Raw genomic sequence first — 239984 nt, forward strand, 5'->3', positions numbered from 1 at the left:
GTTAACATGTTGGCAAAATGAATTATATAACCAAAACAAACGTTACAGATGGAGTTTGAAATTGAAAAAATATCGTATACATATTAAGCAATATCGGCAAAATGGTTGGCAGTAGGCCGATAGCTAAATTTGTACACGGACGCAAGTGAAAGGTTATGTAGTGTAAGTGTGGCAATTCATGGACAATGCAACATTGATTAAAAAATACTTACCTTTTTTATGTAGAAATTTAGTAGGTGAGAACTGCGTTTTCCAGTGACCGCAAGAAACCAACGTTCACGTGACTTTCTCGGTACACGTTGGCAGTAAATATTAATTGCATGTAAATTACTATTCATTAATCATTAATTGATTTTAATTAATGATTAGTACATTTGTATAGCTGTATAGGCCGCCGAAATCAGGACGGTGCTTTTTAACACGGCAGCAATTTTGCTGTTTCAAACGCACCAATGTCGTTGGGCGCCGTAAAGAGGCGCGCTAACCAGATATGACGTGTTCTATGTAAAAACTATGAATAGGTTGTATAGACTATAATAGAGGCGTGTACTAACAGGAGATTCCCGTTAATGCGCCCTAGATACCTAGTAGCGGGTAATAGTCCGAAAATGAAGGTAATCTATAAGGCGGACACTCAATCACACACACACAACGATTGCCGTTTATATAGTAGATGTGAGAGGACTGCTTCACGTTTAGGTAGGCAAGTTTGCCATCACATATAGCCAATAAGGTGCATAATAATATGATAGTTTACTTTGCAGAGAAGGAAAAACACCAGGTATTGAATATCTTTTGTTTAGAAGTTACGTGAGCATATAGCATATAGCTGTCACCATATTTAAACGTTTTCTAAAGGCCTGACAGAGTTTGCTGTCAAGGCTGAATCTGACAGTAGAGGAAGCGATGTAAGGTAGATGTAAGGTAGATGTAGCTCGTGAGGGTGCTTTGATGCTCTGATGTTAGCCACAAGATTAACAGGTTACTAAAAATATGGTAGACAAGTCTTGACGATGCATAGGCTGTGTATGGGTAGACAACTCTTGACTATGCATAGGCTGTGCTCATTTAGTTTACATCTTACATTTGTAGTTGTGCATGGGGGAGTTCAAGTTTTGCAAGAATTTAGGCAATTAAATTTTGGAATAAAAAATTTTGTTGATAAAAGTTTGTAAAAACAAACAAACCATAGATGCTATGGAAATGCGAGTACAATTGTCACATGTTAGATTTGCCTTTGCCGATTGTGCTTCAAACGTGAAAGCTACTAACCGCAGCTCTCCGATGATTCCAGTCAGTAAGAGTTATACGGATCTGTCCAACAAGAACGTAAGATTTTCTAAAGAATGATGCGGTATGAGAGCAAGGTTTACCCTGTTAGCTAATGCCTTGAGGTGATAAGATGCTGCGTTTTCCGATAATATTAGAGAAGATGACGATAATAGAAAGGGTGAGCTGATCAAGGCTTCAAGTATTAAAATGTAGTGTATAAACTATGGTTAGCAGACTGTAGAACTGCCTTATTATGAAGCACTGATGATTATGAATTCTTTTCACGATAACCATATCAAAATGCAGTATAATATAATTAAGAAAGGAACACAGAGCAAAGGATTAGTGTTTAAAATATTCGATTACCCATTTTGAATTTCAAACTGTCGAATTTATACATCGAAGGTAAAATTTGCAACAGTTATTGAAAGTGATTAGAGTTGATTAGCAGATGTTTCATAATGTATGTTTAGCTAGCAGAGTCGCTGTCTGGCAGACAGTTTGTTCGAACACAGTTTGTGGTAAAAATATGACTTTTTGAAAGTAATTGGGAACAGAGTTGGCTATAGAGAGTGCTTAACGTACTGGGCTGGTTGAGGTAATTTATTGAACAATTGCCTTCAGTTTGCCTCAATTGACTCACCAAATCTTGACTAAGGTTTACCACCAAATTTTTAATGTTGGGCATCAAAAGATAAGAGAAAAGAATGTCAAAGAAAAGTCGAACAACTTTTTTGATGCCTGAGATCAATTATAGACTTTGTATACTAATTTGCAGACTGATTAAAAATAATGAGTGAGCAACTCCTCTAATGTCACCCATGATGTCTGCTTGACTTGATGCAAGTAGAGGCTGTACGTGTTTTTCGAAAGAACTTCTGTATGAACAAAGGCTCTGTGATCTGCATAAACATGTTTGAGTTCAGTAGCAAAGCGGCCTCGAGTTGCCCCAGTTGCGAAGAATAATTTATGCTTGGATGCCATTCTTGTCACTACTGGTGACCTCTTTGAAAATTGGACCCCAACCAGTTGTTTGCAGATGAGACATGATAGATCAGACCACCACTCACCAGTCTTACTAGTCTTTTATTGACTAACATGTTTACAACTATCGTTATCTAAACAGTCTTTTTGATAACGATACACAAGCAGCGCTGAGCTTTTGGATTACAACAACTCCCAAGAGTTATGGAGTCACCCATAAGTAGGTAAGTTATGATGCTTTTGGCTTTCATGAACGTACCGGAGAGAAATTAGTGATAAAATATCGAAAAATGTTTTTTTAATTAAGGGCATGTGAGAAGCATTTGTTTAGGCCTACTTGCATTTATAAACTGGGAGTTGTCCTCCATATGCCACTTTTAATGATGTGCAAATGACATGGTCATCAATGTAATTAACCACCGTCAAACTTATTGAACGCCCAACTCTATCTGACCGCCACTATAGGAGATGGGTTGAAAAATAGAGCGCCACACTTTAATGAACGCCACCCTCTATTTGAACGCCACCTCCATTTGACCGCCACTTTGACATTCTTTGATCTTTACAAACCCATAATATTAAGTGATCAGTAGAAACGTGTCCACAAAATCGTATTATTAATAATAACTCAGTTACATAAATAACAATTGATTGTTTTTGTTCGTATGGAAGTCTATTTTCCAACTCCAAAGCTTTTCGGTTTTTCGCTAAAAATTTGAAAGCAACGCCACAAAAATAACTAATAACTGTATCAGGCTAATGGTGGTTATTTGTTTAACGCGGTCTTGATACTTCGATGTATGTGACAAAGTGTGACATTTACGACAGTATATGAATGACTAGTTTTAAGCTAAAAGTTGTACATACCGCGTATGCGGCTGAATGTTTATCATTATTTGTGTGAAAACTAATGCGCAAAAGTTTTGCTCTGCCAGAAACATTGTTTGGACGCTAATATCAACTAGTTCAGTAGTGCAGAAGAAGAGTTGAGGTCAGAAAACATTGTGGAATGTTTTGAACAGCCAGAAGTTAAAATCGTTCCAAACCACAGCAACAGTCAGAACGCAACTGGTCGAGCATAGAATGCAAATAGTTTTGTTCCAAAAGTGTTAATTTTTGTTTCTGCATGTAATATAAGTATAGACGGATAGTTTCAGGTCGAATGGTAACCTTTTTTATACACACACACACTTCTATGCAAGAAGTGTTATTATTAATACGACATATTCAGGATTTTTATTCTGTTTTCTCAGTTCGTATTAATTGTATCATTACCGAATGACCTTATATTGTAATCGTAGCAAAACTGACTTAATTTAGCTATTACTCGCTAATTATTTCACATTTACATCTAAACATTTTTATATTGGTTTTATTTTTTTTAATTTATTTTACCTGCATTAAAAATTTTCTTCATATGAGGAAATATGAGTTTAAAAGTTGTTTTAAATTTATTTTTAAATCATTTGTCCTGCACAAAACCTTTTCCTCATGATATGCAGTTTGAAAGTTGAAATGACAAATGTTGTTATATGTTAAATACAAATCAATTTTTTGACCAAATACTTTTTTATTACCCGAGCAACGCGGGGTAGTGCAGCTAATATTTTGTATACATAATACCTAGATATAACATTATGTCATATTTTTCTCACAAGTGCGACGCGATATGTTACCATTCAAATTGAATTATAAAAAGTTGTCTCTACTTGACACTTTACATTATATGTAATTTTTTACGGAGTACAAAGCAAAAACTTCATATCAAGTTTTTATGTTATCTGGAACTATACGTTATAGAAGGTATAGGTTATAGGAGGTATACGTTATAGGATGTATAGGTTATAGAAGGTATACGTTATAGAAGGTATACGTTATAGAAGGTATACGTTATAGGAGGTATACGTTATAGGAGGTATACATTATAGGAGGTATACGTTATAGGAGGTATACTTTATAGGAGGTATACGTTTTAGGAGGTATACGTTATAGGAGGTATACGTTATAAAAGGTATACGTTATAGGAGGTATACGTTATAGAAGGTATACGTTATAGGAGCGTCTACGGTATTATGATTTAGTAATTACTGCGAGTGTTCTTTCTACCTACTGCACAGATTCACACTTACTTCATGCTAATAAATCTATTAGTAAACCTCTGATTGAACGCCATGGCACTCTATTTTTCAACCCTTCCTCTAAAGCGGTGGTCAAATAGAGATGGCGTTCAAATAGAGGCTGACATTGTATTTTTCAAAAAGCTCAGCAGAATTTTCAGAAAATAAATTTCTTCCTTTCACAGGCGAAGGAAATGTTGCCTATAATTTTCCCTCTTTTTCCGATGAAGCCATATTAAACTGTTTGGATGCAATAAATCTGCTTACTTGCCTTTAACTTGTCAAAGATCTCTTAATAAATATGCATTTAGAAACCGAGAAATATCTCTACCAGTTGATATCTATTGCTTGCAATTAACCTGCGATGATATTATAGCCCATGTCCTGCTTTGCGATTTGGTGGAGCTTTCAAATTTCTTTCATTCCAAATTTGAAGACATATTTTTATTTTATATTCATATTTAATGATGTTACATAAAAGCTCATTGCTTTCATTGATATTTTTGCTACAGTTTGCAGCCAAAACTAGCTTTTTATGTGCAATAGAAGAGGAGTAACGGGCGCCAATCCATTGTACGATCAGATTACTGCAATGATGCTAATAAATAATATGCTATGAATCTGCAAATTTATGTTATATAATGATAATCTATCAAATGCTACAAATATATATTCATGAACTAGTGACATAAATTAACCATACTTATACTACATGCAAAAACAAAAATTGACGCTTTTAGAACATTTGCTTGGATAGCTGCGTTCTGATTGTTGCTTTCGATGGAACGAACATCTTCCTGTTGTCCAATACCTTCCACAATATCTTCTGACTTCAACTTTTCTTCCGCACTGCTGAACTAGTCAATATTAGCCTGCAAACAATTTTTTGGCAGAGCAAAACTATTACGCGACGCATTTAGCACCAATGCAACGCGTAAAAGTTTTGCTTGCTAACCGTAACCTTTGTACCATCCCAAATGTAAACAGTTTTTATATACATTTACTTGCAGTATTAAAACTGTGGTAAACAAGGAACTATTATTAGCCTGAGCCAGTTATTAATCATTTCTATGGTGTTGCTTTCAAAGTTCATCTACCATCTATGTTTGAGCAATTTTAAGTATAAGAAAACAGGATTTATTTTAAACAACAATGTTATAACAAAGATATTATGAAAAGTACTTCTTATGAGTACTTCTAATGAGTAATTCTGCGACTTCTGATGTTGCATGCTCTTGCTGATAGCTTTGTAGTCCTGTTCATACATGATAAGGTTCAGCTTCATGCAGGCATTTAGGCTTCTATCTGATAAATGTGACCGCGGGTTCATCTTAATGTTCTTTGTGTGTGAGAATGACTGCTCGCATGCAAATGTAGAGCCAGACAGGGGTCGGGAACCTATAGCTTGAGAACCATAACTTCCCGACCCCTGAATTAGAAGATGGCGCTCTACTTTTCAACCCTTCTCTCACAGTGGCAGTCAAAAGGGAGGTGGCGTTCAATTACAGGTTTTACGGTAGGTTAAATTCAACATTATGTTATTTGTCTACCTCAAAAGTAAGAACTTCACATAAAAAACTGTAACATTACAAATTATTGCAGATCATAACGACTAAATACACTAAAGTTACTATACGTAACCATACTTACATATGGGATACCCATTATATGTAACCATACTTACATATGGGATACCCACTATATGTAATCATACTTACATATGGGATACCCACTATACATAACCATACTCACATATGGGATACCGACTATACATAACCATACTTACTAGTTACTAGTGTTAACATATTACTTAGGTAGTTACTAATGTTTAATATGTGCATTTGTATAAAATTTTGATAATTTTTACCAGGGGTTGTTTGCATTAGATATTTACTACAGGTTTATCTACCCCTCTATACGAAGTTTACGCCTTACGTTGCCAACACTGGAACGAATTAAAATCGTATGGCTAGGGTCGACTGTATAGCTGCAAACTGCCTTAAAAAGCACTAATCTTTACTCTGCCCAAAATATCTACTGCATTTCTTTTATCAATGCATTAGACATCCTCATCTCTGTGTATTTAAAGCCAGAGCGACTTGTAGGAGTCAAAAAGCAGGAATAACAATTCGGATTAATTTCACTGTAGTATCTATTCATTCTTAATATTAGATAAGTCCAGATTTAGGTTTAATCTACGGTATAACAGATTTATTTTTTTACCTAAGAGCAGATGATGGAAACTCCTATCGTAGGTCAGCAATTTCAATCATGTGACCATAACAAGAGGCGAACTACGATATATCCATACTAGCTGCATTACCCGTGTTAGGGGACAGATTTACGTAAAGCAATAGTTTTATTGAGAGTTGTCTTTCATACTGTAAAACAACTCCAAATATGCAATCTACTGAAATTTTTATGCTGATCTGACTGCATACACATATGCAGTCGTGCATGTCAATGATGTTGGAAAGACCAATGGAAATATGCAATGGGTTTTACAGCTAGTCTACAATGCATCAGTCTCGAACCAATCAAATCGGAATTGTCCTAATTTTGTACACAGAACTGATAATGAAATTGACATTGCTAGGCAAACTGAAGTTCTTCAAACTGGCAGTATTGAAAAGTGTTACATATTTTGAGAAATTCTAGAAAATATTTTGCTATTGCACTGCTAAGCTATCATCAGCATTTATTGAATTGAGACTTCTACATGCTTAAAACACTAATCATGACTCACCAGTTCTTCGTCTATAGTCTGTGTTTTGACATGGTATATACAAACTGTGCAGCAGTAATGTGGTCGTGTTGATAAAATTTATTATCAATAAAATCTACTATATAAACTACATATATGGCCTCTCGCCTTTCCAACGTAAGGCATTACATCTGGAGCATTTTTGGACATTCGTCCCATAGAAAAATTTGGCCCTATACTGTGTTGCAGGACTGTAGTCAAGTGCGAAGTTTTCTGTCACTACGCGGCGGCTGGTAGCAGCTGCTGTAGTTAGTGCATCTCGCTGTTATCGCCGTTGCATCTGCTCTGAAAATTCAGCTCGCCGAGCAGCTGTTGTAGCTGCTGCATCATGTTCTTGTCGTCGCTGCATCTGCTCGGAGGTTTCTGCACGTCTGGCCGATGCAGCGGCTGCTCTGAGCCATTTGAGTTGCTGATGGGTTGGTTCAGTAGCTTATGTACTTCTAGCGGCTGCAGCATTTATTCTGGCCTGCTATCGATGTACCTGTGTTTGTTCAGCGGTTTCTGCTCTTCTAGCAGCTGCAGTAGCAGTTCCGCTTCGTTATGGGCGTAGCTACTTTTGCTCTGCAGTTTCTGCTCGTCTAGCTGCTGCTTTGCGAATTCGGTCTCTTTCTCTACCGAGATCAATCTGTTCTTGCGTTTGGGCAGTAGGCTTTTCGGAAGGCATTGCACTGCTTCAAACATTTCTAAAATTGAATGAGATGGTGTGCTTTTTTGTAATATACACTGCTCGCTTTCTTATCACCGTCGCCTATCGCAACGCTCGGAGTGCCCGTGCAAGTTCTGTAGTAGCTGTAGTTCTGTAGTACTCGTAGCTGGCTAATAAGTAAAAGTAACTCAGCTGCGGAAGGAAATGAACATGTTTACTATCACAAACAGTGGCAAATCTAACGTTTTCAAGTAGTGGAGGTGTAGCAATTCACAGACAATAGAACATTGAATAAAAAGTACTGACCTTTTCGATGTAGAAATTTAGTAGGTAAAATGCTGCAGCAGTACCCATGTAAGTTCTGTAGTAGCTGTAGTTCTGTAGTTTTCGTAGCTGGAAAAAAAGTAAAAGTGACTCAGCTGCGGAAAGAAATGAACATGTTTACTATCACAAACAGTGGCAAATCCAATGTTTTTAACCCTTTCACCGAAGTAGACTAATTTATGATTTTCTACGGTTGACCGCCGTAGATGCATATTTGCGACTTTCCCAGCAATTGCTAGCAACTGAATTTTATTATTCGTTGATAACATAACCAACGATCTTTAAGACTTTTATAGTAGTGACAGTGTTGTCCAAAGATTTCTCTATAAAATTAGCCTAAAATTTAATTTTAAATCTTCGTTTGAGAGTGTGCTATATTCGTGTTATGTTACACTGCATTGTATAATACTAGGAGTTGTGTACCTCCGGGTTTTGTGTTAAAGGACGTCAAATAAATATAGACAGTTGCGCTCGTTACAACGGTAATGGCTACTTCTTTATTATCAGTGTTCACGTGCAGAATAAATAATCTCCTACCATCTAACTAGTAACAACTACACATGGTGGCAGCAGTGTTTGTATCATGTCTGACGAAGAGGGGGAAGCCGGTGATGCCGATGAACAAACGGTGGAGCCATTAAGAGTGCATTATTCTGCACCCAAGCTGTATCCACCTGACAAATTTGACTTTGCCGAACCTGCCGGTTGGACGAGATGGTATAGTAGATGGAGGAGGTATAGAGAAGCGAGTGGTTTGGATACTAGACCTCAGCGTGAACAGATTAACACTCTTATTTATACGTTAGGGGAGCAAGCAGAGGATGTAGTGCTTAGCCATGGAATAGAAGAAACTGACTACGATTCTGTGATCGATGCATTCAATCAATACTTCGGAGTTAGGAGAAATCTCATTGTTGAGAGAGCTAAATTCAACAAACTGACACAGGGTAGTGATTCTATAGATGTGTTTATTCACAATCTATATCGCCAAGCCGAGTTTTGTGACTATAGAGATCTACGGGAAGAGCTAATACGTGACAGATTAGTAGTGGGCGTTACTGAAGACAAGTTGAGTGAAAAACTACAAGCCGATGCAGATCTGACGCTAGATGACGCAGTGATGATAGCTAGACGCTTTGAATCAGCTAAACAAGCACAGTCAGTAGTCAGGGGATCAGCTGTAGATGTACATGCCAACAAATTCAGTTCACGACAGCCACAACATAGCCGAAAGAATGACACATCTAGCTCAAACCGAAACTCTTACTTAAAAGGACACAAATCATCGAATACTGGTAATATTAGACACAGGCCGACAACCCAAGGACACGCCAATAGCTTTGACAACACTTCTGCAAATAATAGGGTTGCCTCATCTATCCCTAAAGACCGATGTAAACGCTGTGGAAAAGCCCCACATTCCAGAGACTCCTGCCCAGCTTTGAGATCTACTTGTACTGCATGTGGCAAGAGAGGTCATTGGAAGCAAATGTGCTTCTCTGGAAAATCTGTGACTGAAGTCGAGCTGTTTACTGGAGAAATCAAGAACAGCGATAGAAATGGTAGTAAACCATGGATGGCCAAACTAGCCATTGACATACAGGGACATACCAATACAGCAACATTTAAACTAGATTCTGGTGCTGCAGCAACTGTGTGTGGACCAAATGCTATATCCGCTCCATTGCAGCCCAATACTAAGAGACTAAGAGGTCCTGGTAACTTAGAAATACCTTGTATTGGTCAAACTGATGCAATTCTTACACATGGTAACAAATCTATATCAGAAACAATTTACGTTGTGCGTAATCAAGATGTGAACCTATTGAGCAAATCTGCATGTCAAAGTCTTGGTTTGCTTGCCTGTAATGTTGATAATGTTGATGATTTTGCAAATGGTGTTGATAATTTTGTTGATAAAAGACTTTTTCAGGGTCTAGGAGCTGTAAAGACTGAATGTGAGATCAGACTGACTGACGATGCCAAGCCGTACAGTATATTCGTGCCACGAGCCGTACCCTTTCCATTACTTGACAAAACTAAGTTAGAGTTGGAGCGTATGAAATCTTTAGGCGTTATTGTAGAAGCGAAACAGCCTACGGAATGGTGTGCACCGATGGTCGTTGTACCTAAACAGGACAGTGTTCGTATCTGTACAGACTTTACACAGCTAAATAAGTACGTACGACGTGAAGTTTTTCCCATGGCAACCGTCGAGGACAGTCTGTCAAAACTTAATGGTGGTCACATATTTTCAAAACTAGATGCCAACTGTGGATTTTGGCAAATACCATTGTCTGCCAAATCCCAATATCTCACCACTTTCTTGACACCATTTGGACGTTTTTACTACCGTAAATTGCCATTTGGACTAAAATCAGCTCCAGAGATATTCTGCAGAGAAATGACAAAAATATTAGAGGGTATCGCAGGTGTCGTAGTACATATGGATGATGTATTAGTGATGGGTAAGGACGAGAGAGAGCATAACTCCCGTTTATCGCAAGTGCTACGCCGCATGCACGACGCTGGTCTGACGTTAAATCATGCCAAGTGTGCCCTAAAGAAAACGTCAGTAGAGTATTTAGGGTATCGCATTGACGCTAGTGGTATTCACGCAGGTGAAAGAATATCTGCATTGCTTGACTTTCCGACACCAACGTGTGTACGTGATGTTAGGAGCTTCCTAGGCATAGTCAACCAATATGGCAAGTTTAGTTCTGCTGTAGCGCATATCAGCCAACCGCTCCGAGAGCTCTTGTGCAAAAAGAGTTGTTGGATATGGAATGATTCCCAGCAAAAAGCGTTTGATCGTCTCAAAGAGGAGTTTAAATCTACACCGGTTCTTGCCCCGTATGACCCAAATAAAGAGACATATTTGTCAACGGATGCGTCCGACTACGGGTTAGGAGCTGTCTTGAGTCAGAAACAGTCAGATGGCACCCGTCGACTAGTAGCTGCCGCAAGCCGATCTCTGTCCGAAACTGAGCGTAAATATGCCGTAATAGAGAAGGAGGCATTGGGAGTTACTTGGGCCGCAGAAAGGTTTGCTCGATATATCATTGGTATACTTGACCTTACTATAGAGACCGACCACAAACCTTTAGTGTCACTGCTTGGAGATCAGGAAATCAGTAAACTGCCAGCTCGAATACAACGATTCAGGCTAAGACTAATACGTTTCAAATACCAGATAAAACATATTCCTGGTAAGGAGAATGTTTCTGCTGATGCTGTGTCGAGATACCCGTGCGCCATTCCCACAGAGAATGATACTCTATTTGTAGAAGAAGTAGACACGTATTCTCGTCAAGCTATGCTCATGCCAAGCACAGATATGCATGTCGAAAAGCTTAGGCTGTCTCAAGAAGCGGACGAAGTGATGTGCCAGGTCAAGAAGTACGTAAACTCTGGGTGGCCACACTATTTGTCCGGTATCGATTCCATAATCAAACCATACTTTGAAAGCAGAGGGTATATTACGCTGTGCAATGATTTGTTGACTTATCAAAACCGCATAATTATTCCACAAACAGAACGTCTGGAAACTTTAGCCAACCTGCATGAAGGGCATTTAGGATTAAATAAATGTACCGAGAGAGCACGTCGATGCGTTTGGTGGCCAAACATGGCACGAGAGATAGAGGAAATGATTAAAAACTGCAGGGTATGTAAAGAGACCGCTCCTGTCACTAAAGAACCTTTACTACCTACAGCCACTCCTAGCCGACCATGGCAGATAGTAGGCACCGACTTATTTTATCACAATAGAAAGCCTTATCTACTCGTGACTGACTACTACTCTCGATACCCAGAGGTAGCCCTACTACCCAATGAAAGCAGCAAAAGCGTAATCAACCAGATGAAAAGCATTTTTGCCAGGCACGGAGTACCCGAAATGGTTCTGTCTGATAATGGACCACAATATTCTTCACAAGATTTTAGAGACTTTGCAAAAAAATACAAGTTTCAAAGTGTGACTTCATCGCCTATGTATCCCAGAGCCAACGGTGCTGCAGAACGAATGGTTAAGACTATAAAGTCCATACTTCAGAAATCTGGAGATTTGTACCTAGGACTTCTAGCTTATCGTACATCGCCGATACATGGAGGAAGATCGCCCGCTGAGTTGCTTATGAACCGTAGTCTTCGTACACAGGTTGCTCAAATTCACTATCACACAACCAGCCAGGTAGATCACAAAGCGTTCCAGTCTGTCAATGAGGAATACAAGGTGAAAATGAAAGAGCGACATGACCGATCACAACAGGTTAAAGAGTTGCCTATCCTACGAAAAGGTAGCCCCGTATTTGTACGTGATTTACAACGATATGGACAAGTGAAAGAGGTGTTACCTAACCGCACGTACATAGTATCTGCAGGTAGCGAGATTCGCCGAAACCGAACAGCACTTGTTGACTCTCCGACCAATACTGACAATTCAATACCTGACAATCCGGATTCACACAGTTCTCTGTCAAGTTGTGCCCAAAGTATGGATAGCACGCCTACGACTTCGAGACCTCGTCGTACAATCAGACCGCCACGTCGACTGATTGAAGAATGCTAGGCATCGCCAGTCAGTCAGATTATGGCTTTTATATGTTATTCATTTTGTAGCTAGTTGCTTACAGTACTTAGTGCATTTCCCTTGCTAGTCATGTTAGTCATATCACTTTGTTACTCATGTTTGGTTTTACTCATTTTAAAGGCATCTGTTTTACTCATTGCTTCAAACATACTTAGGAAAGGAGATGTGCTATATTCGTGTTATGTTACACTGCATTGTATAATACTAGGAGTTGTGTACCTCCGGGTTTTGTGTTAAAGGACGTCAAATAAATATAGACAGTTGCGCTCGTTACAACGGTAATGGCTACTTCTTTATTATCAGTGTTCACGTGCAGAATAAATAATCTCCTACCATCTAACTAGTAACAACTACACAGAGAGTTTCCAACTTGAAAACGAAGATTTTTTGTGCGAGTTCATTAAATGCGTTCGAGTTAAAAAAACAAACAACTATTTGTGTTGATGAAATTATAGACGATTCAGATTTTTGTGATTACACAGATAATTAAAATGCACAAAGTATAAACACAACAAATTTTTTGTATAGCAGTACTTGTTAACATGTTGGCAAATAAAATATATAACCAAAACAAACGTTCTAGATCGAGTTGGAAATTAAAAAAATATCGTATACATATTAAGCAATATCGGCAAAATGGCTGGCAGTAGGCCGATAGCTAAATTTGTAAACGGACGCAAGTGAAAGGTTTATGTAGTGGAAGTGTGGCAATTCATAGACAATGCAACATTGATTAAGAAATACTTACCTTTTTGATGTAGTAATTTAGTAGGTGAGAACTGCGTTTTCCAGTGACCGCTGGTACACGTTGGCAGTAAAAATTAATCGCATGTAAATTACTATTCATTAATTGATTTTATTTAATGATTAGTACATTTGTATAGCTGTATAGGCCGCCGAACTCAAGACGGTGCTTTTTAACACGACAACAATTTGCTGTTTCAAACGCGCCAGTGTCGTTGGGCGCCGTAAAGAGGCGCGCGCTAACCGGAGATGACGTGTTTTTGTGTAAAACCGATGAATAGGTTATGTATAGAGGCGTGTATTAACCGTCGATTCCCATTAATGTGCCCTAGATACCTAGCAGCGGGTAATAGTCCGAAAAGTACGGTACTCTATAAAGCGGAAACACAATCACACAGACAACGATTGCCATTTATATAGTAGATAAGTACGTGCACAAATCGTATTAGGGTTACTTTACTGAGCACACATTTTTCCCTGGACCAAACGAGCGGAGCGAAGTGTGGGAGTTTTTGTGATAAATGCATGTGCACACAACTTAGGAAAATTATTCATCAACAATGAGACGAACCCTTGTCTAGAAATTTCATCAACAAATTTAAGCATCGTTTTGTAAAGTCGTTAAAGTATAATAACGATACAAAACACATTTAAACCTATTTAAATATGTTACCAAGTCTTTGTAAACCGTCGGCATTATCTTAAAACTTACCAATCTAATCGGATTATACACAAATAGACAGATCAATTTGGACGAAAATTGCCACAAAACGCATGAAAAGCTCGGTTTAATAAAAGTTAAGACCGAAAATTGGAACGCCAATAAAGCCGTGCGCCAGATAGTAGAACTACTTAGCAGTGCGCATTTCACGAGAAAACCGTGCTCATTTCATCAGTCTATGGCATTTTTTACTTGTAATCGAATTTATACGAAGGTTTCTGTAATACACGTAAACCGTTTGAGGCGTAGACCAATTTACAGGTACGAAATTGTGGTACACAGTTTATCAGCCTGTGTTTTTTGTCCAATCACCGAAGGTTTCATTATTTAAAACGTTAGCCGAAATTCTTTACAACTTATGTACAAGCTAGGGCCGAACTACCCCTTTATGACTAGAACATTTTTTATTTTGCTGCAGTTTCAGACGCGTGAATGCTCATACTCACTTTCTGTTAAAGATCGCTTATCAAAACCATTCTACATTCAATGCAACCGACTTTCAAACTGTGTATAGTACACAGTAGCTTGCCATTTTACTTCTAATTTTGCATTTCAGAGTTATAATAAACATATTTATTCATTGTTGTTGAATTACATACATTACAGTAGATTAGGCCTACAGCTCTATAACACTTTTATAACAGCTTTTATTTTGCTGCAGTTTGCTGAAATCTTCCAGACGCGTGAACGCTCATAGGTTTTCTATTATTGCTTTATTACTATATTAACAATATTGGTTATTCTAATAATATCAGTGCATTTTACTTCTAATATTGGCCAACATTGCATTTCTCCTATTGCAGGGGAGAGATATAAACATATAATATTTTCCTTTCATTATTAGGTGCTAGGCCAAAGCACTTTTTGGAAAAATGTTGTGGCAAGGTCATGGACTTAAGTGAAAATTGCCTACTAGGGGCATTTTTTTATGGAGAGTTCAAATATAGTGAGATACTGCGTGAAAAACCTTCACAAAGGGTAGTTTTTTTGTATTTGAAGATTTGGGGAAACAACTCCAACAAATAATGGAGTTATATTCCCCTACATACAAAATCGAGCAATCCTATTGGACAATGCTGATTCTACCGATTCAGCTGCACATTTATAATGTGAATTTCCTGCAATAACATCAGACAGCTAACTTGTAACTACATTATGTATTAAGCTTTATCTTGTTATTATTATTATTACTTGGTGCTTTTGATTCAAGAATTTTCTCAACATGTGCTAGCCATGGAGTGCTGCTGTCATCTCCTATCAAATGTAGTAAACAAACTTCAAATTCACCTAGCGCCTACGGAATAGCCTACGGAGATCATAATTGCATTAATGACAATATAATAACTTAGTGAAGCTTGTTTATATAATCTATGCCTGTAGATTGCACTGATGCTGCCTATGAATCAAATTGACCATTTTAATCCTATTTTGCGTATTTTTAGCTAAGCTAGAGAAATTCATAGCTCTTGCATTGCCATTTTGCAATAAATTGTATTTTTGTTTATGTTATAGCCAACAGTAAATAAACTCTGCTGATTTGTACTAAGCCATTTTTATACCAAGATACTCTGCTAGTTGGCAGCATGTAGTTTTTTAATATTTACACTTTATCAACAGTCATAGCTTGATATACAAGTGATCAAGTCTTTTTACTGCCTTACCTTGGTAGAAGGCCAAAGAGGTATGCGATTTATATTATTAGCAATCATTCATGTAATTATTGTAGCATTTGCATATTATAGAACATATATATTTTATTGATTTTATATAGGTTGGAAGTGTGCAAATTGCCTACTGATATAAGCTTCTACAAACACATGCCAAAATATTTTATGTCATTATGTTACGCTTTTATTTTGGTTTTCACGGTTTGAGTTTCAAATAAACAATATGAACCTGAATCAGTTGGACTCAGTTTTTTAACCCTGTGAGGACAGTACATCAAATAATCCAGGGAATATCAAAAAATTGACTGGCAAAACATTAGTTTTTAAAAGTGCCTAGAAATATGGCAATCTTCAGAAAACAGCCAGAATAAAGTTTGGCCTCTATGGTGCCCCCTATAATTGAGTGTGCTTACATTCAAAAGGCCTGTTACTCTAGATTTACTGATAAAAAAAAATTAGCCAATGCACAGAAAAGAGCAAAAGCTGCCGTACATGTGAGGGGTGTTTGTTCCCAACAAAGAATTGTTCATCAAATTCACTGGTTTATACACATGTTAATGGTGCTTGCATTGCTTGTTTTTTTTACCTTACTCCCTTAACCAGACAAAACTGTAATTAGAACCCCAACAAACAAAGGAACTTTGGTTAGCATGATCAGAAGGACAATGAAGATCACATTAGCATATTGATGAGACTATAACCCTGTTATGGTTTTAAAGACATTAGAAGGTCAGATATACTTAACATCTTCTTCTGACACTGATCCTCCAGTGAGAAAAAAACTACGCTCACATTCAGATGTCAAAACTAGTTGCTTGACCAGACATGTGCTGCCTGCAATATGTGTCATATGCAATAAGAAGGATAGCTTCTTCTATAAGAAGAGACACGGTACTCGAAGAGACGAACTAATAAAGGCAGAAACAAAAGAAGCAGGTATCAAAGATTAATTAGCTTGTACTATGTAGCTTTTTCTCTATGGGCCACTATTTATATTTACATGCAAAATAGAATTAATTTGAGATGAGGTCTCAGTTAGCCTAATTTATTTTATATACTCTGTTGAAACTACATTCTAGACAAGCTGAAGCAAGTTGCGGAGAGGTTACTGACGACAATATATCTGTACATTTTGGTGTTGGTGATGCAGTGACAATAGAAATTATGTAGCCTGGGCATGGCTCTCGTGGGGATTGAGAGAGAGCCTGGGACACATAGCAACACGCGGGCAAGACAACTCTAAAAGTCGACTTCTGAAGTCGCTAATATCACCATCGTTATTTCCGAAGGAGTATCGTGTGACGGTCTTAGTTATGATCTACGCGAGTATTATGTATTATTGTTAATCTGAATTGGCAGCAAACAAACGCAGGTTAGTAAGTATGAAATGTTGGTTGCATAATAAATCAATCACGAGAGTTATATTATTTCATATGTTCAATTCATTATATTTTAATAAGATTTAATAAAAAATTAAATCAATTGAATAAAAAAATTCACAATAACAATACAAACATAGCAAAGGAATAGCAATAGAACAACAAAAATGAATCGCACGCTGCTAGTAAAGAAAGGTTTGTCTAGTAAAAAGTAATCTCAGTTTTATTTTACTCGCGAGTATTATGATTACTCGCGACAGTTATTATGAGCAACTCGGACCTACCACTGCAAAACGGTGCCATCTGAAAGCAAATACTCTTTTCCAAAGCCAGTAGGAAGAACTATAAATTGGTCAAAACCTGCGATAACATGTTGTAAAGCTTGAAACTGTTCTGGTCTCAGTGTGACAATGCCTAGCTTTGATAGTAATTTTTGAATCGCTCCATTTGTATCAGTATAGGAAATGAAACTGCTAACGTGAAAACGCAAGAGAATAGTAACCTATGGTTCTTATTGTTTTATCATCAAACGGGGTGTTACGTAACCACCCAGTCTATCAAAAATATAGGGCTTTTTACTAGATCAAGTCACGTGACCGTGACACTAGGCTTTTAAACGCGCCACATCTAATACATCGTGAGATCCGAATCTAACGACACGCTTCCATTAGTATCAGTCTGAGCGTCATATGTAACATATGTCGCTAGTTTTGCAGAAGTTATCTTACCTTTTTTTCGCTATGTGTCCCAGGCTCTCTCTCCCAATCCCCCACGAGAGCCATGCCCAGGCTAGAAATTATGTATCTTGAGCGTTGTTGCAAGCTGTTTATAAAGAGAGGTCCACCCACAAACATAGCTGATGCTGACAGGTTGGTCATTTCGTTGTCAACTCACCTGTTACATACTGTATACAATATAAAAGTTACGTCTCAGTAGTTACTGCAACAGGCAACAGTGTTGTTTCAAATTGTCATCATTAATTCTTTGGAAGATACAGCTTTCACATAATTCCCTAAATTGGTTTATCTATTTTAGTTATCTATATAGTCTGCTAATTTATCATCTTTTCACAGATAGTCACTACAACCAGGTAACCTTGCAAAATTGTGGCAGCTTTAATCTCATGGTATATTGTTTTGTGTGTAAACATATAACAATAGCAATCAACACCTAACACTTGTGTGGCTACTCATGAAAATGGTTATGGCTTTCATACTATGTAACAGTGTAGGATAGTGAACTAGTACAAACAGTACACTGCATATTCTTTCTTAACCTACTTGTCCATTGATACTGTTTTTTGTATGCTGCACCCCTTATATTATGGAATATACTATCACTACTGTTGTTAGCTTCTGGTAATCATGTCAAATGATGTTACGATTTTTGTGTCTTGTTATTAGATCTCGATCTGACCTTACTGATGATACTACCAATAAGCTACATCCGCAGTTTTGTGCGAAACTTCTCCAAAAAGTTATCATCTCAAAGGAGTGCTTCGCCATGACAGAGCTGCTTGCACTCTACAAAAGCTTCACTGATGAAAAAGAGCATCAAAATCAACTAACGCATGTGTGGCTGGTTAATGTTCATGGACTACTGTGACTTCTAATGTAATTTGTGTGTTGATGTATGCCATTAAAAAAATTACACTTTTTTCATACAGAACGTCAAAACTGAAGACGCTACTCAAAAAGCAGTTCCCTGAGTTAATCTTCGAGCAACCTAAATCCTGCAAAGCCTCAGAGTTAGTCTACGCTCCAGGTGTGAAACTTGCAGACATGTCCAATTCAAAATTAGACGACGACAGCGATTGCAGTTTGGTAGAAATATATATCAACACTGATGGTTCTAAGCTAAGTCATGCAAGTGTGTCACTAAAGAACTCAATAGACAATCATAAGTACAAAACACCATTCCCTTCCAGTGCTTCAAACACAACTTTGGACCAGTTTTACGCTGCAGGTCCGGCAGAGCTTTTTAACTTCTTAGCTGTTATCTCAGGCCTTGTTAAAGATATAGACGATTTCTCTCAATATAGTTCTATCAGGTCTGACTATGCAACAAAGCTTTTCAGTATATGTCAGGACATCATGACATGCTGCAAATGAAGGGAAGGAATCCTTGTCCAAACTCTATGGTATTGGGAATAGCAGTTAGAAACATAACTGGTTCCGCAGATCATGTGTCCTTGCTGAATAACTACGGACACTGTGAGCAACAAGACTATTTACAGAGCTGAGACGAGCATTGCCCAGAGAGAAGTAGACAAAGACTCCATGATTCCTCAAGAACATGTTTTACATAGACCGACCACCTTAGTGTATGACAACATATACATCGATGAAGAAAAACAAACTGGAGAGGGAACAACTCATAAAGTAAATGGTATCATATTCCAAAACAGCTATGTATCCGTTCCCGTACAACGTACAACATCAACACCTGTATCAAAGACAGCTCACTTATTGAAAGCCCCAGAAAAGCCTTGTCTATCACCATACATATTAGAAAAACGCTCAGGTCTCCCTCTAATGAAGGACCATGTTCGATTACAGTCTCATTCTGAAAGCTTGGAGAGTCTTCAGGTATTCCTGCTGAGAGTTTACTTTTGTCGCAGCTAAATCGCACCATCAACTGCAAGATGCTGACAACACTGACTTACATCTCAGACCCAATGATGTAGTGATGCTGTTGTACGCTGTGTTAATTGTGTAAATATAGTTTTGTATGTACCATAATTAATAATATGTATCTGCAAAATCAACAAGCAACGGGCGTTGTGTGTAATGGAGTACATTACCAGAGTTATCCCCCTATGATTTATTGTCAAATTGTCACACTAAGCTTTTGAACAAATTATGATACTTTCAACTGGATATCTGAATGCCTAAATGATTTCCATGCTCACTGGTTGCTGTAATCTAATCAGATTTTTACCTCATATAGCTTAGTTTTCCTTCAGCGGCTGATAGCCGTTTTGGGCCAAAAAACGAAAGGTTTTTTATGCTGTATTTGCCAGTTTTGGCCAGAATTAGCTAAAAATTGTTTTATACTATCATCAGACAATTATCAATTATATGCACTAATTAGAACAAAGATAATAGTTTTTAAAATTGATTTATGAGACTCAAAAGGTAGAAATTCTGGCGAAAATGGATAAAAATGCACTTGAGGGTCATGTTCGGGAGCCATTTAGAGGTACATGTGAAGATTTTAGCCGCAGTATCTCTGCATTTTCCAACAGTTCAGGTCTTAAAGGTACTAGACACAAATTTTCATGTAAGTCCAAGACCTTGCCACAAAAAATGGATTTTTGAGCACTTTTAGCCTATTGGCCTAGCACCTATATTGCTGTTTGTCATGACCAAACACTTTTTAAATAAATTTTCTAAAAATCTATATAAATACCACAACTTCTCGATATTGTTAGCTATGACGTTTTGAAATGTAAACAAAATCGTGCATTGGTTTTCTATTATTACTATATTAATAATATTGATTATTCTAAGAATATCAGTGCATTTTACTTCTAATATTGGCCAATATTGCATTTCTCCTATTGCAGGGGGAAAATATAAACATTTTTTCCTTTCATTATTGCTGTTTGTTGTATATAATAACACCCAGTACATTACAGCTACCATTGCAGTTATCCTATTGCACTGCAGGGCCATTTGAATGCTAATATTGCATTTCCCAACCATCAGTACCCTTTCTTTTTTTTCCAATATCTCTGGCCATCTCTTTGGTCGTGGGCTGTATGACAGTGGAATTTCTAGTATTTATATATATATTTCTCAAAGTCCGTGTGTCGGAAATTGGCTGTAGATCTTAAAATCTTGAAACAAATATTCCGTACCGAAGAGAATTCGATCTCGGACCAAGCCGTTCATGAGTCTTACGCCTAGCCCACTGGACTATAAAAGTTGTACAACTAGCCTGCCAATATAAGGCATTATATCAGAGCAATACCCATAAATATATAAACCTGGATTGGCCAATAATGGCTATTCCCATCGGTTGCCTTTTCCGACTTAAATAGAACGACGTAACATCATTGTATTGTACATGTACCTCATGCTTGACTGCACTGTTATTAACAATGGAGCTCATCAGGAGAATGTGACAAAATCACATTTATTTTCACATAAAAACCTTCTTGGATACATAATCCAGTAAACTAAAGCAATTATGTGATAATATCTGATAACCACCATAGATTAAAACTTAAAAAGCTATGCATTGTTGCACATAAATCATGAGCCATCAGGGCTTTATTTGCCACCCTCTCCTATCCCCATTCTCTCTTTTCCCCTTCTCCAAAAAAGAAGTGAGAAGGGGAAAAGAGAGAAGAGGGAAAGGAGAGTGGGGCAAATAGCCCACCCACTCAAAGAGCCAGGCCCTGGCTAGGTAAATAGACTAATATCTTGCTGAACTAAACATGACTAAATATGATGAGTATGCAAGTATGTCTTAAGTCAAAAATGAGACAGAATGATTATTTTACAGCTGGCTATGTAGCTGGCTAGGTCACCAAAGCTAAGTGTAATGACTGTTTCACTCGCATCGTGGATGTTACTAACTTTGATGTAAACCAAGCATTGAATTCCTTAATCACAGTTAAGAATTGTGGTGGCTTGACTTTGTCTTCGCCTGTGGTGATGGAGGTTTGCAACCAGTGAGAAAGCAACGAGAGTGTTGCTTAGTAGTGCTGGATTGGTGAAAAACTTTCCCAAGCTAGCACTAATTGCTACCATGGAGAAGTTGCTGAGATTCAACATCATGCTATTGTTTAAGGGTAATCATCGAGCTAGTAGCCTAGCTTGTGAGATAGCAAAGAGATATATTTTGATTAGGGCGCATTATGAAGCTAAGAATAGAGCTGGCACGGACGGGTAGCTCGTCTGGTCTTGACCCACCGGGTCAGAGGTGCCCGGGTCAGGCCACCTGACCCTCGGGTCTTCCTATACAAAGACACAGGTAGGTTTATGGCTAAACAACAGCGGTTGTATATCGCTTTTAAGTGCGATTGAAATTGAGTCACATATAGTCCTAGAGCGGAAGGACCAGGCGAAATAAAACAAGGTGAGTCAAGACCATATTTTTTCGTCTGCGACAATAGTCTTTGGACTATAGGTTTCACAACGTTTTTCGGCAAGAAATAATCAACATATCGATGGTCTGGGAGTTCATGAAGAAGCCAGTCACAAAAGGAAAATACCAATTTATTTTTACAATATGAAAAAGCAAGTTAAAGGTTGACTTGCAACAAAATTCACATTACAGTTATTTGAAATGAAAAGACTTACTCGATTGTGTTGTAGGTGTGAAATATATGGGAATGTGATTACAAGCTCTTAAAAGCCAAAAAACGAACAGTTAATCACAGCCACACGAGACCGCCGTAGTTTGGATTCGCTTTCCAAAACGGCTCAAATGGGCTGTAGTTGTTACAGGATGGTTTCTGTTTACACTTTCAAGCAACCTCATTCGTCGAAATATTTTTACAAATATACTTCATGCATTCAATAAAACCATGTCTATTGTTCTTATGCGTCTGTTTTATCGTCATTGTAATGCTATCACTTTTAGCACTGATATCTTATAACTTACCGCAAAAAATCGTTAAACTTTTTAACCTTAGCTCGAAGGAGTACATATCATTGTCTAATAATTATGGTGAGCCTGTTGGTCACCTGTGATAATCGAAAAGTGCTGCAAAAATTATTTTCAAAGTATTGGGTCACGTGATCAGATTACGACTTCACGATTGAATAATGCCAAAACAAAACTGTCAAGTAGCGAGCATCTATATTTGACACGGGGTATTCGGTAAAACCCAGTGTTTGTCATAAACTAGTGCTACGATAAGTTTTACATTGAGCTTTTTATTGGCTTTTCAATTCACGTGAGAACATCACGTGACAAGACGATAACCAAATTGTAATGACTACATCAGATAAATAAACAGATTCCAATCTATGGCGGCTTTTCATTTTTGAGCTTTTAAGAGCTTGTAATCACATTTCCACGTATTTGGCACCTACAACACAACAGAGTAAGACATGGTGAATCTTTTAATACCAAATAACTGTAGTAGTATAGTGAGAGCAGATCTACACACCTATGCACTTAAAGTTGGATTTTGGGTACATTTTAGCCCGAGAACCTCGGAGAATGGTGTTGTCTGATGGAAAGTTTGGGGGGGTAGGTGTGTGAGTGTTGGGCGCTAAGGTTATGAAGTTTGAGAGGAATTGTGGGAAGGATGCGGTGCTGGTCGAGAGGAATTGTGGGAAGGATGAGGTGAAGAGGGCGATGGTTTCGGGTTTCGATGCGATGGGTTTGGGGTTCGGGTGTCGACGAGTTGAGCGATCGATCGTCGAATGGTTGGGGTCGGGTTGGCGACCGGTGGGGTGAACGGTGTTATGTCGTTTCGGTTGAATGAACGCTGATGTTGGACGAGTTCGGGCGTGTCTATTCGTGGAATCGATTAACTGTCCATTCACTATTTATAAGTTAAGAGTTTTATATATATTATGAACATTATATCATTGAGAAGTTCAACTAGAAGGAATATAAAATTATGGAAACTATTCATAAGGATAATTCTAAAGTTTACAATTCTTGTGAAGAAGAAAAAGATGAAACAGATGGATTAGTTGAAGAGGCTGTATTATTACATAATCATTTTGATAACATCACTAAATCTACATCAAAACCGCTTCGACAAAGTTTGCTTCAATTTTTTGGAGTGGTTTTAATATTACTTGCAATAACTGTAGCTTCATCTTTGATTGAATATTTTTTTATTCGGATTACAGGAGAAAAGATGAATGCTACTGTGAACTATGTAGAAGTATTTTTTCAAAATTTTGTGAATAATGAAAGTATGATTTTTGAAACATCTCCTCATCATTATAATTAGTTTAAATGAAAACTTCAAATGTTAGTAATTATCAAAACATGGAGAAAGACGGACTACAATCAATTGATGTGAGGTTACATTCTCCTTTCACATCTATGATAACAGGACCAACAGGATCAGGAAAAACTCAACTCGTTAAACGGTTGATTGAACAATCTCAATTAATATCTACTCCTCCTCCAATCGAAATTATATATTGCTATGGAATATGGCAGGAAGCTTTTGAGGATATGAAAGGAGTGGAATTTCATGAAGGATTGAAAGATCCGAGTACTTTTCCCAAAAATGGAGAAAATAGATGGATGATCATTGATGATCTAATGGAGGAATTATCATCAAATATCAAGATGGCTAACAATTTTAATACTCGAGAAAGTCACCATCTAAATATTAGTATTTTTACTATTACACAAAACTTATTCTTTGGTAAACTTAGAACAATTTCGCTGAATAGTCACTATTTTTTTATAGGAAAAAACCCCAGGGATTCTACATCAATCACATTTTTAGGAAAACAAGTTTTTCCTGGACAAGTTAAATATTTTCAGGAATCCTACCGAGATGCAACATCTTCACCATATTCCTTCATGAGACTGGACCTCCGACAAGAAACCGATGATACAATGAGAATTATGGGAAATTTCCCTCCTGTTGACTCTACGCCTATGATTATTTATAAGCCTAATTAAGCAAACGATTTTGATTTGTATTCCATAATTAAATAAAACAAGTATATATTCCAAGTTCTCTTTAAATATTCACCATACCACTTCTGTATCTTCCTCTGAGTGATTACTATAACATCACTAAAATTATCACATAGATATGGCTGAAACAAAAAGAATTCAACGAAATTTACTAACTTTATTATCTCTAGTTGGAGATTCTATTTCTTCTCAACAATCGATTATTAAAAATGCTAAAACGGATTTAATTTTAGCAATTATTGATTGTGTGAAATTACTCATTAAAAGAAAAGAACGACTAACTGATGCTCAGTATAAAGCTTTGAGTCGACAAAGTAAAAACATCGCTCGACTGATTAGTCCTAGAACATCGAATTTGGAAAAGAAACAACTTTTGCAAAAAGGAGGGTTTTTATCGGCTTTACTAGGTCCGATCGCGGGTGCTATACTCCCAGGATTAGTTGAACCATTGCTCGGAGGATTGTTTAAAACACGAAGAAGAAAATAATTAAGTTATCATGGATAATTCTCCACTTTCTAAGAGAATGAAAAAAAACAGAGTAATTCTGCAAATACTGAACAGTCTTACCGATGAACTTGCAAGTTCTGCTTTACCTCATATGAAAGAAGAAGTAATTAGAACATTACTTGAAATTGTTAAAAATATTATATATGGGAATGTACCTTTAACGAAAAATCAATACCATTCTCTGAGTCAACATAAAAAGGAGTTGATGAATATTATCGATGAAAACAAACCTCTTAAATATAAACGAAAGATTTTGCAAAACGGAAAAGGATTATTGAAACGGATTATAAAGCCATCCCTCAACTTGTATTAATCATTCAGCAGGAAGATGAGCTTTCCTAAGTATACAAAAAAATTTTTTTTGGTTTCTGAAGACGAGTACAAAAGGAACCAATTTAAAAGTCAACAGGATTCAAAAATTATCAATGATGGCTATAGTTCGTCACTTCGTTTCAATCCATTAGAAAATCCAAGAGTAAGTAAGGTTAAGAAGACCAGAGATAGGATGCGTCAAATTAATAACGATAACACTATTTCAGACTATAACAAAGTTAATTTGTATGCAGCTGAACTTCAAAAATTTTTAGATGAAATGAATTCAATTCGGAGTTATCCAATTCAACAGTCTCCGACTATTCGAAATCCGATTTCAATGATGTCACAAACACCTTCAGCTCCACAAAATTCAAAAGAAACTCTAAAGAAAGATACACCTGAATTACCCGAAGATAATTCGTCTCAAGACTCTACAGTTTTAAAAGAATCGCCAAAAAAAGAAGACACATTATTACCACCGAAGTTAAACGAAGAAGAACCATCGTCAAATTCTTCTAGATCTTATTCCATTTCTTCAATAGTTGAAGACTTCGGTTCGATTCAGGATCGAACTAAAGCGAAAAATCTTCTGGAAAAATTGAAAAAGTCTGGAAATTATGATTCTTTAACCGGGAAAATAACAGGATCTACAGGAGAGATTAAACCTGAGAACTTACGAAATCTTCTTGAAAGAAAGATTCGAGTTAAAGATAGTTCAATTGTATCTTCTCCCTTTTCTCCAAGTTCATTTGAGAAACAATATAACTTATTTGAAAAAATTATCAAGGAGTCGAACTCGAATTTATCAAATAAATCAAAATCCAATTCGAATAGATCGTCTTCACGAAAACCTTATGTAGGAACAAGAGGAAAATGGACGACTTACTAAATGAATTCTATTATACCCCGGATCTACCATCTTCATTAGGTGGAGCACGAAAACTGAATGAAGCACTTCGGAGAAAAGAAAGCGAACAAGAAGTTAGAGATTGGTTAAGTGGTGAAGATGCTTATACGTTACACAAACAAATAAAAACGAAATTTAGAAGAAGACCTACAATTGTTGCAGGAGTTGGTGAACAATTACAGGCTGATTTAATGGATGTTAGATCTCATCGAGCTGAAAATGATGGAATTACATTTTTACTTACAATGATTGATGTTTTTTCAAGAAAAGCATGGGTAGAGCCTCTTGTTAACAAATCAGGTATATTGGTAGCAAAAGCCTTAAAAAAAGTATTGGATGGAACTAATTATAGAGTTTTTCAAACAGACAAAGGAAAAGAGTTTAATAATCGAGATGTCAAAAAAGTTTTGAAAGAAAATAAAGTAAAATGGTTTACATCTGAGAATGAGACAATTAAAGCTTCCATCATAGAACGATTCAACAAAACATTACGGGTGAAGATGTATAGATTCATGACATATTCGGATGATCGTAGATATATTGATGTTTTACCACAAATGGTAAAAGCATATAACAATACTATTCACACAACATTAGGAATAAAACCGAATGATGTAAATTATGAAAATCAAGAAAGAATCTGGAATAGGATTTATGAAAATGGAGAATATAGTTCTGACAGTACTCCCAAATTCAATATTGATGATTACGTTCGTATTAGTAAAGCTAGAACAGTTTTCGAAAGAGGTTTCACAATAAATTGGACAGTTGAAGTTTTTCAAATTACAGAAGTGCTTGATTTTGAAAGACCGATTATCTATAAATTACGTGATTTAGCAAACGAACCGGTTGATGGAACTTTTTATGAAGATGAACTACAGAAAGTAAAAAAACCCGCATTTTTTCGAATTGAGAAAATTCTCAAATCTCGGAAACGAGGAAGAACAAAGGAAATACTCGTTAAATGGATGGGATATCCTGATTCATTCAATAGCTGGGTCAATGAAAGAGATTTTGTTAAATAAAAGAGGATGATAAGCAATTGAACTTCATTGAAAGAATTGAAAATGTCGGAGTTCGTAACTCTTCCTTCTGATGCTAGTTTTAGTGACTTTCCTAAAAATACTAATTCAAACTTTACAGTTAGACTAGCCAGATATGTAGATTTTACAGAAGGACAATGGGAAGTTGCTCTAAAAGATATATCGTTTTTAAATAATTGGCCAAATGTAGTAGAAGGAATAATAAGCATCACAAAAGCGGAACTTAATGGGAGATTTCGTCGTTTCGACATAAAAATTGGAAATGGAAGATACGAAGATATAGATGAAGTAATTTAACGAACTCATGATGTTCTAAAACCCTTCAATCTCCATCCAACTATAGAATTCGAATACGACAAAATATCCAACAAATCTATGTTGTATGTAAGAGATTCGAGTGTTCAGGTTTTGTTTTCACAAGATTTCGCAAATATCTTAGGATTAGATCCGAAGATAACTTATAATGTGGGAAAACACGGAAACATCACATCTCCGGATATCAACTATGGATTTACATCATTATACGTATATTCATCAATTGTAAGTAACAGACTCGTTGGAGATGCAAATGTACGATTGCTACGAGTTGTCCCAGTAAGTGGAAAGAAGTTCTCTCGAGTTTATACAGAATTCAGTCAAGCGCATTACGTTGAAGTGGATAAAATTTCTACTGATGTGATAGAGACCCTTATAACAAGTGATGATGGAGAAAAAGTACCATTTGATGGAGGGAAGGTTATACTAACGGTTCATTTCAGAAAGAAACAATGAATTCCATATTAATTCCATATACTCCAGAAGACTCAAAAAACTTTTACATTCAATATTACACGTCTAATCAATCAGGAAATGGCGGATTGACACCATATAAAGGAAAGAGAGTGATGGGAAATGGACGACTATCAGGAATATTTAAAAAATTAGCAAAAGCTGTTGCGCCTCTAGCAAAAAAAACGGCTATCTCATTAGGGAAAAAAGGGTTAGATGCTGCATCCAATTATCTTAATAACATGGTAGAGAGACCAAAAGAAGAAGAAGAAGAAACAGATGAAGTAGTAATTCCAAGAGTTAGAAAACCTGGGAAAAGAAAATTAAATAACCCTAGCAAACCTGCAAAGCGACGGAGAAAAGCCACTCCAAATATTTTTTAAAATTTGAAAATGCTTTATATATTATTATCTCAATATTTTTTAGTTCATTTCATTGACATACATCAATAGTGAAAGATGAGTTCTGGAGAGATTGGTTCAACAGGTTTAAAAATATCGGGTTCTCCTTTTACGATAAACGAAAGTTTGGGTATATTTGATGTTCCAGGCACACATAGTTCGGTGGAGCGCGGATATTATAGTGAATTAGCTCCGTCACGTCTCAGTGAATATGGGCCAATTGAAATTGAAATACCTGGAGATGTAGATCACTATATCGATTTAAGTAATTCATATTTGCAAATCGAAGGAAAAGTAGTCAAGGACGATGGTTCCAATTTAGACAATACTGCTGCTAATGTAAATGTTGGACCAGGGGATGCGTTTTTTCATTCGCTAATCAAAACAGCAACATTCAAAATTAATGGATCTGTTGTTGAACATTCAAGTGATTATCCTATGAGATCGTTCATAGAAACCCTTCTCAATAATAGCAGAGAAGCAAAACAATACCAATTAAAAGCAGAAGGATGGTTTCAAGATGATAATCTTGCAAAAGATGGTGCGGAATTCGATAATAGTGCGGCTACAGCAAGAAAGAATCTTATTAAAGGTTCAAACTCATTTGAGTTTTTTGGACGACTCCATCTTAGCATTTTTCAACAGGAAAGATATCTCATTCCAGGATTGAATTGTAAATTAGAACTAGACCGAAGTAAACCAAGTTATTGTTTGATGGCAGCAACAGCTACTCCTGGAGGAGGGGGAAAAGTAAAGTTGACGAAATGTGTACTTCATCTTCGAAAATTAAAAATCAACCAAACAATTCAGCTTTTACATAACGAAAAACTACTTAATGGTGTTAATGCAAAGTATCCTCTTTCTCGGGTATACACCAGATCTTATAATGTGAATACTGGATTAACCCATACTCAAATAAAAATTGCTGATAACACACTTAGACCAAATTTAATACTTGTTTCACTTTCATCACACGATGGAGAAAATGGATCATACAATCGTAATCCTTTCAAATTTGGTCATTACGATGTGAGTCATGTAGAACTACAAATTGATGGACTACCTTTTGGAAAACGATATACTCCAAATTTTGTAAATAGAATGTATACTCGACCATATGTACAACTTCTAAATGCAATGGGAAAAGATCTTTCTTCTGAAGGAAGTGGAATTGGACTGAGTGAATATGAAACTGGACTTGCAATATACGCTTTCGATTTGACAGGAGATCTCTCATCCGAAGGATTTCATTTAATGAGACATGTTTCACTAACAATCGATATCGGTTTTCGGGTTGCAACACCAAAAAATGTCTATCTTAATACATATATACAAAAAGATGGAATGATGGAAATCGCTTCTGACTTTAGTGTTCGACTCAGTGGTGGAAGCATATTCTAAGGATGAATACAGCAAATATTTTCGATGTTCTTTCCCAAGATCACATGACTAATAATCATTTTTTTGCTGTCTGTGCAAGAAATGAATTTATAGAACAATTTTTATCGAATGAAGGAATATATATTTTTAACACACACTATTCTTATCAACCAGGAGAACACTGGATAGGAGTTATTCGAACAAAATCCGAAATTAATTATTTCGATTCAACAGGACGAGATCCTTCAACATATCCAGATGTCGCTCAAATCTTAAAACTTTCTGGAATAAAGTTAATTAAATGGAATGATGTTCTACTCCAAGGTTTTCTTTCAACAACATGTGGAGATTACTGTCTTCTCTTTGCAATATTTTGGAGCAGAGGATGTTCAATAGAAGATTTTCTAACAGTTATGCTAAAAATTTCTGAAAAAGATACACGAGATCATGTAGTTCGAAAAACTATACTAGATAGATATGATTGGAATGGAAAAATTAGTAAAAGTCTTAATAACGAAGAAAATGAAGGTATTGACAGTGTACATATTCAAGGAACTTCCCAAATTGTTAAATTACTAGAAGAACTGACATAAAATTTTTTCTATATTTTACAATTGAATATACATATATACTTTATATCGAAATAAACTTGGTAAAAAATACAACCGAATGTTATTTACTTTTTTTGTTGAATATGTGTGTAGTTAATGCTGTAGAACGTATATTATGAATAACGAACAATAGTACATGTGAATAAGGAATACAACACAAGAGCATTAGAAAAACGTGTAACGCATCCTCGAGGATAAAAACAGAACTGCGTGCGCATGCACTATCCGGAAACGGCAAAGCCAATGATTCAATAACGTAACATTTTTGATATAAGTTTTATATATTGATATACTCACGCTGAGTTGGAGTTATCCTCAAAATAATCCACATATTAATCCATGTATGCCTCTTTACTAGTTCATCATCTTCATCTATTTACTGGTCGAGAGGCTGTTATGGAATGGTTAAGCCAAACCAAACAGGAGAATTCCATAGGTAAACCTAGGAAAACAATCAGGTCGAATGCCAAGGCGCTTGTCCACACAACAGCCTCTGAAAACAGCGACACTCAACGAACTTAATCGCGAGTAGCCGACTAACCGAATTCTAGCTGAAGCATACAAGCCTTATGGTATCAACGCTCGATCGACCCAAATTCTCAAATATAAGTAGGCATCAAGAGATGGTTAATGAGGCAGAATATTCCATCAGATCATGCAATGCTTATATAGTGAATTGAAGAATGATGGGTGTGTCCAAAGGAATTAATGAGGCGAAAATAGCAAACAGATTTTCGCGAAATTGAATTTCGCGAAAGTTGACTATATAATATATATGATGTGAAATTTCGCAAAATCCAATTTCGCGAAAGTCACTTTTCGCGAAATTCAATTTCGCGAAAGTTGACTATATAATATATATGATGTGAAATTTCGCGAAATCCAATTTCGCGAAAGTTGACTATATAATATATATGTGTAATTTCGCGAAATTCATTTTCGCGAAATTGTAAGCATAGAGAAATGTTTTGTAATCTATTTATAAATTTTCATTAAACTCACTCAAGCGTTTTACAGATGCTCAACTTTATAAAAGCAATCGAGAACAAATCATTATTATCATAACACTCTTCATAAGCTAACAGAATTCTGAGAAGGGTGAAATGTCAGAAGGGAAATGTACAGATAGTTGTGTTCAAATTTGGGCTACACCATGGGAATATTGTACACACGGACTACTTTCCTGTACATGTGGACATGTATATGATGGATTAGCACAATGTGTACATTGGTAAGTACATTTTGAAATTTTAAATTCTAAAGTTTTATATGAATATATAATTATTCATTTTATATACATCATCTTTTCTCAATTTTCAATGGATTTTCAAAAAATTAAACAGGTATCAAGAAGATGGTGAGGAAAGTGATGAAAAAAACATCTCGAAAGAAACAAACTCTCAAAATAGTGAAACGGAGTTGCAATTGGATTTACCATTGGATTATCCTATAGACAGATTACCTTCCTGCACATGTGGACAAGACGTATACGATGGCTTAGCTCAATGTATATTTTGGTAAGTAGATTTTGAGAATTTTAAAACCAAAGATATATAGTTATCCATTTATTTCATCCTTTCTCATTCCTCAATGTTTTATATATTTAAACAGTGATGATGCAAAACAAAAAGAAGATGATGAGAAAAGCGAGTCAAGCAGCACATACTTCTTTCTCGATAAGAAAGAATTACAATATTCTGAAGTGACAAGCTCTTCATCTCCACAGAAAACTGACAATTAGTATTTATAAAAAAAGATTTTTTTTTTTTTTGAATGAATATATATGCAAATCAATAGAACCTTTAGAAGTAAAATCTTCATCTCCAAAGATGGAGAATTTATATTTTATTGTATATTTTAAGATACTATTATTAAAATAAAATCAATACAATATTCACATATCATTTTCATTGTGGAATAAAAATTTAGAAAAGCATGAAAATTAGATTACAACTTTAGCAGCAGTATGTGATTATGATAAAAAATTTCGACATCCTGTAATTTGTCTACAGAAAAACTTTCATTTCCATAGCCTCTTTCTTTATTACTTGGAGGGGTATTAGTTATATTTTCCTTAAGATTTTCAGATGATGGAAGAGTTGTGATTCCACTTGCTAGAATGATGGTAGCGAGTGTAGTTGTGGTGGTAGTAGGAATTGTACTAGCAAGTGTAGTTGTGGTGGTGGTAGGAATTCTGGATGTATGTGTAGTTCTGATGGTGGATCGAGTAGTGGAAGAATTAATTGGAGCTGTAAATCTACCATTATTTTCTTCGAATTGTGGATGATAACAAACAAACTTAATAGGCATTGATCTCCATCCACAAAAGTTTGAACGAGCTGAGTTGCCTACACAATATCTCGCTGATCGTGAAGATGGATTAGCCCATTGAACAAGTCGTTCAGTAATTCCCAACCTTTGAATAATTTCATAACTAGCTATACCATAAGTACAATCCGAGGGGTTATGTTCAAATTGAATTAAATTTCGTAAAAATTCACCGTTAACCGGAAAAAATCCAAAACTAATAAATAGTATTGGAGAAATTTGAATTATATCATCTAGTTTTCTATAAAGACTCTTCATGTCTTCTCAAAAGAAATTTTTCCTAATGAATAATTCATTCGACTTTCCCCTTTTTTATTACTCATCTTTAAAGAGTTTTATAACGAAGGGAGACTTAACCGATTCCACGAATAGACACGCCCGAACTCGTCCAACATCAGCGTTTATTCAACCGAAACGACATAACACCGTTCACCCCACCGGTCGCCAACCCGACCCCAACCATTCGACGATCGATCGCTCAACTCGTCGACACCCGAACCCCAAACCCATCGCATCGAAACCCGAAACCATCGCCCTCTTCACCTCATCCTTCCCACAATTCCTCTCGACCAGCACCGCATCCTTCCCACAATTCCTCTCAAACTTCATAACCTTAGCTCCCAACACTCACACACCTACCCCCCCAAACTTTCCATCAGACAACACCATTCTCCGAGGTTCTCGGGCTAAAATGTACCCAAAATCCAACATTAAGTGCATAGGTGTGTAGATCTGCTCTCACTATACTACTAACTGTAATGTGAATTTTGTTGCAAGTCAACCTTTAAGCTACAAAGAAGAGTCCACCTCAATACTATTGAGACATTTACAACGAGGGCATCCTGAGGAACTTAAAAGCGCGTCTAAGAACCTTTAATCCAGCAAATTTATCTTATTTTTAGTTTCTTTCACTAATACCAGAAGTTTTAGGGAAGTGATGGATTTTTGCTTTCCACTATGCTAGGCTATCCATTTCTATATTTGCAAAGTATTTCTTAACTAATCTCTTCTTGTTGATTATAATAGCAGTTGAAAATAAAATCTGTAATAAAAACACTAGCCCAATCATGCCCTTAACCTATCACCCATTGAATAGCATTGATCCACCAATGTCTAGCCATAAATTGTAAATTGAATCTATAAACCAAGCCACAAAATATACTGATCGGTGTAATAATGGGTTATTTCATCTTAGGTTATTGATATCACAACATTAGGCTGTAATAGAACTATCTCTTAACCTTAAATGAATAAAAAAGAATCGCGCATACTGACCCAGTCTGACTTGATCTTGGCCCTCATTGCTGACCCTGAGTCTGGCCCGACCCTGCATTCCTTGGTCTCATTCCAGCTCTAGCTAAGAAAGCCACTGATTCCACTTCCCTGATCAGATCAAAACTTCACAGACTCATCATATTTAGTCATGTTTAGTTCAGCATGATATTAGTATTTTACCTAGCCACGGTCTGGCTCTTCTGGTGGGTGGGCTATAATTGGTTCCCCTCTTCTTTCGTCCTTCTCTTCTTCTCCTTCCCCCTTCTTCGTAGGGGAAGGGAAAACAGAGAAGGGGGATAGGAGAGGGTGGCAAATAAAGCCCTGATGGCTCATGATTTGTGTGCAACATTTCATAGCTTTTATACTTCTAATCTATGGTGGTTATCAGATATTATCACAGAATTGCTTTAGTTTACTGGATTATGTATACAAGAAGGTTTTTATGTGAAAATAAATGTGATTTTGTAACCTTCTCCTCATTAGCTCCATTGTAAACAACAGTGCACCCAAGCATTAGGTACAATACAATGTCGTAAAGTCATGCTATTTAAGTCTGACAGGCTTTTTCCTATTGGCCAATCTAGGTTTATATATCTATGGCAATACCTAACTGCTTTACGTCTGAAGCGAATCATAGCATAACGTCACGAGAAGCTGTTCGCTCACATTATTAAACTGCCTAATAGCAAAACTTTCAATATTTCTCATTGTTTATAAGACAAAAAACTTTTCTCATGATACGTAGTTTGAAAGTTTGAAACGGCTTTGCATCATAGCACAGCAGGGTCATAGCGTAACGTCACGAAAAGCTGGTAGCTCTCATTATTAAGCCACTCAAATTTTCCATTGGCACTGTGTCAGGAAAATAGCAAGTGGCAGGCAACTCTCATTACTTCTCATTGTTCAATACCCGAGCAACGCCGGGAAGCACAGCTATTATATATACATCTCTAAGATTGTCTTTTATTTGCTGTCATTCGCTGTCTGTCCAGCTATAGCAATTAAAACTTGATTTGAACTGGAAGCTCCCAGCAAGATTTGAGCTCACATTGCTCACATTGTAGACATCCCTAACCACAAGGTTACGCCGTTTTTACCTTTTCCATCGCTCCTACTATAAACCCTTTTCGCAAATGTGCACGCTAAATTTTCTATTAATACAGTGCGCGCTCGAATTACGATGCCCTTGTTATAAGATTTTTTTCGCCTCACTTTATAAACTATGATGCTTTTCCCTCGTCGCTATACTAAGGCGAAAATGTTTTTTGCCACACAATCTCAAATTTTTTTTCTCGAATATAAAATTTGAAAATGCTGATATGCTATTTGCCGAAATCCCTCCCACAACACCTGAAAGAGATATACATTATTCACTATCTCAGTTCAGCGCTAGTCGTAATAAGTTATAATAAAGACGAATTCGAAAGCAGATCAGTGATAAAATTTTAGTTGAGAGTTAAAGTACAGTGAAATACATGTATACTAAAACTTATCTTTAGGTATGTGTTTAGTAAGCTAAATTTATTTAAGTTATGCTACACAACTGCCTTGAAAGTAAGTACTCCCACGATATGTACTGCATGTAGTACATTGTAATGTTAAATTTTTTTCAGATCATAACCACTAAATATACTGAATTTACTATTAGTACTGTAACTATAGTTATAAAGGTTAACATATTGATCTGTTACTAATGTTCATATGTATGTATAGTACGTATATAAAATTTTGATGACTTTTACCAGGGGTTGTTTGCATTACATAATTACTATGAGTTTTTATAATACTCTATACTCAATATTTTTTGCTAAAACATAGAATTGAAGTACCTTTGAAATTGAAAATCATATAGTTGTATACCAAACAATTTGTTATTCTAGTTGTAGCAAAACATGCTTTATTTAGCCATTACTTGCTAATTATTCCACGGCTACCTTTAAACACCTTTACAATGGTTTTATTTTTTCTTTTAATATTTTTCAAAAAAGCCTTTTGCATTATGTGAATCTGAAAACTTACAGTTGTTTGAAAAAGTTCCAACACCTTTATAGTTGTTATATTTTTGTTCTTAATTTGTTTGAACTGCACAAAACACTCATGATATTTCTCATGATATTTAGTTTGAAAGTCAGAATGTTAACTGTTGTTACATGAAACATAAATTTTCTAGGCAAATACTTTTTTATTACCCAGGCAACGCCAAATATTCAGTAATCTATAGACTAGCCGAATGTCTAGTGTTGCACGGGTATTAAAAAACCTTTTATAAACAGTGGCAGATAATGTAGTTGGCTGCCACTTGTCATTAGCCTGGCACATTGCCAATGGCTAATTTGAGTAAGCTAGTGACGTTGCGTAACTCAGAGTGCCATACGTATTTCAACCCTGATAACGGGACGAGTATAACTGAAGTGGCTCAGAACCTGGTCACGTGACGGGGAATTTTCTGTTTTTGTCTAATATTTAATATCTCATGCCAAATCTTACAATTTTTTTCGAGATTTATATTTTTTTTACACATTGCTCTATTTTTCTATACATTTTCCAAATACCCCTCTGTGTACAATAATCTTATGCAAGATTCTGCAACTATTTAAGCACATTTTTGCATAATATCTTATCTTATATTTCTTGAGAGTATTGGGTTATTAGTAGTGGGTTATTGCAATATTGCTGTGATAGAATATAGCATTGTGGCCAGTGTGTAATATTAATCATGATACATGACTAAATGCAACTGGGCATGTGCAAGACATGTGACAAAAACAGAAAATTCCCCCGTCAAGTGACCAGGTTCTGAGCCACTCCAGTTATACTCATCCCTGATAAGGACTCAAATTGCCCGAAATAACCATTCATCTTATGTAGCTTATTTGGCTAGGTAATTGCCTGGTGATTGCCTGGTGATCTGAAGTTGGCCCGCGAGCTTGACACATGTGCTATAGCTGCACAGACTACAAACTTTGAGATTTATACATATACATAATCTATCTACTATATAAACTGCAAAAAATCTGTCTGTGTGTGTGTGCGTGTGTCCTACTGCTAGCCATTTTGCCGATATTGCTTATGTATCTGCCTATGTATTGCTTACGTATTTGCCGATATTGCTTATATGTATACAATATTTTTTCAATTTCAAACTCTATCTAGAACGTTTTGGTTATATATTTTTTATTTTGCCAACATGTTAACAAACACTGCTATGCAAAAAATTCGTTGTATCTGTACTTTGCGCATTGATAAAGCGATGGGAAGCTACGAAGCTAAACTCATCCTCTACAATGTTCCTTATTCTTACAAAACCATTAATTTCACCACCATCAGAGTCGGTGTTACTATTGCTATTTTAATTATCTTTGTAAAATCTAAATCTGAATCGGCTATAATGTCATCAACATTATTTGTTTTCTAACTCGGGAGGCACTTAAAAACTTACACAAAAATTGTTCGTTTTCAATTTGGGAAATCCCAAAGATAGATTCAAAATTAAATTTTGAGCTAATTTTATAGAGACAACCCTGTCACTACCATAAATGTCCTAAGACTTTTGGTTGTGTTATCAATGAATAATAAAATTCAGTTACTACACAATTGCTGGGAAAGTCGCAAAAATTCGTCTAGGGAATTTGACCATAGAATACGCTTAAATGCGTCAACGGCAATGAAAGTGTCAAAAACGTTGAATTTGCCACTGTTTGAGATAGTAAAAATGTTCATTTCCTTCCGCAGCCGAGTTACTTTTACTTTTTTTGCCAGCTACGAGTACTACAGAACTACAGCTATACAGAACTTACACGGGTACTCTGAGCGTTGCGATAGGCAACGGTGAAAAAAAAGACAGCAGGGTATATTACAAAAAAACCACACCATCTCATTCACTTTTAGAAACGATCTCAATTGAAAATATACCTGAAATAACCTAAAAACCAGAAGTTTTACCAATTCAAATGCTCACCTCTTGAAGCAGTACAGCGCCTCTCAAAAGGTCTACTGCCAAAACGCAAAAACAGATTGATTCCCGTAGAGAAAGAGACCGAATTGGCAAAGCAGTAGCTAGAAGTGCAGAAACTGCTGAGCAAACACAGCAATGACTACAACGGAACAGAATAGCTACTGCAGCTGCTAGAAGGGCAGAAACTGCTGAACAAACACAGCTACGTCGAGAGCAGGCCAGAATAGATGCTGCAGCCGCTAGAAGTGCAGAGACTGCTGAACAGATACAACGGTACAAGAACATGATGCACTAGCTACAGCAGCTGCTCGGCGAGCTATACGTTGCCTGCTCAAGAGTAGGCACAAGCCGAAAACTGTTTGTTCATACACCCGACAGAAAAACAAAAAATGTTGTCTATCCGCAAGTGTTGCGTTGAATTAACATTGTGTTATTGTTATGTCATGCTTGCATTGAATTAACGTTACGTTATTATTATGCCATGCTATGCCCTTCATGTTCTGCTATACCTACATATTATCCACGTGCAGCATTTTCTAACATATCTCTCAGTATATACATGCATATATTTTCATGCATTCGTTTTCCTTAATGTATCTTATAAAAAGGCTATCGTGTTGGCGTTGTTTCATTATCGTAAGGTGCTAATGCTGTATCTGCCTTGACATCATACTGTCGGTGGTGTTATACATGTACACTGTTGCACATGTTGCACTGTTTGTACATACCATGTCAAAACACAGGCTATAATAGACGAAGAACTGGTGATCCCTGATTAGTGTTTGAAGCATGTAGGAGTCTCCATTCAATAAATTCTGGTGATAACAAAATACTTTGTAGAATTTCTTAAACCATGCAGTTTAAAGAACTTCAGTCGGCCTAGCAATGTCAAATTCATTATCAGCTTTCTGTACAAAATGAGGACAACTCCGATTTGAGTGGTTCGAGACTGATGCATTGTAGACTAGCTGTAAAACCCATTGCATATTTCCATTGTTTCCCTAACATTATTGACATGTCTGATCAGGGCAACAATTTCAGTAGACTGTATATTTGGAGTTGTTTTACAGTATGAAAGACATCTCTCAATAAACCTCTTGCTGTACGTGAATTTATTCCCGTAGACGGGTAATGCAGCTAATATAAGGTATAAAGCATTAGTGTCTGTCCAGTTATAGCAATAAAGTCATTAGTAATGACAAACCTTCTTTGCAGTGAACTCGAGGATAGAACCTCCAGCTCAGGAGGCGTTGGGCGTGATGGCTTATCAGCTGGCCTCACTAGTTGAATGACCACAGGCTACATTAACAGGTAATGTGCAGGTTAATGTGGCTTTAAGGTAATGTCGGTAAGGTAATGTTTACAAGCTGTTTCTTATCACCCATGCAACGCAGGGCTTTCAACTAGTTTACCATAAGTGACAGTCTAAATGAATATTTTGGCTTAAATGAATGTAGCTGAGAAGCAGGTCTGATTGAATAATATGAAGCTATAGCATAGAAAACTACTACTTTTCACGTCTAAATTAGGACAAGGAACCTCAATAGGGTATCAAAGGTATGATAGGGTATATAAGGTATGATAGGGTATATAAGGTATGATAGGGTATATAAGGTATGATAGGGTATATAAGGGTATGATATGGTATATAAGGTATGATAGGGTATATAAGGTATGATAGGGTATATAAGGTATGATAGGGTATATAAGGTATTATAGGGTAAATAAGGTATGATAGGGTAAATAAGGTATGATAGGGTATATAAGGTATGATAGGGTATATAAGGTATTATAGGGTATATAAGGGTATGATAGGGTATATAAGGGTATGATATGGTATATAAGGGTATGATATGGTATATAAGGGTATGATATGGTATATAAGGTATGATATGGTATATAAGGTATGATAGGGTATATAAGGTATGATAGGGTATATAAGGTATTATAGGGTAAATAAGGTATGATAGGGTAAATAAGGTATGATAGGGTATATAAGGTATGATAGGGTATATAAGGGTATGATATGGTATATAAGGTATGATATGGTATATAAGGTATGATAGGGTATATAAGGGTATGATAGGGTATATAAGGGTATGATATGATATATAAGGTATGATAGGGTAAACAAGGTATGATAGGGTATATAAGGTATGATAGGGTATGTACGGTATGATAGGGTATATAAGGGTATGGTATACCCTATCATACCTTATATACCCTAAGGGTATGATAGGGTATTCAAGGCGATACAATGTATGTATACAATACAGACGTACATGTGGGCAACTTTTTGAAGTGAAGTATCCACTGTGAGATTCAAAGGGTATCGAGCGGAGCACACGAGAGGTTTAAGATTGAACATTGAGTACCATTTACTCTCATGTAGATAGTGCGAACTGAAACTGAGCTAGGAATGCCATGCCGTATTATATTTCTCCTATTGATCTACATTAAGTACCAAAATAGTTAAACCTGTTTATTGCACGCGTTACTATCTTTGTTTGTCCGCACCATTATTCCCTTAATTTGTAAAGATATGGCTGCGTCAAAAAGGTCGATTATGAAATTAAGACAAAAGGCTAAAATATCCGTTGTCTGAGCATCATGTGATTAAAGAGTTACAGAGGAAGATAGGAGAATGGAGGTAAATTTATCTTTTACTTCTATCTAGAGCGTCTTCTATAGATATACTGTTGCATTTACATTCTGATTATATTTCCCTGTTTGAGGTTATAATGTAATTTCATGTGCGCGCATGCGAGATACGGATACACAGTGAGTTCTTGACGGCTTCTTTTTAATCCATAGCATCTAGCAATACAATGGCTTAGATTGATGAATATACTAAAGGTAATAATTTTAGTACGCATGAATACATTTACTAATTAATAGAATTATAAATTTTTGCTATCATCAATTATAATTTTATAATTTTTTATCATTTCACCTTTCGCTTTAAATTTTCTTTGGCAGTTTTAGCTAGCAAATTAGATTCATGATTAGGCTTTAGATGTTCACTTCTCACTTGTAGAAAGTGAGAAAAATCGATTGATCAATGCACATCTTCAACTTCCAGAACCAAAGCTTTGAATTATTGGCTTGGCGTACGTATACTTCGGTTAAAGGTTGACTTGCAACAAAATTCACATTACAATTATTTAGTATCATAAGATTCACCATGTCTTACTCTGTAGTAGGGGCAAAATATATGGAAATGTGATTACAAGCTCTTGAAAGCTCAAAAACGAACAGTTAATCGCAGCCACACGAGACCGCCCTAGTTTGGATTCGCTTTCCAAAACGGCTCAAATGGGACGGAGTTGTTACAGGATGGTTACTGTTTACACTTTCATGCAACCTCATTCGTCGAAATATTTTCACTAATATACTTCACGCATTCATTAAAACCATGTCTATTGTTTTTACGTGTCTGTTTTATCGTCATTGTAATGCTGTCACTTTTAGCACTGATATCTTATAACTTACCGTAAAAAATCGTTAAACTTTTTAACCTTACCTCGAAAGAGTATATATCATTGTCTGATAATCATGACGGCCTTTTGGTTACCTGTGATAACCGAAAAGAGCTGCAAAAATTATTTGTGAAGTATTGGGTCACGTGATCAGATTACGACTTGACGATTGAATAATGCCGAAAGAAAACTGTTAAGTAGCGAGCATCTATATTTGATACGGGGTCTTCGGTAAAACCCGAAGTGTTTGTCATAAACTAGTGCTATGATAAGTTTTACATAAAGCTATTTATTGGCCATTCAATTCACATGAGAACATCATGTGACAAGGCAATAACCAAACTGGAATGATTACGTCAGATAAATAAACAGATTCCAATCTATGGCGGCTTTTCGTTTTTGAGCTTTTAAGAGCTGGTAATCACATTTCTACGTATTTGACACCTACAACACAAAAGAATAAGACATGGTGAATCTTTTGATACCAAATCACTGTAATGTGTATTTTGTTGCAAGTCAACCTTTAAACATTTATTCATTTTTAAAATTACACTTGCGATCTATCTAACTCCCAATTTGAAAGCTTTCAGTAGATACACGTTAGAATGACATATCTATGAATGACATATATTTATTACATTTGTTTTATTGATTACAGATGTTTATGTGGTCCCACCAGCCGAAGCAGCTTTGCCAGTGTGGAAACTGCCATAAATGGGAACGAGAGACTTGAATGTGTGCTGCATAAACCATGTTTTGTTTGAATTTGCTGCAGTGGATGAATTTGTCCTATTGTATGAGCTGAAACCATGTGAGTGGCCACGACTTGGATGGATATTTTTAATAAAAGCTTTATGCCAAAATGAACATTTATTTGCTTGTAAAAATTGTCTAATAAAATAATATTGCTGAAGATAATGCAAAACATGATTTGCAGGCATTGAATACATCATATGTTGACGCCTGTGCTGAAATCTTGATGGATTTATGAAGTGTAATCAGAGCTGCATGGACAGGCACTTTTGTATAGCTCAACCATTTGTTTAGTACTTGAATCAACTAATCAAATGTGACTAGTGAATTTTTTTCTACAAATTGATATTAATAATGACTCGATAACGTTGACAGTTGACAGATTCAGTATACATGATTTTTAGGGATGTAGTTGGTTTCGCCACATATTCTTTTCAAATACGCAGCTTGCTTATTTAACATAGTAAGAAACTAGTTTTCGGTGTGGGCAATGAAATACGGCACCCCAAGGATAGGTGACGGGCATCATGTGGGAGGGGCTTTTAGGGGCTGTATATCACTAGTGTGGGTAGCGATGAAACTGCGTCTATACAAAGACCTTATTCTACATAGTTTGCTTGACATAATCACCGTAGACCGGTAGAATTGGTAGTCGGTACTAAGATGTTTACACAGCATTTAGAAGAAGCTAATATGACAAGTTTTTAATTTCCTTTGTTTGAGACATAGGTAATAATGTATCTGTAGCTAGATTTAAAATTTTATTCTAGCCAACACGAGCAAATACAAGATAAATTATATGCCAATAGAGCTGCGTAGGACTGGACTATTATTGCAATAGCCGATGTGAATACGAGAGATACAGACAGGTTGTATCACGCGTTACATCATTTTGGGCAAATCTGGGCATGGTTTTTTGGCCTGAGCGGTTCTACCACGATCAAAATTTTTCGATTTTAATCTTCAAATATCTTGACAATGAGATCGCCTAACACAACAAACAACATATCAACTGATAGACAAAGAAAAATACTTTCTCTTAAAATCAACTCAAATTTGACGCAAACACACCTTTAAGTACACTTAAATCTCTATTTCCGAGGTTGTATAACATACTAACTCTGATCCGCTATATAAAGTTTGTTTTCTATCTAAAAAGTTTATATACATTGTATGTGTAGTGTGCATTGTGTATATACATTGCAGATATTTGATGTCAGACCACCATAGGAACAAATTTTGCGCTGAATATACTTTTAAATGTGAAAACGTGTGTGATAGAAAAAACGGGTGAATAGCCGATGCGTTGCTATGGACGCTATAGTAAAACCGAGGGATAAATGTGAATAGAAGCTGATATTACCCTAGGTAATAGCCTAGCTCCACGCTCTTTTCCATGCCTGATGTCAGAGAAGAGTTAATGACCAACAGCCAATCTTTGAAAAACAAGTGCAAACTAGTGTCCCTAGCTCGTAGGCTTACAGAGATGACATGTTGAGATTGCCATGCATTGTGATGAACGAGATGAAGCCCATACTATTTGTAGTGACAAGCAGTCTACTCATGCATATTTATTCATTCAGAAAACAAGCTGAACACACAAAAATCTATCAAGAAAGTCAATAAAGGAGATATAAAACAGAACTCATCTTATCCATATCAGTAGGATAAATGGAGCAAAAGGCCAAAACAGTCAATGCACATGAGTTGAAGGCTGGAAACAGATGAAAAACCAGGGACAGAACTGAATCTACCCTGCATGAAAGTGAGACAACTCCAACATGAGTTAAGTCTTAAAAATTGAATATTTTGCGCAGCCAGTGGGTGCGTATTTCCTATACTCTTTCTATAAAATGAAGAGAATGAGTTCATGAGATAAAGAGATAGCACACGAGCCAATAAGAACACGCTTACAAATGAAATTGTCTGACCAAAAAGAGTGTTAAACTCACATTTTTGTATATCATGTGAAAAGTAGGTAGGAAGTGTGAACACCAGCCATGAGAGGTTCAAATAAGTTACTGAAGTCAAAGGCACCAACTGACAGGAAAAGAGATGCAGCAGTTTAGAGAAACAAAACAGCACAAAACAAGCTGTGATTATCAGCTACCTCTGAAATGCGAGGAGGCCAGCATCAACCAAGGTCTTAACCTTCTCTTGAAATTCCTTCCCTCCGGCTAAAAGCAGTCTACAACATAATAATACATCACTGGCTTACGACAAATGTTTAATACACTGCTATTGAAGAGTTATCCCCTCTATATTTGTCTGGTAAATGTAACTCAATGTGTTCCACTCTTCCACTACTGCATTAAATTCTCACTGAACGATTATTCTGTCCAAATTAATTCAAACAGATTTTCAAAAAACGGATATATCGCTAGTATTAAAGCAATATCTGGAGAATAAAAACAGATAACGTTTTACTGTAAAATGCATCATATTCAGGAAAAAGTTATCTACAAGATATGTATAAAATTGTTTAGTAAATCTCAATCTCGCAATTTTTTGGATGCTTTTTTGCATTGAACGAACGCGTTGTTTCTTATTGCCATGACGATAACGATCTGGTTTTGCCGTTTTGAAAAATAATTAGAAATGGAATTGTTGAACCAACAACTTTTCTATTGGTTGCACGTGCTTGGCAACAAGGTTGTTTCATTGGAAACAAAATTTGATTCGTCTAGCTTATGTGTGGGCTTCGTAATGAAAAGAAAAGTAAAACCCTATTGATAAGCCGATAGATGGGCTTATGGTCTGTACTTACAATATATTACCGCGAAAGCTGATAGATCGGTGTGCAGTAGCGAAAGAATGAAAAGTTCACTTGGAGTTACATAGAAGACCAACACGAAGAAAGAATGAAAAGGTCACTTGGAGCTACATAGAAGACATACACGAAGAAAGAATGAAAAGGTCACTTGGAGCTACATAGAAGACCTACACGAAGAAAGGCAAGGTATTATGTCTCACGCAAACCTATAACATATTGTCCTAAAAGTTCACTTGAATTGTTATTATTTTTTAAGATATCTCTGCAAAGATTATCAAAATGGCAACAAAAAAATTATATCATGAGCGGTTAAGTACAAGTCTTGTAAAGTGATAAAATTAATATTTCAAAATATTATTACACTATGCACAATTTTTGCAATAATGAATGAGCATCTACACCAGAAAAAGATATGCGAATGCCACATCTGCAAATGATAGGTGATGGACAACTACAGATTAAAACTTAAGCAGACACAACACTAACACTAGTCACATGACACCCAAAAACACTAGCACTAGCCACATGACACCCAAAAACACTAGCACTAGCCACATGAAACCCAAAAACACTAGCACTAGCCACATGACACCCAAAAACACTAGCACTAGCCACATGACACCCAAAGACACTAGCACTAGTCACATGACATCCAAAAACACTAGCACTAGCCACATGACACAAAGTCACTAGCAGTAGTCACATGACCCGCAACGACATTAGCACTGGTCACATGACAAGGGTGCATACCTACCTTTGTGCTTCACTAGGATTGTCTTTGAGGCTTCGAATGAGCTCCATGATATTCTCAGACTGTAAGATCTCAACAAGCTCGGGGTTAGATAGAACCTGACGAAGAGTTGTCAAGAGGATTCTATTACGACAGAATGCTTATGCGACAGCAACTCAAGCCAACTTATTCTGGTTAAGGCAAGCGTACACCAAAACATTCTAGAAATTGTAGTTGCCACCAAGGGTTTTACATGACAACTAATGATGAACTTTCACAAAATTTTAATACATTTTATTAAAAGCTGTCAGTATTTCGTTATTATTTGTGATTGTTTTTGATGTTAAAAGGGCTACGACGCTCCGTTTCAAGCGAAGTGCGATTATAACATCTTTACTTGCAAAAAGACCAACAGAATAGAGACGCGTAATGCTGCAACTTGAACGCAATAGCTGATATCGATGAGTGAGAGACAGATAGCTGATATCGATGAGTGAGAGACAGATAGCTGATATCGATGAGTGAGAGACAGATAGCTGATATCGATGAGTGAGAGACAGATAGCTGATATCGATGAGTGAGAGACAGATAGCTGATATCGATGAGTGAGAGACAGATAGCTGATATCGATGAGTGAGAGACAGATAGCTGATATCGATGAGCGAGAGACAGATAGCCGCGGAACTAGTGACATTATTTTGGCACGTAATTTTCTTCCGAGTGTCTTAACCACGATCAAGTTTGGTCGATTTTAATCTTGAAACGTCCTGGCAGTCAGATCACCTCAAACATCAAAAGCAATTCCAAATGATAGAAAAATAACTGAAACTTTTCGATATAATCTATAAAAATTATGTATGAATTCATCTCCAATAAGCATCTATATTGCAAACGACACATGAAACAAGACTTACAAGCTATGCCCTATTAATTAGATTCATTGTCAAAGCACACATGAAACAAGACTTGCAAGCTATGCCCTATTAATTAGACTCATTGTCAAGAGAAGATCATAAAACATACAACTAGCTACTTGTAACAACTCAACTAACCTGTTTAACTTTGGCATCCTCGTCGTCCTCTTTCTTCAACTGTTGGTGAGACTTGGGGGCTGTTGTCTGGCGCCGCGTAGATTTTACCTCCTTTATCAGTTCCTCTTTTCTTTCAGTGGTTGGGGGAGCTTTCTGTGCCCCCTTCACATTGTCAACCACCCCTATAGATGCTTCATGCAAGTTTTCATAATGATTGCCTATATGTAAGAAACCATTTTCAAATGATGAGTCAATAAAACACTTCATAAATACGCAGAATAACTGAGCCAATGAGGTCTAAGCGTAGATTCAATGCCAAGTTATGGCCATAAGAAATTGCACATCTCACAAAAAGTTCCGCTCCTGAATGGCTATACCCTGAAAGGATATACCCTGAATGGCTATACCCTGAAAGGAAATATTCTGAATGGATATACCCTGAATGGCTATCGCTGAATGGCTATACCCTGAATGGCCATACCCTGAATAGATATACCCTGAATGGCTATACCCTGAATGGCTATCCCTGAATGGATATCCCTGAATGGCTATACCCTGAATGGATATACCCTAAACGGATATACCCTGAATGGCTGTACCCTGAATGGCTGTACCCTGAATGGCTATCCCTGAATGGACATCCCTGAATGACTATACCCTGAATGGCTATACCCTGAATGGCTATCCCTGAATGGATATACCCTGAATGGCTATACCATGAATGGCTATACCCTGAATGGCTATACCCTGAATGGATATACCCTGAATGGCTATACCCTGAATGGCTATACCCCGAATGGATATAAGATGCACATGCAGAAAACACATGCAGTCGCATGAGTAAACTTGAAACAGTTGAAGCAGCAAAGAATCTATGGCTACCTTATGACAGCAAAAGAACTACTCTATCAAATTTAATCGGCAATATTTTTTACGATTTTATAGAAGATAGTAATAAGTTTTGTTGATAATACTCCAAAGTAATTAGGAATTAAATAAATTGTTATTAGCACATTTAGAGACTTCTTACTATTTCTTAACCATTTCAATAAACTCAATTAAATCGATACACAGAGCTGTCAGAAATTATGAGACGAGCCAATAATTCAAACCATTGTTCATCTTGGAACTCTGGCTACACCAATGATAATCCATTTAATTACTACATATTGCACATCAGTAGATGTAGAAATTACTCCTTGTTCTAACAAATAAAGCAAAACCTTTTAGTCTCAATCAATAGTGGAGGTGATGGAATATGTAGCGTCATGTTATATCTCCATTAATGATAATCTAGCCAGGTTACACACAAAAGGGCGTTGCAAAAGGGCGTGTCAGAAACCCTGCCGACCGGAATACTGGCATCTACATGTACATGAACTACATGGCGCCATTCACACATGTTGCTTCTAGTCATTTGCAAAAGTTTAAGATCAGTGTTGTAATTATCATTAAATCACACATTGCTGGTACTTTTTTTACATTGCTTTATTTTCTGCTAATTGATTGATAAAAATATTATTTTCTCGACTTCAATCCTGTGGTACCCAGACCTAGAAATAATGCTATAAAAATTTTTTTCTGCTTGCCTTTCAGACTATTTAGACACCCTTTAACCATACTACATGTCATTATAAGAACAGAGTTGTTTTTTGTGCATTTTTTTTAATGTGCCAAATTTGCCACATTGGGTAATAGTACAACTAATCAGATATGCCAAATAAACACAGATTTTATGTTATGAACACTTTCAATGCAAATACTTACTGGAGAAAATTAAAATTATAATATTACAATAATAGCATTTATAACAATAATAATAATAGTTTTCAATAGCCGAATATACAGTAATCAAATAATAAAAAACCAGCTCTACTGTGAACAAAAACATACATGTACATTACAAAGTAATAATCTAATGACAATGAGAAGTAACACACGCACATGTAAGAAAAATATAATTAAACACCAACTAAAGATGATATGCCCGGAAGCAGTTTCTGTCTTTGTTTAGACAGAGCAGGACATTGCACTTCTGGCACTGTACAGTGCTCTTGCCATCTGTGCATTGCTTGCACCTCCCTCTTTTGTCAATTAACTCTGGCCAGTGCCCAAAACTGTCTCTTCGCACACCATCGCAAGGCCCAACTCGTGGACGCTTTGGAGCTGACTGCCTGGCTTGAGAAGATGCGGACCTTCTACCTTTTTTGACGGCGTTTACTTGCGTCACACTGCTAGCAAGAATCACCTGAAACCTTCGTCTACTTAGCACCTCCTTTGCAGGCAGTTCTAATGATTGGCAGTCGCGACGATACATCAGCCAAGCGTTGACTACACCAATCATGATACATTGCCAAAATAGGTAAGTGTACCATCTTCTAGATCGCATTAAAAATCGATATTTGGCCAAGTATGAGTCCAGCAAGTCTATCCCGCCCATGTAACTGTTATAGCTGCAAATCAAAGCTGGCATAGGAATTGTCACTTGCTGCTTTTGCTTTTTATCCCGGCGCTTGGGCTCTCCAATAGGTTCGACAGCAGCCTCAGTGAATAGAAGAGTGACTGCACGATTATCGTACCATCTGACTGCTGTCACATTATGAATGTCTTCAACTCTGTAGTCAAAGGATCCTCTGCCTTTCTTCTTCAAAGTTTTTTCATCACTTAGAGGGCATCCTTTCAGCCGATTCTGTCTCACCGTACCTGTATACAGAATTCCTCTTTCTTTCAGTTTTGCAATTAATGGAAGGCCGGTGAAGAATTTATCTGCAAAAACTTTGTGACTCTTTCCAGGTGCTTGTGTTGAAATGAGCTTAAGAACTACATCAGCTCCTAATCCAAGCTCAGTCTGTTGTCCATCGCCTCCTTGATACACATCAAAGTCATGAAGTATGCCGTCGATTCCCGCTCTGCCACATTTCTTAAATCCCCAAGGATGTGGCTTCCTTTTGATGTACTGTCGTATCGGGCTCTTTTTTCCATTATATGGGACCATCATCTCATCAATCGAGCAATGTTGTCTTGGTGAAACAGCTAGACATCTTTGTTGCAAGTTGTCCAGAATTGGCCGAATCTTCCAAAGTTTATCCTTTTGCCTTACTTCTTCTGACATGGCCATGTTATCAACAAAGTGTAGTGAAAAGAGTAAAGCTTCAAACCGATTTTGACTCATTATGTCACTGACTGGCCCATACGACGACTCACTTTCCCAGTATTGACGAATGCTGCTCATTCGTACCAGAAACATCCGTGCAGAAACATCCCAATCACTTGCTCGATCTCTTTGCTACTGGTATCGATTGACTTCCCATTTTTCTGCACACTGCACAAGTTTGTTTGTTCAGCAATGGTTGCTATCATGCTAATACCAATGAATTTTTGAAAATAAAGTAGGGGAGTGACAATATCTATAGGTTGTGTTGTGTGTAGACCTGCATACTCTACATCAGGCGCAACAAAATCTTTTTCCCTCCTGTAAACAGGTCGGCTTTGTTGAACACTTTTGTCTTGTTTGCGCGCTTCAGGTACTGCCAATTCATTCAATAGGAAATTACTTTCTTCCTCGCCACTCGAGTTGTCATCCTACAATTTATTGATGACAGCATCGTTTGCATTAGCAAATATGAAAAAGCTTTTTTACACTAATATTTTGATCTGCAATATAATTGAAACGAACTTTTGATCTGCAGTACAATTGAAAGCCATTTTGTGTGTACATGCAGCCTACATGTGGGTTTGTAATACATGTATGCACATCTCATTAGCATCATTTCAAACGGAAACTTACAGATACGTTTGGTTGATCTTGTGCGGGAAAAAAATCTTCATCATCACTTTCTTCAAACTCTCCAAAGTCATTTTCATCCCCATCAATTATTTCCAGCACATTCTGAACAGTGAGTTGCTTTTGTTTGTCTGTCATTATAATCTAAACATTAGATAACCAAAGGAAATTAATATTACATTGTCTTGTAAATGGTTGCACAACAGCCTTTCGAGATTTATGATGTCTATTTTTCAGTTGTCAGTAATACTCTAGTAACGAATGGCTGTTTTTGTAATTCACTAAGCCGCCTCACATTGGAATATTGAGTGACTTGTAATTCCCAACGTGCCATTTTTGACACATCTACATTCCCCTAATTGTTAAACATATTAAATATATTATTTCTGAGATGAATTTTTGATAGACTGAAAAAGTAAGGCGTATTCTAATGTAATAAACCACAATTGTTCTAATACATACCTTGAAACTGGTGAATGGGAGAGAATAATATCAGGGTGTTCACAGGTACAAATCTTTCGAGAAAATGGCCGACTTCAAGAACTAAGAAAGGAGTCTTAGTATGGTAACCAATCATTATAAAATGTAGGGCCATAACAAAGAAGACCCACCCAGCCACCAGCCATGCAACAAGGAACAAAGGCCCAATTCACATTGCTGATGGGCTTAGTTTTGGTTCAAAGTTGGTGTGCCAAATATGGCACACCAGGCACCACAGGGTTCATGTTACTAACAGAATATCAGTCTGCTTTATCTATTCCGAGTCAATATTTGGTGTGGCCACCGCGGTTTTTGATGGCAGCCTTTAGACGCCTTGGCATACTCTCTATCAAGGTGCGGCAATACAGATGACCGATTTCCTCCACCCATGTAACTTTTATGGCTTCTTTTATGGCCTCAGGACTTCCTGGCTGCTTTGCTGCTACTTTTTTCTTTAATATCCTCCACAAGTTTTCTATGGAATTGATGTAGGAGCTGTTTACTGGCCAGTTAAGCACCGGGACTTTGTATTGTTTCAAAAACTCTGTCACTATCTTTGATCGATGGCATGGTGCACCATCATGCATGAAGACTGTACAACTATGAACGCTCATGCGCAAGACCAATTTATCCTCAAAGAGTTTTCTGTATTTTGCTCCATTCATGGTGGTGTTGTTCTCTAGGATGTTCAGACCTGCAGTTTCCACCACAGACATTGCACCCCCTACCATCTGACTCGGGGGGTGCTTCATTGTCATTACAGTGTACCGATCAACATAGCGCTTGCCTGTAGGCCGGTTAACATGCTTCTTTCGGGAGTTGAACTGTAGCAATGTTGATTCATCTGAGAACAGAACCTTGGACCAATAATCTGCTGTCCAATTTTTGTACTTATTGGCAAAGTCCGGTCGCTTCTTTTTCATGGCTGGGGTCTACTTCGGTTTGGCGGCAGATTTCCTCTATAGAAGTTGGAAGTCCTTGCATAGTCTCCTTGATATGGTACTTCTAGAGATTCTTGCGCCTGTTGTTTCCGAAGCAGATGTAATTTTTATCAAGGAGCAGCTTGGTGAGCGCACCACAATCCTCTTCACCATGCTCTCTGTCCTCCCAGTTGTTATTCGGGGTCGGCCGCTTCACTGTCTGTCCTTGAATGAAGCAGTCGTTTGATGTCTTGTGAGGGCTTGGTGTACAACTGTCTTGCTGCAGTGAAATCTTTCTGCTAGCTGTCACTCAGAGTACCATTCTCCCTTCAAAGCCACTATTTGAACTCTTTTGGTTGGTGAGAGTGATGCTTTTTGGTCCATTTTTGTGTTGAAATTGCAAGCTTAAATTATCCAGGTGTTTGATCGCTCTGGGTAGTGTAATGCAACTGATTAGTGTGTGCGTTGTGCAAGACGTGTTATGACTCAAATTCATCCCTAATGAAACCACAAAATGCTTTGATGGTTTGAAAGCAGCATAAAGACTGAAAAAATCATAGTATGAAAGCAATCCTTGATAAGCCCAAATAACTGTATGTAACTGGAACTAGTCTTAAACTTTTGCAAATGACTGTAAGTAACAGTGTAACTCAACCTAATCAATTCTTGCACAGGGCAATCGATCGACCAGAAATTTAGGTTCCATTTTGAAATGTTTTTAGGTATCTATCTACCTCCTTCGTTGTAATAACAAATTTATTAGGACGATATCGCAAAAACTTGAAACAACACGTTTGATAGTACGTCATAGATGATTGCGATACAGATGAAAAATTATATGATGCTAACCATAACTTTGCAGATTATTTTGAGTCAGAAAATATTGATAAACGTGTGATCAATGAATATGATACGATAAGATATGAACATGTGATCAATGAATATGACGATACTGTAAAGATTTTTGTAAGTTTCCAAGATCATACAATTTTTTTTCTTTTAGCCAGAAGACCTGTGAAACGTACCTTTTAATATCAAATGAGATTTACTGTGTTGCTGGAATTTTGTACCGTTGTTTTACCAAATATCATCGAATTACATGGGCATATTTACATACATTTAATAAAAGGTTCAAAACTGCCTAATGTTGGACAAATTGCTCAGGGATACTGACACACATTGACAAGGATGGCCAGGGTTCAAAAGATTAAGGCAGTAAACCATCTCTACCATTGTATATATGCGCACAAATATGCATTAAAGGTTGACTTGCAACAAAATTCACAATACCGTTATTTAAAATGAAAAGATTCACGATGTCTTACTCTGTTGTGTTGTAGGTGCAAAATATGTGGAAATGTGATTACAAGCTCTTAAAAGCTCAAAACGAACAGAAAATCGCAGCCACACGAGACCGCCGTGGTTTGGATTCCCTTTCCAATACGGCTCAAATGTGATGTAGTTGTGAGAGATGGTTTCTGTTTACACTTTCTTGCAACCTTATTCGTCGAAATATTTTCACAAATATACTTCACGCATTCAATAAAACTATGTCGATTGTTCTTGCAGGTCTATTTTATCGTCATTGTAATGCTGTCACTTATAGCAGTGATATCTTAAAACTTACCATAAAAATTCGTTTAATTAGTAAGCTTAGCTTGAAAGAGTACATATCATTGTCTGATAATCATGACGAGCCTGTTGGTCACTTGTGATAATCGAAAAGTGCTGCAGAAATTATTTGCGAAGTATTGAGTCACATGATCAGCTTACGACTTGCCAATTAGACCAGGCCGAAACCAGACTGTAAAATAGCGAGCATCTATATTTGATACGGGGTCTCCGGTAAAACTCGAAGTGTTTGTCATAATCTAGTAAGTAGTACTACGATAAGTTTTATATTGAGCTTTGTATTGGCCTTTCAATTCACGTGAAAACATAGGTGACAAGATGATGTCCAAATTTCGGGGCTACGTCATCGAAATGAAGAGATTCCAATCTACGGCGGCGTTTTGTTTTTGAGCTTTTAAGAGCTTGAAATCACAATTCCACATATTTGGCACTTACAAAACAACAGAGTAGGACATGGTGAATCTTTTAAAACCAAATAACTGTAATGTGAATTTTGTTGCAAGTCAACCTTTAAGTATTCAGTAAGATTTGAGTGTTGTAAGTTGTAAAACATGAGATAAAAGTACAGTAAATAAGTATTAGCAGGACATGAGAAATGAGCAGATGTTGGGCAGTTTCAAGCCCTACCTAAAACATCGCAGAACTCCCTAAAGAACTCCTGTATATATTTGTCATGCTGATAGGTGATCAAGGCTTTGTCCGGATTGGCCTGGAACTCCTGAAGTGCCCGCTCACACCTCGGGTCAGCCATCATTGTCATCAACTTATCGTTGTTACCAAGTTTATTAAGGAGGTCTTCTGTGAGCCAAGCATCTTATGGAGATAAGCAAATAAGGCATGAATCGGTATACGATTAAAACAAGATTACATAACAGCTTAACTTAGTATAACACTTACTCTATATCTCTAACCATACCTTAGTATAACACTTAATCTACATATCTGATCATACCATAGAATATCACTTATTCTATATCTCTAACCATACCTTAGTATATCACTTATTCTATATCTCTAACCATACCTTAGTATAACACTTACTCTATATCTCTAATCATACCTTAGTATAACACTTACTCTATATCTCTAATCATACCTTAGTAAAACACTTACTCTATATCTCTAATCATACCTTAGTATAACACTTATTCTATATCTCTAATCACACCTTAGTATAACACTTACTCTATATCTCTAATCATACCTTAGTATAACACTTACTCTATATCTCTAACCATACCTTAGTATAACACTTACTCTATATCTCTAATCATACCTTAGTATATCGCTTACTCTATATCTCTAATCATACCTTAGTATAACACTTACTCTATATCTCTAATCATACCTTAGTATAACACTTAGTCTATATCTCTAATCATACCTTAGTATATTGCTTACTCTATATCTCTAATCATACCTTAGTATAACATTTAGTCTATATCTCTAATCATACCCTAGTATAACACTCGCTCTATATCTCTAATCATACCTTAGTGTAACACTTACTCTATATCTCTAATCATACCTTAGTATAACACTTAGTCTATATCTCTAATCATACCCTAGTATAACACTCGCTCTATATCTCTAATCATACCTTAGTATAACACTTACTCTATATCTCTAATCATACCTTAGTATAACACTCGCTCTATATCTCTAATCATACCTTAGTGTAACACTTACTCTATATCTCTAATCATACCTTAGTATAACACTTACTCTATATCTCTAATCATACCTTAGTATATTGCTTACTCTATATCTCTAATCATACCTTAGTATAACATTTAGTCTATATCTCTAATCATACCCTAGTATAACACTCGCTCTATATCTCTAATCATACCTTAGTGTAACACTTACTCTATATCTCTAATCATACCTTAGTATAACACTTAGTCTATATCTCTAATCATACCCTAGTATAACACTTGCTCTATATCTCTAATCATACCTTAGTATAACACTTACTCTATATCTCTAATCATACCTTAGTATAACACTCGCTCTATATCTCTAATCATACCTTAGTGTAACACTTACTCTATATCTCTAATCATACCTTAGTATAACACTTACTCTATATCTCTAATCATACCTTAGTATATTGCTTACTCTATATCTCTAATCATACCTTAGTATAACACTCTATATCTCTAATCATACCTTAGTATAACACTCTATATCTCTAATCATACCTTAGTATAACACTCGCTCTATATCTCTAATCATACCTTAGTGTAACACTTACTCTATATCTCTAATCATACCTTAGTATAACACTTACTCTATATCTCTAATCATACCTTAGTATATTGCTTACTCTATATCTCTAATCATACCTTAGTATAACACTTACTCTATATCTCTAATCATACCTTAGTATAACACTTACTCTATATCTCTAATCATACCTTAGTATATTGCTTACTCTATATCTCTAATCATACCTTAGTATAACACTCTATATCTCTAATCATACCTTAGTATAACACTCTATATCTCTAATCATACCTTAGTATAACACTCGCTCTATATCTCTAATCATACCTTAGTGTAACACTTACTCTATATCTCTAATCATACCTTAGTATAACACTTACTCTATATCTCTAATCATACCTTAGTATATTGCTTACTCTATATCTCTAATCATACCTTAGTATAACACTTAGTCTATATCTCTAATCATACCTTAATATAACACTTACTCTATATCTCTAATCATACCTTAGTATAACACTTACTCTATATCTCTAATCATACCTTAGTATATCACTTAGTCTATATATCTAATCATACCTTAGTATAACATTTAGTCTATATCTCTAATCATACCTTAGTATATCGCTTACTTTATATCTCTAATCATACCTTAGTATAACACTTACTCTATATCTCTAATCATACCTTAGTATAACACTTACTCTATATCTCTAATCATACCTTAGTATATCACTTACTTTATATCTCTAATCATACCTTAGTATATCACTTACTTTATATCTCTAATCATACCTTCGTATAACACTTACTCTATATCTCTAATCATACCTTAGTATATCGCTTACTTTATATCTCTAATCATACCTTAGTATATCACTTACTCTATATCTCTAATCATACCTTAGTATAACACTTACTCTATATCTCTAATCATACCTTAGTATAACACTTACTCTATATCTCTAATCATACCTTAGTATATCACTTACTTTATATCTCTAATCATACCTTCGTATAACACTTACTCTATATCTCTAATCATACCTTAGTATATCGCTTACTTTATATCTCTAATCATACCTTAGTATAACACTTACTCTATATCTCTAATCATACCTTAGTATATCACTTACTTTATATCTCTAATCATACCTTAGTATATCACTTACTTTATATCTCTAATCATACCTTCGTATAACACTTACTCTATATCTCTAATCATACCTTAGTATATCGCTTACTTTATATCTCTAATCATACCTTAGTATATTGCTTACTCTATATCTCTAATCATACCTTAGTATAACACTTAGTCTATATCTCTAATCATACCTTAATATAACACTTACTCTATATCTCTAATCATACCTTAGTATAACACTTACTCTATATCTCTAATCATACCTTAGTATATCACTTAGTCTATATATCTAATCATACCTTAGTATAACATTTAGTCTATATCTCTAATCATACCTTAGTATATCGCTTACTTTATATCTCTAATCATACCTTAGTATAACACTTACTCTATATCTCTAATCATACCTTAGTATAACACTTACTCTATATATCTAATCATACCTTAGTATAACATTTAGTCTATATCTCTAATCATACCTTAGTATAACACTTACTCTATATCTCTAATCATACCTTCGTATAACACTTACTCTATATCTCTAATCATACCTTAGTATATCGCTTACTTTATATCTCTAATCATACCTTAGTATATCACTTACTCTATATCTCTAATCATACCTTAGTATAACACTTACTCTATATCTCTCATCATACCTTAGTATATCACTTACTCTATATCTCTAATCATACCTTAGTATATCACTTACTTTATATCTCTAATCATACCTTCGTATAACACTTACTCTATATCTCTAATCATACCTTAGTATATCGCTTACTTTATATCTCTAATCATACCTTAGTATATCACTTACTCTATATCTCTAATCATACCTTAGTATAACACTTACTCTATATCTCTAATCATACCTTAGTATAACACTTACTCTATATCTCTAATCATACCTTAGTATAACACTTAGTCTATATCTCTAATCATACCTTTGTATAACACTTAGTCTATATATCTAATCATACCTTAGTATACCACTTAGTCTATATCTCGAACCATACCTTAGTATAACACTTACTCTATATCTCTAACCATACCTTCGTATAACACTTACTCTATATCTCTAATCATACCTTAGTATAACACTTACTCTATATCTCTAATCATACCTTAGTATAACACTTACTTTATATCTCTGACCATACCTTAGTATATCGCTTACTCTATATCTCTAATCATACCTTAGTATAACACTTATTCTATATCTCTGATCATATCTTAGTATAACACTCGCTCTATATCTCTGATCATACCTAAGTATAGGCTACATAATATTAATCAAAGAAAACAATTGCGTTGTCTATCAATACCTGTCTCCTTGCCAACTTTCAAACTGATTATGGACCCACCTGTTTTTTGGAGCTGGTCTCGCATTCTTTGCACCTCCTGCATAACTAAGTGGTCGCCAGTTTTGGACGGATCAGATTTAATATGTGGCACATCACTAGCACTAGCTACTGCATTGTCCGATACTTTGCCATTACTGGCATTGGCAGCCGCTTGCTTCTTACTCTCCAGACCACCGGCAAGAAATCCCTTTTTCATTCCACCAAACCCACAAACATCGCCTGAGTTCGGTCCCGGTTGCAGGGGTTGTGTCGAAACATGCTTTGGTTTGTTGGATTCCTGAGCATTGTTTGAGCAACTGACTGTTGTTGCCTGAGTAGAGATGGAACGAGTTTCTACTGTGGTGAGCTTTTGATGTTTGTTCACCTTGGCTTTGAGCGCTGAGATCCTATTGATGACATCGGTCATGTCCTCCAAAGGAGGAGGCACATCTGATAAAATTTAAACAAACATACAACCTACAGAGATATGAAGCACATTAAATAAATGATCAAATTACGATCTTTTAGCAAGTGAAAAAATATAAAATAAACATAATAACAGCACACTAAGATATTGTCACAATGGTATGACAGCAGTGAGCACTTTTTAACAGGATACGGCGACTACATAATTAAAAGTGTAAAATTATTGATGGTAATCAAAATGAAATATGACTAAAGCACATGACTTCATTAATTACAATATCACTAATACCCAAAACTGCATTTCTTTTAGAGATACTAAACAGGTCAAGTCGCAATTCGTAAAAATGGTAGGCCTACGCATTCAGTAATACAAAGGGACTACAATTGGAAGCGACACAACAGGAACAAAGAAAAGAACTGCATAGCAAAACTTCATTGTTGTAAAAAACATTTTGATAGCGCATTAAGTTTATTTAAAATACTAAAACGGCTACAGGAATCTTGGGTCAAGAGCCTTACATTGACTACAACCTTTTGCGTTCATAACCACTTCATGAAGATGGGAAATGTTTTCTGCGATACATATTAACACTAACTGTATTTTTCATTTAAAATTCTTCATAGTTTGGTAGAATCGTAGGACAGTATTTACTTTATTTTCATTTGTTAGCGAGTATTCCCAACGACATCAATTTCTGTGCAACCTTACTCCAAGACACATTCCATATTAATTATCGTTATAACAGCATCCTTACTTTCATCAAACATTTCAAAATAGATGCAAAACTATGAACGTTTACGTTACACCGAAAAATAGATAACCTACGACTACGCCACCGCCCGTTGCACAGGATGCGAGATAGCGAACTTGTTGTATGTTGCGGTACAAATTTGTTATAAGCTTCATGGGAAATTCAAAATTTACCGTGAGAAAAGATTCGTACTTGTTACTAAAACAATTATTTTTTGCTACTACAATACAAAAAGCTTAGTAACCAACATATTGTATAAACAAAAGAACATTTTACAATATTTTGAACTTTTACTATGTATAAAGTAATCGTACGACCTTCACCTTCATCAGCCATTTTTTAGCGCGCAAGAATATTTAAAGTTTTCATAAAATATTGCATTATAATAATTAAAACAATTTTGTTGCATTTTTTAACTTTTAAAATTTGTGACAATCAAAACAAATAACTATCATCACATAGCAACATCATTCATGCAATGCTAATTTCCAATCAGCGGATCAAAATTGTTTTGCGCAAGCGTATCCGCATTATTGCACCAAAGCTCCATGTGAACATGTGTTGTGTAGTATATGCTATATCAAGATTGTGCGTGTATTGTACGTAATAATTATTCTATGTGGCCATTTTTTCTTGTTGAACTTATTTGCTTTGTCTTGTATGATATAAGTACATGTCTTAGCTATTGAATCAATTTGGCAAATAATTTCTCTTTGTTCATCTTTTGGTGAAGTGCAGGCCTACCAACCCAAGATTGGGGCAATGCGTGAGATTTGGGCCAATTGATGTATCAATGATAGTATATATAAAATTGAGGCAAAAGTATCATGCATTTCTCACGCACTTTCATTTTTTGGGTGATTGCGTGAGTCTCACGCCCAATGCGTGAGAGTTGGCAGGTATGGTGAAGTGCATGATTAATATTTTGTAGCCAGTTTAAGCAGCACATCTTTAAGGCTTGGAAATTTTTTCATACTGTTTTACTTATTCAATTGCTTATTTATAATGATTTTTCTCGACGATTTTTTAGGTCACGATCACCTTGTGTGCGTTCTTAAATTACAGGTCTATTGCCTCAGGATTATTATGGGCAATATTTATTGTGGTAATCAATAGTCATATTCTACAATATGTTTTCCAAAAGGTACCATAGCAAGTGAACCAACTGAAAAGCCGTGTACAAAATTAAAATAACTGCAATCAATTCAATTCCCTTCGTTACTTTTTTAGAGAGTTGTTTTGCAACTCATTGCTGCACTTATTTTTATATCCTGCCTACTGCTCAATCCTGATCTGATGATGAACACAACGTGATCTATTGAAACTTTTTTGTTTTGGTCCAACTTTACTATGAAAAGTTATCCAACATGCTAGAGTTTTTTTAAATATTTCAGACCTTTGTCTGTACATAATACAACTGTTGTTAAATATTCAATGAGATGACAGTAAGTTATGAAATCATATAACATATTTTGATTGTTTTTACAGACATTCAAATTCGAAAACAAACTACATTTCTCTTAGCAGAGAAAGGCATTTTAAACACTATTTGTCAGATTATTTATTCAATTTTAATGGCTAACTGTTGCTTTTTTCCCTTTTTTTGTGTTACTATTGTTGTATGGCCTAATTTGAAAAACATTTCTATTTGTGAAATGAAATTATTGCCAATAAAGTACTATATATATATATATATATATATATATATATATATATATATATATACAGTAGATGCAGTATGCACAGTCTCTTGCATGAAAGTGCTCAATATTAAAATAGAGCGATGTAAAATTCTTTTTTACATTTTTCATTTTAAATTTTATATATATATATATATTTGTAAGTTAGTTGTGCAAACAGCTAGTTTGCAAATTAAATATATGCCTCAAGTGTGAACAGGTACAAAGTTTTGAATAAGGTGAATGGCTTAGCTCGAATTTTCTTTAATTGCAGTAAGCAAACTTGCTTTACTTCATAATTCTAAGCATTTGTTGAGGGGATTGGCATACCATAATGAAGGTTTAGCTCATTTTAAAAGCTTTGTAATTAATTTACTAAATTATTTTGATCTTGTGCTTAACCCAAGCTTTCTGTCTAATCCGCAATATTTCTGTATCTTGAGTATACCAAATTAATTAGTACTACATTCGTGTTTTCCTACAGTGCTTTACCACATGAATATGCACCCACTTCTTTAAAACAAGCTGTTTAAAAATATCGATCATCTTTTGATTCGTCGCTTGCTGTGATGAATTGTTACAATTAATGCTGTATGTCTAATCTACCAATAGTGTGCCGGTTAGTTTTATGTTTCGATTAGGACCAAAAACTGATGGGATTACCTGAACTGTTTGTTACTAGCTATATCGAAAACCTTTGGCTGTGAAGACGGCAAACCAGTTTCTTCTTACACTGTTGTGTAAGAATGGATCAGGCAGATGCAATCAAATATTCAACATGTTTTTTCAGCGATGTTTTCACAACTGGACAATAATAATATTCATGAAAATTTGAGTTTTTATGAAGGTGTACTGTGTACGATCTAGCGATACCTGTGACTTTACTAAAGCATTATTTTGTTGGTGAATTCAGATGTTAGATGTATAGTTAGCATCTTTTTAAATGTTGCACAATCACATTTTCTAGGTAATTTTACACTCTGAGAGCGTCCGTTAGAGAAGCCTATCAAAACAATGCGTGTTCAACTATTATCAGAAGGCATTTTTTATATATGTTTTTGTGTTAGCTTTGAATAATGGTTTTTGTGAGAGTCACATTTAAACCCTTTACTTTAGTGTCAAATAATGACTTGGTTTATCATTTAATCTATTAATTGCTGGCAAAACCGTTAACTTTATCTCAACAAACATTTATACATATTGATGGTTTGGATGGAAAACTCATTTTTGGTCTTGCCTGTTTTGATCTGTTTTAGTTGTTTATGGTGTGAAACTACATGTATGATGACACAGTGACTATCATTGTCTTACATTATTTAAACCTATTGCGAATAGCCTTGTATTAAAGTATATAAACACACAATCTTTGTTTAAGCGTTTTGTATCACTGTAATATTTATTTTGTTGTATTGTAGGAGGTTCTTTTCTAGAAACCAACAACTTAATCTAATGTGAGATGGATACATCATCATATGAAAAAGGTATTAGACCTACACCACACATTACACTACTCTCTTTGTCAACCAATGGCTGCCAGAAAATCTATGTGGCGATAATGGCTCTAGTACTAACACTCATAGCAAAGTTAATTAGAGAAATACAGAAAATGCAGAGAAATTCATTGACTTTCTCATTTGGTGAATGCTTAAATTTTGTGTAACAGTATTGGTACAACTCAGTACAGTTGTGATTTACTAGTTAACAAATGTATTTTAAAAGAGTTTGTATCATTTGAGAATAATTGCGCTTTACCTGATTTTCGTTAAATTTAAAGCTTTAAATTATTTTGCCTGAAAGTTGAAACAGCTCGTAAGCTTAATTCATAAGTTTCACAACTTTGAAATGTCTTTACTCTTTTAGTAAACATTGGGAATATGAGTTTAATATTAAATTTCACAGAAATATATACTAGAAGAATGAAACTTCACTGTATCACATAATCACAGAAGCCAGCTGAAGGCTTTAACCTGACCCCCTAGGCCTGACCCTTTAATTAATAGACATACAGTAATTGTTAGTACATGGACAAATAATGAGTGACTGCGAGTAAGTGACCAATTTGTCATTGCTGCAAAAACCCTTTTAGTATTTTTAAAATGATTTGAAGCATTGCAGTCGCCATATCTCCTTTTATTTTAAATTAGTAATTGAAAGTAGCACTAGGCGTTTCTGTTCAAGAGTTAAGCGAGTGATCCTTTGTTTTGCTGTTTGCAATTCAGATTAGGCCTATATAATGTAATTGTGCTATGTTTAAAACACTGTTTTGAAACACTGCTTGATACTGTTACACACTTATGAAGTTTGAATTCGACTGAATCATGCAATGTGGGGTGTTTAGGCTAACTGATCTTAAAAGCGTAATGTCTTATGAAATGAGCACTCAATCAAATAATTGCAAACATATATTGAAGTATTTCACCTTTTTGTCTTATATCTTTCTGTTATATGAGGTTCATCGCATGTATCATCTTGGCCTAATGAACTGCTATTATTTGTTTCATGACTTAAATATTTCAGTAAAAAGGAAAAACAAGAAGAAAGTTGCATCATTAAAACGCAGACAAGAGGCTGATGCTGAGCATAGTGAGTATCTATTATTGTACTGAGTAGAGTTAGTATTTATCTATTAATATTATACTGAGTAGAGTTAGTATTTATCTAATAATATTATACTGAGTAGAGGTAGTATTTATCTATTAATATTATACTGAGTTGAGGTAGTATTTATCTATTAATATTATACTGAGTAGAGGTAGTATTTATCTATTAATATTATACTGAGTAGAGTTAGTATTTATCTATTAATATTATACTGAGTTGAGGTAGTATTTATCTATTAATATTATACTGAGTAGAGGTAGTATTTATCTATTAATATTATACTGAGTAGAGTTAGTATTTATCTATTAATATTATACTGAGTATAGTTAGTATTTATCTATTAATATTATACTGAGTAGAGGTAGTATTTATCTATTAATATTATACTGAGTTGAGGTAGTATTTATCTAATAATATTATACTGAGTTGAGGTAGTATTTATCTATTAATATTATACTGAGTTGAGGTAGTATTTATCTATTAATATTATACTGAGTAGAGTTAGTATTTATCTATTATTATTATACTGAGTAGAGGTAGTGTTTATCTATTAATATTATACTGAGTTGAGGTAGTATTTATCTATTGATATTATACTGAGTTGAGGTAGTATTTATCTATTATTATTATTTTACTGAGTGTACTAAGTTAATTAGAGTCACTTATGCTTTATGTATTCATCTCCAGTGGTGAGTAAAAAAGCAAAGCTTCCTGAAGAAACTCCAAAACCACAGAAACTTGCCCAAAAGAAAAAACTCGTCTCACTAAAGAAGAAGAAAAAGAAGGCATTGAAAGTTAAGCTATCATCAAAACCAACATCAGTATGTTGATTTGATTCACATTTACCCTAAGAACTGCTCTCTGACCTTTTCGTAGTAACTCGGCATCTTTTTCTTTACTCTTGATTGGCCAACTGAAGGTCAGTGACGTTGAACTTTTTAGCTTGAGCGGCTGTTATTTTGCTTTCTGTTTCTCTATGTCACTCCGATGATCGATTGACGAGATCATATATAAGAAGCAATAATTCTGGATTTTGGTGGACATTATCTGCACCATAAATGAATAATAAAAACTGGCATTGTACCCATTTTTATTTTATATTATTGTTTCTATGGAGACAGATCTGTACCACGGAAACTATGGATATTTAGGTAATGTTGTGCGTAATGTTTCAGTTTTTGACTAATATCTAAATATCACTGTTGTAAATGCAACCATTTCCATACAAAGTTATCCCGTTCTAGAAAACTGTAAGGGAGTTTTCGTATTCAAATACATACAACAAAAATTGCTTAATTAGAGTATTTTAAGAAAACAATAAATCATGAACTTCAATTATCCTGTATTGTAAAACTTCTATATTCATAGGGTTTTATACTCAGGACTGAGTTCCTAATGTGACTGAATCCATGATTTCTGCTTAGATAGATTGATAGTAAGTTGTTGGAGTTTTCTGATCATCAAGGAACGCTTTAATTCTCATGGATAGTAGTTTCTTTCCCTGGATGTGTTGTAACGGTTGTTTGAAACAAGATAGACAGAACATATTGTGGACAAATGCTTTGTTTCATATAGGAGTCAGAGACTGGTGAAGAAGATGAAGGATATGAGAATGGTATTAGTTTAGGAAATGAGGCAGATCAAGATCTCCAGTCTGATGGCAGTCATTCCAGCGAAAGCGATGTCTGCTCAGATAAAGAGGAGAGTTCCGAGTCCGAGGCCACAGAAGGTGCATCCCAGATGCCAGCCACTACACCTCGTGAGTCATTTATAGTAGTGCTATATGTATTTTTTGGAGGTGTGTACAGCTATGTAACATGGCTGCTAACCGAGGTCTAGAGCTACAGCTTGAGTTGAATATTAGGGAGCTTTAAAAAATTGTGAATCCTGTCTGTAAAAGGCTTTTTGCTCCTTGTGGTCTGTTCAGCTCTTTTGATACATTTCCCTCCAGGCATTATGTCGACATACAAATCACTCTTCATTATGTTGTGACGGAAAATAACACTAAAGTTGTAAGCTGTAATTAGTTTCTAGTAGTGTAACGCATACTTTAGAAGAGTTAACTTTTGGCATAACACCTTAGCTGGTATTTAGGGTTTTGGTTTCTACGTCCCTCAATAATGGAAATTAACACATCTGCCACAACAGCAAACAAATAAGTGTCTCTATTATGCTTCGCAAAGACCATAAGCCACATTTCTGTATATTTGACTCAACTAGCTGTGCTAACCGGTGTTGTCCGGGTATAAAAATCAGCTTATAATCTGAGAGGTAATGAGTTGCCTGCCATTTGCTATTAGCCTAGCACATTGCCAATGGATAATTTGAGTAAGCTTACTAATAAGAGCTACCCCCCTCCCTACATCGAACTGGCGAATGGGAGGGTCCGAGATCAGATCTTTTGCGGTATGGATTGTTTATTCCAAGATTTTCATAGATATAGACCAGGGGTGTCAAACTCAATTGTAAAAGGGGCCAAAATTCAAAACATACATTAGTTTGTGGGCTGAACAGGATAAACATTTATTTAACCCTTTCAGCCCTAATTGTTTTCCAGTTGTTTTCCCTGGCCTAATTAATTTTTCACACTCAATATTTAATAAAGTGAGGTGTGTTAGATTGAGCATAAATAAAGCTGCGTTTAAGATTAATGAAAATAGTTTTTTGTAACTTGTTGGTAACATTCTTAGCTACATTTTGATACTAATATATACACATTAGGTTAATCTATATAGGATGTTATTGATAAGATTCAAATCGATACTTTTTTTGGAAATCGAAAAGTCTAAGTTTGGCTGCTACTACCAGTCAGCTTTTTGGTTGATAACATTTCAGTAACATATTAGGATGACAAGAAAAGGTGTTATCATCAAGTTGCAAAAAAAAATTTGGAGTTCTAACCAATAGAACTGAAATTATGAGCCTATACGCAATATTATGGCATAATGTAGTTTCCGTTCCATTGTTCAATCAATTGGTATATAAGGTCTATATATCATATTTACATTCTATAAGGACAACATTTATTGCAGTTATGATAATAAACACGAGATGCAAACAACTGGAGTACAAAACTAATATAATTTATCGTTTTTATCACCTAAAATTGTGAAAAGATTTGTCAAATAAAATTTTTTTCTTCGAAAAATTTAAAAGTTATAACAATTTAGTAATTTTGACGTAGTTCAATTGAAACCCACTTTGTGCTACTAATAAACGGTCATAGTGTTGTTGTAGATCGCTGTCACTGCTAAATTCTTCACCTGAACTAATTATTACGTTAGATTGTAAGATTTAGCCGTTGTCTTTCGGCAAACGCATTCAATATGGCGACCTCCAGAGTTGAAGTTTGAAATCTATCACAGGATTTGCCTAGTAAAATGCTTTTATCCAACCACATTTCTGGTATCAAAACAATCCTCAGACTGTTATCTTTCGAAATAAAGCAATAAAAAATGATAAACACAAAAGGAGTATCAATAAAGTTACTCAGAAAGTGTCCCGAAAGTGTTGGCTTCAGGCCCAAGTGTGAACAACTTCTCCCGAAATAGTTGGCATCAGGGGTGAGAGGGTTAACACACTAAAACTAAATGTTTTTAGGAAATAAATACGAATAAAAACAGATGGGAATATTATTCTGAAACAAACTTAAACTGTAAAGGTTGGCTTGCAACAAAATTTATATAACAGTTATTTGGTATCTTAAGATTCACCTTGTTTTGTTCTGTTGTGTTGCAGGTTCAAAATACAGTCAAACATGGATAACTCGCCCACGGATAGCTTGAACACATGGTTAATTCAAACTGTTTCTTTGGTCCGTTTTCACGCAATGATAAATTGCTATAGATAACTTGAACTCAACACTGTTAACTCGAACTGTTTTTTGCCCAACGGCTACCGAAACGGTTGTTATCGCTTTAGAAAATCACTTTATTCCAAGCCATAGAGGTAAACCTCAACTTTTCGTAATTCATAAGCGTCGTTATTACCACCATCGGCAAAATATTTTTGTCAACGACTTTTCTAAAGGTTTGGTGAAATTTGATTTATACCAAACATCCGCTTAGCGATCGCCCTTCGGAAGTGAGGTAATTTTTGCATAAACTTCAAGAAAAATCGGCAAAATTGATCGTGGGTAAAACGCTCAAAAGAAAAAGATGTCTTTTCTTTTGAGCATTTCAACAATGATCAAGTTTTGCCAATGTCAATGTAAAAAACGTCCTGGCAATAATATCACCTCAAACGACGAACCAATCTCAAGTGATAGAAAAATCACTATTCTTTTTGATAAAAACGTTTTAAACTTTACATTTGAAGCATTTAATTTGAAACAAGCCATTTGTGCTTTTGAATTATATTATAGTTTGTATATGTACATGTATCTACTAATAAATAAGTAAATACATGGACTTGTGACAGTGCTCTGATAACTTGGACGCTCTGATAATTCGAACACTTTCGCTCGGTCCCGTAAAGTTCGAGTTATCCATGTTTGACTGTATGTGGAAATGTGATCACAAGCTCTTAAAAGCTCAAAAATGAACAGTTAAAAAACTGGTTGTATGCTGGAACCCCATATTTTGACGACGGATTCAACTCAACTGGGTTATTGTTGTGACACGTAATGTTATCACGTAATGAAATCAAATGCCAATTAAAGGCTCAATATAAAACATCTCGTAGCACTAGTTTATGACAATCACTTCGAGCTCTACCATAAATCCCCTATCAAATATAGATGCTCACTACTTAAACCATAACTGCCACGAACAACTTTTATCGTATTTACTAGGTAAATCAGACATGCTGATTCCGATTTTGTAATCAAAATAAAGATTAGGCCACTAACTTTCAGAGTAATAAAGGATTTTTTATAGCGTTTTAATATCGGTCTCGAAAACAACACGATCGGCATAACAAGCTCCGTCCATAAATACTTGACGTAACCTAGCTTTTTAGGAACAGAAGTTACGTAGAGATGTTTAGACCGATTTAGAATAATAGAGATGGGTGTTTTAAAATCTATTAATATCTAAATCCAGCTTTAAAAATAATATCAGTCTTTTCTGAAAGGTAGATAAGCTATTTAGCATTGCATATTTAAAAAGCGCAATAACAACGCTAGCTCGTGATAAAACCGTGCTTTGTGAGCTCATTTTTCTCGGCGTCCAGCCCATTTAAACGTCATGTAACAAGCTGCGAGCAATTTTAAATAGTTTATATCCCTTTCATAAAAAAACTGAAATTATTTTACAGGCTGGATTTAGATAATAATGGGTTTTATGACACCCATATCTATTATTTTAAATCGGACTAAACTTTCCTAACTTCCGTTTCTGAAAAAGCTAGGTTTCGTCACATATTTATGGGCGGAGCTTGTAATGCCGATTGTGTTGTTTTCGAAACGGATATTGAAACGCTTTAAAAAAGCCTAAATGACTTTGAAGGTTAGTGGACTAATCTTTATTTTGAGTACAAAATCGGAATCAGCGTGTCTGATTTACCTAGTAAATACAATAAAAGTTGTTCGTGACAGTTATGGTTTAAAAGTTTTGTTTCAGCTCGATCTAACCACCTAGTCGTAATCTGATCATGTGACCCATATTTCCTGCTATATGGTGCAAACAATTTCTGCAGCATTTGTTGACTATCACAGGTGACCAACAGGCTCCTCATGTTTATCAGAGGATGATATGCACCCCCTTGAACTAAGGTTAAAAAAATAAACTGATTTTTAGGCTAGGTTTTGAGATATCTGTGCTCAAAGCGACAGCATTACATTGATAATGAAATAGACGCGTAAGGACAATAAACATCGTTTCATTGAATACGAGAAGTATCTTTGTGAAAATATTTTGACGGCTGACGTTGCATTAACGTGTAAACAGAAACAAATTGTGTTCAACTACGTCACATTTGAGCCGTTTTGAGAGGGATTCCAACATATGGCCGTTTTCATGATGGCTGCGATCAGCTGTTCGTTTTTGAGCTTTTAAGAGCTTTTGAGAGCTTGTAATCACACTTCCACATATTTTGGACCTACAACACAGCAGAGTAAGGCATGGTGAATCTTTTGATACCAAATAACTGTAATGTGAATTTTGTTGCAAGTCAGCCTTTAAACTAATTCTATTTATTTTTTGCTCTTCATAAAAATCTCTTAAAAAAATTCCAATTTCTTTGCTCTTATGTCAATGTATATAGAAAATATACTTGAGAATCCCAAAAAGATTTGGCACTCTTTAAAAATATTTCCTATCAAAATTATACAAGTTAGAAATATGGGCACGCTAAACAACATGGAAATATACATAAAATGTGTGCTGTTCAGCAATAACAATTTAAATCATTCAGTTTTCTTTGCTCTTATGACTTTGATCTGATTATATGATCTGACCGAAACAACAAATTTATTTACGTTCATTGTAATGTCCTGTGTTGTGGAGATTCTCAGAATAGACAGCAGCGCTCATCAGGCTAACTGCTATAGACCTTTTAAGCATCAACAACCCTCAAAGTATGCATAAATGCAATCAACTGTAAGCATCAAAATCTACATAAATATATTGTTTATGGTTCATGGTAGACGAAACTTGTTCTTTATTCAACGAACGATATAAAACTCATGACACTACAGATTTCTGTAAGGGACATTGACAGAACAAGAGCTATCACTTCTTTATTGCAATAAGTAGCTTTTGTTCTGTCAATGTGTACTTGGCAGAATCTTTCACAACTGATTCTGTATCTATTTCAACATCTTTATATATGTATAATATTAGAAGATTATTTAGACAGCCTGCCCCATGGTGCTGCTCATCAATGTTTTGATTCGCTTCAATGCAGAAAAGGAGCACTCACTCACTGCATTAGTGGCAGGCGAAACAAAGACTAGATTAGTGAGCCTCTCCACCTCGTCGCTAGCTAGTTGCTATAGACTAGCGATGAAGTTGAGCTATAAGCTAAGAGCGATGAAGCGAGCAATGAACTAGGGTAATTAACGCTAATTTACTTGCAACTAGCATTAGTCGATAGTTGTTGGAAATTCCAAGTGAATGCGCTTAAACTGCAATTCTTAGTACTTGGCCGCCGAAAAGCATTGAAAAGTTGGGGCGGCTCAGCCGCCCAACCGCTCCAGGGAATACGGTTCTGTTAGCGCTTCATATCAATGGGCCATAGATAGCAATAATGTAAAATGATTTTGCGGGCCAGATAAGATTACAAAGCAGGCCGGATGTGGCCCACGGGCCGTGAGTTTGACACATGTGATATAGACGGATGAATAGACAAACTTTGAGAAAAATATGACTTAATGTATGGAATGTGTTATAATTTGAGATTTGTTTCTCACTAAACTAACATATAAACCAACATGAATATTTATAGCAAATACATTTGTTCGAGACAGGACCGCTGCACATCCTTAGCTACCAAATAACATGCTTATTATCTTAGCCATGTGTAATAAGCTGAAACAACATGCTCATTATCTTAGCCATGTGTAGTAATCTGAGACAACATGCTCATTATCTTAGCCATGTGTAGTAAGCTGAAACAACATGCTCATTATCTTAGCCATGTGTAATAAGCTGAAACAACATGCTCATTATCTTAGCCATGTGTAGTAAGCTGAAACAACATGCTCATTATCTTAGCCATGTGTAATAAGCTGAAACAACATGCTCATTATCTTAGCCATGTGTAGTAAGCTGAAACAACATGCTCATTATCTTAGCCATGTGTAATAAGCTGAAACAACATGCTCATTATCTTAGCCATGTGTAATAGACAAGGACCATAATCACACACATAAAATTTCTGAAGTATTTAGTTACTACCAAAACATAGTTATTCACAGTTACAGTAATACCTCTATTTGAATGCCACCTTTAGTCAAACGGCAACACTAATAGAACAACATATATATACTATATGAGAAGGGTTGAACAATACAGTGCCATGACATTCAAATAGATGTTCTACAGTAATTCTGTTCTAATTTTGCCAGACTTTTGTCTGCATGCCCATAAACTGTATGCCAAGTAGTGATAATTAACTTGTTGTTAATAGTCACTTGCACTTTTTATGTTCTGTTCAGGCTAGAATAAAATATACTTGTAGCAGCTAAGTTTACTTGTTTCATAACTTTAGGCATCTGGATTGTTTGCCTTATCATGCTAAGTTCCTGGCTATCCCGAAACATTGTGCACGGATGATTTTTGAGTGAGTTGTGAATTTCCTTGTTAGCACAATTGTACATTTTGATTTCGTTGCATCACGAATGTTCTTATAATGTGTCAGCTTGAAATTACCTTCAATTCAATAGAGGCCACTGAAAAACATTTACCATAGAGTGAAATACAACCCTGCATGCACTAGTAAAGCATTTCGGTCAGCTAAGATGGCTCAAAGATTGGGAGTTATCTGTCGTTATAATGAAAACCCACCCGCCGATTGGCTGCTATTGTAATCATGCAAACCTCAGCTACAAGATGTGCCCTGTAACTTTTATTGTATTGAAATACTTGATATCTCACCATGTCGAATTCTTGTTTGGCTTATAGCATTTGAAGGAAAATTGGCTCGCGGGCAAATGCCACAAATATTATAGCCAAGATCTTGTAAAATTGACCGAAACCATTTGTAGCCTTGAACTTGCCACAGCAAGATATTTTCATTTTCTCTTTTTTGCTAACGGCGATTTTAAATTTCCCTTACCTGTCAGCTTGCTGGTTGGTGAAGTGCTTTCGATTGCCGATGTTTCTGTTGTCTTTCTGCTGTTTCTAAGCTGTGTGCCGATGAATTCTATTTTGTTTGAGTAAAACTTAAAGGTTGACTTGCAACAAAATTCACATTACAGTTATTTGGTATCATAAGATTCACCATGTTTTACTCTGTTGTGTTGTAGGTGCAAAATATATGGGAATGTGATTACAAGCTCTTGAAAGCTAAAAAGCGAACAGTTAATCGCAACCACACGAGACCGCCATTTTCACGCAACCTCATTCGTCGAAATATTTTCACAAATATACTTCACGCATTCAATAAAACCATGTCTATTGTTCTTACGCGTCTATTTCATCGTCATGGTAATGCTGTCACTTTTAGCAGTGATATATTATAACTTACCGTAAAAATTCATTTAATTTTGTAACTTTACCTCGGAGGAGTACATATCATTGTCTGATAATCATGACAAGCCTGTTGGTCACCTGTGATAATCGAAAAGTGCTGCAAAAATTATTTGTGATGTATTGGGACACATGATCAGATTACGACTTGACAATTAGATAATGCCGAAACAAAACTGTAAAGTAGCGAGCATCTATATTTGTTACGGGGTCTTCGGTAAAACCCGAAGTGTTTGTCATAAACTAGTGCTACGATAAGTTTTATATTGAGCGTTTTATTGGCCATTCAATTCATATGAGAACATCATGTGACAAGACAATAACCAAGCTGTAATGACTACGACAGAGAAATAAACATATTCCAATCTAAGACGGCTTTTTATTTTTGAGCTTTTAAGAGCTTGTAATCACATTTCCACTTGTTTTGCACCTACAACACAACAGAGTAAGACATGGTGAATCTTTCGATACCAAATAACTGTAATGTGAATTTTGTTGCAAGTCAACCTTTAAATTTAACCTTTACTACAATAGAAGACGTATCCATCCTTCCGAAGCAATGCTAAGAACATCAGGAAAAAAGATTGAATCACGCGGGAATTGAACTCAAATATTTAGTTTGGTGGACCAACACGTGAACCGCTGCACTGCTTAGCTACCTTGCCACATTCTGGAATAATTATGTGCATAGGTATTACATATGATCACTTACCGGACTGCCAGCATACTAGCAAATAATTATTATTTGCTTATAATTAATTATATAATTATTTAATTATAATAATTATTATAATTAACAATTAACAATGATAAGTTTTAAGCTTTGCATTAGCACCAGAACATAATATTCAACTATCATTACATATAGATTTTTCTTTTGGTTTGCTCCATATAATGAGAGTTGGTATCTTGTCGATGTGTTAGCTGACATTAGAGCTGATGTATGCTTAACCTATTGGGCACCATACAAGTTGTCTTCTCTTGCACCTGCTATAGTTACTGGTGAAGGAAGCAAATCAATCATCCTCTCAGATGACACATTTGAGGCATTATTGGGACACATCAATGACCTTTCCCTCCGCGGAATCAAAGATATGGGTTTCACGAACATGACACAGATACAGGCCAGAGCTATACCTCCTCTTTTGCAAGGTGAGCTTTAGTTGGAATGCTGTCTTATGCCTTTAGTTGACCTCTATTAATAACTAGCGGATTGCCTGGCATTGCACTAGTATTTAAGGTCAGCTTATAAACTGACAGGTAATGTAGTTGCCTTCCACTTAACCCTTTGACCAGGTATAAGCCCCCCCAAAAACAACCGAGACTCGTGTAATTTATTTTCGAAAATTCAATAAAATCGATATTTTATGAACATGCATAGCTCAAATCTTAAATTTAGTTCAATGAACAAAATTTTTTGTACAAATACATTCATTCACATATCTACTACAAAAAAAAAATTACAACCATGTGCAATTGTCCCTGTATGAAATGCTTGGAAGCATCTTTTTCGGTAGAGTCAAACGCTATAACGTAGCCGTGCGAGCCACCATAACGATCGTTTTCTCTGCATATTCCAAGTACAGTCAAACATGGATAACTCGAACTTCAAGGGACCGAGCAAAAGTGTTCGAATTATCAGAGCGTTCAAGTTATCAGAGCACTGTCACAAGTCCATATATTTACTTATTTATTAGTAGATACATGTACATATACAAACTATAATATAAATCAAAAGCACAACTGGCTTGTTTCAAATTAAATGCTTCTAATGTAAAGTTTAAAACGTTTTCATGAAAAAGTATAGAGATTATTCTATCACTTGAGATTGGTTTGTTGTTTGAGGTGATGTTATTGCCAGGACGTTTTTCAGATTGACATTGGCAAAACTTGATCGTTGTTGAAATGCTCAAAAGAAAAGACATTTTTATCTTTTGGGGTTTTACCCACGATCAATTTTGCCGTTTTTTCTTGAAGTTTGTGCAGATTACCTTACTTTACCTGGGATTCGTTAAGAGCAACACTCCGAGGCAGTTCAATTAGAAGTTTTACGAGGTTTTACGGTACATTCTATATCACTCACGCTTTTTTAATAGATACTTATTGAATGTACACACGTATTCTGTGTTTAGGTCAAACGATGAATAGTTTTTTGTAGCTCAGACAACGTATACGTTTAATTACAACATTTTTTAAGACGTTTTAAACATTCAACATTTCGACGTTGATTCAACACGGAATCAACGTCAGAAAACTATTCATCACGGGCTAGCCGGGTCACGCACTCAAGGATTTTCGCCATGCACATACAAAACAACATGCGATTTTTGCTTTGTATGTGCGTGGCGAATATCCTTGCGCGCGTGACCCGGCTAGCCCGTGCTATTCATCGTATCGCAGTATAAATCAAATTTCACCAAACTTTTAGAAAAGTCGTTGACAAAAATATTTTGCCGATGGTGGTAATAACGACGCATATGAATTACGAAAAGATGAAGTTTACCTCTATGGCTTTGAATAAAGTGATTTTCTAAAGCGATAACAACCGTTTCGGTAGCCGTTGGGCAAAAAAACAGTTCGAGTTAACAGTGTTGAGTTCGAGTTATCTATAGCAATTTATCATTACGTGGGAACGGACCAAAGGAAATGTTCGAATTAACCATGTGTTCGAGCTATCCGTGGACGAGTTATCCATGTTTGACTGTATATTAAAAGTCCAAAAAAGTTTACATCACTTCTATCATTTGAATTAATTTTATTCTGATCAGACAAAAAATCACTAACGATCGCAGGATAAAATAATCTTTTATTTTTACCGTTTTGAAAGTCGAGCCGATGTTGACTGGTTTTTCCAACTTTTAATCTTTTCCAAGGAATCGCGATTTGTTTAGCTTTTAGCACAAAGCAACGCCTCTCAGATAATCGTTTCATATTGTAAATCATCGACTGATGTCTTGTTGATGATATTTAAAACTTACTAGTGTTCATATCCTTTGTTTAACGTTGCTAGACGACAGCTTTATAAACGTCTACCGAAATAGACATAAATGTCGTTTCCCCACGCAACTGGTAAACGACATTCTGGTCGTTTCCCCTGTCAAAGGGTTAACATCAGCCTGGCACATTGCCAATGGCTAATTCGAGCAAGCTAGTAATTTAAACTTAGTAATAACAGCCGTGAGAGCAACCTTTACTGACTTTATCCTGTAGTATAATGTTATGCGTGTTTTAACTTACATGTAGATAATCATTCATATAGCCCTATGAATTATAAAAATTAATCGTGATTAATAACTAGTTAATCTTCAATTGATCTTAGAATTAATCTAGCAAAAACCTGCATATTCGAAAACAAATAATACAGTTACATATAAATTAATTATATTTGAGACAATAATTGTTTAATCATTGTACATGTTATGTACAATGTACATGAGTTACAGTGTATTAATTATTATGGGTATGAAAATAGTCCAAGAATGTCTATAATTAAGCCAGCCAAAAATTGAGGCAGCGCAGTTTATTCAGATTATTCGAATGAAGAGATGATCTCTTCCTACATAAAATATTGCCAGCTTTAGAGAATAGCCGTTCAGAGGGGGCAGTAGTGGCGGTAGTCAGTAGTAGCAGTGATTGTCTGCGACAGCTGGTGATAAATTCTGAGCGGTATGATAAAGATTAGTTAAATGATATCTTAATAATGATGTGCTGTGGTGGTAGGCGAATTCTTTCTGGCATATATTGCACTTCACGTTCTTGCTTATGCTTACAACAACGTATGAAAATGCGTCAGCTAGTACGGAGGACATTTTTCTGCTTTCATGTTCCAATAAAGTGTCAATCTTATATTACTATTATTCTAAAGCTGAAATATAATTGTGATTTTTTTTGAAAAAATAAAATACATGTATAATTTACCCAAGAAAGTTTTTAAATATAAACAAAAAATAGACTGTAAGATTAAATAATACTGAAATCGCTTTTGTTGCTATTACTAGTGCTGCCCCGATTTTGGTATCGGTGCCGATATGGGTGTTAGGTATCTGAATCTGTATTGGTTGATCTATTCTTAAAAGATCTGAAACTTCAGATACTTTTCACGGATAAACTATATAGCAGAAAACAGTGTTTTAGCTAAATACCATATTTTAACCTGCTACACTAATAAAAATTCATCAGCTGCAAGCTCCTTATTTTTACCTAGTGAATTTCGGACCTGCCACACAATCTATTCCATGTCTATAGTCTAATAAACACAGCTGAAGAACCTTTTTGTTCTAGTCAGGACGTAATCGCAAAGAAGTTCCTTCGGAATAAAATAAACGAAAACCGATACTCACCTCTTACAATTCATGCAACATTTATTACAATCTACATCGTGTCTGAGTGAAGACCGACAAAATCCTTTACAATATATTAAACAAAACAAAAGAACCACATTATGGTCATCACCTCGGTTGCATTTTATTTGAAGAATAATTGGCTCAACTCAGTTAATCGTGTATTTGTATTAATCACGTTAATCGTCTAATTAACGCGATCATGTGCAGCTTTAGTATACATCTATAGATGTTAGTGTTTTTATTCAGACTTATATTTGATTTAGGAAAAGTATTGCTTTTGTTGGTGTTCTTGGTTGTTCTGTCATCTCTGGTCATATCTCTCCATTACACTATTTGTCCTATAAGTGTAATTATGCACCATTTATCTTCGCTCGGTGGAGTGTTTTGCTGATTGTCATTTTTTTGCAGGACATGATGTGTTGGCTGCAGCTAAGACTGGCAGTGGCAAAACTCTAGGGTTTCTGATCCCTGCTGTTGAGCTCATTTATAAGTTGAAGTTCATGCCCAGAAATGGTGAGACCTTTGTTTGACCTTTGCTTGTTTTGTTAGTGATATATCATTTCAGACTACCTTTTGTCTCTTAACTTTTTCGCTACTGAATTTATTCCTAGCTCTGCCTGAATTATTGTTTCTATTCACACAAATGTTGACATATCGTCACTAATTTTGTGATAACTTGAGAAAGAATGAAGATATCCACTTAACTTAAGAAACAGAAAAAAAGTTGAAAAGAAGTTTGAAAAGTAATTGAAAAGCTACACTTCGTAATGCTTAATTAGGAAATTAAAAAAACCTTAAATTAACTTTATTTAAAAACGGTAAAAAATTTTACAGACTACCAACAATATTTTTCCAGCAACGTCGATAGACGTATTTGACTGTCGCCATAATATTTGGTTGCTATTACAATTTTTCACATGAAATACGTGCACTAGAAGAGTCAGAATCACTCGATATAGAGTTACTGGAGTCCCAATGGCTAAGAATGTTAGAAACTTCAGCTTAAACGATCGCAATATTCATTTTGTCCATCATTTCCCCGAGATGAATTTGCTGTTTGATGATTAATGAGCTGTTAAGTGAGAGGCCTGCTAATTAGTCTATATCGTTAGCAACAAGCTTGTTTTCATGGAGAACAAATCTTTTTGGTCTATCTGAAGTGAAAGCTGAGTAATTATAAATAAACTATCGCACTGTCTAAAAGCCGACATCGGCTTCCGGCCACTAAGAGAAGGTAACCCGAGCCTATACATCTGGCACATATACATATATACCTATACATCTGGCACATATACATATACACCTATACATCTGGCACATATACATATACACCTCTACATCTGGCACATATACATATACACCTATACATCTGGCACATATACATATACACCTCTACATCTGGCACATATACATATACACCTATACATCTGGCACATATACATATACACCTATACATCTGGCACATATACATATACACCTATACATCTAGCACATATACATATACACCTATACATCTGGCTTGGGGTAGTGAAGGAGTTAAGGTGTGACTCCAGAAATTTTAAGGTAGTTCAAAGTTAAAGATGTAGTTGCGTCAAAAATGAAATTAGGACCCATAAAAGGCTAAAACATCAGCTACAATTTGATGCCATTTTTGTCTTTGTAGACCAACCCTGTCCAGAGATATATGCGTTTGAATGAGGCCCTCTGTTAAAAAGCTCACGTTCCAGCGGGTGCCAATTTCGTGACGTAACAAGCTTGTTATCTGAAACGAAACCACGAGCGATAAAAATGAGGTCGATTCGTTAGCCAATCATGCGTGCGAAATTTTTATATAGGCCGTAATAAATGTTATCACTCGTAAAACGCGTTGTCTGTGGTCTCGAAGATTCTCATCATAGAGAATTCATTCTCATTGTTTCTTTTTCAACGCGTTTCAACAATTACTAAGTTATACATAGTTTTAAAATGGCTTCAAGTTCGAGCGACCGCTACTCAGAGTTTTCTGAGCAACTTTAAGTAAAATATTAGAGTAGACAGCCTATGGCCAAAGCTGACAGGCGTCAGCAGCGTTTTGCTGCAGAAGAAGACAGAATAGAGGTAAATTAACTTAGAGTCTTCTATACTTTAGTAAATGTAATATTTTTTATAGTCATAAATACATGTACTAATTAATAAAATGATAATTCTTTGCTATCTCCAATCATCGTTTCATAGCTTATCTGCCGTTTTACCTAGCTATAATATTTTTTTCGAATTTTCTTTGGTAAATTAGAGTCATGAATACAAATTATTTTCACTCGTAGGAAGTGGGTAAAATCGATTGATCATTGCAAATCTTTAATTTCCAGAACCAAAGCTTCGAATCGTTGGCTTGGCGTACTTGCGCCTTTATTAAATGTTTATTCGTTTTTAAAATTACACTCGCAATCTATTCAACTCCCAATTTGGAAGCTGTCAATAGATACGCTTTAGAATGACATATCTATGAATGACATATTTATTGCATCTACTTTGTTTACATTTACTTGTTTTACTGATTACAGAATGTTTATGTCGTCCCACCAGCCGAAGAAGCTTTGTCAGTGTGGAAACTGCCATAAAGGAGAAAGCGAGAATTGAATGCGTGCTGGATGATGTTTTGTTTGAGTTTGTTGCAGTAGATGAATATGTCTTATTGTATCAGCTAATACTATGTGAGTGGCCACGACTTGATGAATATCTTTAATAAAAGCTTTATGCCGAGATGAAAATATTTTTGCTTGTAAAAATTATATAATAAAATAATATTGTTAAAGATAATGCAAAACATGATTTGCAGAATATTGTAGTGAATCGGATATGGTATATGGGTGTCCGCAGAACTGGAGAATGTGAGTTCAAATCCAGTTTGCAGCAGACTTCTCATCCTTAAAACTCTATCCCTGTCTATATTCTTTTCAAAGAGGTGGCTTGCTTATTTCATTAATTTAGTATTCGGTAAGAATACTACTAGCAATGATATACAGCAATGTATACAGCTGTATATCATTGCTACTAGTAAGAAACTAGTACGTAGGCAATATGTGATAGGCGACATAATGTGGGCGGGGCTTATGGGAGGCTGTATAGGGTAGCTGCAAAACTGCTAATACAAAGACCGCGTTCAACATAAAGTGACTTGACAGAATTACCGTAGACCGGTAGAATTGGTAGTCGGTACCCAAATGTTTAAACAACATTTGGAGAAAGTGAGTAGAACAAATTTTCAATTTTCGTTATTTGAGGCCTTTGAAACATTCATAATAATGCATCTGTAGCAGGATTTAAAATTTTATTCTAGCTAACATGAGCAAATACAAAATAAGATATATGCCGATAGAGCCGCGTTAGACTAGACTTTTATCGCAAATAGCCGATGTGAATACGAGAGATAGAGACAGGTTGCCAAACGCGTGACATCATTTTTGGCGAGGCTGGGCACGTTTTTGTGGCCTGAGCGTTTTTACGGCGATCAGATTTTTTCGGTTTTAATCTTCAAATATCTTGGCAATGCGATCGCGTAACACAACAAACAACATATCAACTGATAGAGAAAAAAAAATGCTTTCTTTTAAGATCAACTTAAATTTTGACGCAACTACATCTTTAAGAACTTTTATTATGATTTATGATTTGTTTCCCCTATCTGCATCATGGAAACTGCTTATGAATTGTTGCAGTTGTCATGCATGAGTTGAAAAAATATGTACACATATGAAAATTTAAAAATTTAGATTTTGAGGCGATTTAAAGTCCAAAATTTGATGTTCTTTGTTTTATATTAATGATCCAAGTTGAATATAATTAATGATAATAATTTCTATGACTTATTAAATACAACGTTAGCATTACACGGCTCATACTGACAGACAGTGATACATTTAGTAAACTTCAATTATTTTCAACTCATACCTCATGCCGATTGCTGTTTATATGATGCTTACTCCTTATTGATCGTTAAAAAGTTCTGCATCTAATGATATATGGTTTGTGGTAGTTTCTAGCAAAATAAGGCAGTAAATCATCGCTATCAGCAAATGTTTCTTAAAATGTGGGGTGGTCTCACAATTTTTGATGACACTGTAGAGCAAAGTGTGAGCTTGACTTGTATTTGGGACTGATCATCTGCTCTTGTTATTCAAACAGGGACGGGTGTCATAATTATCTCCCCTACTAGAGAGCTCTCCATGCAGACATTTGGAGTGGTAAAGGAGTTACTCAAGTATCACTCTCATACGTACGGTCTCATCATGGGTGGCACCAACAAATCTGACGAGGCCAAAAAGTTAGCCAAGGTGAATCTATTAAAACTCTGGTGACAAGCTATAATATTCAAACTGCCATAAAACCATTATTTGAATGCCATGGCGCTCTATTTTTCAACCTTTCCCATAGAGTGGCGCTTTATTAGAGGTGACGTTCAAATAAGGGTGGCGTTGTATTTTTCCAACACCTCGGTAGAATGTTCAGAGGAAAAATTTAAGCCTTTCACAAGCGAATCGAATGTCGCCCATATTTTGTGCACTCCTTCGGACGGTGCAGCATTAGCCTTTTTGGATGCACGAAATATGCTAACTTACCTCCAACTTCTAGATTTTTCGAATAAATTTGCATGAGGAAGGTGATACATGACTCTACCTGCTGATACAGGTCTCTACCTGCTAATACATGTCTCTACCTGCTGATACATGTCTCTACCTGCTGATACATGTCTCTATCTGCTGATACATGTCTCTATCTGTTGATACATGTCTACCTGCTGATACATGTCTCTACCTGCGGATACATGTCTCTACCTGCGGATACATGTCTAGCTGTTGATACATGTATATACCTGTTGATACATGTCTCTACCTGCGGATACATGTCTCTAGCTGTTGATACATGTATATACCTGTTGATACATGTCTCTACCTGCGGATACATGTCTCTACCTGTTGGTATCTATTGCTTGCAATTAACCAGCCTGCATTGCAATTCGTTAAAGCTTTAAAGTCTTTTATTTCATCTCTAAACAATTTTTAGTAGAGCAAAACTTTTACGCAATGCTATCTGAAGAACCTTTTTCAAGACTAATGATAAACTTTTAGCTGTATGCTAACTTAGCACAAGTCTTCCGAAGCATTGTAATTGCTAAAATGTTCGGATCACTTGCTAATAGTGCCAGTCAAATAGAAGTGGCGCTCTATGTTCAACCCTTTTTCCATATACTGAAACAACCCCAGCTTAAGCATCCACTGTCTAACCCAGTCTTTTAATAAGTCTTTTCATAAGTCTTTTCATAAGTCTTTTAATAAATTTTATTTGAGGCGCACAAGATGGCCTTCAAATAAAGGTGACGTTCAAATACAGGTTTTTCGTATATTGTTGATGACATCAATGTAAGAACCAATTGCTTAACTTTTTCGCTACCAAATGAATTTTGTTACCAGGACATAATCACATACACTTATCTGGTGAAACGTAATATTTGACAATGACGCATATAAACTATGATATAACTTAACTTGTATATAACTTGACCCCAGTCTGTAAAAGTTACTGTGAACCCTACATATATTTGAACGCCACCTCTATTTGAGCGCCACTTCTATTTGATTGCCACTATTTGACATTCTTGATTTTTACGAACCAATTATTGCAAGTGATCAATAGAAAAGTGTCCACCGTACTAATAACGACTCAATTTTCAACGCTGAAACAAACTGAAATCAATTGTATACCAAATAATCTTTGAGTGTAATCGTAGCGAAATAGACCATACTTAGCCATTACTTGCTAATCATTTTACATTTAAAAACCTTTACATTTTTATTTTTCCTTTTAACTTATTTCAACAAAACACTTTTTTCAAGTTATAAAGTTTTAAACTTAGTTGTTTGAAAACCTTTACAATTTTTTAATTTGTAATTTAGATGTCCTGCACAAAACCTTTTCTTTATGATACGAAGTTTGAATGTTACAGCTGTTTTACAAAGTTTTAAAACCTTTTCAGTTTTTATTTTCTCTCTCAATTTATTTCAATAGCACTTCTCTCGTGATACTTAGTTGGAAAGTTAGAATGGTAAATGTTGTTACACTTTGTTATATGTTACAATTTTAATGTAATAATATTCTAAAGCGATAGTAACAACCGTCTCGGTAGCCGTTTGGCAAAAAACTGTTCGAGTTAACAGAGTTTCGGTAGAGTTATCTAAAGCCTCTTCTCATTGCGTGGGAACGGACCAAGCAAATCCATTCGAGTTAACCATGTGTTCGTTACCCTAGGACACTTATGTATTGGTGGCATCTAACTTTCGCGTTTTCGCGGTGTCATCCTCTCGCGAAAATTTAATGAGTGAAACCAAACTATCATAATGAACGAACGAAAACGCGAAGTTAAATAGCTTTGTTCATTGATATCCACAATAAAATCGTCATATTAGAAATGCAGGCAATTTTCGTCTGTGGTTGGGATCAATGGGAAATTTCTGGTAAACTCATTATAGCTAATACACCGACTGAGCAGCATGGCAAAGCAAATTAAGATTATATCAGTTTAGTCACTGAATTTGTAACTGATGAAGATGAAAGTCTGGTGAGGAAAGCCATAAAATTGAATAATTATTGTAGTGATGAATTTTATTACCAACCAAAAACAATAACAACCTTGAGCCATGGCCACCGCGTGCTATAAATACTTGAGATCTAATATTTGTGCCACACCAGTCACAGCGGCAAGGACCTAGACGCCATTGATAGTCCAAGAAACAAATAGCAGCAAGCGATCAAGTTGCATTGTCGATCTCGCCCACACATTTCTACCCGCGGTTCACAAATACAAACTAGTCCCAAATTGAAAAAAATTTTTACTAGTGAACTGGACCTGAGGAATCTAATTATGTTTGTTCTACTGCATTTATTTTCTCTAGAGGTGGAACGAGACACGAGACGTCTCGATTATAGACCTGTCTCGTATCAGTCTCGACTTAACTATTGCCAAACTCGAGACAGGAAATAGTACTAAAGTGCCTGCGCACGGCTGTTAAAACATGGCTTCTCACGGTAACAACAACAACTCCATATATTGGAGTTGTTGGATTGTAATGAATTGTGGGCAACTGCCTTTAAAGTTATACCCGGTCCGTTACTACCCGCTGCTATTGATTATGTTGGCCACCAAGTCTAATCATGTAGTCCAGACAACGGCCCTGTTAATATATTGTAGTTCGGTTCTGTGTCCTTAAAACAGATACCGGGTCGTATCCAATTACTCTCCGGATAATCCGATTTAATAAATAAGACTATTGCGGGTAAAATGTCTGTATTTTATCGAATCGTATCCAAACACCAACTGCCCTTCATAAAATTCGGGCCTCTTTTATATACTACCAATTGCGGGTAAAACTTGCCCGGACCTGGAGAAACGAATGAAAGGCCGTGTCGACCATAGTCCGTGTTCAATTAACAATGACATCATTGTTAGTTCAATATAAGAATATACATGTACATGTATACAGTACTTCATATAATTTCATGAGTACAATTTAAATATAATTCACATACTACAGTTAATACACAAACAAAACTTAACATTAATGAAACAATAAGAATGAAAGTATTATCGTGTGTTCTTTTAGTTGTGGTATTTCTTTGCAGAGGCTATCGGTTACATGACACATTAGATTAAAAAGTAGACCTATTCAATAGATGGCAAAAATATACATGTACAAAGCAATATGTTTATAATAATTATTATCAATAAAGCTCAAAATTTTTAGAAATATATAACTTCGCTATTTTAGAACTGTTTGTGTCACTTTTGTTTACAAAAAATACATGCATATCACTATTAAAATGTTGTATTTAAATCGTTTACACCAGGTGATAATTCAATTTAAAAAGAGGTTTATCAATTTTATATGCATCAAGTACGCTAGTACTTGTGTAGTGAAATCATCATCAAATGCTCATCATTTTACTGTATCGAGTCTCGAATTTTTACAAGACAGTGTCTCGAGTCTCGTCTCTAACTTGAAAAACCTGTCTCGTTCCACCTCTAATTTTCACATCACTATATTTTCGCACTCATTAGATCCGCGAAATTAAACTGCAGCGAAATTTTACTCTGTATGCTACTCACAAAACTAAATATTAGCGAAATATAAGTGTCCTAGGGTGGTAATTTTGTTGATGGCGGAAGGATTTTAGGTAGCTTATAGCCTCTAAAAAACTAAGAGCTAAGACTAATCGTTATCCTTTTCATTACAGGGAGTCAACGTTTTGGTCTGTACGCCTGGAAGACTGTTGGACCACTTGCAGAACACCAAAGAGTTCATGTTCAAGAACCTACAATGTCTTGTAATTGATGAAGCAGACAGGATCCTAGACATAGGTTTTGAGGAAGAGATGAGACAGATAGTCAGGTTGCTACCTAGTAAGTGCATGCCTGCCTCTGAACAGTCGATTATTATTATACAGATACCTAGCTATATGAACAGTTAGTTATTATTATACAGATACAGTCAAACATGGATAACTCGAACTTCAAGGGACCGAGCAAAAGTGTTCGAATTATCAGAGCGTTCAAGTTATCAGAGCACTGTCACAAGTCCATGTATTTACTTATTTATTAGTAGATACATGTACATATACAAACTATAATATAAATCAAAAGCACAAATGGCTTGTTTCAAATTAAATGCTTCTAATGTAAAGTTTAAAACGTTTTTATCAAAAAGTATAGAGATTTTTCTATCACTTGAGATTGGTTTGTTGTTTGAGGTGTTGTTATTGCCAGGACGTTTTTTAGATTGACATTGGCAAAACTTGATCGTTGTTGAAATGCTCAAAAGAAAAGACATCTTTTTCTTTTGAGCGTTTTACCCACGATCAATTTTGCCGAATTTTTTTGAAGTTTATGCAAAGATTACCTTACTTTACCTGGGATTCGTTAAGAGCAACACTCTGAGGCAGTTCAATTAAAAGTTTTACGAGGTTTTACGGTACATTGTATATCACTCACGCTTTTGGAATGGATACTTATTGAATGTACACACGTATTCTGTGTTTAGGTCAAACGATGAATAGTTTTTTTAGCTAAGACAACGTATACGTTTAATTACAACAATTTTTAAGACGTTTTAAACATTCAACATTCCGACGTTGATTCAACACGAAATCAACGTCGGAAAACTATTCATCGCGGGCTAGCCGGGTCACGCACTCAAGGATTTTCGCCACGCACATACAAAACAACATGCTGTTTTTGTTTTGTATGTGCGTGGCGAAAATCCTTGCGCGCGTGACCCGGCTAACCCGTGCTATTCATCGTATAGCAGTATAAATCAAATTTCACCAAACCTTTAGAAAAGTCGTTGACAAAAATATTTTGCCGATTGTGGTAATAATGACGCTTATGAATTACGAAAAGATGAGGTTTACCTCTATGGCGTTGAATAAAGTGATTTTCTAAAGCGATAACAACCGTTTCGGTAGCCGTTGGGAAAAAACAGTTCGAATTAACAGTGTTGAGTTCGAGTTATCTATAGCAATTTATCATTACGTGGGAACGGACCAAAGAAACCGTTCGAATTAACCATGTGTTCGAGCTATCCGTGGGCGAGTTATCCATGTTTGACTGTACCTAGCTATATGAACAGTTAGTTATTATGATACAGATACCTAGCTATATGAACAGTTAGTTATTATTATACAGATACCTAGCTATATGAACAGTTAGTTATTATTATACAGATACCTAGCTATATGAACAGTTAGTTATTATTATACAGATACCGGGCTATATGAACAGTTAGTTATTATTATACAGATACCTAGCTATATGAACAGTTAGTTATTATTATGCAGATACTTAGCTATATGAACAGTTAGTTATTATTATACAGATACCTAGCTATATGAACAGTTAGTTATTATTATACAGATACCTAGCTATATGAGCAGTTAGTTATTATTATACAGATAATTAGCTATATGAACAGTTAGTTATTATTATACAGATACCTAGCTATATGAACAGTTAGTTATTATTATACAGATACCTAGCTCTATGAACAGTTAGTTAAGTATTATACGGATACCTAGCAATATGAACAGTTGGTGATTATTATACAGATACCTAGCAATATGAACAGTTGGTTAATATTATACAGATACCCAGCTATATGCCAGTTTTCAAAGCAGTCGGTCAGATCGAACCTTCTTTGTATAATATACTCTGTTCTCAGATACATCTGATTATTGTCTTTGCAGAAACAAGGCAAACCATGCTTTTTTCTGCAACCCAAACAAAGAAGACAGAAGATCTAGCTAGGATATCACTGAAGAAACGTCCTATTTACATCGATGTCGAAGAGTTTGAACAGCATTCTACTGTCAGCGGCCTGCAGCAGGTATACTTCTACTGTCAATTTGCACTGTGTTGTTGAGCAGAGTCTTACATGTAAATCAGGAGATGTCAGGTCATTCCAAGCATGTCTTCCTGTCGCTGGCTATAGTTTTCTTGAGTATTAGTCCCCAGCTTAAGCATCCACTGTCTCACCCAGTCTTTTAATAAGTCTTTTCATAAAGTCTTTTCATGAGTCTTTTAATAAGTCTTTTCATGAGTCTTTTCATGAGTCTTTTAGTAAGTCTTTTAATAAGTCTTTAAATAAAGTATTAAAAGAATTGGTCATGTTCTAAAGACGCTTGCCTGAGTTGTTAAGTGCTTTGATCAATGTCGATCTGTTTTCCCAATAAAGATCTTTGTTAGCAGTATGTGCAGGATATTTTAGTCATACACTCTCGTAGGCACCGACGTTTAATAAAGGTAGTGACTCGGAACGACATACTCCGCCCACACTTGGCTAAACTTTCCTTTTTCACAAATTTACAAACTCATTGAAAGTGTTATCTATATAAATGTATATATATAACACTTTCGAAAATTAGACAACAGCCCACTAAAAGTATCAAACTTCCTAGAAAACATATTTGAGAAATATATATATACATTGTATATATATTTCTCAAAGTTTGTGTGTCTGTGTATGTCCAGCTATAGCTAATAAAATCTTGAAATTAAAAATTCGTGTTCCGATGGATATGAACTCACGGAAATTGCAACCGCAAAATTTGAATGTTCGCTCTCTAGCACTGAGCTATTATTACAAGGATATTGATCAAAGACCTTGCCATATACCATATAGCATACGCACACGCTAATTCATGTACTATTTGAGCATTGCGGCCACACATTACGATGCCTCTGTTATAAAATATTTTTTGATTAACTCTAGGAAACGATGTTTTTTCGTTAGGGCGATTTTTTCTGCCACACGATATCAATGATTATTCTTTCGAAATTAAAATTTGGCAATTTGTGTACTGATTATATATGTTATTAAGAGAATACGTTGCTCGCTATGGCGAGTTCAGCGTTATCCGTTATGAAAAAAATGTATTTGCATATGGATAAATGATAAAAATTTAGTTTGAAGTTTACTAAAATACTTAGTAAAACTTCTTTCAAGTATGCGCTTAGCAAGCTACTAGCTGTACTAACCGGCATTGCCCGGGTAATAAGAAAATCTTTGGACTGAAATTTATTTGTATTTAACATATAACAACAATTGTAACAACATTTACAAACAACATTAACATTGTAACATATAACAAAGTGTAACAACATTTACCATTCTAACTTTCAAACTACGTATCACGAGAGAAGTGCAGTTGAAATAAATTAAGAGAGAAAATAAAAACAACTGAAAAGGTTTTAAAACTTTGTAAAACAACTGTAACTTTAAAACTTCATATCATGAGAGGTTTTGTGCAGGACAACGAAATTAAAAATAAATAAACAACTGTAAGTTTAAAACTTCATATTTTGAATGAAGTGTTTCGTTGAACTAAATTAGAAGGAAAAATAAAAATGTAAAAGCCTTTAAATGTAAAATCATTAGCAAGTATTGGCTGAATATAGTCTATTTCGCTACGATTACAATAAAAAATTATTTGGTATACAATTATGATTTCAGTTTGTTTCAGTGTTGGTATGCCAAAATGTCATAGGCTATAGACGTTCATAGAGTGGTATGAAAACCCATTGTCATTATCTAATGCAATCACCTCCTGATAAAAATCATCATCGTTAAAAATAGTACCAAAATACTATGTTAACATTACTAACTATAAGTACTTAAGATGACTTTAGTGCATTTTGTGGTTATGGTCTGCAAGATAATATAACATTACAATGTACTGGGTGGAGAGTTCTTACCTTGGAGACAAACGTGTAACATAATTAACATAACATAACATAATGTTTAATTTAATTTAAATGATTTTAGTTTACTAAACACATACAGTTAAACTCGGATAAATCGCCCTCGGATATATCGAACACATGGTTAACTCGAATGGATTTGCTTGGTCCGTTCCCACGCAATGATAAATGGCTTTAGATAACTCTACCGAAACTCTGTTAACTCGAACAGTTTTTTGCCAAACGGCTACCGAGACGGTTGTTACTATCGCTTTAGAATATCACTTTATTCCAAGCCATAGAGATAAACATCGACTTTTAGTAGTTCTTAGGCCTCGTTATTACCAACATCGGCAAATATTTTCATTAACGACTTTTCTAAACGTTTGCAAAAATCAAATTTTACCAAACATCCGCTTAGCGATAATCCCTCCAAAATCAAGAAAAGCGAGGTAAAATTTGGATAACTTTAAAGTAATATCGGCAAAATTGATCATAGTTTTTTAATAGTAAAGCAGTTTTGTAATAACTGACTTAATGCAAAATTGATCTTGGTTAAAACGCTCGGTAGAAAAATACGTATGTATTTTTTCTGAGCGTTTTAACCGCGATCAAGTTTTGCCAATTTTAATCTGAGAACGTCCTGGCAGTCACATCACCTAAAGCAACAAACAAATCTCAAGTGATAGTAAAATATCTATACTTTCTGATTAAAAATATTTAAAACTTCACACGAGAGACCCTTTAACTTGCAACAAGCAATCTATGCTTTTGATTGATATATAGTTTGTATATGTACATGTATCTACTGATAAATACGTGCACTTATGACTGTCCTGATAACTTGAACGCTCTAGTAACTCGAACACTTTTGCTCTGTCCCTTGAAGTTTGAGTTTTCCGTGTTTCACTGTACTTGAAAAAAGTTTAAGCATGTATTTTAGTAAACTTCAAACTTTTAGCAGAAGTTTTATTATAGTATTTTATTATAATCGTTTTTATTATGATGTATACCGGATATACTGGTATAATGGCTATTGATACCTATAATCAGCGACGTACATATTTTAATAATGTACATTATATGATCACTACACAAATCGCCAAGTTTTAGGTTCGATATAAATTATTATTGTGGGGCAGAAGAAATTTGCCCTAACAGAAAATACGAAGAAGCGTCGTGTTGCATATACTTGACTTCCAAAATATTTCTTAATCGGGGCATCGTAACTCGTGGGCGCAATGCTAAAATAGTTAACGTGTTATAGGATACGTTATGTGTATAATAACACCTGCAATCATGATGGTAATGGCTCAGTGGTAGAGCGCTTGGGTTTTAAACTTGAGGTTGCTATCTCTGTGAGTTCAAATCCTTGGGATATTAATGCTACGATTAAAATAACTATAGCTCGAAGCACCTACACACCAACACTTAGAGATACATGTATATAGATTCAGCGTTTATGTTACACGTCTCTCTCAAAGATAAGAACTCTCCACGCAGTACATTGTAATGTTATATTATATTGCAAATCATGACCACCAATGCACTAAAGTTATTGTAGGTAACTATAGTTACTAAGTTACTAGGTAACTATAGTTACAAAGGTTGATATATTGTTTTGCTATTATTTTTTAATGATGGTGATTTTTAACAGGAAGTGATTGCATTAGATAATTACTATGGGTTTCTATACCACTATGTACGGCTAATAGCCTACAATATTTACGCTTGCCAACACTTGCATGCGAAAATACATGCCAACATTGGCATTTCAGTGTTGGCATGCGAAAATTACCTTGCCATTTTTCGCATGCTAACACTGAAACAAACTAAAATCATATAATTGTATACCAAATGACTTTTCATTGTAATCGTAGCAAAACAGACCATATTTAGCCATTACTTGCTAATGATTTCACATTTATATTTAAAAACCTTTACATTTTTATTTTTTCTCTCAATTTATTTTAATGAAACACTTCGTTCAAGTTATGAAATCTAAAAGTTACAGTTGCTTGAAAAAGTTTGAAAACCTTTACAGTTTTTTTTTCAAGTTTATTTGAACTACACAAAAATACTTTTCTCATGATATGAAGTTTAAAAGTTAGAATAGTTAATGTTAAATAAAAATAACTTTTTTGTCCAAAGACTTTTATTACCCGAGCAACTCCGGGCACTCAGCTGGTTTATATAAATATCAGAATTATTATGCTATGCCCGCACAAGTAGTAATATTCAGTAGAATAACTGGGTGTTTGTTCAATTGTTCTATACATTCAGCTATCATCTCATTAGAACATACTATATGGTCACTGGTTTTAGGGTTATGTGGTCACTGGTTTTCGCGCTCTATGGTCACTGGTTTTAGGGCTATATGGTCACTGGTTTTCGCGCTCTATGGTCACTGGTTTTAGGGCTATATGGTCACTGGTTTTAGGGCTATATTGTCTCTGGTTTTAGGGCTATATCTTTTCTGGTTTTAGGGCTATATCATCTCTGGTTTTAGGGCTATGTGATTACACCTTCTGACAAGAGATTCTTGCTACTTTTTACTTTCCTCAAGAGAAACCGCAAGAAGAAGGTGATGGTTTTCTGTTCAAGCTGTATGGAAGTCAAGTTTCTACATGAACTCTTAAACTATATAGACATTCCTGTCCAGTGTATTCATGTGAGTTTTATTATCACCTAATTGTATGAGCTCCTACATGCTGACTGCATGTGTAGTTTTCACATTTTCTGACAAGGATTGCATGACTGACATTAACCCTTTTTTACAGGCAGAGCGACATTATTGTGGTTTCGCGATACTGACGCCAATGGGCAGAGCGACTATTATGTCGCCACCCGAACGTCTTTTATAAATTAATTTCTGGTTAGCTTATTGCGTTTTTTATTTAATTTTTTTACTAATAGTAAACTAAAATATATTGGTCTCTGTTAGCAATCAAAAATTAGCCATTTTGAGAAAAAAAATGATCGTTTTTGCAATATTAAACGAACTAAAAATCTGAAATAAAAACGTATTTGAATAAAATAGGGATTTTTGTTAGTAGTTTATGTTTCTGTTACATATTTCTGAATATTTTCCCAGGGTCCAACAACTTTCTCTTACTGTCATGGCGTCCTCCAAAGGCTATAGGCAAAGCTATAGAGGAACAATAATAAGCACATGATGTCAAGACTGTTGTGTAGGCCTCTGCAAGGGCGAATGCTTCCAAAATCACTATAGCTAAAGAAACACTTATATCAGAGTTTGACTTATAAATATTTATTTGTATTCACCGGTATAAAAAAAACACAATACGCATATACAATATCATAAATAAAAGTTTATCAATGATTTTTTTTAGATCAATTTTTGAAAAATTAATCTGCCCAAGGGGTCTCAAATTGCCCAAAAAACTTGCCTGCGAAAGGGTTAAATATAAACTTAGTAACATTTTATTCCAAGTAAAAGCCTGTTCTAGCCAATCACGAATCAGTTTACTACGGAGATGATGTGTGATGAATCTCATTCGTAGCGTATTTATTATCTGACATTAAATAGCTAGAGTATTTTTGATTGGATCATGGAATCTGATTGGATTTGCAACTGCAAAAGGTCATTGACTTGAAATTTAATTTTAGAAGTTTTTACTAAAGATGCCCCCATTCTAATTTCACCAGCCGATTCAGATACCGATTCGATATACCGATTCTTATTGAAAAATAATCCGATTCAGATACCGGATTCAGATCTTTTGTGTTACATAGATAACTGTTAATTTTATTATGCAAATATAAATATAATGCAAAGAAAATATAAATATTGATGTATTTGTTTGTATTTATGGAAAAAAATGAGTGAAATTGAGTGAAACTAAACTATCATAATGAACGAGCGAAAACGCGAAGTTAAATAGCTTTGTTCATTGATATCCACAATAAAATCGTCATATTAGAAATGCAGGCAATTTTCGTCTGTGGTTGGGATCAATGGGAAATTTCTGGTAAACTCATTATAGCTAATACACCGACTGAGCAGCATGGCAAAGCAAATTAAGATTGTATCAGTTTAGTCACCGAATTTGTAACTGATGAGGATGAAAGTCTGGTAGGTGAAGTCATAAAATTGCAGAATAATTATTGTAGTGATGAATTTTATTACCAACCAAAAACAATATCAACCCTCATCAGGTCCAACCACATTATCTCTTCCACTGCCAGCCATGTACAAATTCACTACCGGCCTAGTGCCAGCCATTTTACCGAAATTGCCGATATTGCTTCATGATATGTATACAGTTTTTTTCAAGTTTTACTTTAATTATCTGTATAATCACGAAAATCTAAATTGGCTATTATTTCATCAACAACTAATTACCTGTTTTATGACTCGTGCGGGGTAGTTAATAAATTCACAGAAAAATGTTCGTTTTTAGATTAGAAATTCTCAAACAAAAGTTTTAAATTGCTTCGTTGTTTTAAGCTGATTTTATAGAGAAATCTTCGGACAACACAGTCAATTTCATAATACACTTAAAGACCGTGGGTTATGTGGTCAACAAATAATAAAATCAGGTTACCAGACAATTGCTGAGAAAGTCCAAAAATGCGTTTATGGCAGTGGCCCCTAGAAAACGCATAAATGCGTTTATGACAGCGTAAGGGTTATACAGTTTTGGTTGTGAAGTTGGTTGTCACCTATCTATTTTCTTCTTCTTGGGATTCGAGTGTGAAAGTCACGGCGGGAGGGACCTAGACATCATTGATAGTCTAAGAAACAAATGGCAGCAAGTGATCAAATTGAATTGCCGATCTCACCCACACATTTCAACCTGTGGTTTACAAATACGAACTAGTACCAAATTGAATTTTTTTCTTATTAGCAAACTGGACCTGAGGAATGTAACCTGCTTTTTCCACTGCATTTATTTTCACATCACTATATTTTCGCACTCATCAGAGCCGCGAAATTAAGTTGCAGCGAAATTTTACTCTGTGCTACTCACGAAACTAAATACTAGCGAAATATAAGTGTCCTAGGGTATAGCTTTTTATTGGCCTTTCAATTCACGTGAGAACATACGTGACAAGACGATGACCAAATTTGACCAAACATGAGAAAATATTTCGACGAATAAGGTTGCATGAAAGTGTAAACAGAAACCATCTACCACGGCTACGTCACATTTGAGCCGTTTTGGAAAGAGAATCCAAACTGCGGCGGTCTTGTGTGGCTGCGATTAACTGTTAGTTTTGAGCTTTTAAGAGCTTGTAATCACATTTCCACATATTTTGCACCTACAACACAACAGAGTAAGACATGGTGAATCTTTTCACATCAAATAACTGTAATGTGAATTTTGTTGCAAGTCAACCTTTAATTATCTGAATCGGTATTGGCCGATCTTTTGTTAAAAAATTGGAAACTTCAGGTACTTTTTACATATCAAATATTTAGCAGAAAACCGTGTTTTAGCCTGCTACACTAATAAAAAAACAACAGACTCCGATCTGAAAATGCTAAACTGCTAGAAGACTCCGATCTGCAGCAAACTGCAAATCGGAGTCTTTTAGCAGTTTAGCAGCGTCACAACAATTTACAAGCAGTAAAGATTGTGTTAGAATGAGAGTCTTAGGAGAATCACTAGGAAAATGTTTTGTTTTATCTGAACAATTGCTTTTTTTACTAAAAGTTAATAAATTGTTTCCTCATTCATTCTGTTTTCGTTATTGTTTACCAAACTTTTCGAATGGTAAACAATCCTTGATGTTTTCTAGGAAGTTGAATATTTTTATTGGGCTGTTCTCTAGTTTTCTAGACACACCATATGTACCTTAATGTAGTTAACCAATGGCATGTTTTTTGTGTCTTTACTGATTTTACTAAATGGAGTTGCTTGGCATAGAACAATTATATAGTGTAATTTTTTCAATTTGTTTTGCTTAGGTTGTATAGCGAACCAGAAGTACCAGAGAAGCATTTTGCAACCGTCACATTTTGGCAGGTGTTACAGGTATATTATGTCCTAAGTCTTCTCTTGGCAGGGAAAACAGAAGCAGACAAAGAGAACACAGACTTTCTATAAATTCTGCAGTGCCAAGGAGTCAATACTCATATGTACGGATGTAGCAGCGAGAGGTCTCGACATCCCTGCTGTCGATTGGATAGTCCAGTATGATCCACCAGATGACCCAAAGGTGATAAAGCAACCGTGCCATTTATTATAGATAGCATCTTCGTGTTAGCATTTGAATATGTTAACATAGAGCTCTGCTAAGATGATACGTCTGTAGCTGGTTGACATGTTTTAGAAAGTATGTGTGTTTAATTAGTTCATTTTAGGTGAGGACTGGGTGGAGGGTGACAAGTCTCATTAGTCACTCAGCTGATCATGGAACCAGTGAGTATGTAACCAGCGTGTGCACCAACCGGCACCAACACCTCACATATAATATCTAAATGCCGATCTTGTCGGCATTTAGATAAGTGGCAGATGAGTGGAAGCCAGTTGGATACTTTGTGATCCAGCATTGTGAACTTGCTGGCTGCTCTCTGCTAATGCCATTTGCCCTATATGGGTTGTTCTAAAACTGGAACTATTAACACTGAAATTATAACGGAAACCTTCATGATAAGCCGACGACGGCGATAACATTTTAAAATCTTCTTACAATTTAAATTCACACAAAAGTTTAAAATTTAAGATTGTTATGATTGAGATTATATTTTACCTGGCCATATGAGAGAAAATGCAGTTTCTGCCCCCTAATAATATTGAAATTTATCATACTCATTAACACCATCAAATGATTTTTAATCATTGCTCCTGCTGCAGGAATACATTCATAGAGTTGGCCGTACTGCAAGAGGAGAGGGGGGAGTCGGTAATGCCCTTCTAATCATCCAACCTGAGGAACTAGGGTTCATTCGCTACCTGAAGCAGGCTAAGGTGCCGGTTAATGAGTTTGAATTCTCTTGGAGCAAAGTAGCTAACATTCAGAGTCAGGTAGGTGGTGACAATTGCCAACTTTTGTGGTCGTCTTACAAATCGCCATGTTTTGTTTGGTTTAACAGGATCTCTCACAATTATTGAACATCGTATTACAGGAAGTGCATATGCTCCGTGTAGGTCTTAATTAGCAAAATTTAGCCAAATGTTTTCAAATCAAATCTGCGCATCATCAAATGTTGTACGACTATTATTGTTGTTACTCTTATTGATAGTAAATTAATAAAATCAGACGTGGTATAGTAAACAAAGATATCAACATCTTTACTTTATTTATAACCACGTCCGTCCAAAGCCACAGTTGGATGTTAAAACTGAATTGGACGGCATTCGAACCTGCGACAATTAGTTTTACCACCCACCCTGCTACCGCCTACACCGGCCATTCACCTGACAGTATTTTAGAATAATTGTGCATATACGTATTCTCTGTGCTGTATACAGCCACTCTCACAGCATATTGGACAGCCGGGTGCTAGTAATATATAATAACGTTGGATAGCGATTAGAGTGCATTCCACTTTTCGAGAGTTGTTCTCTCTCGGTTCATCAATTCAGAAGGAGAAGACAGTAGGTATGAACCAAATTTTACATCACGATTCGATTCAGTGTTTGAGCATGCCCACGCAGCAGCTTCTTGAGCAAATTTCTGTGAGCAGTGATCGGTCAGCAATTGTGTTTAGAGTTTTTTTAATCCAAATTGTAGCAATAGTCTTGACTCATGCCAAATTAACTCATGTGATGTTTTGTTGTTAATAGGCTTATATTTGTAATATCTTATTATGGCATTCTTCATTGATTGTATTGGTCTTTAGCATATTATATTTTATTTATTTATATATATTCAATTGTTTTTAAATTAATTAATTTGATGTTGATTCATAAAATTTTAAAGAGGATAACATTTTTCAAATTGTATTGGTTAATCCCACGACCAAACACGTAAATATATGTACGTGTACGATAAATGTATGTGCACACAACTCACAAAAATTATTCATCAACAACGTCGCAAACCCTTGTATTGAAATCTCATCAACAAATTTAACCATTTTTGTGTAGAGTCGTCTAAGTATAATAACGATACAAAGCGCATATAAGCCTATTTAAATATGTTACCAAGTCTTTGTAAATTGTCGACAGTATATTAAAACTTACCCATCTGATCGGATTATACACAAAAAGACAGATTAATTTGGCCAAAAATCGTTATTAAAACTTGCCAAGCCTGATTTTTATTAAAATTAAGGCCGGAAAACGACACGATGAGTGACAGAGAATAGAACCATTAAGTCATTCACATTTCACGAAAAAATAATGTGCACATTTCACCGGTCTATAGCATTGTCGAATTGCTGAAGGTTTCTGGAATTAACGTAGAAGTACTGAAATATAATCGTTTCTTTTTTGCCATTTCAGAGTAACTGACATTTTGGATACTTTTGAGTACTTTGGTATTCCAACTGATTTCCAAAGCAGTTAAAGTAAAGGAAATGATGATGATATTTTCTAACGATTCTTATAAGGTTATTACAATATTTAATTATAAGAATAATTATTTGATTTTTTTAAGATTTGATTATAAGAATAATCATTCCAATTTACAAGATCGAAGTATACAGTGACCGATGGTGTGCAATATGTTACTGTAATTATTTTTCTAAAGATTTTGTTGATGATACTACGACTTTGCCCCATATCGCGGTACTGACAAGCCGTTTTTAATATCTGCAAAATTAAGTAATACATTTTCTTATAATTATACAGCTATTTCTATGACAACCAACTGAAATCTGTTTAGATTTCAGTTGGTTGTCATAGAATTCCACTCAAAAATTTATGTTTTTTCCACTTAATTAGTTAACATTTCAACTGTCTGAGTACTTGTTTTCCCTATTTTCGCACAAAACTTAATGCAAATACGCTGTTCCGGTTGATTAGACATGACGATAAATTTGTTAAAAACTCGACGGAAGCACTGGACAGACCTTGACATATCGTCGCCTTACATGAGAACACATTGTCATAGCAACCTGAAATTTTGTGACAACATTCCAGAGGTGTTTCCCAGACAACCCTGCAGTGGGTTGTTCGTGCGGATATACAACTACATTCCGGAAACTTTTGGATCAGACCTCGTAAATACAAAAATTTAAATAAATATCACAACTTATTGATATTAGTTGCTATGACGTTTTGAAATGTAAACAAAATTGTGCATTGGTTTTCGTTTCTCAAACTTTAACACCCGTTTTCTCAGCATTAGGTTTTTGCTCTAAATGTAAACATGTATTCAGTTTACTGACCATAAAATCTGCTGTAATAAAGCTGGAATCACATTTTTTTTGCAAAATTACAGATTTTTCTCCTCCTGCTAGCGTAGATAACTCTAAATCTCACACATCTGATTTAACCATGGTTTCTGTGATCATGACCCATCTCTTCGCTTTGGTTACAGATCGCTGTCAAAACTATTCTACATTTAACACAACCAACTTTCAAACTGTGTATATTACACAGCAGCTTGCCATTTTACTTCTAATATTGCTTTTCTCCTATTGCAGGGGAGAGATATAAACATAATATTTTCCTTTCATTAATGCTATTTGTTGTACATAATAACACCCAGTACATCACAGCTACCATTGCAGCTATTGCAGTTCTCCTGTTGCAGTTCTCCTATTGCATTGCAGTGCCATTTGACTGCTAATATTGCATTTCTCAACCAGCAGTACCCTTTTTTTCAATATGACTTTGGTCATGGGCTGCATAACAAGGGAATTTCTAGTTTATTAATAAATATACAAATATCGGTACGATGCGATTTATAATGCCCATCCTAGTAAACCGAAGTAACAAATGAAGATTCGGTTTCATTCAGTTTTCAGGAGAAAACAATTCTGAAATTGAATGCATAGTGCAGGTAGACATCGAACAGCTCGAGTGTTCATACATGCTGATAGTCAAGTATCAGACTAAAAGCTATGCACACACATATATATATATATATATATATATATATATATATATATATATATATATATATATATATATATATGTACTTCATATGTATATTATGTATACTTCATATGTATATTATATATATATGTATATACTTCATATGTATATTATATATATACTTCATATGTATATACTTCATATGTATATTATATATATACTTCATATGTATATTATATATATACTTCATATGTATATTATATATATACTTCATATGTATATTATATATATAATATATACTTCATATGTATATTATATATATACTTCATATGTATATTATCTATGCATGTATATAGCATGCATAACTAGATGATTTGTGATGAACATTTCTCACTGTTACGAGAAGTTTTATTCAGAAATCATCTAGTTTTAATATGCTTAACTCACAATGTTTAAAGTTATCTTTTTCAACCTAATTTCCTTGAAGCGAAATTTACCATGTACCATAAAAACCCCTACGTAAACCCCACCTGTATTTCAATGCCACCTCTAATAGAATGCCACTATAGGAGAAGGGTTAAAAATAGAGCGCCACATTTTAATTGAATGCCACCTCTATTTGACTGCCATTGTAACATGCTTTAATCTTTATGAACGCATAATAGAAAGTGATCAGTAGAAAAGTGTTTACAAAATTGTACTAATAATGACTGGGTTGTAATAATAACAATTAATTCTTTCGCTGTTGCTCTACTGATTGCCACAGTTTTAGTGACTCTGTACCTGAGAAGATTGATTGTTACAATCATCAGGACTACACTCTGATTTGAAGTCGGTATGGTCTAAATCCGATTCATTGTCTTCAGACTCATTCATAATGTGGTTTACAATCTTAACTGAAGACTTCAAAGCATTCTGATGAAGGCTGAAGATTGCTGTACAATGTAATAAATATGATGTAATAATATGATGTAACAATGTTTACATTGATATGGTGTATCGAATCTTCTAACCGCAAAGCTCTATGGATTTTTCTTTGAAACTTTCAAAGTGACATCGACATAATTAAGAACTATATCTGGCTATTATTTCTTTAGTCAACGTAGTTCCTTGTCTGACTCGGTCTGATACTTACATGTATACTGGTCTGGTCTACAGGTATGCTGTGGTGGTACAGGTATACTGGTCGGTACGTACATGTATACTGTGGTTGTACAGGTATACTGGTCGGTACGTACATGTATACTGTGGTTGTACAGGTATACTGGTCGGTACGTACATGTATACTGTGGTTGTACAGGTATACTGGTCGGTACGTACATGTATACTGTGGTGGTACAGGTATACTGGTCAGTACATACGTGTATACTGTAGTTGCACAGGTATACTGGTTGGTGCGTACATGTATACTGTGGTGGTACAGGTATACTGGTCGGTACGTACATGTATACTGTGGTGGTACAGGTATACTGGTCGATACGTACATGTATACTGTGGTGGTACAGGTATACTGGTCGGTACGTACATGTATACTGTGGTTGTACAGGTATACTGGTCGGTACGTACATGTATACGAACAACTGTTTAGCTAAAATGCTGAGGCCGACGGCATTAATGCTGCTCTGCCAAAAGGAGCGTGCAAAATATAGGTGACATTAGCATCACTTTACCTGTAAAAGAGTTAAATTTATTTACTCAAAATTTCGACGAGTTAGTCAAAAAATGCAGCGCCACCCTCTATTTGACCGGCACCTCTAGTGAAATGCCACTATATGAGAAGGGTTAAAAATACACCGCCATGGCTTTCAAATAGAGGTTTTATGGTATCTCCAAGCTTTCACATTTTCCCAGTAGTGCATAATAGCCCATGATAGTGCAATCTAAACCATTTTTGTAGCTTCCAGAAAGCGGTGTGATGCTAAATATTTAATCGGTGTATAAAAATGAAGGAGTGGTCTGGAGAATTGCACTGCAGTTATTTATCAATATCTCCTCTCTGTAATTACATCGCCCGATTGGAAGAGCAAAATTAAATAAAACCTAACGGGTGCCAGTTAATATTCAGGTTACTGTTGCAAAGTAGGCCTAGGTTTAAGCCATGTCCTTGACACCACAACTTACCCTTCAGGATGAATTTATTTGCGAAGTTAAATTTCGCGAAAAATGCCTTTTTCATGCTATTCGCGGATTAATTTATTCGCGACTGAACACTGTCACTCTCTATGAAGAGTTAACTCTATTGCCGCTAGCAATAGAGTTAACCCTACGCATGCGCAAACCGCGTGTTTCGGTTTCTATTTAGCTTACAACTACGGGTCGATCATGATAAGCTATAAATTTTTTGCTGCGTTCAGAGGTTATCACGAATATTCATAGATTTGGAGGCCTTTGATGAACCAACAATTTGTGGTAAGTAATGAGTTTTTTCAAAACCATTTACTAAATTAGTTGAATTTTACTTTAGTTCTTCGGTAAAACGCAATATCTATTTTTTCCATCCCTACCGCTTCATTATTTGTTTTAGTGAGAGAGAGAGCTTTTTCATCATACACGCAAGCACAATGACTGCAAGGGCGGTATATGTCATTCTTAGAAGATCACCAATTATTCAGGGAGGTCTGGAAATTGAGGTAGAAGTGACCGCAGCTACTTACGAGGATAATATATATCTGTTTTAAAAAAGGAACAAAAGCGCCTTTACGAGCACAAATATTTGGCCAACCGGCAGAACTTTGCAATAGTAAGCCACGAGGAGAGTTCTGATGATAACTTCCTTAGCAGCCATGTAGTAGCGAGAGGATTGCCTTCAACACCTACCCGTGACAGCGACAGAGCTGCTATTACCAAAATAACTAGTCAGAAAGCACCATTACACGCTAGTATTCACATATCAAGAGTACCAGTTTAATTTTATTGCTAGACAACCGCCATATGGACTAAACTGTTTATATTGATTCCATTCATCGTTTGTAAAATTTTATTTGTATTTGAAATATTTTATTTGTCCACTAAGGTTTGTAATAAATTATCATATATCTATACATGAAATAAAATATATAATTTAATCATGTTTGCTACAGCGATATCAAGGAGTTGTTGTCAAAGGGGTCTAGGTTGACTGGTTGCCTCTCTGCCAATATTCCTGCCTTGATGAATATTACTACTTGTCTAGTTTTCGTAATCGGAGTAGGTTGTTTCATTCTCAATCTGCAGTAAACACAAAAAAAAAACTAAGGAGTGTTGAGGAAGTACAAAAACAATAGCTGAAGTATTTGATGAAAGCGATCAGTTTTTAAACAAAAGAATTAACTAATGCAGTTGATTATGGAAAAACGTATCTGCACTGCAAATCAAATACATGCCATAATGTCCAGATCAGAATCATGATCGTCCTTGGCTTCGGTATTAGAGATTGATGGAGTTGATTCTAATGTAAAAAGACTAGGAGAGCTTTTTTGCTATGCTGAAGCCATGCCGAATAATTTGTAAAAACCTTGAATAATTTTGTAAAGTTTGATGCAATGGCAATAAAGCTCGAAGCCTGGCGATGATTTTAAAGAAGTTTTGGAACTTGGCTACGTTTAGTACTTGTGCCTTGCGGTTATTTTCGCGATGACGCCATTCTGCATATCTTGTGACAACCTCGAATAATTTTGTAAATAAATGTGATGCATTGCCAATGGTGTTAGCTCAAAGCTCAGGCAATGATTTTAAAAATGTTTTGGAACTCAATTACGTTTAGTATTTACATTAAAAACTAGGCTAGCGACTAGTTTTCAATTTGATGCAGTAGTTATTCTCTCTTGTGATTAAAAATAGAACTAATTATTCACTGAATTTAATAATTCGCGGGATTGACTGTTCGCGAAATCGCGAATTTTTATGACTAATGAATATTTTCATCCTGTAGGGTATATGGAGAATTAACTTGAAACATGTTTATTTGTATTTACCTGTATCATGAAAACAATACATGTATACAATATCATAAATAAGAGTGTATCGATGATTTTTTTAAATCGATTTGTTAGAATTAATTTGCCCAGGAGGTCAAACAGCTAAAAAAAACTTGCCGTCGAAAGTATTAAAGGTTTACTTGCAACAAAATTCACATTACAGTTATTTAGTATCAAAAGATTCATCATGTCTTTCTCTGCTGTCTTGTAGGTGCAAAATATGTGGAACTGTGATTACAAGCTCTTAAAAGTTCAAAAACGAACATTTAATCGCAGCCATCACAATAACGCCTTAATTTGAAATCTCTATTTTGATGACGTTCTCAAACATTTTGATTATTGTTTTGACACGTGATGTTTTCACATGAATTGAAATGACAATAAAAGGCTCGATATAAAACATCTCGTAGCACTAGTTTATGACAAACACTTCTGGTTCTACCGAAAAACCTGTATCAAATATAGATGCTCACTACTTTACAGTTTCATTTCAGTCCGGTCTAATCATTTATTCGTAATCTGATCATATGACCCATACTTTCTGCCAAATGGCGCGAACAATTTCTGCAGCATTTTTTCACTATTACAGATGATCAACAGGCTCATCATGTTTATCAGAGGATGATATGTACTCCTTCAAAGTAAGGTTAAAAAATTGAACAAATTTTTACGGTAGGTTTTGAGGTATCAGTACTCAAAGTGACAGCATTACAATGATGATGAAACAGGCATGTAAGGACAATAGATATGGTTTTTTGAATGCGTGAAGTATATTTGTGAAAATATTTCGACGTTTGAGATTACATGAATGTGTGAACAGAAGCCATCATGTTCATCTATGTCCAACTTGAGCCGTTTAGGAAATGGATTCTGATATATGGTGTTTTTGTGATGGCTGCGATGAACTGTTCGTTTTGGTACCAAATACCTGTAATGTGAATTTTGTATCAAGTCTACCTTTAAGGGGACCTGTTTTAAACTGTTCCAAAGTAAGTCAATTTTGTAACAAATGAACCCTAACCATGTTTAATGCCAACAAATCTTTTAACGATGATCAATATAAAAGCACTTTTATCATGTGTGTCTGTAGTGTGTTTGTGTGTCTGTAGTTCCCAAACACGCTTTTTTACCATCAGTAGTAATTTACGAAATACTTTGTTCACGTACTCCATCATCGGTATGCACCAGTTTCTTGTGATGCATCATTGGTATGCACCAGTTTCTTGTGATGCATCATAGATATGCATGAGGTTCACATGCTACATCACCGGTATGCATGAGACTCCTGTGCTGCATCATAGGTCTGTACGACGCTCTTGTGCTGCATCACAGGTATGCACAAGGTTCGTCTGCATTTATTCGTTTACACAGTAGTCAAAGCTTCAAGTTCTTATAGCCTTTACTTTAATTAACCTAACCAAAGCCTAGAACTGTTGTAATCTAATAAGGACATAATATTTTCATAGAGCAATGAGTGGATATGCCCTCAATGTACCAACAGTCAACCCTTGTAAACATAAGCAAAGCCTTATCAACTTACGAATTGGTAATTGGTCATTGTCCTATGCAGACTGCACTCTACAAATGAGGTCCCTTTTCTTGTGACAGAGATTTAAAATAAGAATTCTTGTCAAAGTTTAAGTGAATTATTGGCCGTATGTCACTTTGTTGAGCAATTACTCGCTCTGACTTTGCTCTGACAGGTATGAGGAGATAGTGCCAGTTGTTAGTTGCTATATCTCAAAACCTAGCCTAAAAGACAGTTTAATTTTTTAACTTTAGCTTGAGGAGGTACATATCATCCTCTGATAAACATGAGGAGCCTGTTGGTCACCTGTGATAGTCAAAAAATGCTGCAGACATTGTTCGCGCCATATAGCAGGAAATATGGGTCACATGATCAGATTACGACTAGATGATTAGACCGGGCTAAAACGAAACTGTAAAGTAGCGAGCACCTATATTTGATATGGGCTCTCCGGTAGAACCTGAAGTGTCTGCCATAAACTAGAGCTACGAGACGTTTTATGTTGAACTTTTTATCGGCCTATAATTTCACGTGATAACATCACGTGTCACAACAATAATCGCAATGTTTGAGTGCGCCATCGAAATAAAGACATTACAAACTAAGGCATTTTTGTGATTGCTGCCATTAATTGTTCATTTTTAAGATTTTAAGAGCTTGTAAAAACATTTCCACATATTTTGCACCTACAACACAGCAGAGTAGCCTAAGACATGGTGAACATTTTAATACCAAATAACTGTAATGTGAATTTTAGCTGCAAGTCAACCTTCACACTTTCTCGTCAGATGGTTTCATCTAATGATATAATAATGCCATCAAGTTCTCTAGTCACTGGAAGAGCTATTTCATAACCAGCGGAGTAATGCTCTCAAATGCATTATGCTGAATCATTGCTTCACATGGTTTTGGACGGCCTATGAATGCTGAATGAGGCAAAATGATTTTGTTTATCCATATTGAGTTCAGACCTAAAAGCGTGGAGAGGGGCTAAACAGGTCACTAGATTGATTAAATCATCTAGTGAGATGTTTTTGCTGGTATCGGTTTCTAAGAATGCATTTGGTTATTGTTTAACTAAACAAACAAGAGAACCTTGAACAATGATGCTGATAGAATTTCAACTCAAATATCTTATATCAATGATACTACCATTTTTGTCAGGTCAACTTTCGGTTTGAAATTGGATTGTTCTTGATATGGAGGGCCACATGGCTTCGTGTATCATGCGTGTATCTTGCGTAAACCCAACTGTCTCACTTTCATTAGTTATCCCAACAGTGCTTCCCAGTAGGCCTACTATTTTAATCTTGTGGGTTGGTTTGTGATGTTTTTGTATGCCTGCCGATCAATGCCTGGACAATCTTTTGATGTACAAGGGTATTCATGGAGGTAGTTGCCTACCACAATTGAAGAATTGTCTTTTTACGTCATGTTATTGGGTGCTCTTGCTTATTTAGCTCTAAGTTAGGTCTAAATCAGTGCTTCATTCAAAATGCTTTGTTTCAAAATCTTTGTAACTCCTTTCCATTACCTTGGCTTGGTTTCTCTTTCTTCCATTCATCCAAAATGACACGTTTCAATTTCATTGTATTCTCGAACCTACGTTCTCCACGAATATTCATGTACCGCAAGCGATGGGTACATTAATATAGTTACAAAGTTAAGAATCGTCCTATCTTTTGATTTATCCATTGTTATAAAAGATCAGACAAGTCATTATGCTGTTTCTCAAGCTCTGGCAGCACTCAATCAATATTGTAGCATTCACTTTGTATATGAGTCACTGATATCTCTATTATCAAATTGGCAGACAACATGGTTTCTGTTGTTGAAAATTGGGACTCATTTTCTCTTCGTATTATTTTATATTGATTTACTAAAAGAAGAAAATTAATTGTCTTTTTCCTTTGTCTAGGCTTTTTCTGTGATCTATGATATCTGTTACAGCTGGAGAAACTGATAGAGAAGAACTACTTCCTTCACAAGTCAGCTATCGATGGCTACAAAAGCTTTGTGAGGGCTTATTCATCTCACAGCCTCAAGAACATCTTCAACGTCCAACAACTGGATCTTAAAGCCATAGCCAAGTCATTTGGCTTTCAAAATCCACCTTATGTGGATCTCGGTATCCTTTCATACTCACGCAACTCACTCATGCGTCCTTTAATCTAGCTATTCATCTTCCACTCATCTGCTCAGTATGTTGCCTTACAGGAAAATTATCTTTTGAAATCTCAAAAGGATAAAAACTAGATGAAGCCTGTTTGAGTCCTATTGAATGTTTGAAATATTGTTTATTGGTCCTAGCAAAAAATCATGGCATCAGAACTAAAATTTTAAATGTGTTTTTAAAATTAAAAAAATTTGTTATGACGATTTCAAATGATGAAGCATCTACCACATGTTCGCTCATTGGAATCATGTTCATATTTATGTTTTTTTAGTGTATTGAGTAATGTTTATATCTTGAAGTAAGATGGGTCATGGTGTTATGTGGTTGACAGATATACACGTAGATACAGAAAAGCATTTACTAGTACAGTGCAACCTCGGTTCTCGAACACAATCCGTTCCAGAAGGTTGGTCGAAAGCCGAGTTGTTTGAGATCCGAAACAGGTTTTCTCATCAGAATTAATATGTATGTTTTAATCCGTTCCAAGTCGACTTAACAACCTCGGTAATTTATTTTTTAACATTTTACACCATAAACTGTACTGTATACTGCATACTATAAATAAAAACAGGTAGATGTAGATCGTGTTTAACTTTAATAAAAGATTTTTTTATGAGGCTTAAAAAAGAAAACAAGAAGTAAACACTTTATATGCTTTGCTCTTAGGACATCGAAAATATTAAAGGTTACGATACAATACAAAAAATCGCAGAAATTGATAATAAACCAGCAGAAAAATGCAACAGATCAGTTACATCAAAAATCGTGTGAAAGAAGAAAATAGAAACATCAATGGCAGGTTTACTTCACATCTTTGAAGATGAATCCTCCTCCAAAACAATTTAGAGTAACTCGACTGGAGGAGTTCTGTCCCTAGAAAATCTCTTCGGTAGAGGCGACGTCCTCCCAGATGGCTTCTTTTTGTAAAGAATTAATGACGTGAAACTTCGCCCTTTTTTAGAACCTTCCAAAAGTGGCTCATAACAACATCATTAAACGTATAAACATGCTGTTTCCGGAACTGTTGCGAATGTTTAATTCAAATGTGCATGTTCCGGTTTGGTCGAGAACCGAATTTATGGTCGAAATCCGAGACGAACAAATCTCAAATTTTTTGGTCAAAAACCGAGTTGGTCGAGAAGCGAAGCGTTCGAGAACCGAGGTTGCACTGTAATTGTGTCAATAAAGATTTTTCTACATATGATGTACGACTTTGGAAAATACTTGTCTCCACTGTCAATGATTTCTAAGATATTTCACTCAAAGCTTCTCGAAGCTCCATAAATAATAGTCAGAATATTAAAGATGAAATTTCAAAAAGTGAAATTGAGAAATACATAATTAATATCATAATATAATAATAATATAGAAATACGTAATTAATATAAATACGTAATTAATATAAATACATAATAATAATATAATAATAATGATAATAACATGATAATAATAATAAAATACACAAGTTAGTTTATACTTTTAGTCTGGTTATGCACTATGTTTCCATGATGCGCAGTACTTCGGAGTTGCGCTCTCTCCGAATCATGGAAACCGTGATAGTGAGCCTATCTCTGTTATTTACCGTATCACTTCATCACCAGGCCTATACTTCCTTTTGCTTTAGTCGGTTGCCGCTGTCGTGCGCAATACTTTCTGACAGGAAACTGATAGAATCTGCAGTAAAATATGTAAGATAATGAAAATGTTTGATTTGGTAAACCTTTTTGACATAGACATGATGGCATGTAGGTGAGGTGAAAAAGTATCAATTCAAGAGTAACATTAAAATTCTATTTTATAGATTATGTTTATTTATTAAACAGTGTCTCATATCGCTTATTACCTATATCATTCATTTGCTATGTTAAGAAATTGTCCTAATTTTCTGCACTGTAAAATGACTCAAACTGCTTGCCAGATAGGGAAACATTTAGCTCTAATTTATGACTGTTCTAACAGATGGAGAGCTCTCAGGGCAAACTAAATTCATGCCCTGAGATACAATATATGTGTAACTATTTTGACTCTAGCACCTCTAGGTTTATAAGTTCGGCGGTAAGGAAGACTTGATCACTAAATTCATATGTACAATTGTGATGCAGCAGTTTTTGCACTATGTTTGAATATAAATTTAGTGTGGCGGGCTTATGCTTAGCGCCTCTTTGCTCTACAGTAATCTGTAAAGTGGCTCAAATTGGAATGCTAGTTCGTTTGACCTATTTACCCTTCGTTTGACCTACATACTCTGAAGCTTAACACACGATAACAACCTTGCCTATCTACATAATACATGAATTTGGTTGAGTGGCCTTTTGCAATGACCTGACTGAATTTATCCAAAAAGACTGAACAGGTTAATGATTTTCCAGCTCGTGGGATGAAGAGTAGGTATGCACTGCTGTTGGCACCTTGTGACAGCTGTTTGAAGTATTGGCAGTTCATAGTTGAGAAACAATACTAATCATGTTGACTGGATGGCATTGGAATGCTGCTGGTGGTAGTGTCAATATACCAAGGGGAGTGCTGTGTTTTCGAATCCTGCTCATAACAGTCTTTTATCGTAACCTGTTGGCTGTAGAGCTTGACACTCTGCAAACGAATACATGCTATCAGTAGTAATATGCAGATCTTTCTAAATTTACTTCAACGAAAGATTTTGTTGTTAAATCGATTAAATAATCATTTAAAAAGCTGCTCTATTCAGTACAACTGGCTCAAATGAAAATTGGTCCTGATCGGTAAATGAAAACTTGGAGTTTGTCGCTATCAGGTGTGACAATATGGAATGCGTAATGTAGGTCGGTATGCGCATAAATCACCATCCCTTGCTCCGTGTTTACCCAAAATGATATATTATGAAGTTGAATTTGCCAAACTAACCACAGTTGCCTCTGAAAATGAGTTCAGCTATAGATGCAGGGTCTGCATTATGCAAATGAACTGGTATTTTGCACTGCCAACCTCACGCTGAACTTGTAAAATGGCTATAATACAATAAGCAGTCGTGGCTCTAGTGCTCTGGTGCTCTAGAATACTTGACCTGGAAGCAACAGGCTGGCGTTAAATTACCAAAAAAGGCCATTGGTGGTGATCGAAATCACACCCCAAGCTTGAATTGTTCTCTGCGATTGGACTTGTCTCCAGTCGTCAAGGTTCCATCGCCACTGGACTCGGACATGTCCAGCCAAGAGCCATTGTTTATGCAGCAAACAATGGCTCTTAGAAACACGCAGCCTCAGCATGCGGTAAGCTAAGTGGACATCATATTCGATCTTCAAGGTATTACTTACTCGCAGCTTTTGGGAAAAGTTGGTATTGTTTAAGACTTCAGCATTTTTCTTCCGTTTTACCTTAGCCCAACTTAAAAACGATGGTATGTGTTGATATTGAAGAGTCCATATTACACTAGCTGGCACGCTTGGTCTCTCTTCCGAAGTCTTGGGAGGGAAAGTGTTGATGATAGCTTGGAGCTAGTTTATGGAGTGTGAACTCAACAAGCATGCCATCTTTTCATTCTGCTATTCTTGCGGAGACGCTAGTCACAGGGGCTCAGATTTGACACCCGCTATGTCAACCTTACTCGCATTTCACATTCTTTGCTGTGTCTCTCCTTCTTGAATTAGCCTGACTCACATAGCGCAATGTAACAGGTGTGCCCCTCATCTGCCATGATGGCTTGAATGTTATTTTTGGATATATTGTAGTATTAAATTATAAGTTTTGCTGAAACATGACAGTAACTCTGCAATACCTTTAAAAGTTTATATTTGGACTTTGGAAACAGTCTGTCGAGTAGCGAGTAAATACTCTGTAGCCTGGTGACAGTTTCTTTTGTGTCTAGTAGTTGCCCATTGCTATGAGACTTGATTTTAACATTATTCTAAGCAATTGCTATATATCATTGTTCATCAATGCTGTCACAGCTTTTTATGTATTCTGTGTGAGGTTTCCAATTGCATTAAAAATGGCAATATGCGAATGGAGGATATGTTAACTGTCAAAAAAGGGAGTTTGCTTACTTAGTTGTTACAATCCGTGTCACTCGGGAGTTCTGTCGAGTTTTATGTATAATCTCACACTATTCTTGTCATCCTTGACACTAAACATTCAGCAATACAAGGAAAGAAGACTGTTGGTCGCAGAGACTATGGAGGAGCTGTAAAGAAGGGAGGAAAGAATAATTTCAAGGCCAAAATCTACAAAAAAATTTGAAGAAAGATCATGTAGAAGTTGTCTGTTCAATGTCATATTTAGTTATATGTATTTTTTTTACATTTTCGTTTTGAAAATGTTAGGAAATATAATTAATATCACAAGTTTCAATCTATTCACTACAGACACACCATTTTATGAATTGAATAGATTTCTTTGATTCCTGTGCCATCTACTACTAACTAACATGAGTTTTCAATTGAGTTTTTGGTAGCATTGGTTTAACTGAATATGCGCAATCTGTAATTACGGATTGTTACAAAGCTATGTAAACTTTTACATGCGTTGCATTCTATTAAATTGAGAAATCGACGTGTTCTTGGGTATACCGATCAAAGACTAGCTGAGTGGGCATAAGTAAGGTTAATAAATATAATCATATAATAAATGCATAAGTTGCATGCCAAAGAAACTTACATTCATCAGATGTAGCTATGACTATAAAAATAATTGTCCTTTAGGCTGTTGCTTAATCTTTTATTAATGGAATTGATACTATTTGTTAATCGAGTGAAGCTATACAAAATGTACTGTCATTCGTTTCTGCACCAAACTGAATGATTTGTGAAATTAATAGCAGTACATCTTTTTGCAATAATGCCTTCTCTCTGACCGTATACATTAACTTGCATGGCTGTTTGAACATCCATGGGTACTTGATCACTTGAGAATGTTTTCTAGTATCTTCTCAAATGATTTCTCATCTATATACACAGCACTCAGTACTGTTGAAAATCTGTGTCAAGGCCTGTTTCACAGGTAACAGTTATTTTTTTCTTGCACTAGCAACTAACACATATTTCTGTAAGCTTTAATATTAATCGCCGAAGCTATGCAATTTCCTATAAGCTCATTTAATATAAGTAACTGGTTTTAAAGGGCGTGTATTAGGAAAGCTGATGTATCTGTTAGAACGCTAAGATGGACAATTGCTCGTAGCTTTGTGGAATATCGGCGATTGTGATTTGCGGAACACTAGTCGAATGGGCGTTGATTTGTTTTGTCAGTAAGCCAATCACACCCGAATGATTAATTCACCTCGCGACGAATGCACATGCTAAACATTATTATGCGTATCTTTGAACGAGACAGCGTTTCGATGTTTTACTAGTTACTAACGCTCCTTCCTGTGAGAGCTCTGTAAGGTTAGTTGGTTGCAAAGACACCGATGGTAACGTTGAGTATTCTCTGGTGATCGCGCTAACTAACTCACTGCTCACACAATAACTACTTACTAACAACAGTAACAAACCATGGGTACTGAAACCACTACTAACGAAGATAAATCTGGAGCTGATTACCTATCTCAACTTTTGAAGGACAAAAAACAGCTTCAAGCTTTTCCAAATGTCTTCATTCATCTAGACAGGCTATTAGATGATGGTAAGGCATGCATATTGGTGTACTCGTTGATATTCCTGTAATATATTCGACCATTTAATTGAATGTACTCGATTAGTCCATTTTAATATTTTGCTGCATCCATTTTACAAGTTCATGTAATCATATTTTGTGTTCCAGCCAGTTGATGAATAAGTTCAACTTTACACATATCGAGTAATGCCTTAGAGTTGTCACTGTCAAAAATATCGAAATCTTTGTTTGCATAAAAATTTACTTGGGGTTCAATGTGAAACAGCGTATAAACTGCTCTTTTTCATATTTCAGCCACGAAGTGCGGAGTATCGATAAAGAGCAAGTTATACATATGTTGAATTTGAAACGAAATTTTATGGGCCCTGCTATAAGTTCGACTACTAGACGTAATACATAGACGACGGTTTCGTGTTCAGCGGTTTTGTATAGATGTGTTAATTCCTACTAACTTTGTTACTAATACTTGCAGCAACTATATAAAATAACATTAACACTACTTGTTCACAACGTAGTTTTGGTATGTTGTAGCAGGGCTACGGAGAAACGACTTGATTTTGCAGTTTGCAGGTATTGCTTAACCATCAATGCTTGCACTACTTATACATATATGCAATAGACTTACCGCGCTTTTTTACGAAGCATCACGGCCAACTGCAACTCTCACATATTTGTTGTCGATATTCTCTACAATTATTATAATTGAGTCACGAACGAGTTTTTACTATACTTCCATATTATTTGCTACTACAAAGTTTTTTTTAGCTTTTAGAAGTGTTTGGAAACAATATGTATTAGGTTTTACTATTGTTATAAGTTTTTTATATATTGTTTCTTCATTTCAGTTCAGTCTTTTATCAGTATTAGGTATGAGTGTTTTTAGGCTTGTGAATAATTTTCTAAGATTCCATATGGCTTAAGATTGATTTTTCTTTTGGTTTAAAAGTTATGTGTTCAAGATATTTGCTTTGACCGAATGTGTGGAGGGGATGTCGTCGATTGTTGAAAAGCTCATTTAGCTTTCAGGTGAAATTATTCTGGTAAACATTGTTAGCGTGATTATGGACTGTCTATTGTAAAAGTTTTAAAAATTGCAATGGATTCAATCAGCTAACCTTCAATCCGTATTCCCAGTGTTTCCTGTCATCCTCATAATGTACAGATAAAAACATAAGTATTCTATTGTGATAGTTTCCTTGTTACAAGTTAAAAGTGACAATCTGCTCACCGACACTCGACATTTGGGCTAGTTGCAATTTCAAGTTGGAGTTTTGGAGGGTGTTTACTCATGGTTGAGCGTCGTAGTGAGTAGGGAATGCTCATTGTTACTCCAATGAATATATGACATTTCTCATTGTTAAATGTTTGCGCATATGCTAGAAGAGCTTCTTCTTTGTGAATGGTCCCGTTACATAAGAGGTAAGAATGTTTGTTCTTTCCTCCCCGAGTGCACACCGTAGCATAAGCCCTGCCTGTAAGCTGCTAGCAAATCGTTAGCTAAAGAATGTGTGAAGGGTTGTTTGTATCTACTAGGGAGTTTTAACGACATGTTGCTACGGGTGACAGTTTAGGTAGGAAAAAATGAAGGAATGGTGACAATGTTATGATTGATGTTACTTAGTCGGTTCTTATAAGGTTTGATGTTGACCTAGTTGCACGAAGCTCGCGATGCACATCTGTAGTATGGCAGTGCAAAGCCATATAGTACGGAAATAGCCATTTCTCATTAAATTCATGTTACAAGCTTTTTAGTGAACAAGCAAGCACAAGCAATCCATGATATCAGCAGTAGATATATTTTGATCGTGAAAGATGCTCTTCGTAGCAAAAGCTTGTTCTTATCAGCAAATCTCTGGCATAGAATTTGCAGATGTTCTTCAAATAAGGTCAAGCGGTCTGAAGTTTTATTGAGGACTAGAGAAAGGTGATAACTGAGAGCACTTGCATCTTCAACTTAACATTCCGACCTATTCTTTCTTGCGTGTAAACAGTTGTCAGCTTCTGTTAATGCACTCCCGGCTCGCTCTCTCAATCTACTTCATAACCTGCGTTATTAATTAGTGATTTAACTGAAGACTAGTTAGTAGAAGCACTACTAGGACTTTCAATGAAAATTGAAGAGTAAAATTTGAAGAGTAAAATTGTAGATATTTTGCTTAGCTTCTAGGATTTCAAACTCATTTCTATGGCTGGACACTGGTTTTAGAAATCAACAAAGTGCGTGTAACGCTGTTTAACCTGGAAAAGAAACCTTTAGCATTGCCAGATGAGGATGGAGGACCAAAGGTTTCCCTTACCGAGAAGCTCTACGTTCCAGTCAAAGAACACCCAGACGTATGTGTTTCAGTCAGTTGGCGCCATGTACTAGGTTATCTCACATTTACGCTTATTGTCCTAGTGCTTGTGAGCCACCCTAGTTACTTGACGGATTCTGTAGGTATTTTTGTATAGGCCTGATTGGGTGAGATTGTGACTAGCTGGTCTATCGCATTTCTTTTTGTCATTGGAGATGATGGGAGGTGAAAGAGTGACGGCTCTTATTACACGAGTTGGTGAACTTGTTGGCTTCGATATACTGCAACCCTGAATAAGTTAGGAAACTGGAGTTAAGTAGAAAGTGCCACTGGATACAGCCTCTCTGGCTCGAGTAGCCTCTTTGCTATGCATTGTAAGACAGTCTGTAGCCAGCTATAGCCAGCGCTGTCCTTTGATTCTCTGCTTCTTCAATTTTGAAACATTAGCCTTCGCAAATTAAATTTATGGTTTCTAGGTCAATGTGTCAGGTTGCCCATTATTCACTCAGGTTTGAAGGTAGCGGCTGCACGGCTGCACTCCACCTTCTCCAATCATCCCACGTGAAAGTATTTCAGATGAACAGATAATGTATTCGTTCCTAATTCGTTCCACCGCATTAGTCAAATGGACAATAAGCTCATTTGACAAGTTCTACGTGTAAATGAAATAACATTGTAAAGATAGGAGGATTACTTTACCACGCCTTTCAGGCCATTGGTTTGTTTGCTGAGTGCCATTGAGTAAGCTTGCTCACCTATGAAATCAGTAGAATCAATGGAAAAGGTTGATGTGTGACTTGATAGGGATGCATGCCGACAGCGGCTGAGGATGCAGCCTGGCAGCGCTTCCTAATCAGGAGCATCGCTGCCTGTAATGATGACACCTCCCAACAGCAGCTAATTCACTTTTACGGTCTATTTTATAGTGTGGCTGGTGTAAGACACATGTGTGTAAGCTTAGTGATATCTGGCTACTGCTGCGTTATGCCTTGCCGAGCTTTGTAATTCGACATCTCCTACGCGTCAGTTTTGTCAGCGTGATGCCAATGATAAAATTGTGTATTGTTGTTCCTTGGACACAGCCTATTGTATACAGCTGTGAGCAATGTTTATGAGTAAAAACATGATTGTTTTCCTTTTAACGAAATAAAGCTTGGTATTATAAAGAGTGAAAAAGGTTCTCCTTTCAGCTGGGTTACTAAGGTCTAAATTGCCATCCCAAAGGCTGTTCTTTCATGCTGGAAATACGCAAACACTGTGCTGAATAATGGCAACCGTATAATCAAAGAGCCGGAACAATATTGGAAGATTATAGGAGTAGAACAGGCTGGTAGATTTGAATAGCATTATTATTCCAAATACAATGAGAAAAATCTCTTTATAATTCCTAGCTGGCAGACTCGGAGCATTTTATAGGTGTGCAAGCATAACATACTCTGGTACATTTGGGCTACAACTAACATTCTTATTGACAGTTCAACTTTGTGGGCCGCATTCTTGGGCCCCGCGGAATCACAGCCAAGCAGTTGGAAAAAGACACAGGCTGTAAGATTATGGTCAGGGGCAAGGGCTCGATGAGAGACAAGAAGAAGGTAGTTATGAGGCCATTTGCCTTACCATTGAAGGCATTGATAGTTGTTCAAGTTGACAACTCTAAGTAAATTTTACACACGAATCATGAACTCCTAAACTCCGTCTTTAATATGACCTTGCGTAAAGCATTCTTTCATAACACTATGTTGCTCAGGAGAAGTTTCTGATTGAGTGTCCTCACCGTCACGCAACACTCATATGAGATAAGAATCTTTTCTGTAAGATATCAATGCTCATCTACTCTCTATGCTTTTGTGTAGGAAGAGCAAATGAAAGGGAAACCTAACTGGGAGCACCTGAGTGAAGAACTGCATGTGCTTGTGGTAGTTGAAGACTCCCAACATCGGGCCGAAGTGAAGATGCAAAGAGCTGTAGATGAGATTAAACGCCTGCTAATTCCTGCGGTAATTGTCTTTTCTTGATCCCGTGTCTGATTTGTGAAGCTTATGGCTGGATGATGGTTGTTAAACCATAACTGCCACGAACAACTTTCATCGTATTTACTAGGTAAATCAGACACGCTGATTCCGATTTTGTAATCAAAATAAAGATTAGGCCACTAACTTTCAGAGTAATGAAGGATTTTTTATAGCGTTTTAATATCAGTCTTGAAAACAACACGGATCGGCATAACAAGCTCCGCCCATAAATACGTGACGTAACCTAGCTTTTTAGGAACAGAAGTTACGTAGGGATGTTTAGACCGATTTAGAATACTAGAGATGGGTGTTTTAAAATCCATTAATGTCTAAATACAGCCTTAAAAATAATATCAGTCTTTTCTGAAAGGTAGATAAGCTATTTAGCTTTGCATATTTAAAAAGCGCGATAACAACGCTAGCTTGTGATAAAACCGCGCTTTTTGAGCTCATTTTTCTCGGCGTCCAGCTTATTTAAACATGTAACAAGCTGCGAGCAATTTTAAATAGTTTATATACCTTTCATAAAAGACTGAGATTATTTTACAGGCTGGATTTAGATAATAATAGGTTTTAAGACACCCATCTCTATTATTCTAAATTGGACTAAACATTCCTAATTTCCGTTCTTGAAAAAGCTAGGTTTCGTCACATATTTATGGACGGAGCTTGTAATGCCGATTGTATTGTTTTCGAAACGGATATTGAAACGCTTAAAAAAAGCCTAAATGACTTTGAAGGTTAGTGGACTAATCTTTATTTTGAGTACAAAATCGGAATCAGCGTGTCTGATTTACCTAGTAAATGCGATAAAAGTTGTTCGTGACAGTTATGGTTTAAGTTACGTCTGGCAGTCAATGTCAACCTTTATTGATCTAGTGAAATTTAGGTAGAGACAGCAGTCATGGTCTCTTGTTGCCGCGTAGCCCAGTTTTCATAGTGTTTTAAGCTTTGACACGATTGCTTTGCTGCTCATATGCTAGCTGCATTATTGATGCTCACTTGCAATGTCGAGCAAATTGGTATTCTATCTTACTGTTAACTGGTATTCTATCTTACTGTTAACTGGTATTCTATCTTACTGGTAACTGGTATTCTATCTTACTGGTAACTGGTATTCTATATTACTGGTAACTGGTATTCTATATTACTGGTAACTGGTATTCTATATTACTGGTAACTGGTATTCTATCTTTCTGGTAACTGGTATTCTATCTTTCTGGTAACTGGTATTCTATCTTTCTGGTACCTGGTATTCTATCTTTCTGGTACCTGGTATTCTATCTTAATGGTAACTTGTATTCTATCTTACTGGTATTCTATATTACTGGTAACTGGTATTCTATATTACTGGTAACTGGTATTCTATCTTACTGTTAACTGGTATTCTCTCTTACTGGTAACTGGTATTATATCTTACTGGTAACTGGTATTATATCTTACTGGTAACTGGTATTATATCTTACTGGTAACTGGTATTCTATCTTACTGGTAACTGGTATTCTATCTTACTGGTAACTGATATTTATTTCTGCCTTTTTGCCTGACGAAATGTGAGGTGAAGGGGGAATTCGTTTTGTTTAGCGAGCCAAAACTGGTATTTCTCAGTTATTTTTCAAAATGTTCTATTGGCAGGTGCAGCTAGTGATATGATAGTGAAGGCTATGGTTTAAAAATATTGCAAATGATCATAACACATGTTTATGACGTTCTATGCAAAAGCAAATCTAGTTTATGCATTTCAGCAGCATTCAGGATAGCTTTCGCGATATTGTCGCTATATCAGCAAATTTGTAACATGCAAACACTCATAGCAAATTTGGATATGTGACTTATTAAAAAAATTTTTTCATCCGCTTTCTTAAAAAACTAGAAAACATTTTTTCATAAATTATGTGAATTATGATGTGTTCACGTGTAACTATGAGGGAGAAATTCCGAATATACACTCAGAGTAACCAATTTTGAAATTGCTTGAAGGGATTTTCATCTGTTTTCACCGCTTTAGTAAATGTGAACATATAAAAATGGTTGAACAATTTTTCTAATGGTGCAAATTTTTCCAACAACTGGTTCGTAGGAATAGAAACAGTGTATATTGTTGCACTGTGGGGTGAGCACCAGAAATTGTTTGTCATCGTTTCCAATTTGTCTGGAATAATGCAATAATGCTCCAAATGAATGTCACTACTATTTGGATAGATTGATGAAACGCCTTTGTTGGACAGCCTACGAAGCCTTACATTATTGCTTTGCATACGAACACTGTTTGTAAACTTTTGGCATGTTTGGCATTGTGTTCAAAGGCATAATCTAGTTTAAACTCTTTGCTATTTTATATTTTCAAGTGACTGCCTTTATTAGCGGTGAGCATGTGATAAGCACATTGATAGCATAAATTTTCATGATTTCGAAAAAATATCAGAGTTGTCACAACAGCAATGAAGAGTTTATTTCTCTTACATTATATATACATCACATAATTATGTCTCCATAAGCACGCAGTACACTGAAGGTATATCAATGTGTTAGACCAGTCCGTGAGAACTGTTGATAAAACACTCATAAGTCGGCCGCAGCTTGACCGCTAGCCATGGAAAACCTCCAATTATATTCTATAGTCGCTCGGCTTATATTATGGCTCCTCATCCGACACTTGCCTATTCTCTGCTGTTTGCATTTCTCAGCGATGAGATGAGTTGAGTTTTTCAAATGTTACAATGCTGAGCGAATAGACCGTACCTCTGCAACCTCTGCAACTGTGCATGTGTTATTGCTCACACGATTATTCAGTGTTGATAGTTTTTTGAAGCTGTGATGTCACTATTTATCAAGGTTGGTGCGTGGGTCGCCGAAGCCTGCCTCGGATGTTTTCAGTAAGCCTTAATCACTTTGTAGGACTCCGATGTTCATAACGAGTCAGTTTTATGAAACGGAGTCAGTTTTATGAAACGGAGTCAGTTTTATGAAACCGCCATTAATATACCTCAAAGATCTTGAAATAGTGCATAGATTGTAGGACTGCCAGAGTAGAAAACCAGTCGATTAGCGATGTATTCATTGCAAGCTTCTAGCACTTATTGCTCTCTTAAAATCATGAAATTTGAAATCAAAAAATCAATGGAGCGGCGATTAGGGTCGTTGCTGGTAAAGAGCCTCGCACGAGACTGCATTGTTTCTTGCTTGTTTTACACGCCAACTTGATTGTGATGAGTGAATAGAGGTAAAATTGATTCAGGAATTGTCTCGGGTTACGAGAGAGAGAAGGAATGCTGTGCATGCAACTAGTTGATGGCTCAAGATTATTTCATTGGCTGCGCTCACAGACGACTCCTCGTGTTACTCGGCCAACGACATGGTAATACTCTTGCGCCTTCCCGAATTGCAACGGTCTCTACTCATTGCATAATGAGATAATGGAGGGTTTCTATATCTTATTTCTTGTTAATATGCTTACTGAATAGAGTCTTGGCCTAATCCTGAGCCGTTAGCATTGTGAGTTGGACAAACACTAGTGAAACCCTTGGGATTGCCTTTCTACCAAGTGAATTGCAACTGTAAGAGCGGATAGCCTACCTGTAATAGGATTGCGTGTAAATTCACTTTTCAAACACAGCTGTTATCACGCCTCCGCCCCTTTGTTGTAGTGACATGGTCTGGTTTGCGTTTCCAGCGTAACTGGAGTTGTCCAGATGGTTGATATGGTTGGCTTTGGAATTGGAAATGCGTTTATCTAATCTACTTTATGTTTTCCCAAAGGATTTGAGTATTTCTAACTGCATAAGTTTAAAATATGAATTATAAACTGTTGCAGCTCTCAGGGCGTTTGTCATTATAAATTTTAGCGTTTTCACATGACTGTTTCATAACGAAAAAACATGATTAGCGAAATTCTTTATTACTGTTAGCTGGTTTATCTTCTCGGAATCCTATGCTAAAACGGTTGTCTGTTGGTATAGAGCCAACCTGTGAATATACCCTGACAGTTTTTAACAAGTGATTGTGTAGCCAGTGACACAGGTTGGCATGCGGTGTATGAACTAGCAGATGATAACTATAAAGATGTGTAGACAGGTAACTCGGCGATTGTGAAATGCAGTGCTAATTTAATAAGGGAGCTCTGGATTTGATGTGGCATTAATTATTATCTATTAGCGGGCTCAAGCAGTTAGATTATTTTACTAGCAGACGAAAAATTATAGAGCATTTGATGCGCCGGTTCAGACGTAATAGGTTAAAGCTGTTTGTTTCTTTTGGCTAATTCGCAACACCTCGCACTAATAGAATGGGAGTCTAATAGGATGGGAATCGCCAATTTCTATTGGAATAGCCAGAGAAATTATAACAAAATAGCCAGAGAACTTGTCATAATATAGCCAGAAAACATAACAATATAGCCAGAAAACTTGTCACAATATAGCCAGAAAACTTGTCACAATATAGCCAGAGAACTTGTCACAATACAGCCAGAGAACTTGTCACAATATAGTCAGAGAACTTGTCACAATATAGTCAGAGAACTTGTCACAATATAGTCAGAGAACTTGTCACAATATAGTCAGAGAACTTGTCACAATATAGCCAGAGTACCTGTCACAATATAGTCAGAACTTGTCACAATATAGTCAGAGAACTTGTCACAATATAGTCAGAGAACTTGTCACAATATAGCCAGAGAACCTGTCACAATATAGTCAGAACTTGTCACTATATAGCCAGAGAACTTGTCACAATATAGCCAGAGAACTTGTCAGAATATAGTCAGAGAACTTGTCACAATATAGTCAGAGAACTTGTCACAATATAGTCAGAGAACTTGTCACAATATAGTCAGAAAACTTGTCACAATATAGTCAGAGAACTTGTCACAATACCTGTTGATTTTTTGTCTCTCATGCTTATCTGTTTGCTCAATAATTCTCTGAATGGAAGAATTTACTTGGGGAAAGAGGAACGCTTTGCTGTGAAAAGTTTTAGTGAAGTTTACTGTGGCTTGATGATTAATTCTGTGGTTGCAGCCAGAGGGGGAAGACGACTTGAAGAAAATTCAACTGATGGAATTGGCCATAATGAATGGCACATACCGAGATCAGACAAAATTGTTACAGGCCGCAGCTGCCCAGTCAGCTCGTAAGTGAAGCTGTCTCCACGGCTGCTGCCACTCACTCCCCTTTATGTTTCAGCTTTCTAACGGATGGCAGCTTCGGTGTCTAACTCGGAAAAAGATGCTAGTTAACATTGCCTCATGAGGCTGTAATGTGGGCTGTTCCTCCTAGTGCAGTGCCCTGTCACACTCTGGTCATTATGGTGAAATTATCTGGAAGCTTTCTTATGGAAATGTTAAGTCAACGAAAGTAAATTTCCTGTTGACGTTGACACTATAATTGAATGTATTGACAACTCTATTGAAAGCTTGCCACCATAACGATCAATTTGTGGTTCTTTTTTCTTATCAACTAATCGTCTCAGTTTTCTCTGTTTCAGTCGGGAGAGAAAGAGGAATGAGTTTCGAAACACTGCTCAGTCATTTATTTGCTTTTCATTTTGTTTGATAATATATTACAGCCAGAGGGTGAAGATGATTTAAAAAGACGCCAGTTAATGGAGTTGGCGATTATAAACGGCACATACCGTGACACAAAGTCGGGCTCAAATACTCAGACTAACGGTGCTTCCCCACCGACATCTTTGTCACCTCTTGGGGGTGCGCCTAGTCACCCGGCAGCAATAGCTGCCGCTGTAGCCAGCCGTAAGTGGCATGGTGTCGTACCTCCCCAGCATGTGCCTCGCTATTAGCCTCTAGCCATGCCGACTGCATTGTGTTGTGTAGAGTTGTCTTTTGGTGCATGTGTTACTACCATCTACTACTCGATGCATTGAGCTGAAGGGAGTTGATGTTATGACCAGTTTTCTTACTCGATCTCTCCTGCTTGCTGTCAATGCCTGTATCTGTGTTGTAGCTCTTGTTCCGCTCGACCACTTGTAAGCCGCTTGTAAGACCCGCTCCATGATTTTGCTGCATGATTTATTACGTATAAATCATTGTATCTGTGAAAGAGATGAACACTCAGATTGGCTCAACATTCCATGGTTTAAGGGCCTTTTTACATTTTTGTTTGTTTCACTCAGGAATTTCTGTTGCCCACGCTATATAGCGTCGACGTGACGCTATGATATGGAACATTTTCTCATTGTTTTTTGATGTGCATTTTTATTTCTTCTTTTTGAAATGAATTAATTGTCATATTTTAAATTAATAAACACTGAGTACCCTTTAAACTTGAAAAAATTATTTTTGGAAGATTGTTTAAACAATGGATGTTGAGCACTTTAATGTTAGCTCCATGTTGTGATCACAAAGTATTGATGTTGGGCAACGTTAAGTATTCATCTTTGTTATTGATTCATCAAAACAATTGTTCACCAATAATCAATACTTTGTTCCTATTGCAACTATTATTTGGTCACTGTTTGCCAGTTATCGGTGTTGTTTTTCTTCTCAATGCTAAATTAATTCACAAGTACCTTGTCTAATTCTAATTGCTCGCTAATAACACAATGCATCGCTTCATCCACCATCTTGTTTTGCCTGTATCGCTTTTTTATGTGTCTTTCATTTTTTTCATCATATTTGATAGCCGCTGCTTTTGTAAGCGTTCTCGTTGGCTGAATTGACTAAAATACTAAACTGGTTTTGTAGAAATGCAACATCGCCTGATGGGCCAGCCTCTCATTCCAACAAACCCCGCCTACCAACAACAGATCAACATGGCCATGCAACAACAACAGTTGAGGGCTCAGGTTGGCCAACTGGGAGGACAAATCCTATTATCACCAAGACTTCCAACACCCGTTTCTCAGCACCAAACAGCCGCCCTTCTTGGCATGCCTCCACCGCCTATGGTCTCATCTACAGATGCTGTTGCTGGGGCTGGCGCTGTACTCTATAACACCGGTAGCACTACCTCTTTGCCAGGCTTTATGACTGCTGGACAAGCAACCCCCGATTTGAGTGCATTTGGAACTGTGCTGCAGAATCAGCAGGCAGCAGCCATGTATGATTATTCTAACATGGACCCTTCGGCAGCTGGTATGTTTGCTAACCAACTAACTTGTGTGCACGGGTAGAATCCACTAGTACCTTCTAGATATAAGGGAGGATAACTCTGCTAACACTAAGGCCACGTCACTCGCATCAGTTTACCGCGTAACCATTAGCATTGCAGTTTGTATATGTATGCGCGCGTAATGGAATTGGCCTTAAATTTTCTATGTGTTGAACTTGCCTATCCTTTGGCAGACTGCAAAGGCTAAATAATACTTTAAAAACAGCCTGGCGCAAGAGTAGACAATGAACGAGAAACAATGTGGATGGCATGGCCTTGGCTGTAGATAGCGATTTGCATTGCCCGCGGCTTTCCTCTACTCTTCTTGAGGTTTGTTTGTTATGACTAATTGGGTGTTTTAGGAGGGCTGGCTTTCTCTCCCCAAGCAGAGAGTTTCCCGGTTAACCCTGGCTTATGGAACTATCATTACTTTGTTGAAAGCCGTTAGGAAGTCTCAGGCTCTCTTATTAAGCTCAATGAAATCTACAGACAGACGCTGTTCTATTGCAGTCTTATATCGATGCTACCCTAAATAGTCATTGATATGTTTATCTGACTAAAGCTCCTCATATTATCACTAACAAATATGACGCAGGGCTTGACAGAGGTGCACTAACTCTGGCTTGGTTTGGCGCAAAAAATCGTTTGTTCTTGAATTGACACCTGTTCGGTCAACCCACGCTGTTGTTGTTCTCTGCCCTTTCTGGCGCCGAGTCTGTCTGTACATTTCTCTGCACACTTTTGCTCGTGCCTACCATTCTCATAAGCAAAATTAACAAGCTTGGACAAATCTATGCAGTTTTTCTTTGAACTTTTCACTATTCCGTGGCATCTTCGCCAATGTTTACTTTGCCATAACCGAGAATTATTGTTGTATGCTAGTCAGCAGAATCTCTAGCGCAGACTTTGTCTGACCCGCAAGGTTCTTCTCTTTTGTGACTCAATATTAATATGGCTGCCTTCTGTAACCTGTTGTACGTACTCTTATTACCACACAAGTAACGCTTGCAACTCAACCTTTCCTCTGCTCGTCGATTTGCTCAATCGGTAATTGTCTAACCGACGCGGTGAGGAGTAGGTACAGCAGGCGAGGGTGGTCTGAGTTTTTGCCTTTGGCGGGCTACAGCCTCACGGCTGCTCCGCCCCTCGGGCACTGCTCTGCCGCTCCGAGTCTCACACAAGCTGTGTCCTTTCAGGTTCTGTGCCTAAAATGAGGCGGCCCGCTGTGGCCACTCATCCTTATCAGAGGGTCTAACACAATCACGTCTGCAAGACTTACACAAAACCTTGTACCCAGGTTAGTTTAAGCTACTGTAACTACTCGCACACCACTAATCTACTCTATGTTGGTTACTCTCTATTAATATTATCTCTATTAATATTCTCAACCACTCTTAGCCGCTCGCTATAGCCCTAGTAGGGCTCGCAATAGCCCTACTAGGGCTATAGCGAGCCCTACTAGGCCTCTTCTCACACAATATTTCCTATGCTCTAACTCTCAGGTTACAAACTCGGCAGAGCAGTAGGCGCAACAGCGTAACCCTCAGCTTTCATTTCACTCAGCTACACTAAGTATAATTTGTCGCTTGCGATGAACAGGCACTAACAGCAATGGAATTTAATTCGACCTCTGAGGTCCTGGTCTGGCTTTCATTTCCAGCGCTTATGACGCGTTATCTGTCTTGTCATTTCATACGCTAACACGATGGGGTGCTTGAATTTCCTGCGAAAAGTCTACTAGACATTGTTGGCCAACATTCTGTTATCTGACAATCATATAATCTTGTATGACCTTTGCTCATATACGACTTTGATGCAATATTTTTTGCAACATGAATACTCAGTGCTATACCTTTTTATATCTTTTTATGAGATGTTTGGTTAATGCTAGAGGCTTGAAATAGCAAGCGTTAATCTTATCTTTCCACCTTTGCTATCCATTTATCACATTTTGTACAATTTATTTGATGGGAGTTTTGGGCATTACAACAATTTGCATAATATCCTGTTATATATATATTTGAACTGTTATTTACATTCAATGTTTAATAAAATATATTTTGAAACATCGGTTAGGACAAATGTGCAGTGACAGTAAATATTTGGCATGCGATGAAGCTTCTTTAGTTTAGGATCTTCTACCTCTAGCTGTAGTTTGTTCTTGTTCTTCAACAAGGTCAAGTGTAGAAACATCTATGAAGATAAACCTTAGAAGATTTTCGACAACAAACTTAAAGTAATTGACTTGACATCTAAAATTATTTCCATTGTATGACTTTCAAAATTCTCCAAAACTTCGTAATTTTGGTTAATCAGTATATATGCACGTCTTTTCAAATCGTAACTTACATGCTGCATGGATAATATCATTTATAGTTGTAAGTCATGGTTGTGAATAAAGCTATTGCTACTGTCTGTAGTTTTGTTGGTTAAAATTAAAATATGGCAAAGTATGAGCAAACATTTTCAGATGACTTCTTTAAAAACTAGCAGTTACAGTGAAAAGGAGTTTAGCGAAAAGGCTAAACATGAGATTTAGAGATGCAAAAATATCAATTATACAAAAAAAAGAAATTGCATAAAAAGTTTGTAGTTGTAAACCAGCAGCTAGACTAGTTTCCTGAGACTATCTTTACACCGCTGCTAACAAGGCACAGTCTGTACTCTGTATCGCCACGGCTATGACACTCTTCACTTGTATTTATACTTAGAGGGAACAACTATTGAAATTTCCATGGCTTAAGTTTTTGTGTAAAATGTAGTTTTTTACATGTAGGTTTTAATAGTTTGAATGTAACGTATTTGTTTTAAAATATTCATAATTGCCCAAAGTATTTGTCATCAAGGTTAAGCTGTGCAATGTATTCAGTAAAATACAGTTTAATCTGATAAAATTATTTGATCATGCATGGGAACGTACTTTCAAAATTGAATTACATTATATGCTGAGGTTGACTAAAGTCCTAATAATATTTTAATAAGTTGTTCTCTTGTCTCGCAATAAACTTTTTGTCAGTCCGACATAGGTTCAAAAAGTTCCATGCCTGCCTTTTAGGGGTATTTAACTTCTAATGTTCCAAGTTTTTATCGATTGATATGACAATGATCAATACAAAGAAAAGTTGATGATCTACAAGCGAACGAAATAACTTAATGCCATATCATGTATAAGTGTATTATGTGTAAGTGTATTATTTGTAAGTGTTTCATATACTGATTCTATTTCGTGCTCAGAGCTTGTATGCTCATCGCATGGACATGTCTTGAAAGTTGATGTGAAAGTCCATTCAGTGCCTCAGCTTAGTCTGTGCCCCAAGTGTCATGTGGCTTGTTCAGTTACATTTTAATAGATACTGAATGAATAGAACAGACATATGGCTACCTGTTACCTTTGTTCACTTCTAGCTCCCCGGACTCGAGTAATACTCGCATCCAGTTGAGTGATGACACGATGGTGTGCTTCATCAAATCCGGTGGTGAGAGCAATTATGTGCCTTGACCACAGTATTCATCTAACACTGCCCAAGACTGAGCTCAGTCTTTCTTGTCCGCAGCGCTTAGTGAACTGTTTAATTTTTATTACGCATTGATGGAATCTGAGTATATGTTTGTGATTTATAAGAGCTCTTAATTGTGTAAACATCGTCATTCATGTATATGGGCCTTTACACTATTATTGTACATATAAATGCATTTGAAATAGTATTTTTGCTGTGAGGTTAGTTTTAGACACGGATATTTACCCCTTTTGTGATCCTATTAGCCAATTTACATTGTTCGTGTATAGCTTTTCCAGCTTTGGCTCAGCCAGGTGTCTAACGTGCATGATCACTTAGTGGACTTTTTCACAATCTTGGCTTCTGTAAGCTGATGCGCTGTCTTACTTTCTCAGTAATCATGCAATCCATCACATCTTTATAATTCTTCTGTTGTTCGCTGTTTTTTTCTGGCTTATCCCCATTTGGACCTAATATGACGTGCATCATAGAAGAGTTGTCTTCACTATTGTGACACACCGCCGCCTTCATTCTGATTCATGCATAACTGAATGGTGTCTTAATTGGTAGGCTATTGAAGCATGTAAATAACTTTCTTATAATATCAGCTTGCTGTTTCCTCTGTTCACTAATCATCACTGATGCGGCCATGTCTTAATTCTGGTCACAGATTGACATGGTACAGAATTGCTTGCTGTTACTACTTACTGCTGTACTAACAAGATTTACATAAAGTTAACACTCACTACTCGCTATTCTGTTACATTCTATGTCTAATAAAGTTTCTAGCCAAATGACTAACTTTGTCCTCAGTTTCTGACACTGTTAACCTCTGCCAGGCTCCTACTCACATGGCCTGCAGGCTTCAAGTTGAGGCTTGACCTCATCTAAAGCAGCCTATTTGGTTACTTCCTGCGCTGCATTACTAATCTATTCTTCAAGCATTGATAACATTGTACAAGCTGATGATGCATTGATTGTGTACTCTTGCATAAATACTAGGAGCTAATAGACACTAATATTCCATGCTTGTTTTCCTGAACCTGTTGTGTATGGCTGGCTGTATAACAACATAACATTCCAAAGAGAAAATCTAAGTAACTACTATTTCGTGATCTTAACAGATAGCTTGACTCTCTTCAGTGCCCTTCTAACTTAATGCATTGTTCATTTTTAGTTTTGTCATGTTAATTGTTAGCAGATTAACATAATAGTTTAACAGTTGTTGTGAGCTGAGATGGATGGCGATAGTATGTCGAGACGGGTCGCCAAATTATTATATTTTGCGCAGGGCTTTGTGTCGAAGACTTATATTTCCTGGGCTCATTATCTAGACAAAAGCAGACATTTTCTTGATTTGATTTGTGAATTGTAATACTCATCTGTACAATATTGACTTTTTCTTGCCAATTTTTAAAATGCATTGCATTCTATGCATCTTGAATTATTTTGTACCAATAATCTTAGCTATAATTCTTATATAGATAAAATAAATATTTTCTAATCTTTTCTAAACATCTGTAATGCTCATATTTACACAACCTGCTGTATCTCTTTGATTATTCAGTGCTGTGCAATGAAAACACATGCTCTATGGATTGAGAAAATGCGCAAGGTGCTATGGTATGCTACAAAGTTCTATTTGCATCAAAACAGTCCGTAACATCACGGAATTATCTAAAAAAACTATAAATAGTAGAAAAATAGACAGAAGTATAACAGCTCGTTTCTTTGAGAAATTTATTCTCATTGGGCATGTGATATAATGGAGCCATTTTTGACTAAGATGATAGGTGCAGCAGGTGTGTTAAGTTGCCAAAACCCAGTGACACTAGTGTCACCGATATCACTATATGGATGCAGTTCCAGTTGTACCATTTGCTGGAGAAGGAATAAGAAATTTGTAACATTACATCTTGGTGTTACAACCCCATGATCAATTATATGTAGATTTGTATTAAAACGCTAGCTTAAAAAATGATGCATACAAAAACACAAATAAATATACATAACTTAGAACCTCATTTACCGTTGTTTGCAGAAGTTAATATAATCGGAACTGCCGATTACTTCCATTGATCTGGGCACCTGATACTGTGGCATTCTGCCGAATTATATCAGCTGATGTTGTACGCTGTCTGGGGTGTAAAGGCTTGTGACCTCTAAAACCTCTCTGTAAGAAAACAAACAAAAGATTTTAACAGGCCAACTGCAATGGCTACAATCTAAAAACTCGTAAACTAATACAGAAACTACCGATGAGTGAAACCGTTTTCAAAAATCGGTGATTTTTAGAGCCACAATTTGCGAATGAGATGCAGCTCTTGGTGACTCTGTTGCCAGGAAATCCACAACCATCACAACCAATATGAATTTTAAGTCAATTGTCTAATTACATAGACAAAGAAAGGAAATTGTGCCACTCCAAGATTTATTTCTCCACAACATGTTTTAAGAATATCTTACAGGTGTAGCAGAGAAGGACCTGTGATGCGGACCACCTTTATAGGGAGGGTGTGGTTTCAGCTGAACCTTTTCACTGCTCAGTGTATTAGCAAAGCCGCTGTGATTGGCTGAGGTGTGACCATTGTACAACACAGAGCTAGCAGGCATTGGAGGTGCCAGTGGCTGTTCACCCTAAACAAAAATTTTGTGCAACATGAGAAAGCTGCGCGAGCTGTGGCCTGTGTCCTGCAACAGCTTGACAAATAATAGGGTCATACGCATTGCGCAATACATTGGAAAAGGTGAGCGAAATGAGCGTAGGGGACACACACCACTGTATAATAATTAGAGTAATGGACATACATCGCTGTATAATAATTAGAGTAGGGGACACACACCACTGTATAATAATTAGAGTAGGGGACACACACCACTGTATAATAATTAGAGAAGGAGACATACACCACTGTATAATAATTAGAGTAGGGGACACACACCACTGTATAATAATTAGAGTAGGGGACACACACCACTGTATAATAATTAGAGTAGGGGACACACACTACTGTATAATAATCAGAGTAGGGGACATACACCACTGTATAATAATTAGAGTAGGAGACATACACCACTGTGTAATAATTAGAGTAGGGGACACACACCACTGTATAATAATTAGAGTAGGGGACACACACCACTGTATAATAATTAGAGTAGGGGACATACACCACTGTATAATAATTAGAGTAGGGGACACACACCACTGTATAATAATTAGAGTAGGGGACACACACCACTGTATAATAATTAGAGTAGGGGACATACACCACTGTATAATAATTAGAGTAGGGGACATACACTACTGTATAATAATTAGAGTAGGGGAAACACACTACTGTATGATAATTAGAGTGGGGGACACTTCCAAATGTTTCAAACAGCAGTTGAAATAAGGTCATTTATAGTGCTATTTATGATATATAGATAGTAATATAAATCTTTTATTATCACAACTAAAAAAAAGGAACTATAATGGCTTGTAATTAAATAACTATAATTAGCCGATTATTCAACTATATTAATCATAACTACAATTATGTAACTACATGTATAATTTTATAGAATTTTAAAGCATTTGGCAACTGAGAGACATACAGTCAAACATGGATAACTCGAACTTCACGGGACAGAGCGAAATTGTTCGAGTTATTAGAGTGTTCAAGTTATCAGAGCACTGTCACAAGTCCATGTATTAATTTATTTATCAGTAGATACATGCACATATACAAACTATAAGAGAAATCAAAAGCATAAATGGCTTGTTTCAAATTAAATGCTTCTAATGTAAAGTTTAAAACTTTTCTATCAAAAAGTATAGGCGATTTTTCTATCGCTTGAGATTGTTTTGTTGTTTGAGGTGATGTTATTGCCAGGACGTTTTTTAGATTAAAATTGGCAAAACTTGATCGTTGTTGAAATGCTCAGAAGAAAAGACATCTTTTTCTTTTGAGCGTTTTACCCACGACCAATTTTGCCGATTTCTCTTGAAGTTTATGCGAAGGTCACCTCACTTTTCGATGAATCCGAAAGGCAATCGCTAAGCGATGTTTGGTAAAAATCAAAATTCACCAACCCTTTAGAAAAGTCGTTGACAAAAATATTTTGCCGACTGTGGTAATAACGACGCCTATGATTTACAAAAAGTTGAGGGTTACCTCTATGGCTTGGAATAAAGTGATTTTCTAAAGCGATAACAACCGTCTCGGTAGCCGTTGGGCAAAAAGCTGTTCGAGTTAACAGAGTTGAGGACGAGTTATTTATAGCAATTCATCATTACGTGGGAACGGACCAATGAAAGCGTTCGAGCTATCTGTGGGCGAGCTATCCGTGGGCGAGTTATCCATGTTTGACCGTAGTTCTAATATAGCTACCGACCTGCTGCGCAGTAAATATGCAATTACCGATAACCTTACAATCAATGCAAGAAATATGGAGCTATTCTCAAAAGCCAGCAATACTAAGCGTTTTACAAAAAATTCTTGCATGAATAAAACTATGCTACACTAAAATAGATTTACTAACCGTAGATAGATCATTTGGCCACAAAGGTGAAACATCTCTAAGAAAACACAACAATTAACATAAATAATAAAATAATGAAATCATAATAAAATCATAGAGGCATAAGAGGCAGATACTCTGATGCCTCTGATAATGCAGAAATGAGTGATGCATCTTACCTGATTTGATCTATAAGAATGAGGTCCGTCCTCAACCACTAAAATAGACAATGCAAAACATGGTTGTAATAAGAGTATTTGCATTGTGTTACAAGGACCCTGGTCTTTCTGAAAGCACACTATGGTAAGAAGGCACTAGCTCCTAAAACTGCACATGGACCTTAGACACTAGCTTCTTGAAACTCCACTGCAGTATATGAGCACGAACCCCCTTGAAACTCCACTGCAGTATATGAGCACTAGCTCCCCTTGAAACTCTACTGTAGTATGTGAGCACTAGCCCCCTTGAAACTCCACTGTGTTATGTGAGCACTAGCTCCCCTTGAAACTCCACTGTGTTATGTGAGCACTAGCTCCCCTAGAAACTCCACTGTGTTATGTGAGCACTAGCTCTCCTTGAAACTCCACTGTAGTATGTGAGCACAAGCTCCCTTGAAACTCCACTGTGTTATGTGAGCACTAGCCCCCTTGAAACTCCACTGTGGTATGTGAGCACTAGCTCCCCTTGAAACTCCACTGTAGTATGTGAGCACTAGCCCCCTTGAAACTCCACTGTGGTATGTGAGCACTAGCTCCCCTTGAAACTCCACTGTAGTATGTGAGCACTAGCCCCCTTGAAACTCCACTGTAGTGTGTGAGCACTAACTCCCCTTGAAACTCCACTGTAGTGTGTGAGCACTAGCTCCCTTGAAACTCCACTGTAGTGTGTGAGCACTAGCTCCCCTTGAAACTCCACTGTAGTATGTGAGCACTAGCCCCCTTGAAACTCCACTGTGTTATGTGAGCACTAGCTCCCTTGAAACTCCACTGTAGTATGTGAGCACTAGCTCCCTTGAAACTCCACTGTAGTATGTGAGCACTAGCTCCTCTTGAAACTCCACTGTAGTATGTGAGCACTAGCTCCCTTGAAACTCCACTGTAGTGTGTGAGCACTAGCTCCCCTTGAAACTCCACTGTAGTATGTGAGCACTAGCCCCCTTGAAACTCCACTGTGTTATGTGAGCACTAGCTCCCTTGAAACTCCACTGTAGTATGTGAGCACTAGCTCCCTTGAAACTCCACTGTAGTATGTGAGCACTAGCCCCCTTGAAACTCCACTGTAGTGTGTGAGCACTAGCTCCCCTTGAAACTCCACTGTAGTATGTGAGCACTAGCCCCCTAGAAACTCCACTGTAGTATGTGAGCACTAGCTCCCCTTGAAACTCCACTGTAGTATGTGAGCACTAGCTCCCTTGAAACTCCACTGTAGTATGTGAGCACTAGCCCCGTTGAAACTCCACTGTAGTATGTGAGCACTAGCTCCCTTGAAACTCCACTGTAGTATGTGAGCACTAGCCCCCTTGAAACTCCACTGTAGTATGTGAGCACTAGCCCCCTTGAAACTCCACTGTAGTGTGTGAGCACTAGCTCCCCTTGAAACTCCACTGTAGTATGTGAGCACTAGCCCCCTAGAAACTCCACTGTAGTATGTGAGCACTAGCTCCCCTTGAAACTCCACTGTAGTATGTGAGCACTAGCTCCCTTGAAACTCCACTGTAGTATGTGAGCACTAGCCCCGTTGAAACTCCACTGTAGTATGTGAGCACTAGCTCCCTTGAAACTCCACTGTAGTATGTGAGCACTAGCCCCCTTGAAACTCCACTGTGTTATGTGAGCGCTAGCTCCCTTGAAACTCCACTGTAGTATGTGAGCACTAGCTCCCCTTGAAACTCCACTGTAGTGTGTGAGCACTAGCCCCCTTGAAACTCCACTATGTTATGTGAGCACTAGCTCCTTTGAAACTCCACTGTGTTATGTGAGCACTAGCCCCCTTGAAACTCCACTGTGTTATGTGAGCACTAGCCCCCTTGAAACTCCACTGTAGTATGTGAGCACTAGCTCCCCTTGAAACTCCACTGTAGTGTGTGAGCACTAGCTCCCCTTGAAACTCCACTGTAGTATGTGAGCGCTAGCTCCCCTTGAAACTCCACTGTAGTGTGTGAGCACTAGCTCCCCTTGAAACTCCACTGTAGTATGTAAGCACTAGCTCCCCTTGAAACTCCACTGTAGTATGTGAGCACTAGCCCCCTTGAAACTCCACTGTAGTATGTGAGCACTAGCCCCCTTGAAACTCCACTGTAGTGTGTGAGCACTAGCTCCCCTTGAAACTCCACTGTAGTATGTAAGCACTAGCTCCCCTTGAAACTCCACTGTAGTATGTGAGCACTAGCCCCCTTGAAACTCCACTGTAGTATGTGAGCACTAGCCCCCTTGAAACTCCACTGTAGTGTGTGAGCACTAGCTCCCCTTGAAACTCCACTGTAGTATGTGAGCACTAGCCCCCTTGAAACTCCACTGTGTTATGTGAGCACTAGCTCCCCTTGAAACTCCACTGTAGTATGTGAGCACTAGCCCCCTTGAAACTCCACTGTAGTATGTGAGCACTAGCTCCCCTTAAAACTCCACTGTAGTGTGTGAGCACTAGCTCCCTTGAAACTCCACTGTAGTATGTGAGCACTAGCCCCCTTAAAACTCCACTGTGGTATGTGAGCACTAGCTCCTCTTGAAGCTCCACTGTGTTATGTGAGCACTAGCCCCCTTGAAACTCCACTGTGTTATGTGAGCACTAGCCCCCTTGAAACTCCACTGTAGTATGTGAGCACTAGCTCCCTTGAAACTCCACTGTGTTATGTGAGCACTAGCTCCCTTGAAACTCCACTGTAGTATGTGAGCACTAGCTCCCTTGAAACTCCACTGTGTTATGTGAGCACTAGCTTCCTTGAAACTCCACTGTAGTATGTGAGCACTAGCTCCCTTGAAACTCCACTGTAGTATGTGAGCACTAGCCCCCTTGAAACTCCACTGTGTTATGTGAGCACTAGCTCCCTTGAAACTCCACTGTAGTATGTGAGCACTAGCTCCCTTGAAACTCCACTGTGGTATGTGAGCACTAGCTCTCCTTAAAACTCCACTGTGTTATGTGAGCACTAGCTCCCTTGAAACTCCACTGTAGTATGTGAGCACTAGCTCCCTTGAAACTCCACTGTAGTATGTGAGCACTAGCGCCCTTGAAACTCCACTGTAGTATGTGAGCACTAGCCCCCTTGAAACTCCACTGTAGTATGTGAGCACTAGCTCCCTTGAAACTCCACTGTAGTATGTGAGCACTAGCTCCCTTGAAACTCCACTGTAGTATGTGAGCACTAGCCCCCTTGAAACTCCACTGTAGTATGTGAGCACTAGCTCCCTTGAAACTCCACTGTAGTATGTGAGCACTAGCTCCCTTGAAACTCCACTGTAGTATGTGAGCACTAGCCCCCTTGAAACTCCACTGTAGTATGTGAGCACTAGCTCCCTTGAAACTCCACTGTAGTATGTGAGCACTAGCTCCCTTGAAACTCCACTGTAGTGTGTGAGCACTAGCTCCCCTTGAAACTCCACTGTAGTATGTGAGCACTAGCCCCCTTGAAACTCCACTGTGTTATGTGAGCATTAGCTCCCTTGAAACTCCACTGTAGTATGTGAGCACTAGCTCCTTGAAACTCCACTGTAGTATGTGAGCACTAGCTCCTCTTGAAACTCCACTGTAGTATGTGAGCACTAGCTCCCTTGAAACTCCACTGTAGTGTGTGAGCACTAGCTCCCCTTGAAACTCCACTGTAGTATGTGAGCACTAGCCCCCTTGAAACTCCACTGTGTTATGTGAGCACTAGCTCCCTTGAAACTCCACTGTAGTATGTGAGCACTAGCTCCCTTGAAACTCCACTGTAGTATGTGAGCACTAGCCCCCTTGAAACTCCACTGTAGTGTGTGAGCACTAGCTCCCCTTGAAACTCCACTGTAGTATGTGAGCACTAGCCCCCTAGAAACTCCACTGTAGTATGTGAGCACTAGCTCCCCTTGAAACTCCACTGTAGTATGTGAGCACTAGCTCCCTTGAAACTCCACTGTAGTATGTGAGCACTAGCCCCCTTGAAACTCCACTGTAGTATGTGAGCACTAGCTCCCTTGAAACTCCACTGTAGTATGTGAGCACTAGCCCCCTTGAAACTCCACTGTGTTATGTGAGCACTAGCTCCCTTGAAACTCCACTGTAGTATGTGAGCACTAGCTCCCTTGAAACTCCACTGTAGTATGTGAGCACTAGCTCCCCTTGAAACTCCACTGTAGTGTGTGAGCACTAGCTCCCCTTGAAACTCCACTGTAGTGTGTGAGCACTAGCTCCCTTGAAACTCCACTGTAGTATGTGAGCACTAGCTCCCTTGAAACTCCACTGTAGTATGTGAGCACTAGCCCCCTTGAAACTCCACTGTGTTATGTGAGCACTAGCTCCCTTGAAACTCCACTGTAGTATGTGAGCACTAGCTCCCCTTGAAACTCCACTGTAGTGTGTGAGCACTAGCTCCCCTTGAAACTCCACTGTAGTGGAGTCTACATGCACATAAAATGTTTTTAACAACTACATGTACGTAAAATGTATTTAACAACTACATGTACGTAAAATGTATTTAACAACTACATGTACGTAAAATGTATTTAATAACTACATGTACGTAAATTCTATTTAACAACTACATGTACGTAAAATGTATTTAAAAACTACATGTACGTAAAATCTGTTTAACAACTACATGTACGTAAAATGCGGTCATCAGTTTCTTAGTGCATAAGTCTATTTTAGTCTCGGCGTGACAACCAACTGGATTGCTCATATGTACATATATATTGCAAGCAGTGACATCTTCAAATAATACAAACTCCAAAAAAGAGGTTATTGAGACAAGGTAATGTATGTTAGTGGTTGTGCAACTCCCATACAAACCTTTGAGCTTATCATTAAGCCTGTCAAGTGACTGCAGGATGCGATGCTCCTCAATTGAGAGGGCTGACATGGGAACAACTGGTCGACCATTTTCGGCAAGCTGCTGCCTGTAATCCGAGTCCATGGCCCGAATGATCTCTTGATCAGATAGACTCTCATGAGCGGCAAGTTTCTCTGCCGTTAAGTAGGCCATCATAGATTCTGACACTAGCAACAAGCATGGCATCAATTGCAGGTGGTTACTCTGACACTAGTGACAATCATGGCGCTAATTTCTGGTGGTTATTCTGACACTAGCAACAACCATGGCACTAATTTTCAGTTGGCTACTTTGACACTAGCAACAACCATGGCACTAATTTTCAGTTGGCTACTTCGACACTAGCAATAACCATTGCACTAATTTTCAGGTGGCTACTCTGACACTAGCAACAACCATGGCACTAATTTTCAGGTGGTTATTCTGACACTAGCAACAACCATGGCACTATTTTCAGGTGGCTACTTTGACACTAGCAACAACCATGGCACTAATTTTCAGGTGGCTACTCTGACACTAGCAACAACCATGGCACTAATTTTCAGGTGGTTATTCTTACACTAGCAACAACCATGGCACTAGTTTCAAGTGGTTACTCTGACACTAGCAACAACCATGGCACTAATTTCAGGTGGCTACTCTGACACTAGCAACAACCATGGCACTAATTTTCAGGTGGCTACTCTGACACTAGCAACACGCATAGAGCTTACTGTTTTGAGGTGTGTTATTGACCATGGCTGACACAGCAGGCTCTGATGCACTCTGAGTTGGTCCGCCATGTCCGCTTGATGCAGAGTGTCCGTTAGTCAATCCATGTTGGCGTGTGACTGTATCATTTGTATATGCACTGCGAGTGCTCTCGGCAGATTGAAGAAAGGATTTCTGGTCCTGTTTGGGTCGGTGCAAAGGAGATTGACCTGAATCACTGCTTGTTCCCCTCCTCAGGCCTGTCGACTGGGCTCTTCCAATCTGATTAATGTTGGAAGCTGTTATCTGAACAAGTAGATATGCAGAATGAGGTGCAATATGAAGTATGCGGTGTAAAGTTATGTCGCACTAATTTGGGCATGAGTATTTATGATGATGTCATCAGCACGTGTTGACCACAGCATTGAGGTTTGGTTAAAAAGATGTTGAAATCCTCACTGGCGGATTCTGTTTTCCAGAAAAAAAACTTTGTATTTAAAATTTTTAAAAGCTATAAGCTCACTATTACGATAATAAAATTCAAGCAGCATTTTTTATTGGTTTTGTCTTTTATTTTGTGTTCTTATTAATTTATTTATTTTTATAAACTTGTTGAACTCTATCAGCGGTATTAAAACTAAAAGATGTCTAAAAGTGCCACAAAGACAAAATCATCTTACATGATGACCTAATGACACTCGGGCATTTCATTGGTCATTGGTCTAACCATTGAAATGCAGAGACAACATTATTAGTCAAATATTAAAAAACTCGGAATATTTATTATGGTGACTCTGGTTTACAAGAGTTTGCTTCATAAATGGTTTAGCAAACTGTATGTGCTGTAGAGATGGCAGAATTAATTACTCGTTTAGGTAATTCTTGTCAACATGGTCTAAACATTATAATAGTTGGTAATGGCTATATTCAAGTAATCCATGACTAAATAAGACCGATGTTTGCTTTTTCCATTACATAGACTCTTCAACAAATTATCGAACACAATGAGATCAGCTTTCTTATATTACAACAGTGATGGAGTCTATACAGAGACAGAGCTCCAATACTGGACCGCCTCTCATATGTACTACATTACTTTTTTAATTGATTGTTTAGGAGGTTCTGATGCTTGTGTGTGGTGCTGTACATCGGCAGGAGCAGATCTGCTGCTGGAGGGACTGTCTAACAGGCAGTCTCTCACCTTGTCCCACAAGACATCTATTTCTGCATCTGTTGGAGTTTTGTCGAGCGGTATGTCAAACAGGTTAACCATACTGGCCTCGCCTATCCTAGCCTTAGCTCCAGCTGTTCAACAAATAAAAAGTCGGCAAATAAAGTAAACTGAGTAATTAACGAACTAATGTACTGGTAAGTAATAACAATGACTAATGTATTTGCTCCGTAATATCATTCGGCAGTGTAGATCAATTGATGTAGTCATTCGCAAAGCAAATTGACAGTCACAAAACCGGTCAAAAGCTAATAACAGTTCACCGGCTAAAGTACACAGATATACTTTAAAGATATAATATTATCAGTAAATGAGCCAAACCTACAGGATATATAAAAACAAATTTATGATAAGAAAGTAGGAGATCTAATTTTCAGTACAGTTAATGTGGTCAAGTCACACCGGAAAACTGGAATGGATTTTGTTCACGGATGGTAATAGATTAGCATATCTACATGTAATGGAAAACTGGAATGGATTTTGTTCACGGATGGTAATAGATTAGCATATCTATTTCCTTTTAAAATATATTATGAAAAGCCAAAACAAATGCCAAAACAAATGATCAGGCAATAATTCTAATAAGTGATAAATGTGTAACTTTATGAAATTAATTGAGACATTCGGCTGTCATAATTTATTTCCATCAACACTGATAGATGATGTCGAATAGCTCTGTTGACGCACGAAACTTTACGTGAAGACTGATGGATTTACTCATCGTAAACCAGTGGGAATAAAACAACGGTAGGACAACTCTAAGATTGCTCGAGCCAAATTGAGGCACGCCTGTAGATATATGCACATATTGCACTAACCTGGACCGGACACTTGGATATTGTGATCAGCCACAACAGGACCCTTGGCTGAAGAACTCGGTGGCTTACCCGCCACAGATTTTTCAGCAACATTTGGAGTTATGGCTCCTGAAATATGTGGGACATTAGGCTTGGCTTTTTGGACTGGTCGAGGAATACCTAGGTAGAGAAGATAAATTCATACTTCCTGCATAAGATGAAGTAATACCTGCAGCAACTAAAGAATAAACAATTATTCCGTTAGTTGGTTGACAGGGATGAGATACTGCTTAAAGATCTGATTGCGTCAAAAAAGTCGATCAAATGAAATTAGGACTAACAAAAGGCTAAAATATCAGCTAGAATTTGATGCCATTTTTGTCTTTGTAGACTAAGCCTGTCCGGAGATATAAGCGTAGACGTATAAATATTTGTTATTAGCTTTACTTTCCAGAATAGACTTTGCTGTCTACAAAAAATGAACAAATCGTTGAGAATAGACGTCAAATATGCGCCTCATCAATTTGTTGTAGAATTACAGCAATCATTGTTTATAAAATCAGTGAAATTGATTAGATTTTGATTAGTTACAATACAGCCAACAAATTAAAAAGTCAAGTCATTTTTTTCTTCTTGTATGGTCAAAGGGATGAGTTTGGAAAGATCTTGGAATTGATTAGGCAGTTTACAAGTATTTGCCTGTTCTTATAACGTAAAATATCTAAAACGTAACAAAGCGTTCCTGGAACGAAATATTTATGTTGTAGGAGGTCTACTGTACACGTGTATCCAGGCACTAACAATTCAGGCTAATTTTGATTGGTTGAAAAATGTTTATTTATGGATCTATGAGCGCCCAAAAACAGACGCCAAAGTCAATATGGTTTGTCGTCTTACATACACACTACACATGTGAACACGGCAGGAACAGTTGGCATAATAACTAAGTGAATGTAAAAGCTAGAGTGTAATTTTATTAGAAATAGGAGAAAAAACTTACTACTAGGTGAAGAGCCTTTCTGGAAGAAAACAGGCTCGGATTGACTAGGGGAGAACCTCACTGTCTTTTTTGCACTCTGTAAAACGGGCATGCAGTCAAAAGTTTGTTCATATTGCCACACCTATGAAAGGTAGAGCTCTTATGTTTTTACAAGGGCAGGCTTAAAACCTTTGGATATTCAAGTGCAGTAATATAAATCATAAATTAGCCTATGGCTCTATGTCTGTGTTTGGGGTTAGCACATGGGAATGCTAGTTCACAATGCCCTTTATAAAAATATGTCACGCATTCATCGACAGGATTTACACTAAAGGTTACTTTGACTTTATAAGAACAGATAACAGGGGAAGCGCGAGCCGGGGAAGGGGAGGGTCTGTTATGGCTAGTGGTCTATCATGTCTGATCTGTCCACAACAGGTTGGGGTTCGATTCCCGAAAAAAGCCTCTGGTGGTGACAGCAATGACATCCAACCTCCAATTAATCTCTGCAACTGGGTGTGTCTCTAGGAAGGTTCCTTTGCCACTCGACTCGGACATGTCCAGTCAAGATCATTGAGTCATTGTTTTTGCACCACAATGCTCTTAAAGACACACACAGCCTCTGCTTGCAGTAATCTAAGCAGACGTCATACTAGATCGTCGAAAAATTATATAGGAAAGAAGAAATTTTCCAGTTGGCTGTCTAGATGAAGAAGATAACTTACTTGCGGCATTTGAACTTTCGAAGATTTTTGATGTTGCTTTGTGACCTCGAGACTATCCCTGATATTGGGTGAAGAATGAGATCGTGGAAGGGTGGTTGATAATAAATCCCTTCTTTTTAAAATGCTTCTCGGAGCTCCGCAATCACTAGCGCTTTCGTTGAAGTCATCATTGTTAATTATTGAGTTTTCTTCTAAGCGGTTCGTGGGACTGGGGTGAGGATCCTTCCTATCAACTGCAAAACCGCTATGGTCCATAGTAGAGCGAGCATCTTGATTCATGTTGCTGCCAGCCCAGGCATGAGTGGGAAAGTCTGTAACAATAGTCTGCGACTCCCTCCGACTTTTAAGGTAGAATGAATCCGTATCTATAGGAGTGATCGATGAATGACAACTCCAAAACATATATTCTGCATACCAATATATACATTCTATTTTTTCAAATATATACATATTTCTCAAATTTGGTGTGTCCGGTCCGTGTCCATGTATGTGTATGTCCAGCTATAGCTACTAAAATCTTGGAATTAAAATTTCACAATCTGAAGGATTTGAACTCATGGCGGTAACAACCACAAGTTTTAAAACCATGCACTCTACCGCAGAGCTACACCAGGCACATTAATCATATCTACTATCATATACGATATGCACACGCTAAATGAGGCATTATTTGAGCATTGCGCCCGCGCGTTACGATGGCCCTGTTATAAATTATTTCTTGTCTACCTCTAGGAAACACGATGCTTTTTTATTAGAGCAAATTTTTTCTGCCACATGATATCAACAATAATTTCTCTCGAAATTAAATGTTGGCGATTTGTGTACTGATTATAGGCTATACGTTATTAAGAGATATACGTTACTCGCCATGGCAAGTTCAACGGTATCCATTATGTTGAAAAATGACTCACAAACGGATAAATGATAAAATTTTATTCAAAGTTTGAAGTTTACTAAAATACATACTAAAACTTCCTTCAAATATACCTATGTGTTTAGTAAACTAAATTCATTTAAGTTAGATTCAGCATTTATGCTACACGCCTGTCTTTAAGGTAAGAACTCTTCACGTAGTACATTGTAATGTTATATTATCTTGCAGATCATAGCCACAAAATGCACTAAAGTGATTGTCGGTACCTATGGTTACTAAGGTTAACATATTGTTTTGTTACTATTTTTTAATGATGATCATTTTTACCAGGAGGTGATTGCATTAGATAATTATTATGGGTTTCTATACCACTCTATGTACGGCTAATAGCCTACAATATTTTCACATGCAAACACTGGCATGCCAATTTTTGCATGCCAACAATGAAACGGACTAAAATCATATAATTGTATACCAAATAATTTTCCATTGTAATCGTAGCAAAACAGACTGTATTTAGCCATTACTTGCTAATGATTTCACATCTACATTTAAACACCTTTACATTTTTATTTTACCTCTCAATTTATTTTAATGAAACACTTCGTTCAAGTTATGAATATCTAAAAATTATAGTTGTTTGAAAACCTTTGTAGTTTTTATTTCAAGTTTATTTAAACTGCACAAAAATACTTTTCCCATGATATGAAGTTTAAAAATTATAATGGTAAATGTTGCATATGTTAAAAAACACATATTTTCTGTCTAAAGACCTATTTATTACCCAGGCAACGCTGGATAGTACAGCTAGTATACATGTATAAAAAAACAGTATTATCAAAAATTATGCGACGAGACAATAATTCAGACCTTTGTTCATCTTGGAACTCTGGCTACACCAATGATAATCCATTTAATTACTACATATTGCACATCAGTAGATGTAGAAATTACTCATTGTTCTAGCAAAAAAGCAAAACCTTTTAGTCTCATTTAATAGCGGAGGTGATAGAATATGTAGTGTCATGTTATATCTCCATTAATGATAGTCTAGCCAGGTTACACCCCCCCCTCCCGTTGGCCTCTCCCTAGCCAGGTTACACACAAAATCATCTCTACCATTGTATATATGCAGAGGTGATAGAATATGTAGTGTCATGTTATATCTCCATTACTGAGCATCCAGCCAGGTTACACCCCCCCCCTCCCATTGGCCTTTTTGAAGGCTACCAATTATTACAAGAGTTGTTCAAATAATATTGCAATAGTACCATAAAATTAATCAGCTGAAAATACAATAAGCAAATAACTAGTATATATTTTGATCAAGGTCAGTTGGATACAAGTTTGATTGAAAAGACTGATTGCCATTTGCTGCTTATTGGAAATTTACTCCATAGAAATTATTAAAATTTTTTGCATCTAATGGTATATGGCTGGTGGTGGTTTCTAGCAAAATTAAAGCAGTAAATCGTTGCTATCAGCAAATGTCTCTTAAAATGTGAGCTGGTCTCTTGTGTTCTGATGGCGATGTATAAAATTATATAGATTAGTTGATGCAAATACTTCATACTCCCTCACTACTACCTTACTCCATACTGCCTCACTACTACCTCACTCTATACTCCCTCACTACTACCTCACTCCATACTCCCTCACTACTACCTTACTCCATACTGCCTCACTACTACCTCACTCTATACTCCCTCACTACTCCCTCACTCCATACTCCCTCACTACTACCTTACTCTATACTCCCTCACTACTACCTTAGTTCATACTCCCTCACTATTACCTCACTCCATACTCCCTCACTACTACCTTACTCTATACTCCCTCACTACTACCTTACTCCATACTCCCTCACTACTACCTTAGTTCATACTCCCTCACTACTACCTCACTCCATACTCCCTCACTACTACCTCACTCCATACTCCCTCACTACTACCTTACTCCATACTCCCTCACTACTGCATCACTCCAAACTCCCTCACTACTACCTTACTCCATACTCCCTCACTACTACCTTAGTTCATACTCCCTCACTATTACCTCACTCCATACTCCCTCACTACTACCTTACTCTATACTCCCTCACTACTACCTTACTCCATACTCCCTCACTACTACCTTAGTTCATACTCCCTCACTACTACCTCACTCCATACTCCCTCACTACTACCTCACTCCATACTCCCTCACTACTACCTTACTACATACTTCCTCATTACTACCTTACTCCATACTCCCTCACTACTGCATCACTCCATACTCCCTCACTACTACCTTACTCCATACTCCCTCACTACTACCTTACTCTATACTCCCTCACTACTACCTCACTCCATACTCCCTCACTACTACCTTACTCTATACTCCCTCACTACTACCTTACTCCATACTCCCTCACTACTACCTTAGTTCATACTCCCTCACTACTACCTCACTCCATACTCCCTCACTACTACCTCACTCCATACTCCCTCACTACTACCTTACTACATACTTCCTCATTACTACCTTACTCCATACTCCCTCACTACTACCTTAGTTCATACTCCCTCACTACTACCTTAGTTCATACTCCCTCACTACTACCTTACTCCATACTCCCTCACTACTACCTTACTCCATACTCCCTCACTACTACCTTACTCCAAACTCCCTCACTACTACCTTACTCCATACTCCCTCACTACTACCTTAGTTCATACTCCCTCACTACTACCTTAGTTCATACTCCCTCACTACTACCTCACTCCATACTCCCTCACTACTACCTTACTCCATACTCCCTCACTACTGCATCACTCCATATTCCCTCACTACTACCTCACTCCATACTCCCTCACTACTACCTTACTACATACTTCCTCATTACAACCTTACTCCATACTCCCTCACTACCACCTTACTCCATACTCCCTCACTACTACCTTACCTGTTGAAGTGAAAACAAACTTTTTGTTTTTAAAAAAAAGAGCATTCCAACTGATTGCAAATCTACATCATATTCCAGCAGATCTCATTCCAACAAATAATCTTTCTAAATCTTTGCATCTCCTTACTCGGCTTATTCTAAAGGTTTATTTCACATTAAATATAGATTGAAAGATCTTTCATGATATGGGTCCTTGTTTTTAAATGACAGTTACAGGTTTTCAACTTATTTCAGGTTTTGTGATATGAACAGATTGCGTATATCTAACAATTACTAGTATTTTGAAAATTGCTAGCTGCTTCAACAATCCTGAACCTAATATTCGCTCTCTTAGCAGAAAAATTATTCTAAACGCTATCATAAGTATTTATTCATCAAACCATTTACCTAATTTTATTGTCTAACTCTTGCCTCTTTTTTTTTGTTCAATGATTCTTGTATGGCATAATTTGAAAAACTTTTCTGTTTAAAACGAAATTACTACTAATAAAGTAATATATATTTTTGTATGAATGCATTTTACTTTAATTAATTTATTTTAAAGCTTAAAAACAATCATAATTACTTCAAGTAGTTCCAAACAACATCAAACACATGCACTCTAGAAACTTTGTAACAAGGTTGGAAAAAACCACGGTTTTTATGAAAAACCAGGTTTTTTGGTTTAAACTAGTTTTTATGGTTTAAACTGGTTGTTATAATTTTACCAAGGTTTTTGCAATTTTAAGTCCAATTAACATCACTTACTATAGCTGCATGATTGAGTATTGGACATACATATGTGGAATCATCTGTTAAAGATGGTACTGTGGGAGTTGTTATGGGAAAAGAGAGAAAACATATGGAAATGTCTTTAATCAAACATGATCAATGAAATGCAGGGCAGAGATCTCATCACATAAAGTGAATGTTTTAAATACAGCTCTATGTATAAGTAGGAACTTTAATCCAAGTGATTAGTCATGTGGTAGTGTAGAGCAGAGCATAATGCAGATGCATTGCTAGTGTTTGGAGCAGTGGCAGATGAGTCAACTTCTATCACCTGAATATTAGCATCACTGTCTAAATTGGTGTTTTCAGCTTGAAATTTTGCTACGGGAGCTTTAAGCCTATCTGCGTGACCTCGTGTTACGACAGCACACCTATTATATTTTGCCTTAAAACCTTTGCCCTTTGCAGTTTGAGTGAAAAACTGACAAACGGGATGCTGTTTGCGAGGCATGTTGAAATTTGAGGCACAACTTTAACTTTTCAAAACACAAAAAACTTGATAAACGTTTCTAACAATCCAACTACTTTGGCTTATTACTGGTGCCCAATAAATGAAATATTAGTTTGCAAACTTGAAGCTTTTGCCCAAAAGGATTTTATTGTTTTAATTTCTAATTATAAGTAATCCTTTCTCACTGGCCAGACTTGAGAAAATATTCGGTCATTATTAGAGACGATGATTGGATTAGTATACTTCACATGGTTTTTATATTTCATCAGTAAAGAGATCTTCATATCACTTGATAAAACCAATTGAAAATGAAATCCACTAATTCATTGTTGTACTAGGATTTCATGTAGTTTCAACTTGAACTCTGCCATCAATTTACTAGTCTGTCCTAAATAAACTTCCACAGCTGATAATTACATATAATTGCATTTCTATCGCACATGAACCACTAGGAGCTTGTGCTTTGAGCTAGGAGCAATGTTTTTCACAAAATATAATGAAAAAACCATAAACACCGGTTTTTTAAGCTGGTTTAAACCATTGGTTCAAACCGAGCCAACCCTGCTTTGTAATAAAATAAATTACATTTAAAAACTAGGTTATTAAAAATAATAATCAGAAAAATGGTTTTTGTAGCAACTTAATTCAGACAGACGTTAATGGAAAGGAAGGCTAAGTGATGCATAACTTGAGTGGTAAAGTAAGTGATAGACATTTATGGTGTAACTCATTCTAACTTTCTCCAGACAGTTGCAATTAGCTTAACTTACTTTTTATTATTTCACATATCTTTTTATTATTTTGTATATATTTCAATCATTTTGCATATTTTTTATTATTTTCAAAATCTTTATATATTTTGGATATCTTTTTTATGCATTATTAAACTTTTCAATTTCTACCAGCTCGTTCACCAGCACATACAAAACTGCCTCAAGACATTTTAGGAGTCGTATTTGAGAATTATTTTGCATATCAAGATCATATTTGCTGGAATTTCACATCGACTGTTGAAAGATTAACAACTAGAGTTGGTCGTAAGTCAAAGTTCGAATGTTGTTTAGTCATGAGAGAAAAACATACAAAGATTTATATACACAGTGTTGCTAGCTTAGCGAATTGTCTACAAGTTTGCACCAATAGGATGCTGGGATAAAGTCATAACGTAGCATGGGTCTTTGTTAGACTTTACAGCATGTGCACACCGTGAAACGGTTACTCAGCAGGTTTTTAGGCTACTGAAATGAATTAATGCTTAAAACCTCTGATCATAACTTCCCTTTACCAAAGTAGTGCGGCTACCACATCTACAAATCTAAACTAGCACCAGCTTGTACTGCGACGTACATAATCATATTATAATTACACCACTTATAACAAGTTCAAACAATACTCGCAACCGATAGAAGCCTTTTTCACATATAAATGTGTCAAAGGGTGTCCAACTAGTCTAACAACATAGTTGAAAGGTGTATGAGCTCATTAATGAGCATAATAGCCCATAATCGTCAATTGTAGGTCAATTGTAGGTCAATTGTAGGTCAAATCACTAGTTGAATGTAGCCGAATAATGAGCAATATTTTACATTGTTCAGTCATTCGTCTCAACTAGAGTTGACACACTTGACATGTTACAATACTGTGCTACATATAACACCTGATATGACACACTCACCACACGCATACTGAACTCTTACAGGAATTATAGCATTCTTCCCTTCTAATCAAAACAGACATCCGCAGGGATTAAAAATAGCACATACCATTTTGGTCTGGCAGCCTGCTATGTGTCACAGTCTCCAGTATTGGCTTAGAGAGTGTACCATTGGATAATCGATGAGCAGTTTCTGCGAGTGGTCTGGTCTGACTGTCAGCCATTTCAGTGTGAGTAGAAATGGATTTAAGTGCTTCCGAAAGGAGGTCCTGCTGCTGAGTGGCTGCCCCTTTTTTTGAGTGTTTCCTCTCGTTATTCACAACTTGAAAACCAACAAAAGTGCTAGCATCTGAATAATGGGTGCAAGCTGTTTTGGTAGCAAGTTTCGGAACTAACTGGTTGTGATCTTTAGTAGCTGTCGCTGCCTGTGAATCATTTACCAGTACAGTTGGAGACTCTTGTCTGTATGTTCCGTCCCCAACTGAACTTTTTAGAGAACCAAGACTATTGCTATTATTGCTGTTTAACTGCTCGGCTGATTGTTTAGCGCCAGAGCTTATAACATGACTTGAAAAACTAGGCTGCTCAGATTCAAGGCTGTCGAGGCTCTCTATGCTCTGATGATCGTCATTTCTGGATGATTCTAAATTGGGATTTACTAGATTAGCTGATCTTATCTCCTGCATTAGCCTCTCATTAAATACCTGAGTTGTGTCGACAGTGTTCTTCTTAAGTGTTGCTACAAAGTATGAACATAACGGTTAATAGGGTACGGGGTAAAGAGATGTATGAGAGAGAGAGGTATGAGAGAGAGCGGTATGAGAGAGAGAGGTATGAGAGAGAAAGGTAAGAGAGAGAGGTATGAGAGAGAGAGAGAGGTATGAGAGAGAAGCATGAGAGAGAGGTCTGAGAGAGAGTTATAAAAGAGAGAGAGGTATGAGAGAGAGAGAGGTATGAGAGAGAGGTATGAGAGAGAGGTATGAGAGAGAGAGAGAGAGTATTGGTATAAGGTATTGCAGCAGTTGCCATGTCTGCCAATGTTTCGAACAACTAGGTATAGAGAGTAAAATTGGATTAGATGGATTATTTTGTGACCCCAAAAACCTCGGAGACTAAAACAATGGAAATGGTGTAAAATGAACTAGCGATAATCTATAGAAGGCTCTTTAATTTGATTGCAATATAACTGCTATAGAGGCAGAAAGGTGAAACACATGTGTAGGCAGCAACTAGATTGCTTATCATTGCTAGTCTATACATCGATGATTGCTTTGAGAGTTTTGAGAAAAAGTTCCAAGGTACCAATTTTTCAATTTTTTGTATGTAAAGAATAAGCAAGTTTAAATAAGAACAGTTAAGTTGCCGGAAATTGTTTAAAATATTTCATTCAGATAATCGGAAAATGTAAGACTCCTCAGCTTGCTGACTGATGGTCAGCAGTAGTGATTACACACGGTTTTATTATTGCTTCGGTTAAAACTGTGGACTTTAACACAAATAAGCAGCCATTTAAGACAGGCGTGACTTCTTTGCTAGCCTGTTTTGACAAACTGTTGTTTTTGCGGAGTTGTTCCCCCGTCCGCGGGTGAGCAACACAACAGCTTGTCACAAGACGTACTGTCCCTGATGCATCAGGTGCGCTTATAGGGAGTTGTTCTCTTCCGTCTATGCGGCTTAGTTGCGATGTTATGTCGGTCGCTCCATTGGTAATCATAACGGATTTCGCGTAAAAGTTTATGCAGAAAAAAAATAAGATAACAACGTTTAACCAAATACCAGTCTCTGTTGTAAACGTTAGTAGAATTTAAGAATAAATTAAATTGAAAATAAAATCTATAAGAACAAATAAAACTGACAGATACAAAATAGAATTAAAACAGATTGTGCGCACAAATAACGACATGTTTAGTTGCTGTTGTTGTCTAAGTTCTCAAGTTCTACTAAAGTTTACAGCAGAGACTGGTCACTGGTTAAACGTTGTAATCTTATTTTCTACATAAATTTTTGCGCAAAATTTGTTATGATTACCAATAGAGCGACCGACATAACATCGCAACCAAACTGCATAGACGGACGAGAACAACTCCCTATAAGTGCAGCTGATGCATCAGGTGCAGTACGTCTTGTGACAAGCTGTTGTGTTGCTCGCCCGCGGACGAGGGAACAACTCCGCAAAAACAACAGTTTGTCAAGACAGGCTACTTCTTTGCATGATTACTGACTGCCATTTTATGAATGGTACAGTCAAACCTACACACAACCAATGTCTCTGAGAAGCAAACTGTAAGCTTTGGTGATTGCGACAGCGAAATAACTCTCATCATCTGAGTTTTCTTTAAAAAAAATTTTGTAGTTACCAGAGAGAACATGCCTCTGCATACAAAGGAAACAAAAAGGAGTTGAATAGAACACAGAAAGTTTTGAAGAGAGAAATGACTAATATATCAAAAACCCAAAGCACATGATAACTAACAACAGAGGGTTCTTACCGCCTGCTGTCTTGAAATTGGTTTTTACTTCGTTCGAAGCTGCATGAAATCATATGGACTCTAGCAAGATATAATACAACAGTTGTTGAAAAACAGATACACACGGTAATAGTGATAGCAAAAATCTTTTTTTGGGGCCCGAAAGAAGGATAATTATATTTAAAAGAAACCAACAATAGAGAAAAAATATGAGAAAAAGTAAATTACTTTTTCCATTTTCCACTGCTGACACATTACTACTACCTCTGTCCATACAAATGCTGCTGACACATTACTACTACCTCTGTCCATACAAATGCTGCTGACACATTACTACTACCTCTGTCCATACAAATGTCTCATGCAAAGCATATACTCTGCAAACATGTAAATATATGCTCAAAACATAAAATCCTATACTCAAAACATGTTATCATAAATCATACACCCAAACCTCCATACCTTGATGTTGAGCAAGCTGGGCTTCAAACATGCTAGAACTCTGATTAGTTGGATCTCTGACGGACTGACTGTGTGTGCTGGTGGCATCTTCAATGTTTTTCACTGCTGGTATGCTGCCTGCCTGCAGATGAGCTCCATATTTCTGTTCAGCATAAAAAGACAACAACCGATTAGTATTTTTCAACATTTACGGCTCTAATGAAACTGCTCATTATCATAAAACACCCAAAAATGAACCTTGGATTAAATTTCAAAAGTTGACAGTTTGCAGAGCATCATCAGTTACAGAGCTCCAGTTACTCAGGCATTTGAACCGGAGCAGAAAATTAAGTATAGAAATATGATGAGGTAGGATGAACCAAACAGAAACTTGTAAAATTTACCTGAAGAAAAACAGATCCGCTATCACCGATGTTGTATTGCTGCTGCGTGCTGCCTCTTATTGTCCGCAAAGCATCCTCCAAGTTTATCTGATTGTTTCTCATAACAGGAGCACTAAATGCTCTTCCTAACATTAAACAAAAACAACTTTGCAGTACACAAAAATCATAGAACAATGAGACACACACTCATACATTGTTGTAACGTAATCAAAGATAGGGTTAATCTACTGAGACACACACTATTCCTTGTGGCTCTAGAGCGTGGTGACTGGTGGGTGTGGTTCTTTGGTGCGCCGCCACGCTGATATCGGCAAGTAACATCCTGTATTCGTGCCTTTCTTTCAGCTAAAATCTCTAACCGACGTTTTTCTTCTTCGGTCTCCCTAGTCTTCTTCTTATTTGCCAGCTCTCTATAAAAATATGGATAACTGCTAGCTAAAAGGACTACCTATGCTCACTAGAGCAGCTATTTAGTAATTTACTACAACATAATTATAACTAAATCTCTGTGAACTCTACGAAAACCAAGCTTTACCCAAAATTCCCATTCATTCCCATTCCAGATTCATAGTTTTGATGTTTATTATGTAATATATGTACTGCATTAATAATGTTAGCAATGTCAACCATGCAATGTTGCCAAAATACAATAAAAAATTCATAAAATACTTACAAGTAGTTTACTTGTTTGATTAGCTAAGAAAATAGATTTACGTCTTGAACTATAAAATATTTTGTGATTAAACGCTATAAATACTGACCAACGAATTATTAATAAACATCTACGTATATATACCGCCCTAATATTAAAGATAATCACGCTGAAGCAGTTACAATTACCATATAACAAATTAAACTCGTATACAAAAAAATTCCAAGAAGAACCTCATCTTCACACATTGAAAAACTAAAATGACCTCACCTTCTCCTTTTATTAGTTTCTGCAGACAACTTTTTGTTTTTAATAGACACGTCTTCTCGGTTCCCAATAATTTCTTCGCGTAGCTTTTCCAAATGCTCTTGCTGTAAGGCACTATATTGATTTCTAGTAAATGGTTAAAAACATAGCTGACGGAATCAACTCACAATTTGATCAAAACTACTACAAAGCAGAGAAATGATTCTTATGAAAATAAAAGCTATTTTACAAACGAGAGTTTACGATAAGATTAGTAGCATTGCGTTAGATAACACCAAAAATGGCTAAAATTAAAAACGTTGTAAAACATGTTTAATAGAAGTTTTAAACTAGGATTACACCTTAACTCAATTATACTTGCATTGAAATTATGATAATGGAAACTAAACCATTTTTGAGATTCAGATGGCCTTCAAGTGCACACAATGAGATATTCAAAGGATACGTATAAATTGCAGACGCAGTTTGTAATCCGTAATTAGCCATAGCAACAGCATTACCAAACTTTACAGAGCACAGCTGTTCTGCTATAGGTTTACACTTCTGTTCCAGCTCTTTTATTGCAATTGCGGTATAGGGTGGCCATGTTTAGATACGGAATCACAAATAAATGCACAAACACTCCAAAATACGCATAATGAATATAATAAAAATTATATTAAACTAGTATACAATAAAAAACAACATCATAAATTATTTTTAAACAAAAAAAGTTTATGAATAATTTTTAATAACAGCTATTTGGGTCAGTCGGTCGTCTGCAGCGAAAACTCGAGTCTTCCTTCAGTCCTTTGGTGTATCCAAGTTACGATAACGATAGCTTTTGCCGTTACTATGGATTTCTTTAGTCGACATATTGAGGGAAACGATTCACCAGCGTTACCAAGTCTGTCACTCTCGTCAGTGAGTAAAATTATTCATTTTTGGTGTTGAACGTTCTTTTGGTAAACGATAGACCGTGCTATCCGTCAGCCGTCTTTCAGAAATGCTCAGACTGGGGATCGATCAACATCAAAGACAGACGGGCCACGAGGGGGCCTCATTGGCATTGAACTTGTAAATCTCAGATAACTAGTTTGTAGACTCAAAAGTAATTAATTATAAAGTTTCGCTTTTTGATTGTAATCTATAGATTTGTTACCTACCGTCAAGGTGTGATGACTAATATGATATTCATATACTTTTGACTCTGAACTTGTGAAATTATGCGTATTTTGCTTTATTTGGCTGTGTGAAAACATTTAAAACGTATTTTGCACTTTGCTTTATTTCACTGCTAAATTGTATTCGTTTTAGTGTATCTTTATTATCGTTTTGAAGATATTTCCGTATTAAATATGAACTACGCGTACATGATTATAGGATTATTTCAGTACGTGATTCATACAGAAAAATTCAGATTTCATTGCATTATTTATAAATTTTAGCCGATTTAATCATCCCAAACGATTCCTTGAATTGTCGTTGCTAACAACAATATAACCTTTTTTTAGAATCCTGGCGGAGTGCAACATCATTTGCCTGCTCACAAAGCTTTCTGTCAATCGTTCCCACTCGCCATATCGACCCCACTAAGCTTGCCAAAGAGACTTATTAAAGAAGTGCAACCGGAAGTATTAAACAATTTACCTCCCAAAGAAAATCATATGTCGATAGAGCCAAGCTTACCAAATAATGAAGGAAATACAAGCCAAGATTGTTCCAATAGCCATGCTTCAATTGTAGCCAGTTCAGATGTAACATATAAAAAAGAAAACACGTCAATTTCAAAAACTCGGGTAGGCCTGTACTGTTTTGGGATGAAACAGTGACCCTTTGTTTATGTTTTACATCATCTTTTATAAAAAAAAAAATAAACACTATGTTATGCAATAGCCAGAAATAAGCACCTTGCAATATTTTGAATATCTATTTTTATAGTCATTGTTTTATTGCATCAGACATATAATCAATTTGCAAAGCAGTTGCAGATCATCGTGTATTTTTCTTTATCAAACTCTCAAAGTTATATCACTGTTCTTAGCAGATCTGTGTAGCTTTTACACCGATTCACATACTTTGTATGTTAGTATTGCTATAAAGTCTCACTATTATAGATGCATGGTCAGACCTTAGATTTTAAATTTGACTCATAATTTGCTTCATATCAAACTGAAAAATGTTGAAGATCATATTTCCACCAGAATATGTTTTTAATTTGTTTAGTTTCACAACCCAAAAACTTATAGATAAACACTTTAAATACAGTAATTACATATAGCTTTATAGCTACTGCACTACATAAAACTATGCAAAAAAAGCTTAATTATATTTATGAAACAAAATGAATAAAATAAGAAAAATAGGGAAGTAAGGGTTATATTGTCACTTTCCTTTCACGATTGAAAGTGTACACTTGAAGATGCTGTATTCAGAAGATTCATAGCTAGGGGTAGGGATAAAGGTATGGAAACAGTCTAACTTAGGCTAAGTGAACCCTAAATTTAAATAAATATTTATTTGTGTTTACATTTGAAGTTTTATGGTATTTTTTGGATTATTACATAAATCTTTTTCAATTGCACTCATTTCGTGCAGTCTTTTCTTTTAAAGAAATGATCCAACGATGCTTGCTCGTGTTTTGCTTTAATCTCTTCCTTGTATTCTAAGATAAGCATTACCTACTGCTTTTTTAACCACTACTGCTGTTTGCACTAGCTCTCATAAAATCGATGATTTTAATACTAAAAATCAAGATATGAAACGGCATTTAATGCATTTTGAACACAGTTGAACCAGACTGAGTTACAATAGCATACCTATGTTTCGAAAAGCTCTGGCTGTCATATTTTGAAAATGACATCGGGTGCCGAGTCCAATCTTTGTACAAAGTTTAAATCATATGCTGATGAATTTGTACTTGTATGTTAAGGAGATCAATTTGACTGGATACAGGTATTATCAGACAAGCTAATTTGTTGATTTACTTAAAAGTTGACATGACTTAAAAGTTGCATCAAAATTCACATTACCGTTATTTGATATGAAAAGATTCACCATGTCTTACTCTGTTGTGGTGTAGGTGCCAAATATGTGGAAATGTGATTACAAGCTCTTAAAAGCTGAAAACCAAACAGAAAATTGCAGTCACACAAAACTGCCATAGTTTGGATTCGTTTTCCAAAACGGCTGAAATGTGACGTAGTTGTGCGAGATGGTTTCTGTTTACACTTTCATGCAACCTTATTCGTCGAAATATTTTCACAAATATACTTCACGCTTCAAATAAAAACCATGTCTATTGTTCTTACGCGTTTATTTCATCGGCATCGTAATGCTGCAACTTTGACCACTGATATCTCAAAACAGCATAAAAATATGTTTAATTTTTTAAACTTAGCTTGAACGATTGCATATCATCCTCTGATAAAAATGATGAGCTTTTTGGTCCGCTGTGATGGTCGAAAAATACTGTAGAAATTGTTCGCGCCATATGGCGGGAATTGTAAGTCACATGATCTGATAATGTTAGTTTCAGTTCAAGTTTGATCTATCGCAAATGGCGGACACGCTTTCTCGTATTAAATATGTTAATTTCAATTCGTCATAATGTCTAATGCGCCACATCGTGTTTGTGCAGCTGCCAAGCTGAGAAGCACCTTTTTTCTTGGCCAAGAGCAGAAAAAAGACCAGACCTTCACCGGGCGTGGAGCAACTGGGTGAAGCTGGATGTGACAAACTTTATTTATTCGCCTGCTTACTCTTACCTTTGTTTTCGCCATTTCAAAGATGACATGGTTTCTAACCGGTTTGCATACTCCACATGTCACCAAAGCACGTGAGTAATTTATTTTTTGAACTACTTGTATTAGTAGTAGTAACTCGGGTTATTTTCTAGTATTTTCCTAATACTACTGTATTAATCTATATTTAATATTACAATATTAATGTCATTTAATTGTAATATGATATTATTAGTATTTTATCTTTTTAATTACGTGTATTATTCTTATTATAATAACAAAACTAATTCATACAGCATATCCATCTGTAAAACGTAATATATTTATCTATAATTGATAAAATAATGTTATAAGTTTCATGATTAATTTCGCCAAATTTCTTAACCCCATTCACTTATAGATATGTTATATAAAATAGTAATTGTCATTTTCTGGTATCATCGTTAATAGCATAATAATATTATTAGATGATTATTATTAGTATTAGTTGATGAAGAGTTTGTTCCAATCACTGAAGACTGGGAAGAGTTTGAGCGCTATGTTGGCCAGCGTCAAACGCTCTCCAATTACATGTAAGATAGAGCTGAACTTGACCAAACTTTACAAAATATAAAGAATATCCATAGAGTTATTATTCACATTTTTATGTTTACAATATCATGGATTTTGATAAGGTTTTGTAAAATCTGTGTCATGATTGCATGGCTATATATTTATTCTTTTTCTGATCAAGCAAATAGGACATAATAACAGGAAGTGATGTTTTACAAATCTTATTGCAAGTCAACTATTGTGTTGTGATTTCAGACCCTAATCCTCCTTCAAAGAGGAGAAAATAATAGTAAGTGTGACAGCAATCCAGCAACTATTTCACTGTCACGTCTGCGCCCTCCCCTGCTCATTCTCGATGGTGCGAGAAGGTGGATGGGTAGAGTTCAAGGTTACATGTGCCTCATGTCACCAATCGTATACTTGGGAAACAACTGCCAGGGTGAACAGGGCTCACGTCATCAACCCCCTGCTGGCAGCTGCATCACCCTTTTTTGGCGGATGCCTTACGCAGAACCTCCGTTTTCTGTCGCTCCTCAGCATCGCGATACCAAGCCACAGCGTTGGCTGATCATCAAAATAATCTTGATCTTTATATAATGAAATCATAAAACTAATCCACTCTCTACTGTAGTAAGTGTACAAGCCAAATATAACAGTTCTCCTTGTGTTCCACGAGTTCAGAATATGTGTGTTCAACCGATGCATTAAATGTGTAACACAAGAATTGTAAATAATGCTTGACACATTAGCATAGCTTTGGTGTTGTTGGCATTAAATGAAAATCCAACTCACTATGATATCGCAGGTAATTATTCCACCCCAACTCAAGGGGTGCAGGCGCCACAAGTTCGTCCACACCAGGATGCATACACAGGCATTCATGCTCCCAGTGGTCATGGAGACGATGCGCAAACTCAGCATCATGGCAGCACCAACATTCAGGAAGAGATGGCATGTCTTGACAGCGCCTGCAGACACACCACTCTGTAGCCGGTGGTATTAGCTCCTAAAGAAATGAACAGATATGTCTATGCAACCATAGCTACTACATCAGGTCGATGTTATCCAACAGTATATCAGTGCAGCACTAGATTTAAATATTAAAATTGTTAATGTTGTCATTTGAGAAAAATCTGTAATTATTTTTTTTGCAGTATGAAGCGATAATTATCATCATTAAAATCATATATATATATATAATAATATTCGTTCCATCACTCTCAAGCTAAAACTATTACTACTAGCTAGTTTGGCACATAAGAGCTGGCTAGTGGCGGTGCTTACTTGCTGAGAGGTTTGATTCTGTTGAGGATCTTCCTCAGATAGAGCGTCAGGCTCGAAACGCCAGGGTCTTAACTCTTCAGAATTTGACATTTTTATGATCGCAACTCAGACATGTACGCGTACGTTGAATTGTCGGACAGAATGGCCAAGCTGAAACTATAAAGTAGCGAGCATCTATATTTGATACGGGGTCTTCAGTAAAACCCGAAGTGTTTGTCATAAACTATTGCTACGATAAGTTTTATATTGAGCTTTTTATTGGTTTTTCAATTCACGCGGGAACATCTCGTGACAAGACAATAACCAAAGTCCGTGGATACGTCATCGAAATCAAGAGATTCCAATCTACGGTGGCTTATCGTTTTTGAGTTTTTAAGAACTTGTAATCACATTTCCACATATTAGGCACCTACAACACAACAGAGTAAGACATGGCGAATCTTTTGATACCAAATAACTGTAATGTGAATTTTGTTGCAAGTCAACCTTTCAAGGTTGACTTGCAAGTGCCACAAAATTTACATTACAGTTATTTGGTATCAAAAAGTTCACGATGTCTTACTCTGCTGTGTTGTATGTTCCAAATATGTGGAAATGGAATTATAGACTCTTAAACGCTCAAATTTCCAATTATTTTGAACCTGCAACGCAGCAGATTAAGACATGGTGAACCTTTTAATAATAAATAATTTAATGTAAATTTTTGTTGCAAGTCAACCTTTGAAGCCCAGGTCTTTGCAGTACGCTAGATTGAAGAAGCTTTGAATTATTGTATCAGTGACTTAGTCAATATAGCAAATTTGCTTATAGTTCTTGGTTTATTGCATGGCTTTGTTACCTCCACTCATTTTCAACAGCTCAGATGTATCTTTTTATTTTTATTTTCAGTACATCATGTTTTAACTAAATTTTTATGGAGCACATTTTGTTGCACCATGTCACACCAATAGCTAGTATCAGATCATTCGTGGCGAAATGCTTTTTCTGTGTAGTTCAGTCATGTTCAGCGCATTTACCCTTAATGTATTTGTGATCTGTTTAAGTCACCGACATCTGAATTGCGAATGGAGATGTTGTATGAGAGCCTGCAGACTGAAGCACAAAAAATACAGCAATTTAAAGTTCATGTGATGGCGCAAATGAAGCAGAAGGTTAGTCACTTTGAAAATTTTACTTTTAAATATATTCTTAATGAAACCATATACATTTACCAGGGTTTGTTTTCCCTTAGCTTAGATAATATCATAGGAAACTCTTTCCGCTGTGTGATATTTTTATATTTAAGAACACTTGAATGTAACACAAAAGACTTATTTAGGCATGCGAGTATTATTTGCGGCTACATCAGCACTAAATGGGTAAGTACTTTGACTTTTCTCTGGGGTCATAGGTACCAAATCAAAAGTGAGTAGGACATCTGGTATTAAAAGCCATCATTAAAAGATTAACTCCAAATTAAGGTTTAACCCGGCAGGTGTTGGAGTCACTGGGGTCTAGTTGTTTAAAGGCCTGTATTCTTTATAGCGTGTTGAATTTCATCTGTGCATGTACAAATATTTACGTATTTCCGGCCTTGATTGTAGTCTGAAGAAAATTTAATGAAAGAATCACAAATCAAAAACTTGAATGAAGAGGTAACTTCTATGAAAGTAAGTAACCTTTGGGGTTGTCCTTTGCATGTGCGCTCGTTTGAAATTACTTGTCAAATTATGTGCATGCATTTGCTGACGAAAAGCGTCATTTAGCTATTGCCATCAAACACCTCAAATGCTAATAATTATTCAATCAGCTTTATAAACTATTGTTAGACTAAATTTATTTCATTATGATTGTATCGAAGTGTGTATGATTTTATAGTCAGAGAATTCCACATTGATCAGTGAGCTCAGAAGACAAAAGCGTTTGAATGAAGACATTTTGAGCAAGTGAGTAGATGTTGTTAAACTAAACTCTTACTTTACTGATGTTCACTAGTGCTGCCGATTTACGTAATAACTTTTGTGAAAAAAGTCTTGAATGACCAATCAGCTGTGGTAAAATAAACAAGTTTAAATGTTCCTCGGGGTCCTCTTGGGTCATGCTCAGTCAGAATGATCTGGTAACACTAATTATTAGTCCAAGTTTTTGATAAACAATAAAAAATTTCCGTCATTTTTCAAGGTGAGACCAAACATGCTTTTAAATTTTACCAGTTACAATAAGACCAATGCTTCAAATGGTTTGACAATTGGTAATAAGGCATAAAACATTCAGTTGCATGACGTGATGTTATCAGGCTGTTTCGTTTGAACAATGATCGACAGAGCCTTCACCATAATTTTGCAAAATCCAAGTTTTTTAATAAGATTATCACCTTACATGTACCAGATCTGAAATCACTTGTGTTGTACTGGGGTCAGATCATTGTTCACTGCACCTTTGTTCACAATCTCTCATTACCCCATCTTAACATTTGTGACCCATATGTACATTTGGGTTACCGTAAAACCTCTAATTGAACGCCACCTCTATTTGACTGCCACCTCCAATTGACCGCCACCCTGAAAGAAGGGTTAGAAAATAGACTGCCACTCTCCAATTGAACAACGAATTGACATTATTTGATCTTTCCGAGCCCATTTTATCAACTGATCAATAGAAAAGTGTGTACAAGATCATATTAATAATGGATCGTTTATATCAATAACAGTTAATTCTCTTGTTGTCCAACTCCAAAGCTTCTCGCTTTTTTTTGTTAAACTTTAAAAACAGCACCATAGCAATAATCAATAACGGTCTCAGGCTAGTAGTAGCTTTCTGTTTAACGCGGTCTTTCTACTCCGAATTAGCAGGCATATATAAAAAATTGTCTCAACTTTACGATGGTAGATGAAACTTAGAAAGCAACGCCATGGAAATAACTACTATCTCAGGCTAATTATAGTAGTTACTTGTTTAACGCGGTCCAATTACTTCGACATGCATATCAAAGCCGGTTCGCCAATTTCGCACCAAAGGTTATACGTTTAGCGAGCAAACCTTTAACACTACATCAGTGCTAAATGCAGCACGTGAAAGCTTTGCTCTGCTGAAAAATTGTTTGGATGCTAATATCGACTGGTTCAGCATTGCAGAAGAAGAATTGAAGCCAGAAGATATTGTGGAATGTATTGGACAACTAGAAGATGTTCATTCCATCGAAAGCAACGATCAGAATGCAGCTATCCGAGCAAACGATGGAAATATATTTTTGTTTTAAAAACGTTAATTCCTGTTTCTGCATGTAATATAAGTGTGGTTCGTTTATGTCACTTGTTTATGAATTATTATTTGTATCATTTGATAGATTATTGTTGTATAACTTATAAGTATGCAGATTTATAGCATGTTATTTAATAGCATTTTGCGGCTATCTTAACACGGCTTACAATAATTATAGATCAATGCTCATAACTACACTTCTATAGCACATAAAAAGCTAGTTTTGGCTGCAAACTGTAGCAAACATATCAGTGGGTGCAACGAGCTTTTATGCAAGATTGCTAAATATAGATATAAAATGAAAATATGTCTTCAACTTTAGAATTGAATAAAAATTGAAAATGCCAACAAATTGCGTAGAAGGACACAGGCTATAATATCATCACAGGTCAATTGCAAGCAATATGTATCAACTGGTAGAGATATTTCTCGGTGTCTTGATGCATATTTATTAAGAGATCTTTGACAAGTTAGAGGTAAATTAGCATATTTATTGCATTCAAAGTGTTTAATACCGGTCCACCGGAAAAAGAGGGCAAAATATAGGTGACATTCACTTCGCCCGTTGGGTTAAATTTATCTTGCGAAAATTCTGACGAGCTATTTTAAAAATAGCCTGCCAGTCTCTATTTGAATGCCGCCTCCAATTCACCACCACCATAGAGGAAAAGTTGAAAAATAAAGCACCCTGGGCTTCAATTCAAGGTATTATATCATTTAGCATGTTGTGTAATAACATGCTGCGGCTATCTAAACCGCAGCAATTATATAAGTACTTTTATTATATATTTCAGTACATCAGAGTCTTGGCTTCCGAATAAGCCTATATTCAATACACAAAGAATATTAGAACTATGAAAAACAGGGTGTCAAAAGTATGTCCTACAGTAAAAAAAAACACTTGGTTGTGGTTCCCACAATGTGTTGTCAAAGTTATTCAGCCTTAAATCGTCGATCCCTTTTGCGGCCATTGAGGCTGCGCTTTTCTGTGACTTTGGTGCTCTTAAACCCAGAGAGCGCTAATAATAAACTAGCATTCTAGATAATCAACAATGCCCGGGGATCGTGCTAACGCCTGACCAATACAAACACATGTTCTGGGTTAATAGATTTCGGGTGATTGTTAAAGTTTACTTTGTTCATCCTTTCGTTCATTTTAAACATTTATAGTAATCATAATCACATCGTTTCATATGATGGCATTGTTTGTCCCATACAGAACTGATTAATAACTTCATTGATAACTAATTAGTAATTAAATATAAAAAAAAGTATAAAAATTACAATATATTATATGCGAATAAATTACAGTATATGGAAAATAGAAAAAGGTGTATTGGACAGTGTGTGATTTGTGTATGATACTAGCCTATAGGCAGATTAGGTTATTTACAGTTACTGTAGGCTTCTCTATTTTGAACAATCCTAGCGTGCAGTGAGTCAACCCCAACGATTCATTTAATTCAATTGACTTCTACAACAAATTAAACAAAAACAGAAATGACTACTAACAACTTACTTGGTTGTTAACCACCCATGTGGTAAAGGTGATGAAATCACATCGATTAAATTGAGACCTGCACTGGCGTGGCCCTAGGACTATATGTAAATTGCAATCTTGCGAGATCACGCAATGCTTGAAATTAATTAGCCTCAGCCGTGCCCCTCAACATCACAATAAAAAGAGAGGGCTAGTGCATAATATCATCGGGAAAATATATATGTAGTGTGGTGTTGGGAATAAAAATTTATCATAAAAATAATCTGGACAAGGAGAGCAAATGACAATAATTCCTTTGTCATCTTCATTGGTTCTCTGGAGTTGTCCTACCTTTGCCTGCCATTAGCGTCATTATTGTAGATGATAAATATAAGCGGTAAGCGATAAAAATAAGCTGTAAAAGCACACAACACCGAATATGAAAATTGGACCATTATACTATTGAACATCTCTGCGGTAGAGCTTTAGGGAAATCCTATAAACCCAACCAATTTCTGTCTCAGTTCACTTTGTGCGATCGAAACTCGTACGACGAACAAAGGAAAGACCGCTCTATATGGTAGACCAACACACACCACACACACACACACACAAATATGCAGACAGAGATTTTGCCGTTTATATAGTAGATAATAAAAGATAAAAGTAACAGTAACAAAAGATAAAAATATCAGCAGTGAAACATAAAATGGGGTCAGTATTTCGTTGACCATACGCAATGGTTGAATACTATAAATAATGAAATAGAGCATTGGGGCTTGTTATCTTATCTCTGGAATGTTTAAGCTCAAAATTTTGTTCTGCTTATAAAACAACATTTCCAACTTGTTGTTTGAACTTTGGTTTGTTCGAGGTTCGAATCATTTAAAAACTGAGGTTCGACTGTATTTGCAGAGTTTAGAAAATATAATATGTTCATTTTGAACAGAAAGTCTTCAATTGCCAAAATCATGTTGTTGCTGACCATAATTGGAGGACAGTAAGCGAGTTACTCGCTTAACATTTTGAACCACTTGAACACATTTTCACATCACTGTTTCAGTACTAAGCAAGAATCTTGCCAATAAAAGCTTGAAATATTTTACTGGCAAGATTCCTGTATGGTCAAATCCATGGATTTTATCTATTCTATGGATTCGTGTATCCCTTGAATCTTTTGAGATTTTAAAATCAAGCGCTAGCTTAATTCTCATGCTTCACCAGATAAGTTTGATTTCTGCATATTCTAAAATGAAGTAGCAGAGCTTTATTTGAATTATTCCTGGACATCTGCTCATGTTGAAAATTGAAATATTGAAAGTAAAAGCTGACCGATATTTTCTGTCGGCACAAATTAAAATTACTGTTACACCCTCTAATGATTTTTCGTGATTGATGTTAACACAACATTATTTTGTGAAGTAACTGATTACATGACGTAATTTCCTATTTTAGGGTGGCCATCACAAGGGAAATGTGTTTTGCGCTGGCTGAGGAGCATGCTGCTTTGAAAGATCTGATGAAGTTGGGAAGAAAAATGTTTGTTGAACTCAAAGAGAAAACATCCAACCATTCAAAATTTGTAAAGGTGAATATTCAAAGCCTATCCAGGTTCTACATAAGATATAATAGTCTGAAGTTAGAAAGATTTTGAAAGCTGTGCAACTGAGCTCAACATATATTTGGCTTTTGTAGGCGGCAGTAATTAAAGTAGATACATATCATTCAACCACAGAGAAAACTGTACTACAGATTGAGCAAACCGGTGAGTTCAATGAGATGGCAAATGTTGAGCAGTTATTATGATTGTAGTTGCTTTATACTAACCATATTAAAATTTTTAATGAAAATTATGCAATATAGGCGACAAATTTATACATGTAATTTAGTTTGTTCACTGATATAAACCCTCCCCCCACAGGATTGGTCACGGCCATCATGTGGATGGGGTTTGTTGATCGAGCTCTGTTGGGATTGTGCTAGCCTGAGTTTCGGGGCCAACACAATTCTCGCGAGGTGGTCGCGAAAACACTACTCGCTGTTGTCGTGTTATGAGCTCATTCAGTCAGCAGATCCACGTGGTTCACTGAATGAGCCAGTGGTAAACTGTGAATTTCTACAGTGTAGGGGTAGTACCTAACCAGAAAATGGATCCATGGAAAATAAAACATTTCAAATTACCTATTTTCATCAGTTTCGAGATTGGGAGGGGTCTTAGTATATGCTTAAAGTTAAATGTAATTTACCCGAAATCACTTAAACAAGGACCTTTTTTACCTAGTTTTTGATTAATATTTTGCCACTCCTACCATAAAATGACAAAGTCTTTCATCGGTATCACATCGTTTGACCTGGCCAAAAAGACGGAACAGCAGGCAAAGCGGTGCAGTGTAGTTTTCTTACTAAAAATCTAAATCAAACACCGAATTTGGGCCATTTCAAAATGGCGAATATTAATATCATGAATGCTTGTGAATGGCAACTGACTGATCATAACTGGCACAATATCAGGCAACTATATTTATTTGACAACAAAATAAAACCAACAGATCAATAAAATAACCACCATTGTTCATAATATTTGTAAATTTACTAGGGGCTTTATTCAGCATATTTCTTTGTTCTGATGCCATCTTCGAGTTCACGCTAACAGTGCCAATATTAGACCACGCCCCCACAGGATAGCCGTGACCTATCCTGTAGGGGGTTTTATATTATTGGTTTTTCACACAGCAAAACAGCTTAATATGCAAACAACAAGTGGTTTAAATAAATCTTTCTAAAACACATCTGTGCAAAAGCAGCGATGCAAAGTCAGAAATGTAGACGTCAGTCTACTAATAGTCTCATTCAAAAGTGCATGATATTCTTTGATATATTTTCATGTTGTATGGGGAATTATAATTCAGCTATATCAAATGTTGTAAGACATGTTCTTGATTTCTTTTAGTTGAGACTAGAGAAACTGCAGTGAGCCAGTTGATAGAAAAGCATGTATTGACAAGAAAAAGTCTTCAAAAGGAGGTAGTTGCTTAATACCACTTGTTCAAATAAGCTGTGCCATATAAATTTTTAGTAAAGAAGTTTTTGAGGCTTTAAAAATGGTTCAATTCTCTTCAAGAGATTAAAAATTCAGGATCCAATTATTTTGCATAATAATCCATGTAAGAATTGATTAAATTGGGTGTTTAAGCATAAAACACCGCGATTCGATTCTCAGTTTTTTAGTTATCCTAACTTCAATTACTTTGTTCAGATTACTCACATAGACGCAATCAATTTCTACAAAAAAAGTTGACGTAATGGCAATCTGTCAAAATAGCAATAATCCACAATCACTTAAAGATGTGGTTGCGTCAAAAAGGTCGATTTAATGAAATTAAGACCCATCAAAGGCTAAAACATCAGCTACAATTTGATGCCATTTTTGCCTTTGTAGACCAACCCTGTCCAGAGATATATATGCGTTTGAATGAGGCTTTTAAAAAGCTCATGTTCCAGCTTATGTTACCACGTAACTAGTGATTCATCTGAAAAGAAACCACGATCGATAAATATAAGGTCGCTTCATTAGCCAATCATCAGCGCGAAATTTTTATATAGGTTGTAATAAATGTTATTACTCATAAAACGCATTGTCTGTGATCTCAAATTTAAGGATTTTACTCTATTATTAAATTGCGTGGACATCGATATTTACTAAATTAATTAACGTCGTTACTTTAATGAATTAATTGATCGACACGTTTTATTGACGAACAACAGTAAAAATTACGTTACTGCGAAAGTGACTCCGCGTTTTCTGAGCATCAGGTGATTAAAGTACTACGGAGGAAGATCGGAAAATGGAGGTAAATTTATCTTTTACTTTGAGTCTTCTATAGATATACTGTTGAGTTTACATTCAGATTATATTTATCTGTTTGAGGCTAAAATGTAATTTCCTGCGCATGCGAGATACGTATGTACAGTGAGTTCTTGACGGCTTCTTTTTAATCCATAGCATCTAGCAATACAATGGTTTAGATTGATGAATATGCTAAAAGTAATATTTTTAGTACTCATTAATACATGTACTAATTAATAAAATTATAACTTTTTGCTATCACTAATCATCATTTTATAATTTGTTATCGGTTCACCTAGCTACATTTGCTTCAAATTTTCTGTTGCAGTTTTATCTAGTAAATTAGATTTATGATTTGACTTTAGATGTTCACTTCTCATTTGTAGTAAGTAAAGAAAATCGATTGATCAATGCAAATCTTTAACTTCCAGAACCAAAGCTTCGAATCGTTGGCTTGGCGTACTTATGCCTTTGTTAAACATTTATTCGTTTTTAAAATTACATTCGCAATCTATCTAGCTCCCAATTTGAAAGCTTTCAGTAGATACGCGTTAGAATGACATATCTATGAATGACATATATTTATTGCATTTGTTTGACTGATTACAGGATGTTTATATCGACCCTCCCGCCGAAGCAGCTTTGTCAATGTGGAAACTGCCACAAATGGGAAAGAGAGACTTGAATGTGTGCTGCATAAACCATGATGTTTTGTTTGAGTTTGCTGTATTAGATGAATTTGTCTTATTGTATCAGCTAAAACTATGTGAGTGGCCACGACTTGATGAATATTTTTAATAAATGCTTTATGCCGAGATAAAAAATTTTTTGGCTTGTAAAAATTATATAATAAAATAATACTGTTGAGGATAATGAGAGCCGCGCAGAGAGCTATTAGAGCCGCGCAGGACTTGACTTTTATCGCAAATAGCCGATGTGAATACGAGCTATATTGACAGATGTATCACACGTGACATCATTTTGGGCAAGTCTGGGCATTTTTTTTTGGCCTGAGCGTTTTTACCGCGATCAGATATTTTCGATTTTAATCTTCAAATATTTTGGCAATGAGATCGCCTAACACAACAAACGACATATCAACTGATAGAGAAAAAAATGCTTTCTTTTAAGATCAACTCAAATTTGACGCAACCACATCTTTAAAGATGTGTTTTCGTCAAATTTGTGTTGATTTTAAAAGAAAGTTTTTTTTGTCCATCAGTTGATATGTTGTTTGTTGTGTTAGGAGATCTCATTGTCAAGATATTTGAAGATAAAAATCTAAAAAGGTTGATTGCGGGAAAAACGCTCAGGCCAAAAAAAACATGCCCAGACTTGCCCAAAATGATGTCACGCGTGATACTACCTGTCTCTATCTCTGGTATTCACATCGGCTATTGCAATAAAAGTCTAGCCCTACGCAGCTCTATTGGCATATATTTTATCGTGTATTTGCTCGTGTTGGCAAAATTAAAATTTTAAATGCAGCTACAGATACATCATTATCAATGTCTCAAACGCCTCAAATAAGGAAAATTAAAAACTTGTCATATTAGTTTCCTCCAAATGCTGTGTAAATATCTTAGGACCGACTACCAATTCTACCGGTCTATGGTAATTATGGCAATCAAACTAAGTAGAAGGTCTTTGTATCGGCACAGTTCTGTTGCTACAACACCGAAAACTAGTTACTAAGTAGAATATATTGCAGATTTACGGAGCCTTACAGAGCCCTGGGTTGCAATATATTGGTATTACCGTAGCATAACCGTAGATCTGGTTATATTAACGATGGTACACCGGACAAGCCCCCGTTAGCTAATAAAAATTAAAATATGCTGCCCTGAGCAAGCAAAACGCCCTATTTTGATTGTTGTAAATTGTTCAGTACAAAAACAAACGCGTTTGAGTTAAGCCTGGCCGTAGTATTGGCAGGATTTTAGTTAATTATTCTGATTTATTATGGTTATGAAATTATTCTGGTAAACATCGCTGGTAAACATCCAGCGATGTTTACCAGAAAAATTTCTTTTGTGAAAATTGTAAACTAAAAGAGTTACCTAAAATAGAACCTTCTGGTTTCCTAAATTGTCAGATAGGACACTTTGCTTGCTCACGGCAGTATGTATTTACTGTAGATCTGGAACTTATTGCTTTTACCAGGAACTCGAGTTTACAAGGCACGAGTTGTTCACCGATTTGAAGAACTCGGCTTCTGCAAACCGGGTAAAATCTTTTTCCCCGGTTTGTAAATAAAAGGTGCAATATACTGGTATTACGGTAGCATAACCGTAGATCTGGTTATATTAACTATGGTACACTGACAGGCACCTGCTAATAGAAATTAAACTATGTATGTATGTACTGTAAAACTTCAACAAGTTCAACAACTCGGGTTGAGAACATGGAACACGGGGCGCTATAAGACTCCATAAAGATTAGCAAGCTGTGTCTTTGAAAGGAATATGTGGCAAAACCGACTGCATCCCGAAAAGTCATGTACATTGTATAGTCAACGTTATCAAGTCATTATTGGTATCAATTTGTAGAAAAAGATTCACTGGTCACATTTGATTAGTTGATTCAAGTACTAAACAAATGGTCGCGATATGCAAAAATATCTGTGATACAGCTCTGATTACACTTCATTAATCCATCTATCAGACAAGATTTCAGCACAAGTGTCAATGGGGCTATGATGTATTGAATGTTCTGCAAATCATGTTTTGCATCATCGTCAACAATATTATATATTATATAATTTTTACAAGCAAAAAAATTTTCATTTAGGCCTGAAAATTTCATTAAATATGTCCATCCAAGCCGTGGCCACTCACATAGTTTCAGCTCATACAATGGGACTAATTCATTTACTGCAGCAAACTCAAACAAAACATGGTTTACGCAGCACACATTCAAGTTTCTCTTTCCCATTTATGGTAGTTTCCACACTGACAAAGCCGCTTCGCCGGTAGGATCACATAAACAACCTGTAATAAATAAAACAAGTGCAATAAATATATGTCATTCATAGATATGTCATTCTAACGTGTATCTACTGAAAGCTTTCAAATTGGGAGTTAGACATACTGCGAGTGTAATTTTAAAAATAAATAAATGTTTAACAAAAGCATATGTACGCCAAGCCAATTATTCGAAGCTTTGGTTCTGGAAGTTAAAGATGTGCATTGATCAATCGATTTTCCTAACTTTCTACAAGTGAGAAGTGAATATCTAAAGTCTAATCATAAATCTAATTTTCTAGCTGATACTGCGAAAGAAAATTTGAAGCAAGTATAGCGGGGTGAAACAATAAAAAATTATAAAACGATGATTGGTAATATCAAAAAAGTTATAATTCAATCAATTAGTAAATGTATTCATATATTACAGTATATTACAATAAAGGTTATACATGTATTACCTTTACTATATTCATCAATCTAAGCCATAGAATTGCTAGATGCTATGGATTAAAAAGAAGCCATCAATAACTCACTGTGCATCCGTATCTCACACACGCGCACAGGAAATCGCATTATAGCCTCAAACAGAGAAATATAATCTGAATGTAAACGCAACAGTATATCTGTAATCATTAGATCAAGCTGAAACTGTACTGAAATAAGGAGCATCTATATTTAATAAGGGCTTTCCAGTCAAACCCGAAATGTTTGTCATAGACTAGTGCTACCAGACGTTTTATATTGAGCCTTTTATTTCACGTGATAACATCCCGTGTCAAAACAATAATCACATCGAGTTGAGTAGCTTACGTCATCAAAATAAAGGGTTTCCAAGCTACGGCCACTTTTTAATTGCTTGTTTTTGAGCTTTTAAGAGCTTGTAATCACATTTTCACATATTTTGAACCTACAGCACAGCAGAGTAAAACATGCTAAACCTTTTGTTACCAAATAACTGTAAAGTAAATCTTGGTGCAAAACAACCTTCAAAGCTTGCTTGAGTAAGCATGTTAATTTCAGTGCCCAAGTTTGATTTTTAGGCATGGCATGTCACAAACTGGGCTGTTTAAGTAGAACTCAACTGCTTGTTACTCAATTCATCATTGTGAGTTTAAAAAATTTAAAACTTGCTTATCACATTATATCATGCTTATGAGTTATTGAGAGGGACGATTTTGAATAATTTTCAATATACATGTACATGTGACATTTGCTGCACATTCAGAGACTAGCCGTTTTTCATTATGGCAAAGCTTGAACAGTAGAGATTAATTCATGACAATGCATTTAATAGATGTATTCTCTAAAATGATCTTTCAATTTCTCCACCTTGGCCCCCAAATGACTGGTTGATTTTTAGGTCTGCTCTATTAGATTGCTGGTCATGTATTTAATTGCAGTGAAAAAATTTGAGTGGATGTACAGTCAAACTATGACATATGATGTTGCGCAATATTGCTGAATGCAAAATGCAATATTTGCTTCATATTTTGAAATTCATATGTTGAAACAAATATTCCGATAAGAAATGAATTGTGTTTTATTTAATTTGTTTTTCTGTTGAAAAAACTTCAGGTGATGTTAATTAATCTTGCACCCATGTATTGTATAAAATACTATGTAAAGAAAAGTATGTAAAAATGAAGTTCGTGTGAGAAACTGAATAAATAAAGTGATAATCGATTAAAGGAGCTCCTTGTTGTCACATTTTTCACTGTTTTTTCATGTTTTGCTATAATTGTTTTAATGCTAATTGGAATCTGTATTAAATTTGTATTAGTATGCTGTGACAAATATCTGAGTGAATTTGCATAGGTTTTCGAAAAATTTGTAAGTTGAGATGATCGTAAGTCAAAGTATGACTGTATGCATTTGAGGTTTAATAGTTAGTAAAGAAATTCTTTGGTAATAGTTAATTGATTACTTTGTAAGTATTCTTACAAAATAGGGATGTATTTAGATAGATCAAAAAATTTCACAGTTCAGATACTAATTATTAGAGTTGCCCCAATTTTGGTATCGGCATTGATGCCAACATGGGTGTTAAGTATCTGAATCTGTATCGGCCGATCTATTTTTAAAAAATCTGAAACTTCAGATAATTTTCACAGATAAACTATTTAGCAGAAAACAGTATTTTATCCTGCTACATTAATAGAAATCATCAGCTGCATGTTCCTTACTTTTACTTAATGGATTCCGGGCCTACCACACAATTTATTTCATGTATATCGCCTGATCACCATCAACACAGCTGAGGAACCTTTTTTCTTTAGTCAGGATGTAATTGCAAAGTATGGTAATTCCCAATTACAGCAATAGGATTTGCTGCAGCCAACACGAACAAGATAACAAAGATAGGGAACAAGAATAAAGTGTAATGTTTCTATTTACTAGCATTACGAAAGCAATTCGAGCAGTCGATGCGTAAAGTTATCTCTCTCTTGATCTTGACGATACAATGTATTGTTTGTATTGAACAAAATAACCCCAGTGGCTAATCGGTATTTAGCTTGTCCTCCATCATCTGTGGCAAATGAGTCTCTTTTCAGTATGACTGCCTACATTGATAGTGATAGAAGAAAGAGACTTCTTACTTAAAGAATTAATTCCCTAGCAGTAATTAAAAGAAACATTGATTTACTCTAAACTTGTACATGCGCTGCAGTTCATTCAGCAATAGAACAGAGACTTCATTATTGCAAAGAGAGCTGTACTACTAGCAGTAATTACCATTCTTAATTACAAGAAACATGAACTGTTTTGTTACTGCATGCACGGTATGTCAGCACATGAAATATCTCTTGTTTCCATAAATACAAACAAATAAATTAAGATATATATTTTCTTTGCATTATATGTATATTTGCATAATAAAATGAACAATTATCTATGCAACACAAAAGATCTAAATCGGTATCTGAATAGGATTAATTTTCAATAAGCATCGGTATATCGGATCGGTATCTGAATCGGCTGGTGAATTTAGAATCGGGGCATCTTTACTAATTATAATAAGTAGTGGGAATTAATAACATTAGTATGAGAGTTTTTTGTCACTGAAAGCTCCGATTTTTCTATGCTCCACTATCACTGAAATTGACTGAATGTTTGAACAACCGTTGCATCTCTAAGGTCTGATTGTTCGTTCATAGGCCTAATAATTAAAAAAAATTTCAATGACTATAAAAAGACTTAAATGCATACACATATTTACTCAGAGAAGAGCAGTTATCTCATCTGATTTGTGTGCTATTTTTTATCTAGAAATTTTTCAAATGAGGATAATGAAAATGTTTTTATCCGAAAGATACTTATTAATTTCTGGCTAATACACGTGGATTACTCATAGCTAACAACTACACAACCATATGTCATTATAAAAGTAAGCTCATCAATACTGCATGCAATACTACATGTACATCCAATACTGTGCGCAAGATCTTTTTTCAATAATTGTTGTAAAAATGCTTAATGTTCGAAACATTTTTACAACTAAAGCCAACCGCAATTCTCTTCCTCTGTGCATGCATTGAAACTCTGGGCAGTTCATACAATTCTGATTTTCAGTATCCTCTTCATCGCGATTTTTAGATTATAAATTAAATACCCTAAACTTGTTGCAAACAACTTATTACAATAACAGCCTACTACATGTGCTTCTGTTCATATCGGCAAATTTCCATATGTCTGTGTTCATTGTGAGCAGACTACATGCATGTAATTCAATTTATAATTCTGCATTGTGACTTAGTGTATTTATAGTTTTTTACTTGATAAAAGCCAGATAATTGTCATGCTGACATTGTGTACTAAAAAATGTCTTATAAATATCTTGTCTCTGAAATCTGTTCTATATTATTAAACCATGCTGTATACAGCATTAACGGAGATACTCGTAGATGTGTGTCTCTACCTAGCAATATCAACGCTTTTTAAGTTTTTAATGAGGAGCTGTCATACAAATTTAGTGCTTCAGCAATTGAGAATTTGAATAATTAATTCCATTGTTGGTATGTAATGGAAACTATGAATAGTATTAGTAAGTACAAAAGATTATGAATTTCATGAAAGTTTCAAGGAAATTTTTTCATTTTTGTCTAATGTTATTATGTATCTAGTTGTTTATATATGGATGCATTATTTTTGGTTTGGTTACCCAAATACGTAACCATTGCAAACAAGTGTATATTTTTCACTTTTTGAAGCGTTTTATATACTCATTTGAACTAAGTTATTATCAATCTTTTTTACAACTAATTGCAGATAATCTCTTCCTAATCACTTTTTACTAGATACAGATACTCATTTACTAATTTGATGTTACATTAATAACCTTGCTACGCAACTGATTGTTTGCATATTAAAGTATACAAATCTATACAAACTTGGCTCTATGTACAACTTCTATTGCTGATTTTCAGATATATGAGTTTGTTAAAAATTTTCATCATCAGCTCATGTCATAAATAATTAGTAAATGCAAATTACAGTATATGCGACATCAGAACAATTGGTACATTGTGATTGCTGTGCAATAGTTTGCTTGTCTGAAAACTAGCAACTTGGTTGGTGTTATTATCAAAGTATTGCAGCTGCAAAATTAGGTATTTGAATTCATTTTATGTATGAGATCTTGTTATAACTGATTGAATATTTTTCTATACCATTTAGGTTGAAGACAAAAAATCACAATGCGGGGATCTCCATAGAGCTTTAGGTATGTCAAGCAATTAACAAGAAAGAGTTAAAAAATATGTTCTACACTCTTTTTCAAAACTAAATGGGATGTCTTCTTGTTTAAAAGAGAAGTCAAATATTGTATGTTGAAAATTGCCTTTCAAGTTGAAGCAGATATTTGCTTAAGTTTTACATACAAAATTAATTTGTCCAAAAATTTGTTCATAAACTTTGAGCAAGTATTTGTTTTGACATAATTATGATGTATTTTCCAACATGCAGAATTTGAAGTTTTTTAAAACCATGTAAATCAGTATATATGTCTGCAGCTCTTCATTACTTGGCGTGGTTCTAAATTGATATTAAACAGGGTTTTATACCTTCCTCTTTATCTTTAAAACTCTTGGATTCCAACATTTAGTGCAAGTGATAGTATAGTATTGAAAAAAAGCCAACGTTTTGTTAAAAATAAAGATGATAAGTGATAGAAAAACATCGCAAAGGTCTTCAGATTAGGTCTGAAGCTGAAAATAAGGACGAAAGTAAAGGAGATGTGCTAAAAGCCAAAATCGATTGGATGAGCAGAAGCTGAGGGCAACAATTGAAGAAAAAGTTAAAAAATCAAACTTTAAAATGTGAATATGCGGTAATAATTTTAATATTACCTAATGTAAGATTTATCACCTTCACATTGCCATTACAGCCGTGCATCAGTACCATTCATCGTCCGTATTCATCTGCCTCTAAAACTAAGGCAACGCAGTGTTTATCTTTACTTTGTTACATTTTGATTTTTACATAGTTACATAAAATCCATGCTGTTGCTAGATTTTTTTGATAGCCGAACTAGTTATTGGTCTAAATATGGAGCAAGAGAGGTAAGTAACATTGTGGTTATTGATGGTGCTTCATCTCATATGACCTTCTCAAAAGTGTACACCATGAATAATCTAAAATCCATTTTTACATTTTTTGACAATGCATTACTACCAACGATTCCCTCCATATTCTAAAAAATAATTGACACAGGTTTTATATTGTCACCTATTACTAATAGTTACAAAATTATGAATGCAGCGACCAGTGTTGTGCTTCTACACATGGTTAGGTCTTGCATAGTTTGATATAGTGTTTATTAGTGTTGGCCAGCTAGTATTCTATAAATGTTTGTAATATTATTGGGATTTGATGCAATGGAAATGAACAACTCAAATAATGTATTAAATATCTTTGATGCTGGCTTTTTTATTGTTTTTGCTATCTCCAAATGATATTTTTAAAGCTATTAAAACTCTCTCTGCTTTAGACAACAGCCAAGAGGAACTAAGACAGCTGCAAGAACAACTGGCAAGTCTTGTTAAAAGTAGCAACCAAAAGGAGGTAAGCGATGGCGTTACAAGGTCTGTTCTAATTACCTAAGTCGGAGCAAAGTTAGATTCGTTCTCACACTATATGCATACCATTTGCTCATGTAATTATTGACTTGAAATTTTTTTATACACCACCACTTGTCTGCTGAATTTTGTGGTTAGGTTTTTGGGAAACTAAAGCATACAGGTTGGTAACTACTTGTAATTCAATACAAGACCAATTTGGCTATAATCATTAGACACTTTGCTTTAATCGCCAAATAGATCTTTAACCCTTTGAACTCTTAATGGTGGTATTGTGGCATTCATATGGCTCTGTTTACAAATGCTGTTTCTGTGTATCAGTGTGAACCAATCAAATTAATTCTATTAATTAATTCTATTATTAATTCTATTAATTAATTAATTTTGTTGCAAGTCATCCTTTAAAGCTGCTTAATGGAAATTAGCATCATTGATTGTATATTGCACATATTTTTTTATTTTTAGAGTTATTGTCGTAGTGCTTAAAGATATTAAATTGAACTCAAATTGGGCCTACCTATCAACATTTCTTTCCTTTCTCAAATCTAATTCTCAATTTAATTTTTTAGAACAGTTAATGCCTACTGCAGCTGTATTATCACTGTAGGCAGAGTTAATTGCCACAATGGATGAGCTGTCACTAACAAAAAATGATGAATTGTTTGCTCTACAAGAGAAACTTAATGCAATAATTGCTAGCAATGCTAGAGCTGAGCAGGAGAGCCAGCAAACTTTGAGAGCTGTGAGGGAAGAGCTTTCTCAAACATTGGAAGAGTTAGTGAGCTATATATTATTCTAATGTCTGTTGTCAGATATTTACAAGGTTGTATTTGTTATGTTTACAAAGGCTCTTAGTTGGTTTCAGGCTGTTGGCATAACCTAGTGCACAAGGTTGGAATTTTTTAAATAAGTTTACTGCTTGAAATCACTTGATAAACCTTTTCTGATAAGGAATATGTTTCTTACAGGTTGCAAGCTACATCAATTAAGCTCCAAGACGAAGTCTCTAAATGCAAAAAGCTTTCTGCAGACATAGGTGAGACTCAAAAAGGGATATGAATTTAAACCTTTTTTTATGCTATCATTTAATCTATATACAGTATATATATTTCTCAAAGTTTGTCGTTGTTGTATATGTCCAGCTATAGCTACAAAAATTGTGGATTATGGAATCCTATCACAGAAGATTTGATATCTGAACCTCCCATGAGCCAGTCTGACACCCTACCTATTTAGCCACACGAGCTTGGTAGATTCGCTGGGCAATATATGTCGCTATGGGAGCAAATACTCTAACGCTTTAGGTCACGACGCAAAGTGATGTCTTAACGTCATGGATAGGGGTAGCTCTTATTAGTAAGCTTACTCAAATTACCATTGGCAATGTGCCAGGCTAATAGCAAGTGGCAGGCAACTCTCAATACCTCTCATTGTTCATTAGCTGATTTTTAATACTCCCGCAATGCCAGCTAGCACAACTAGTCAAATATAAATTATCCAATATTAAACTTATAATCATTTGAACTGGTAAAAGTTTTGTTTTGTCTGCATGTTTTAGTTGAATATGATGAAAAGGTTGGAGAAAAGGAATCCTGCATAGCTTTACTGGAACAGTCAAAGGTAAGCTAGCTTATCGATATAACGTGATATGATAATTGATCGTCATTTTTAGAAATTTCTATATGTCTCTATGTACATTGTTATTTTATAAACTCTAAGTTTGTAATTTAGCCCATCAACATTTTTGAATTTGTAGAATATCCTAATAGGAGAGAGGGGGCCAATATGAACCATGTTTTTTCAATGCTCGTTAGTTTGAACAATTTAAAAGATATTGGGCTAAAAATATAAAATAACATAGATTTTGGTATTTCAAAAAGCCGACACTACTTTATTTTATTTTCGCATAATTTTCGTAGCATTTTAGATCTTGTAACAAAGTAGAGGTAAGCATTACGCCACGTTGGTGTAGTAAGGTGAACCAGGCACGGTTGCTAAATGTACATCTATCTAAAGAACTTATTTTAAGTCCAACTGAAGGGAGCATGAGCTGATAAGAAATGCCCTTTCACAACATCACTGCTGTAAAATGTTTGAACAATACTGGTCTGCATCAAAATTATAGGAACATATTAGCCAGTTTTTTCTGAACTGTTTTCAAATTGGCGTTAAGTCAGCGTCGTGTGACAAATTTGATTACTTGTATGTAGAATATATCTAAGATTTTGTTTTATTGGCTATCAAAAATACAAACTGAAAAGTAAAAGGTCAACATTCAAACAACCAGCTAGCAAGGAACAGAAGCTTGTAGAAAAGGTGCTTGGATACAGGTATTGCATGATCCTTTCTTCAAAGGCCACCAAACATCCAGAACACTTAGCAGCTTTTCCTTTGAATGGGATTTTGACACCAAAGCTAAAAATACCTTCAACAGCTCGTAATAAAGATTTTTTGTTTAAAGCGTATAGATGTTTATAAAAATCTAGACGGAATTCACACTCAGTTACTTTCATCACCTTAACAGCATAGCAGACTGATCAACGCTTTCCATCAAACTTTGCAAGGACATATTTTCTCTTTCCCAATAATATTAGGCTCTACTGGTGTATCAACTTTGGTTGAAGACACAACACATCCATATCTCTTTCATTATCTGGCTCATCATCCAGTGGAACAGTATCGTCAACATATACTGTACATCAGACTAATCCGAGACTTGCACTCTCTTTCGTTTTCTGTTATATAATGGTCTCTTTGCTGGAGGAGACTACAGGGTGTCACAGATGTTGGTGCCTCTTTCCAGAGTTGTTTCAGCTGATGGTGCTGCTGTCAACATTTTAGTTGCACTAGATCAACTTTTTTCACGACGAGGAGTGCTTGTTGGTTGCTTTTTTGGGTAGTCAAATGCGCTTGGACTTCAAAAGTTGACTCAAGTGTCAATGTGTTTCAAGTGTCAAGAAGTGGCAAAGATGGTAGAAAACAGTTCTCTGTAAAAATGTGTCAACATTCGTCAGGAAGATCCTGTAGCTCGAAAGTCACTTGCAATGTTATCTTTTGACATTGCCTTGTTGTGGGCAAAACTGGTCAACTCGGTCATCTCACATGTAGTCACTGCCTTCCCAACATTTTAAGTCATCCAGTTGCTAACTACAACTTTGTAGAACTCCTTAAATGGTCCATGGGCTGAAACATCCAATGGCTAGAGATGTTGGGAACAGTAAGGTTAGAACGTAAGTATGCTCAGCCCAGCATCTCTAGCGATTGTTTTTAATTTCCAAAGATATGACTGCTGTGGTTGTCCATCAAAGGTAATGCGCGTTTCTCAGAAGAAACATTTATGTTTCATGAAGCGCTGCAATGCCTTTGCAAACAGTTCAGCAGACATCTAACCAGAGAAAGAGAGAGAGAGAGAGTGCGGCAGCCAAACCCAAAGAGCTTGGGTTTAGCTGCGTTTTTCAAACATGATCTTTGAAATTTACTCGAGGAATGATGAATACTGGAGGTAATGCATATCCTGTCGTTTTCACTGCATTGCACATGGTGACCAAAGAATCTCTCTCCGCCAATAAGATCATCCCAACTTGCTTTTTGCCTTTAGCTGCTAATATTTTTTTCAAGGTTTTGCACTGTTGTGATTTCAGTTTCATCCAGGTTAAAAATTAGTTCTGGTTTGAAGTGGTATTTTTCACGCAGATACATAATAAACATGGAGTTGTCCGACTGAGAGAAGATAACTATTGCGGTGTCTTGATATGTTGTTTAGACCAGATCTCGACGAGATGAGATCATGTCCTGACTAAAGCATTCTCGAAAAATTGAGACATGAATCTCATTTTGGGCATCACTAGTAAATACAGGGTACACCCTCTCAATGAAATACCATTTTGGTGTATTTTTGGAGTAAGCTTAATCCAAAGAATAACCTTTAAAATTATGATTTATGTGAGCTTTGTTCTTTCTCAATTTTTGGCTTGCAAAGTTTTATAACCCTCAGCCAAAGCTTTGAAAAATTTACAGTGTGTGCTCCAAGATCAAGGTCATAAACACGTTATCATGACAACTCCTGTTAATTTTAGGTTACAGCAATTCGCTTCATCAATTTTCTCTTTGACTATCAACAAGTAATAATTTCCTAGAGTAGCCATCTCATGGCCATGCCTGCTCGAGCAAGCATAGCAACCATATTCTTGACTCTTCCATCATTCAACATGTTTAGCTGTACAATGTTGTTTTGAATGAGTTTTTTTGCCTCTCCTGATATATTGGCCTTTTGACTGAGCTTTATGCATGCTGGGTACCATCTGCGTTAACTTTTCCTTGAGGCATTTGTTCTTTCGCAAAGTTTTGTTCAATGGCAAACTGTTTGTGGGATTTGGTCGGGCAGTCAGTTTGTACCTCTTCAGCATTGGCCCTTTTCCTTTGAGTGCATTGCATTAGCTGTGACTTCCTGGGAACAAAAGTCAGGCAGCAACTTCCTCTGTCAAGTTATTTTTTAGCGAAATGAGGCTTTTTGTGCCTGTTATCCACCCAACATGTCACCCAATAGTGGTGAATTAACTTCTTTGATCAGGGAGCAAACAAACTGGCATCTACTAGATAAAGTTCTGATCATGAAATAAAATCAAAGGTTATTCTAAAAATTGTAAACTAGCATGAAACAAGTTTGTTATAAGACAGGCATTCGGTTAATGTTGTTTAAAAACAAGAATATTTATAAAGAACTTAGATCACAGCTTCTGCTATATTGCCACACATGCACTTATTTGCAATCAATGGTTCCTACCTGACTTGGTTATCAAGTTTCATCGTATATCCTAATCAATTCTCGAAAAAACCACCATATTTCTATTAAAACTGTGAGAGCAATGTGATGAGAATGCAAACTCCAAATGTCTATCCCATTCGTATGGATTCTGAAAGCACCCTCAATGTATTCTCTATATTTGATTCTTTACATGTGTTAGTTGTGTCCCAAAGCTTTAGTAAGCTGGGTCCCAAAGCTTTAATAAGCTAAGTCGTTTGCATTAATCTAGCTTGCTGCTCTAAAAATTTATTTGCAACATAGTTTGTGTATGGCCCAACTGTACAGCTCCAGCTTCACATTCAATTGTTGAATGGGCATATATACATGTATCTTCCTCATCTATTCTTGAAAACTTTGCTTGGAGACAAAGTTGTTGTGAACCAAAATATCATACTCAAAAAGTAATGTAATTCTCTGCAGTCTCTATATAAACTCGTTTAAGCAAATGAACTACAGGTATAATTGGACATTTTCGCTGAGTGAGTCTGTATTTTAACTTGCCATTAAAAATGGGAGCACATATAGACAGCCATCTCACAGTAGCAAAAAGCATGGATTATAGATGTTATTAGCTCATTAAAATGATCTGTTCAAGTAACAGCAATGCAAAATGAACTAGATTATGATTTTATGAAATATATTTACTTACAGGCAAATATTAAGATGTATTTAGATTAGCTTTAAAATTCCAATAACATGACCTTCAATGGTCACGAAGTTTGAAACGTTGCAGTGGAATGAAATTATAGTTTACATATTCGACATAATCTAGTGAAGCATAATCTCGGTGACAACTTCAATCAAATGGTAAAGCATGAGTTATGAATAGGATGCAGTCTGAATATTGGTAGCTATTGAGCCATTTTAAACGTCTGGAGAATTTTGCATTGCTAATCTGGTAGTGTGCTGGTTATGATGCCTTTTCCACTTATACCTGGTCAAAGCTACAAACCTAATTCAGCTTGTGACTAAGCTGACCACCCTATTCAGTTAACAGCAAATGTCTTAGAAAAGATACATGTTGGAATTAAATGCAGAGGGGTTGCTTAATTTATTTTCCTCACTCCGTGCATGTCCAATATGCACGTGTACTCCACATTCATAATTCTCCAATGTTGGTGTATGCTCAAATACTGCAATATGCTTGTTCACACGGTGTGGCCATTCTATGTAGTCCTAAATATGAACATGTAAAACTAATTTGACATATGACTATATTGACAAACATAAACTCCACCTTTAGTTCTCTTTTTATGTAGTTGTCATACTCTAAAAAGTATTCTCTTCAGCACATAAAAAATTTATTTATAGGGAAACCTAGAACATGATTTGATGACATGTCAAGAACAACTTAAAGAAGCAAAAAAATCTCTGAAAGATTCTTCTGCTGCTCTTGCTGTATCACAAGCTAATGCCGATGAGCTAAAGGTATGAGCTGTATTTGTGAGTTTGTTTGCAAAGTATGTTTTTAATTAAATAATTTTTAATTTCTTTTTAGGCAGGCCTTCAACACCAGCTTGCTGAGAGAAACAATGAAATACAGAGTCTAAAACTAGCAAAGGAGGAGCTTTTAGCTGACAAAGAAGATCTTCAGACCAGCCAACAAAAACTAGAAGTAAATTGTAATGCTTGCTAAAAACATAGTCTATATATGCTAACTTAAATATAAAATTGTTGAATCTATTATCAGTGATACAGTGATACAGTGATTTGTTTTGAGTGATATTTAGAGTGATACAGTTTACAAAATGTTTTTGTGTTTGACAGTATGCTGATTCTGTGAGAATTGTATTGTAAGTATTCCCAGTGTATACCTAAAACAGGTGTTTGAATGTATAACATAATTCCTGCTCAAATCTCAAAAGCCTAAAATTTTTATCTCCATTTTAAGCTATTTTATTAATATTATGTGTTGATAATGTCTCCCTTTCGCAGGAAAAATATAATTCCTTAGAGTCTGTAAATACTACGATGGCTGACGCATTGAAGTGTACTGAACAGGACTTGACAGCTAAAAAAGATTTATTAGACACTGCACAGTAAGATTGCTACCATCTTTTTTCATCTTTAATTGTGGCCTATTTGTACACATATTCAGTATATTTTTGATGAGCATCGCTCACGGTTTTTACTGTCGAGTTTTGTTTTTTAGCAAGAAATTGGATGGCCTCAAAGAAAAGTTAAAGAGTGCCATTATGGAAAATGAAGCAAGCAACAAAATGGCAGATATAGAGGTGGGTTCGTTAACTTAAGTGCACAAACTGCTAGTTAGAGACTTATGCTCACCATTTCTGTTTGGACGTTATCTTTATTGTTTGTCAAATTTTTTATTTTTACACATGAATTTTGCATTGTATTTCCGTGTAATTTACCTGATGGTTTGTTATGAAACTAACAACACTGTGTTTTTCACTATTCTAGTATTCTTACTATTTATTTAATGCAGATTATATAAATTATATATAAATATATATACATGTGTATGCAGATCTCAAAACTTAAGTTGGATCACAAGAAGACTGTTGAAAATTACAGCTCCACAGTCTCAGAACTTGAACGAGCACTGGAACTCACAGAATCCAAGGTTTGCTTATAAGTATAATTTGTTGCGGCCTTCACTTTCTTCTATCACGAAAGAAAGAAACATCAGTAGGTGTTATAATCTTGAGAATACAACAGAGGTAAAAAAATTTGGATTTTGTGTAATTTATTTTGTTGGTAATAGTGTTTTTCTGCAGTATTTGTTTCAACGAGTTGTTGAGAAATAAAATTATTGGATTTTATGAGCTTGCGAAATTTATATGTTTAACGCAAAATCTTTGTTGGTCTTATGTTTTTTGTTGTCGCTGTGTCCAGCTATAGTGATTAAATCTAGCAATGAAAAATCGCTGCTATACTGGCATTGAACTCGCGATGATTGCAAGTGCGAGTATGCAAACAAAGGAACCTAACCACAAAGCTTTGCCATTTTTATCTTATTTAGCTCATCTACAGTATCCTTATCGTGATTAAAGCTAAATACGTACATTTCACTATAAATTAATATTACCTTTTGCATTTATTAATCGTTTGAAACTATTTTAAAAGCCATTTAGAATTCCAATATTCATTTTTCTTAATTTGCAATTTTCAATAGTGCCGTTTGATAGAAATCAAACAACTAAAAAATGTTCTGTTAGCCTTTCTCGATTAGAAATTGCTTATACATTCTCTCTCGATTTGGTCAGACAAAGTACCCTCGCCCGCTTCACTGAAGTACTGAATTTTAATATCTCATTTTTATGTTTATGCCAGTATGAACTACCGAGAGGTACCAGTATCATGGTATACAAATTTGGATGAATAGCGTCTGTAGCAACGGTAACTTATTTTTATACACACACTTCTATGTACTTTTTGTTATTATTAAATCAGCATATTCGTGGTATATATTTTGTTTTATTACTTCATTTTAATTGTATCAGCATCAATTTTTTTGTCATTGTAACAAATCATACATGTACTTCGTCTGCCCATTACTTGCTAATTTATATATATATGAATCTCAAAGTTTGTTGTCGACTGTCTGTTGACGTCTGTGAGTCGACGAAGGCAAGTCTTACGATTCATAGCTCATACTATATTCTTTATACACCCTTTTTTAAATGGGTGTATACATCCTTTCATCCTATTAATTGAAACTCTATCAACTCTATGAAACACGATTGTTTTTTGTCTTCGCCATACTAGGGCTAATTGGTTTTCCGATAAACTATATTAATAATAATTTATGTCGAAATTAAAGTTTTGCGATTATATCTGAGTTTAGCGTCATCCGTTATGGTGAAAACAGGTTTGCCAACGGATGAGTAATAAAATTTTAGTTGAAAGTTTACTTAAAATGCATACTAAAGTTCCCTTCAAGTACATGTATGTTTTTATTAAGCTAAATTCATACAAGTTAGATGCAGCATTCATGTTACATGTCTGTCTTGAAGGTAAGAGCTCTGCACAAAAGTACATTGTAATGTTACATTATTTTGCAGATCATACCTACAAAATGCACTAAAGTTAATGTAGGTAACTATATTTACTAGAGTTGACATGATGTTTTGTTACTATCTTTAAAGATGATTATTTTGATGATTTCATTTCATTTGATTCAGTGATTGCATGAGGTAATTAATATGGGTTTTTAATCCACTCTATACGTCTATATAATATTTTCGCCTTATGATGCCAACACTGAAACAAACTAAAATCATATAATCGTATACCAAATAGTTTTTAATTGTAATCGTTGCAAAACAGACTACAATTAGCCATCACATGCTAATGATTGCATGTTTACATTTAAACGCCTTTACAGTTTCATTTTTTCTCATAATTTATTTCAAAAAAACACTTCTTGCATGATATAAAATTTGTAATCACAGTTTTAAAAAGTTTGAAAACCGCTAGTCTTTTTTTCTCTTAATTTATTTGAACTGCACAAAAAACACTTTTCCTCGTGATAAATAGTTTAAAAGTTAGAATAGTAAATGGTGTATATGTTAAATAAAATAAGATTTTCTGTCCAAAAGGCTTTTTTTATTTAATGGGCAAAGCAGGGCATTTAACTAGTTGAGTCAGAAAAACACCAGAGAACATCATCCTCTGACTGCAGAAAGTTTGATTGTAGTTAAAGGTTGACTTGCAACAAAATTCACATTACAGTTATTTGGTATCGAAAGATCCGCCATTTCTTACTCTGTTGTGTGGTAGGTGCCAAATATGTGGAAATGTGATTAAAAGCTCTTAAAAGCTCAAAAACAAAAAGCCGCCAAAGATTGGAACTTCGTGATTTCGATGACGTATCCGCGGATTTTGGTTATTGTCTTGTCACGTGATGTTCTCGCGTGAATTGAAAGGCCAATACAAAGCTCAATATCAAACTTATCGTAGCAATAGTTTATGACAAACACTTCGGGTTTTACCTAAGACCCCGTATCAAATATAGATGCTCGTTACTTTACAGTTTCAGCTTGGCCATTTCGTCCGACTATTCAACATACGTGTACATGTTCGAGTTGCGATCATAAAAAATGTCAAATTCTGAAGAGTTAAGACCCTGGCGTTTCGAGCCTGACACTCTATCTGAAGAAGATCCTCAACAGAATCAAACCTCCCAGCAAGTAAGCACCGCCACTAGCCAGCTCTTATGTGCCAAACTAGCTAGTAGTAATAGTTTTAGCTTGAGAGTGATGGAACGAATATTATTATATACATGTATATGATTTTAATGATGATAATTATCGCTTCATATTGCGAAAAAATAATTACAGATTTTTCTCGAATGACAACATTAACAATTTTAATATTTAAATCTAGTGCTGCACTGATATACTGTTGGATAACATCGACCTGATGTATTAGCTATGGTTGCATAGACATATCTGTTCATTTCTTTAGAAGCTAATACCACCGGCTATAGAGTGGTGTGTCTGCAAGCGCTGTCAAGACATGCCATATCTTCTTGAATTTTTGTGCTTATATGATGCTGAGTTTGCGCATCGTCTCCATGACCGCGGGGAGCATGAATGCCTGTGTATGCATCCTGGTGTGGACGAACTTGTGGCGCCTGCACCCCTTGAGTTGGGGTGGAACAATTACCTGCGATATCATAGTGAGTTGGATTTTCATTAAATGCCAATAACACCAAAGCTATGCTAATGTGTCATGCATTATCTACAATTCTTGTGTTACACATTTAATGCATCGGTTGAACACACATATTCTGAACTCGTGGAACACAAGGAGAATTGTTATATTTGGTTTGTACACTTACTACAGTAGAGAGTGTATTAGTTTTATGATTTTATTATATAAAGATCGAGATTATTTTGATGATCAGCAGTTATTGTTTTTCAATAATTGTTTTGGTAGATAATCTATCCCCATTTGGAGAGCCATCGCCAAATGCTCGGACAAGGTTGTGTGCATACCGCAATCTTGTGTTTTGGTTTACGCCGCAAATCTTGTTTGCAAGTTTGCAAACTCTTCTTCATCATCCGTTGGTGGGAAAAGAGCCCGAATCTTAGATACCAAGCAGGCAGGTAGAGGCCGTCGCTCACTGCGACGAATTTGCGGCATAAGCCAAAACACAAGCTTGCGGTATGCACACAACCTTTGTAACAACATCCGTTGTAATGGACCTCACTCTCAGGCCATGGGAAATTAGATCGGACTGGCATCGCTTGAAGCCTTCCAGCTCCATGGCGTTAGAGCTGGTGGTCTCCGCTGACTGCAAAGTAAAAAAGTTACGACCAACAATCACTTTCACGTTATTTGAATGAATTATTTAGCTAGATCAGCAACTTCATGTTTATGTATTAATAACTACTAAAAAATTTTAGTTTCTGTCAGGCTTTGAAGTAAAAACTGTCAAAGTTTTTCCTTGACAAGATGGCTGCTGACTATTAAACCGCAGCTCTGATCCATCATAGTGTAGGCCCCGTATAGTGCGCAATGCCCCGGACTATCACATCTACTGTCACCTGCCAAATCAAGCTCCCAATCGATTGCTGCCATCAGTCCCTCGTTATGCAGGGTGTACTGCTCAGCAATACACTGTAAAATATTGTAAAACTTCAGTATACAAGATTAATTTGTATCATTATCATTAGTCTAAGAATGTATAATCCTCTTCCTCCTTTTTGTGTTATATTATGATGAAGAATCAGAATTTCAAATTATAATATATTTCGCTTGAAGGGTGACATATTTTCATTTCAAGAAAAAAATTGTTTCTAAATGTCGTTATTCAATTAGTGTGCCTAGCTTTTACTCAAATTTTCCAAGTTTATGGGTAAATATTAACACTCACACCATGTAAGTGTTCTTTTTGTTGGTAGAGGCAAACGCTGTGGCTTGGTATCGCGATGTTCAGGAGCGACAGAAAACAGAGGTCCTGTGTAAGGCATCTGCCAGAAAAGAGTGATGCAGCTGCCAGCAGGGGGTTGATGACGTGAGCTCTGTTCACCCTGGCAGTTGTTTCCCAAGTGTACGATTGGTGACAGGAAGCAGATGTAACCTTGAACTCTATTCATCCGCCTTCTCGCACCATCGTGAAAGAGCAGGGGAGGACGCAGGCGTGGCAGTGAAATAGTGCTGTCACACTTACTATTATTTTCTCCTCTTTGAAGGAAGATTAGGGTCTGAAATCACAACACAATAGTTGACTTGCAATGAGATTTGTACAACATCATTTCCTGTTATTATATCATATTTACTTGATCAGAAAAAGAATAAATATATAGCCATGCAATCATGACTCAGATTTTACAAAACCTTATCAGAATCCATGATATTGTAAACATAAAAATGTGAGTAATAACTCTATGAATATTCTTTATATTTTGTCAAGTTTGGTTAAGTTCAGCTCTACCTTACATGTAATTGGAGAGTGTTTGACGCTGGCCAACATAGCGCTCAAACTCTTCCCAGTCTTCAGTGGTTGGCACAAACTCTTCATCATCTAATACTAATAATAATCATCTAATAATACTAATATGCTATTAACGATGATACCAGAAAATGACAATAACTATTTTATATCACATATCTATAAGTGAGTGGGGTTAAGAAATTTGGCGAAATTAATCGTGAAACTTATAACATTATTTTATCAATTATAGATAAATATATTACGTTTTACATATAGATATGCAGTATGAATTAGTTTTGTTATTATAATAAGAATAATACGCGTAATTAAAAAGATAAAATACTAATAATATCATATTACAGTTAAATGACATTAATATTGTAATACTAAATACAGATTAATACAGTAGTATTAGGAGAATACTAGAAAATAACCCGAGTTACTACTACTAATATAAGTGGTTCATAAAATAAATTACTCTCGTGCTTTGGTGGCATGTGGAGTATGCAAACAGGTTAGAAAACATGTCGTCTTTGAAATGGCGAAAACAAAGGTAAGAGTAAGCAGGCGAATAAATAAAGTTTGTCACATCCAGCTTCACCCAGTTGCTCCACGCCCGGTGAAGGTCTGGTCTTTTCTCTGCTCTTGGCTAAAAAAAATAGGTGCTTCTCAGCTTGGCAGCTGCACAAACACGATGTGGCGCGTTAGAGATTATGACGAATTGAAATTAACAGGTTTAATACGAGAAAGCGTATCTGTTATTTGCGATAGATCAAACTTGAACTGAAACTAACATTATCTGATCATGTGACTTACAATTCCCGCCATATGGCGCGAACAACTTCTACAGCATTTTTCGACCATCATAGCGGACCAAAAGGCTCATCATTTTTATCAGAGGATGATATGCAATCGTTCAAGCTAAGTTTAAACAATTAAACATATTTTTATGCTATGTTTTGAGATATCAGTGCTCAAAGTTGCAGCATTACGATGCCGATAAAATAGACGCGTAAGAACAATAGACATGGTTTTTATCGCAAGCAGGAAGTATATTTGTGAAAATAGTTCGACGAATAAGGATGCATGAAAGTGTAAACATAAACTATCTCGCACACGTTTTAGCACACAAACGTCACATTTTAGCCATTTTGAAAAACGAATCCTAACTAGGGCGGTCTCGTGTGGCTGCGATTTTCTGTTCGTTTTTGAGCTTTTAATGACATTCCCACATATTTGGCACCTACAACACAGCAGAGTAAGACATGGCGAATCTTTTGATACCAAATAACTGTAATGTGAATTTTATTGTAAGTCAACCTTTAAGAATTAAGTAATTGCACTTGCAGTTAGCCTGTCTTGACAAACTGTTGTTTTTTGCGGAGTTGTCCCCCGTCGAGCGAGCGAGCAACAACAGCTTGTCACAAGACGTACTGCACCTGATGCATCAGCTGCACTTATAGGGAGTTGTTCTCTTCCGTCTACTCGGCTCGGCTGCGATGTTATGTCGGTCGATCTATTGGTAATCATAACTGATTTCACGCAAAAGTTTATGTAGAAAAAAATAAGATTACAACGTTTAACCAAAGACCAGTCTCTATAATAAACTTTAGTAGAACTTAAAAATAAAATATATTAAAAATAAAACCAATAAGAACAAATTGACTGATACAAAAATAGAATTAAAACTGACTGAACGCCCAAATAACGACATGTTTAGTCGCTGTTGTTGCCTAAGTTCTCAAATTCTACTAAAGTTCACTGCAGAGACGGGTCGCTAGTTAAACGTTCTTATTTTAATTTTTCTACATAAATTTTGTGCGAAGTCGTTATGATTACCAATGGAGTGACCGACAGAACATCGCAACCAAGCCGCGTAGACGGAAGATAACAACTCCCTATAAGTGCAGCTGATGCATCAGGTGCAGTACGTTTTGCGACAAGCTGTTGTTGATCGCTCGAGGGGGGACAACTCCGCAAAAAACAACAGTTTGTCAAGACAGGCTAACTTGCAATGTGTTTGAACAAAATTTCGGTAAACGTCAAATAAACTGAAATGAAAGTCTGCCATTTCAACTAGTTGTATACAGCAAGGTAATGAATACTTGTATACAGTAGCGAAAATGTTTAAGTAAGTACACCTGCCTATTAGCAATGCAGCAATTACACAAAGATGAGGTGCTAGCATTAGCAGGGATGTTATTGCATTTGTTGGTAATAGTGTTTCTCTGCAGCATTTGTTTCAATGAGTTCTTGAGAAATAGAATTATTGTATTATTATAAGTTTGCGCAATTGGGTCATAAAACAATACCAAATGGCTTCATCACTGCCTATTATTTATACCAATGATATACAGCCCCCAAGGATAGGCGACGGCTATCATATGGGCGGGTTTTAATGATTGTTCTCTGTTAGGATTGTGTTAGCCTGGTTTTTGGAGCTAACACAATTGCCGCGGGGCATGCGCGTTATCTTGTTAGGTTTTGGAAAACACGACTCACTGTTATCGTTTCATTAGCTCATTCAGTCAGTAGACGCCTGGTTCACAATAGCAAACCTTGAATTTCTACAATGTAGGGGTAATACCTAACCAAAATATTGGATCCATGCAAAATAAAACATCTCAAATTACCTACTTTTACTAATTTGAAATTGGTAAAGGTCGTAGTATATGCTTAAAATTGAATATAATCAACCCAAAATTACCCGAACAATGGCCTTTTTTTCCTAGTTTTCGATTAATATTTTGCCACCCCTACTATCAAATGACAAAGTCTTTCATTGTTGTGACATTGTTTTACCCGGCCAATAAGATGGGACAGCAGGCAAAGCTGTGCAATGTAGTTTCACACTCAAAATCTAAATATAAAACCGAATTTGGGCTATTTTACGATTGTGACTATTAACATCACCAACGCATGTGAATGGCAACTGGCTGATCATAATGGTGACAATATTGGGATGCAAATAATTTATTTGACAATATTGTTGTCAAATAAATATTGACAATATTTATTTGACAACAAAATGAATTTAACAGATCAGTAAAATAACCACTATAGTTCATAATATACTTGTAAATTTACAAGGGGCTTTATTCAGCATATTTGTTTGTTCGGGTGCTGTGTTCGGGTTCATTCCAACAGAGCTCGATCATTAAGTCCCGCCCACATGATTGCCGTCGGCTATCCTGGGGGGGGGGGGCTGTATATCATTGTTTATACGATAAAACCTCCAACATACCAAGTTAATCCTTAAAATATTGGTTTCATATAATAAAATCATCTGTTAGAGGAAATATTATTGTACGGATTATAGGCACCTTGTTTAATGCGTTCAGCAATACTTAATAAAGGTTCAGGTAAATACCTATAGCAATAGAGCGGATGGATATAATATGATATAATAAAAATCAAACACTAAATTTTATGCAAAAAACCAAATAACTAATGTCTAATTAAAGGATAAGAAACTAGTGTAACTTAAACGATTTTAGTTTTCAATTAGCATCCCTTATTTTTGTACTTTATTATTTATATTTTACATATTTCGTGCGTATTACTTTTAGTTATCACCCCAAGCATTTCCACTTTCACTAGTTTAAAGTATGTTTTTGCCTAACGTTCATTTTGTTATTCATGACAAGTCCACAATGGCTTCAAATATTCCTAAAAAAAATAGATTTTAGGTTGTTTGCTCACATTTTTTTCTATTCTTTGATTTAATTTTCATAAAGGCATTGTGTTTTTATTTTTTAACCTCTGCTAACACTATCATGAAGCACTGTCAAATAATATTCAAACATTGTCAATCGAAAATATATGAAAGAAAACTGTACTGATTTAAACACTGCAATATTTCAAAAGATTTGGGTGTCGTACATTAAAAAGTACTTCATATGTTGAGAAAAGTAAAGTACAATCCTATATTGCATGTCCACAACTTTGTAAGCGAGGTGATTGCTCTTTAGGTTTAACGGTGTATATTATTTGCTATCATTATTATGTCTGTCAAACTAGTGAATCACATAATATTTAATGATAAGTGCATTGCAAGTTCATTAAATTGCAAACAATTATTCAATTTAAAAACGAAGTAGTAGAGTTTTTAAAAGCTGAGTACCTTCAATACACCAGAATTGTAAAGCAATTGCTGCAGGTTCAATATCGGTGTCGTTTGCGACACGGATATTGAATCGCTGTAAACAAGCCTTCAAAAACGAAAATGGAGTGTACCAATCTCTATTTTGAGTACAAAATTGGAATTAGCGTGTATGATTTACTTAGCAAAAAAACAATGTAAGCTGTATGATTTAACAATATTACATAGTATCCCCAAAGAGTTTTAAAACCTAAAATCATAATAACATTATAATACAAAAAATATTTTTGATTAGGTTGATTAAAGATCACTGTAATTAAAGCTGTTTGTCTTGATACAGAGCTGCTTAAATTATTGATTCAAACTGCGCACACTTACAACTAACAAGAATGAAGGAAAAAGTTGAGTGACAAAAGCATATCACTTTTGTATTATAAAGTCCAAGTAATCGAAATTGTTGCAATTCGGCTGGCGTATTTGTAATATGAAAACGGTTAATCAGCTAGTGTACATGTAGCTTCGATTTTGCCTAGTGTCTTAAAATTGCAAACATTGATTCTATGAGAAGTTTGATATGATTGTGGTTCTTCTCTTAGCTGAACAAGGCAGCTGCTGATTATGAAGACTTACTAATGCAAAGTGACAGCAAGCTCGTTTCTCTTGAGGAATCAATGATGAACCAAAAACTTGAATATGAATCAACTATCAAGGAGAAGACAACAGCTTTTAGCAAAGCACAGTATGAACTGCAACGAATGCTTGATGAGGCTGTTGCTAATGGAAAACAGCAAATAGCATCATTAGAAAAGGAAATGAATTGTCGTACAGCTGAACTAGAAGCCAATCTTTTGGCGAATACAGCTAATTTTACAAAAACAGAAGCTGATCTACAGGACAAGCTCAGTAAAATTGCAAAAACACTTGCAGAGGTTTGTTGAAGTTAATAGCTTTTTTATAACATTGAAAACGCTCAGTACATGTCAAGGTATGGTATATGTATTTATTTATGAATAACCCATATATGCTAGATTTATTTGAACAGGTTATTATCGACATGAAGCTTTTAAAAACAGAAAAACTAATATCAGTACCCTTACGTGCTGTATATTCACTTTTTTATTTTTCAATAGTTGATGTGCCTGAATGCTATGTTTACTTTAGGAGACACAGAAAGTTGAAGATCTCAATCAAGATTTACAGATTACCAAAGACTCTTTAGAGAAAAGTTTGATGGAAAAGGTATAGTTCCTTAATTGTAACCATAGGCCAAATGTAATGTAAAGTAGTCATGTTATAGCTATAAGGTAGGTTCATGCTGTAGGCAGAAATGTCGCCAAACAAAAAAGGTACGGTTCACATTTACCCAGACAGTATTTTTCGACAAAATGCAGTTTGGTAAATGAGAGTTATGTAGAAACAATTAGGTGATAAGTCATTACAAGATATTGCTCATTCAATATGGGTTAGCAGGAGAAGTCAAGTTAATTGCCTAAAGTAATCTCCAAATGGTTCACGAGTTTTTTCTAGTACATCTATATATATAAATTTCAAAGTCTGTGTATCTGTAATTCAGTTTGTCCAGCTATAGCTATTAAAATATTGAAATGAAGGATCCGTATCGCCGAAGATTTGATGTCTGGGCAATACGGCCAATATGGCAATTCAATGGGTGATATATGTCGCTATGTGGGTGAGAATACGCTACCACTCTCCGTTACAAAGCAACGCAATTCATGCTTTCTCTCCTGTGAGAACAAGTAGTTAGCTCTTGTTAGTAAGCTTACTCAAATTAGCCATTGGTAATATGTCAGGCTAATGACAAGTGACAGGCAACTACATTTCCTCTCGTTGTTTATAAGCTGATTTTTAATACCATGCAACGCCGGGCATTCCGCTAGTTTCTCCTTAAACAGATATGAAAATCTTGAAATAAAGTGACTTGTTTTTAGTTCTGTGTGCCATACTTGATCTGTCTGTTCTCTTTTGGTATATGTAAATACTATCTCAAAGGTTTTTTTAGACTTTCTAACACAAAGAATAATCTCAATCAGAAATCTCTAGGCGATACTTTTTGAAAGACTAATTGTCATTATGCACATTCTAGAACGTGATGGCAATGGCTTTAGCAAAGGAGACCCAAGAAAAACAAGATTTGTCGAATAGGCTACTGGCAAAGGTACCACTCTATGTTTCTGTTACATTACAGCTGCATTGGCTTAGCATACTATGTGCATCTATATACAGTCAAACATGGATAACTCAAACTTCACAGGACAGAGCGAAAGTGTTCGGGTTATCAGAGCGTTCAAGTTATCAGAGAACTGTCACAAGTCCATGTATTTATTTATTAGTAGATACATGTACATATACAAACTATAATATAATTCAAAAGCATAAATGGCTTGTTTCAAATTAATTGCTTTTAATGTAAAGTTTAAAACGTTTTTATCAAAAAGTATAGAGACTTTTCTATCACTTGAGATTGGTTTGTTGTTTGAGGTGATGTTATTGTCAGGACATTTTTATATTAAAATTGGCAAAACTCGATCGTTGTTGAAATGCTCAGAAGAAAATACATCCTTTTCTCTTGAGTGTTTTTAACCAAGATCAATTTTGCTGATTTTTCTTGAAGTTTATACGAAAGTTACCTCACTTTTCCTTGCTTCCGAAGGGCCATTGCTAAGCGGATGTTTGGTAAAAATCAAAGTTCACCAAACCTTTAGAAAAGTCGTTGACAAAAATATTTTGCCGATGGTGGTAATAACGACGCCTATGAATTACGAAAAGTTGAGGTTTACCTCTATGACTTGGAATAAAGTGATTTTCTAAAGCGATAACAACCGTTTCGGTAGCCATTGAGCAAAAAACTGTTCGAGTTAACAGAGTTGAGGTCGAGTTATCTAAAGCAATTTATCATTACGTGGGAATGGACCAAAGAAACCTTTCGAGTTAACCATGTGTTCGAGCTATCCGAGGGCGAGTTATCCATGTTTGACTGTATATATATATATATATATACATATATATATATACTATATATACTATGCCAAGACTAGACAAAGCCATACTTGGCTTTGTCTAGTTTTGGCATAGTATATATATAGTATATATCTACTATATATATACTAATAATATGCTGATATTTCTGCTCTAACTCGGGTCTCCTACCAGAGACCTGGGAGTTGGAGCACCCGCCTAAAGATCTTAGTTGTTCCCAATAGCGCACTTTTCTGCAACTCACCTGAGTTGACTGCTGTCGGAATCTGGGCAAGCCACATTTTATGCGCCGGTGTTATTGTGCCCAGTGCCCCAATGACTACTGGAATTACAGTTGTTCTTACATTCCAGCATTTTTCAATCTCTCCTCCAAGAGGGAGATATTTCTCTACCTTTTCTTTTTCTTGATTTAATTATACCTGAACGCGAAATTAGATTATGCAATCGTACCCGAAGTTGTTAAAAACAACCATTTTTTGTGTAAGTTTTGAAAACGCCACAGAGTTAGAAAACAAATAGCTACTTATGTTGATGACATTATGGCCGATTCAGATTTTTGTGATTTCACAGATAATTAAAATAGCAATAGCAACTCTGATGGCGATGAAAGTAATGGTTTTGTAAAAATAAATGAAAGTAATGGTTTTGTAAAAATAAGGAACATTGTAGAGGATCGTTTTGCTTTGTAGCTTCACATCGCTTTATCAATGCACAAAGTATAGATACAATGAATATTTTGCATAGCAGTGCTTGTTAACATGTTGGCAAAATAAAATATATAACCAAAACAAACGTTATAGATGGAGTTTCAAATTGAAAAAATACCATGAAGCAATATCGGCAAAATGGCTGGCAGTAGGCCGATAGCTAAATTTGTACATGGACGCTAGTGAAAGGGTTATGTATTGAAAGTGTGGCAATTCATAGACAGTACAACATTGAATAAGAAGCAACCTACCGTTTTGATGTGGAAGTTTAGTAGGTGAGAACTGCGTTTTTTCCATTGACCGCAAGTAACAAACGTTTACGTGACCATATCGGTACATGTTGGCAGTAAATATTAATTGCATGTAAATTACTACGCGCTAACCAGAGATCTCGTGATTTTTGTGTAGAAACGATGAACAGGTTATGCAGAGGCGCACTAACCGGAGATTTCCGTTAATGCTCCCCAAATACCTAGTAGCGGCTAATAGTCCGAAAAGTACGGTACTCTATAAGGCGGACACACACATACACACAGACAGACAACGATTGCCATTTATATAGTAGATTTTAATACTCGGGCATTGCCAGATAGCACAGCTAGTGCATATATATTCTGCTTGGCAGTTTCCATTTTTTTCAATTTCAAAAGGTTTAAAGATGTGCATCAAATTTGAGTTGATCTTAAAAGAAAGCATTTTTTTTCTCTATCAGTTGATATGTTGTTTGTTGTGTTAGGCGATTTCATTGCCAAGATTTTTGAAGATTAAAATCAAAAAAATCTGACCGCGGTAAAAACGCTCAGGCCAAAAAAACATGCTCAGACTTGCCCAAAATGATGTCACGTGTGATATATCTGTCAATACATCTTGTATTCACATCGGCTATTTGCAATAAAAGTCTAGTCCTACGCGGCTCTATTGGCATATATTTTATTTTGTATTTGCTCATGTTGGCTGGAACAAAATTTTAACTCCAGCTACAGATACATTATTATGAATGTTTCAAAGGCCTCAAATAACGAAATTTGAAAATTTGTCTTACTCACTTTCTCCAAATGCTGTGTAAACATTTGAGTACCGACTACCAATTCTACCAGTCTACGGTAATTCTGTCAAGCAAGCTATGTAGAATAAGTTCTTTGTATCGGCACAGTTCCGTTGCTACCCACACTAACGATATACAGCTTCCCAAAAGCCTCGTCCACATTATGCCCGTCGCCTATCTTGGGGTGGGGCTGTATATCATTGCCCACACCGAAAACTAGTTTCTTACTACCGTAAGTAAAATAAGCAAGCTGCGTCTTTGAAAAGAATAAACATAGGAATAGAGTTTTAAGGATGAGAAATCTGCTGCAAACTGGATTTGAACTCACATTCTCCAGTTCTGCGGAGATCCATATACCGTATCCAATTCACAATATTCTGAAAATCATGTTTTGCATTATCTTCAACAATATTATTTTATTATATAATTTTTAAAAGCCAAAAAATTTCATCTCGGCATAAAGCTTTTATTAAAAATACTCATCAAGTCGTGGCCACTCACATAGTTTTAGCTTATACAATAAAACAAATTCATCTACTGCAGCAAACTCAAGCAAAATATCATGGTTTATGCAGCACACATTCAAGTCTCTCTTTTCCATTTGTGGCAGTTTCCACACTGACAAAGCTGCTTCGGCGGGTGGGACGATATAAACATCCTGTAATCAGTAAAACAAATGCAATAAATATATGTCATTCATAGATATGTCATTCTAACGCGTATCTACTGAAAGCTTTCAAATTGGGAGTTAGATAGATTGCGAGTGTAATTTTAAAAACGATTAATGTTTAACAAAGGCATAAGTACGCCAAGCCAACGATTCGAAGCTTTGGTACTGGAAGTTAAAGATTTGCATTGATCAATCGATTTTCTTCACTTTTTACAAGTGAGAAGTGAACATCTAAAGTCAAATCATTAGTTTAATTTACTAGATAAAACTGCCACAGAAAATTTGAAGCAAACGTAGCTAGGTGAACCAATAAAAAATGAACGGTAAAACAATGATTAGTGATAGCAAAAAGTTATAATTTTATTAATTAGTACATGTATTAATGAGTACTAAAAATATTACCTTTAGTATATTCATCAATCTAAGCCCTTGTATTGCTAGATGCTATGGATTAAAAAGAAGCCGTCAAGAACTCACCGTGCAAACGTATCTCGCACACGCACAAGAAATTACATTATAACGTCAAACAGGGGAATATAATCTGAATGTAGACTCAACAGTATATCTATAGAAGACTAAAAGTAAAAGATAAATTTACCTCCATTCTCCTATCTCCCTCTGTAGCACTTTAACCATCTGTTGCTCAGAAAACTCGGAGTCACCTTCGCAGTAACTTTACAGTAATTTTTACAATTCTGTTGTTCGTCAATAAAGCATGTCGATCGAGTAATTAATTAAAGTAACGATGTTAATTAATTTAGTAATTATCGATGTCCATGCGATTTAATAATCGAGTAAAATCCCTAAATTTGAGATCACAGACAACGCGTTTTACGAGTGATAACATTTATTACGACCTATATAAAAATTTTGCGCTGATGATTGGCTAATGAAGCAACATTATATTTATCGATCGTGGTTTCTTTTCAGATGGTTTTCTTTAGTGGTTTTCGATGGGTTTCTTTATTGACGTCACGAAAGAAGCACCCGCTGGAACGTGAGCTTTTTAAAAGAGGGCCTCATTCAAACGCATATATATCTCTGGACAGGGTTGGTCTACAAAGACAAAAATGGCATCAAATTGTAGTTGAGGTTTTAGGCTTTTATGGACCTTAATTTCATTAAATTGACCTTTTTGGCGCAACCACATCTTTAAAGTGAAGGCTTAGGTAACTTACTATTGATTTCGCTGATTAGGCTGCAAGATTTGAAAAACCATTTGCTCACCTAGATTTTTATATCAAACCTTAACATTTTTAACATTTGTATGCATTGCATTACAGGAATGCGAGTTTAACAAATTGATGTCAGCTGTACAGAATCTTAAATCCAGATGGGCTTCAGTTGCAACTCCACTGACTCCTGTTGCCACCCCCCCTTCGGTTCAGCAAGCGACAATCAAACCGACTTCGTATAGCACACCTATGAAGCAAGTTCCAGCAGGTTTGCCATCTACTCCAACAGTTGGGAGGTCACCTGCTTCTCTGGACTCTACTACACCCTTAAAAAGCATGCCCATAAGTGACAATGTAACACCAAAGTCTGAAAGCTCCATAACAGTTCATTCTGCATTCAATACTCCACGTACTCCTAACTCAAGCTTCCTATTGGTAAACATTAGTTATGTGTTATAAACTCTCACAGCTCTAATTAGCTATATAGTCACTTCATGTAGGAGTATAATGAATGGGCAGTAATTTTTTATGGTTTTGATTATGGCAATCACAGCTGCTATTCGACTTGTAGGACAATCCGAAGGGAATACTGCGGAATTTAGGCTCTGCTTCAAAATCTAATAGGGTTGTGTTTAGCACTCCAATAGAGCAGAAGAGCCTCATCGTGGCACCATCAGAATCTGATACTTCGGTTCTTGATATAGAGGTTTGCAGTTTATGATTATCTAGTTGCTATCATTTTTTTTTAATAAATTGTTAGCATTTTGCAGTTTGTCTTTTCTCATTGTATACACAATTTACAATTTTCAGTTTCAGAATTTTTTGAATTTTCAATTCACTTTTTACCATAGCACTCAGATTTCTGTGCTACTTAACAAAGCGACTCTAATGATAGCTATTGCCATGCCAATACGATAAACTGTGATTAGCCTGTAGGTATGGTGCCAACTTTCCATTCTATTTGTGAACATTCTGCTGATACTTGGCAACATTTTTTAATTAAGCAATCGCTACAACAACAAAAAAGTGTTTGGTGTGGAGTACGTACTCAAATATAATAAGCAATTCTTGTTGTAACTGTAGAGCAATAAGCTGTGAAACATGATCATTACGTAAACTCCATTGCTACAATCGTAAATGTGCCACCATAATGCGAAAATGAAACTGCCAACTTAAACTAGAAAAATGTCAATATTGTTGTTCAGTTATTCTCCATCACACCTTGTGGACAGTGCTCTACTCTGAAAAAGTTCAATGTGGTGGGTGTCAGTTTTATCAGGTATCCAATCATAGGCTAAACATTAGCCAGAAAAATTTAACTAATCCAATAAGCTTATAGCGGATAATATATTACATTTTTTGTATTCTGCCGTAATTAATTTACACGACTTTTTGAGGGCAATAAAATGAAACTATATTGCCAAACATTTTATGTCTGCTGCAAATATATCATTTTAATGTTTTAATTATAAATTATAAGCTATACACATTCTTACAATATACTAGTGTTTTAGTTAATGTTTTACCATTGAAACGTTGAAAGTTTTATTTTGTAATGTATATACAACTTTTGGCAATGTAATTTGCTTTTGCTGTTTTCAAAAAGACTGTCTGTATTAAAATAACGCCCACTTTGCATATGTGGCCTAAAGCACTATTAATGTATGGTTTCGAAAATTTAGGTGAGGATTCAGTTTTGTAGATATATAGAATAAGACCTTTAATTACCATAGTCTGTACTTGTGGTTGATAAATTCTGTTCTAGGCTGCATATCCATTTCAATCTAGTTCAAAACGGTGTAATAAAAACTGTTTTGTTGAAAAGACTGCCTAGGGTGAACTAATTCCATGCATTGCTTCCCTGCCCTTCCCGCTTACCGAGCTGTTTAATTGTATCCTGGAAACCTTTCTGTAGAATTTGTCTATCTTATTTGCTGCGAATCCCTTTGAATCTGAATCTCCCTTGGACCACTTGTTGATATAACAATTTAAATGAAAGCAGCTACATCTCTGTTAAAAACTACACTAGCAATCTTTTAATATAATAATTACATATCCTATAAAAATTGATATTCATATAATAACCTTGGAGTTTGTTGATAGGTTGTCAATAAATCCTTGCAAGCTAAATCACCAGAGACCCAGCTTGTCAACCTTTCGAAAACCAGCAATTTATCCCATAGCAGCAAGCGTTCGCCTTTGACTCATACGAAGCCCACCGCTAATGCCCTAAATAACTGTAACCAATCGCAGGCGAATGATCCAGTTTCTCCTGCTCTATCTTCTCAAAGCGGAGAAAGACTGCCACGGTCCAAGATGTTGAAATCAGGAACTGGAAGAAAGGTTAGTCATTTTGTTCTCAATTGCATAATGAGAGCAACATGAAATAGTAAAATGGTTTAAAAAATCAATTTCACCGAATTTACATGAGCAGGTGTTGTTAACATATTCAAGATATTTCAACGGAAAAAGTGATGAAGGAGCTGGTATTTACTATGGTTTGTTTAATGCAAAGGTCAGTGGACCTTTCACTTGCGAAAAACTACATATGAAATTTTTAGTTATGAAACATCTTTTGGTAGAAACTCTGCTTTGACTTACAGAAGAAATTTTTTAGATATGAAAGGTTGAAAGGCCTTTTGTACATTGGCCTGTATGTTAGTTTTGTGCCTCGGCCAACTTGCTATTCGTGAGTGCAATTTAAAACACAAGTACAAGTGCAAGTACAAGTTGCAAGTACATTGTAATGTTACATTATTTTGCAGATCATACCTACAAAATGCACTAAAGTTAGTGTAGGTAACTATATTTACTAGAGTTGACATGATGTTTTGTTACTATTTTTAAAGATGATCCCACGACCAAACAAGAGTGAAACGATTGATTGAGAGAATTATGATAAATGCACATGTGCACACAACTCCCGAAAAATTATCCGTTAACAGCCGTCACCAAACCCTTGCAACGAAATCTTATCAACAAATTTAACTATTTTTCAGTAAAGTCGTTTAAGTATAATAATGATACAAAATGCATATCAACCTATTTAAATATGTTACCAAGCCTTTGAAAGGTTACCGCAAATTCCTAAAACTAACCCATGTGTTGGATCCTGCGACCAACACGTAGAGGCGACTAGGTCGGCTTACTCTACCGGTCTGCATTCACTCTTCACAGGGGCTGTGTAAGGGTTGCCCGTGACCAACACGCGGAGGCGACTAGGTCGACTTACACCACCGGTCCACATCAACCACCTTACAACAGGAATTGCTCCCTGAGTGGTACTATACTAGTTCGACAAGGTCGACCTGAGGTCGACGGGGTCGACAGTGTTTCTGTGGCTTTACTCCCAAAGCACAGTCCATAGACTGAGTCTTGGAGTAAAGTAAGTGCTCGGTGTGGTTCTGCTATTGCGCAAGTAACAGAAGAGTATGGTTCCAAATGCAAGGCATATATTGAACAACGTAAATGAGCCGAGGCTCTGCCTTAAATACAGCTGAATATGCAAATAAGGTAGCAAAGGCCAGCCTCCTTTAGGGGCGTGGTTACATAAATGAAAAAGAGAATACAACTCCAAATGATATAAAGAATAAAGGAGATGGCAACATACGTTTCCATCACACCCATCTGATAGGATTATACATAAATAGACAAATTTATTAGGACGAAAATCGTCACAAAACGCTTGAAAGGCTTGGTTTAATAAAACTTAAGACCGGAAATTGAAACGCCAAGGAACAGAGAATAGAACGATAAAGTCTTGCGCATTTCACGAAAAAAACGTGCACTTTTCACCAGTCTATCGCATTGTTCCCAAGGTTTCGGCAACTAGCATAGGAGTACAGAAATCGTTGCATTCTTGTCGATTTAAATATTTTCATTTTCAATTTCATTTGCTGACACATTTGAGTACTTTCGTATTCTAGCTGATGTCCAACGAAGTATAAGTAAATGAAATGACGATGATATTTTTTAACAGTTCTTATGAGATTATTACAATAATTAATTATAAGTTTGGATGACTACAGAACAATGACTACGTAGTACAGGTTTTCTAAAAACCTAGCGCAGTGTAATTAGCCTAAAGGGAAAGACGATGATATTTTTTTCTAACGGTTCTAATGAGATTATTACAATAGTTAATTATAGGTTTGGATGACTACAGAACAATGGCTACGTAGTACAGATTTTCTAAAAATCTATATCAGTGCATTTTACTTCTAATATTGGCCGATATTGCATTTCTCTTTTTGCTGGAGGAGAGATATAAACGTATAATCTTTTCCTTTCATTATTGCTATTTGTTGTATATAATAACACCCACACCCAGTACATTACAGCTACCATTGCAGTTATCCTATTTGACTGCTAATATTGCATTTCTCAACCATCAGTACCCTTTCTTTTTTCCAATATCACTTTGGTCGTGGGCTGTATGACAGTGGAATTTCTAGTTATTTTGATGATTTGTAACAGGCAGTGATTGCATTAGGTAATTAATATGGGTTTTTAATCCACTCTATACGTCTATACAATATTTTCGCCTTATGATGCCAACACCGAAACAAACTAAAATCATATAATCGTATACCAAATAGTTTTTAATTGTAATCGTTGCAAAACAGACTACAATTAGCCATCACTTGCTAATGATTGCATGTTTACATTTAAACACCTTTACAGTTTCATTTTTTCTCATAATTTATTTCAAAAAAACACTTCTTGCATGATATAAAATTTGTAATCACAGTTTTAAAAAGTTTGAAAACCGCTAGTCTTTTTTTCTCTTAATTTATTTGAACTGCACAAAAAACACTTTTCCCGTGATAAATAGTTTAAAAGTTAGAATAGTAAATGGTGTATATGTTGAATAAAAATAGATTTTCTGTCCAAAAGGCTTTTTTATTTAATGGGCAAAGCAGGGCATTTAACTAGTTGAGTCAGAAAAACACCAGAGAGCATCATCCTCTGACTACAGAAAGTTTGATTGTGGTTAAGAATTAAGTAATTGCACTTGCGAAGTGTTTTAGCAAAATTTCGGTAAACGTCAAATAAACTGAAATGAGAGTCTGCCATTTCAACTAGTTGTATACAGCAAGGTAATGAATACTTGTATACAGTAGCGAAAATGTTTAAGTAAGTACACCTGCCTATTAGCAATGCAGCAATTACACAAAGATGAGGTGCTAGTATTAATAGGGATGTAATTGCATTTGTTGGTAATAGTGTTTCTCTGCAGTATTTGTTTCAATGAGTTCTTGAGAAATAGAATTATTGTATTATTATAAGTTTGTGCAATTGGGTCATAAAACAATACCACATGGCTTCATCACTGCCTATTATTTATACCAATGATATACAGCCCCCAAGGATAGGCGACGGCTATCATATGGGCCGGGTTTAATGATTGTTCTCTGTTAGGATTGTGTTAGCCTGGTTTTTGGAGCTAACACAATTGCCACGGGGTGATCGAGTTACCTTGTTAGGTTTTGGAAAACACGACTCTTTGTTATCGTTTCATTAGCTCATTCAGTCAGTAGACGCCGCGGTTCACAATAGCAAACCTTGAATTTCTACAATGTAGGAGTAATACCTAACCAAAATAATGGATCCATGCAAAATAAAACATCTCCAGGACATAGGACATTGCTCCTCATTCAGTTTCCTTTTGCAAAAGTCAATTAATAGAAAATGCTTCGTTTTCATTTATTGTATGATTTGGAGTATCATGTATCGCACACATGGTAGGACAGCTTTCATTTTTAACAACTCTAGTTTTTGTTCTGTATGACAGTTTGTCAGTTCATCCCTAAGTAAAATATTTTTTTTAACGTATTTAATAATATTTATTGAGCAAAAAAATTACGATATATAATTCCAGTCTCTTTGTACCGCTATCCTCCAACTTTCCGCAGTCTTATCTCAGCTTTCTCTAGAAGGCCAATGCCAAAAGTAAACAAACAAACAAACCTCTCATAATTTTTGTGAGTTGTTTCTGTTTTTCTTTTTGTATTGTTTTTATTTATTATGTTGTGATACAGTTCTAAAATGAATTTGTCACAGGTTTCAACCATTATTTGGTTGATTAATTAATTATTAAGATATTAATTTATACAAATGTTATATCTGAGTTTTGTGGAGGCTTGAAAAGGACTAGAGAAGTTATATGGTAAAATTGTTTACTATTTACGAAATTCTTTACTTAGGAAATGGCCTCCTGAATGAATTACTTTCGTAAGTAGAGGTTTCTCGGTACCCCTATAATACCACGTCATTCAACTGTTGTATCATAACAAGGAGTTGATGGCTAAAAATTATCTGCTTTATATAATTACACTAGATGAATGCCCGGCGTTGCTCGGGTAATAAAAAGGTTTTTGCACAGAAATTTTATTTTATTTAACATGTAACAACATTTTCCATTCTAAGTTTCAAACTACATATCATGAGGAAAGTGTTTTGCGTAGTTGAAATAATTTAAGAGAAAATAAAAACGACTGTAAAGGTTTTCAAATTTTGTCAAACAACTGTAACTTTCCAACTTCATATCATGAGGAAACTGTTTAGTGCAGGTCAAATAAATTTGAATAAAACAAGTAATAGCTAAATCAAGTCTGTTTTGCTACGATTACAATAAAAGATGATTCGGTAATGATACAATTAATACAAACTGAGAAAACAAAATAAAAATCCTGAATACTTTGAATTATTAATAACAATTTTTGCATAGAAGTGTGTGTGCGTGCGTGTAAATAAGGTTACTGTTTCATCAGAAGCTATCCGTCAAAAGTTGGAATACAACGATATTGGTACCTCTTAATACTAGTACAACTGTAAAAATGAGATATCATACTGTCGTCGTCTGACTGAACAGAGAGAGAATGTCGAATGCTCTTTCTATGATTGTCCGCTTGAGAAGAATTGGCTTTGACACCAGATATAGTAATTGAACCTGATGACAAATGTTTCTTAACAGGGGCATTGTAATGCATGGGCGCAAAGCTAAAATAATTAGCGTGTGAATTCGCCATATGATAAATGATAATAGCTTGGAAAATTACGTCTTGTATAGCTCAGTGGTAGAGAGCCTGAGTTTAATTTTGTGGTAACAGTCTCCGTGAGTTCGAATTCATCAGTTAGCGGATTCCTAATTCTAAGATTTTAATGGCTATAGCTGGACACGCGTACACACATACATACGCATGACCATCTTGGAGAAATATTTTTATTCAACATATGTAACAATTACCATCATCATCATCAGTTACAGTTGCACTGTAACAGAAAATTTGAAATTGACACCGCACAACTGAAAGTTACAAATAAAAAAATTAATGGATTTTGAAATGACTTTTTAAAAATATTTCAAAAAAGCAAAAGGTAATATTTGAATAATATGAATCTAATATGAATCATAATTCAATTAAAATACTGATTCATATTAGAATGTACATATTTAGCTTTAATCACAATACTGATACTGAAGATAAGCTAAATATGATAAGAACGGCTTAGCTTTGTGGCGATGTGGTTTGCATACTTGCAGTAGCGAAGTTCAATTTCAATATGGTGGACATTTTTTATCGCTAGGTTTTAATCGCTATAGCTGGATACAGCGGCGACAGAAAACAGAAGACCAACAAAACCAAACATTGAGATTTATGTATATAGATTGACATCGGTCTGGCTTTCATGGTAGCAGCTCATAAATGTAAATAACATACTTTTTGGTATTGCCCGCAACTCCAGCTTTAGAAGCATTTTAAATCGCTAATCAGTTTAGAATATTTAATAGAATATTTATGAATGATGGGTCAATCGGGTCAGGTATTCAGATAACAATATATTAATAATAAACTTTTGTTTCTTTCAGCGACTCAGGCCTCCTGGAAGGAGAGAAGAGTTAGGGTTGATAACAAAGGCAATGGTGAGTAAAGTAGTTGCTTGGTAGTTTAAAATGCATCAAAGACAGGTGTAACAAAACTAATCAGTAAAATAAAACCTCTACCTATGAGTTTTATTCTTTCTGAGATCTGCTTCATCTCTGAAAACCATATGCTAGAGCAAATGAATTCACTGTAATGTGTATTTTTAGCCAAAACCTTACAATGACTCTTTAGTAAATACATATAGTGTACTATTCAAACAAATGTATTAGATAAAACTTTGTTAAGTTCACATGTAAAAACAAAATATACAATTATCTAATGAAGTTGTGATCGATAAAAAATGTTCTTTTCATTTTAGCTTCAGGGAAGGTGAAAAGGTGTAACATTGGTAATACTGGAAACAAAAACTATATGAACTTTATATTACATTAGGTGATTTATTTACTTTCTATTTTATTTTTTTACATTTACAGTATCTTTATTTTTTATAGTCAATTATTTTCTCTTTTCCTCACTTCAAGCTTTAACTACTAGACTACTTCCTTTTTTTACCGTTTTAATCACTCGAACTACGTACTTGTCTTGGATTCAATGGTTAAAAAAGTGACAGAGTATGGTGCACTCTTGAATATTGATCTAACACCATAGAATCAAACTAGGTACAGAAGAACTGGGTGCATACTAGTGCTGCACGATAACACGATATAATTCGATATGACGATATATTTCAGGGGACGATTTTATATTTGGTCAGTTTTCAAGTCGATATGAATATCGAAGCTGATATTTTATGGAAATATCAGCTGATTTTATTTTGCAAAAGTAGAGTTGTTTATTCTTTTTATTGTAACGAGGTGACAACTCCTGTTTTTTCAACCGTATTAGCCATTATCCTGTCATATCGTTCATGTTCAGTGTATCTTACAGCAAATCGTCGGATCTAGGTGTAATAAAATATTTGCTTAGTAGGGCGTATTGTGTTATACCTGTTGTTACGCCTGGTCTAGACATTATATTGGGCAGCGAATGATTACCTAGTTATTATTACACGCTTTTGGTAAGCTACTCACCTCCCCCTCACCTCATTGATTTACTATTAGTTATTTAATTAGTTATTTATTATTATCGTTAAATAATGTTGTTAACCATTTTTATTTAATCATTAGTTAGTCATCATGACTAAAAATCTCATACAAATTTGTGTTGAAGCTTAAAAAATTGCGGTAAAGACCTACGGATTCCAAATCGCTCATCAATTACCTTGCATCTAGGTTTATTACATTACGCCTAGATTCGACGTATTCCTCTGCACGATGCACTGTCATGTCAAAGCTTAACACTATATATCGAAAGAAGACAACTCCAATGTTCGATATATTTTGAGACCAAATAATCGAATGTACGTGCAAAGATATCGTGCAGCACTAGTGCATACATGTACTGATTGTCAAAACTATCTAGAGCAGACATGTCCAATGTCTGGCGGGGGGAGGTCAATTTTCATCCGGGCCCGTAGCCTCTGTCATAAAATCAATAATGTTTGGTCTGCCTGTAGAACCCTAACGGCCAATTTTCCAGCATTGCGTAGGGTGTGTCAAAATCCCTAACGACCGGATTTCTAGCATTCACATGGCTATAGTTACAAAAGCAGCTTTCAAGTAACAGCGTAAACATTCTTGCACGGGATGTTTGACCAGAAATGTCTCATCCATTTGTAACAGTTTTCAAATATCTTAACTTCGATTAAATAACAAATTTTATTAGAACAGAATTCTCGAAAAGATTGATACGACTCGTTTGTTAATAGGTCATAAATGATTGTGATGCAAATAAAAAAATTTTATGATAGTTGCTATAATTTTCCAATATATTTTGAATCATGAAATGATGATGAACATGTGCTCAATGGATAGGATGCTACTGTAAATGTTTTACGAGTCTTTCAAAATTGTACAAACCTTTATAGTTTTGGCCCAAATAATGGTGACACACTGTGTTTTTCTGTTTGATGGCATTTGCTGTGGGTTGCTCGACTTTTTTACTAATGTTTTACCAAATCTCATTGTATTATGAGCATATTTAATTATATTTAATAAAAGCTTAAAAACTTAGGATCATTGACAGATTCCTTAGGGTTACTGACACGCACTGACAAAAAACGACGAAAGTTCAAAGGGTTAATAAATTGGGCAGAAGTGGTGTTACCTGCGTGTTAAACATTTAAAAATTTAATCAACATAATTTATAGTTACTGTCATATTATTAATGAGCCCTGCACTTGCTGATATGCCTATTACTTATTCATTTTTTCGTAATTGTGTTTAAAAATTCTATAAATATTAAACTGCCACGGTGAGATATTGTTTTGTTTTTAAATGTAATTTGTACCCGAGAGTACAATTACTTCTGTTCAACTATTAGAAAAATAGTTAGTGTTGAAAAAATGAAGTCGAGTGATTATTAAATTTCAATTATAATGTCAATGCAATTTTGATATGCATGTTTCAAAAGAACCAAAACACATGCAAAAGATAGCTGAAATTAAAATAAAAAAGCAGAGTAATATGAAACACAGCATGGCTTAGTAAAATTTATTTAAATTAATTGCTGTTATATGTAAAAAAAAACATCCGCCAAGGCCCCCTAAAACTTTAATACACCAAATCTGGCCCCTTTGCAAAAAGTTTGGACACCCCTGATTTAGAGAAACTTAAAATGCCGTGTTAGAAATTACTTCAGTTCTAGTGGGAAATATTTTCACAAACATTGTATCTGACTGTACTCCCGGCAAACATTTTCGTATCCGTCATAATCTGCAAACTAATGTTAAAATCGTATTACTCTTTAGAAAAAGCATAGATTCCTGATGGAGCATCCAGCCACTACAGGTAAGAAGGCAATCAGAGAGTCGGATTCCGATTGCTTTGGATTTGGATCCGAATAAGTATTAAGACAGTCTAACGATTATCTGTTTTATCTCGCTTGAATTGTTGGACACTTACAAAAGTGACTTTTCACTGGCAACATTAAATCTATTTGCAGTATTTACATTGTTGTTATGTTTATTTCTCACAAAATTATTTTTTTTGCAAATTTGCAAGATGTTATTCCAATAAAGATGTACCTTGTGTTTTATTATTAGACAATAAACTCTTGCTACTTGCTCTCAAATGTTGTTATTGGACGAGGCTGTATTGTGTTCCTAATCTTCTTTTAGTTGTTTCCTACAAATATTGGATTCGTTAAAATTAAGTATAAAACTTGATGAATATTAAAAAAATTGACTCTGCTGTCATCTGATTTAATTATTTGACAGCCACCTTTGAGGTCGGAATCACCATTATTGCTTTTAATATCATGACCACCATTATCAAATTTGCGTGAATTAACAAAACATCATGCTAGGTAATAAGATCACTTTAAACAGGTCATTGGCACCTGTTGGAAATTAAATTTGTATCGCTGTTATATCTTGTAAAATATATTTATTAATCATCAGGTATGACTTATGCTATAAAACAATGAATCAAGAAATTTTTTACATGGATCAATGAGATCCATTTATTACGATGACCATTAAGAGCAAGGCTATATTTGCAAGGTTATATTATATTGGCAATGACAATATCATAATTCCTCTATGCCATCTCTGCTGTATACCCTGATGAGTATTTTTCCAATATTGCCATTAGACTCCATAAGAGTGTGTGCTTTGGCAATATCTTTGAGAGAAAATGAAGATTCAACAACAGGCTTGAATCTCATTGAATCAAACTTCGGTAGGATGTGCTTCTCAAATGATTCTATGAGACGTGCCTTGTACTGCAACAAGCAAATAATTTGACATGCTGTTATTAGTACTTACTACTAATAAACATATGAATCACTACTTACTAAATATACAGTAAATGTAGTTTAGAATAAACCATGTCACACTATGTGATCCTGTTAATTACATTACCAGAGATGTTAAACTCACCTGTTTATCACGCGCCCGTAATGCTGAAGACAAAACTGAAATCCTTTTACTTAGTAGTTGTCTAAGGAAAGGACCTTCTACAGTTGCTCCACCTGCAATTCAAATCAAATAGGATTTTTCTGATTATTTATTCCAAAGTACTATGTAATTAACCTTATATTAGATGAAGAGGTGAAGGAGATCTATATATTTAGATCTATATTTCTTTGGTATGGTGATTTTGTAAAAAATGTTATGTGCATGAAAGGATGTTTAGCAAAAAGGCACTAAATGTTGTTGGTTCAGAGTTTGTATTAAGACAATTTGGTGACAATACTAATGTAGAAATAATTTTCAGGTACAGGTAATGCTACATGTATGTACATGTATGTTTATGATTTTCCAATACTAACAAAATCCATTGCAGTAAACATTACAAGAAGTAAGCATAGAATACTTCTAAAAATGGACAATTCAAAGTTCAGGAAGGGCTATCATTTATATTTATGCAAGTGGCAGTTAATTTTTCATAAGTCGTTAGGGTTCAAACTGACTGGATCTACTACCCTACAGGATGAATTTATTCGCGGAGTTAAGTTTCGTGCAAATTGCCTTTTTCATGCATATTCGCGGGTGAACACAATCACTCTCTACTAAGAGTTAACTCTATTACGGCTAGCAATAGAGTTAATAATTTTGAAAAGAATTGTGATGCATGGGCAATGGGGTTAACTCGAAGCTCCGGCGATGATTTAAAAAAAGTTTTGGAACTCGGCTACGTTTAGTATTTTTGCCTACTAGTTCTAGTGTAACAATATAAAGCACTTCTTGAGACGCATTGATGAGATAGATGACCAGAAAAAATTGAAGTAGCATTATCAAATCGCCATCAACCAAACAAAATACAACTAGCATTGTAAGACCTAATTGTAAGCGTTTATTCTACGAATAAACTCTTTTTCTGTGGTACATATGGTAAATATCATGGAACTCAAATTATAGCAGTTCAAGTTTATCACCAAACTTATGTTTTTTCTAGTAATTAATTTTAGGATTTGCAGCTTGCTATACAGCAAACTTGATATTACCGATCGACCAAAAGCATTTTTCACTGGAGTTGCTACCATGTTGCTAAATGTTTCAATTAGGAGCACAACCAGGGCAGTATCCACCTGTTTGAAAATGGTACTGGTACCTCTCGGTGGGGTAGGGGGGTCTATAATATTGTAGAGTTAAAAAGTAAAATTAAAAGAGCACCGTGTTAAAAATAATGTACTTATACTATAGTTTATAATACTGAGCAAGTAGTAGTAAATTTAAGTTTGAGCTGTGCATGTTACATGCATAGCTCAAACTTAATTTATTTCTACGAACAAAATCTTTTGTACATAAGCATTCATTTACATATCTACAACTACAAAAAAATACAACCATGTACAATTGTCTCTGTGTGAAATGCTTGGAAGCATTCCTTTCGGTAACATTCCAACGCTATAACGTTGCGATGCGAGCTACCATAACGATCGTTTTTCTCTGTATATTCCAAGTATTATAAAAGTCTAAAAAGTTTACATCACTTCTATCATCTGAATTATCGTTATTCTAATCACACCAAAAATCACTTACAATCCGAGAATCAAATATTAATTTATTTTACCGTTTTGAAAGTCAAGCCGATGTTGACTGGTATTTCCAGCTTTTATTCTTTTCCAAGGAGGTGCGATTTCTTTAGCACAAAGCAACGCCTTTCGGATAATCGTTTCATATCTTAATTTATCGACTAATATATTGTTGATGATATTTAAAACTTACTAGCATTCATATCCTTTTATTGTTTAAATTGTTTATTTATTGTTTATTTATTGTTTATTGTTCCTTTTATTGTTTTATCCTATTGTTTAACGATGCGAGACGGCAGCTTTATACTAAAAGCGACGTAAATGCCATTTCCCCACGCAACCGATAAACGACATTTTGGTCATTCCCCCAGTCAAAGTGTAAAAATCAAGCAAAAATGACGTGAATTCCGGGATTTTGAGCCTCAAAAAATGGTACTGCCATGGCAGTAGCTGCAGTATAGGAGAATATGAACCTGAGCACAACTCATACTTTTTTGCATTTCGCAAACGAGAAAGAGACCGAGCAAATAATGCAGCATAGCGATTTTTGAATTCGTCTTGGTGTTTTCCGAAAAGAGACACATGAAATTGCTAATGAACTGTTTGGCCAAATCATTTGTGTATACACTCATAGTTACCCATTATAGTTCACCAGCAAGCACCGAGACGGAGTTTGCAAGCACCGAGACGGCATTTTCAAGCATCGAGGCTGAATTGGCAATCAAAAGAGCTTGAGTTGGCAAGCTATGAGTCAATACAGTAGTCAATACAACTCTATATGCTGATGACTATCTGTCATGCCTCAAAATTAATCTGTACCAAGTTTTGAGCCGTATTATATTATTATTATATTATTATTATATTCCTAGAAAAAATCTCAATACCCCTGCGTAGGAATGCACCAGTAGATGTCAGAGATCTCCAATATTTGCCTATAGATCAGCAAATGTCGCTGTGAATGGCTCACCATACTTAAAGGTTGACTTGCGACAAAATTTACATTACCGTTATTTGATATCAAAAGATTCACCATGTCTTACTTTGTTGTGTTGTAGGTGCAAAATATGTGGAAATGTGATTACAAGCTCTTAAAAGCTTAAAAACGAACAGTTAATCGTCAACCTTTAAGAAAAAATAGTGGTTGATTATAAATCATTTTATCTCATCAGCCTGAATGCGTACATTGACGCAATTTTGCTTCAAAGATACAATAATTATTATTAGGCCTACTGCCTTACAAACCTACCCTTTGCATCATTACTCATTATTATGTCTATTCGCATTCATTCACAATTATTAATATTACTAGTTGAACGCTGGACGTTGAACAGATGATTTTTTGACCAGATAAATTTTACTCAGAAAATTTATTGGTAATCAACATATACAGCATTCATCATTCTAACTTTTAAATGAAGGTGTTTGTTATTTCTGTGTGTGCTCGAAGTTTAATTAAGTTTAGGCAATATCTATATATAACTCCAAAGTTTGTCGTCGTCTGTTCAGATGTCTACCAGTTATAGCTATTTTAAGGTAGGAATGATCAATGCGCTCCGTGCTGGCTTTGAACACATGAAGGTTACTTTTGCAAGTTTGTAAACGCGTGCATCTAACCACAAGGCTAGGCAGTTCTTACCTTTCCATCGCTCTTACCATATACTGTATACCCTTTTCGTAATTGCACATGCTAAATTACTTATTAATTAATACCATGGGTTTTGATGCCCCTATTATAAGTTTTTAATTTAATGAATTAAATTAATTATGCGCCTTAATTTATGAATTACAATGCTTTTTCGTCGTCGCCATACTAAGGCGAATTTGTTTGCCGCCGTATGATACAAACAAAAATTTCCCTCAAAAATAAAATTTAGCGTTTGGTGTGCTAATTATGATGAGATAACAAAAATGTCGATATGCTATTTGCCGAAATACCTCCCCCAACACCTGAAGGAATTATATGTTGCTTACTATCTCAGTTTAGCGTTATCAGATAAATCATAAAAGTTGAGTTGAAAGTTTGGAGTTTACTAAAATACATACTAAAGCTTCTTTTAAAAATGTGACTGCGCCAAATTTTAATTGATTTTAACAGAAAGTATCGATTTTTTTATTATTTGAGATGTTATTTTAGGCAATCTCATTGTCAAGATATTTGAAGATTAAAATCGACTTAAACTGATGGCGGTAAAAATGCTCAGATAAAAATATGTGCCCAGACTTGCCCAAAAATGATGTACAGTCAAACATGGATAACTCGTCCACGGATAGCTCGAACACATGGTTAATTCGAACATTTCCTTTGGTCCGTTCCCACGTAATGATAAATTGCTATAGATAACTCGAACTCAACACTGTTAATTCGAACTGTTTTTTTGCCCAACGGTACCGAAACGGTTGTTATCGCTTTAGAAAATCACTGTATTCAAAGCCATAGAGGTAAACTTCATCTTTTCGTAATTCATAAGCGTCGTTATTACCACCATCGGCAAAATATTTTTGTCAACGACTTTTCTAAAAGTTTGGTGAAATTTGATTTATACTGTGATACGATGAATAGCACGGGCTAGCCGGGTCACGCGTGCAAGGATTTTCGCCACACACATACAAAACAAAAACAGCATGTTGTTTTTGTTTTGTATGTGCATGGCGAAAATCCTTGAGTGTGTGACCCGGCTAGCCCGTGATGAATAGTTTTCCGACGTTGATTCCGTGTTGAATCAACGTCGGAATGTTGAATGTTTAAAACGTCTTAAAAATTGTTGTAATTAAACGTATACGTTGTCTGAGCTACAAAAAACTATTCATCGTTTGACCTAAACACAGAATACGTGTGTACATTCAATAAGTATCTATTAAAAAAGTGTGAGTGATATAGAATGTACCGTAAAACCTCGTAAAACTTCTAATTGAACTGCCTCGGAGTGTTGCTCTTAACGAATCCCAGGTAAAGTAAGGTAATCTGCATAAACTTCAAGAAAAAACGGCAAAATTGATCGTGGGTAAAACCCCAAAAGAAAAAAATGTCTTTTCTTTTGAGCATTGCAACAACGATCAAGTTTTGCCAATGTCAATCTGAAAAACGTCCTGGCAATAACATCACCTCAAACAACAAACCAATCTCAAGTGATAGAAAAATCTCTATACTTTTTCATGAAAACGTTTTAAACTTTACATTAGAAGCATTTAATTTGAAACAAGCCATTTATGCTTTTGATTTATATTATAGTTTGTATATGTACATGTATCTACTAATAAATAAGTAAATATATGGACTTGTGACAGTGCTCTGATAACTTGAACGCTCTGATAATTCGAACACTTTTGCTCGGTCCCTTGAAGTTCGAGTTATCCATGTTTGACTGTATATAGTGAAACAGCCTCTCTATATCTCTCGTATTCACATTGGCTATTGCGACCAAAGTCTAGTCCTATGTGGCTCTATTGGCATATATTTTATCTTGTATTTGCTAATGATTGCTAGAATAAAATTTTAAATCTAGCTACAGATACATAATTATAACTATCTCAAACGCCTTAAATAAAGATAATTAACAACTTGTCATATTAGTTACCTTTAAATGTTGTGTAAACATCTGAATAACGACTACGATTCTGCCAGTCTATGGTAATTAGGTCATCAGTTTAACTTATTTCGTCGCAGCCTTTGTATCAGCGAAGTTCGCAGTTGCTACCCACACCGGAAACTAGTTACTAGATAAATAAGCCAGCTGCATCTTTATAAAGAATATGTTCGAATATATGGCAAAACCTACTGCATCCCTAAACAATGTTCGAATATATGGCAAAACCTACTGCATCCCTAAACAATGTTCGAATATATGGCAAAACCAACTGCATCCCTAAACAATGTTCGAATATATGGCAAAACCTACTGCATCCCCAAACAATGTTCGAATATATGGCAAAACCAACTGCATCCCTAAACAAGTCACGTATAGTCAACGTTATCTAGTCATTACTAGTATCAATTTGTAGAAAAAATTTACTGGTCACATTTGATTAGTTGATTCAAATACAAAACAAATGGTTTTTCGAGTTGACCAAAATAGTGAATGCAAAACAACGTCAACTTCTTCTAAGTCAATTAATCCACCGATTCTGACAAAGAGTTAATAAAACCATTTTTGCACATGGTTCTTGCACCTGTGTTTAGTAAGCGAAATTCATTACAGTTAGATGCAATGCACCATTTATGTTATATGCCTGACTCAAAGGTAAGAACTCCCCACGGTCCATACTGAACATAGTACATTGTAATGTTATGTTTTCGTGCAGATCGTAACTACTAAATACACCAAAGTCTCTTTGTAGGTAACTATAGTTACTATGGTTAACATATTGTTTTGTTACTAATTTTTTATATGTGCAATACGTATATATATATAAATGTTGTTGATTTTTCTAGGTGCTTGCATTAGATAATTATTATGGGTTTCTAAACCACTCTATACGATATTTTCGCCATTACTGAAATGAATGAAAATCATAATTGTATATCAAATAAATTTTAATTGTAAACATAGCGAAAGAGACTTTATTTAGCCATTACTTGTCAATTGTTTCATATTTTAATTTTTTCGCTGAAATTAGTTTCAACAAAACACTTCTTTCATGATATGAAATTTAAAAGTTACAGTTGTTGGAAAAATCTTTAGAAACCTTTGGAGTTGTTTAATTTTTTTTATAACTCATTTGAACTTTACAAAAACATTTTTCTCATGATATAAAGTTTAAAAGTTAGAATGGTAAATGTTGTATATGTTAAATAAAAATAACGCCGAGCATTCATCTAATTTTACTGCAGATCTACAGGTATACTGATTGTTATAGTCTTGTTGGCTATATGAGTTGAAGCATTTCTTTTCACTCACGGGCATTATTCTTCTGGTAAGGCTCATGTGAATTTAACTATGTAGTTCATGCTGCAAAACAAGCGCTTCAGTTCATGCACTGCCTGCTTCAAAGGAAGCAAATTTTAAAAGCACACACACACACATGCACAACACACGCACGTGCACAGCACACGCACGTGCACAGCGCATGTACAGCACACACACACATGCACAACACACGCGCAGCACACATACATGCGCAACACACGCGCAGCACACACACACTTGCACAGCCGACACACACTTGCGTAGCACACACGCGCGCGCAGCACACACATATGCGCAGTACACACACACGCTCAGCACACACACGTAGCACACACAAACACGCAGTACACACGCGCACAGCACACACACGCGCAGTACACACAGACACATCCATTACACTGAGAGAACTCTTTTTTTCATACGAGTCTATTAGGATGTGCTACAGTAGAAATTATAGCTTTAATATGAATTACTGAGTGTCAAAAAGTCATAGACTACAAGATTACAACTGCAAGCATTCTACTCAACTGTAGCACACAGTCAGTATGTCTATTTACCTATTTTAGCTGTTTACTGCTTGCGCAGCATGTCATAGTTGGAACAAACAAATTTAGAAGTTATGTTAATAGCCGAGTTTGCATAAATTACTAACCCATAAGTCCGTAGAGCACCCACCGACCATCCATCGAAAGGACAGCTGCATTTTGCTGCCAATAACTTCCACCAATACAGTCAAGTACCATGTTGACCCCATTACCTAGTGACAAATGAGAGTTGATAGCGGTTGAACAGTTAATAGTAAACAAATTACTCTATATAACATGAGAGCAGTTTAGTTTAAAAGCTTTTTTTAGCAATTATAGTCAAAATCTAGTAGGAACAAACCCACCAAGCAATGCTTTTCACTTGTGAATATATTCTAGTTTACCTTTAGTCACCTCCATCAGCTTTTCTGCCCAATCTCCTTCTTTATAATTGAAACCTTCGGCAGCTCCTAACGACTTGGCAAACTTTATCTTAGGAGAGCTTCCCGCTGTAATATAGGCTGTGGCCCCTGCCTCCTTCACAAGCTGAATGGCAGCGGTCCCAACCCCGCTTGCTCCAGCATGTATCAAAACCGAATCATTCGCTTGTAGTTTTCCTAAAGTAAATGATTGGGGAAAATTGCACACAAAAAATTGGTAGGAGACTATCTTCTTGATGAACATTGTCTTTACAGTTTGACACGTCAATGTTAGTTGTCACTAGAAAAGCTACCGGCCAGCTCCCTTCGCTTAAGGTTGAAGAATCTCAATTTGACACAGAAACAATCGTGGTTGACCAGTCATGATGTTACCCTAAAAATTGAACTGCAGGAGCCAGCACACAAAGAAAAACCTAATGGCTTAACCAAAACTTGACAATACAAAAATGTGTATTTGCATTCCAATCGCCTATTACTCTGATTTACATAATTTAATGTTGCTACTAATATTATTATTATATTAAAATTGAATTGATAAATTATGAAATGTGTTAAAATACAATAAAGCTTGTTTCTCACATGCAGCCAAAACCTATAAACATTTCAGTTTTATTCAACCTCCAGCGTAAACAAAATCTTGGCAAACGATATAAAATCTGCTGAAAATTTTAAAGTAGCGGCCATGGTTTGATGTTCAATGCAACAGTACACAAAAAGGGTTCATCAGTCCTTATTCTGTCACTACAGACACAATAAATAGTGGCAGCAATGTAAACAATGCTAACAATGGATAGACTACAGTTAAAGGAAAGATTGCATTCATGTGTCAGATAGACCTATCGTAAACTGATGATTTGGCTAGGCTGAAGCATGGCAGATGGCCAGAGTGAAACTGGATCTGAGGGGCTGCATGAAGTAGGAGATAATCTTCTACATTCAGAATGCGTGAGTCCAGCAGAGAAAGATGAGAGTGCAAAGTTATCTGTGCAGGTAAAAATTCAGTTTGTGCATATTTGTTATAATCCACATATGACTTGCTGATACCTATCCAGGATAGGAGTTGATATCAAACACACAACCTCAAATAGCCTTTGGAAGGATTTCCTATATATCATAAAATATATATCTGCAATAGAAACTGGTGTTGATACTTCATAATATTATGGTGGCTAAGAGTATGAGCTTTAGACTAAGAAGTAAAACTAGCTATGGCTTCCAAAGATGCAAGGACTAATAACTCCAAAACCATATCAACATGCTAACGAATTTGGACAAACAACTGACATACTGTTTCATTACAATAAATTCCATTGAGTCCGAAAATCATCGAAAATTATTAGCAGAACTAGATCAAAATAGGAGAAACAGAGTATACATAAGCATAGAAACAAACACAGAGTATACATAAACATAGAAACAAACATAGAGTATACATAAACATAGAAACAAACATAGAATATACATAACCATAGAAACAAACATAGAGTATACATAAACATAGAAACAAACAGAGTATAAATATGGTGACATTTACTATAAGGCTGATGATAAGGCATGTGTACTGACTGGCGAGAGGCTAAAGTGTACTTCATTTCAATGTTACGGCAGGACACGTGGAGTAGCATTGATCAGCAGATGGACAAAGTTTCTCAGCAGTTTACAGATGGGCTCATTAATGCCGCACAACTTACTCAAATGATGAATAAAATCATTGCTAAGGTGAGAGACAGAAATACACTCAATTCTCTATTTACAAGTTGTCACACCTCTGCTCATCATTACCTCAGTATATAAATTGTCCAACATGACAGAACTTGGAACACATATTTGACTTTACACCCTGAGTAACTCATGCACATGCTGAATGACAGGTTCTCAATCCATTGCAGTTTTATAAGTGAAAAGTAAATTGTGTTGGTATGCTAGTATGTTATAGCTAACTTGTGTTGGTATGCTAGTATGTTATAGCTAACTTGTGTAAGTATGCTGGCATGTTATAGCTAAATTGTGTTGGTATGCTAGTATGTTATAGCTAACTTATGTTGGTATGCTAGTATGTTATAGCTAACTTGTGTTGGTATGTTAGTATGTTATAGCTAACTTGTGTTTGTATGTTAGTATGTTATAGCTAACTTGTGTTAGTATGCTATTATGTTATAGCTAACTTGTGCTGGTATGCTAGTATGTTATAGCTAACCTCTGTTGGTATGCTAGTTTAAAAGAACTGTTTAGAAAAATAAGCAAATCTGTTGTAAATGAACGTCAAAAATGTGCAGTCCCCATGAACTTGTTGTAAAATTACGGCAATCATGGTCTGTAAAACCGGCGAAATTGATCATAAAAGGAGAAATTTAATTGAATTAAAAAGGAGAAACACAGTTGTTGCAAGCAACAACTGTGTTTCATTTGTATCAACACAGTAACTAAGTTTTGGTTGATTATGCAAAATGGTTAGTCGCTCTGAGCTGTCCAACTGAGTTTGGAATATGGAAGGATTTGTAGAAGCAAAATTTGCAAAATATTAAAAGAAATTTTGTAATGATTATTACCATATTAGTTTTGAGAAATATTCACCAAAAGTTATGAACAACAGTACAATTTGTGTGACAGCTTGTCGTTTTTTTCATAATAAAAGAGAAGGTAACTCCTAATTTTATGTCTTATAGCCAATAGTCTAAATTCATTTGTGATATACATATTTGTTACTGCTAAATCATTTGATGAAAAGTTCATCGATTTCTCCAATATTACAGAACTATACACTACTTCTAGTGCGCGTATCCGAATTGGCATCATCAGTGAGTGAGAGCTACCATTTCTCCAAGAGCTGCCTATTATTAATGGTTTAACACAACATCAAAATAACAATAAAGAATTTCAAAAAACATTCTTGTGCATATCTCATGTTACGGCTGTAGGTCACATATCTCATGTTACGGCTGTAGGTTGCATATCTCATGTTACGGCTGTAGGTCACATATCTCATGTTACGGCTGTAGGTCACATATCTCATGTTACGGCTGTAGGTCACATATCTCATGTTACGGCTGTAGGTCACATATCTCATGTTACGGCTGTAGGTCGCATATCTCATGTTACGGCTGTAGGTCGCATATCTCATGTTACGACTGTAGGTTCATCGTAGAACACAAAAAACCAGCTAAACAAGCGAATGAATTTAAAATGCTATTTTGTAGCGAACAGTGAGAAAAAAGATAGCTAGGCAATGGGAAAAGGCTATGAAAAAGGAGACAAATCCTCAGCACGCTTCCAGCTCCAACAGCCTTATTCGTATTGCATCTCATGTTTCTCAAAAATACACGAGCACAAAAAGTCTTGGTAACATACCACAGGTGCCAAATGTTGAAAAACTGACTAAATCACAACCAGAAATGGTTTGCAAAGAGGTCCAGCGAAAAAGACCAAAAAAGGTGTCATTTGCAGAAATGAGAGAGGAGCTGTATGAATCAATCGAATCGAATGAGAGCATGTCGATAACAAGTGAGGTAAGCAATGAACGACATGGTTACCTGAGAAATGGTTAGGTGAGAAATGGTTAGGTGAGACATGGTTAGGTGAGACATGGTTAGGTGAGACATGGTTAGGTGAGACATGGTTACGTGAGACATGGTTACATGAGACTTGGTTATGTGAGACATGGTTACGTGAGACATGGTTACGTGAGACAGTATGCAATAAGTCTTGCAGCTATCAATGCTTCATTCTCACCTTGAGTGAACCAAAAGTTAAAATAGAATCTTATATATAGCTGTCCTCCATGTTTTCGAAGTCAATCTGCGCGTATAGTTCAATGCTATAGGCGGACCTTTGAAGTTTGGACCTACGAGTATATTTAGTAAACCTCCAAGCCAGATTAATTGTGAGGTGACAACTGCACACGGTACAGTCCCCCCTACTCTGTTTAATCAATGATATTATGACTTCCCACCTTTTGCTATAATCAGCTCAAGTGCAATCATTGAAGAGTATTCTCCACCTTTGCTTTCATTCATTCAACAAAAAACAAAAAGAAACTGGCTAGCTACTAAACTCTTACCAGCAAGCAAGCAAAGTATTTATATTTCACATGACCAACTGCATCGATCACACCAAAGAAAATTGTGCTTAAATATTTCATAGTGTATTTTTATGTAAAACTGCTAATAGCTCTACCTAACTAGCTTACATATAGTTTGTTGGGTAGAGCTATGACACATCATGATTTTATACGGCTGTTGAATGCAAGAAATATAAGAAGTTGTCAGATCAAAGCATGTAAGTCACTAAGACTGAAGGGCTCATCAACATTCTCATGTGCAGAGTAATACACTAACAGGCATGACCAAAATTGAGCCAAAAATTATCAAAACATAAAAAATCTATTCAAGTTGACAAAATCCGATTTTTTTGAGTCATGATTTTTCAACCCTGATATTTAGTATTTTGGTGCAATGCTGGAAATGATTAACTACAGAAATACGGGTAAAAAAGGGTCAAGGGGGGTAAAGAAATTCAAACATGACTTCTGAATGTTTAATTCAGTAAATTCAAGAGCTCTTTGTCTATTTGTTTGAAGCTGTGTCTACTGTGGCCCGAGACTGACCTGACATTTGTAGAAAATACTTTTCTATTAGTCGAGTTCCCTTCATTGATTTTGACAGCTGGGAGCGCTGCTTTATTTGCACAAGTTAAGGAAAACATTAGGATTTTTTGACTAAAAATAGCAATAATTGAAAATAAGCGAAAAACGTATAATTAAAAGTTAAAACTAACGAGTGCTGTACAAAAGGTCAGCATCCGTGATTGGTTTGCACCGACAGCACCGACTGGGTCTAAAAGAAAATCAGGGCTTTAAATACATACGTTGGTTAACCAAAATCATATTTGAAAACAACCAACTATAGTAGATAATATTGTGACAAGGGACCCAGCCAATTTGAACATACGTGTAGATGGTGAAAAAGTGTTAAAAGCTTAATTTTAACAATTTATAGAGTTTTAGAAATCCAATACTTTGTAAACTTTAAATTACTTTTGCTGTAGAATCGAGTGCTTACTGGAACTTTACTTTGTATGCCAAGGCAATCATTAGTGAAGGTTTAAATGTATAGTCAAGGTATTAAGGTCAAGGTTAAGGTGCGCTTTACCCAACAAATTTGATAACTTCTCTCCTTGCAGATATCTCTGATCACCAAAGGACAGGTATCAGCTATGAGATCGATATTTGAACAAGAAAGGTCGCCGCAGTCCAATAAATAGTTGAAAACCTAATCAAATACCAAAGGGCTCATCAGAAAAGGTTTAACCTAACTAGTAGTTAGTAAACTGGATATTATTATAGAGTTATTTTTATATCAATAAATGCTTGAAATGTTAGCAAAAATCTACCATCTGTACATAAACACTTGCTCTATCATCATACTTGCTTTAACATGAGAGATAACTCCCCAAATACCTTTATCATCATATCTACATGTACTTCATCTATGTGATTTAACATGAGAGATAACTCCTCAAATACCTTTATCATTATACCTACTTCATCTACTTGATTTAACATGAGAGATAACTCCCCAAATACCTTCAGCATCATACCTACTTCATCTACTTGATTTAACATGAGAGATAACTCCCCAAATACCTTTACAATACTGTTAATACAATATATCTCAAACAGGAAGTGGACAAGTAGAGCCTTTCTAGGATTGTCTGCCCCTCCATTTACTATCCCTGCCAGATCCATGTAATTGCACGGCTCTGCAAAACTACATGTATGATGGATTTGTCTTGTCTGTGGAGTTGTCCACTCAACTGCCATGTGTATACCGCCAACTCTTGTAGCAGTCTCCTGGAAATACTCAAGCGAAATAAATTTATGGATGTTTTGTGTACTTTCGGTGTTGGCCAACAAAATTCACTTTCGTACAGTTGATGGCAATTGATGACAATAAAGACTTCTGTTTGACATATCAATTTCTTTTTAAACAGTCTCATCCAGAGAAGTGTAATCACTGATCAGCTATTGCTTCAGCGCAGTGTAGATGATCAGCTGCCAACTACGGCAGATAGACTCGGCGTGACATGCTGCCGTTTGAACCATACAATGAACGCACCTTACCGATGAGGCGATGCTATAAGATTTAGTTAATGAATGAATGCTTGTGAAACCAAATCTCATGCTCTGACTCTATAAGCATTACAGCTAGTATGGTTTTTTCTGCAATGGCCGTTGGTACTCAATAAATGGTCTAAGAGCATATTTGTGGGGTCAGCCTTATAATAGTACTGTAGACGCACACACTTCTAGGAAAGCATAACTCTTCAATAGGACATACTTGGCAGCGCAAAACTCTAATATACATCGACATACTGTATATATATAATTATATATACATACTAGCTGTACTACCGGGCGTTGCCCAGGTAATAAAATAGTCTTATGACAGAAAACTTATTTTTATTTAACATACCATATACAACATTTACCATTCTAACTTTTAAACTTTGTATCATGAGAAAACATTTTTAAGCATTTCAAATGAATTAAGAGGAAAGAGAAAACAACTGTAAAGGTTTTCAAGTTATTTAAAACAGCTAAAACTTTTAAATTTCATATCATGAAGGAAGTGTTTTGTTGAAATAAATTAGGAGAAAAAATAAAACTGTAAATGTGTTTAAATGTAAATGTGAAATCATTAGCAAGTAAAGGATAAATACAGTCTGTTTAGCTATGATTACAATGATAAATTATTTGGTATACGATTATTTGAGTTTAGTTCGTTTTAGTGTTGGCAATATAAGGTGACATATCGTATGGCCGTATAGAATGGTATAGAAACCCATTGTAATCATCTAATGCAATCATCTGGTAAAAATCATCATTTAAAATAGTAACGAAACAATATGTTAACCTAGTAACGAAACAATATGTTAAGTATACTAGTTACCTACAAGAACTTTAGTGCATGTTATAAGCATGCATTAAACATAACCTTTGGCCCAAAACTTGTAAACTGTTTTATATGCACATTCTTCGAAGTATTAAGACCGTGTTAAACAAAGAACTACTATTATCTTGAGACAGTAATTATTTCTATGGCGTTGCTTTGAAAGTTCATCTACCAGCGTAAATTTAAGCCATTGTTTATATAGGTACATGTTTCTTGAAGTATTAAGACTGCCTTAAACAAGGAACTACTATTAGACTGAGACCGTTATTGATTATTTCTATGGTGTTCCTTTCAAAGTTGTAAAGGAAAAAAGTGAAAAGCTTGGGATTTGGACAATGAGAGAATAAATAGTTATTGATGTAAACGATTCATTATTAATACAATGTTGTAGAAACTTTTCTACTGATCACTTGCTATTATGGTTCATAAAGATCAAAGATAGTTAAAGTGGCAGTCAAATGAAGGTGGTGTTCAAATAGAGGGTGGCGCTCCATTTTTTCTAACTTTTCTCTCATAGTGGCGGTCAAATAGAGGTGGCGGTCAAATAGAGGTGGCATTCAATTAAAGGTTTTACGATATATATACACATCTATATATATATGTAGCAAAGTTTGTCCGTGTTTCTGTGTATTCGTGTGTATGGCCAGCTATAGCTGTTAAAATCTTGGAATTAAAACTTCGAAATTTGATGTATCTGAACTCACAGAGATTGCATCCCCAATTTTTACACCATGTGCTCTACAGCTGAGCTATACAAAACGTATTGAAGAAAACCATTATCATATACTGTATGCCCACACTATATGACGTATTATTTGAAACTATGAATTTCATTAGCTCTATGAAACACGATGCTTTTTTTGTTTTCCTGAACTTCTAAATTCAGTTTTTCGTATGGTTCAATTGCTATATCCGCGGTCAAGGCCAATTCTTTTCACGCAACAACTGTATTATCTTCGTAGGAAGAGCTTCGACATTCTCTTTCCATTCGGTCCGACAAAGATAGTACAATATCTCATTTTTGCATTTGAACCAGTATCGAGACGTATCAGTATCGTTGTATTCAAAGTTTCGATGGATAACTTCTGGTGGAACAGTAACCTTTTTTATACACACCCACATCTATGCATTTAGGCTGCGATTAACTGTTCGTTTTTGAGCTTTTAAAAACTTGGAATCACATTTCCGCACATTTTCCACCTACAACACAACAGAGTAAGACATGGCGAATCTTTTGGTACTAAATAACTGTAATGTGAATTTTGTTCCAAGTCAACCTTTAATAGTCACAAATCTAAAAACTCTCAACATTTTAGGCAGCTTACCAACCAAATAGAGAAGCTGATAAGCTGTGAGCCAGACTTCAGGCAATCCTCCAGCTTCCAACATGGTGATCGATTTTGGTATAGGCATGACGTGACACGCGTCCACGGCAACATACTCAGCATTGCCTCCACCTGCAGTATAGATACGCGACCCATAAACATGCTCTCTCTTTACAGTTGTTAACGAAAGCGGTAAAGATCATGTCTATGATGTCTATGAATATACAGTGACAGCTCTACCTATAATAGCAAAAAATAGATGGGTTATACATCATACGACGCAACTATATGAAATGTGGGTAAATACTCAATTACACAACTAGAACCACAACAAGTAATCCTCAAATTAAGATGCCGTGTTAAGGTCAGCAAGTTAAAGGCCAGCAGGCTAAAGGTCAGCAGGCTAAAAGTCTGCACAGTAAAGGCCAACATGCAATGGAAGCTATGATTGGAAGCTTTCATTGTAATGGAAGCTACAAGTACAATAGGTACGACATGACCCACAGTTGTTACTTTCATTGCAATGGAAGCTAGAAGTACAATAGGTATGACATGATCCACAGTTGTAACTTTCATTGCAATGGAAGCTACAAGTACAATAGGTATGACATAATGACATAAAAAGCATACATTGCCAGGATAAAACAAGCAAATAAAACAAGCAAAGCAATAGCAAACATGTACAAAGCAATTACAGATGTCTGAAAACCATAATAATCAACATCTTGTCAATGAATGCAACAAACACCTGCACAGATAGTCATAATCAACATTTACTAGGTGAAAGCAAACAGTGCCTTCCATCAGCGCCATAACGGACATTTAGTGAGTGAATGCAACAAGCACCTGCAAGTAATGCCATAACTCTGTCTCCAATATTCCAATTTCGTCCACAAGACTCCTGAACTTCAACAATTTCTCCAGCTGCCTCCAATCCCAAAATGTCTGAATCACCTTTAGGAGGAGGGTAGAGACCCTTCCGCTGAGAAGATACAATAGGGGAGTGAGCAGTCTTGCACACAGGTACATAGAATGAGAACGGTCAGTATGAGGCAGTGCAGAAGGTGTTTCTATTCAACAATTGTTGTACGTGAATCTACAGAAGAGCAACTGCAACAGTTGGCCCTGTGTCATTTGGTACAGGAGACAAAGAATTATGGCTAAAAAGATACGTGTACTTTGTTATACTACTGCTGACACGCTCCTCAGCCATAAACTTTCCTTTTATCATGGTAGACACTTCAGTACTTAGCTCTGATAACAAGGTCGACACAACTCCAGTACCGAGCTCTGATAGCAATGTAGACACAACTCCAGTATTTAGCTTTGATAGCAAGGTAGACACTTCAGTACTTAGCTTTGATAACAAGGTCAACACAACTCCAGTACTGAGCTCTGATAGCAATGTAGACACAACTCCAGTATTTAGCTCTGATAGCAAGGTAGACACAACTCCCGTATTTAGCTCTGATAGCAAGGTAGACACAATTCCAGTATTTAGCTTTGATAGCAAGGTAGACACAATTTCAGTGCTTAGTTCTGATAGCAAGGTAGACACAACTTCAGTATTTAGCTCTGATAGTAAGGTAGACACAATTTCAGTAGTTAGCTCTCATAGCAAGGTAGACACAACTTCAGTATTTAGCTCTGATGGTAAGGCAGAAACAATTTCAGTAGTTAGCTCTGATAGCAAGGTAGACACAATTCCAGTATTTAGCTTTGATAGCAAGGTAGACACAAGTTCAGTGCTTAGTTCGGATAGCAAGGTAGACACAACTCCAGTATTTAGCTCTGATAGCAAGGTAGACACAACTTCAGGACTTAGCTTCGATAATAACTATAGCACTGATCTAAGCAAGCGGAATTCTGCGAAAATCTTGAATGAGTTAAGGAAAGACACAGAGGTTAGTTGGTTTAAAAAGTTATTCACTGCCTCAAATAGACGTGTTTCACCTTCTGATGGAGTTCTGTAACACAAGTCTGGGTCCGAGATAAATCGAGGAACTTTTTTCTTAAGTCTGACCCTAAGTCTGATCCTACGCCTGATCTTAACTCGACTCTGTAGTATGTTTTTTTGCACTCAAGTTTCCATAGGATTACAAAATTTTGGTCACTTTGCGGTATACACTCTGTCTGTTACTATAATTTCGGAGTTAAACTTTTAGATAAAATCCAAAATTATAGTTTTTTAGATATTGCCGAAACACCAGAAGTGCCTCTAACTGACTGAGAAATGAAAAATTGCTACTGACAGAAGAGTAGTTTCTAATGACGCACTGATTAAAATTCTTGCTAATGAAAGATCAAAAATAGACAATGGCTAGAAAACTTTTCTTCTCAGCAACAAAAGCTTTACTCTAGAACTTGGTTTTTCATTCATAAAAATTATACACACTCTATGAGGCTCAGCGTACTGCAACCTGTTACATTACTTTAGCCACCTTTAAAACTTCACTTCTTTAAATGAGTGGAAAGAAACAATTTATTCAATTTGATTTTATGAGTTCTACAAGCTTGAAGCTTCAAAATGTCATCGAGCTCAAAAGGAGTTGTGCTCTCCTTAATGTTTTCAGTTTATCAAATGTTGTTAATATGGTTTAGGATCAGAAGTCCGACGTGTGTATACAAGGTTAGAGTCCAATTATTAAACACAGTTACCCACACAGTTATAAAGTGCATAATTTTGAGATGAGCAAAAAACAAATGCTGACGAGAATAAGAGGTTTGCATCAATTTCGTGAGCATCTATTTTGACAGCAATCAGAGACAAATCAGTTTGATCTAGTATGGCTTTAGTCATTTAACTATTGACGTCGATGCATATTGGCAAGTACCAGCGTAAGACAACTCCAAAATGATGCACACCTAACTGGGAAAGAATAACTTTTTGATAATACGATATATGCAAATTAGAGAGCATAAGCCAGCTAAAAAAATAATTTGAGAGGGTATAACTCCCAATCATGACAATATAGTACATGTATGTATATTGTGACATCATTATTTTAATAACCAAGTAGCATACATTCGTTTAGCTATGCTTACTGCTTTTTTTAGGTTGGAGTGACTCTCAGCCAATAACAATATTTCAAAAAACATTAGCATTGATTGAAAATTTTCAAATCAGCAGTTCTGAACTAGGATCTTTCATGACAATGCTCCATGGCATGTAGCAATGATGCTCTGGCCAATCAAACGACGTGAACCGTGTGATTGAATAAATGTAGTTCTTATCCTGTCCAACCAAACACTTGACGGAACCATTTTTAGAGCTACGAGTCTATGCAAGGGTTTACAGTCAATTCAGCGAAACTACAAAACGTACTTTGATAAATAAGGAGTTGTATTTTCTCTTAAAAAAGATTAAAAAATGATTAACCATTGATTAAGAATTGGTTCCTTTTATATTTTGCAATAAAAGAGAAAACAATTCTGAATCAAAACTTAATAGACGGTAATTAGCACAGAAAAGTAATTATAATAAACTTATAATCCATAAATTGCTAAATCTATAAAAATCGTTACAACCACACTTCTGATTTTCAAGATGTTTTCACAGTTTATTGTAGCAATTATGATTGGATGCTAACTTATATGTTTGGACGTTTAATTATACATACAGCAAAGGTTTTCAGTGCAATATTGTGTAACAAAATGCACAAATCAGTTGCTAAGTTTTCAGATCTTGCGCAAGGTTCACTCAAGTCTCCATAAAATATTACCCTATATGTATAAATATACATACTAGCGAAATAACTGGCGTTTTCTCCGGTATTAAAAATCAGCTTATAAACAATGAAAGGCAAAGTAGTCGCCTGCCACTTCCTATTAGCCTGGCACTGTGCCAATGGCTAATTGGAGTAAGCTTACTAATAAGACCTAGCCACTTGCATAAAATCAAGCTACCGCTCTCCATGATGCTGCGCAGTAATGGAGAGCGGTAGCGTAATCGCCCTTGTTGGCTCTGAGCTGAGTTGGCTCTGAGCTGAGTTGGCTCTGAGCTGAGTTGGCTCTGAGCTGAGTTGGCTCTGAGCTGAGTTGGCTCTGAGCTGAGTTGGCTCTGAGCTGAGTTGGCTCTGAGCTGAGTTGGCTCTGAGCTGAGTTGGCTCTGAGCTGAGTTGGCTCTGAGCTGAGTTGGCTCTGAGCTGAGTTGGCTCTGAGCTGAGTTGGCTCTGAGCTGAGTTGGCTCTGAGCTGAGTTGGCTCTGAGCTGAGTTGGCTCTGAGCTGAGTTGGCTCTGAGCTGAGTTGGCTCTGAGCTGAGTTGGCTCTGAGCTGAGTTGGCTCTGAGCTGAGTTGGCTCTGAGCTGAGTTGGCTCTGAGCTGAGTTGGCTCTGAGCTGAGTTGGCTCTGAGCTGAGTTGGCTCTGAGCTGAGTTGGCTCTGAGCTGAGTTGGCTCTGAGCTGAGTTGGCTCTGAGCTGAGTTGGCTCTGAGCTGAGTTGGCTCTGAGCTGAGTTGGCTCTGAGCTGAGTTGGCTCTGAGCTGAGTTGGCTCTGAGCTGAGTTGGCTCTGAGCTGAGTTGGCTCTGAGCTGAGTTGGCTCTGAGCTGAGTTGGCTCTGAGCTGAGTTGGCTCTGAGCTGAGTTGGCTCTGAGCTGAGTTGGCTCTGAGCTGAGTTGGCTCTGAGCTGAGTTGGCTCTGAGCTGAGTTGGCTCTGAGCTGAGTTGGCTCTGAGCTGAGTTGGCTCTGAGCTGAGTTGGCTCTGAGCTGAGTTGGCTCTGAGCTGAGTTGGCTCTGAGCTGAGTTGGCTCTGAGCTGAGTTGGCTCTGAGCTGAGTTGGCTCTGAGCTGAGTTGGCTCTGAGCTGAGTTGGCTCTGAGCTGAGTTGGCTCTGAGCTGAGTTGGCTCTGAGCTGAGTTGGCTCTGAGCTGAGTTGGCTCTGAGCTGAGTTGGCTCTGAGCTGAGTTGGCTCTGAGCTGAGTTGGCTCTGAGCTGAGTTGGCTCTGATGAGGCTTCAATAGCCAAAGCAGTACTGTCTGTAGCATGAGCATTTATAAATAGAATCGTAATAATAATGATAATATTGTAAGAGAGGACTTGTGAGTTCAGTATTAGAGATGAGAAAACTTTTTCTTACACACGTTAGAAAGCAACTGTGTGTGACAGAGGCACCTTGAAAGTAACACTAATAAGAAAAAGAAGAAGTCATGTTTAACCTGGAGGGTGTCTGCTCTATTGATTGCGGATGAATGGACTCTAATAAGAATTTCTCCTGTCCTCAGGGTGGGTCTGGCTACGTCTCCTACCGACATATTCTCTGGTCCTGAACCAGTTTCAAATTGAACTGCCTTCATGGTTGACATAGCTGAAGCAGTCTAAAAACAAGTTTAATGTATTTGTCACTTGGTATGTAGGTAGACAACGTGCAAAGGAAAACAATGCAGGAACATGTAGGAGACAGGAAAGTTGGAAATATTTTCAGTTATAATACCAGAATAATGTACATAAAAATATCAGGCATAGCACTGAACAGTAAGTCTAATCACTACTCATAATACTGTAAGTCTAGTCACTATTGCTAGTACTGAGCAGTAAGTCTAGTCACTACTGCTAGTACTGAACAGTAAGTCTAGTCACTATTGCTAGTACTGAACAGTACTACAATGAGTCAAAAGATTTACTGACTCAATAGATTTAATGCTGAGAGATTCAATAGAATCACTCAGCTGGTGTGAACTCCAACTTCAATAGAAACACTCAGCTGGTGTGAACTCTAACTTCAATAGAATAACTAGCTGGTGTGAACTCCAACTTCAATGGAAAGACTCAGCTGGTGTGAACTCCAACTTCAATAGAATCACTCAGCTGGTGTGAACTCCAACTTCAATGGAAACACTCAACTGGTGTGAACTCCAACTTCAATGGAAAGACTCAGCTGGTGTGAACTCCAACTTCAATAGAATCACTCAGCTGGTGTGAACTCCAACTTCAATAGAATCACTCAGCTGGTGTGAACTCTAACTTCAATGGAAACACTCAGCTGGTGTGAACTCCAACTTCAATGGAAAGACTCAGCTGGTGTGAACTCCAACTTCAATAGAAACACTCAGCTGGTGTGAACTCTAACTTCAATAGAATCACTCAGCTGGTGTGAACTCCAACTTCAATGGAAACACTCAACTGGTGTGAACTCCAACTTCAATAGAATCACTCAGCTGGTGTGAACTCCAACTTCAATAGAATCACTCAGCTGGTGTGAACTCCAACTTCAATAGAATCACTCAGCTGGTGTGAACTCCAACTTCAATAGAATCACTCAGCTGGTGTGAACTCCAACTTCAATGGAAAGACTCAGCTGGTGTGAACTCCAACTTCAATAGAAACACTCAGCTGGTGTGAACTCTAACTTCAATAGAATCACTCAGCTGGTGTAAATTCTAACTTCAATAGAAACACTCAACTGGTGTGAACTCCAACTTCAATAGAATCACTCAGCTGGTGTGAACTCCAACTTCAATGGAAAGACTCAGCTGGTGTAAATTCTAACTTCAATAGAAACACTCAGCTGGTGTAAATTCTAACTTCAATAGAAACACTCAGCTGGTGTGAACTCCAACTTCAATAGAAACACTCAGCTGGTGTGAACTCTAACTTCAATAGAATCACTCAGCTAGTGCGAACTCCAACTTCAATGGAAACACTCAACTGGTGTGAACTCCAACTTCAATAGAATCACTCAACTAGTGTGAACTCTAACTTCAATGGAAACACTCAGCTGGTGTAAATTCTAACTTCAATAGAAACACTCAGCTAGTGTGAACTCTAACTTCAATAGAAACACTCAGCTGGTGTGAACTCCAACTTCAATGAAAACACTCAACTGGTGTGAACTCCAACTTCAATAGAATCACTCAGCTGGTGTGAACTCCAACTTCAATAGAATCACTCAGCTGGTGTGAACTCCAACTTCAATAGAATCACTCAGCTGGTGTGAACTCTAACTTCAATGGAAACACTCAGCTGGTGTAAATTCTAACTTCAATAGAATCACTCAGCTAGTGTGAACTCCAACTTCAATAGAATCACTCAGCTGGTGTGAACTCCAACTTCAATAGAATCACTCAGCTGGTGTGAACTCCAACTTCAATGGAAAGACTCAGCTGGTGTGAACTCCAACTTCAATAGAAACACTCAGCTGGTGTGAACTCCAACTTCAATAGAATCACTCAGCTGGTGTGAACTCCAACTTCAATGGAAAGACTCAGCTGGTGTGAACTCCAACTTCAATAGAAACACTCAGCTGGTGTGAACTCTAACTTCAATAGAATCACTCAGCTGGTGTAAATTCTAACTTCAATAGAAACACTCAGCTGGTGTGAACTCTAACTTCAATAGAATCACTCAGCTGGTGTAAATTCTAACTTCAATAGAAACACTCAACTGGTGTGAACTCCAACTTCAATAGAATCACTCAGCTGGTGTGAACTCCAACTTCAATGGAAAGACTCAGCTGGTGTAAATTCTAACTTCAATAGAAACACTCAGCTGGTGTAAATTCTAACTTCAATAGAAACACTCAGCTGGTGTGAACTCCAACTTCAATAGAAACACTCAACTGGTGTGAACTCCAACTTCAATAGAATCACTCAGCTGGTGTGAACTCCAACTTCAATGGAAAGACTCAGCTGGTGTGAACTCCAACTTCAATAGAAACACTCAGCTGGTGTGAACTCTAACTTCAATAGAATCACTCAGCTGGTGTAAATTCTAACTTCAATAGAAACACTCAGCTGGTGTGAACTCTAACTTCAATAGAATCACTCAGCTGGTGTAAATTCTAACTTCAATAGAAACACTCAACTGGTGTGAACTCCAACTTCAATAGAATCACTCAGCTGGTGTGAACTCCAACTTCAATGGAAAGACTCAGCTGGTGTAAATTCTAACTTCAATAGAAACACTCAGCTGGTGTAAATTCTAACTTCAATAGAAACACTCAGCTGGTGTGAACTCCAACTTCAATAGAAACACTCAACTGGTGTGAACTCCAACTTCAATAGAATCACTCAGCTGGTGTGAACTCCAACTTCAATGGAAAGACTCAGCTGGTGTGAACTCCAACTTCAATAGAAACACTCAGCTGGTGTGAACTCTAACTTCAATAGAATCACTCAGCTGGTGTGAACTCCAACTTCGATGGAAACACTCAACTGGTGTGAACTCCAACTTCAATAGAAAAACTCAGCTGGTGTGAACTCCAACTTCAATGGAAAGACTCAGCTGGTGTGAACTCTAACTTCAATAGAAAAACTCAGCTGGTGTGAACTCCAACTTCAATAGAATCATTCAGCTGGTGTGAACTCTAACTTCAATGGAAACACTCAGCTGGTGTAAATTCTAACTTCAATAGAAACACTCAGCTAGTGTGAACTCTAACTTCAATAGAATAACTAGCTGGTGTGAACTCCAACTTCAATAGAATCACTCAGCTGGTGTGAACTCCAACTTCAATGGAATCACTCAGCTGGTGTGAACTCCAACTTCAATGGAATCACTCAGCTGGTGTGAACTCCAACTTCAATGGAAACACTCAGCTGGTGTGAACTCCAACCAATAGAATAACTAGCTGGTGTGAACTCCAACTTCAATAAAATCACTCAGCTGGTGTGAACTCTAACTTCAATGGAAAGACTCAGCTAGTGTGAACTCCAACTTCAATAGAATCACTCAGCTGGTGTAAACTCCAACTTCAATGGAATCACTCAGCTAGTGTGAACTCCAACCAATAGAATCACTCAGCTAGTGTGAACTCTAACTTCAATATTACATGAACTGCTATGCACAGCGATAAATGAACATTGGTAACAAATAACTCTAACCACCCTTACCCTGGATATCAACATACTTGGTGGTGAAGCAAGGGTCAAGGACAATGCTAACTTGATAGTTCTCTGCACTAACATTGTTCAGCTTAAATGAACTTTAACCATCATAAGCATAGCATATCTAAAACAATGGAGAGTCTGGATATATCACTTGTACATTAGTGGAAAGTGTTGGATGAATACTTTTTATGTAGAGAGCAGCCGCAGCATAGTTGTGTATGACATGATTAAGGAAAATAAAATTGGTTAAAGAGAATTAGTTATAAAAAACTTTGGTTTTAGTTAAAAAAATAAAGCAATAATGTAAAAACTGTACATAAGGAAAAGAGGCAAGGTATTGTTCGTATTCATTGATAGTGGCACGCAACCAAAAGCCAAATGTGATAGTAATTTAGCAAGCATTGCATGATTATTTGCCCAAAACAATGAGGGCGATGGATGGTCAACGTAGTGTAGTGGTTAATTCGAGTGTCTGTAGTCTTGGAAACGCTGACAACGAATCTTCTGCAAAAAGAAATTTTCGTTCATAATACTTTTTTAGTTATAACTGGACAGACAGACACTGAGATTTATATGATACTAGCTGAATGCTTGGCATTGCCTAAGTAATATAAGTTTTTGCACAGGAGATTTGTTTTTATTTAACAACAGTTAGCATTGTAACTTTAAAACTTCACATCATGGCAAAAGTGTTTTGTGCAGTTTAAATAAATTAAAAGAGAAGATGAAAAAACTGTGGAGGTTTTCAAACTTTTTCAAAAAACTGTAACTATTAAACTTCATTGGTTGAAGTAAATTAAGAGAAAAATAAAACAAATGTAAAAGTGTTTAAATTTAAATGCAAAATAATTAGCAAGCAAAATTAGCAAAGCTAAATGAAGTCTGTATTGCTACGATTACAGTGAAAAATTATTTCGAATACAATGATATGACTTTAATTCGTTTAAGTGTTGGCATCGTAATGCGAAATTATCATATAGAGCGGTATAGAAACCCAAAGTAAATATCTAATGCAAACCCCATTAGTAAAAACTATTAAAATTTCATATATTATTATAATACATATTAAAAATTAACCACGAAATAACAAATAACAAAACAATATATTAACCACAGTAACTATAGTTCTCTACAGTAACTTTAGTTTATTTAGTAGTTATGATCTGCAATAAAATGTAATATTGCAATGTACTATGTACAGTGTGTACTGCGGGGCGTTCTTACCTTCAAGTCAGGATGTATAACATATACGTTAAGTCAGGATGTATAACATATACGTTAAGTCAGGATGTATAACATATACGTTAAGTCAGGATGTATAACATATACGTTAAAGTTAACTTAAACAAATTTAGCTTACTAACCACATATTTAAAGCTAAGTTTTAGTATTTATTTTACTAAACTAAACTTCAACTTTGTCATAGGCTAAAATTTTATATGATTTCGAATTTGATGTTACTATAACTTATAATGAGTAGCATTGAACTGAGATACTGCGCATTGTATATTTCTTTCAGGCCTTGTGGACGGGAATTCGGTGAATAGCATATAAGCATTTTCATTATTTTGTCGTAATCAGTATACAGACTGTCAAATATTAACTTTGAAAGAAACTTTTGTTGATATGATTCTGATAAACTCTTATATTACTCTGTCGATTCTCATTATATGACGATATACCGTATATGGTAAGAGTTACAAGGATATACTGTATATGGTAAGAGCGACAAGTATATACCGTCTATGGTAAGAGCGACAAGGATATACCGTATATGATAAGAGCAACAAGGATATACCATATATGGTAAGAGCACCAGGGATATACCGTATATGGTAAGAGTGACAAGGATATACTGTATATGGTAAGAGTGACAAGGATATACTGTATATGGTAAGAGTGACAAGGAGATACCGTATATGGAAAGAGCAACAAGGATATACCGTATATGGTAAGAGTTACAAGGATATACCGTATATGGTAAGAGCGACAAGGATATACTGTATATGGTAAGAGCACCAGGGATATACCGTATATGGTAAGAGCACCAGGGATATACCGTATATGGTAAGAGTGACAAGGATATACCGTATATGGTAAGAGCGACAAGGATATACCGTATATGGTAAGAGTGACAAGGATATACCGTATATGGTAAATGCGACAAGGATATACCGTATATGGTAAGAGCGACAAGTATATACCGTATATGGTAAGAGCGACAAGGATATACCGTATATGGTAAATGCGACAAGGATATACCGTATATGGTAAGAGCGACAAGTATATACCGTATATGGTAAGAGCGACAAGGATATACCGTATATGGTAAATGCGACAAGGATATACCGTATATGGTAAGAGCGACAAGTATATACCGTATATGGTAAGAGCAACAAGGATATACCGTATATGGTAAATGCGACAAGGATATACCGTATATGGTGAATGCGACAAGGATATACTGTATATGGTAAGAGTGACAAGGATATACTGTATATGGTAAGAGCGATGGGTGTGATAAAAAAGGCTAGTTTTGTGGTTTCGCACGCTTGCTAGCAAACCTATGAGTTGAATGTTGCAAGTTCAAATCCAGTATGATGGCGGTTTTTTGTTGCTAATATTTTATCGCTATAATAGAATAAACGAAAGACAAACTTTGAGATTTATATATAGAGAGATAAGATATATAGATTGGTTACAGCGCACAACTACGAGCCAATAGCAGTAATGATGCATAATATACATATGCCGTAAATCTTTGTGTATAACCCACCATCATATATAGGGAGTGCCATTATGCAGGTACATTTTGCATGCAGGTACATGCAGTAAATATTTTATAGCGTCTTATTGTTAAACAAATTATTTTTTTTAGCGTTTGCGCATTCTAAAAGGTACGTTAACCTTAAATGTAGTGAGACGTTTACAGATATAATTATTAGACTGCGTGTACAAGCCACACCAACCACTTCTAAACAAAATTTGAGATTGAACAAAATTGACAGGTGCGGTTTAATAATCACTTCATGAGCATTACTTGTGGCTTAGAAGATCTCTACCTCCCCTGACTAATACCATTTTGGTTTCTCTTGTTTTCATAGCACCTCTGACTGCGATACTTTCATTACAGATAAAAAACTTGTGATATTAATGCAAGGTATTTACGACTGAGAGATGAGTCTTTTAATGTAGTAAAATTAAGGTTCGTGTAATATTGCCTGAGAGCGGTAAATCATCATACTTGAACTGTACAAATTGAGAATAACAAAATAGCTGTACAGCAGACGTTCCTATAATCTAGTGTCTAATGTATATTTAAAACACTTATTTTTATTCATCTTGAGCTTTTAAAGCAGTTTTAGTACAGGAAAAATAATGAAGATGCTGGAACTTCTTGACATACGTACTTTGATTCTCCTGTCACAAATTTAAACATCAATAGCTTGGAAGAATTGCGCCAATAAAATAATAATATACAATTATAATAGTTTCAAAAATTGACTGTATAAATTTGGGGTCTGCTTTGTATGTTATATATATATTCAATATATTCAGCGACTGAATAGTGAAAATTTACTCTAGGATGCCATGACTAGTTTCACCACTAGTCTATCCAACAAACTATCATTAATATTACCGTAATCACAAAAGTATAATGTTTACTCAAGTATCATACTCCCCTCACTTTTATAGGCAAAACTGGTTTTTTCTGCATACCCAAGTATAAGTATACCCAACTTTTCAGATTTCAGATACCGGGCGAGTTATGCTACTATCTGCCAATGGACCGTGGATGCCTGGGGTAAGGTATTAGCCACTAGTATTGCTCGAACTTTCACTTAATGGGCCTATGACAGTACTTTACTGACTCTGATACTGACTAGGAGCCAGGCCTATTTCATGTGAAAATCAGTTCGCTCAGATTAAACATGAAGTTAGAAGAAACTCTGGGTGAAACAAAATGGAAAAGAAATAGACTTTACGGTTTGCATGCATATGGGTGCTTTAACTGCATGCATATGGGTGCTTTAACTGCATGCATATGGGTGCTTTAGCTGCATGCATATGGGTGCTTTAACTGCATGCATATGGGTGCTTTAACTGCATGCATATGGGTGCTTTAACTGCATGCATATGGGTGCTTTAGCTGCATGCATATGGGTGCTTTAACTGCATGCATATGGGTGCTTCAACTGCATGCATATGGGTGCTTTAACTGCATGCATATGGGTGCTTTAACTGCATGCATATGAGTGCATTAACTACATGCATATGGGTGCTTTAACTGCATGCATATGGGTGCTTTAACTGTGTGCATATGGGTGCCTTAACTGCAAAATAATTTCGTATTCTCATGTTAAAAGAAAGATCCTGAAATGTTGCCAAAAAAGGTTTAGGCAGCCTATGTTGCATTTTCGTGCTCCCACTGAACAACGGTTTTGTATTTGTTGTTAGCTTACAACTGAACACTGTTGAAAGTTATTGTCAATGAGTTGAATAAACTTTGACTTCTCCAAAACATCTTTTGTTTACTTATTGTGCCTTACAATCCGATCGCATAATATGTGGTCAATGACAAAAATCAACATATTAATTGATGCTGTGCCTTATAATTCGGAACATATTAGGCCCGAAAAATACAGTATGTAAGTGTAAGCAAAT

At 36.0% G+C, this 239984-nt stretch overlaps 8 protein-coding genes and 1 pseudogene across 15 annotated transcripts; 6 read left to right on the forward strand and 3 right to left on the reverse strand.

Annotated features, from left to right (window-relative positions):
* Window positions 1-44112: 44112 nt before the first annotated feature.
* Window positions 44113-60149, reverse strand: LOC137403606 (uncharacterized). Of its 4 annotated transcripts, none has more exons than XM_068089575.1 (7): window positions 60138-60149; window positions 58658-59086; window positions 54545-54730; window positions 47123-47319; window positions 46095-46189; window positions 44678-44755; window positions 44113-44413 (listed from the first exon to the last, which is right to left on the reverse strand). In XM_068089575.1, exons 2-7 carry the CDS (start codon window positions 59061-59063, stop codon window positions 44227-44229), a joined length of 1149 nt encoding a protein of 382 aa, XP_067945676.1. In that variant the 5' UTR covers window positions 59064-59086; window positions 60138-60149; the 3' UTR covers window positions 44113-44226. The 4 variants fall into 4 exon arrangements, with proteins under 4 accessions (XP_067945676.1, XP_067945677.1, XP_067945675.1 ...); XM_068089576.1 differs by lacking the exon at window positions 60138-60149 and adding an exon at window positions 59988-60090; XM_068089574.1 differs by lacking the exon at window positions 60138-60149 and adding an exon at window positions 59818-59905.
* LOC137404080 (uncharacterized) lies at window positions 57842-58339 on the forward strand (annotated as a pseudogene).
* A 203-nt stretch (window positions 60150-60352) lies between the features above and the next one.
* Window positions 60353-112117, forward strand: LOC137403580 (uncharacterized). Of its 2 annotated transcripts, none has more exons than XM_068089543.1 (15): window positions 60353-60413; window positions 62909-62974; window positions 64011-64076; window positions 64782-64915; window positions 65670-65853; window positions 74258-74377; window positions 77977-78081; window positions 81733-81881; window positions 85837-86002; window positions 87841-87980; window positions 92343-92504; window positions 95867-96019; window positions 96658-96828; window positions 107224-107401; window positions 111561-112117. In XM_068089543.1, the coding sequence occupies exons 2-15, from the start codon at window positions 62950-62952 to the stop codon at window positions 111659-111661; spliced, it is 1854 nt and encodes a 617-aa protein (XP_067945644.1). In that variant the 5' UTR covers window positions 60353-60413; window positions 62909-62949; the 3' UTR covers window positions 111662-112117. The 2 variants fall into 2 exon arrangements, with proteins under 2 accessions (XP_067945644.1, XP_067945643.1); XM_068089542.1 differs by having other exon boundaries at window positions 74222-74377; window positions 111561-112116.
* A 627-nt stretch (window positions 112118-112744) lies between these two features.
* Window positions 112745-129459, forward strand: LOC137405461 (protein quaking-B-like). 3 transcript variants are annotated; one of them, XM_068091733.1, is made up of 8 exons: window positions 112745-113044; window positions 115242-115369; window positions 116805-116921; window positions 117183-117326; window positions 122907-123090; window positions 124042-124431; window positions 125644-125744; window positions 127853-129459. In XM_068091733.1, exons 1-7 carry the CDS (start codon window positions 112915-112917, stop codon window positions 125700-125702), a joined length of 1152 nt encoding a protein of 383 aa, XP_067947834.1. In that variant the 5' UTR covers window positions 112745-112914; the 3' UTR covers window positions 125703-125744; window positions 127853-129459. The 3 variants fall into 3 exon arrangements, with proteins under 3 accessions (XP_067947834.1, XP_067947835.1, XP_067947833.1); XM_068091734.1 differs by lacking the exons at window positions 122907-123090; window positions 127853-129459 and adding an exon at window positions 122360-122471 and having other exon boundaries at window positions 124810-126519; XM_068091732.1 differs by lacking the exon at window positions 127853-129459 and having other exon boundaries at window positions 124810-126519.
* Window positions 129460-129630: 171 nt separating this feature from the next.
* LOC137404974 (uncharacterized) lies at window positions 129631-154464 on the reverse strand. Its single transcript, XM_068091201.1, has 15 exons — window positions 154448-154464; window positions 152822-152944; window positions 152140-152309; window positions 151900-152024; window positions 151517-151658; window positions 148696-149325; window positions 141893-142257; window positions 141189-141264; window positions 140210-140368; window positions 139257-139465; window positions 138184-138466; window positions 137431-137637; window positions 132630-132667; window positions 130411-130581; window positions 129631-130117 (listed from the first exon to the last, which is right to left on the reverse strand). The coding sequence occupies exons 1-15, from the start codon at window positions 154462-154464 to the stop codon at window positions 129989-129991; spliced, it is 2844 nt and encodes a 947-aa protein (XP_067947302.1). The 3' UTR covers window positions 129631-129988.
* LOC137404975 (uncharacterized) lies at window positions 153686-160305 on the forward strand. The gene is made up of 5 exons (XM_068091203.1): window positions 153686-153874; window positions 154312-154596; window positions 159420-159527; window positions 159960-160025; window positions 160234-160305. Exons 2-5 carry the CDS (start codon window positions 154465-154467, stop codon window positions 160303-160305), a joined length of 378 nt encoding a protein of 125 aa, XP_067947304.1. The 5' UTR covers window positions 153686-153874; window positions 154312-154464.
* Window positions 160306-176608: 16303 nt separating this feature from the next.
* Window positions 176609-193232, forward strand: LOC137404976 (paramyosin-like). The gene is made up of 9 exons (XM_068091204.1): window positions 176609-176757; window positions 176952-177019; window positions 177542-177603; window positions 182099-182215; window positions 182286-182402; window positions 182723-182826; window positions 182940-183021; window positions 183276-183371; window positions 192891-193232. Exons 1-9 carry the CDS (start codon window positions 176609-176611, stop codon window positions 193230-193232), a joined length of 1137 nt encoding a protein of 378 aa, XP_067947305.1.
* On the forward strand, window positions 193112-209925 carry LOC137404581 (mucin-2-like). Its single transcript, XM_068090806.1, has 8 exons — window positions 193112-193223; window positions 193456-193533; window positions 194399-194470; window positions 198997-199323; window positions 199460-199594; window positions 200992-201231; window positions 206762-206815; window positions 209626-209925. Exons 2-8 carry the CDS (start codon window positions 193525-193527, stop codon window positions 209719-209721), a joined length of 933 nt encoding a protein of 310 aa, XP_067946907.1. The 5' UTR covers window positions 193112-193223; window positions 193456-193524; the 3' UTR covers window positions 209722-209925.
* Window positions 209926-210248: 323 nt separating this feature from the next.
* Window positions 210249-235442, reverse strand: LOC137403966 (quinone oxidoreductase PIG3-like). 2 transcript variants are annotated; one of them, XM_068090108.1, is made up of 8 exons: window positions 235323-235442; window positions 231651-231809; window positions 227344-227479; window positions 226498-226629; window positions 218187-218399; window positions 217911-218015; window positions 210757-210848; window positions 210249-210599 (listed from the first exon to the last, which is right to left on the reverse strand). In XM_068090108.1, exons 1-8 carry the CDS (start codon window positions 235395-235397, stop codon window positions 210405-210407), a joined length of 1107 nt encoding a protein of 368 aa, XP_067946209.1. In that variant the 5' UTR covers window positions 235398-235442; the 3' UTR covers window positions 210249-210404. The 2 variants fall into 2 exon arrangements, with proteins under 2 accessions (XP_067946209.1, XP_067946210.1); XM_068090109.1 differs by having other exon boundaries at window positions 235340-235441.
* Window positions 235443-239984: the final 4542 nt, after the last annotated feature.

This window comes from Watersipora subatra, chromosome 9 (assembly GCF_963576615.1).
Source record: "Watersipora subatra chromosome 9, tzWatSuba1.1, whole genome shotgun sequence".
In the NCBI taxonomy this organism is placed as follows: domain Eukaryota; kingdom Metazoa; phylum Bryozoa; class Gymnolaemata; order Cheilostomatida; family Watersiporidae; genus Watersipora; species Watersipora subatra.

What these genes read in the sequence shown, in the direction of transcription:
- LOC137404974 (XM_068091201.1), bottom strand. An exon ending in GAAACTAATAAAAGGAGAAG is followed by an intron (nt 152,310 to 152,821) that starts GTGAGGTCATTT and finishes ATATTTTTATAG; the next exon opens with AGAGCTGGCAAATAAGAAGA. An exon ending in ATTCTTATAGATCAAATCAG is followed by an intron (nt 130,582 to 132,629) that starts GTAAGATGCATC and finishes ATTTTTGTTTAG; the next exon opens with GGTGAACAGCCACTGGCACC.
- LOC137403966 (XM_068090108.1), bottom strand. Translation starts at nt 235,397, where the DNA reads ATGTTAGTGCAGAGAACTATCAAGTTAGCATTGTCCTTGACCCTTGCT. An exon ending in CAAGTATGTTGATATCCAGG is followed by an intron (nt 231,810 to 235,322) that starts GTAAGGGTGGTT and finishes ACTTGTTTTTAG; the next exon opens with ACTGCTTCAGCTATGTCAAC. An exon ending in ATAGAGCAGACACCCTCCAG is followed by an intron (nt 227,480 to 231,650) that starts GTTAAACATGAC and finishes GTATCTTCTCAG; the next exon opens with CGGAAGGGTCTCTACCCTCC.
- LOC137403606 (XM_068089574.1), bottom strand. An exon ending in AGACCAGCTCCAAAAAACAG is followed by an intron (nt 54,731 to 58,657) that starts GTGGGTCCATAA and finishes TATCTCCATAAG; the next exon opens with ATGCTTGGCTCACAGAAGAC. An exon ending in AGGATGCCAAAGTTAAACAG is followed by an intron (nt 46,190 to 47,122) that starts GTTAGTTGAGTT and finishes ACTCTTCGTCAG; the next exon opens with GTTCTATCTAACCCCGAGCT.
- LOC137404581 (XM_068090806.1), top strand. An exon ending in AATCAGGAACTGGAAGAAAG is followed by an intron (nt 201,232 to 206,761) that starts GTTAGTCATTTT and finishes TGTTTCTTTCAG; the next exon opens with CGACTCAGGCCTCCTGGAAG. An exon ending in GGTTGATAACAAAGGCAATG is followed by an intron (nt 206,816 to 209,625) that starts GTGAGTAAAGTA and finishes ATTACTCTTTAG; the next exon opens with AAAAAGCATAGATTCCTGAT.
- LOC137404975 (XM_068091203.1), top strand. Translation starts at nt 154,465, where the DNA reads ATGTCGATAGAGCCAAGCTTACCAAATAATGAAGGAAATACAAGCCAA. An exon ending in TGGCGCAAATGAAGCAGAAG is followed by an intron (nt 159,528 to 159,959) that starts GTTAGTCACTTT and finishes CCTTGATTGTAG; the next exon opens with TCTGAAGAAAATTTAATGAA. An exon ending in AAGAGGTAACTTCTATGAAA is followed by an intron (nt 160,026 to 160,233) that starts GTAAGTAACCTT and finishes ATGATTTTATAG; the next exon opens with TCAGAGAATTCCACATTGAT.
- LOC137403580 (XM_068089542.1), top strand. Translation starts at nt 62,950, where the DNA reads ATGGATACATCATCATATGAAAAAG. An exon ending in GAAGTTCATGCCCAGAAATG is followed by an intron (nt 78,082 to 81,732) that starts GTGAGACCTTTG and finishes TTATTCAAACAG; the next exon opens with GGACGGGTGTCATAATTATC. An exon ending in TCCACCTTATGTGGATCTCG is followed by an intron (nt 107,402 to 111,560) that starts GTATCCTTTCAT and finishes CTAAACATTCAG; the next exon opens with CAATACAAGGAAAGAAGACT.
- LOC137405461 (XM_068091732.1), top strand. Translation starts at nt 112,915, where the DNA reads ATGGGTACTGAAACCACTACTAACGAAGATAAATCTGGAGCTGATTAC. An exon ending in AACGCCTGCTAATTCCTGCG is followed by an intron (nt 117,327 to 122,906) that starts GTAATTGTCTTT and finishes AATATATTACAG; the next exon opens with CCAGAGGGTGAAGATGATTT. An exon ending in CATGGACCCTTCGGCAGCTG is followed by an intron (nt 124,432 to 124,809) that starts GTATGTTTGCTA and finishes TGGGTGTTTTAG; the next exon opens with GAGGGCTGGCTTTCTCTCCC.
- LOC137404976 (XM_068091204.1), top strand. Translation starts at nt 176,609, where the DNA reads ATGGATGAGCTGTCACTAACAAAAAATGATGAATTGTTTGCTCTACAA. An exon ending in AAAGCTTTCTGCAGACATAG is followed by an intron (nt 177,020 to 177,541) that starts GTGAGACTCAAA and finishes TGCATGTTTTAG; the next exon opens with TTGAATATGATGAAAAGGTT. An exon ending in CTTTACTGGAACAGTCAAAG is followed by an intron (nt 177,604 to 182,098) that starts GTAAGCTAGCTT and finishes ATTTATTTATAG; the next exon opens with GGAAACCTAGAACATGATTT.